The sequence below is a fragment of the Harpia harpyja genome, chromosome 16, assembly GCF_026419915.1.
Source record: "Harpia harpyja isolate bHarHar1 chromosome 16, bHarHar1 primary haplotype, whole genome shotgun sequence".
Lineage (NCBI taxonomy): Eukaryota > Metazoa > Chordata > Aves > Accipitriformes > Accipitridae > Harpia > Harpia harpyja.
Genome location: NC_068955.1, coordinates 30332610 through 30576402, shown reverse-complemented (window position 1 = coordinate 30576402; position 243793 = coordinate 30332610). Strand labels below are relative to the sequence as shown.

At 39.6% G+C, this 243793-nt stretch overlaps 4 protein-coding genes and 1 long non-coding RNA gene across 17 annotated transcripts; all 5 read right to left on the bottom strand.

Moving 5' to 3' along the window:
- Nucleotides 1-1066: 1066 nt before the first annotated feature.
- Nucleotides 1067-29154, bottom strand: CTTN (cortactin). Of its 2 annotated transcripts, XM_052811303.1 has the most exons (17): nt 29017-29154; nt 25700-25783; nt 25189-25262; nt 23695-23824; nt 20232-20342; nt 19483-19537; nt 18846-18956; nt 17876-17986; nt 17158-17268; nt 15779-15889; nt 13980-14035; nt 12789-12858; nt 12107-12255; nt 4726-4815; nt 4442-4631; nt 3433-3501; nt 1067-2854 (listed from the first exon to the last, which is right to left on the bottom strand). In XM_052811303.1, exons 2-17 carry the CDS (start codon nt 25781-25783, stop codon nt 2718-2720), a joined length of 1659 nt encoding a protein of 552 aa, XP_052667263.1. In that variant the 5' UTR covers nt 29017-29154; the 3' UTR covers nt 1067-2717. The 2 variants fall into 2 exon arrangements, with proteins under 2 accessions (XP_052667263.1, XP_052667264.1); XM_052811304.1 differs by lacking the exon at nt 15779-15889 and having other exon boundaries at nt 29017-29152.
- Nucleotides 29155-30957: 1803 nt separating this feature from the next.
- PPFIA1 (PTPRF interacting protein alpha 1) lies at nt 30958-90809 on the bottom strand. Of its 8 annotated transcripts, XM_052810962.1 has the most exons (31): nt 89953-90809; nt 88577-88840; nt 69219-69320; nt 68394-68558; nt 67440-67514; nt 66863-66964; nt 66386-66607; nt 65424-65570; nt 64321-64455; nt 63170-63253; nt 62450-62581; nt 59992-60054; nt 58624-58703; nt 58229-58361; nt 57346-57569; nt 56739-56973; nt 53750-53779; nt 52777-52928; nt 51823-51995; nt 50916-51009; nt 44433-44514; nt 44104-44304; nt 43202-43264; nt 42644-42670; nt 40651-40826; nt 40469-40566; nt 38707-38882; nt 38049-38117; nt 36044-36209; nt 34750-34820; nt 30958-33396 (listed from the first exon to the last, which is right to left on the bottom strand). In XM_052810962.1, the coding sequence occupies exons 2-30, from the start codon at nt 88838-88840 to the stop codon at nt 34762-34764; spliced, it is 3729 nt and encodes a 1242-aa protein (XP_052666922.1). In that variant the 5' UTR covers nt 89953-90809; the 3' UTR covers nt 30958-33396; nt 34750-34761. The 8 variants fall into 8 exon arrangements, with proteins under 8 accessions (XP_052666922.1, XP_052666925.1, XP_052666923.1 ...); XM_052810965.1 differs by lacking the exon at nt 34750-34820; XM_052810963.1 differs by lacking the exon at nt 42644-42670.
- Nucleotides 90810-93719: 2910 nt separating this feature from the next.
- On the bottom strand, nt 93720-106899 carry LOC128152773 (uncharacterized). Of its 3 annotated transcripts, none has more exons than XR_008238757.1 (5): nt 106735-106899; nt 105304-105422; nt 99126-99220; nt 97453-97631; nt 93720-95367 (listed from the first exon to the last, which is right to left on the bottom strand). It is a non-coding gene; the product is annotated as an uncharacterized LOC128152773 (long non-coding RNA). The 3 variants fall into 3 exon arrangements; XR_008238755.1 differs by lacking the exon at nt 106735-106899 and adding an exon at nt 103038-103184 and having other exon boundaries at nt 105304-105688; XR_008238756.1 differs by lacking the exon at nt 106735-106899 and having other exon boundaries at nt 105304-105688.
- A 2818-nt stretch (nt 106900-109717) lies between these two features.
- On the bottom strand, nt 109718-113732 carry FADD (Fas associated via death domain). The gene is made up of 2 exons (XM_052811386.1): nt 113201-113732; nt 109718-112746 (listed from the first exon to the last, which is right to left on the bottom strand). The coding sequence occupies exons 1-2, from the start codon at nt 113499-113501 to the stop codon at nt 112460-112462; spliced, it is 588 nt and encodes a 195-aa protein (XP_052667346.1). The 5' UTR covers nt 113502-113732; the 3' UTR covers nt 109718-112459.
- A 12346-nt stretch (nt 113733-126078) lies between these two features.
- On the bottom strand, nt 126079-208496 carry ANO1 (anoctamin 1). Of its 3 annotated transcripts, none has more exons than XM_052811413.1 (27): nt 208277-208496; nt 173597-173775; nt 169621-169947; nt 167243-167341; nt 165533-165684; nt 164185-164239; nt 161296-161347; nt 158525-158590; nt 157971-158026; nt 156381-156422; nt 152826-152890; nt 152126-152260; nt 150590-150750; nt 146723-146805; nt 144879-144890; nt 143949-144020; nt 140740-140814; nt 139208-139409; nt 138350-138461; nt 137654-137711; nt 137444-137544; nt 136844-136989; nt 135247-135399; nt 132947-132999; nt 131082-131266; nt 129168-129273; nt 126079-128175 (listed from the first exon to the last, which is right to left on the bottom strand). In XM_052811413.1, exons 1-27 carry the CDS (start codon nt 208332-208334, stop codon nt 127915-127917), a joined length of 3066 nt encoding a protein of 1021 aa, XP_052667373.1. In that variant the 5' UTR covers nt 208335-208496; the 3' UTR covers nt 126079-127914. The 3 variants fall into 3 exon arrangements, with proteins under 3 accessions (XP_052667373.1, XP_052667372.1, XP_052667374.1); XM_052811412.1 differs by having other exon boundaries at nt 208259-208417; XM_052811414.1 differs by lacking the exon at nt 158525-158590 and having other exon boundaries at nt 208259-208417.
- Nucleotides 208497-243793: the final 35297 nt, after the last annotated feature.

The window sequence follows — 243793 nt, the reverse complement described above, 5'->3', positions numbered from 1 at the left end:
CTCGGGGCTGGTTTGTTTGCCTTTCGGCAGCAGCCCCCATCCCCAGACCTTGCAGCCATACCCTACATGCCTTCACCCCAAAAAAACCCATCGAAAGCCCTTAGCGTGGCAGCTGCCTCCTGCAAAGGGGCTCAGCGCCCATGCTGGTCCCCTCAAATCTGCATTTAGCAGCATAAAGCTTTACTAAGGCCACCCTCCACCCCCTCTAGTGCGGAAAGCCTACCTGTACGGGCACGTTTTCTTCTCAAGCAACTGCTCTCACTTACTGCATTTTAGGACTCATGGCAGCGAGCTCTGAAGCTTTGGATTTTCTGTTAATGTAGTAGCATTAAAGAATAATTAGAAAAAGGGTCTTAAGATTTTCTTTCTTAGCATTTCCAGCAGTGCATCAAGTGTCAGATTCTCAGAAAAGATCAGGATTAGAAACTGTAAAATATGGGCTTGCGTAGGCAGCAAGGCAGGACACCTTTCTGCAGCCGAGGCTTACAGGAGCAAAGCTTTGGGAAGCACTTGACCCAAGGATCCCTGTCATGAACAAGAGCAGAAGAGCTGTGAAGTGATGTAAAAGTTTATTTGACCATAACTGATGGCCATCTTTTCAAGAGCACTCAACGTCCTGCAGCCATCAGTATTCCCAAAAGCCAGGAGCAAATCTTCTCACCAAAACCACAGCTCACCGGTATTTTTAGCAGAAGTAACAGGCACATAAAACAAAAGGCAGAACAGATCCTGATGCCAAGATGTTTAAAAAAAAAAACAACTTTAAAACAAAAGCATCTCTCCTTTAAGTTCACCTGAAGTCTAATTTTGATCTAAATATTTCCACATGGGAGTAGGAGTAAAAGACAAAGCAAGTGGGTTTCTGAGGAAGGGAAGTATGTGGAAGGCAGCAGCAACCTAGAAGGACGTAGGTGCCCTTCATGACAGCACCCAGCATCATGCAGCAAGCTCTCCGTAGGAATTATGATTCGTTGTATGCAAGCTGGTCCCAGATGAGCTTGAGACAAGATGAACTACCTGTAGCAGACTGACAAAGCAATTTAAAAATACAAAAATATTCCATGCAAATGGTTCAAAAAGTTTATTGAATATTTAATTTACAAAAATCATATCCCTATGAGGTGTTCTATGCAAAATTGGATAAAATAAACTGCATATAAAACCCAACCCTAGTAATGCAAATACAACACAGAAATGAGACCATGGAAAGGAAAAAAAAAATATAATCATGACACACATATGACATTCATTAAGGATTGTCCCAACCATCCAAGAATTGGTTCAACATGATGCCTTCTTCCTAGACACATTATACATTTTACCATTTAAAACAGGCCTTCTGTATTCCGTTGGTCCAAATTTACGGTTTATAACAATTCTTTGCATTCTTTCTTTAGCTACTACACCAGTTCTGCCATTCCCATTTTGATCAGAAGGTGGAAACAGACAGTACATACATTGAACACGTGCACTATTAGATGCAACTTGCTATCTTTGGTAGGGACCCTAAATCTGCAGCAAAGTCAGCTTTCTATAACGACAAGAATTTCAGTTTCAGTTTTGGCAAAGAACAGGTTTAATTTTGTTGTTTAGTAGAATGTTACTGGCAGTTTCTGTTGAACATACAAAAAGTATAGTTGTCTCTTGCATGGTTTAAAAATGGAGATAATTCATACGGGTTTTAAATCTAATTACTTGTATTTTAACATTCCTTGACTCAAATATGGTTACATAAAACGTCATTACTGCACAGCAGGCCATTCCTTGTAAGAACAAGGGATGTATTGCACACAGACCACAACTGCAATTCCATCCTGCCTTTTTTTTCTCCCTTTTAAAGCAATAAGACTATTCCTGCAGGTAGTCACACAGATTTGGATGCCAGTTTCCCTTTGAACAAGTAGGAATCTTGCTGAGTGACTCAACATTTGTATAGTAAGTTTTCCTGGGAAAGAGGAGGGTGAAACAAAAATAAAAACTAAAGAAGTTTGGGACAATCAGTGCTAGAGTGTTTGCAGCCCTCCTCTGGGATAACATGGATAGGAGGAGCATGATCAGGAAAAAAATAATTAAAAAAACAAAACAACAAACAATGCAAGAGCCAAGGAACTTCACTTTAAAAGAGAAGGAAAAAGTAACCAGACTGTTTCCTCCATAACATTAATATTCCATAAATATTGGACAGTATTTGATTAACTGCCATTAGCTGCAACTTTCAAGCATTCTCTTTGCTTTTTCAAGCACTATCTGGAAAAAAAAAAAAGAAAAAATTATGCACCTCCCCAGTCCTCCCCACTCCCGCTTAGTGGAAATGCAAATAACCTGCATAGCCATGATTTTCTTAGCTGAAAACATTTAGTGGAAGACTATCTAGACTTAAACACTAAGTAAATCTGCTCACTTATGAGTAAAACATGCAATATTACAACAGACAGCTAACTGTCCTCGAAAAGGCTTTTTATGACAATTGCTAATTTGGCAGAGAAGAAATGTTTCCAAATGCATGAAAATAATCTTAAGAGCCTTAGTGAAGAACATAGTTACAATATATTAGCGATTTCTGTGGCATAAACATTTTAAAAAGCATCAGCAAAGTATTAAATATAAAAGCAATATGTATATACCCCCTCCATCCTCAGAAAAGCATCATGATTTGTAGTGTATTAAGTCAGATTTATTGACTGGGGAATTAAGGCATAACCAGTAGACAATAGTCTTTATTGTCTCAGCTCCACATAATTCGCAGGGAACAACCCGTATCGGCCTTTGCAGACACCCCTCCACCAGCCATCATCAATCATTTCTATGTTTGTGATGATGTCATCTGGGTCAAAGGAAATCTCGTCATCACCCGCTGGAGAGAGAGTTGAAGAGGTTTAGTATTTGCACAGGAGCAGTCCGCATTGCAATCTCACCTATCAACCCACCATCGCTAAAAATAACACAGACACCCATCACCTTCCTCTCCCATCAGGGCATTTGAAACAGGGCACCGGGCAATGACAACTGGAAAAGATGGACACTTTCTCATCCTCTGGAGTGACGAGGTAGTCGGATCTTACCTACTGCATTTTGGGTGCATTTCTAACTTAGAGCAACAATTGCTACCTAACACACTGAGAACCACTTTACTTTCTTGATCTCTCCTCAGAATTAACCAGTCACAATTTTAAACAACTATGTATGCCAAGGGTTTAACAAGAGTGTTAATACTTGCTTAAAAAAGATTTTGAAAACTCCCACCATTTCCAGAAACAGTGGCTAGTAGTTTTCAAAAGTGTCTCAATGCTATTGCAAAATCACTAAATTCCTAATCCTTCATATCTTCATTTTGTATGTTATTGTAAGAGACTACAGGATGAAAGGCAAAGGAAAAATCCAGACTTATCTGTGCAGAACAAAGACAAGGATAAAAACAACAGCTTTGCTTACCAGCTTGATAATCATAAAGGGCTATGGCTGTAATTCCAAGTTCATTTTCGTATTCATCATAAGCATTTTCTGAGAGAGAGAGAGGGGAGAAAAATTAAAAGCATGAAGAATACTACCTATCACCCTGAGTTCTTTTCTGTGGTAGTCCCCCTTTAATTCTAGCGCTAACTCACATAGGAAGCAGGGAACAAACCATGCAAGTTTTTAGCAGTGCTGACATTCCTTCTGAAATGGATTTTTTTTCCCTAAAAAAACCAATTAAAGCCGGAGAGGAAGTGTTCACAAGTAGGCATTTAACACAGTACAAAATAAAAACAATCAGCCTCATCACACTTCTGTAAAATGTGACAGAACAACTGAGGCCAAGATCACTGTTTAAGAGACTATTCAATACAAGCTAAGTGTGTGTGTTGGGGGACAGGGGAGAAAGGGGCCTGTTTAAAACTCCCAGGTTTTCATACCAGAGCAAGCAGGTTCATTCTTCACACCTCATTCAGTAACCAGAAGAGGTGAGAAAAACAGGAATTCAAAAGAACCTTATTCTTGCACTTTCATTAGTTTCAGACATCCTTATTCCACTCCCTTATAGGCACAGAACACATCACATCCATTTCAAAGTCCCAAGAATTGTTTACAGAATTTTTTGCTTTGTAGGCCAGCACTGGCTCAACACACAAAATCTCCATCTCTGTGCTTTCTTCTCAAGTTGAGCTGCATTACACAGTGTGGAAATGGTTACCCCTACATTTCTTTTTGAACTGATACCCTAGAGAGCACTGTAATTATTCCAACATCATCTCACATAAGTTAAGTAATTTCAACCTTGCTCTAGCCATACCTTAATTTCCTAATTAAAGTTTGTTGGTGGAGAATCTAAACAGTCTCATCAGACTACGACTTTAGAGAACTAGGACAGTGCGCTATCAGCACAACTATTAGTTAAGTTGTTGCCCAAGGAAATAATCTTTATCTTAAAAAAAGGGTTTCATATCAGAAACAAACACTCTACCTGCTTGGTAATGGTCTCCTGCCCCTGCCACTTCATAGACCGTCTCTGGTTCATATTCTGCCTCTCGCTGACTCACTGCTTCTTGGTAGTCTGACTCTGCAGCTTTGTAGCCAGACTCTGGCTCGCGCACAGTTGAATACGCTGCACTGGAATTCTTGTAGGCAGAATCTGCTTCATAGGAAACTGCATCCTGCAGAAATACAGGTGAGGTTCATCAGGGTTTTGTAAAAAGGTTCCTACGCTTAGGATCAAAACCCAGGTACTGAAAGAGGATTCTAACAAACCTCATAGACTGGGCTTGAGGGTGCCTTCTGCTCAGCTGGCTGTGTGGTAGGAGATGGCGGTGGAGTTTGTTTTTTGGCTTTAGCTTGTTCCTAAATTGAAGAGAAAGAAAAACTTCAGTGCAGCTTAATCACTGATGTCTTGACACTGAACAAGAAACAACCCTCCAGTAAGAAAGACAGACAGCGTATTCTGCAATAAACTCATGCGAGCAGGGAGCAGAAGAGAACTGGACTGGCTGGATCGTTACACCTGCCTGAAGGTTTAGACTGGCTGTGCAGTAAAGCCTCAGAAATACAGCAAAGCAGAAGAGAAAAAAGTGAAGAAACAAAAACCGCATGGTATGTATGCATACATGTGTTTAAAAACAGAGTACCCAATGTTCTTTGGCACATTTCCATAGAAGCTGCAGGGTTTCTGTGTTCAATATATTCATTCTGTTCATTAGCTGGCTGGGCCTCATGTCCCATTTTAGCGTAAGTTTAGAGAACCTGAAGCCTGCATGTTCTAATTATACAACTGATATATTATCTTTGATGAGAAATGATCCTGCAATATCTTGCAGGTCTGCAAAATACCTGCCAAGGCAAAAGACTGAATAGCTTAGACAAAATTAAGTCCTATATACTGACAATAAGGGGATTCAAATGTTCAGAAGAGTTATATGTGGTAGAAATAAACGCAGTATTGCTATTGTATTCTGCAACACAAAGAACATGGATCCGAATCAAATGTTCTGGCACTCAAGCACTTCATGCTGTGCCATCCCACCTGTGAATCAGAGGGCAAATCCACAATCATCATTAGGAAGCCAGGATACTGTAGCGCAAGAAATGCTACGTTGCTTGCATGACTTAAAAAAACCCCAAAAGCCTGTAAGCTAGCTATTTCATTTTGCCTCTCTTACCATAGGGAAAAAGAAAACTGCGGATCTAGGGCCAAACTTTCTTCTTTTTTGTAAAAAAGAAGAGAGAATACATGTTGTAGGAGACTGTGCACTCCAGCTGTTTAGGTCCATCAAGCTGTAACTCCCCAAAGGATCCTCAGGAGAAACTGTAGTCCAGAGATGAAGCAATAGGGCTCTGTTACAAAAATACTCTTCCTTTCCTTTGTTTGTCACAGCTCAGAAAAAAATACATCTAACAAAGAAAGCAAAGCGTGTCTTGAGAACAGAGCCAGCTTTGAAGACAATTCAAAGCTTAGTGCTGTGCTTTCTGGAAAAAATCTGTCCTGATGTGAACAGTCCTCTCCAACTTTTAACTCCTGTGCTACAGATAAAAAAGCACCAGCAGTGTGTTTATTAGAAGTCAAATCTAAGTTTGGGGACAAATTAAGTAGTATCAGTCCATTAGCAATGTCAAACATGACAACAGTTTGAAAAATTTGCCCTAGGTAACGGGTCTCTGCAATCCAGACTACAGTTTAGGATAGCCACAGCATAATTGCCATAAAACATTTAAATTGCACGGTCCCCCCTCAGGCTGGGTTTCTTCCACACTGAAACGCTCCCTGTGAAAGAGCATCCTGCCGTGTTCTCTAAGGTAGCAGAGGCTAGCTAAATCGAGGCACCCGTTGATTCAAACCAGCAGTTAGAGAAGAGCTCCCTGCACGCCATTTGACTATGTGACATATGTGAAAAGCAAAACAGAAAAACGATTACCAGTAAATAGGGTTCTTGTACATATGGACTGCATTCCTTCGTTCCCATTGTGGGAGTACATATGCCCACATACTTTCTTAAAGTGAGAGAACTTTCTGTCTGTGCAAGGAAGTTCACTTAAAGAAATAAAGTTCACTTAAGTCAAAGTCCGTCCCCACCCTTTACAGTATCTGTGGATGGTATGCTTACATCCCTCCCTCCCCTTTTCACACTCAGCTCGTGAGCGAGGGGCAGTGCAGCCAGTGCCATTTCAGTTTCCCCTTAACCTCGTCCGCCCTCCCTCAGTGTCTGCAGAATCACACAATTAACCATGGAGATGTTCAGTCTGGAAGAACATTAATCATCTGGTTATGGTGAAATTTAAATACCAGCTTTTGAAAAAAACTTCAGATGTGTCCAGGCAACAGAATCTTTGATGAAGCACAAGAAAAATCAAGCATAACGGCTTGAATTTAACCCACACTTACAACAAAAATAACGGTAAAGAAAGTCAGTCATTTCTGAGAGAGAAAGGGGGGAAAAAAAAAAAAAGACATAACAGTTCAATGACTCATGAGAACCTGTGTTACTACATTTAAACCCTTCTGGAGAACTGTTTCCTCAGCAGGAGGAAACCTCAATGAAAAGCTGAAATGGGTAACAAAAGCCCAAATTCACCACCCTCCATCCACAGATCTTTCTTATGAGCATATGATCATCCAAAATGACTGGCAAGAGAGGTAGTGGAGAAGCTGAACTTCTTCCCCCACTCAGCCCAGACTATAAACCCATGCAATGGAAGGGAATACTAAGCAGAAAGCCTGGCTACTTTGGCAAGATACAGATGACCAGTCATCTCCTCCTTACTGGTTAAAAAAAAATTATTCCAACTAGGTTGGTATAGGAATAGTCTAATGAAGAGCCATTCGGCATCTGTAGCATGAAGTGGATTATTTCAAGATTGAGACGAGTGACACAGACAAACTGTTATACAGGTCAGACTGAGAGAACTGAAGAAGTCCCTGAAAGGCGAAGGTGGCCCAGTACCAAAACGCACAGGGACAATGAGAGCCAACAGGATGATGTCCTGCCTTACCCTAACCACAGCGCTTGGCAGCGGAGGCACCTGGAGAAATGCACGCACCTGTCCACTCGGCCAATCTCAGGGTTGTACCCGAGACCAAGCCTGGACACAAACCTTCTCTCAAAAAGAAGCATCAATACCTTCTGTGTCAGCCATGTAATCTTTCAAAAAATTCACACAGCCACCAGAGCAGACTTCCCACTTCTCGCTGAGGACTGCAAGACAGCTCATCTACCAGAGCTGAAGGACTGACACGTGTGAACTTGAGTCCTATTCCCCACACACCTATCACTTAGGGCAACTGCTGCCTTGAAGGAACAGAGGATCTCTCCTAATATATTACACTGTCATCACTCATAAGCAAAGCAGGAAAGCTCTGTCCTCCGAATGGACCAGATATCCAGAGCACTGGCACACAGCTGCTGCTCCTTGTGAAAATGCAACTGTGGTGCAATGAAATTACATGGTATTTTAGAATAGTATACTGATATCCCTACTTGGCAAGACAAAGGGAACATAAAGGGCATGCCCCTGGAGACACAGCTACTACCACATGAAGTACCTCCTTGCATCCTGAGGAACATCAACCTGATTGTAGCAAAGATGCAGAACACAAAACTTACATACAGTACAGAAAAGATCAATATGAGGTGTCAGAGTTGTCACATGCCCTCGGAGAGAGACACTTTTGTAAAGTAGTTGCCCAGGTGGTGAAGGCACTAAGTTAAGGATAAAGCATCCTGGAACCCTGCAACAAGAGAATTCTTACCATCTCAGAGTTGGTAATTGCTCTGTGATAACGAGTCAAGTTTTTTACTTCAGAACATTCACTTTAAGACCCAGGTGTTCAAGGATGGACTGCACTGTTTGCAGGGACTGGTCTTTTGTAGAATCCCCTAGAAACAACCAAATCAAAGTAAGGAAGTAACAGTCCTCGGTTGAGGACTCTTGCCTAGCAAGCACCATCAGCATCTTGAAGATGACCTAAGAAACTTCAGACAGGTTGAGAAGTCCTAAAACCACCAGATACCTTGTCTGAGAGCGAAGAAGTAGTGATGACGGAATGGAGTTACTGCCAGGTAAAAATATGCACCTCAGAGAAAGAAATGAAAGAGCAGGATGAATGCTGAGAACATCCATTTTCCTTTGGGATTGATACTTCTTAACAATTCTCAGCAGTAACTGGAAGCAAGGGCTGTCCAAAGTGATCTCATGGGTGCAGAATGGCCTTATTAACAACGCAACACTTGTGATACCCATCAACTTACATCATGGTTCTTCCTTATTTGGAGAACTGTAAAAGTATCTAGTAAATTAAATCCTCCAAAGATAACAATGCTGCTTGCTATAAGTCACAAGTCCTAACGTGATCCAGATCCAGTGTGCTGACAGAGGAAAACAAGTGCCAAGAAAAGGGAGATCTCTTGAAGGAGGAGTGAAGCTGCACTTTCAAGAACAATGTACACCTGAAGTTTTCCCTGGCTTGTGTTCAAAAAGAGTATTTGTTCCCATTCTTCATCACCCCACGGAATAGACCCAGAGCTGAGGGACTACAGCTCTTTGACTAGAGTTGCAGTGTAGGTGGCAAGGACAAGGACAGGGGAAGATGAGGAGTGAAAACTCACTTTGTTAAGGAAACAACCAGGTGCTAGACCTAGATACAGGTGATGCCTAATCTTAAACACACTGAAACATGCTGGGAACAGCAGACAGCTGTTCAGGAACAGAGGCCAGCCTGCAAATAGCTAGAGGAGCCATGGGGCTGCCAGCTGAACAGCTACACCAGAAGAAGGTGGTGACACACGCTGACAGCATTTTGCTGTGGCTCTGAGTCAGCAAGTGCTGAGGCATTCAACTTTTCTCATCTGAAGTACTCCCAGAGCAACTGTACAGACTAGATGCATTTCAGCTTTACCTCTCTGAGGAGAGGGGAACCAAGTGACTTCTCCTCAAGGCAAACATTCAACTTTTCTCTGTGTGGCTCAGTGCTGGAGGCTGGTGCCAATGCCAAGAATGACACAGAGCAGTCCAAGCTGACTAACAGAGTGGCACCCTGGAGCAGGCTTGCTGACCTTATCAAATCGAAAAGACTGAATTCTCAACTTCAGCTGTTTATCTCTTCCTCTCTCAGCTTTAAGAGACTGGCAAATGCTCTGTTAAAGGGGTAACATTTTTCTCCAGGACAGTAAAGAAACCCAAATAGTGGTTGGGGGAAGGTATTAAAAGTCCACAAAGTCCACAGGGATGAAAGGCAGCATTAGAAGAAATCACTGATAGACAAAGATGAACGCCCATTCATCTTGTGATGCATGTATGCAGTGAACATATGCTCACACTGTACATCCTGAAGCCATAAGGCAAAAGAGGAGATAAGCTGAAAGAAAAAAAAAAAAAAGCAGCAATCACTTTAGATGGAAAGACTTGATTTATCCTATAAAGCTAGAATTTCCCAAATTTCAAACAGAACTCAAAAGGAAGTTAGCATTTTTCAGAAATCAAACTATACACAAGATACATGAGCCATGCAGTTTCAGCACAGCAAAACTACAGGGCTATTTCAGAAGCACTGCTGGCCCACACACCTGTGAACAGCAGACTTGAGAAGGCAACCAATGAACCCAGCAGGGGAACTGATTTGGATTAACTAGATGTTTTATTTGTTAGGGTTAATTTTCCACTGTTGTGTGACTATACAGATGCTCTGCTGGCATAAGGAATAAGGCAGCTTGAGACTGCTGCCATTAGCAGCCATGCTGGTTTAGGCCAGCTTAGTTAACGTGATGTAATGTGCAGTTTCACTGCAGTGTATTTTTCTTAGTTTAGGAAGATCAAAGCTAGGTTACTGTAAGCCTACCATGCATTAGTTTTTCATACTTGTAAAACAAATTATTTACACCAAGTCTAAATTTGTGATGAATTAGACCATACTGATGAAATGGGATGAACACCACAACCTGACATCCTGTAGCAGCATCCCGCTAAGGGTAAGTATCTACCACATCTGAGAAACCAGCCATTGGGTCTGCCCCATTTGTTCCTAGGCAATGGACTGAACAGATCTGAGAAACCATCTGACAGTCTTTCCTGGATTCCAGATGTCTCACAGAGGATGCTGAGACAAGTTCATATGCAAGAATATTTCTTGTTGGGGTCTGCAGCTGGTGGCATGCATTGGCTCTAACAATGAAAGATACTTCTGGCGGAAAATAAAAACAAAAGAGGAGAAAGAGAGAGAGAAGTAGGAAGGAAATAGGAAAACTCCCCCATAGCCAGCCAGGAAGAACAGTGACGAGGGTCCCAGACAAGGAATCTCCTCTGGGAGGGTCTCTTCAGCGTAGCAAGTGAAAATAATGAAGATGATGAGGATGACCGTTTTCCTGTGCATCTCTGAGTACTATATACTTTTCATCAGGACCCGCCCAATCTCCCTACTGGTTATTCCTGCTTGGGACGCTATTAGCACTAGCTGGAGCATGCTACTTCAGCATCAGTGTTGCATATTGGTTGGCTCTTAAGTCTCAGTGCACATATATGGCCAAGCAGCATTTATTCAGAATTTAAGAGACTGCTATCTTTGTGTCCTATGTTTAGTCTTCTCCAGTATAAACTATTATCTGTAAAACAAGAGGTGAAGAAGGGGAAAAGAGGGACTATTCTTACGCCAGCATCAACTGCTTGCCACTCCCTGCCATAATATCAGAGTTTACAAGTGTGAGACCATGAAATCAGAATAACAGCATGGGACCACAAGGGAAACTGCCACAGAAACTCTGGACAAACACTGCTGCAGCAGCTTGCTTGAAAGGTTACACAGCTGCAGACAGCAGGCCCTCAGGATTACTGATGATAAGGCATCTCAGGCATTGTGTAATGAAGCAAATGAACAAGACATGAAGGAGAAGTTACTATTAATGCACTAGGCCTTCCATCTCAGCAGCAGAGTTTCACCAAAAGTGCAAATTCTGTAAAGCAGATAAGATGCAGTTTCTGACTAAACATTCCCTGGAATTATGTTGCTTATGAATAACACAGAAATCACGAAGCTTTTAACGATGCCAATGCTAAATTAATTTTCTTAATTCCCAAACTAAGATTCAGTTAACATTTGGAAGATAATTTCCCCTCATGTCATGGGTGTGTGCTATACCAAAGCGTGATACCACCTCCACCTTCCACAATACAGATTCCGAAACAGCAGCATCACCGACTATCACCGTGCTATTAAACTTCTTGGACAAGCTGTCATATAGGGCCTTTTGGAGACCACACGTCTCTCCCCTTATGAGTTCCTCCGTGCCCAAGGGAATCTGGTATTACCAGAAGGCAGAAGTACAGTAGGAAAAGGTCAGACTGCAGAGATTAGTGCTCAAGACTAGATACATATTTTGGGATAGGCTAAATAAAAAAACCCTATACACTATTGTTACCTTACCAGCCTATCTGATGTCTGATGTACATATGGCGCATGTTGATAGATGGCTGGAATCGCAAACAGGTAAAGCACAGGTACAAACATAGCCAAACACATATATACACACAGAGGGCTTTAAAGCCTAGCTGGAAAGAAGGAAAGTATCTTTTCTTAAAAGGTTCTCTTTTCTCCCAGCATGGCATTGAAACACTACACACACTGCTCAAATGGGATTTGAATCTTACTGACCTCCAGTTTCCTTCGAGCCTCCTCCTGTTCTTGTTTCTCCCTGGCCATTCTTTGTGCTCTCTCAGCTTCTGCCTTCCTTCGGTCTTCCTGCTCTTTTTCCTTGGCTAGGTTTTCGAAGTTAGCTCGGATGCTGCTTGTTTTATTAGCAACTGTAACATTTAAAAAAAATTAAAGTCAAATGTTGTTGTTTAAGGTTCTGTATAAAGGTAGCCTGGAATGAGTTTTTGGTACAAATTTCTGCTAGGATTGAACATGTTTCTGCTTTTCTGCTCTCTGACCTCACAGCCCATTCAGGAAAGTCCTTCTATCCCTCCTTCTCCCCTTCCAAGCCCAAACCTCTTGTGCACCACATTTCTCTTATTTAAAAACCTCTATAACACTTCTCCCTCCTCTCTGTCATGGTACAGTCTCCACCACTCCGCTCCCCTACTCAGTCTGTTCTTTACTCTGATGCTATTTATTCTCCCTTCCTCAACTCTGATGACCCTCAAGGAAAAAAAAAAAAAAAACAACCACAAACCAAAAGTACCTCTAAAGGGAGGGAGAGAGTAGTTGGGGTTGCTAGAGACCTGCAAATACACCAGTTCCCTGTAGATGATTCTTACTCATCACTACTACATTAACAGTAATATCCTGGGCTTTTGAACATTATCCAAAGAAATGATTGGGGCCAATGCCCTACCAGCTTCTATTGGCTTGGTCTTCTGATAAGTTGATGCTGGTTTCTCAATATCTTCAAAGGTTGCTGCATTCTATCAATAAGAAGAAAAAAAGTACATTTAAAAAACACAAATTCATGAAGGCATTCAGACAACTTTAATCTCTGCCATTTTATTGTGATAGTGCCCCTCTGGCTTTTTTTTTCAGAACACCAAAACGAAATCAGGAAGAATCAAAACCTGACAAATGGAATAATTCTTTACGTCAAACTATGTAAGAATTAATCTTCAGGGACAGGTTTAAACACATTAAAATCCTATTAATTAAAAAAAAAAGTGTTGTATGAACAGATGACTCATCAGAACTAAAAAATGAGGCAATGTCCAAAACATTTATTGTGTAGCTGTTGCTGTTCTAATCCACATTATGTGGGATTTCTACCAAGGTAAAAGCATCAGTCCCCTTAAAGAAGCAGATACTGTTAAAAGAGAGGGAGTATTTTGAGAACAGTATTCAAAATACAGGGGTTTTTTGAAATGAATGGTCTTGAGTCATCCTGAAGCCACAAGTAAAAAAAAAAGAAAAAAACCTACAGACTTTCAGACTCCGCTACTTTCTCACTCTTAAACATCCTACATAAAGCCAAGAGAGAATTTATTCAGTAGATAAATCTCAGTGAGGACTTTTTCATCTTTTAGTTTTTTAAATTTAAAAATGGACAGGTAGAAAGGGGGTATCAGCTGCCCTATCTTTCACTGTTACAGAATACTAAAACAAATTCTCCTAAAGGGAAGGTCCCTGATAATCAAAGTGGGCAAAGTTGGTACATATCAGACACCCATTTTAAGCAGTCCACTAAAAGACATCCTCAAGATGCAAGGCATTAGCTAGTTGTTAGAAGACAGGACTGAAATTGTGGAATTAATGGATTTTCTCATTCTTTCGTATAAATTTTGCTATTTATTTCCATGCTTCAGTTTTCCCTACTTAAACATGTATATACACTACACATATGTACACATGTACATGTGTGTATAAACTGGCATCAGCTCTGTGTGTATAAACTTGCTTTTTAAAGATTTAGAAAGGCACAGAACTCTACTGTTAGACTGGAGAAGTGTCCAGATATAAAAGAGCTGAACACTACAGATCTACCCAGGCTATTTTGTATCCCTACAGACTATTTAAGTCATGGCTCTTTTAAGCAACTTACCTTATCCATCCGATCTTTCTGTACACCATACTTCCCACCAAATCCTTTCGAATAATCTAAAAACAGGATAAAAAGGTTAGAGTAGGGAGTTTCTTGTCCCTCTCATCTTTCTGCCAAATGCAAAGAGCCATTTCAAATGCAAATAGCCATTTCAGCTGCATGCAGAGATACAGTGACAGCCGCCAAAGAAAATGCAACTTGTTTTTTTGATGCAGAAAGGATACATAACTGCAAAAGAGCCTTCAGGTACACCAGCAGATGACAGATTGTGGGCCACATGCATTCTTTGAGTAAACATTAAGCTGAGGATTGGTAAGGTATCAAGCAAGGAATAAGGGATGAGCCCTTCTAATGCATCACTTCTGTAACACAGCCTTTCACAGCACCAATTCTTAGCCCTCTGCAGTAATCATATAACCTAAGCCATTTTGCTTTGCTCAAAGGAGCGATATCCAGTCTTCGGTGACCACAGAGGTGCTTTTTTCTCTTTAACTTGGTAAATTCTATGAATGGCAGGAAAATATAACAAATTTCTCATTCCAGTGGATTTGGTCATGATACCCAACTGACGAACATTAAAGTCATTGGTAATAACCCCTGCTCTACACATGGAAAGGGGCAATTCCACAAGACAGCACGGGCCTGCAACAACTCGCCACCACAGAAATGGGGTGAACATGCTATTCCGTACCACCCCTGAGCTGCACACTCTTTCTCTCACCTGACGCTGACTCTAGCACTTGTTATACTCCAAAATCAGTTTAACTCACTAGCGGCATTAACCAGAAAAACAACAGACCAACCCTAACAAGAGCAGCTTTCTGCTCTTTCTAGTGAGTTGTATTCAGAGAAATGTCTGACGAGCACCAGAGCCAGTGCAACAGAAGCAGCAAGAGTGTGTGGCTGGAAAAACACCTCTTTCTGGTGGCAGTGAGCTGTAGGAACATGCCCTTAGACTCTGCAGATGGACAGGCTTTCCTATCGGTCCCTGGAATACAATTACAATTACTCCTTCTCCTCTCAGCCCCAAAACCGCTTGGGTCCCCTAACCAGCTATTTTAGTGTTTGTACTTGGGCTCTGCTAAGGCACATCTGACGCTCTAAAAGTTTGAATTTGTGTCACTGTAGCATAGAAAAATATTGACTATCAGAATGAACAACCTCATTTTCTTCAGCTTTGTATGTATTTTCAGCCAGAATAAATATACTACACTTACATTTTCCTGATCCAGACTTCTCACTTTAAGATAACGGAAAACCAGGAATTCATGGTTTGTACCCCAACTATTTCACAATGAATAAAGAGAGCATTATAACAGTATTTGCTCACCCAAGAACCACAAACATTCCCTACTTCTTGTTTTAAAGACTACAATCATTTTAAAATGATCTTGCCATAACCCATTGCTTGTTAATGGTTACATGCATGGTCCTTATCTGAATATTTTTCCACCAATTTATCCAGGCAAAACTTCACATTTAGAGTCTAAAACTGGTAAGCACGACGTCATCAACATCATACTACTAATAATGTTGTTATTATTACACTGTATGTATAGCTATTAACTAAATGCATAATGTTGTAGAGCTGTTAACTAAACATTGGATATCTGTTTCCTGAATACAGGCTCCCTTTATGTAACATTTTAAGAATAAAATGGAAGAACATTGCTAGATCATGTAGGAATAGAAGCGCAAGAAAGTGTCTGCACATTACTAGCACCAATCTACTCAGAAACTATTTAAGACTGTGTGAGAAGTGGCTGCACTGTTAAGAAAGTAACAAGTGAAAACGGTGCCTTGTTGAGATTCATGCTTGGCTAGTTTCTCCTTGTAATCAAACCCCACAGCAGATGGGTCCTGCCTTTCTGTCTGTACACCAAATTTCCCTCCGAAACCACTCTTATAGTCTGAAAAAGCCATATGTAATAAATTAAAATGGAGGAAAATAAAGAAGTTTAGTCAGAGACACTCAAAATAATTTTTGCAGTATTTCTCAGTTACCAATAATTTTGGATGGTGAAAAAAAAATATCTCAATGCACTTTCAATAAGACTAAATTCAAAAGATGTTTCCACTTGAGATTAAAAAGAGGTCAACATGATTTATCAGACATAAGAACACCATTCTGAAGTCACAGAAAAAAGCACTTCTCAACATTTTTCATACATACTGCATAATGCACTTGCATTTGATCAACTTTATGAACACAAACATACGCATAATATGTTCACCAAAACAAAACAACATACAAAAGGATACAAGAGAATAAACTGAGCTCCTTCATCAGCACGGTTAACATTTGTACACTAGAGATCTGACTTTTAAAGAGGTGTTAAGACAGGGTCCACAGAGACTATCCTCCAGATATTCCTGCACAGTACTGTTTAAAGGAAGAAGGAATATTCCTGCTGCCGCACAACTTGAGGAAAAGAAGCTCTCAGCTAAGAGCTATGACCATTCCCTACTGCTGCCTTAGAACAGCCATTTGAATATATGGTATAAAATGAGGGCACAAAAAAAAAAAAAAAAAAAAAAAGACTTCCAGTAATCCTCTCACAACAAATCTGCTGGAGCATCCAACAGAACAATATTCTGAGGATCGCTTTTAATTTCTTTAATTAAAAAAAGAAAAAAATAATTAATTTAATTTCTTTAAGTTAAGAGTGGTGACAGGCAGAGGGCTGGGGAGCAATCGTTATTTTGCAACTTTTCTTCTGGGTACAAGTATTTCATAGGAATAGGTACCTCACAGGCAATGAGAAAGGATAGCATTAGAAATTAGATTTCCCCTGCATGAAAATAGGGGTATACTTAACAGAAACCAGAAAAAGGAGATTATTTGTGGAAAGTACAAAGAAATTGCTAATTTGTGGTTTGCACAACTCAACTGAAAAAGGAAAAAAATAATCCAGGCTACCTGCAGACTCATAAAGCTTCTCCAGTGAGAACTTATCACTAAGCCTGAACTTTCAGGGAGTCGGTATCAGATGTGTTAAACCTGCTTTGCAGACACCAGTACAACCAATACACAGCAACCATTCAAACACAGAAAAAGGAGACTCATGTCAGCTACTATAAGGCTGTGGCCAAAGATACTGGGGAGGAGGGTTCACACAGGGAAAAGTCAAAAGGAGGTAAGTCAGAAAGAATGGCAAAGAATTGTGAACTGATATACCTTTCTGGGATTCGTGCAGCTGCACTTTCTCCTGGTGATCCCAGCCAAGTGCACATTTGTCTTGTCTGTCTGTCTGCACACCAAATTTGCCTCCAAACCCCTTTACATAATCTGTATGCATGAAGTTTCAGAAAACATTATTGCAGTTTATGACTGTAAACAGTACTTAATAAAAAAAACCAGTAACATGTTATGGGATAAGCTGCCCTGTCATTAACGATACTATCTTTCACTCTTTTTTTCTCTTGCTACACTACCTCAACAGAGGGGAAGGATACTGATTAGGTAACTCTAGGATCACGATGCAAGGAAGCATCACAATTCCAGTGAAGGTTACAGCATACAGACTCAATAATATTCAAAGATTTGAAGAATCTGATGCACTTTCAACCTAAAGCCATATAACACACACAAATATATGCGCAACGTAGATATATAAATAATGAAGGACTTGATACTGCCTCTGAATACCATAGATCTGTGCAATTACATATTTATTTCAATAACATCCATACGGACAGAAGGTCCCTTGGAAATCAGATTGTGAAACTCAGGGATAGTTTACAATGCCTTCTGTTTCTTTAAGGGAAACAAAAATCTGCATACACAAAGGGCAAACACACATTTACCACAAAAAAAAAACCAAACAATTTTTTTTCTCCCAGGTTTAAAAGGCTGATTGATTTGAACTAGTATTTTTAAATAAGATAATAAAAACCTTTCTGTGATTCATGTTTTTCCGTTTTGCCTTGATATTCAAAGCCAACAGCACTTTTGTCCACTTTGTCCTTGTCAACACCATATTTACCACCAAAGCCCTTGGAATAATCTAGAGATAAGAGTGAAGAATTTTGTTTGTAAGTGTTCAATAACAAAATATTACCTTGAAAAATTTTGACCTGCTAACGTTACATTGCATATTAAAAGCAGCACTGACATCCCCAATTAATCTTGATACCAGACACTGAAGTCATAAATTCTTCAGAATACATTCTCTCAGGATGGAAAATAAAATAGCATCGTATGTAGTTCAACTGCTGGGCAATATCAGCAATTCTGCTACTTGACTCCTTGATAAAATTCTTAAGACACTTAGAGCAAAGTGAACTTCAAAAACTATGTCAGCAACAGCCTGGATGCTTTTAAACAAACACCCCCTTTTTCTCTTTAGCATTTCTAGAGAGCAAACATTTCTTTGAGATAAACAGAAAACAGATGGCAAAAATGTAAAAATTTTTCAATAAAATGGTCGATTTTTGATCAGATATGCCTGGAAACCTGATTAGCAACACAATATTAACTCTAAACACTACTAACTCTGATAAACGTTTTAATCTACAAACAGCTGATTCTTCCAGAAACACTTCTCTGTTGTGGTTAAACTGCTTACAGTCTCAGTACTTTAATCTACAGCTTTTCAAAAGAAGTTGCAAAAAACCTCCAGAAAAACCTACGTGCCCTGCTTCCAAAGTAATGGCAGTTGGATCATCACTTAAAACCAGTCAGAACCTATGTTTTAGGTTTCTTTTTCAGAAGTCAAAGTTTTCAGCAACGTAAATTTTATTCAGTGTTAACTTTCAGCAGGTTAGAAGTGCAACAGATGTAAAAAATTAGTATTTTACAATACTGCCTATCTTGAATGCCTACTACATCAGAGTACAAACTCACCAACACATGTGTCTACTCACCCTTCTGTGACTCATGTTTCTCAGTTTTACCCTGGTAATCAAACCCCACCGCACTCTTGTCCACTCTGTCAGCTTGTACTCCATATTTTCCACCAAAACCACTTGAGTAGTCTGCATTGAGAGTAAAGCACAATAAAAATGAAATGAAGAAGCTTTTAATGGAAACATCATATCCTAGCAATTGGGGGGGGGGGGGGAAGTTATTTCAGAACTGAAATACTACTCTTTAGCAAACAAAATTAAGTTTAATTTTAAACACAGAAAATAAGACAGGCAACAGTCCCACAGTTTATGATGGTTCCTCTTAAATCTACTTCTGATTTCCAACAGGGTGCAAAACAGCAAAGAACAACTCCTGGTCTTTCTAAAATGTCCCTGAACCTCACTTTTAAAAGAAAAGTAAGACTCACGATGACACGCTATTTCCTTGTCTTAAAACCTCACCAACTCATGAAATTGCTTTGAAATTCATTTTTTCATCTTCTCTTCCACCCAAACCCCTCAGCATTTGATTCAATGAGAATGTCATGTGGAGGCCTCACTAAACAAGGTCTTTTACAAACAGTAAAAGAATAGAGATCTGTTCTATTACTTACAAAAATGTGTGTCTATAGAGGCAACCACCTCACCACTTTACCTTTTTGGGAGGCATGCTTCTCAGTTTTCCCCTGATACTCAAACCCAACAGCTGACTGGAAGAGAAATAAAAATGCATGTGTGACAAAGAGTTAGATATTAGTAGAAAAAACGCGTGCACTTCAGTGGACAAACAGCAAGGGACGTTCCTGTGTCTTTCCAGACTGTGCTGACCTTCTCGATCAGGAGCATAAATATCTACTTAACTTATAGGCCATATTCATTTACATGGGAATTTAGTACATGTATTCATAGCAAGGGTTTTTGTCATCCCTTGCCAAAGCAAATTGTACCAGCAACATACTCTAGTCTTGCCAGGTTCAGCAATTCAGTACAACAGAAATCTAGCATTTCCATGCAGGTGTTGTTACACACTCTTGGAACAGGACGCAAATTATCCTGCCCAGTAGCTCATGTTGTGGTACAGGACAAACCATCCCCAAACCCCTCCTTCTGTAGCATTCACACTGATTTTATCCTCATCAAAGAGCACAGCCTGGCTAAAAGGCAGATTTTAACATCCCTTTTCAGTTTTCTTTTCAACTCATCTCAATTTCCCATAAGGGCTTTTCTCTATTTTGCTTTAAATAGAAATTTATCTCTGTAACAGTCAGTGTTAGTTTACTGCTAAACTTCAAATACAGCAGGAAGAGCAGACCACACCAGCATTTTAAGGTATTGGAATTTTTCAGTTGTACGTACAAAACTCGACTACTGTGAGTAGCTGCAGTACGAGATGAAATTGCTTACCTGGTCAACTCTATCAGTTTGTACTCCAAACTTGCCACCAAACCCTTTCACCGAATCCACTTGGGAGCAATGCTTAGAAAGTTTGGATTGATATTCATGTCCAACAGCTGACTAAAAGAAATTGGAAAATTCAGAAACAGTCAGCAGTTCTATACAGTTCTGCATGTAAGAGAAAACACTACACCAAGTAACCTGAGGATAAGCTTCGTTACAAACACGCATCACCACCACTCTTCCTGTTGAAACTAACTTCCCTGGAAATTGCTGCTCCCTTGAGAAGTCTTTACAAGACTGTCGCCACGCTACCAATACAGCCTAGGCAAGGGAAGTGCCAAGAAAGAGTCTGACGGCAATGACTGTATTACACTCTGGATTTTTACTTGAAAAACACAGGAATGAAAACAAGAAAGATACAGACAGAGTCTTGATGGTGTTCATGCAGAATTTAAAATAAGGATTAGTTCCAGATAAAATACACAGCCTTGTATTCAGGTACATAGCTACAGATCTGTTTTAGCTAATATTAGACTGCAACCAAATACAACTACAGCTAGGTTTTCCATTGACATTCTTTTAGGGAGGCATCCTGATCTTCTGCATAAATCAAAATTAGGCATCTTCTCTCTATACTTTCCCCTCGCTGGCAAAACAGCATCGCAACATGAAGCAGTGCATCCACACCAAGACAGAGCAACCCATGCCAAAGGCATCCCAGCCCTGCAGTCTCCAATTTGACCCTGTCCCTGGAAATCAAGCTGAACACAGCAAATCGAGGCGCAGTTACTTCGCACTGTCACTGCGTTCAGGTAAGACACAATAATATGTAATTACACACCTGAAAGTACATCCAGATAGCATTTGCTAGTGTTACACTAATCTAGTGCTAGAACACCATTCTAGATCCTGGAATTGATGCTAGAGCCTAGCACCTTGAGAGGTGCTACATAACATAACACAAATGGTTTTTTCTTGTCCAGTGCCAAAACTGAGCGCTGGCCAGAGCAACTTGCAATTTGCCACTTTAATCTAACATTTGAGTCTGTTGCTCAAACACATACAATTCCTCCAAGAGGCAGAAGACCCTATAACCTGCTGCACACAGCCGCGTCCAGACTGAGAGGCTGCACCCTGTGATAAGCACCTCTCCTGCCTCAGCACAGCTGGTTCCAGCACTGGTCCCTGTGCACGGGGCAGTCGGCATCTGCGGCTGCAGCAGCGCGCACTCCAAGCAGCTGCCCCAAGCTCCGACCTTTGAGGAATGAGAAACTGCTTATCTTGTACCAGTATCAGACAGCTGGACCAAGGTGAATTAAGTTGAGGACACAAGGCGCCTAGAAACCATAAGTAACTTGGCTTTTAGTTAAGTGCCTAAACTAAATCTGCCTTTTTTTTTTTTTTTTTTTTTTTTTTTTTTTTTTAAAAACACAGGTACTTGGGGGGAACATTCCCAGCGCTCAGGAAAGCAAAACATTACTGCACATAATGGCTGAAGTAATTGTCAGGTAACAGAACGAGGATGTCAATAATAGGACACTACCTTAACTTATAAGCAATATAAAAGCTCCTTTCTTTTCCTGACTGAAACAGTCATACTCTTGTTCATTTTGCAGGTGTTCTGTAGCAGAATAACTGTTAAATGCGATGGAAAAGGCTCCCTCTTCCCTTTCTTCTTCCTGTTACCTATTACATTTATGGAAGACATGAAGCTCTGAAAATTCTAGGTTTTATGTGCTTTTACATGATCTCTCTTCTGCTATACCAATTGAGGTAGGTAAGGTTTAAGCATGTTGTTTTCTTTATGTGGTACCAGAACTTTCTGCATTTCATCAAATATCAAACATTACAACATACCCCTTTTTAGAAAAGACTTAGAAAAAGATTTTTCTTGGAAATCTGTATTTCAGAGTAAATTGCCCTCATAGTTCCTCAGCACAATACTCTGTCACATTTTAAATTAGTTATGTAGGTCTGGCATATAGAATGATGTAACTGTTCATTTTAAGTCAGCATCAAGGTTTTGTCCTAAATGCAGCAAAAACCTGTACCATGACAACGCTGCAGTGACACTCATTTACTTCAGGTGAGTCAAGCCTTAATACTAGCACACCTGCGCAGAGCCACAAATACCTGTGGAGGAGAGATCTCAATGATAAGGTTTTAGAACTATAATTATAAGGAAGAAAGCTTTATTAAAAAAATAAATTATGAACATCTTGGGCTACCAGTATCACTCAGATGGGCATGACCATCATGTTTTTTCTGATGATTAATTCTGGCCTACAGGAAACAGTACTCACTTTTTTTTTCCTCTCTTTTTTCCCATGGACACAGGTGAGGGATAAACTTCTGACAAGAGAGAGCTACGCAGCTGCAGACCAGGCCTAATGGTTGAACCTGCTCAGCAATTCCTTTCCCAGATTCAAAGGTTAGGTTAGCCTATTTCAAGGCCCATTGAGAATTATACAGCAATTTACTCTGGAAGATGGGAATCCAGCAAAAATTTAAGGCTGCCAAATTACTAGAAACCCAGAAAGTAAACAAAGTAAGAAAATAAAATCATTCTTATTCAGGAAACAGTTTGGCTCTTATTTGAACAGAGTACATGAAAGAAACTAGCCAGAAGTTGATATGCCTGTCTAATTATCACATGGCTAATGGAATTACCTTAAGAATTATCATTTATTTTGTTAATAGTGTAACTTAAACCAGCCATCAAGTCCTTATGTAAAACACTACCATCTGACTGAAGTACAATGATTTTTTAAATACCTGGATTACTTGTCACTGTTCACAGTTCACCACTGTTTAAGAGAGCTGCCCTCTAATTTAAAAGCAGCAGTACACCCTTTTTTTCATTCTTTGGCAACCTCTATATGCATAGAAGAGCTGGCACAGCATTGAAATAAAAAAAAATACTGGATTTATTCATGTATGAAGTACTTTGTTAATTTAGAAATATATGTTTAGAAACTTGAATCTTGACTCCAGGGGAATCTACTCGGGACATAAGCACGCAGACTTGCTCTAAAGACAGAGCAAGCATCAAACAAAAACATGTGGGGCCACTGCACATCCCAGAACTTCTTCTCATCATTTACAGATTCCAATTTTGCCACCTGAATTACTTGTTCCTGATTCTTCAAGTGCTTTAGTTCAGTTTTTTCTGTAGGAGCATCTTGATTTAATTAGGGAACAGAGCACAATGGACTGACAGATTTGGGTAGTAGTGGTCACAAGTGTCCCTGTTAAAGCACTCTAAGAGTGATGCTTCTGCCCTCAAAATGAGCCACTGCTGTACATAGCTTATGCCACGATCTGAGCTTCTAGGTCTCTGAACCTAGCAAAGTTGGAACAACTTTGCACCTTTGTGAAGCTTAACTTGCACATATAGTTGTGCTGGCCAGAGGCAAGGCAAGGCAGGGCACGGCGTATAATATCATCCCAGGGAAGCATTGATACTTACTTTATCCATGCGATCTTGTTCAACACCAAATTTCCCTCCATAGCCATGGGAAGCTTTTGGTCCCGTTTCAAGCTCCTTCTCTTTAAGGTTCTGGTGTTCTTGGAATACGTTTTCTCTCAGCTGATGAATACTTTAAAGACAGATAATCAAGCAGCAAGTTTTACTAAGAAATTTTCAGACAATAACTTCAAAAAGATGCAAAATAAAAAGATGATAAAAATACCATCTTAATTAAAAGTTGGACAACTTGTATTTTTCAAGCCCTTCCTGTTTTTTCAGTGCACAAAGCACTTCATCATATTCTGAGAAACAGAATTTATTCCACTGCAAAACACTGTCTAAAATAAAAAAAAAAAAAAAGTGTTGGTTTTAAGACTAACATGGAAGGGTATTTTGCTATCTGAACAATCAAATACCTAGAATTTACAAGTGCCTGAAACATATTTTCTTCTCATGTCCTAATTTAAGTTCTTTCCAACGCTTTTTATTTAGATGGCAAGTTTTCAGAATAGGGATCATCTCTTATCATATAGTCCCTATGGTAACAGGACTCTAATTCTAACTGAGCATTCTGGACACAACCGTAATGCAAGATAAGGATGCAAGGAGACATGCACCTCCTCTTCCCCAAGCGTTCCCTTGCAATATGCAGAGATTGAATTTACGGTAGTCCAGGCCACATAGAAGAAGGATAAACTAAGAGGGTAATCTGTACCTTAGAACACTTCCCACCTGAGTTTAAAGCTTCCTCAGGCGTAATTCAGCCAGTAGGCGTCCCCACTGCACTCCAAATAGGGCAGAATAAAATTGATCCCTGAAGTAAGCCACATAGTTCAGTCTCTCTCCGTTTGCAACACTGATGACATTTATTCTTAGCTTTATACCACGAGGGTTGATGCCCCAGAAATACACAAGCAAAACCAAAACAAACATCACAATCACAGACTTCCTAAAACTACTTTAAAGTCAAGTCTTAGGCACTTTTCATAACAAGATTCAGAAGATGGATCGTTGCTGTCTCACATAGCCCTTCGTGACGTGTTCATTTGCTTTTCTGCCAGGGAGCTCAATTTGTTACTTTGCCAGAATTTTTATGAGTTTGGTAGCAGTTTTCTAAACAAAGCCTAAGAATTAAGGGACCAAATGTATCTTTAAAGTACCAAACTGGAGCTGCTCAGATCACCCAACACAAACTTCTCCCCTGGCAGTATTGGCTCTTGCACCAAAACAGAACAAAGAAACTTTCCAGACACAAAGAGGCAGGAAAAGTAACAGTTCCAGTTACAAAGAAAGATTTAAGAGTCCCTACGCCATAGTTCTGATCTTAATTTCAGATCTGAAGATGCTGACATATTTGAAAGACCAGCAATCTGGCAAATAATCAATCTTCTACAGAGACTCTTGTTTTAATTATGAAGATACAAGTAACCAAGAGCATGAGTTAAGTCGCCTGGGATTGTGACTATTAATAAATTTAAAAGATTGCTGCTTTACTTGATGTGCTCTTGATGGCCGGATCCTTTCACAGTTTTAGCTCCCCAGCGCTGTTCTTTCTCACTCACATCGTTCTGCGAAGGACACACACAAAAAGAGTTAAAAACCCAAAGATTTCACTAGTTATTTGCACTTTACAGTTCATAGCAAAACCCTTCAGCAGTCGGCGAGGTCAGAAGAGTTAGAAAAGCAGTTAATACCACCCTCGCTTCTCTTCTGCTGTGAGCCCTGTGCTTTGTCCCCTGCTGAAATGCACAGAGCACACGTTCAGCCCCAAGAGGCTTCTGCTTCTTGATGCAAATCCCTTCCATACAACTTCCCTGCATTACCCAGCCAAGACAAGGTAGTTTTGTTCATCACTCACAGGCACAGAACACTTAATTCTCTCTCCTTCCAGGAATATGCTCCTATCAGTTTATTTTGCTGAGATATAGCCCCCATCCTGAAGAATTACTCTTTAACATGTTACATAAGACACTTCTGCCGAATCAGTAAAATTCAAAAGCCATACCACAAAATCAGGATCTGTCTCCCAGTCATCGGCTCCATCATCCTGATTGACAGAAATGGTGTGGCCTGCAGTAGCCTTCCACATCTGCAACACCATCAGAAGAAGCACTGTCACACTCCAGTTACATGTCAACTCAATTTTATATTACGTATAAGCTGAGGGAGACAGAATCCAAAACTCCCAATACAGTATGTTATTTAACCACATAAAGAGAAGCTATATTTGCAGTGAAAGCAGATTTGACCATTGGCTCTCAGGCTGTCTTCTCAAGCTGGTTTGAAAACCCCTTTTAGTTTTCTTATTGGCACTGCAAAAAGGTTAGGAGCGATCACTGACATAATTTCAAAGAGAACAAGGAAGTCTTTCCTTGCCCAAATTAATATGTGTCTTTTCTTCATTCGCTGCACTAAAAGACTTCTCTTCAAACAGGTCTCCAAACCAACATCCACTTCTGAAGACTGTCGCTAATTCTAGATTCGATGCGTATATTTAAGGCATAGGAATAGTTGTTTTTTTCCCCAGCCGTTACTAATGATGAGCATAATATTGTTTATTAGGCAGTATAACCTCCGTGTTTCCTCTGTTGTGCAATGAGTTTCAGCATTATGAAAGAAATCCAAACAACTGTAAGAATTTGCATGCAATCTAGACATTAGTGCACCTGCCTGCAACAACAGAGTACAAGAGCTACTGCGTTTCTCAGATAATCGCTTCTGAAATACGTAAGCAAACTCAAGTATCTTGTCTGACTTTCAGGAGAAACGGAGGATGAGTGCTGGAATACTGACAGCAGGAAGCAAAACTCATAAAAAGGGAAGCAATAACATCTAGAAACAACATTCAACACTTAAGTGGCTAATGATTTTGGGCATCTCACTTTCTGGAAACCTTATCCCCTGTGGAGTATCAAGTTGGACACTTTTAATTAACACTTTGGAACGTGACTAGTGAGCAGAATACCTGACCTGCCTGGTGATAGTGGCTGTATTTTATACCCTTTATTCTAGGTAAATCAAAACAAATAAATTCTAAAAAGCAAACCAAAAACAACAAAAAAAGTTTTCTGCTCTCCCAGCTTTTTCATTTACACGAGTCACAGGAAGGACTTATTTTGTTTATCACTATTGCACTAGAGTTCAGTTCTTTAACACACCATCATTCTGTCCGCTTACCTTTATATTTCTAATTAAGGATAGATTATAAGGATGATTATCATGGACTATTTCATTCACACAAGCATAATCCAGTAGGCGGAACGAAAGCTCCCTTTTAAATGAGTAACTAATAACCCACAGGTAAAGTGCACAGAAGAAAAAAACCACTGCTTGCTCTACAGCCTGACGGAATAAGCTGATGAGCCAGTTTTACAGAACGTTTCAGAAATTTCAGGACTGGTAACAAGAATGAGAGCAACTGAAAAACTGATTGTCAAACACCAAGGTAGCAAATGACAGAGTGGCCTAGAAGGAGGGTGTAAGAGCAGAGCAGATGACATCCTGACAAAGTAGTAGAACGCTTCCCCTTCTGCTTCTTAGGTCCCCCATCTCCAAATTCCTATGGCAATTAAGGAACTAGCATTTATTAAATTACTTAATACCCAGAAAACTTATCAGACTACATATTTATAATAAAAAGTATTGGAAAGCGGAACCAAACCAGCTCAATAATGAAACTCAACGTGGGGTCCAAGTTCTAACTTTGTAACCAAACACAAACCCACAGACATTCCTAAGAGGGACAGCTTGTATCCCTCCCTCCGTGTTCCACCACGCTGCACGCTGTGCGAGTCTTTTAGAAATGGAATTCAGGTGACAAGAGCTGAAGTGCATGTATACATGCACATGGTTACTCTATATATTTCATGCAGAACACAGCTTTTTTTCTCCAAGTACTTGGTTCATACATTCACTTGACTGTTTTGTTTTGCTTTGTGGATTCAGCTGTGCTAGGACATTTAAAAGAACAAAACCTAGATCCTTAAGCCCAGATTTCTTTGCTTCCTCCTCAAACTCTCACAAATGATAATGAAGGAAAGAGGGATTTCACATGCACACCGTTACAAAACCCAGAATCCACCACGTTTCTTCCTAAATTACGGACATAAATACCAACATCCTTCCACGTCTCAACCCTGCATTCTATAAAGCGAATTACAAAAGGGACCAAAGCAGCCTAGTAACAACGGACCTCAGTCAAGACCTCCGATTGCTGGTGGGGAGCAAACAGGAATAAGCCTGGTTTCCGCAGCAGCTTGTTATTCTAGCATCTCTTCCAAAGCAGAACGTGGAGAAATATGATCTATTTGTGAGTCACTGACTCACATGTTCAAATTTCTTAAGGAAAGAAGAAAACGCTACGGTTCAAATGCAAACTGAGGCTAAATATATGCTTTGAATTTAGCCGGCCAGCTTTGCTCTTCACGGCTGTTATGACTAATCAGCAGTCACAGCATCCTACCCAGCACCTTCAGCGGCACCCTGGGGAACTCCCCTCTTCCCCAGGGCCTACGGACAAACTCCTGGAAGGAACAAAGAGGGATGCCAACGCTTCAGACCCAGTCGCAGCACTGCGGGCAAAGGGAACCCAGCAGCAGCTCTAGGCCTAGGCCAAGGCTCGACGGCAGCCCCAGGCGCTCATCCTGGCCCGGCTACCTGCTGGGGACCCGCGGTCGCCCCGGCAGCTTGCCGTTCCCCCTTGGCAGCACCCTGAAGGCACCGGAGGAAAAGGACGTTCAGGGAGACTCCTGTCTTCTCTGAGGTAATCTCAAGGCCGACCTTTGGAGGCCATGGCGCGGCTCACCCCGTTTTTCCCCTCACCGCCGCTGCCTTCTCCCAGCCCCCCCCCCGAGTCCTACAGCAGAAGCTTTTTCTTCTTTCAAGTTACCAGCTCTGGGGCCTTTGAGCTACGGGCAGCTTCAGAGAGTAAAAACAAATAAAAAAAAAAGAGTGAGTCAACGTAAAAGCTCGGCCTTTCACCAGCCCAACGACCAGCTTGCCCGGGGAGGGCAGCGCCCTCCGGCCCCCTCACAGAGCTCGGCGGGAAGAGGGGCCGGGGGAGAAGCCCTTCACCGCCCCGCACGGCGGGCGGGCCTGCGGTTAGAGGCCGCACACTCCCCCCGCCCCGGCCCGGCCCCGGGGACAGCCGCCCGCCCGCCGGGGCTACCACAGCCCTCCCCGCCGGGGCGCGCCCGCCGCCGCCCCGGCCCCAACAAAGCCGGCCGGCCCCGCCGGGGCTCCCCCGGGGCCGCCCCGCTCAACCCAGCGACCAAAACGGGACGGGGAGGGAAGCTCCCTCCGACCCCGACCCGCCGCGCTTACGCTGGCGCCCGCCGCCGCCGCCTCCTCCTCCTCCTCCTCCTGCGGCCGCCGCTGCCCTGGCTCCCCGCCGGTGCTTCCCGGGCTGGTCCTGCTGCAATTTCCGCTTCTCCCGAGCTCCCACTTCCTCTTCCCGCCCGGCGGGGCGGCTCCAGGTGGGAGAGGGACCCGCCCCGCCGGGCGGTGCTGCCCCGGCCCCCCCCCGGGCCCTCGGTTCCCCGCTGCGGGGAAGGCCGCTCCGCCGGCGGGGAGGGCTGCGGGCACAGCCGGGGGAGCGGGACGATCGACATGCGGCGTTGCTCCAAGTCATTGAAACGAAAAAGAATGTATTTGCAAATCCATACTGTCGCTGGTCCTTTCCCTGTTTCTTAAAGGCGCTGGGGAGGAGTAGGTGACCGAGCGCTAAGCACTTCAGAAATGCACTGTCAGGAGTTTAAAAATGGCTACGGCAGAATTTTGAACGTTTATTTCTTTTTTTATTTTTAACGTCTTAATACTCACTTTTGCACCGTCACGTTTTGGAAATTGCAACTACCGTCGTCTTGAGGGGTTTCGTTCGCTTGTGGGCAAAAGGTTCACATGTGACTGTTCACAGGGTATCTAAATTAAACAGATGCCAGAAGGAAAATAATTGGGTTTTGAAACGCAGCCTTAATACTTTAGGAGGTATTTGTTCGCCCACTATTACTGTGTATGTTTTGGAGGAGGGGAAACACTCTAAGGAATGACAGGTCTAGTGAAAAATATTATAAATAAATACACAATCTGTAATAAATGGCAAGATAAAAAAATCCAGGTGAACCAGTTTCACAAGTTTTGGAGAGAGGAACATGACTCATTCCCAGTCTTAGTGGGACAGCTACCTCCAGTCACCTAAAGCCAACCACAGTCACTTCACAGTATAAATAGGCTCAATTATTTTCTTCCTGTATTAAGCGTAGGGCAATTTACCCTATAAACTGAACACAGCATATTTTAAAAATTGGGCTAAACTCACTCTTAAAAAGACTTCTGCTAGAGAAGAAAGCAGGCTTAGAGAACTTTGATCCTTTTGGCATTCCTCCTGGCTCAGCTGCTGTGCCCTTTGGCACATTTACAGGTAGGAATACCAACCATATTTACATATCACTTTTCATCCATCCAGTCCTACGTGCCATATAAAACCACGAGGTGCTGCTACCTAAATTAGACTACAATTTCTTTTTTTTTTTTCCAAAATTACTATTAAAAAAATGAAATTAATAAAATTTAGAATAACTTTGAGTTTAAGCAGTGCACCAAAACTGCAACCCTGAAAATGGAATTATCAAGATGTGAAAACACTTTCCTTTTAAAGGCAAAGTAATTCTTTAATTTCAACAAAAATATCACCCCTCAAACATTATGTTGTGTCAATTTTTATTTACCTGAATATTAATTTAGCTGCCCCTCCCTCCCAATCTTTAGTGTACCCAGTTCCAAGCATAAATTCCACTTTGAACTACTTCGCATGTGCTCTGCTCTGAGTTTTGGCATGATAAATCACTACTGTCCATAAGACAATGCAAAAGCAACTTCTTGTCTTTTAATTTACAGAGATGAAGTAAGTTACAACATCTGTTTTGAGATTCCCTGCCCTCTAAACATGCAAAATTGCAAGTTTAAAGTTCTCTCAGATAATTCTACCATCTCCTTATTGCAGATAAAACACGTACTTTAATTTTTATAGCACTCTTTCCAACTAAAGCCTTTAAAGACATTTGGCAATTTACAAAAAGTTGTATTTAACCAAGCTTTATTTAAAGATTACGGTAACATACCCATATGCCTTTTACACATGCACTTGCATGTTTTTCTTTCGGGGGGGGGGGGGGGGGGGTGTTTATTAAAATTGAGTGAGAAGTGTTTTTCTCTATTTCTCTGAGATAGCTTCGCTGTATAATTCAGAAGGAAGTCAACACACAGTTTTGCCAGTTCGTGAAAGCTTTTTCTATTTCACTCATTTATTCTAGCTCTCATGTCAATTCCATTGTTCCATAACAGTTAAGGTTTTACAGCCTTAAAATAATAAACGGATTTTATTTTCACATTTTACAAGTCTATTCCGCGTTGTTTTCACTTTTGAGAAGCAACAATACATGACTTTGAACACCTACTATCACATCAGTGACCAGAAATGTCTATGCAATTTTCTTCTAAACAGTGAAGTTTAGCTGAACAGTGAGTCAGGATCTCCTTCTGCAGTTTCATTTTCGCTTTTTCTAGAAAGATAAATTCTCTGAAAATATAAGAGACTGCAAATGATCAGATAGCAACTCATATAGACAAGCTAGACAAAGAGATGCATTATTGAACAATGTTTAAAGCATCAATCACAATATTTCTCCATTCCATGCATTCCACATCCTGCTGTTGATCTAGAGGACATGATGAAATATGCTTCACTACTGCTTCAATTATTCTGTAACTTTTTCCTTCTGTCTTCTCTTCTACACAAGAAATGAGTTACAAATATATTAAAATTGACATAAACAGCCCTATTGTGACCCAATTTTGTATTGGTTCCCTTGACTCCTACATTTCTCCCCAAATACCACTACGGTCATAATCTCATTTTATTAACAAAGCAACTGTTGCTGCTATATAGAACAGCACTTCAATCTTCATCACATGGACCAGAATACACTGAAGTTGTGTGATAGCTTTTGTTACTATTTTTAAAAGTAAATCATAGCTCTAACTATGAGCAGAAGTAGGCAATAAAGCAGTTTTCTTCAGAAAACTGGTTTTCAAAAACTGATTAACGCATGTGAACTTGAACTATTCCAAAGAAAATGTCACATCTAGCGGAACATTTTTCTACTGGAGAAAAGTCATCATTTGAAACAAGGTCTACAGGGCAGCAAACAATCATTAAGATGCTTTATTGACAATATCCACTCACCGCAAAAGTATCTGCCTGCATACAATTAGATCTTAGCTTTTCAATAGTGTTTTATTGGCAGTGGAAAATGCATCAGTACTTTATTGAGAGAAAGCAATAAATAATACTGTGATAAAAATAGTTCAAAAGTAGACTGTACATATTGTTACATAATCTGAAAAATACACAAAAGATTAATAGAAAAACAGAACAGTAACAATGAATTTCAGTTTTACAAGCAAGTTAAAAGTGGAAAACAAAATAAGAAAAAAGACATGCTATATATATTGTTGCATAATAAATAATGCACCATCTGAACAGATCCTTGCTGGCTTTTTAATATGCCATTTACAAGTGTTGGATACATTTGCTACTCATACAGTCCAAAATGGCTACAACCATCAAAATTAAAGTCCAGACAACTCTTCAGAACAAGTTTACAAAACACAAAAGATGACTTACATAAGAAAAGTAAGGCCTTTATTAGAAGTTGCACTGCTTTAGTTTTCAGCCCATTGTACCTTCATCTTTCACTACTCATTTGACATGAGACTGCAGTGCTTCATGATTGGTCCATTAAAACTAGTTTCACCAGCATCTTTCCACAAGTGTTTTCAATCAAAAAGATCTAGGACAAAAACTCTCTGTGGCCTGTGGACTATGACCAGGAATTATTGTGAAGTCTATCTTCCTCAGTTAAGGAAAAAACAAACAAAAAAAAACACCCAAAAAACAACCAGGTCTTGGTTTATGGCTTGTTTTCAGTCACTGTGAAGATACACTATACAAATACAGCAGAGAGTGTTATGACCAAGTCAATCACTTCTAAAACGTGTTCCGTAGTGTTATAGTTCCTCTCAGCTTTTAAAACAAGTTATATTTTAAATAAAGACAAATTCCCACTACTTGAGAAATCCTCTTTGTGGAAAGGTACAGTTCTGAAAAGAAGAACAATCGTGTACCATACCTTCTACAACAACATATGTTTACCTGAAAAAAAGTTGGACTTGTTTTCAGATCTAAGCTAACATTTTCAAAAGACAAAATATATACTGCTTGGTGTCATGATACTTTTACAAAGGTATTAAAATCCTTTTCACCTTCAGTTTCATTATTAAAAAACAATGATAATTACAGTAACTGCATAATTTACAAAACCCCTATATTACTTATAGGGACATATACATACAAGCATTACAGTACATTCAGTTGGAAAGACTAAAATTAGAATAAAAATCAGCAATGATTTGATTTGTAGACTGAATAGAAACAGAAAAAGTAAGTAACTATATGAGAAGTCACATAAATATAAGAAACATTTAGATTCTAAAATATTTTCTCTATAGTACTCATGAATTTATTTGCTAATTAAAAACTCTGTAATAAAATATCTCAAAGTGTCCATTTAACAAGTATTAACAGGTTAAGGGTTCCAAATGTTCAAAATGCTGCATATCACCGGTAGAAATAGTGTGGGTAAACTGTAAAAACAACAACAAAACAAAAAACACACAAAAAGAAAAAACAAAAAAATTCCATTAGCAGTTTTTTTAAAAACATTTCATTCTAAGTTTCTCACAAACAGCTCATGTAGTGTAGCAGTCATGCATTGAATTATTGCCATGCCATGACGTATACAGTTCTATTGCCTTCTGTAATCTTCAGTTGCAACACAAAGTAAAGCACATGAGGTCAAATATTTCTACTTCCTAGATTTTTATCCTAGGTCATCTGACTGTAGAAAATCCTGGAACGATGGGGAGAATTTGGGGGAGGGCAAGAGTTACAACTCCAATGTCTTGAAACTAAAAAGATTTTAAGATAGCCCTGAGATTATGAACTGACAGATCCACATGATCCGAGTTGCTACGTGCAAGAATTTCCCTTCTCAACACTTCATACGTAAGAACTCTTTGGAACTAAACTTGTATATGCAAAAAGGTTCAGTATTTGAAGAAAAGGCAGCCAATATTACAGCCAATCCCCACGAGGTAGGGATGTTACTGGTAAGAAGGGAAAGAAGCTGTAAGCAGAAGAGAGGCAATTTATAGCCCATAGAAGATACCAGCTAGCGACAAAAAGATTCACTGGATTTTTTTTTTTAAATGCAATATAGTTAAAAAAAAAAAAATCTAGTTTCCAGACTTGTTTGCAAAATGAGAAATACTGTTGCACAAGAAATTACACCAGAGGCTGCTGAAGAAAAATCATTCATAAGCCAGAATACATGTATTTTGTGCTAAACACCCTTGAGTTATCAAGCTGCCTTATTGTCAGCACTGCTCACAGCTACTCAAATTTAGGCTGCAGGTAGCTAAATCCAACCAGACAGCCTAAGCAATCACAGTGGCATGAAGTATCCAAGAATTGGAGAACTATGCAATTACCCCTATAACAATTCAATATTGAAGTATATTGTAGTGGGATAACTTTGACCAAGGAAAGACTCTGAAAGATCAATAATCTGAACTGCAGTGTCACACACTAAATTATTTTTTCCTTTACATGCCTAATTTAGTTCCCTTCCCTCCTCCCCACTTTCACTAGCCGTTTCAGCCAGCCTTTGATTTCAACACTTTCTACATAGCTATTTAGCATGGGTCCTTTTTGAGGCTGTTTAAAAACAAACCCTCAAAAGAATACAATCTTTACGAAAGTAAATATTTAAAACACTCAGTCTTCATTGTAGGAAATAATCTCCAGATTTTCAATATAACAATCTGCCCTGAAAACTTGAAACAGTTTCATAACTGTGTAAATTCACTGTATTAAAATACCTGACATTTTATTTCATAAATAGCTGCTTTACTATTATACCTATCAACTTTACTCACCAGGAGAAGGCTTTAACAGGAGTAGGTCCTTACTGTAGCAGAATCCAATCTTTGTGTTCCTGATACACTGCCTATTTCAAGAAGCATGGGAAGACATGCAGAACACAGCATGCATGTTAGTTTTAAAAAAAAAAAAAAAAAAACAACACAGCAATGTGATTACAGCTACTGTACTCACCCAACTCTAAGGCTACAAGTTAGAAAAGCAGAATTTATTTTACAGTTTATATATTAACCACTTCCAGTTTCAGTGGCTAACAAAAAGAATTCTAAGAAAATCTGCATGCCAACTAGAACACAGAAATTGGCAAGCGTAGTGTATATATTTTTCTGGTTTTTTATATCATGAAATGAAAGGGGTTTCTACATGGTAAAGACTTCACTTATTTTAACTTACAGAATTTTCCACATGAATTCTGGAAAATATTTTGTGCTAGTGACAATACTTAAAATTTAAAACAGCTCACATGTTAGAGAGTAACATCAGATGCAAAGGTCGTTTCTTTGAGCTTTACTCATAAATACAATTTTCAGAACCTGAGACAATTCTGACAGATTATGTGGAAGTTGCTCATCCTGTCTGTTCCAATTAAATGCTTTTTCCATTTATTTTTACTTGCGTTTTGTAAAACAAATTCAAGTGAAAGTTTATTCTCATGGTACTAAAGAGACTGGTTTTAAACAGACAAGATACCTCATGTAACAGGTGATCAACCTCCACTTCCAGGTGGGGTGTTTGGGTTTTTTTTAATACATGTCTTTGTGTGTGTGCACATGCACACGTATACATATAGATCGCTAAGTACACAGCCATGACTGAAGTAGTGATTTCAAGTACGATCAATACTTAAGTGACCACTGCAGGGGCGGTAATGTACCTTTTACTCAAGTTTTAATAATCTCAAAATTATCCGACAGAGTTTACTCAATTTTTGAATGTATTTTACTGCATTTCAGAAGTGGGACTTACATTGGTCTAATTGCTGCTAATTAGAAATTATGCATCACATGATTAGAAGACTTCTACTAAAATGTAATTTTATTTTCCTAGTTTAACATAAATTTATTTCTAACTATAATTCTCATTTTGTTATTCCAGTGAAGTAAAAAGAAACTCCACATCTATTACAGCTTCCTGAAATTATAAAGCACTCTATGGTTAAACACAGTGTTATATATACAACCATGCACAAGACAGATGCTTTTATGCAGCAAAAAAGGTAATTTGAACTTAATTCCCCTGTAATTTCAAGCAAAAAAGTGCATCATGCTTAAAATAATACAAAATCAATACCATCAATCTGCATCTTCTTTGGCTGCATAGAGGGTGAAGACATTGAGGTTGTAACTCTGAAATTTGCAGGAAGAGTCTCTGCTGATCCAGCAGCTAAACCTCTTATGTCCTTTGGTCTAAACTTCTTTCTCCATGAAGGTGCTCTCCTAAAGCTCTTATCATCATCCTGTTATATTGATAAACATCATTAGCAATTCAAAAAATGTAGGATTGTTACTGACATTAAAAGGATTACTGACATTCTTAAGTAAATGTATCACTGCTGAAATGAGTTGATTTTCAGAATGGTTCAGGTGCAACAGCAGCAGAGGTCTTCATTTGCAACAATCTGTGTTCACCTGCTAGAGTGTAGGCTCTTCAGCTCAGTAACTATGGAAATTCATGTGCTTGGCACATTTAGGAAAATGTTTTGTACTTCAAATGTTTGTACTTTATGATTTGCAGTAATTCATAAGTGTCACATCACTCATTCTTAGGGGATATGAAGAGTGGAGCAGGGATATGAAGAGTGGAGCAGATCATAAAAGCTGCTTTGGGAACACTGACATATAGAGGCTTAGTTCGAACAATTGCTTTTAACCTTCAATTCTGTCTTACAGGAATGATGATACAGCTATTGTGCTTTCTCATACTACAAATTACAGGAAGTGACAGTGAGGAAAAAAAAGTGTATTAAAAACTATATTGCTGTGCAGTGTTTTGCTTAAGCACTTAGGTAAACTTAACTTGTAATTACCCAGGTGCATTTTCCCCCCATTAATGCATCTGCATCTTTGAAGTAATATTCCACTTCAAAAATACAACAGTTTAAGTCCCACTTCCAAAAATGTCTTTTGCAGTGAAGGTATTGTGTCAATGCAAATACACCCATAGTGCATCTCCATTTGCCAACCTCACCTTTAGAAACAGTTTGATCCTTTGAATGCCATTTTACCTAAAATTTATCCCCTTTTAGAAGACAAGTATCTACATTGTTTGAAGAGATCTTTGTGATCAAACTGCCCTGTGCTGCTAGATCACAGCAAACATCTGTTCCCTCAAAACTCCTTCTCTTGCAGTTTGAAATCACTAAGGAAAAATACCTTGGAAAACTATCAAGCTGCTTTATGATGATGTTATTAAAACCTTAGTAGGGATGCATACTGAGAACAGAGCTGTCAGGATGTGCCACAGAAGGGATGCAACAAGTCCATTAGGCAAAAGATGAACAAAAAAAGCAATCAAGGTCTGTCATAGCAGCCTCCTGCTTCAGCATACTGGTATATGCTTCACCTCACTGATCCAAAAGCCGTTTTAAGTCATCACTTTCACACTTCCCCTGTGCTCTTCCTCACACCAACTTAAATTAGAGCAACTTAAAAGGTTAATGATGTAACACTCTCTCCTTTATACTATGGGTTCACAGGGTCTACAAAAGTCTCACACCTAGTTTGTTGGTTTTCTACTCATTACATTTGAATGAAGTTTATACACTGCAAGATCACAGACTGCCCAATAGAAATTGCTCTGATGTGCAAACATACCTGGTGGTCATCTATACCAGGATCAACAGATATCAACAACAGATATTAACAGATATTAACAACACAAGCTTTCTTGAAAGACACTCAAAATTATTTGAAATACTGCTCGTTAGGACGAAGTTTTGAAGCACGGTATACAGTGCCTTTATTATAGCTTGTTCATCTGCAACACTGGTCACTAATTTTCCCACATTTTGGATAGAAGATTCAGCCCAAAGTGCTGCTATTGGATCTTAACCATGCAAGCTACAGAAAACAAACTTGCAAATCATCTCAGTACTTTCATATTCAACGTTATCTTACCTAAATACACAAAAATTGCCATATTCAAAAACTTTCCAAGACAAAGAATTTCAAGTTAAGATTTCTGCCACTATTCTGTCAATAAAAAGCTTAAAGAGGTTCAGGCTAAATTCTTTCACTTAACAGTTCTGATAAAGTTCCCAGTACCATAAAATGGGTCAACAGCTCAAGTAACTTACTTCATCAAGTCTTCTGTCAGTACCCAAAGCAAGAAGGTTATTAAATTCCCTCTCCAGAACAGCACGAGCCTAAAGTTTGTAGTACGAAAGAAATGGAAGTTAATTCCAAAAGATTAGTAATTAGTAACCTATAGTAATTTTTAAAATGTAATATAACCCAAATTGTTTAATACCCTCTTATCAGATTAATAAACATACTTAGTACATGAAAAGCTAATTTCAGATTAATTTAAGCTGTAACTTATTAAAAATTTAAGGAAGACTTAACAGCTCCCCATTCTGTTTGTTGTGATATGAAAATTCTTGATTTCTGCTTTAAACTTAATTATTTCAGAATAAAAACTAGCAAACAATAAAACTGATGAGTTTTACACTAAATGTTGTGAAGATGGGCTATGAGGAAAATATTCAAACAATATCTTTTGTTCAAGCAAATTTATCAACCAGAATTGTTACTAACAATTAGAAAACAGTAAGAAAAGCATAGTTCTATGTTTTTCTCTTACAGGATAATGGACAGCTTTCCATTTCTAAAGTTTCTAGAGCTAGGAATAGAAAGACAGGCACTTACCTAGAAAAAAAACAGTCAGTTCCATTTTTAACCTTCCTAGAGGGGAGAAAAACCCTATCAGCCATCAAGTAACTACTTCTTGCTTACCTGTGTGTTTTGAGTGGGTATTTGTAATAAGAGAGCTAATGCATTGTAATCAAATGATTCATCTAAGGCCACAAGTGCGCCATGAACTCCGCTCTCTATAAGGTTATTCGCATATTCTTTAAGACCAATGGACACTACCCAATGGATCATTCTTTCATTGCTCCAGACAAGGACATCTATGGAGAAAAAAAAAAAAGTTGCCCAATTTATATGACACACTTTTCTGAACAAAGAAAACAGAGTCCTTTCTTGATCTGTATGCTGGTGTCAAGACTGATTTTCACATATACACAATTCATCATAAATTCTGTTAAGTAGTAGCCCTCAAGGAATTTTGTTATTTAACATTTAGGTTGCGATCCAATCTGCCCCTGCCTTTTTGGTGTGCATGAAATGCTCTGAATTGGTAACAAAACTTCATGCTTAAGACTGCACTGCTCAGTGTTCAATCCTTTCCATACAGTGGTTTTCCTTGCACCCAGAAGGAATAGTCCTTGCTCAATCTCCTCTCTCTGCCTAGAGGGAGGCTGCAGTCACAGTTAGGAGATGTGTTCAGCTGGGCATAGTGTTCATGCAGATGGGGAAGACAGGGTCTTCTATTTTACAGAGCCACTTAGGGGCTTGGACCTCAAGCAAGACAGATTAAATATTTGGGGAAAAAATTTTACTACTCAAGAGAAAAATCTTGTAGCAGTTTCTCATGCACTTCCTACTGAATTTGAACAGAAAGCTTTATTTATTATTGTTTAAAGCTTTATTATTTATTAGTTTTATAATCTTGTCTACCTTTAAGTTCTGAAGGTGTTCAATTTAGTAATGCAGACTTACCTTCAGCTTGTGTATGCATACTACTGCACCCTTCCACAATCATAAATTTAAAGTGGAAAGTAAACATATTAGAAGTTTGCTGGAAGGCATTTCATACTGTAACAATTCAACAATCAGTATACTCTTATCTTCGAACTTTTTCAAGTAAAAAACATTGTAGAGCAGCATTTACAGGTTCAGCCCAAATGTCAAAAACCATGTTTGTACAAGTAGGTTTTTTTACACTACCCAGGAATGCCTATACCAATCGAACTGTTATGACGATCCACAGCATGTTTCTGGCTTGTGTCAACTAGCATTCTTCCCAAACAATTCCCAGGAGGAATTGAACAGTTATATGTTCCAAGGAGCTACGCCCTATAGGCAATAGATGCAGCCATACCATTTAGGAGGCTAAAAAAAGCCTACCAGCCACAACACAGGCTTGTTTCATGCCAGTTAGTTGCAATTCCTGGGAACATTCTCAGGCACAATTAGTAGAATAACCACCAAAGGGTATCAACACTTTAAAAGGAAAGGGGAAGAGCAACCATAGAGCCTTCTAAGCAAATTCTGTACAAGGTAACCCTGGAATTTTAGTCTAAGATGTCAGAAAAGACTTCTGGTATTAGACAGGGGACAAAATTTCTATGGGAAAAATACTGTGAAAACCTTCATTCTCCTAAAACATTTAGTTTTGTTTCAAACTTCAGAGCAGTAAGTTTCAAAAATGTCTGCATTTGTAGCACATCTCTGCATGACTGAATGATTTAATGATGTGTTTCATGATTCACTGTTTGGGTTCTGCATCCAGACGCATCTCCTCTATTTAACACTTCATATTTTATAAATAATTCCTCCCTCTAATGCCCTTTTTTTCCCCCTCCAATAAATTTTTGAGGCAGATCAGTGAAAACACGTTAGAATCAGACCAAGATGAAAATAATGCACTAACCCTTAATTTCATTCTGGCTTTCTTCTCTTTTTCTTTCAAGTTCTTTTCGATCATAATTCAGTCTTCGTAGGCACATAATGCCACACTGAAAACTGTTTCTGTTTAGAAAAAAAAATTTTTTAGAAAAAAACAGATACAGAAATATTTATTGTAAGTTAGGTTTCCAACTTAAGTCTATTTACCTGTGAAAGCTGTCCACCATTTTAAGTTGCCCACGCAGATCTTTTTTAGTTAAATGATCCAGCATCCGAGCATCAACAAGACACTCCATGAAATAGCTGCGATACTGAGGGAGCCCCAGACTAGGGAGCCATTCATTGCCGATCCACTCATGGTTCATATCACCATATGCTAACGTCTGTTTTTAAAAGATTAATGAATAAGCTTATTAAAATGAGAAATAAAAGAGAAAAGCTTTTTTAGACAACGTATTTTAAAGAAAAAAGTAAAACAATGCTTACTTAATTCTTAAGCTGTAAAGATAAGCAAATAAAAATACTGAATACTACATGTATGTTTTCTGAAGAAGTCAACCTCATAAAGAAAAGCAAGTTTAGATATTCAGATCAGCAAGTAAAACTGACTTTATTTAATGTTGAAGAATATGAAAAAATATGCAAAACCTAATAAAAATAAAAAAGACTAATCTACTGTTTTGATAGCAAGAGCCATAGAATTTCATTTTGTTAAGATGCTAAAAAAACTGTACCTCTTGAAAACTGGGCGGGGGGGGGATTCTTATTTTTCAAATGACCATATAAATACAGGATATAAAAAAAAAAAACAAAACACAACTGCAGGGTTTTTTTTTTAAATACTTAACTGTTTTCAGCAAGTGATCCTAATCAAGTAAGCAAAAAAAGATAAAAACCCACTACTGAAGAAAAAGCAATTCTAAATGCTAGTCCTTATCCTAAAAACAAAAAACCCCAAACAAATAGAACAAACAAGCAAACAAACAAGCAAACCCACAAAAACCCCACTTCCTTCACTGTAGCTTTGACCCACAAATCAGGCATTTTTTGGAGAAAACTTATAAAAATAAGAGAGTTTGAAACTATGCATCTAATCATTCCTTGAGCAACAAAAACCAGCAGTTCTTTTTTTTCAAAAGTCAAGGGTAATAATTCATTTTTACTGTGCAATTAAAATTCAAAAGCTTTATTTCCCCTCTGGAGGAAGCTTTTTCTAGAAAGGAGCGAGGTCACATAGAAATGCATTCCTTCAAGCCATCGCTAGATAGCAGACTGAAAGAGCATGTTACTCTTAACAGAGAGACAAGCTATGATTGTTACCATTGACGATCTGCACATGAGTATCTGAGATGTAGTTAATGGGACTTAAACAGGTTTAGGCTGGAGGGCAGCCAAGCAAGAAGAGACTATACTGTCCAAAGATACAGGTCACAGGCAAAGCCTAAGTTTTGTTTATATCCCTGTATAAAATACTCGACTATCTCAATACCTGAAAATACAATTAGGATTTGTCACCACTTTAAGGGAAAACAATTAATCAAGGAGGATTACAGAATTAGTGCACAGAAATCTGCTTAACTATCTAGGCTCAGTATGTCTTGTAGCACACCTGTGATAGCGGCCAGGTTGAACAGGGACTTTCTGCACATGGCAGATATTCTTGTTGAACTTCTGGCTTCCCAGAGAGCCATCCCCCACCAAAACACTCCACACTTTGTCATGAAATAATTTTAAAATTTGATCTAGTATGTTCAATACATAGAATACAACAATGCTTATTAAGAAAGAGTAACTACATTTTGGTGATTCATAAGCTAGAGGATAAATATTTCAGAAAAATAATGACAACAAAGACTTCTGAATATTCTTCCCCGACAGCCCTATTATTAAAAATCTTTATGCATAGCTTTTTTTGTCATGTACTATGTAACAAAGTATTTCACAAGTTTTCAATGATGAACCACCAAATCTTGGAAGTTCTAGAAAATATTATAATATTTAAATTGCCTAAATATAAAAGTGTATCTTCCAAGCATGTATTATACAGAGATAAGAAGCCTGTAGTATCCCCCTCTCCCAATCCCCAAGCCACACCAAGAGTCACTAAGAGAAACTGCTATAAAGGAAAAACAGATTCTTTCATGCTCTAATTATTGTGACAGTTTACATATAGTCTATAATATTACATAAAGTTTCCAACCTGAGCCCAGCTTCCCTCCTCATCTTCCTGTTACGTGGTTAGAAAAGCAAAAGAACACATACATATTAGTATTTAAGTTTAGTAAGAATATCAAAGTTAAAGATGCACTGCAAGACTAAGTCTACTGCATACCAAAAAACCATCTAGATAAAGCAAGCATCATGCATTGTGAAAAAATATACAAGGCACTTATTTCGTATGAGAGGTTGCAAAACCCATCTACTGATTAAGTTTTCTGGAGAGAAGAAATTTCTGCACAAATAATTCAATTTGTCTATTAGTTAATCAAATCAGAGCTCCATTTTACAGATTAGAAAGTTTTGTTTACGATCTTATCAATGTTGATTTTTTTCCCCTTCTGGAAAAAAAACCTATCAATATGCAGGTTACAAGGTTAATAATTAGAAGAAGCAATGATCCACAATTTTAATGCATTAATGTGAAGGAAAAAAAAAAAAAAAAAGAAAAAGAAAAAAAGACCAAAAGGCACTTGATTCAAATGTTCAGAAAGTGGGAAAAGCACTCTAAGGAACAGAAGTGGCAACACTGTAAACTAACCGTTTGTTGTGTGGCTGTAAGATTTTCCATTTCTTCATGTGTTACCCAGACATTTCCCGTGGTCTAATATGACCCCACAGGGAACCAATCCCATCCAGTGAAAGGAAAGCAGTAACAAAGAGGAAAGGTTGCAGAACATATAAGCAATCGGTACATGTAAGGAGCAGGCATGGGCAAAAGCAATGGTTTCTAAAGTCTTAAGTATAGGTATATCTATTGAAAGTAATGGCATGGAATAAAAGCCTATTAACATGGATCACTTTTCTTCAAAGATATTAACAAAATTGAATGAGATAAACAGCTTACTCTGATGTAATTAATGGGCAAACACTTGACTCTGCTCTAATCCGAAAAATGCATTTGTAGTCTAATACGTAACCCCAGGAATCTCAGAAATAACTTTAGAATGCAGGGCAGACAGACTCATGAGAGGGAATTCACGCTAACCTTAAGTGTCTAGATTTACTATAGTATAGAGACAGGTGGACTCCTAGTTTATGTAGTCTGTATCATTATCTGGAGTTAACGGCCTTATACATGGATTAAAAGAGCCTCCAACTACTTTACAAATTTCTGTATGCACATGTGTGTTTCATCTGTGTTATAAATTCTTCTGAGGCCAAAAGATGAAGCAAATAACATGTACTCTAAATATTTTGGATTATATACTTACACTGATATATACTTCCCTTTCCCTTAAGAAAGACAATGTAGTTATTCCTTCATTTAATTTCCATGAAAGGAAGAAACAGCCTATATTTAAAACACGTGTTCCTCTACAACGTAATGTTTCCAGAAATTCTTATTTGAAGCTCAAGTCCTTTCAGTTACATGGTTATGGTAGAATTTCTGGAAATTCTAATGGTTCTAAGAGATGTTTAATGCTAGATCACTTTCCTTACCGTCCTTGAGGTGGGAGGGGCAGATGGACTCGTTAGTGACATGATTTCCTGAATGGCCAGCCTCAGCTTCAGTCTGTGCAGAGGATTACTAATTCCAATTTCACGCTGTATTTCTGTATCAGACAAGGCTGACATGATAGCACCACTTTTCACATTTGCTCGGCAAGCAGCCACATACCAGGCTGGCATCCCAACCCACAGCTGAAACACAAAAAAAAAGGAAGTAAGCCAGATCTGGAAAACATTCCTGGCTCCAAAACCTTAGATTCTTTAGAAGTCTGTACACTGAGGGGTTTTTTTTAATTATTTATTTTGGAAGCACCACTTACCTCCAACCACACAACCACAGTAGGCCCATCCCACTGTGCAAAAGGCAAACCTTGTCTTCTGGCTTCCTCTAGCAACTCATGCCTACAATTACAGAAATAGCTATTAATAACAAAGAGAAACTAGTTATAACTAGATGTTACCATTTAAACACTGCATTCAATTTACTATCTTCTTTCCAATAGTTCGCTTTCTCCCTTTCTCAGCCTTATATGATATACCCACTAAGGCAGCCACAGCACACGTACAAGGACTACATAGTGATGAAAGCTGAACCAGATAGGAAATTTCAGAGTGGCAGAGATGCTCGATCTTGCCTTTCAGAAATTTGTGTCTGAAACTGCTACTGACACTCTAACCAACACTGCCAACTCAAAGTGAAGATGTCAGGCTTATTTGTCAATCAGATTCTCAGTTGCTGCAATTTTCTGTTCAGCAAATTAAGTCTGAACCAAAGTAGTCATTTTTCCTCAACATGCAGATTTGAAACCTGTGGAAACAGATGAGTACATCAGATACCCATGCCATCGAAACAGTACTGTCCATCAAGCTGTCGAGGCTGGAAACTGGGACAGTAATCATTTAATTGGTGAATTTCAGTCTGCAACAGTGAGCCTGTCAGAATTTCAGGCATAGCTTCAGACAACCATTATATTCAGAGACCCCACACTTTGGCAATTATATTCTGAAAGGCTATGTAGTGAAACCCAGCTTTCATCTCCTATGATGACACCATTTCCTTTGTTATTCTGAAACAGAAGAGAGTGAAGTTTAATACTGACAATTCAGCTTACAGAAACAATGGAAGCTCACAAGATCCCTATAAATAACTGCCAAAAATGTTCGATAAACCAAGAGACAAAAACTAGTGTTGCGGGTACAAGCATGCAATGTTGCTTGGATACGTCTGTGTGGAAAAAAAAGGATAAAGTCTGAAAAAAGTGTATTTAAGCTGCCTTTGAAAGCTGGTTGTATATGGTTAAGTCTCCACTCGCTCTCCTCAGAAGTTTAGAAAAAAACAACTTCATCTAACTGGACAATTTTTACTGTTTAATGCTCTTTATTCATACCTGCAAGTGTAGAATTAAGAAGATAAGCAGCAATACTACAGTTTGAAGATCCTACATTATATATTTATCATTTTCTCACAATTTAAACCAAACAAAATCTCCCTGCCTTCAGAACTGTATTGTTGAATAGATCCAAGATCATAAAATATTTAGAAGTTACGGATGTTAAAAAACTACCACACAAAACATCTTGAAAAGGGGTTACTGACAGACTAGTAGCTTTCTTTGCTACTACTGCAAAACAGATATGCAGTATTCAGCTCTTTTAGACAAGCTAGCATACCTAGGATCCTCATTTTATATTGGTAGATAACTAATATAAAAATATAATCAATTCAGTAATAAATAAATATACTAGCAACTGTTTTATCAACAGACAGTACTTCTCCACCTGCATGGCAATAAACTCCTATTGCTCTAGAAGAGCGTCCCAATACTTTATCCTAATTAAATGTACTGCCCAGGAATGAAAAAAGGGGAGGAAGGAACGAACTGTCAGATAACTGCTTAAAAATAATCATTCTAATGTACCCATTTTAAGACCCAACAATTAAGGTGGAAATAGTGTTCAGCAGTTAGCAGCTCAATAGCTAGATTTATTAACAAAGAAGAGAAGACCATAAGAGCTAATACATATTTGTACACTTCAAAAAGATATATATAATTCTAAATTAGGAATAAAGTATGAGCTATTTTCCTGCTACTGCAGAACACATGACATTAATCCCACAAATCACTAGCCCTGAACACATTTAGCTTTGTTGCACTTTGTTGTTTAAAGATTAAAAAATGAGAAAAATAAGTTAGCAAGATATTAAAAAAATACTGCTTGGTAAGAACAGAATAAAATGCTTAATACTGTATTTGACACAGAAAGGAATACAATGTTTTTTCCAAGTAGCTTAACTTCAAATTTGGTGTCTTTGTCTTCCTTTTTGGTGGTTGTGGTAACATGACTGTGCAGCGGGGGAGGCCCGCTAGTGATGAAAGAGCACAGACATTGCCCAAAATAGCCTCTGTTTTGACTAGGGTGACCCAACAAGAGCATGCGATCCCTGCCTCTCCCCAGCTTATAAAGCTGCTTGGGATATTGTATGTAATTCAGAGAATTGGAGTGTAATTTCTGGTAGTTTTATAAGTCTCCCTGCGTACTTCAGGTTAACCATGAAACAGCAAATCATTTGGAGATGAGCAGTACAGGGAACGTATCAAAAGCATAAGGTGAGGTTATGATGCAAACTTTAAACTCATGGTGGTATTGCATGCAGAAAACAATTGTGTGGCTGGAAGGAAGTGTTACATGATGGAGGCAAACATGTAGAAATAGAAACAAGCCAAAAATGTTTATGAGAGAACTTTATGCAGAAATTATTCAATGGATCCAAAGAGGAACACATCCATGAAGTAGAAAATTAATTGTGGAATTTGTTCATATGCAAGAAGAGATAGAAACTTCGTTGCATGGGGAACCACTAAACTGAAAGCTCAAGACAACACAGGGACAAAACATCTCATGGGAAGAATTCAAAGGCAGCTGCTGTTTTATCTGCAAATGATGCAAATTTTCCTATAGCAGGGAACTTCACTTTTCCAGCAATTCCGTTCCAACTTTACCACGAAACTTGCTGCATTCCAGCAATACATGATCAGATTATGTAAAGATCACAACTGACATGCCGGTTTAGTTTCACAGGCCATCCAATTATACCATTTAAGAAGTGGGTGCAAAATCCAGCCTCATATCTTAGTGAGGAAAAAAAATATTGCACTAGTGTTGGCAGTGTTAACAGATGGTATAAAGCTGGCACTGTGAAGGATAAAAGAACGTCAAAGGAGTAGCTGGCTACTGCAATAACCCTTAGGTGACAAAACCAAGGGATAGATGTCTACAGACTTAATAAAAAGTTGGCTGAACATCACTTGGAATGGGAGACCAAATGTGCTGCTGCAAGGGGGCAACACTTGTTGTTAGACATGTTCAAAAGGCATCTAATGCCAGCTGTGGAGAACAAAGAAATTGTGGTCATATGGGATGAGAAATGATGTCAAAACTGCAGGTGCTTGATGTAGCGAACACACAAGGCCCTTTAAAGACCATTTGAAGTATTTGTGTTTAGAATGGCTCTTGGCAGGCAAGCATATGCTAACCCCACAAGGAAAACAAAGCAGCCTGGAGCAACATCACTTTGTCACTGGATTAAGACAGCATGGGAATGGATAAATCCAGAACTTGTAGCCAAAGGGGACTGCTGTATTCCAGATTTCTTGGATGGAACTGAAGACAACTGATTTGGAAGAAGTTCAGAGTAGAGAAAACACTGTAGAGAAGGTGGTGAAGAGAGTGACAGTGATGGAAACAACAGAGCTGCAAGGTGTAGAAACTGAAAGGCAACAGTAGTAAAACACGAGATAAAAATAGACTAGTTTCAGGCAGAGCATCGGTGGAAAGTTAATATCCCTATTATATATTGATTTCAGGTATGTAATATACTTTTTGTGTATAACTTTTTTTAAGAAGAGTTATCTTAAATTTAGGGTTGCCTTCCTTTTTGATTAATACAGTATTAAGTTTGTTGTGTTTTACACAGAAAAGCACAAATACAGTTGTGGCAAACACTGTCAATAGTACAGCTCACAAAGATGATGAACAGCATGAACAAGACACTAAAACCAACTTAAATTTAGTAAACAAAGAGCAATGGTTTTACAGAAATACATCTACCTTGGAAATGAATTGCCACAAATATCTACTATTGCTAAACAACTTTCAAACCCCAAATTACAGAACTAATGCCATCTAAGTAGGGTTTAATATTTCCATTATAAAAATTCACACCATGCAAATTAAGACAAGACATTGAACTAGCATTCACACTGAACTAGATGACACTGGATTTATTTCAGCAACACATTTTCACAATAAATTCTTTTGAATCTAGTATCTCCTCTCATGATTACAATTTTTTGAAAAAGTTAGAGCTTTTAATATATTGCTAAAAAATCCAAATGAGATTTATCATAATTTCACAACAATCCTGATAAAATAAATACAAACTTACCCTGATTTTGCACTACCACATCAAATGGTAAACAAAAGGAAAATAAAACAATGAAGGAAAAATATAAAACTAGGATTAAACTGAACTCAAAGGCATACAAAAACAGACAAATAACGTATACTGTAATTTCATTCTGTAACTATAAATAGGTTTTTTTTAGTAAAGACATTGAATACTGCCCTCAGCCTGTTTGTGTGCATGCATGCAGAAATCAGAGATAAGCAAGCAAATAGGGATTAGAGACAGCTATAAATAGAAATAGCTGCCATCGTTCCAAGCATTCAGGTAACTGGAATTTTTTGCTGAATACAGGATTTTATAAGTGAACAGTCAGCCTTGAGAATTTGTTTTACCACCACCCTCCTCCAATATCAAAGTGAAAAGCAATTCAGAGCAGTTTTATCACTTTTTCGTAATGAACTTCTCAAGAAGGCAGCAAGGGATCTTTGACACTTTGTGATAATATTGCTTCCTATCTTCAGAATACCTGTCAGGATCCCAAAACAGCTGGATTAAAGTATCTTGCTGGGATTTTTAAAATGGTAAGATTTATTTCTCATGGAAGTTCAAAGGGCTCTGCTGCTTCTCTCAGCAGTAAGAGTAATAAAACTAAACATTAGGATACGTGTCTTCATCAACACATTCCTGTTTCATACCCACTTTCACTGAAATACCTGAATTGTAGATACCTTCCTGTGAATAAGCACATACCCATATTTAATAGCTAGGCAAGGCAATTTCAAACTAAAAGTTTTCATTTGTCTAATAGAGACACTTGCCTTTTAAGCAACCAACAACATGCAGCCATGAGGTATACTTTAAGTAATATCAGGAAATTTTTGAAAGGCAGAATGTTTACAAAGAAAAGTCATGATTTATCTGCAGCTGCATTTTTTGTATTTATTAAAGCAAGACAGTATAGACTGTTTTACTGTATAATTAAATTTGTTGCTGGTATTGAGAAAGATCTATATTGTTCAAAGAACAAGCCTACCACTATTTAGATATGACCAGACTAGAACTATTTATTCAACCAAGATGTGGTATGATTTTAAAGATCTGTAGAAAAGGGAAAATACCAGATCATAATAAGGTACGATTGCCTTCAGTGTAACAGTCTGAAGAAAAACAGCTGAGTGTTCTGTTATACAAACAAAACCACATTCCATTCTGACTTTTCAAACCAACACACTGCTGGTTTTCATTAGCAGTCACCAGGCATTACTCTTATTTGTTAATAGAGCTTAGGTACTGCAAGAAATCTCTCACAAAGAGAAAATTAGCACACTTTCTTTTCAACATTCACTATTCTGTCTTCAGAAGGCAAGTAAAAAAGCAAGGCATGTCTGATCTTGGTCAGCTTTTTTGACACAGAGTAAAGACAGCTGAATAGAACAGAAGCAACAAAAGTTCAAGGTATATGGCTCAGCTTTGAGTGGAAAAATGCAAAGAATGCCTGATCCTATTTACATAAATTTGAGTGTTTCCTGTATTACCATATAAGTATCAAGTCAAGATTTCTACTAGTAGCGATATCTATTTTTCACCTATGATTATAGTCTTTGCTTCATCTCTTCCAAGTCTGGGAACAACAAAGCATGCAATAGATACTCAAAAGTTGAACAGTAAAGTAAAGATTTTCTTGGACACACACTGAAAAAATTCTCGTGACTAGTAAAAGGTAACTGTGTATCTAGAAGGTGCCATAAAAAAGGAAATAGTCACAATTTATAAAAAAAAAAAAAAAGAGGAAATCAGGGGTATATAGTGCAAGGAAAAAAGATTTCAGCTGTTAAAATGTACAAGAGAAAACATGAAGACAACCTTAAATAAAAGTGAAAAAATTGGTGAACACAGCAGCAGTTAGCAGCTGCAACACAAAAGGAAAGACTTTCAGTCACCTGCTAGAAAGGAACTAGCAAATGCATACAGAAGGATGTCTGTACAGAACACCTCATGCTTTCACTCTGTCAACTCTTTCACGCTCCAGAGCAAGTAACAGCCAAAGGCAACTTTGGGAAATCTTCCAAATGAATTAAACCCAAAGCAGGTATTAAATATAACAAATTTGGGGGAGGGTTTGATAAGAGTCCACTTTTATCCCCATGTTTGTTTATTACAGCATTTCAACAATAAATTTTCAGCATTGAAATTCATTTCAAAGTTACCACGACATATGCTACCATTAATGTTGTGGAAAAAAATAGTAAAAAAAAATTCTACAGAGGCTTATTAGCCATAGCACCATACTAGGCAAAAATACCTGAAAACAAAACAAAACAAAAAAAGAAAACAAAACATTTTTAAACAAAGCAATACCTTAACAACAGAGGATTAAAAATATTTGATAACTTACTTTTTCTGCATTTTCCTGTTTTTTTCTGCCTGACCTCCAAGCTTGCTGAGACCTAATGCATCCTGAGAGGAGCTATCTGCTTCTGCCATGCCAACTACAAAAAAAACCCAAACAAAAATCAGTCTTGTTATCTTCTCAGTTCTGGCCAGTTGTAACTCAAAAATCACTACTGCTTTCTTGAACAAAATTATTTAATCCTTTGTAATACTACTGATCAGAAATGTACAAAGCCAAACCTCCAAGACCATCTACCACTCCATTCTCTAGTTGAATAAATACCCATCACAATGGCATATAAAAATAGGAAAATCAGATTGGTATGGACTCAAATAGGTGCTGTCTAAAACCAGCTGGAGTCACACAGAGAATCTCATGTTTCAACCACCTGTAAGGTGAATTATTAGTGTTCCCATATCACTTATGGTTAGTGTCAACATCAAGGATACTGCTTTATGCGAAGATTTACACAAGAGAGAAAGGTAACTGTAGTATTTCCTAAGCCGCCTGGGTTTGTTTCAAGAGAGTTCCTTTGGGTACAAAGTGAAGACATGACTGTTGGTGTTAATACCAACAAAAGCCTCTTTCCCTTCTGAGATACAGTTTAAATTTTTGCTTCGCAAAACAAGCTGTAACAGTTCAATAAGGTTCAATAACCTGGCTACATGAGACTAAAAGACAGCAATACATGACTAGTTGAACTTGCATCCTACATTCATAAAAGGACCTACAGAAGATTCAGTGTCGCTATGTGTCCCATGTATTCTGTTAGTTCCAAAAAACGCTGTACATAAGCATCAAAATAATCATAAATATGCACACACTGATACACACATCATAAAATTCAGTCTTTCACTCTCTTTTCTACTGTGCCAAAAAAAAAAAAAAAAAAAAAAAAAGGCAAACCAACCTTGTCCTAATGTTTCCTTGCTTGCTTGTCCAGGTCGTCCCTTTTCTTTCTTGCCAAACAAGCGGCCAATAGAGGATTTAATCCCCTTCTTTTTGGGGGCTTTATGAAGAGAATCTTGGCTACTATTACTGCTACTAGGATTACTTGTTTGCCCATCTTGCGAGCCTGTTGAACTTTATAAAAAAAGGAGTTATAAAGGAGCACATGTACAACAAATTCACTGGCATAACATAGTGAGACACAAGTTCAGGTTTCTGTGCAAGTTACCAAAAGCTCAGTAACTCATTAATGACATCTAATTTCAGCTTTTAATGAGTCATGAAAAGAAACGTATCTACTAAAATACATGTCATTAAACAGAAAAAACAGTGGAAACAACTAAACCATGCAAGAAAGGAAGGGATATAATATTCATATACTATAGCATGTAACAAGTCAATTCTTACTTTACGAAACAAGAATTCAAGTGTTTAAAGTGCAATTCACAGAGGCCAAAGTTGACAACACAAGTTCCTGACAAATTGAGCTAGACAATAGAAGTCTGAAATACTTGAGTGGAATCCATCCCAGATATTTAGGAACTTTGAAAAGAACATCTGTCAACCAAAACGATGGTAATTTTGCAACTTATTTCTGAATTCATAGCTAAATTCTAGTCTATAAAAGAAGATTGGAATTGTACATCTTGCATTTCCGAAGCAAACTTAATGCAGACCTTGAGTACCAGAAGAATTCTTCACATAAAGCTATTTCTGATCATTAACAAAATCCGTATTCTTACTGTTTATGTAACATAATCACCCACTTATGTCTTCATACTCCTTACTTTTGAGAAGCACTTCAATATCTAGACTAAAACCCTATAGGCTGAACAGCTTTGCAGATTTAGGATTTCATTCTGATAATCTGAAATACTAAGTTACTGGTAGGTCTGACTTATTCACAGCTACTTACTTTCTTATGTCCCTGATATCTTCATGGCTCACTGTATGCAAAGCTCCTTTTTGGACTCTGTCCAAACGCAAAGATCGAGGTGAAGAAGGTGGTGATGTTTCACATTTTATTGTGGCTTTATCATCTCGTACCTCTTCTCTAGAAGCTGGAGACTAATGGAAAACAAATGAAAACCTGAGGCGTTAGTTGGAAATGGCAAAACATGAATGCAATATCAACACTACACAAAATACTGAAAGGAAAAATCAATTGTTTTAGTGTTAAAGGATTACTCTTGCCCTTACCATTCTGCAGTTGCCTGGTTTTGGTTTGACTATTTTCTGGATTTTCTGCTACCTTCAGTGACAAGCTACTAAATTTCAGTCTTAGCTAGTGAAATGAGCAAGTAAGCACTCATCTTTTATTCACTCATAGAGCTAAGAACTAAAGTAATGTCTTCACCACCATAAAACTAATATACCTGACTTCAGTTTAAGCCAGTGCAGAGACAGAAAACCAGAGGATCCTGTGAAAAGAAGGCATCCCAGTTCTCACTGTTATGTGTTTAGACAATCACTAGCAAGATTCTATGAAGTCAGTTTCTACATACCTGTGGCTACAGTTTATCTCAAAGTTTGAATAACAGAAATTAAGACTTATTTGTGTGTATACTAATAGATCTTTAAAATTACATATTGTTTCATGACGATTGCAAAATAGTGGTTACAAACAGAAAGCAATGCAACAGCCCCCCACACCAGCAAAAAAAGTCAAACAAGAAAAAAAAAACCAAAACAACCCACAAAAAACAAGCCCACACTTATGTTAAGATGATAAACCATTTTACATTTAATATCAAAGAGCATATAATCTTGCTTTATTATAGAGTTACCCTGCAAATGCTTTCTTTTATGTTCTTGTTATCCATCAATCAGTTTGGGGACAGGGAAGGAGATGAAGACGCACAACAGTAAATAAACTAAAGATTTTTTACCTTTCTACGGTGTTTCCTTAAATCGCTAGGCTGATAGATGCATGCAAAGAAAAGAAATTTGGAAAAGCTGTATTTATTGTAAACTGTAGCACAGACTGAAACAACTAGTACAGACAAAACATATTAGGGAGAATATAAATAACAGTTACAGCAATGGCACAGAGAAAGGTACACAGTATGAAGTACTATTCAAATCACAGATCACTTAAATGCATCCCTGAAGAGCGGAAAAGGAAGAAAAAAAATAATCAAGACTTATAGTTGGTTATCTACAAAAGTACCGTCGATATTTGAATGTATTAGTATCACAGGCAAATTAGCACACAAAATGTGCATTATCTTCAGCAAGAAAAACAGTCAAGTACATGGGGGTGTAAGGTGTTGCTTTTAAAAGGCGAGAGGATTTCCAGTCATATGTCAAGAACTTGCCTTGAACTATCTAACCTACATGGTAGCCACAGCAGGCTTAATACATTGTCTGCACTAGTCTCTTCTCACACCTTAGCGATTTCTGCAGTTGTTTCCTACATAGCATAAAAAGCAGCCATACTTCAAAAGATAGAGTGCCAACAATAGCTGATTTCTATACAGTAACACTATTCTGTTCTTTTTACTAAGTTTAAAGTGCTGGAATGTTTCAGCAAGAGTCTACCATCGGTTTTATTTTATCCTCCATCTACTCCAGAAGCCACTGTACCTCACTTCCTAGGTTCTTCTCACCTCTGCCAGTGCACAGAGCAAGGCAGCAACCTTGATTCATGTAAACAAGTTATCAAGTTACTCTGACTGATGCTGACAAAAGTTTAATTTAGATAATCTGTTTAACAGTTATCATTGCATTTGGCAAAAAATTATTTCAAAAGGCTGTAACCAAAAATAAAGTTAGTCCCCTCCGAAGTTGGGGAATTGTGTGTTGTTCCCCTTCCATAAATGACAACTTTAAATAATTTTTTATTTAGAATACATGTAAGCTATGCAATATTACTATGTAAAATTTTGTTCAATCTGACCATAGAGAATCATAGAAGAGTCTGGGTTGGAAGGGACCTTTAAATATCATCTAGTCCCTCCTCAAGTTCTTCGACAAAGCACAGACAACTTATTTTACCCTTGCTGGGTCTTTCATCTATTAAATTTGATAACCCATAGAAATGAAAATATTTACCATATGAAATGAAAACTGTCCACAAGAACTTACTGTTCAAGAGAGCTCCAGGTTTCACAATTTATCATGTTGATGCTTTTTAATTCATTTTAATCATGAGGGGTTTTCCCGCTAACTGAACTGCCTAACACCACTACTGCAGTTAGCATTAAGCTAATGTTGCCATCTTGCTCAAAAACTAATGCAACTTTCTATTAAATCATCGAAAAAAAAACCCACAAGAACTCATTCAGTCTGATAATTCATAATAGCCATTTTGAAAGTTTCTAGAAAGCTCTTGTTCTGTAATTCTAGAAGCATAGCTTCTTGTTTTCATGCTTTCACAAATCAGCTGCCAGGTACGAAAACATCAGACAAATACAACTGCAAAAAACGGATCCAGTGCCTTTGATTCACAATTCTTATGATCTAAAGTGAACTTAATTACAGTTTACTTTTGTTCAATTACATTAGATTTTAATGCAAGATGCATATTCTTCTGATCTAGTTTTCATGAAAATAGCTACTTAAATTTGTATATGGTTTTCTGTAAGAGAAGTACTTAGTTTAACTACTTATTACTGGGAAACTTTATATTCTAAAGCACTCCACATTTTGAAATTTGTTAGTTTCTGTAAAAGAAGTGTGCTTGGCCCTGGATATGTGGCTAGAGCTAGTATAATGATTTTTTTTTTTTTTTTTTTTAAATTCAAGAAAGGCAAAATGGTTCCATTTTACCAAAAAAATGGACTTTTTGGTATACATACACATCCATCTTAAAAAGCCAGCAAAAGTAGTTAGCCGAAATACTTATTTTTAGACACACCTATAAGAGACCTAAATGAGCCAAGTCAGTCATTTACAGTCCACCTGCTCTTACAGTGACGGATATCATCCCTTGTCTACCAATTGGTATGATATAGGCATGATAAAAGTACAGTAATCCAAGACAATAAGGTATAGTAAGTATGGTGTTGCACATACAACTAGTAAGTACAGTTTCCAAATGCATATGCAAATCTGGAGATAAGGCTATATATATAACTAAATTACAGAAGGAGCTCTTCCTGGAGAGTGCTTGCAAATAAATACCCATATCCAGAATGCTCCTTAGTGAAAGGTATCCTAAATACGAGAAACTGTTAGGCTTGCTTAACATTTATCTAAAAACAAGAAAGTGGAAAACTTGTATCTTGTTTTTACCGATAGGTTTACAGGCATAAAGCAGCTCCTAGAAGTATTAATTTTTCTAAGGAGTCGTAAGAACGTCAAAAGAATGGATCCATCTTTCCCTACTTGCTGAACTACTAAGCCTGAGCTACTACTTCATCAGCTACTAGGTCTAACAGATACTTCTTTTACCTACCACTTTTAACAGGCTAAAACAAGACACTAGCACTCATTAATATTAAAACAGCTGTGATACCTTCACAATCTTCAAGATTAATGCAATATATGCAAATCACTTTTCAGCTGAATATTTAGTGGAATAGTGGACTGCTAAAAATAAAGTTTAAAGCAGAGGGAAAAAGTGGTTGCTGTACCAGGGGTTGAAAAGAAAATATTATTTCTTCTAGGAAGAGGAGTCAGAAGAAAGACCATAACAACAGAAGGAATACTTAGGCATGAGATGTTGACCAAATAATAGACTTGAGTTCTGAACGTTTTTCCTAATCATTATGACTGTATCTTACACTTTTTATAGAAGTTGAAAGGAAGCAGTAGAAAAACCTAGAGAAAGGAAAAATACAGCTGAGTAAGAAGGGAGGGAAGGGGAAATCAAACAACCGATTTCCTAGAGAAAAGGAACACTCTTCCAAAAAATGAAAGTTAATGGATACTTACCAGTGTCATGATACCTAGTCTGTCCACTTCCCGAGCCGGACTATGTGGAATCCGCCTTGGGGTAGAGCGGCCACTGCCAGGCGGGGAAGAACCAGCAAGTGAACCACTTGCGTAGGGAGGAGGAATGGAGCTCATGGACCTGAATCGGCCATGGGCATCCAAACTTCCACTACCCACTCTGCTTTCAATCTCCTCTGCACGCTGCTCTGTGTTTTCCTTTTCTTCTTGTATAAGTCTAAAAGAAAAAAGTTTCAAAGGAACATGACATTCAAACAAGTACCATATAAACAGAATGGCTGACTCAGGCATTAGAAAGAAGCAGTACCTATCAGACAAAACAGCCACACTGAAAAATCTTCTAATCCAATCTGAAAAAAGTGGTAAACACTACGGCTATTACCACCATGCAGGGGTTTCTGTCAAACTAGTAATACACAATCCCTTCCATAAATAGGGCTGAAGACAAAGAACCTGAAGCAAACTAGTTACTTCTGTCAATCCCGCCGCCAGGAAACTGAACGGGCAACCACCGTTTTCCAAGTAACCACACAAAAAGGATTTCTAGAAACTCATTTTTATCAAAACCTTAACAGCAGATAGACCATACCTAATCTCTTTGTTGATTGCATCCAACTGTTCTTGAAGCATCATGGCCAAAGTTTGAGCATCAGCCTGACCACTTGGTGATAGCAGATCAACTGAACTGAATATAGTCTCCCTATCATCCTCAACATCGGAGACATCAACATCACTTTCAAATGCTTGTGCCACATTTGCCAATACACTTGCTTGCTGGGCTCGCTCCCAGTCCTGCTCGTTCAGAGTTTGAACCTAAGAGAATTAATTAAAAAAAAAAAAAATCCAAACTCAAATGGGAAAAATGTGACATTTCTACTGTTTTTCAAGATGTTTAAAATAATTTTTTAAAAGCCCACTTACATGCTGAATGCATCCATCAAGACAGCAATGTTTAGAGAAATGTAAAAAAAGCTATAATGTAGAAAACTTTGCATCTTACATTTTAGTCAAATTTAAAAATGGACAGGCCCATTGAATAAATTAAAACATCACATATCTTGGCTATATATGCTATAAATTAAGACTTGAATTTTGCTATCAAATCCAATGGGTATTTTGGAATCAGGTTTATGTAATGAGAAGTTATATGTCCTGAAAGGGGCTTGAAATTGCTTGCAGAACAGTAACATGTTAATTTAGTGTATAGACACAAAAGTAGGACTGTTTTAAACTGTATTTTACAGGCTTATCATACTTAAACAAATTGGACTTCAAAATGATAATTTTGCAATTACTTGCTAACAATTAAAAAGACTAGTAGCTGTGCACTAGTTTGTAAAACAGGATATATAAAATCTAGCAGTTTATTGCTATGTACTCCTATTCCAAAAACTCCTTGCCACAGATTAGCCTCATTTAATCTATTTTGTTGCCAAAGTTCTATTTTTATTTTGATTTCAGAGTTCTATTACCTTTGAAGGTTCATCTCTGAGAGCTGCCAAACGTCCTTTCTGGGGACGCCTTAGCACTGATGAGGTGGCATAGGAGTCTGTATGACTGTCAGGCACAGACGAAGATGTGATAGGGTATCTGAAATCTGGTCGGCTAGAGCATGAAGAAACATTTTATCCTTATGAAGGTAGGGGGAAGGGGAAAACAAACCAAAAAAACCCCACCCAAATTATTCTTCTTGTCCCACCAGTGCCAATTTTTTTTAAGCAGTATAAAAACTGCTTTATATGTGCTATCAAGAATACATTTTATAGTTATAACTAAAGTATTTTCAGTTATAATAGACAATATTATATTTAGCAAAAGTGACTTTAAAGAAATTAGAAAAAAATAAACTACAATTAAGTGCTGGTACCTATGATGAAGTGATGTGGCTCTGAGTCTCACTTGGTCATTTTCAGCCCTTAATGCTTCAACATTTAATACAAGCTGATCCTGTAAAAATAAACAGATAAAATACATAACAATACACTTAAAAAAATCAGTGTCAAATACCAATTTATAAACTAACATTTAGTTTTTTGATCTCATTTCTGTGAAACTCAGAAATAACATATTTTAAAACATACCCTTCAATGACATAAAACGTAAAAATGATTTTTGCTACACACAATACAGCACCATCACAAAAGGGCATCCAAGAATAATTCTGTTGTCTCTCTACACTGTGACTGTAGGTAATGACAATATATATTTTAAAAACAGCTATGAAATAAAATTCACATATTACTAACTTTACTATAATTAAGTGATAATATTTAATAAGAAACGAAGATTTTTCAGGCTCTGTGCACAAAAGGTTCTAAATGCATTCACTTTTAACTTGGACATTTTTTACATGCTCTAGAAACTGAGAATTTAACAACAGAGAAATCCAATGAATGAGAAAACAATGAAAGACTAATAAAAAGTGGCTGATGATGAACATCTGTGCCTTGTGTGAAAACTGCTGGCCTACACATACAAAAATTCAAAGCACATTCTGCAAAATATTCTGAATGCGTTCTTCATTTTATTACAGAAGCACAGCCTCTACAGTTTGACCTAGCTACTTACTAGAATGATTTGGGGAGATGCAGTACACCTGTGATTTAATAAGCAATAACAAGTATTATTTCAGAACAGATAGTGTGACAACAAAATCAATTGCCACTGCTTAAGAATGCAAAGAAATGAAAGGCCCCACCACTATTATTCAAGAAGGGAACTTGTCAGTTCCGGGACAAGCAAAAGACCAGACAACTGCTATTGCAAAGGAGCAGCCAAGTCTAATAGATATTTCTCTCCCTGTCCCTCAATTCTTAAAACTTTAAAACAATTTTATCAGTTGAACAAGAACATTTCATGATACCCAATGCTTTAACAAAAAACTTATGGGAAAATACCCAACATTAAAAGTATTTCTCTTTTCTTTTTACTGTTCAAGGTCATATGTACAACAGTATAAAAATTCTACAATCTTTAAACTTTGGCAAGTTGCCAACATATCCAGCCACTTTACATATTCAGAAGCATGCTAAGTCTTTGAGTAAAAAGCTATGTATTACCTATAAAATCATCATAAAACCAAGGCACACAATACCATAAAATGAGCAATAACAGCTCCCTACTTTTAAACAGACCAGGTAATGTTAAGTTTTATGGGGGAATTCAAATCTGGTCCTGCTATGTAGCAATGCAGCAATTATTTTCCAATATAATATTTCAGAAATGTGTATTATACCTTTTCATGCTGAAGTTCCTCTACTTGTTTTTTTGCATTTTCAATTTCTCGAAGAAGTGAATTCTAAAATAAAACATATCACAAATTATGTTACCCATAAAAGCTTCTGACTCAAACCATAACCAACATGAGCATCAAAAAAATTCAGTCAACACTGTACAGATGCATCTTAAAAGTTACAGATACTTTATTGCTTACATCATTTCACTTTGATTATAGTTGAAGGTTTATCCTTTCAGGTGTACAGCCCTCTAAATAATGGATTTAGTAAGAGTACAAGTTCCATAAAAATTTAATACCAATACTAGCCTTTTAAAGCTCTGTTTGACAAAGCTAGTAAAAAGAAAAAAAAAGAAAATAATTAGGCAGCTAAAATAATTCAAAGTAATTCACTGAGTGGTTACTAAGGCATTACTGCCTGTTATCATTAGGTTTTCATTTTATTTTCACTTGCCTGACCAACAAAACTACTACACAGTAATTTCTTGGATGTACCTCTAGAACTGCAACACTCACTGACTTAAGGGCCTTCATTAACATCAAAGCTGTCATCTTTATTTCTAAACAACTCCAGTAAATATAAATACTTATGACTACTACAATCTCTACTCAAAGCAGTTTCCAAATTTAGACTAAGAATCATCTGAGAATTAAGAAACATTTGAGAGCTACAACAATCAAAAAGAATTTCAACTATTGTATTTGACTGTAGTATGGGATACCAAGGGAAAAGAAAAAAAAAAAAAAAGAGAGAGAGATTCCCCTTCTAACAGGAAGCTTATAACTGGATCACTTTCTTTTCCATTTCCACCATTGTCAAAAAGTTCTGCTAAGCGCATTTCCTTGAGATAAGTAATATCATTATTACACATTTAAGATGCAAATAAAGTTTCATACGTGAACAAACTAATCATTCTGGGAAAAAAACCCAAGTGATCAGAAGAAAGTCTTAACATTTTACCTGCATGTTTTTTCCCAACTTATCATAAAAGAATGAGCTGGAAGCCACAGCAAGAATACTTTTCTAGAAGCTGTTACTCACAGCGAAGGGCAACTAGATTTTCCTCATTATTCATCAACATAGTTAGGGTTTGGAAGGTAAAGGGGAGTTAGGGTCAACCCTAAGACACCCCCACAACATTCAAGCATTTTATTAAAAAAAAAAAAAAAAAAAAAAGCAGTCAGCTGCTTCTCAGAAATTGAATTTATAAAGACTGTTAGAGCAACCTTGTTGATGTCGTAACAAGGCCCATAACAAGAATTTCTGAAGTATTAGGAGCAGTTGGTGATCTTGGAAACAGTGATGTTAACTAAAAAACACAAGACAAAGCTTGCAACCTTAGGTGCCAGATGATAAGCACCTTTATCACTAATTCAAAGGATGAGAATCAGTAGGACCTATATTTTTGTTCTGCACTACTCTATTCCTCGCAGCTCCAAGAGTGCAAAAGCAGGGGAAAGAACGAACTACATCTTTGTAATGATCTAAGGGGAGCACAGTCCTGGAATTCTGGAATGACATGTCAGATACCTGACTGATGGTTTAGGGATGAGAACTGAGTTGACATGAATGCAAGAGAAAGCAAACATTTAATAAAAGTCTGAATACATCATTATATATTGCAACTGAAGCATTTTATTGCCATGACTTTAAAACAAAAGCCACTCAGCTTTTATTGAAACATTTCCCCAGATGGTCATTTCACTCTCCAGTAAAAGAAACAAAGTATTTTTTTTAATCCAAGACAAAGCAATTCAAAGTCACCATCAAGCAAAGCGCTACTTTAGAAGACACTGCTTTGTTCGATGGAAAATAAGGGAATCTAACTTAAAGGCATGCACAGAAGAAAAATCCGTAAGGACCTAGATCCAAAAGCAGAAAGGAAAGAAACAGAGTAAAGTATGTCACAAGTTAGAAGATGAATTGAATACAGGGGAAAGATCCGAGATTTGCATTGACAACACAGGGACAGCCCATTTACATTCACATAACCTGTCTCAAAATTATCTACCTGGGAAGAAAATGCAAGATTGTTTCAACTTGCAAGAATCCCACAATGACTCAGGATAACTGGTACAGACAAAAGCAGTGGGAAATAAAAGAAACTGAACTGAAAAGGTCGAAGTTCTAGTCCTAATTCTTTAGACTTCCTGTATTACACTGCATTACTATTTATGCAGTCCACACCAGTCAGCTAGGAAAGAATAAAGCTTCTTAAAAGATGCCTTCTCAGCACAGTGCCCACAGTACAATGCCCAGGGACAACCTCAAAAAAAAAAAAAAGAATTTTAGGAACATATTTTCAAATCCACACTAGAAAACAGCCTTAACAGAAACTACTTATTAATAAGGATTAAGTATTTACTTACTGAAGTTACAGACACATTGCAAAATACACAGATCACTACAGAATGTTGAACATCTAATTAATGTATATGCTGGAATGTGACTTGTTACCTTATCTTCCAAGGCAGCCATCCTCTCCTTGAGATGAAGCTGAAGCCTTTCATTAGATTCAGACAGAAGCTTATCAACAGTTTCTGACAAACGTTTATTATGCTCTTCATTCATCTTCTCTCTCTGTCTAGCCTAAGATACATAAAAGCCACTGAAATAGCTTAAAATTTACAATGTCTAACAATTTCCAGGTTGTAAAAACAGTAAGCTTTCTTGGATCCAAATGCATTTTCTTTGACAGAAATATTTTTCCAAAGGAATAAGGAATACTGCATGTAGCTTCCATGACTCTGTAAGGGAGTATAAGGGACGCTTAAGACTTTAATAACTGTTCCGAGATCAGAAGCTTGAAAATCTGGCTTACACTTCAAGAAAAAGCAGATTTCAGAACCAATTTCATTATTTATAACCTAGGAACCAATTTTTCCATAGTCATTTAATTCAGCAAGTTTTTGATCTGTGTCCTCATCAGAAAATATGACCAGCAGTTAGGTATTTCCAAACATATTTTCAAACTTCCATTGGAGACTCAGCTTTTTCTTGAGATTTAAGGTTAGCCATAGTACAGTGGCTCAAATCTCCCAACTATCAGCCAGTCTAAACTCTGGCTTTAGTTTAGAGATGACAAATAAAAACAGCTTTGCTGAATGGTCAGCAGCTATGAAGGGGATTAGATTATTTCTTTCAGCTTTTTATCTTTGCCAAAAGTATGTACGGTACCCTTTGCAGTTCTTGATTCTTTTCTTCTAGCTGTGCTTCCATCTGTCTCAGTCGTTCCTCTATATTGCCATGTCTCTCCTCAGCCTGTCAATTTGAAAACAAAATTAGAATTTGGGTTTTTTAAAAAAAGGTTTCAAAAGCATAGAAACATTGAAGCACAACAATGTATCTAACATGCTTTGCACAACTGCCATTTATGGTAATACACAATGCAGAATAGATGCCTTTCTGTCACTAAAAGAACCTAGTAAGAGTTCATATGGTAAGTAACAAAATGATGAAGCCTCTCACCCCTAAGTACCATGAATCAACTACTACTTGCAAATGAGCTTGCAACAGCAGAAGTTCATTCATATCCCCACAAATTAAAAAATAAATTAAAAAAAAGCAGCGTTTTCAGCTTTTCCTCACTAGCCTAGACAATATGACCCTTTGTTAGTAATCATGACAAAGCAGAAAGCAGCAAGCAGAAACAAGGACTAATATACAAATTCTACCTTCCTAAGCTTGGTGGTAAGTTCCAATACTTTAGCATCTTTAGCAGCAGAGTTCCCAGGAGACAAAAGGTCAGACTACAGAGCCAGTTAGGGACAGGAAAGATAACAGGGAAAGAAATGAAACTAAGACTTCAGAAGAAAACACACACACGCACTTGAAAAGGCTCATCTGTAGTTACTACATACAATTCAGACTTCATTATTCAATTTGCAGCCTTCTAAAAATCTTAATATTAATGAGTACCATTACTTCTCTCTCTCCCCACATTCTTGGTTAACAGTGGAAGAAATTTGGGTTTCCCCTTCAGAAATAGTTCTTGTTTTAGAAGACTTCATGCCTATTATTGAATGTAGTTTAATAAAAAGCAACAAAATAATTCAGAGAGACATTTTCATAAGGTAACAGAGTTAACAGAAAACCTGGTCAAGTTCCAAAGAGCAGAAGTTCTTAAAAAAGGAAAAAAAAAAAAAAAAAAAAAAGAGTAAATCAGAGCATGTTTAGAGAGATGAACGGAAAATGCAGAAAAACAGAAACATTTTCTGAACTAGTTGGGGGAAAAACAGAAACACAATGTAACCAACACTAAGAACAGATTTGTGTAGCAGGACACCAACAGAAAAGAGAACCTTGAGGACAGTGTCCAATCGACTCACCTTTGAAAGTGCCGCAACTCTCTGTGCCAGCTCAGCTTCTACCTCCGGCAAAGTTTCAGCTTTTCTCAAAGTCTGCTGCAGCTTTTGTTCAGCTAGTTCCAGTCGTTCTTGCAGCTGTCTATTCTTATCTTCACTCTACACAGGATTATGATCAGCAAATGCTTAGTGTTAAAATGGTAATTAATTTTCATCAGAGGAAGGTAAGGATAAAGATTACTGCCTTTACTAGACCTATGGAGAACAAACTGTCCAAAACTGGTTTCGTAACCAAAGATGTTGCATCCTCCCCTTCAATTACATGAGAAAATTTTTTTCTCTACAGATTTTTTTCTGCAGACAATTTTGTGTATTTTGAAAGCAGCTATATCACCAAATAAACACAGTTACGGTATGGGAAGCAGCATAGAACAAGTTCTGAATTTTCTGTGTCAAGGCTGTGCTAAGATTTTGAGTTACATCAAGGAAAAAAATCCTTCATATTTTAAATAACACTATGGATAGTATCACAAAATTTATTTTAATTTAAAGCGTGTACAACTTCTTTTAAGAATTTTACTGAAAGGGACTTATCTTGTTGACTGAGAGTTGCCTGCCTCTAGTTAGAAAGTGATTGGCTAAACCACCATTTCTGGTTTATAAAGTGGGACTACTTCATGTCAAGCATACGTCACATTTCCTCCCACAGTAAGGCAACATTTATTTCTGTTATAGGCTATAAAAATCACCACACACTACGCAAATTTAAAAACTTTAGTTTAGAATGAGTAATTCTCACACATGAAACTAAAGATGCTTGGATACACATATAACAACTTAAAAAAAAAAAATCGACAATAGGGACAACAGCCCTGCTGCACCATGGTTTTGAGCATTTTAGTGCACTTGATCATTTCCACCCCAGTAAACTGTCTCATCTTCATTTCCAGGGTAAAACTCTGCACAATGCACTCCTCCAGTTACTGAAAAACAATCGTTAACAATAGCACATTACAGATGATATTTATCTTCCTAAAAGCAAAGTGCTTTAGTACAATATGTACATTAATTATTTACATTAGTTTTATGCTGAGCAAAATGTACTTTATCTTATTTCAAATTACAACCTGTCGATGCATGGAGTCTTTAGTGGCAATTTCATTTTCAAGTTTATCATTGAGGTCATGCACAGATGTAGCTTCACGTTGTGCAGCGAGGTAGCGTTTCTCAAGAGTTGTAATTCTCTCTTCCATGTCTTCCTTTTGGGCCATAGTCTATGAAAGAAATAAGACAAAATTTAGAATATAAGGGATAATTATTTAGTGATCAAACTGGGGGGAAAACCCACAGACCAAAAATAATGATGATTTTTTTAAAAAACAGATATACTCTGTTATTTCAGTAAAAAATGAAGTTAAAAGAATAGTCTTAACCTTACGAGTTCAATGACTTTGGTTTGGGGTTTTTTGGGGGGAGGGGTGGGGTTAAACAGTGAACACTTAAAAAGATTGGTCTTTATTATATCACACCACAGATCTGCTACTTACATTTTCAATGGCACAAACACAGCAAATCTTTACTTCCTGGGGACGGTCAGAGAGTGTTCTTGGATTTAACTAAGCTCCCTTTCTATTTAATAAAGATACAGCACACTGCAATACATAGGACCTTGGAGGTTAGTGATTGATCAGTAACAGGAACTGTCAATCACACCACTGAAATTGAAGTGTTTCCTCAACTACATACATCTTTAAAATTAAAAAATTCAAACTTCATGAATAACCTTAGCATTTATGGCAAGATCTAGCATCTTTTCAAGAACACGTTAAAGTTCACAATGCTAAATCTCTAATTTAATATATTTGTGAAGTATCTAGTTAGTCATAGATTTATTCTGAAGACAAATTTTCTTAAGCAACTGTTTTTTTAAACAAAAAATAGCACCATCATGCCCTAAACTGTTTTCTTCTCACCTATCAAACCAAAGACATTCAAAAGCATAAAGCTGTGACTGAGCATCAGTGACACTGAAAACTTTATAGAGCAGTTGCATTTATGACTACCCAAATTTTGACAGTTTATTCCTCACCTCTCGTACATCTCTCTGTAACTTTGTATTCATTTCTTCAGATTTTATTAAGTCTTTTCTAGCTGTGTCAAGATCTTCTTCCAGCTCTGTTACTCTGCTAGACAAAGCAGTAAGACGTTCCTTCATTTGTGTCTGCTCTTTGTTTTGCTTATCTATGATGTCTTGGAGTTCAATCACTTTAGCAAGGTTTTCATCATGGCATAAAGAACCATCAGAGGATCGCTATTAAACAGGAAAAAAAAAAAAAAAGAATTTGCATGTTACACAGAAATTTGAGAAACAAACCGTTACTTACCTGTAAGCACCCCTTCCCCAAGATAATTTTATTATTGGATAGACTGCAAAGATCGGAATTGTGGTAACTGAGAATTTTTAATTAAATCATCACTCAAAAATCTTTTATTATAGTTTAAAATTAAAATATTACAGTGAATGATTAAAAATCAGACATCAGCTAAAAAAAGTAAATGGCTGTACCTTCCCATTTGTAGTTGGTGTATTTTCTTGTTCGTGATTTATATCCAGCATCCCATCTGGAAGTGTTTTCTTCTGATTATTTTGCTCTTTCAGAATCATTAACTAAAAGAAAATAAAAGTTTACATACATATGTTTCAAGTCAATTCCTTTCTCACCAATTATATAAGGAACAGCTGCAAAAGCGAAACAACAATTACTGATTCTACTGCAAGGTATGTATTAATAAAATATGGTACAGGCACTCAAAAACTTATGCCACTGCAACCCCAAAATTCTTATTTTAAAGCCACAGGAACTCTTTTTGTTGTTTTGTTGGGGTTTTTTTGTTGGGTTGGAGGGGGCGGGGGGAATGGGCAGGGGGGTTGGGGTCGGGTTGATTTTTTTTTTTTCCTTTCCTGCTCTTTCACAGTGACCAAGTTAAAAATTATAGTTATCGCATTTGGAAAAAAAAAAAAAAAAAATCAAACACAAGAAGTGAAAGTGAACCTTAATAACTGAATAAATTACTGTGTACAAATATTGACTAAGACACCCACAATGCACACATGAAGACTTCTTTTAAAAAAAGAAACCTACCTCTTTATGCGTAGTACCTAGTTCTTCTTCCAATAAGCTACATCTTTCAAGTGCTACTCGTAACCTCTCCCTTACCTGAAAGGGTAATTCCAAATAATTTTAAATAATTCAAATTAAAAAGAAATCAATTTCACTTATTGCCATGCTGCCATGCAGTTTCAGATAATAAATGACACTATTTCCATTACACTTAGAGACCTGGTTGATCTTGAGTCAGTACAAATTACAACATATGCTACAAAAAAACCTTCTAGAGAAACAATGCATATCTTAAGATATAGCTTTTCCTTTTTTATCATAAGCAAATCATATCTCAGCATGACCTGTACGTTTAGGCAAGAATTAAACATATCCAGAATTTGCTTATCCTTTTGTAAGGCACAGAGTACATACGCTTCTGCTTATTTACTACATGCAAGAAGAGGCAGAATTCTACTTAAAATAATTTGCCAGACTTTATACACAAGGGTCACAAAAGTTAGGCAAACTATGAGTTGGCAGCAAAATTCAAAGTAAACTTTATCACTTGCATATCCTGCTGCCAACATCAGACACAACTAAAGGGTGGAGTTCCTTTAATTCAGCTTTACTTTATATCACAGTGTAAGCAGATTCCTCCTGTTCTCTCTAGTCCATTTCTTGTATTACATAATCAAAAGGCTAAATCATGATATTATACATATAAGCAACTGTATGCATTCCTACAACAAATATATTGCCCCTGAATCATGCTTAGCTTACATTAGCACAGTTAATGAAGTACTAGCATAAACTACAGCACCTTGCTTTAGTGCAACATGTTAATTTAGGAGAGCACTTACTGATGCAGTTACAGCAAAGCCTCTCTCAATACAGAGAAACTTCAGACACCTCTACAACTTTAGTATGAACAACTGCATGGTCCACACAAAAGAAAGGGGACAGGAAGAGATGTTAGATACCATATTTCATTACCTTTTCATCAAGGGCTTTATGGTGCTCAAATAAAGATTTTAGTGCTTTGAGAACTTCTACTTCACTAGAAACTCCTGCTGGAGACTGAGCTTGTCTCTTTACAACAGTCATTCTGAGAGATCGCTCATGCCTGGAGACAAGACACTCCAAATGTTCCAGTAATAGCTGAAACAAAAAAAGGAACAAAGTTTATTCCTGTTCTGCATAGCTGCAGAAAACTTTGCCTCCTAAAACATCAAGTTTTGAGTTCTAAACTTCAAATCTGAGAGCCAAAGAGTACTGCATCAAGCATAAGGACCTGTTTTTAACATTTCACCCATGTTTGAAGTTATATCAGAGCTGACGCATTTCCTACCTCTCTCTTTCAGTCTAGTTTTTAAATGAGGTTTCTACTTAACCAGGTGTTTTCACTTCCACCACCAGTCTGAGGAACTGCACACTTGTCAGAAGGATACACATAGGAAATGCTCTAATTCGGAGAGCAACTGTTCTGCTGGCAGCAGCGTAAGCTGCTGGAACAGATCACTACAGTTTGCCCACTCTATTCCTCTGATCTTGGGTGTTGAATGATTACAAAACTTTAACAAGAAAGCTGAATGACAGACAGCAGTGCAGTCTTACAAGCTTTTCCTGACCCTGCACAGCAGTACTGGGAGCTGTGCATAAGCTTCCAAACTTTCTTAACACATATTTGCACTTCCAGGGGGACTCATGCAAATACCAGGGAAAAAATACTTTTAGCTTTTCAAATTCAACATTCAATGTTTTTCTCCATGTAGTTGGATGCTTTAACAAGGGTGATCTTGGAGAAGACAAGGAACGAACCCTTGTATTATTTCTTTCTGCTTTCAGTTCAGCGATTTCTTCTTCCCTTTCAAGCAGCTGCTCCCTGCATACGTTTAGCTCTTTTGTAAGCGCTGCAAATTCCTGAAATAAACCAGACAGAAATATAAGCACATGAAATATCAGGATATAGTGAGAGTGGATTCATATGAACACTTGACATGATTTCTTGAAGTATTCATTTCAGATGTCTAAAGCAAATACAGTTGTACAAACTTAAGCCTGCTTAGCATGACTAAACACTTAAAATCATTACACTGTCAACTGTAAAGATAAAAGATGTTTGACTAGTACTTCTGAAAACTTCTTTGTCTCTCAAGGAAATTATCTAAGTTGGGGTATCCCTGGTAAGCAAAGGGAAAAACCTATTTGTAATGCACTTTGTTATTGTTTCAAAAAGTTGGTTGGTGGTGGTTGCTGGTTTTTTTTAAGTGACTGCTGAGGGAGATATGAAAAAACAGAGCACTAAGCACAGTAAAATACAGGAGCCAGCAAATCATGACTAATTTCAAGTCAGTACTTAATTGTGAGAAACAATGCATAACCCTGGCATCTACCAGAATACACAGGTTACTTCTTTACAGTAATAGAGCATTCCTGAAGGTCTGCTACTGGAGGACTCAGTCCTTTAGCTGTATTTCTCTACTTGAGCTACATACAGGAATTTCATTTATATCTACATTCATATCTCACAAAACAGAACTGAAACAGCCCTTTCCCTACAGTTCTGCCAGAAATCTCGGAGGATTAGAATCAGAATTTTCTAAAAGCTGAGCCCTTGGGCTCAAAGCCCTCAAAAGCCTTTCCCTTCAAATTCAATAAAGCTTTCACTGAACAAAAACTCAACTAAAGTGAAATAGCACATAGAGTAAAAAGTCATCAGGCAACAGGAACTAAGCTAACTCACAGCAGTTACTGTATCTTTATTACTACTGTGAACATTGAGACCAGTCAATATTAAAGAATGTATTTCTACATTTTGGGGTTTCTGTCAGGAAGATACGATTGTACTGTATATCTGAAGGAGCCAGTACATCCTAAACCATTTCCACTCTCTGTCAACAGCCTCACTAAAAATACTCAACATAAAAGGCATTTAAATCTTCTATCAACTCAGTGAACATACCCTGGATAGAATAAAAGATGTAACTATACACCACATTTATAAGCAAATACTGACATAACCTTATCTACCTACTTACTCTGGCAAAATTTAAGTTGTAATCTGAACCACAATAGAAATTATTATTAAGAGTAAACGTGAGTGTGAACAAGTCTATGCTTTAGAAGACGGCTTTGTAGGAAACGGGGAAAAAAACCCTCTTGCATCATCAGTGCAACTTAGGATGTGAAAATAAATACGCATCCATCACTCCAATGGCCGGTGAACACTTCAGAAGCACTTGTATAAGAAAACATTGAAACACTAGTAAATAAATTAGTCTTCTCTATTGTCTCAAATAAGGAAAACCCTCTAATAAACAAGAGTCATGTCTAATAAACAGTAGATTAGTACAGCTGAACTGGTGACGATAAAGACAAGATGAACAAGACAAACGGCCAACTAAGAACAACATAATACTGTGGAAATACACCGAGCGCACAAACACTGGTTCTCTAAATTTTCTGAACTCTGTGAGATATACTGCTTAATAGACGGCAGCTGCATATCAAGTAAAAGCTTAAGATGGAGCTGTTTTGCAGTAAACTTCAAAGTGACAGAAAACACATGCTTAAAAACAAAAGGACACATCAACTAATTATACTAGCACATCTGCAAATTTTAACATGCAGCTAAAATAAGCAGACATAGTCAAAAGACGCTGTCTGCAAATTCCAAGATTAATTTGGTCAATTTTATTCTAAAACATACATGTGACTGAAAAGACAAAAAATACTGTTGCGCAACATACACCTACAGTGTGAACTCCTTTGGAATTACTAATGTATTAGGCTTTTACTAATGTATTAGGCTTTTAAAAGTTGCTATGAAAAAGATAGTAATACCACTATCACAGATGCAGAATCCACCTCCGTAATCCCTCTTTCTAAATAAAAATTTGCTCACTGGAAAAAAAGATTCAGTATAGTCCCCCTAGTTAATCAGCAAATGACTGCAAAAAAGCCTTAATTCCTTTTCCTTTTTCAATTGCTAAAAAAAAAAAAAAAATTATTTAACATACTTAATAATTATGCTCTCATAAATATTTCACAGGCCTTCCCTGCTTATCTTTATGTATTTGATAATTAAGTACTTCTGAAACTACTAGAAGTGCTAATAGACTCAAAGTATTCACAAAAGAGCTTGATATGAACTTATTTTCTTGGTGGTGTTTTTGCCCTTTTCAAAATAACTAAAAATACCCTCAAAATGCCAACATCAAAATTTACAAGCATCGACATTTCACAATTCTCCAAAGGACATCAGACTCACATGGAACATTCTATACTTTTCCAGTCTCTACCTCAAGTCTTGAGAACAGGATAAAGAAAACAGTAAAGACTACCAGACGCTGTTTTGTCATCTTTTCTCACTATATAGCATTAATACACATTTTTTTATCTAAGACATGTATGAGCTTCACCTTCTGAAAAACAGCTGTATATTTGAAATGAAGGCTATTCACTCTTCAAATAATTATAGTACATACAGTTCTATTCCATTGCATACTTCTGTGCAAATATAAATTGTAGCACAAATATATCATAATTATGACACGAACCATCACACTGTCAGATGACCCAAAAAAGAACAATTCACACAGGAATTTATATTGCTGCTGCATAAAAAGATTGCCACGTATTTCTGGCATTGCATAATACCTCCATTGCTGTTTATTTTGACAAAATATAGTTGCTTTGAGTCCCATAAACTGCCTAATAAAGAACACTTGAATGTCCTTAGTTTTAGTTGACACTGCCAAAAGACATGTCCTTTCTAGTTTTAATACTCACCTTCAACAGTAGACAATTTGTGATCTTCTCAAGCAGTTCAAAAGCAGAAAAACTATTTACAACTTTATCATCTCAAAAAAGTTTGAGTTGTCTCATAATTTCTTCTTTGGCATTAGATGAACGTACAGAAAGAATTAAAGGAAAAAGAAAAATCCTGAGAAACTTTCCTACTTATTCACAAAGCTGTATTACTTTTCTGTAATTAAGAAGAAGATTGAGAACATCAGAATGAAGTTCTGCTCTGCTTCTGGTTGCCATCAAAATAATAAATACCCAACTCTGAGGACTGACAAGAACAGGACTCAGAATAAGCACTTTAGAGCACTTGCAAGAATCAGTCAGAAAGTGCTGAATATCCTAGGTAAATATCCCCTGTTGATTAGAACATACTGACAAACACCCATACTGTACACTAAACTGAAATGTTTACTGAAGAAAGTAACTTTCTGAACCAACTGAATCATTCCAAGTATGACACTCTTGCTGCCAGAAATAAATAACTCAACAAAAAGCTAAACTGAGCCAGTAAGTTTGCTGTTGTTCAGTAATACATTTTGGGGGTTTTTTTTGTCCACAAACTCCATGATTTTTTTTAAAGCAATAGTTTCTTCTACATCAACCTTCAGAACCGACCATCAACCTTTAGTATTTTAGTTGGATCGGCTGGTGTCTAGCTGACAAGCCACTTGGTTACTTGTGAGATCTCGGTCCAGGAACATTACAGCTTTCAGGTTCTCTTCATGTTTATTACAAGTGTAATTTACAGATAGTACACGCTCTACAGACAAAGAACTGTAAGTTTGCTTGGAATTTACTCAAGCAAAAAAATTTATTCCACTATAAAATGCCACACCACTCTTGAGTGGATAAGGAATCATGGATTACAGGCAACAACATGACCAGAAAGCTTATTTAAAGGATGAAGACATAAAAAGAAACCTATTTTAAATTCATCAAAGGAAATATTATGAAATACTATTAAAGTAGTATCATCTGGCAATACAAGGATGAAGATGCGACTGTTGCATCTTTAGGAACATCTCTGCCAGAAATATGACTGGAATTTATCTGTTTAATATCCAAGTAATAGTTTGTTTTACTGTTAACATTCTGTTCCGTAGCCTGCATATTAAACAACCCACTCAAAAATCTGAGAAGCTGAAGAGAGCATGAGAAGAACAACTGGAGAAAGTGCAGGCCATCAGGGATGAGAAACCAATGGAATCTGAGATAAGTTTCCATCACGTTATTTACACTACATATAAACCACAATTATTCCAAATGATGCATGCATGAAAATGACAAATACACAGTCTTAAACAAAACAAAGAAAACCTAAATATCTACACTTAACAGGGTATTTCATAGCCTCTTCATTTTAAACCTAAGGGGCTTAGGTAGCACACAGTGACCAATATCCCCAATACATTTGGAAGTTCCTAGCAAGCAAATTTTTGTACCTATTAAGTCATACCAGTTTAGGTTAGGGTTTTTTTAAGCTAACAGTCAGAATTATGAAATAGTTCAAGGGTATTTAGAGTTTAAACCGGAAAGAATTGACATGTTTTAATCATCAAATCCAGCCTTCCAAGAAAACACAGTTATACACACTTTAACAACAACAAATCCAGAAGAAACAACCAACACAAATTATGCTTTGCCTGTTCTGCCTAATATATCAGATTCCTTTCAACCTTTCCAGATCTCTGGCATGTGCTAATGGGGAAGAGAAAAATCAGCCTAGAGTGGGTAAAGAAAAATATTTTGCTTTTCACCTAGTGAAATTAATTTCCATTAAGTATCAAGCAGCCTGAACTTTCTAACTTGGAAACATAAAACTTATTTCAAGCATTAAGAGAATCAGTTCTATGAAGTAAGTTTATTTTTTGTTTTCAAAAACCCCAACAACTTAAAAGGGGATGTAAGAAAATACTTAAAGTAATGTTAAAATACAGTTATGTCAAACTCTTGCATTTCAGAGCATTGAAAGGTCTTTCATGCTCATAGTTGTTCTTCCAACTAGAGCTAACTACCCCCCAGAGTAAGAATACACTGTAGCTTATAATATAATTAATGTATCAACCTCCTTTCCTATTTCTCCTTATGCATAAGATGTTTCAGAACTGAAAAGACCACTACCAAAACACAGGTGCAGATTTCTTTACTATTAAAAAAATTCTCACATTGCAACTAGTGGTATTGAGATATTTTAAAACGTTTAATACCACCTTTGGTCAACTCTCAGAAGTTTATATTTTCCTTGACTCAGAAAACATACCTGTTTTTTCTCTAGCAAAAACTGTAACACTGCATGAAAACACTCAAGTGAATATTGCTGCCAACTGACAGTCAGTGACTAATACTAAACCTGAGTAACTTTTTATCATTCCAGCCCTCTTTTTTAGTATGGTATTCTTCAAGCTTACTTCTTGGATTGACCTATCTAGGCTTCGTCATTAACACTGCTCAATCCTAAACAGGCAATTAAGTTTTAAAGTGTTTACAGTTGCATAATGTTATTGCTCTGGAATGAAACTCGCTGTTTCCAGTCCTCTTTGGAGCTGAAAGTACAATCAACTGCCTAGCGTTTGACAAGCAATGAGCAAAAGGACTCTTAACTCACAGCCAGTAGGTACCAAACATATGCCCAAGAGCAAAATGGAAAAGCTTATAGTAAGACCAAGTCTCCATGGTAATAAATAGGTTTCCAGTTACCATCCCGAGTGAGTTGCTTAAATTTATGCACAGCGTTCACTGAGCCTGAACTACAAAACACTAAATCCAGACTTCATTGCTAGCAGCTTTCGGGAAGCATTGCTTGTTGAAGTGCAAGAAAACATAAATGAGGAAGCGTGGTATTTGGCAGCTTTGCAAGAGGAATGCAGAAGTAACAGGAAAAGAGAGGTAGAAACACACCAGTTTCATGTTCTCCCTCTTGTAGCTCCTCTTCCCTGTTCTAACACATTTCTGATAGACATGTCATATTTAGGGTGTGGGGGATAAAAGTACTGGAAACCAAACATGGCTGGATCCAGCCTCTCACTCCTCGAAGGATCAGAGGTTCTCCTTTCACCACATTAATCAATGCTCAAACTTTATACACACTACGGAACAGTTTGGAAAGTGAGCCTGTAAACTCTAGTACACAGAGCAAAGCATAAGTCGAAGACTGGTGAACAGGAGCCACCTACACTCAAATCATTAACTACAGCCTGTATAAACCACCCAGACTAGCAAAATCATTACCACCTATACTCTTGCATTTAATTTTTTCTAAACCCAGCAAAACAGTGCTGTTATGTATACAACACTAGGGGCAAAGCTTCATGCAAAAATGTATCTTTGTGCATCACTGGAGAGCCAACAGTCGCTGATTATATACTGTACTTTGCACTGCAAGGTACACATGCTGATCTCTGAGCATCTTCCAAGCTCCACCATTAATTAGACCTACATACAACAGAGTGAATACAATAATCATATATGCAACAAATGATATCTACAAGACTGTTTGCTGGTAACGTGCTGGAAGTCAAAACTAAGCCACAGCTGCATCCTACAACTTCTTTGTAGGTCTGTGAAATTAAGGAAAGAGAACATGAAGTTGTTTAAGTAAGTCAGAAAATTTCATCCAGTTACTCCTCTTTCGGTCTAACAACTTGCAGTTTGCTAAGCATGTTCCTGTAGGGCAACTAGCCTTGCGATCTTTGAAAGATTAAGAATCCATAATTTCTCCAGGTAGTTTGTTAATCTTTTCATCATCCTTAACAAATCATTGCCAGCATTTGAGGCTTGTTCAAAGTATGGTAGATCACACAGGGTATATTTTCAGTTAAGCCGGAGTGGACACAACCCATTTTTACCACAGCCTTTTAAACTACTTTTAAAGCTACAGATGCATATCAAAGCTTACATATCGAACCAGTGAACAACTATACCAAAGTACTTAATTCTTCCCAAAGGCTTTCTCCAAATACTCAGCTGGGGGGTTTACCCTGCAATTTAACAGAATGCACAGAGGATTAACAAGAAATGAACAAACTGAACACTATCTAGAAACACTAGTTTCTAGTTTTAAGCTATTTTCTTCTCGTCTTTGTAAAATACTTTTAAAATGTTGTCCCTACTCAGGCAACATTGCGACTCTTCCGAGTAAGGAAGTCCAAAAGTAGAACCACTACAACAGCAGTAGGGTAACAGCTGCCTAGCAGCAAGCATAGGAAATACAGAAGCGCTCTTCAGACTTGCATGAAACTTAGCATCTATTCATATGCAATGGTGGCTGAAAACCTTCTTCCATCACATGGCTAGAATCTTTTCATTGTGGTGGTTATGCAGAGTTCCACCTTAGCTGCTCTTGGATGTACCTGAATATGTCCCCTGAAAGGGCAGATATGGCACAAAAGTATTCAAAACCATACCAAGCTTGTTCAACTCGGAGAAAAAAAAGTACAAGATCAGCTAAAATATGTACGAGGAAAACTTTAGTCATCATTGAAAAACAGGCTTTTCAACTTGGGATGTGTCTCGCTACTTTGTGCAGAACTGTGACTGTTGAGACTGGTCAATAACACAGTAATCCTTCCCAATACTGTACCAGTCCAAGTACCAATATTCCAGAAGAATCATTTACCTTAACACAGAAATAAGTTTACAATACGTGGGTGCAGGTGTTAGAAAAACAAATGCCTCTCAGTTACACTCTGAATCAGTGAATTCTAAGGGTTTCATAATATGAATTACCACATTCCTGCACCCCTAGCCTAGTCTATTTTGATTAGTAACTAATACAGTAAGTAGTAGCACAACTTCTTAGTTGTAGCTTTAGGCATCTCCATTTTTGGAGTCCATGGCAGTGAAGAAACCTACCCACACCCATACCCACTATGGCAAAAGGAGAATACAGTTGTACTTAATTAAAGAGCAAGAATCTTGCATTACCAGTTTGACAAGATATGGCACAAAACCAGTCTCCATCTTTAATATGACACTATAGAGATTTCATTGAAGTTTCTCCTCTCCACATAAAGTTGGTCAAGATTTCCTGGGATCCTATACAGGATTTCACAGCATACAATGATCCTCAAAAATGCCAAACTGTAAAACAACTGCACAATGCTGAGAAAATTTAATAAGTTCAGTATTTTTCCTGGGACCCCCCATTATGAAGGCTAAGCAGCTACTACAAAAGCTATAGCAAGACCTTTTAAGTTGTAAACAACATTGAACTGTCAGTTTCCTTGGGCAAGGAAAAGGATGCATTTTCCCTGTATATCAACTCTAAACATACTGCACTCACAAGAAATAGCACAATTCTGGCTCAGCTGACATTTAATATTAAATTCCTATGACTTTTATGAATTAAAAATTGTTTAATCCTAAATACTGTGTTCTAGTGTGTTTAAAAAATTAATCCTCACATAACTAATACTTCACTATTTTTTAGAAATAGACCCAGGACAAGATCAGTCATGCTTGATTATTTCAGTGACAAGATACTCCTGCTTGCAAAAACTGTAAGCAGCAGCTGAGGCACTGCCCTGCCCTATTCTAATCATTCATCTAGGCCTCTAGTTGTCAGGTTTAGTTCTGTGGCTAGTAGTTGTAAAGTACGTTTTTCACACTATGTTAAAAGAGAATGCTTGGGAATATCTGAATAAGGCTGGCCAAGCCACCCTCATTAAACAAGCATCAACATGTACTTCCCCTTCAGTGCTCTCCTATTATATATATATTTTTTTTTTTTTTTTTTTTGCCAAGTGATGAACACTTCAGTCTTATAATTTCAAACTTGTTTAAGCAAGTAATACTCAATGAAGACAGATAGATGCCTTCAGCAGGAAATTCAACTTACAGGCTCTTTACATTTTATTTGTCTTTGTACTCTATCACCCCAGTTTACATGCCAAGTGAATTTACTGGGCTAACTGAAGCTAAATATATCCAAATCAGCAATATTCGGAATAAATGCAACTGGACCATTCCATGGAAAAGTTGCTCAATTTTTACAAATAAAGTCAACTCTAAAGCCCATGCAAAAAGAGTATAGTCTTAGGTCTTACAACAGACAAGTCTGGTATTTAAACACACAAAAACTTAGCAACACAGATTAAGTGTCAAAGAGTTGTTTTATGGGGTGTTTTTTAAGCTTTTTTTTAATAAAATTTTTTGCATGCCACAAAAGATATCCATAGTCAACAGTTCCAAACTTCAAAACTACCTGAACCCAAAAAGCCTGTTACATCACAGAACAAAATCAGGGGTATGAATAACACTAAAAGGCAGGGAAGGGAAACAAAAAAAAAAAACCACAAAAAACAACCCCCCCCAAAAAAAGAAGAAGAGACAAGAACAGTCTGTTAATACACTGTAACCAGTAACAAATGCAGAAGCAAAAGATGGATTGGTGAGGAACCTGGTCTAAGGAGAGGAAGAAGCTCCCATTCCACACTGGGCTACAAACAAGGGAAAGATGATGCAACCGCGAAACCCTGCAGCCTCCTATTCAGTTGAGAGAAAAGGCATGCTTGGCCCATTTCTCCTCTACTACCTCCCAGGACTTAATCTTTTACAACAATTGCACAAAATACAGAAGAGTGTTACGCAGTCTCTAAAGACTACAGTTCCAACAGGGGATCAGAGTTACACCAATGTAAGTATCAGAATAAATAAGGTTACAGGAGGGGAAAAGGACAGCTGCTTTCCTGCATGGACAAGCAGTGAGAGCTAAAATCCTAAAAAGCTTTTTTATTTCCACTTTACATGGAGTAAAGTAATTCCAGATTTCTAAAAACAAAGGCTCAGCTTTTGGAAGATAATATTGTTGAACCACACCCTCAAAAGACATTCTGAAAACTCAAGCTGCATGTTCTAAATGAAATAAATTACTAGATGCACCTGCCTCGTGCTCTTCAACACAAAGCCTAAAGAATGTTATCACCTTCTAAGCCTTTTCCCCATGAACTACAAAAAGGTGATAATACTGCATGAAAAATACATTACTCAGGAATTAAAAAAAAAAAAAAAAAAAAAAAAAAAAAAAAAAGATTCACAGTGGTATCCCAAGGCATCCCTGAAATTATTTGCACCAAACTTTTGGGCATTCACCTGAATGTAATATGGCAAATAGAGAGAGCTTTGAAGAGATATTCTGAAGTTAGAAGTTTACCTAAGACATGCATAAACATGTAAAAACCCCAACCAGATTCACCCATACATCCAAGACCGCTCTCCATACGTGCTCTGCTGTTCCAACCTTGGTCTCTCAGGTGTAGAGTCAGCCTTTACACCCATAATTAGATTATCTGAAGAACTTCTAGTACTACAGGTAACTCTTTCAAAAACAGAATCCCATTTAAATTTTTAAATGGCCTTTGATTTGGGTCAAAAGTTTCTTTTATTTCTGGGTTTCCAAATTAAAACACAAAAGGCAGCCCACACCTTAAATCCTAGTAGAAGCAAGCGATTCAAGTGTGAGATGATTTCTGGGTTTCCAAATTAAAACACAAAAGGCAGCCCACACCTTAAATCCTAGTAGAAGCAAGCGATTCAAGTGTGAGATGTCAGTCAGGACTTTAAATACAATACACAACAGAACCTTAAAGAATATGAAATTACACAGAGTTCAGGTTCCCACTGGGAACAGTAAATCCACAAGTCTTACTCAAGCACAAACTACAGTGAAAACCACAGCTAGTAACAGAATTTAGGTCCAGTATTATTCATTCGGCAAGGTTAATAGAGACCCATGAACCCCACCATGTTACAGAGCACCATTTCAGCTAGCACATTTCCCATTTATGGATAGCAGTGCAAAGAAAAGGAAAGTTTTGACTATGACATTCTATTGGCAAAAGTATATATTGCTAAACTATTTTGTGTGACGGGCTCACATAAGACATTTGAGAATCCACAACTCAAACCCACAAATCGACAATTTAAATTCTGCCATTGATCAACACAGAAGTCCTTTCAGATGCATACAGCAGAATTCCCTTTTCCCCCAATCTTCTTTTCTAAAACAATTTTGAATTACACAGTGAGAAAACTTTCGTATCAAGCATTCTGTGAAACATACAATAAAACAAACAAGCAAGTCCACTTTCAGATATCTCTCTCCCTTTTCAGTGGCTTGTTTCATGATCAAGCTTGAAAAATTCAGAAATAGTACTACAACAGCTTAAAAACTGGTTACTATTTACTGACATAACCATAGATCCAGTACCATTAAAATAACAGGAATGTACAATCCTCTTTATTGGGTGAACCCTCTCCACATTAAAAAAAGTTTCAGCTTTTACACCAAGGATTTGGGCAGCCAAAATTCCTTTTCAAGTAATTCAAAATAAACACCATTTCTCATTATAGGAAACGGTCAACGTTAAGACGACAATGATTAATAAACTTCACCAACTGCAAGGTAGTTCCTCTAGATGAACATTCATAGTTACATCTTTGAACTATACATCGAGCCAGTCTAAACTTTGTATAGGTCAACACAAAAATTCTTTGTTTAAACTGCACATCTTAAGGTGGCTTTGTTCTGGTTTTTTTAACTATGTAAATTATTCAGCTACCTAAGCTTATATAATTATGTCCTTATACTGTGCACTGTTCTGTAAATTTGAGGTGGGGAAAAAAAAAAAATCTCACTTCTTTCGACAGTAAAGAGTTTATTAATTCATGGCCTACATTTTTTACTCATTTTTACCAGATATTCTACCCTGCAATTCTTTATAAAAGGTAAATATGCATTTAAAAACAACGTTTCCCTACACATAATTTAAACTGAACAGAACCAAATTCAAGATGTATTTATATGGGAGGTAGGATTAAAAAAAAAAAAAACAACCAAGCACTGTGCTTCAGAATATTTCCAGACAATTAGATGTGAAACAGAGTTAGATACCAAACTCTACCATGTACTAGCAATAGGAGTAAGGCACAACACGGCATGGCCCAGAGCATACCCAAACAGAGACTACTGTTCTACAGGGGGAGGGGAGGTGGAAATAAGAAAAAAATTTTAAAAATTAAAAAAAAAGAAACAAACCAAAATCAAAAAACAAACAAACAGAAAACCCACAAAGGCTGCCCATTTTCCTATTGCAACAAATAGAAACCACTTGCTTATCTTCCAAGTGGAAGTTTTTTTTTTCTCCTCAACAAAACTAGAAGGATGCGCATATCAAATTTCTCAAGCTTTTTTCCACATCGCCCTTTAAACAAGTGATGGTCCTTGTTTAAGATCTGTCCTGAAGATATCTGATTATGCTTAATACTGGTAGTATAAGGATCTTTTTGTTAAGGAATCTTGGAGCATCTCATAGAAGTTCTAAAACAAAATACTATTTCTATACATTTACATTTCTGAAAACATAGCCATAAAACAGATGAACTACAGTACAAGATATGTTGACTGTTCTTATTCATACGTACCCATCAAAAGTCATAGTATTTCAGATGCAACCAAAATTATATTCCCGTTAAGATTTTCACTACCATCCTCAAAAACCATATCCCTGAGTAGACACGAACATAAACACATGAGAAAAGTTCAAGGCTAGCCACTGTGGAATAGCAGAAGAGAAGATTAAGCAACAAAGCTTCTCTTCTAAAAACGTTACAGCTCTAGCCACTGTAGGAAGAGGCCACAGAGCCATGTCATGCTGATCAGAAGAAAAGGCGCTGATTTTCCACAGAGCTTATACGAAACCCAAGGTAACGTCTGAAATAGATAAAGGTCATAGGCAAAAAACAAGTTAACCAACTATTCACAGCAATTTACAGAGAACCTAAAGGAAAACAACACATCAGAATGAAACCGAGCATTAACTTTAACAAGCATTGTAATCATAGTACTCCTCTAATTCTGAATATATGAACTAGAAGAGTAATCTCCTCAAGTGACCTACAGATCTGTATTCAGCTCACTACACAATTATCTGGAGTTTACAAAATGCAGAAACGGTATTTCCATGCGCTCCTGTGAAAAAGTCAAGTTGAATAAAAAACTCACTCCACTGGACAGCAAAATAATTCTTCTTTCAGCCTGGAGAATGTGAAAGCATTTTTCCTGGCAAGAATTGCCACACATTTCCCCATTTACACTTGGAGACTCCACAGGCAGGCTTACGAAAAAATACACTTGGGAAGTTATAACACAGAGATTACCTGACACACACAAGGCAAATTTATCCCTTCTCAATGTTTGTGGCTTGAGATCCATATGCGCAAGAGATTATGATAAGTATTTTCTAATATATGTCAACAGATACCAGTCAGCCTCACAGACTTAAAGTGACTTAAGCTCCCTAAATTGCTAGAAGCGGCTTACATGAAGACCTCTGCCATATTCATTTAAAGCAGGAGAAGTAAAAAAAGCAAAATTAAGTTAAAATGTGAAGTATATTAATAGAGTTCTGGGATGCAGAGCTAACTTAGGAAGAGCAAAAACCAAAATTACTAACAGACAGCTAAAATATTCTCTCCAAAGATTCAGGTTCTCTGACAACATTGTTAACCGTAAGGGATCTACATATATCGAAACACAAACAAATGTGCACTCTTAATTCTAAGATCAAATCCTATAGTGAGTAAAACCAGCATCCACCTCTCCTAAATAAATACCAGAAAGGAGAAACCAAAGTCAGAGGCCAGTGGATATTAAAACACTAAGAACTTGTAAGGGGGGAGAACTATATTTTTAATTCATATTTACCTGCTAAAAAAAAAAAAAACCCAAAAAGTTTTTTTTCTTTTTTTTTTAAACATCCAGATGGAAATTGCAACTATGTAGCCACACTGAATCTTTAAGAGTTGCTAACAAGTATCTTTAAAGTAGTTTTTAGTTATACTCTTAAAAAGAACAGAGAAAAAAATAGAAGGGCTTGCAGACAAAGAATTCTCAGAATACCAGAATAAACACTACCTGTTGTACAAGAGGCTACAGGCGAGTTACCATAGATGAGTATATATGTGAAGTTCACCTTATATTTTTAAAACAACTTGTTTTGATTATAGCTCTTTTCACCCAAGCTTATATACAGCCTGTTTGTTAGACTGCAAGTTAGACTACAGCACACCAAATATTAATAAACCCATTATCAGACATTTGTACATAGTAACAGAAGAGTAGGAAAAAATAATCACTAGCTCATCTTTCAGGGCTACATCCACTATTAAAAACAAACAAAAAGCATTTCTGTGTCATCACCAAAACATTCTTCCTACATATAAAACTAAGGAAAATAAAAACAATAGTTTTAGACTTCATAAAATCTTTTTATTAAAGGGATTGATGGGACATCATAACAGCACTAAAGCTCATCCTCAAATACAAGAAAACTTAAAACTAATTCTAAATTTAATCTAGCTAAAAGGTCTATTTATAATCAAGGTAGCCTAAATTAAAAGCACAATATAAACAGCAAGTTGCTAACAACAGACAAGCAGATGTCTGCTGGGGAGGGGTGGGATGTTTCAATAAACAAACTCACCCAAACATATTTAAATGAGAAACTAAGAAGTCAGAACAAATGCTAGAGACTTGGTCCTCAATGTACTCCACTATATTATTTAAGCGTAGCTACTCCTCTGTCTTTTTGCCCAATCGTAGAGCATACTTTCAGATAACTTCATATTCTGAAGGTTTTGGACAAAAGTTGTCTGTTTCTATGCCTTGCTACGAAAGAAATGTTAGGGAAGTTGAGGTTTATTGATATAGTCAGTGAAGAATTCTGAACATTAACTCCTGCCTCCATCTGACTTAAACTAGTGTAGATAAAGACAAAACTATCCAGTAATTTACTAACAGTAAGAGCCAAGAAAGATTTAGCAACTGAAACTCAGCATAGACAAGACTAAAATTATAGTTGTCTGAAAATGCAACAGAAAGTCATGTTCATCTTTGCTGTCAGAATGGGATGAGAGAAATGGAGGACATGTCTGCTCTGACATACATTTGCACAGCTGAAATCCTTCTGGATCTCTTATCATTTCTGGATACATGGCTCTCTGCTGAGATTAATGTCATTTATCTAGAAATCAGTACCACATCTTGGTAGAGTAAGAAGTATAAGCTACGTCACCTCAAGGCTTAACAGTTGTGAATACTGTAAATGGAGTTGCACTTAAAATGCTAGGGCAATTTCAGGTGCTGCAAAGTTTGGCAAGCCCTTTACTTAATGTACTTTCTGCAACTGTTTTCTTCACATTACGTACAATTCAAAACCTCATTTCTACATCTATGACATCCTGTATTATTTAAAACTTGTCTGGAGGAAATCCAAACACCACCATTATTAAAATGGCAAGTAAATCCTTAAGTTCATCATTATAAAACAATACCAGGGCAGTCTTCAGACCAAGCGTGTAGATATTTCTTACAAGCGAGACATCGAACAGTATTTCTGAGATTGTCTAAGGAAGATCATTCTATAGAGACATACCTGAATTTAAGTGAATACAGGCAGACACACACTATTTCTAACTGAAGCATGCAGTAGTGAAAAAATATTTACTATAGATAGAAAGCAACTAAAGACGGCCTGCTGTGGACTCACTTTAAATGAAGATATGATGAGCAACCTAGTAAAGCCAAAGCCAAACCAAAATTATAGGCAGCTTTTTTTTCCACCTTTAACTCCACATTACAGTAAAGTGCTCTTATTTACACACAGATACACACAGCCTCTGACAAAGTTCTCATCTGCCCCTATATATACCTTGCTGAATACAGAAATTCTGAACAGGACCATCACAAATACAGAAAAAACTTCTATTTTACTTACCTTGCATAGAAGTGAAAATAAAGCATGATAAATTTAAGACCAAAAGATTAGAAGTGCAAGATTAAGATGGATCTTAATAAGAGTGTTGATGTATTATAGAAGCATAATATTTGTACATCAGCTTATAAAATTCTTAACATACATATTAAAATTGTCATCCTGATAACAGTTGCTGTGAATTGATCAACTGTGCTTTTATTTGTGCTAGGTACCAGAGTCTCTGTAAATTAAACTCTAGTGTTCTCCATCCAAAACAAATCTCTTGTTGTCATTTACAGAAACGTCTACATGAAATTCTACCAGCAAAATGAACCCTAACCTGCAATACCTTAATAGCAAGAAGCGGTAGTTACTTGGAACTCATCTACCTTAAGTGCAAAACTTAACTTTTAAATGCAGTAGCATCCTGTATGTTTCACAGATCAACTTAAAAATTTTGAACCCTGAATGTTGTAGAATACACTCTAGAAGGCACATAAAGGGCGTAATTAAATCCTCTAAGACCATAAATAAATCATAACTGAATGTGTTTACATTAAAAATAAAAGTTCTCTAAGTCCTCAAAGTAAAAATTTATTTTTCACTTTTTACTGTGAAAAATTCCAGGAAGAATAAAATTAATTTTAAGTTCTTGCACAGCAATTTGATTTCATCAAGTTCATCTTCCAAGGTCAGAGTACAGTTTGACTAGGGCAATCTATAATAGAAGGTAACTCCCAGAAAACAAAAAGCATTGCCAAGAATCCAGTTATTTTATCAAGACAATGTTGATGTATTTCATTTCCAGCTGTCCATACAAGAAAAACTTGTCAGTTTTACTCTGTGTAAATGTAACAGACAAAGCACATCTGTATGACTGGAATGCTCTTCCCTCTGTGAATTAGACATCCACAACAAAAGTCTTCTTACTCTAAATACCTGTTTCAGGTTTATGTGAGCTAGAACTGAGGCCTTTAAATTATTAGCTGACCACCACATTACAAGTATACTAGAAAAGTCTGCTTGTCACTTCAGAAAATGCACATCACTGCTGCAGAATAAGTTGCATTTACTTCTATCATCTAAAAGATGTGCAAATACACAAGTACCAATTTGCCATTTTTTAACTATACTCACACCAGTATGAGCCTCTTCCTTACACACAGAAACTCAGTGAATATAAGGAATTAAGTAGAGGGATGCCATTAGAATTTGAGTGTCTTCATATTAAAGACAGAGAAGTAGTTTTGGTATAGAAGCAATCAATCTGGCATTCCTTCTTTTATACAAGGAGTTTCCATCAGTTGTCAGAACTTTCTAACTGGCTGATTCAGCTAAAAATATAAAACAGGAGAAGTGTACCTACAAACAATTCAATTTAATACTCCTTAAGATAAAGTACTCCCAAATCAACTACAAAGATGTGTTACAAGGTACATGCCAAGTCTGAGGGAGAAATAATACATTAGTTACATAGCGACTTAGTAATTCATGCAGTTACACTAGTATTTGTACAACTAGTTAAATTGATCTTCACATCTCTTTCTACTAAATTGAAAATAATTACTATAATAAAAAAACTTTAAAAAAAATGTACACTACTAAATCCCTTCTTTCCTGAAAAAAAAAAAAACAACAACACAGTTGTCAGTAAATTTAAAGTTATCCTGCTTCTACCCCTCCCTGAAATCCACAGCTAAACAATGGGTCATTTGAGACAGCAGTTCAAAAGAATGCTCAGCTTGAAATAATTAACAAAAAAGTTTGAATAGTTTCAAGTATTACAGTCACCACGAAGTTTTCCTAGTGAACACTTATTAGAATTTAAAAAAAACAACAAACATTGTTTCTCCTGGTCAGAAATTTACACCTATGAAGTAACTGACTCTTTACCATAACAACAACAAAAACTTGTCAAATACAGCAGTTACTTCTGATTGTAGCAAGAATAATAAAATATTTTTGACTTTTGAAAGCACCATCATCACCTTCCACAATCATTTGAGCTTAAGCACCACGGAGGACAAAAGTGGCATAGTTTCACACCATGACAACAGTATTTTTTAACAGCAATCTACAAAAATCCATACACTGCTGTATATTTATATAAAATTGCAGTAAAATTTCTCTCTCAACCAACTATGAGACTTGCTTTCCTACAGATTTCACATGAACCCATACAAAATGGGAACTGTTTTTAACTGCATTAATCTTTTAGAAACGTTTAGAAAGAATGTTTACAGGTAAGTAGCTTAAGATTTAGGAAGAAAAGCTGAGAACTTAACAGAGAAAAGAGGACCAGTACAGTTTAGAGCTTGGGTGATTCTACTCAGCCACAAATTCAAGTATAACACTCTACAGATCATACAATTGGTTAATAGCATCCATTAATGCAGCAGACCTGAAACAGCAGCTAAAGAGAAGCCACAATTATTACAACAAAAAAACAAAGAATGATTTTTGCCTGCAGCACATGATTTAACACAGGGAGCAGCAAAGGTTGGAAAGTTCTCCTTTCTGATTTCCATCACACCCTTGTAACACAACTAGATTAACATGTATTACTTTTTAGTTTCTATCCCTTAGTAATTGCCAGTACCAATTACCATACCAAGCGTCATACAGTGATTACATTATAATGAGAGCAGTGGAAACAGAAGGGTCAGAAGGGTTTAAAACTACTGTTTTAAAGGGTATAAACAGTAACTACAATATTTAAGGATATGTAAACATTTGTAAAAATAACAAGTATTCTTGGAATAATGTATGCAAGTATAACATCATCGTGACATACTCTGGACAACAACCGACCACGCTAGAGAGTGCAAGGCTATCAACAGTTAACTGACACCTGAAAACAGCCTCTGCTTTGCCTACAACCAAATGCTTTTCCAAGTGTTCAAAGTTCAGTTGTATTCTTTTTAACGAGAATGGATAAAAACCAAGACGTTCTGTAGACACCGATCACCTTTCCTAACTACGCACTACTGCCCTATGTAAAATATTTACACTACAGGCTGTATGTTGGTACACTGCATCCCCCAGAGTCAATATTATTAACTCCTAACAAGACAAAGAACAAACAAACAAACAAATCCAAACTCTCCAAAAGAAACTAAAGAACTAAATGAGTTGAACAACACACTTGGGCTTCTACACTGCCATGACAACTCAGCAAGTATTCACAAGGTAGCAGTCTTAAACTTTTCAGGTTTTTAAATCAAAGTCCATAACAGTATCAGAATGGCCTGTATGTAATTCTTAAGCATATGAATAAGGCAGTTAGAAACAACATTAAAAAAAATACTAGTGACAGAAGAAAGTCTATGAAGTTCTATTAAACAAAAGGATGTAGATACGACTTCACACTCAGGCTAAGCCAAAGAAATGCCAGAAACTGGGAAAGCATACTGGAGGGAAAGGGCTGATGCTCCCTGCTTTTGTATCTTTCTCAAAGTGAGCAAGGACCAACAGGTACTTCAGGAAAGTACTAAGCTAGATTCATCTTCCCTTAACATGACCTGACGCTTCAGTAAATTAAATACACAAAAAGCCAACAAAATACCACAGAGAATACAAATATCGAAAGATACCTTCCTTTCAAAATGTCCATACCTGTGGAAGTGCAGTATTGAGCTGTCTCTGCAAGGAATCTCTCTCATGACCAACTTCATGTAGCTTGCCCTGGGTCAATGCTAGCGTCTCCTGAGTTTCTCTTAGTGTTTCCAGAAGGCGATCCCTTTCTTCCAACATGGATACCATTAATTGCTCAAAATGGGAATCAGCATCTGACTGTAACGGGGAACCTGAACCATGGCCTCCATTTCCCCCAGAGGGAATCTCTGCCTCACTGATGGTTGGCATCACCTCACACATCATCTTGAAACAAAATAAGACAAAACAAAGACCATAAATTTAAAGTCAAATCTAAACAGGATAAGCAAAGGAACTTTGGATACTACCCATAGTACCAACTTAGCTTTCTCAATGATAGCATCAGCAAAGGTTGCCAACACCTTAGTGCTTGCCACTGTTTCATTAAGACTGCAGGAGAAAAGGTGTACAATCAATTTAATCAAGGCATCACTTCATAATGAGAATCTTGTGACTTCTTGCAAAACCAGATTTTTACAGCTACGTTTCAAACTGTGATCTCATTTTAATGGATTTATATTTTTGTTAAAAGTAAACTGCTTCTGAGAACTTTAAAAAAACAAAGATAAGGCATGCAGCATGCCACCAAAAATTATACACTTACAGCAGTAACTGATTACAGTGCATATTTTGAGACTCATTATCTGCTTCTTCCAACGCTTGAAACATACAAAGATAGTATCTAAAACAGTACTTTGAGCTCATGCTGGCTGTAGAAAGTCTATGGTAAAAGTGATGCATGTAAATTAGTGGTAAATCCAAATAGTCCAATTCAGGAGATACACACGTAAAGGAAGATAAAAAGCAAAAAATTCATTATGAAATGGTAGCAGCTGTCACTGTGGATAACAAAAGCAAAGGTAAGCAAAAATAATTAAAGGCAGAGTATGAATACAGTTAACAACATAAATAAAAGTACTGTACTGTTAAACTGGAAGGAATTTAAGAGATCCTAACAGATCCTTACAAGAGGCCAAGGCATCAAGTTTTAAAAAAGCATGGAAAAAACCACTAATATAATTACTGCACACTCTCACTGAACCACTAAGACTTCTAAAGTTCTTCAGACAGCCTCTCTCAACACCACAAACCTACAAGAACCTAAGGCAAATCAGAAAATGTAGCGCACTCAACCTCTCAGGTACCGCAACATTTGTTCTCAGCCTTAAATTTCACACTCGTATCTGAACATTTTAAAGAACAATTAAACTTATGCCGAGCCTTACTGTGGGACCCCTCAATCCCTTGAAGGACTTGCAACAGCCTGAAGTGCTTTGTAACATTTTCATGCATGATTACCACCAGCCCTGTATTTTCAACACCACTACGTTATTTACCTTGCTCAATAAAATAAAAAGGCTTGGAAAACAGGCCCCAGATTTCCTGCAGTACCAGTTCTTCTCTGTTTTTAATAGTTTTTAGTTATCCCAAAAACCCCTTCGGATTGCAAAGCATCCATTCAGCTCTAGTCCAATGTCTAATTGAAACACCCCGTGCACGTGAAAACAAATAAACCTGCCGAGAAAAGAGCAGATCCAGTAAAAAGCAGCAGCAGCTTCAGCTAACTAGCCAAGTCCCCAGAACACAAGAATGTGAAAATCAACCGTCTCAGCTTCCCATCCCTCTATTACTGTCCCATAGGTCCTGCAACAGCTGGGATGGGGGAATCATGTGCTGAGAAAAAGAAAAAAAAATAAAAACGTAGTCTGATGCAGTGGTGCAACAAGCTTCAATAGTTCATCGCTCATAAATTCCACTCAGGTCACAATCGCATTATTAAAGAGAGTACGGACAGCATGGGAAGTCGGCACGAGCTTTCTCGTAAAGGATTTGGAAAAGCCTCCCTTCTTTTCTCTTCTATTAATTCCAACGGGAGGGTCTCCTTCCAGTTCCGTGGGTCTTAGTTCAAACATTTATAATCCCAAGAGCAAGGCGCTGATATCGCTTTGGAAGCCGAGAAGGGAGACCTGTTGTTTCCTCTGCGTTAGTCCTCCACCCGCGCTCGGCCCGGCCGGTCCCACCGACGATGCTCCGGACCCGAGATATCCAGCCGAGAGGGGTAAACGAAACCCGCCGAGAACGGAGGCAGCGCCCGGGAAGCACAGGCGGGGGAGGAAGGCCCCGAAGAGAGACGGGGGGCACCGGTAACTCGCCGACCGGGTCTCGCCGCTCCTCTTCCCCGCGGCAGGGCCCGACAAACAAAGATGCTGGCTGAGGAGACGGGGCTTTTCTGCTTTCTTCACCCCCCTCCCGTCCTTCACGGGGAGCGCCGGGCCGGGCCTCCCTCCCTCACTCCCTCCTTCCCCGCCGGAGGCCCCAGCGGCGCCGGGAGCTCGGCCCCGCAGCCGCGGCAGCCCGCGCCCGGCCGGCTCGGGCTCAACGCAAGCCCCTGAGGAACGAGCCCGGCCGCGGAGGCCCCGGCGCCGCGAAGGGCCGACCGAGCCCTCCCTCCGGCCCCTACCGAGCGGCGGGGCAAGCTCCCCCGCGGCGGGAGGACTCGCGTCCCTCCGGGCCGGGCCCGGCTCCGCCCGCCGCCTCCTCCTCCTCCACGTCCGTGGTGGCCGGCGAGGGGCCGGCTGAGGCCGGGTAGGTGCGGGCTGCGCGCCCCGCGGCGGCGGCGGCGACCTGGGTCCGGCGGTGCCCGCCGCGGCCCTCAGGGAGCGGCAAAGGCCCTGCGCGCTCGGAGAGCCCCGATCGCAACCGACCGTCGCCGGCCCCCGACCTGCCGCCCGCCGCGCCAGCACCGACCGCCGCCGCCTCCCGCTTCTCCCGGCGCCCTCTGCGGCTCCCCTGCCTAAATCAGTGCGGGCCCACAATGCACCGCGCGGGGAGGCTCGGGCGCTCCTGCCCTCCTTCCCCCCCCCCCCCCCGCCACCGCCCTGGGGCCGCGGGTTCGAGACCCGCTCTGCCGGTGAGCGCCTTTTCCCGTCCCTCACAAGCGATACTCCCGCCGCCCACGGGTGTCCGCCCCAGAGGAGGGCTGCCGCGTCTCGGGAGCGGAGCCCCGGGGGCCGGAGGCGTGCTCGCTGAGGGCTGAGCAACAAGGCAGGACTGGAGTCATCAGGGCTGTGGGTGCCGGAGTCACCCCGCAATCGCACTCCTTTCCCGGGGCCTGCGTGTCGCGGCACGGCCCTGCCAGGCGGGTCGGCCCGCTCCTGCCAACAGCGCGGGCAGCGCCCACGGAGCGGGAGCTGGGCCCTGCCCCGCTCCCTCGGCCCCCTCCCATCGCCTCAGCTTGCCCTCTCTCGCCCTTCACCTAATGCCCTGGCCTCAGCCCCGCCGCCTGCGCCCTCCGCCGCGAACGTTCGGAAAGATTTTTGGGGGCGAGGGTGGCGGTAAGCCGTGTGTTCGCGCCTTGGGGCTGACAGAGCTGTGAGGGGATGGTTTTAACCCAACTAAACGGTGTAACTAACGGTTCTGTGGTGAGTAAAGCCGGCTGGAGGAGCCAACGCCTGCTTGGGTCTCCGGGCCGCAGAGAGCAACGGTTGAAGCGGCGTAACGAGCCGTCGTCTGCCACCATAATTCACACGACGCGCGTGTGCTGTCCAAAGGCTTGGCGTGGGCGACGAAGGCTTCTCCCGCCTCGCCCTGTGAGGAAGCCGTAACACCACGTCCTCAGCACAGCTCCAGCGAGGGGTGACTTCGCCGGCATAGCTTATTCTCCACAGGAAACAGGGTTTGGCTACGCTGACGAAAGAACTCTTTTTTTTTCTTTTTTTTTCTTTTTTTCCTGCATAAGCCATTTCCAAAACAGCATATAAACGTTTTCCACTTGCATTTCTATAGCTTCTACTCTGTTCCTGGAGGATCATGTTTCTAAAGCTTTTACCATGCACGTGAGGAAGGTTGGAGTTTGTAGGCTAAGCTTAGAAAAATCTCTTTCCTCTCTTCCGTTTGTGTTACTACTATAAATAAAGCATTTGCATTTTGGACCCTATTCTTGCTCTTATAGCGGAAAGCTCTGAAAAGCATCAAGGGCCAGTTACGCACACAGAGGCACGTCATGCCAAAAAGTAGCAGTCTCTGCGCTGGAGGTTGTGCAGATTTGTGACTGGATTGCATGGCACTTAATTTGTAAACACAACATATTGACACCTAGCATTGGATAGAAAGGATCATTAATGAGTCACTCTTCCTTCCCCCAAATTTGAAAATCTTTACAATTACAAATTTACTACATTGTGCTCTTTCCCTTTGGTATTTGAGCCTTTAGGGTGAATTCGGGTCACATTTTTAAGCTTTTTCACCACAGCCATGAGGTCTAGATTTTTTTTTCCCCCCTCTTGAAGTTTCTGATGTAATCACATGACTCTGGGAGCTAGAACTTTAAGGAAATAGCCAAATATTATGAGGCCCATTCCAATCCCGAGCTCTGCCAAATACTGGTTAGCACAGATTTAACGCTGCGTAATACACCATTGAAGTGTAATTGTATAAATACCAATATCTGACTTTTCAATATAGAAAGAGTAGCAAAAAAATTCCAAAATCAATTGTGCTCTTCCTGAGGAAACCTCCCAATGTTATGGATTAACCTGTGTTGTCAAATAGTCTCAGTATAGCTCAGTGCTATTATTTATAAGCTTTGATGTATTTATATTGATATATTTAGAAACGTATAAGCTTCGATTTTAACATAAACTACTTAAAATGATCATGGGAGGGGAGGAAGGCAGGCATCATTCACCTGGCGTCTCCTTCAACCTGCTACTGAGGGTTTAACCCACACTGAGGGTTTCTTGCATATAATAAGCATTAATGTAGAACTATCAGCAAAATCTGGGCCATGCTTGTGAAGCACAGCGACGTATTTCTGTGGTCAAAGGCAGTTACTTAATGCTTAAAACTAGGTCCTGAAGATTACCTTGAACATAATCAGCTCTTTATTTCTAAGCACATTTCTACGATAGATGCTTGTATTTCATTGCCCCAAACTCTCTCTTTGTCTTTACCTGCATCAACAAAATTGTCTCCTGTAACTCCCGTGCAATTCATCAGCGACTGTATTCCTTATACACCACAGGTGCTGATTTTGTCTGATTCTTTAAAGAAAACAAAAATACTCTGCCAGCTCGACCCGCTTGTTGAACAGTTAAGCAAACCCCTAGTAAAAATACTTAAGCTCTTCATATGCAAGTGAAAAACCCAGTTTTCGAAGCATGGTCACAAATGCATAGAATGAAAACGTATTGGCAGAAGAGGAGAGATAGTATTTCCTTACCTCTCAGACTAGCATTTCAGATAATTTGTTCCTTCCTCTATAATGCAATATTCAGGAGGGTAATATAAAAATAGAAATAAGTCAAACTGATACCGGTCTAGCAAAGTGAGACTTTAAAAACTGAGAAGCATTTTAAAAAACCAAAGAAATTCCTCTTGCTTATTATTAAAAAAAAAAAAAAGAGATAGTAACTTTTTGGAAGATTAATGTTTTTTTCCCCTGCTATCTTCATTTTGTTGTCGCTTATACTGCAAGTCTAATATCAAAGTGACAGCCTGCTTAATTTTTAGCAGAAAGCCCTCAATATTGAAAATTACTGATTTCATTGTGAACTCATTTATGAATAACAGTCTAGGCACCAGCTCTTCAAATAATGCCCTGCAGGCAAAATAGTCTTTCACCTGTAGTGGCAGAACAGCCATTTCGGACATTACATCCACCGATCTGCTCTAGGTCCAGTTTATAGAGTTTCTAGATTTCATGCTTACACTTGCACAAAAAATATTTTTGAAGCAAAGAAGAGTATTACATGTTAATTCTGAGAGGAGGAAAAACATATTTTACAGACAAACTGGTAAAAGTATATGAAGAAATGCTGATTTTTCTATCATTCTCCAAATGGAGACCTGCAGCTGAACTATTGTGCCTGAACTATTGCATGCTGAAATTTTAAACAAAATGTGCAGGCATAACAATTAAAGTATGCTAAAATAAGCTACCATCAACTGATTACAATCAGGTATTTCTCAGGCTTCTTTATTACCAGAAAAGCAAAACTTTTCCACTGACAAAAAAGAGCATGGAATTTCATCCCAGCCAAATTTTCCACACTGCAGATGCTTCAATGGTTTCAGAAAAATTCAGAGTTTTATTCAGAAGAGAACAATTTGTAGGATTGGGACCTTAACTACTTTTGGAAAAGAAACTGAAAAATTACAAAAACTGCACGTTTCAAAGTATTTTCAAGAATTTAAGAGAATTACCTTGTTGCCATTAATTGACAAGCAATGACCAGTTCCAGCATAGCGACAGAGATCTGAATATGAGAGCCAGCGCAGGCAATTGGTTCCCAGTGCTGAGGTTTTCCCTGTGGCAGGGTCACTGCCGAGAGCTAACTCTTCACTGCAGACCTTACAGGTTGTCCCTTGCCCCGTCCTAAGCTGAGGTCTGAATTTTTGTTCCCTGCGAATATATTTCTCAGGTGCGTCAGCTGTGGTGGTGAGAGTGACGGAGTCACGAGATACCTTTACTGATAGGACAGTGCTCGTTATTTTGTCCTCATCCTTTGGGAGTCAGAGTTCAAATGTGCTGAAACTCTTTGACCTGGCTCTGCCTAACCAATGTTGCAAGTCACGGAAGTCCTTCCAGGTCAGAATCCAGGTGGACAGTGCATGCTAGGAAAGGCAAAATCCTCACCTTTCATCTTGATTACTTTTGCTGTACCACTTCTGTGGATGAAGAGGACTTCAGTCTAAGGAGCTGTCAAGGCAGCATCTTCACAATAACGAGTTCAAGCAAAATCTAAAGAGGGCTGAAAAATAAAGTGGAATTTACGGCTGCACGAACAAACACAATTTCACTTCAACTCATCGCACATAAAAAATGAAAACTAATAATGTTAGTAGAAAGAATCTGGCCTGATTTGATTTGCATTTATCGTATGAGTCAAATGGAGACTTTGTGAATGTAAAGGCAAAAGGTTAAACACCATAACAGGCACAGAGTTGATAATCAAATTGGACACTGCAGTACATCCAGTCAGATTAACTGATCTCAGAGCCAGGTCATATAGAATAAATTAATAACTGAACCTCGGTATTCACCTAGATCCTAAAAGATGTCATCACATTTTCTCTCAGTTGAGGATAACTTGGAATGTGGTTGGTTTTTCTTTTGAAACTAAGTTTTGTTTTGTCCTTAAATGGTTAAAACCAAAAATAAACAGTCGTACCAACTATAATCACGCTTCATTATGAAAGCAAAGAACCTACCACACAATTCTGAAATGGAGAATAAATATGAATTAACTCAATATATTAATCTTCACTTCAACCAGTTTGTTAACAAGGCACAGATACTCTCGCATTCAGCTTTCTCAGCTCCTCACATGTGTGGTTGGACTTCCCATCTAAGAGGCAGGAGGTTTTAGCTGTAGACCCTCCTCAGCCTTAAGGAGTTGTCACCTTTATCTTTGTCACCTTCAAATCACGTATCTCTACGCAAGTTTCAGAGGAGAGATGGAAATGTCAGTGGTTAGGCCACTTTCTTCAGAAACGGGTTTCAGCCTCAGGTGGGAACAGAGTTCCCATGGCATATAAATGTCTGCTATATAAAAGGGAGGCACCGTCTCCTCATGTATAAAGAGCTAGGTATTTATTCATGCCCAAAAGGACAGCTTAGCCCAGGAGGGAACTCGAATCCAGAATATCCTATTTAAGGAATATGCCTCCCATGTGACATACTGCAAATCCCTTCATTAGGCACCTCACTTTGTCAATGCTACACTCAAAGCCCAGACCGTGGATACAGCAGAATTTCTGAGGCACCTCAAAAATATCTAAAAGGCCTGATTTTGAAGCTATATTGCTCTCCCCACGCGCAGTTCACCATAGCCCAGAGCAGATCCACGTAGGGTCAGGGCTTCAAATGCCACAAACACAACTGAATAATCAGATCTTTGCATAAGGCTCTGTGTTGCACATAATACGCATGAAATAAAGTCAGGAGAACTCCCAGGTTCTGCAAATACCCAAATACCAAATATTTCTCAGCATTCCTATTTACTTTGTAGTACAAGGAAAACAGTTTCCTTTTTTCTTCCTCCTGGGGATGTAACCCAAGATATACCTATGACATGAAGAGCACTAGCAGCTCAGATCTTTTTAACTAAATGCGTATGATGTCTCTTTTGTAAGTTCAGCAAGAGGTCTGTCTCCCTGTCCATGTCATTTAGTGACACATAACACTTGTAGACATGTCCAGAAAGAGCCATACTCTACATCAGCTGACAGCAAAGTAATCAGTTCAGAGACCCAGGTTAAATATCTCTCCACGCTTTGCACCTCAAAAAAACATGATGAAATTCAAACAAAAGCTGTTAAAAACAGGGAGGAGGGGAAAAAAAAAAAAAATAAAGCTTTCCTTTCCTGCCACATGATAAATTAGATCCTAATGTTTATCCAAGGTCAGCAAAACAGCAACCTCTTCCTGCCAGTGAGTTTTGCACGGCGAGGTGTCGGGGTCCGGCTACGCCGGCAGCGCGGTTCTGAGGACAAACACCTGCTGCCACCCGCTCGCGGCAAGGAAGAGCTGCTCACCAGAAGGTGAAGGAGCAAAGCTCTCCTCCGTTCGCTTCACAGCAGTGCGGGGTTGCATCCGCTGCCGTCTCTGCCCACAGAGTGCTTTATGGTTCATTTGTACTGAAATTTCCTTTGTGAGCCTCAAAGCCACCCTACGCTAGCACAAAACCTCTGCTGAAAATAGTCCAAGATCGCCTACGCATTTTTTTTTCCGTCTCAGTCGAGCCGACGGTACCTTATTTACTCCTTGTCCTTTATAGATGACTTAATGACTTATCAGCAAAATGCATTTTGAACATATTTCAGGCATTTCATACCAAAATGAATAGATGGAAGAACGGGACTTTTGCCAACAGCGCTGATTATTCTTTTGTCAGTAGATAGACGTGACCTGGACTATTCTGTTACCGTAACAAATGTCTCCAGAGGTTGCTAGACAGAAGAGACGCTTTGCCTGAGGGAGAAGGCATGAGAGGGGAAGAGGCTGGAAGGTGGCCTATAGAGAAGAGGATGGAGGTAATTAATGGTTATGCCCATGTATAAAGATAAGTGCACTAGTAAATGTGTCAGCCCTTTGGCAACAGAAGCCATGACTTCTAGAAACCATGCCTTGACACGGTTCTTCTTTACACCAACATTTTTTTTATATAATGTGGGTCTACATGGATCTGTCAGATTTAGGCAGGCGTAAATCAAATCAGAATTGGCTGCTTTAAAATTTCAGAGGGTTTTGAGTTGGACTTACTGCATCTGATAGGAAGATAAGTCTCCACAAAACACACAAGAAACTGGAGACATGCAGAAAACTCTTAAGAGACCAGATGAACTCACACGATTTATTTTAATGGGAATCATACCTACGTCAAGACCATAAATATTTTCTAAATTTAGCTGCTATTCCTGCAACCAAAAACACATATGCTCACTCAAGTAAAAACCCACTGAACTCGAAAAGGTTTTCAGCTTAGTTTCAGCTTCAGTTGTGCAATTTGCAGTTCAGAATTATTGCAGCTGTTGTCTTTTTTGTATGGATTTACAGTGGCAGAAATCCCCTTGAGCTAGAAAGCATTTCTAAAGCGAGATATCATTTATTTCAATCTGGAGTGAAATATACCCCTAATACCTAATGCAAAAGTCGTCTACACTAAGTGAATGTACTGATTTCAGCACATCTTCAAATAGTTTTTTTGGAACTATAATGAAAGATATCTACCTAAAAGAGCATTCAGTTGTAAGTTCAGGGCAATAGGGTTCCACATTATTTAGCTACGCATTTTTTAAAAAAGGAATACTTTTAGGAAAGGCCAGATTTGTGTGACATAGTTGTGAATAATATTGGAAGAAGCAGCTGTCTGGAGTCAAGAATTCGGAGCCAGCTGTGATAATGCAGCTCCTGACTAACTAGAACAGGTTTGGATACATTCCACCTGGCTGACCACCTACATCATGAACCCATTTACCCTCAGTTGCCTCTGTAATCAGTGGAGCAAGAGAGCCACTCCATGGGAGTGATTCAGATCTTTGGTGTGGTCCATGAATCACCTGCTCAAGATGCTTGTCTCTTCTCATTGACTACAGAGGGAGCCTAGGGCAGCCGGACTCCGGCCGTGGGAGCCGCAGTTAGATGTCTAAACCAGCGTGAGATGAACCTGGGCTGGGATGCTGGATACGTGCGAGAAACAGTACAGCTTGTTTGTAGGAAAGCAAGTAAAAAGAATGTGAATGTCCATAGAAATAAGCAGCGCTGTTATCAGCTTCATTGCTTTGGATTTAGCAGCCCAGGCTTTGTCTGTCTTGCTAATTTTAACTGGTCTGGAATTAAATTACTGCATTTGCAAGACTGGAGCCTAGAACTTCAGAGCCATGGCAATCTCTCAGGATATGTAAAAAGTCAATTACCAGGAAAAAAGAATTACGTTTTTATTCCAAACCACCTTGTATACGCATGCAGTGATGCCAGAGTGAGGTCTAAAGACACTGAGCCTTTCACCTGTTTACTTCACAAGAACCCAAGAGAGAACGGGAGTTGGTTTCTATGTGGATCATTTCAAAATTGAGGCTTCAGCTTTTAGAATGTTTTGAGACCTGTTAAGGGAAAAAAAAAAATTAAAAGATTGTATTATTTTAATAATATATGCAATGAGCTTTACAAATAGTCTGACTAGAGCAAAAAGGATTTGCATGTGAAGTAACACTTCTGTTCCTGTAAATCAGAGTTTGAAGGAAAAAAATATTTTTTTTTTTACTTTGCTATGAAAAGGCTCCTACTGTTTCAAGTGGCTTTGGAGTAGGCACTAAGCAAAGTGGACCACGATTTCTATGTACTCAGGATCCTCTATTATTAGTCCTTCATGCTGTAGTAAAGTAGATAAAAGCATTTAAAAAATAAAGAGATCTCAAATAGCACTTAAGCCTATTTTTAATCCTTAACTGACTAGATTTCAAGTGATAACATACCTTTCATTACATGCACACTGCCTGCATGAAATTGTATGCAGCAATCACTATCTTCATTATTCAGAAGCATGCTGAACTATTAAACCTGTTTATGTGAAGATAATAATGTAAGGTATTAGTCCCAAATCGTATGTGTGTAAACAAGGCAAAACAATTTTTCTGTGCAACCAGCATCAGCTTATAGGCAAATGAAAATGTAAATAACGCTTTCAGTGAATCACTAGTTTAGGTACACGAGTTAAATGTTTATTTTCACTATTTTAGAACTCCCCACTGTCTTCACAGTATTTACTAAAAATATTCATTTGCTAAAATGAATTGGCTGAGATGGCGACTAAAAACCAACACGGCCTCAAAACGAAGTCATAACAAAAACTGCAACAGATAAAAATTCTAAAAACTATGGAAAATTGCAATGACAGCAATGTGTTTTGCCAAAAAACATCCCCAGTTTCAAGGTGATCCTAAGGCTCAGATGAAATTGTCTGCCAAAATATATGATGTATTAAACTGCTATCAAAGAATGTTCATTTCCCAATATTATTTTCCTGTTCTGATTAATAGTGATTCTGCCTAGGCAACCAAGTCATTGAAAACTTAATTTCACCTTCGGCATTTTGAGAAGAAGGTTACTAGGTCAGGATCTGACATGGAAAATAAGTATAGGTATAAGCCATATAATAGTAAACATTCAGCTCAGACCACCTCCTAGTAGCCTTAAGCAGCAGAGTGACATTTAAAAGCAATCAGAGTCAGAAGAGAACCTTCAGGGAAAACAGACAATACTTTAGAAAAAGCAGCTCTACTTCTGCCAGAGGAAAAAACCAAGACCTTTGGGAACAGTGCTCAAGTCAACTTGAAACAAATATTAAGAAAAATAATGGAAATAGAGTAAGTGGTACTTCTCCTCTTTCGCAAAATTATCATAGTGTCTTTTTAAGTAAATTCCTTCCCTGCGTGCTTCTGCATTGGTCTGTCCTTACCCTTCAGCAGTATACCTGCACCATAAAGTGTACACTACTCCGATGTTTAACTAACCAACACATGAAAGGTAGTGCACGCCTGTCAACATATAAGCCTAGAGAGCTGCAAGGGGTCTCATCCTTAGCTTTTGAAGAAATGCCATGACTTTGAGCAAAATTCGTGCAAATCCATAAACCCAGAGCGTGCAGCACACAACCTGGGCGAGACGTGCAGCGGGGAGGAGAACCCGCAGTGCCTCATGGAGGAGGCAGGATGCCAGCAGCATCCTCCCCAATGTAATGTAAATAATAACAGGAGCAGTTATTATTTACTGCACCACCTCCCTCTTTGCACAGGTTATCCCTACTGCTGGATTCACATTTCCCTTAAAGAAAGGCAGTTTCAAGGTTCCTGTCTGAAATTACAGCTTCAGTACTGCTAAGATATCCTGGCGTAGAGATGTATGTGTTAAGGTTGCCTAAGTCCTTGTCGAAGCATCTTTTTTAACAATGAAAAAAACCACAACAAGACCTTGCATCCCTTCTTGGCTTGCCATCGGCAGCGTGTCTGTTACTAGCCTGGCCAAATTTACCTTCCCCCTACACAGGAATCTCCTCTGGAAAAGTTACAGTCGGGGAGCAAGATTTAAAAACTGAGGACTGTCTTCTGCAGCCCTTGGAATTAGAAGTTTAGGGGATCCAGTGCAATCAGTACGCATAGTCAGAGAGTCTAAGTACCAGTAATTCTCCTCTCAACTATAAAGGCAGTGTACTTCAGTAAAATCTCCTCCATCAACGTTATTAGTCGCCATGTACAATACTTATGTCTTCCAGAGAGAATACCTAATTCTCCTGACTTCGATAGCAATTTTTCAATCATACAAACTGAAGCGGCCAATTTCTGCATCACCTTCCAGAAAACAAATACCTGTTGTTAGGAACAGAGCGAGACATATGCAGCTTCAGATAGTTACTACTGAGCAGTACGTACATTGGAAACTGAAGCTGTAATTAATTATATTAACCTCCTGTTTGATATTGGTATAACATGGCTTTCTGTCTGTCCAAAAGGCACAAGTGCCAAGTCCCAGCTGAGGCTTGGCTTTGTGCGTACAGCGGTACCCACGCTACAGCGGCGTGTACAGAAACTCATGGCCAAGTGGCATCCTGCAGAGACGGCAACGGCGATAGCGGGGATAACAGTGAAAATGCTCTCCCGCCACGCAGCCTCTCATATGGACATTTATGAGCACAAGCACCACAGTTCATATTGCTTGCTCTGACTGGAGTCAGACTTTATATTGTTGTGTATATAAATATATATATATATAAGGTTGTGCTTCTTGACCGATCCCTGTGGGTCACTCCTCTGAGTACAAGCATCTCACAGGAGTGTCTTTATATCCACCTGAGGTTTGATCCAGCGTGTCCTCAGCTGCCATTAAGGTCTTCGCATGTAGTCTTTTGACTCATCTTAGCTACCAACAAAAGATTTGTCCCTGTGTTGTGCCAGATAATACTCTTAGTCACTCGAGTTTTCTTTTTGCCTTTTTCTGTTTGCCTGAATGCCTTGTTCCTTTGTATGGAGGTATTTACACAGCTTTTGTCAAATTACAATTAATTAATGCTGGCAGTTATTAAACAAAAAGCCATTTACAATCTAGCTGCTGAAAGTAAGATTACATGGCATGTAGCTTGCAAGAGAAAAAAACAAGACAAAAAGGTATGAAAGGTAGTCCTCTCCCTGCTCTTGGTTAAGAAATCATTATTTCTAGGAAGGTGGACAAAAGCTGAAAAAGCCTTGTCGTTGTCTTAAGTTAATCCTTAAACGAAGTGAGAATAACAAAAAAACATTTAGGAAATGGTTGAAAGCCACGTGTAAGATATAAAGGGGAAAAACTCATAATAGAAAAAACAGCAGACCTGACATTGTTCATCTGTGCCATAATAAGCAGGGCAAATTATTTATTTCAAAGCTAAATTCCTTGTTCTTCTGAACACAGTTCATATTAAAGACCCTTTGACCATACCATCTGTTTGCATTGTAATTCACATTTAGAAGAGTCAACATAAATATTGACTCATGAACACGTTCTAGCTTAGGCCTGTAAGTTAAGCTGCCACAATACGCTTAAGCTTTTGCGCAAAGAGCTAGAGGAATATTGGTCACTTTTTCCTTTTGTGTTACGTACAATCAATCAGTCAGTACTCCAAATGCAGGTCAGATCCTCTCACAAATCCAAATAAACTTCCCTTTGTCCCTTACACAATTTTAAATAATGATGCCTAAAACTTCCAGGAATCATTAACGTTTCTTCATACGTGAATGTGAAATATTAAGTCTAGCCAAGGTGAGATTAATTTGGCGGTTTTGGTCTAGTGAACTGTTGCCCTTGCCACAAAAGCCATCGAGGAACTTGGCACTAACTTGTTCTTTGTACTTTTAACTTGTGAAGCCAAAGACTGAAATGGCAGTGACTCACCTATCTTCTGCCGTAATCATTTAGGGGCACCATGAAAGTGCATGCAGAACAAGAAGGAAGGATCCTTCCATTCACTTTGGTCAGGTATATCGTTTCTAAACCACACCGTGATTGTTAAATCATTTATTTGGTGTCTAGAGCTGCTGCCTGCAAGAGCAGAATTAACAGGGAAGAGAACAGAGGGTTAATGTCAGCATCACAGATTTTGTATTGACCAAAATATTAGACTGAAGGAAAATACTGAAAATTATAGTAACCAATGGCTGCTCTAACGTGTAATAGGAATTAAGCCAACTCTTGCATTTAAAGCTGCGAGATTAAAGTAATGGCTTAAAATCACTTCTGCTCTGCGTCTTGAAGATGCAGCAGCTGGCCCTGAATTTGTACTTAATATTTAGTGTTGGCCCAGAAATACAACACAGTTGTTTCTAGCAAAACTAGGGCTGCTCCTGGAGATTGTCATAGGGATATATTTCTTTACAGAAATAGTATACAGCTTATAAGTGGTAGACATAAGTTTGAGAAGCAGTACTAAGAAGTAGCCCTGTCAGGGAAGTCTTGTATTCCAGATTAAATCAAATAAAGTTACTTAAGGGTGTGCGTACGTATGCATATCTATACACACGCTATATACACACACATAGAGACAGGTATGTGTATATACACATACACAAGTGTATCAGGACTTGGGAGGCACGTCATTTTCATGACCAACGCTTTCTCTGTCTCCCATAATAAACTGTACAGTTTCCTTTCACCAAAATAACACGGCAGGAGTTTGATTCCAATACAGCTTTAAGCTGTGTACAAACAGTAATGTCCCTTGCATGAGTATTCAGCATTTACCTGCTACGTGTCCATGGATATTCAGCTAATAAGGGGAATATTCAGTGTGATACAACGAAAATAAGTTCTGCAGTACCAGATTTTTGCCGTAAACAGAATCATCAGATTTTATGCTAGCCAAAATCTACAGTGAGAATTTTAAGTTTTAGGAACCAAACCCATTTGCAGGATTGGGTAGTTTTATCATACATTCTGCAGAAAGGTCAGGATGTCCAGTAGTTGCAATGGGGAAGGTTCTTGACTCCCAATTTTAAGTGCTCCTAAAGATAGCATCTCTTATCTGTCTCAGTTTGCAGCCAAAATGCTGCAGAAAAGCCTGCATATAGAGACACCAGTTAGTTCTTAGCAAGGCTCATGAGTGTACAAAGGAAGGGTTTTTCAGCTCCTAGGGCTCAGTTTGGTTGCATGATTAGAGGCTTTTTTGTCTGCCTTTAATAATGCCACCTTTGTAGTACCAAAAGACGTGACCGAAAGAAGCTGGCAGCGTTCTTCAGCCAGCAGCTCCCCACTACTTCTCTCTGCATGGAAAAAACAGGAAGCTGCTGCTGTAACATTTGACATGATAACGTTTCAAAAACAGGATATTCCCTGACCTGCTTACAGGTACCGTGGCAGTTCCATCCATGCCCGTTTTTCCCTCGCTGAGATTATCGTATCCTATTTGAATACATTAAAAAACACCGGAACAGGCTGTCTGAATAACTAGGGATGATTCAAGCAATGTCAAAGTCCTCTTCAAGCCACCAAGAAAACCAGTGTTTGTCCTCCCTCAGGCTTGTGTGTTATAATTATTCAACATTTAATGATGTGCGGAGGGATGATCTTGCAGGAGGGAGATAAGGGATGAAAGTCACCTTTTAAAAGAGAAAATGGGACAAGCCTATGGGGCACTTCAGGTACCGTTTAAATAAAAGAAACTGTGATCTAATTTCTCTATAATTCTTTCTCTAGTTCCTCTGAATTAGCCTGTGGAAGCTTCTGAGACCTCGCAAAGGAAATTGAGCTCCTCACAATTCAGACCTGAGCAACAGACATCAGACTTGGCTGGTGAGACCTCCTCCGGCAGAAGACATGACACAACCCTATTTAAATCACCAGTTATTAAACCAGTCACCCTTAAAAAAATTCCATTCAACCTAAATGCAAGTATCCCTAATAATAGTACTCTACAGTAAGAATACTAACCTAGGAAATGCACAAACAATGGCGTTACATTATGTGCTAAGGCAAACTCAGGATTTTCAGAGGTGTTGATTGATATTAAAATTGGTTAAGTACTCCAGCTGTTTTTGTGATATCTACTTCAAGACTGTTGGTCCAGACACTTCTGCAAACCTTAATTCATAAAGACAGGTAAAATCTGTCTTTGGCTTTTAAGCTGCAAAATGATCTGGCCCTTTCACACTACTCAGTAACTTACCCAGTGGAAATGATTACAGGAGAATCAGGAATTTCGAGGGCTGAGGATTTCTCACTCTGATGAGGATTCCCGTGTCCATTCCCACTTTAAGCAAAATGAGGAGAAAGGAGGAGATATTCCTCGGGAGAAGAATCACGATCAGAGTATCCTATGCCATGCTCCCGCTGCTTTTAGTTACCCCCAGAGGCTGTAGGGAAAACAAGCATCAGCTACGTATGCCGAGGAGCTCAAGGACGGTTTGGGATCTTGGCTAAGCACCGAAGTGGCTTGGACCCCTTCCTTCCCCAGCGTTTTATTTGTGTACTGAATGCAGGGTGGAAAATGAGGATCCCATCCACAGAATTACTCTTACAATCCAAGTCCATGGTTTGTGGGTGCTTCTTGCTCACATTAAGGTACTTAGTCATATTACTGTTTTATTATGTTTGTCTAACATGAAACTAAGGGGTTTAAATTCTTATTCACTCATCTGGTCTCATTCGGTCACATGAATAAAGGTTCGAAGTGAGTCAGGGCTGGAGTGCTGGTGACTATGAAGTTCCAGGAAATGAAAGGAAAAAAATACTGCATGGAGTGAAGGGCCTTATAAATACAGTCATCTAAGGTATACCGTAACATTTAATATCCCTTAAAATTCACAGGCCAGTTGTGGAATTTGACATTTCAATTTAAAGAATCCCATATACTGTATAGAGACATGACATTCTTTAGCGTCAAAGTGCTATTTTTTTGTAAAAAAATAGGATACGTTTTACAGAAAATCATACCAGCAGGTCCATAGCGAATAACTTACTTAGGTGGTATATAACAGAGCTGCAAGTAGCCATTAGCTAGAAATGTACACTTTGTTGTTTTTAGCTCTAATTATTTTTAATTCATCTGCATATATATTAGCTACTTCATGCACAAACATGCAGTTAGACACACAAGTTTGAATTTTACCGTTCAAGCTGGATACAGAAATGGAAGCGCCACGTGCTAAACTGGTGGTTAGAAAAATGTTGAAAGTAAATTTCTTAATGTCTAGCCCCGCTCCCTCTCACACGCCCTGTCCCAGCGGGGCAGTGGAACCGAAAGGAGAGAATTCAGTCAAGAAATTTCATTTTACATTCTTGCACTCGGAGCTTGGATTTTTGACACGGTCACCGACCGGAGACTGCAGCAAATCTCACAATTAGTAACAGCTTCCAAACATTATTCAGCTGGCTGGGATAGCCAGAACTTAGGGTGCTGCAGCCACATGCCCCATGTACTGCGTGCACGGCGGTTGCCATGGGAATAATGGCTTTGGGGCTAATTCAGGCTATCCAGGGTTTCCCACATTAGGGGCTTCACAGCCAGGAAGCTGTGACTAAATTCTGCTCACACCGAGCATAACATCAAGAAAAAAATATAGAATTTGGATCCCAGAAACCATGGGCCCAGACCTACCAGGTGCTGCACCATTTTAATTCCCATTTTCTCTGCAACTTTTTTTCAAAATTTGGCAGTATGCCTAGAAGCGACAGGAAGCACCTCGCAGGGAGACCACTGGTGGGGAAAAAAAGATAAGCATTTAGCTCCATTGTTCAGATATTTAGTTCTTTTTTATTTAACAGATGTGGAAACCTATTCCTTAAAAAAAAAAAAGTATTTTTTTTAAAGTATTGCAAATTCTGAAGAAGAATGTGAAAAAGATGAGCTAATTTTGAGTAGAACTCTAAACTGAAAAGCCTGTAAATACTCAAAACCTCAAGATATTAATGACAAGAAAAGTTTTGTAGGTTAATTTTTATACCAAACCTTTCTAATGGTTTATATGCTCACTGTATATAAAATCTGGTACCAGGTTTGCATACAAAAAAAATCACTTTTGTACAGAAACACAGTCTTCATACATCCCTCTGGACAAATCTTTGCCACAGGTAGTGTGTACGCTTGCAGAATAGCTCTTAAAACCCTTCTAAAAGTTAGACCACAATAAGAAGTGCTCGCTTATTAAATTCTGCAAATTATTTTCTGAAGTTAATAGTTCTGCTGGGATCAATAGGAATAATGGAATTAGGAAGTGGAAAAGAAAATGACATTATAAAAATTGTGAACATTTTTAATTGCAAGATTATTGCTTTATGTAAAAGTTCTATAAAACCAGGCTCACCTGTAAATAAAATGCCTACCACAGAAAGTCCCAGTTGGATGTTTTTTGCATCTCTGATGACAATGGTCCAATTTTATCTCTGCGTAACTTCACATAGCACAAGAGCCTGGTCTGAAGGCTTGAACACTATGAAGTAAATAAAAATGCCAGTTTGATAACTTTTTGAAGCATTAGACATATGAAGTTGACATTAAGCTGCTTTCCTTGGCAAAGGTACTTACTACATTGTACTGGAGATGTAATCCTCACAACCTCTTTTAGAGATGTTATTTTTTATATACCAATCTCTTCAGAGTCTTAGAGAACACATACAAAAACCTCAACTTTACTATAATTGCTGGTTACTCTAAAAACTGTCTTAAGTACTGTGTCCTGCCAGAAACACTGCATCACCCTTTTCTTTGACAAACTAAACACCAAGCTGAAAGAAAGGAAAGCCACGTTACCATCCACACAAGAACTGTACACAAGGCATAGTTAGAAAACGACGAAAAAGTTTTCAACTTTCAACACTGATCAAATCATAGGAATTGCCGAATTTAAACTCAACTAGTATTAACAACTTAATATATTATTGAAATACATATTACATAAAATTTTACAAGAACAAACCTGTATTATGTCTGTTTTAAGAAATTAATGTGTAATGCTCTCGAAAATGAAACTGTAGCACAAATAGCTCTGTGGATGAAACTTCTGCCTATTTAATCATTAAGACTGCCTGTAAATTTATTCCACGCAGATTCCCACGCAGAAGCCTGCATCAATCTGCACTTTCCTGGCAGCTGAGTAAAGCTGTGCTTCCTTGTCTCTAAACCTACAATTCTCAGAACACATTGCAACACACCCTCTTAATGTTAAGTAATCCTCAGCTACGAAAATTTTTACAAAGATAGATTCTTCAAAAGTTCTTGAACCTTTACTCAAAACTCCTTCCTCTACCCCTCCTCTCACCCCCACAATTCCTATTTTTATGGTATATGGTTGAAACAGTGAACTAGTTTCTATAATTCTACCAGTGCAACCTTGCAATAAAAACACTGGCAGAGAAAAAAGTAATAAATCAAAGAGGGAAAACAACTTAGAAAAGTATTTGTCATGCTGGAGCACATTTTAGGTCCATAGGTGATCCATGCAGGCAGCTAGAAGAACAGCACAAACCACCTTTTGGTAATTGTGAAAGAAACAAAGACAGTGATTAGAGATAAATTTAAATTGAAAAACACTCAACCAAAAAGCCTGAATTAAGAACATGCTGAGTGCCAGAGAGAACTCTGAGATACAGCATGTGTTACTAAGCTTTTTACGTTAGACAATTAAATGAAGCAATTAGATTTCAGAAAGTAGCCAATTATTTTAGGACTGAAACAAAGGCTGGAGGAAATACAGCTGCCTGTGTGTGGGGAATGGAGAAAAAGGAAAACAAAGCATTGCATTTGAAATATTCATGACAACCAATTTGTGTAAGAGGATTTTAATTAAAAGTCTAGAAAACTTCTTTTAACTCAGTAATGAAAATAATGCAATTTAAAAAAGAAACACCTTAATATGCAATATATAATTATTATCTTCAAACATCATAGGAAATGGCAAGCAAGTACTGAAAGGGACTGTGAAGGGACATGGAAAAATAATCCTCCAAAATGAAAATTCTCCTATGATGACACTTTTTACTCTCAACGTTTTGATGTGTTGTTTTCTCAAGTCTGTAAGAAAACAAGACTTTCAAGAGACCAAAAGGAAAAGGTTTTAGTAATTCCTTACAGGCAGATACTCTTGCAGAGTATCATAGAGAATTTGATAAAATGGGTAATTAAGTTGCTTGTCTTACGCATTCAAAGCTTTTAAGTGTGCGCTAACACTTCAGTGCCAGTATATACTTCACAGAACACCAAAACCTCTATCAATTTAACTTCTGAACGCATCCTCTGAAAGCCTGGACAGGTTTAGAATAAACTATAAGCTGTGTTTTTAATTAATTATAAAATGAATACAACGTCCTTACCACAGCAGAGGAAACAATTGGAAGGCACTAACTCACAGAAGGCTTTTCTCCCATGCATGTGCTGCACTGCGACTCAATTTTAGGCTCCTGAGGGCTGGCAGAGAAATTTTTTTTCTTACACTTCCCCGAGTGACAGCATTCAAATGCTACTCCTGCTAGGAAAACTATAGCCTTCTTAGCACTTCTGAGAAATTCAATGACAAAGCTTTTTGCCTTTTTTTTTTTTTTTTTTTTTGTAATGTTCCAAGAAGGACATTAGTAACATAACGCCTGCTTAGCACCACTGCTTGCTTTAAAAGCATCCTTAACATTTATCTTCTCCCAATTTGAGATCTCATCATAGACAGAAGTCCCATAATATAAAAAAACAGTCCCATTTCTTTTAAGGAAGTATTCTTTTAATGAAATGTGCACAAAATTATACAATATAAAACTTTAATTCAAGTTATAAAAATACTTTGAGTCCAAAATACTTGTGTTGAAATTAAAACATTGCTAACTGGATCACAACACAGTTCATTACAAATCATACCCTCTTCCCTTACCCCTCCCCCCAATAAAAAGTTTTTGTTCCCTTTGCTCCATTTTGTTCCATTTGCTTTTGTTCTCACATAATCAACTTTTTAATCACTAATAAAAACAGTTTTTAATTGGCCCTGAGGTACTGCACAGATTGATGCAGTCTAGGTCATTGCTTTCATACACAGCAAAACATCCACCATGTACAAATCCTTAAAGAAACAAGAGGTTTTTATCTTCTGAGGCAGAATACTTCTTGTAGCTGATGAGCGCTTGGCTACAACTAACAAGTTATTCCTACTGATTCTTAAAATATCCTGGTTATATGCAGTAGGCAGTATACTTCTTTTCATATTCCAGATAAATCTATCTTCTGTGAACCAGGAGACTTATTACAAGTGAATAAGAAAAACATGTTACTGGACAGATTGAACTTGGAACTGTTGCAGAGCTGTTTCACCACAAACATAACTCATCTTGCTAACTTGACTTCTACTCCACTCTACTCACAAAGATTGCTTAGAGGCACGATGGAAAAAAGTCTGAAGCAATCGTTTTCTTTAAGTACTGTAGAACAAAGACTGTATCTATTAAACAAAACCCTCCAAAACACTTGAGCTAGTCATTTAGCTGAAGTGCAGCGCTGTATCTCCTACTGGAAGTCTGGAACTGACAATCAATACTGACAAGCATTGGAGCCAGTACTTTGAGAACTGTACCTGCCCAAAAGGCAGACAAGTGGGAACTTCTGCATTACCCATTGCTCCTTTGCTTGGATACTATCACTGACATTTAGTATACTATGATTAGAAAAATACTTGTAAGAATCATTAAGGAAAAACCTTAATGAAAAGATAAGTTCATACTACAGCAGTTTCCATTAACTACAATCAAGTATTCAAGTGTCATCATCTAAACTAGAGGCACCAACTGCAACAAAAACTTGAAAATTATCAGTGTCACACCATTTATGCAGAGTAGTGGTATATTATATGCTGACACCTGGCCTTCACAGTAATGGCACCATGTAAAAGAACTTGAAAGGAGCTAAAAGTCACACAGGTACACAAAAAGAAGCCTCTTCAAGTATCTATTTATGTAGTTAGAAGGATGTTTGCAGTAACAATCAATCCTACTCATTCAAGCAATAATGATTTCAGAGGACTTTCCCCGCCTTGCAGAGGGGATAGTCCCCAGAGGCCTCTACAGCCCTGCATGTCTTGAAGCTTGTGCAATTTTTCCAGCCTTAGGTTCGGTGTGAAGGCCATTTTTTGAAGTCTGTTCCAAATTAAAACTGAAAGCTGAATCTGGTCTCGTTCATAAACCCTCCTTCCTCTGCAAGTTGCTTACAACCACATTCAAAAAATGTCAAGGAACAGGAATGAACTAAAAAATTGCAGAGGACTTGGAAGAGGTATTGGATCTGGAGCAACCTCTGAAGAGAACAAACTGTGGCGAAAGACAGCTGATCTTCACAGCATATCCCTAGAGAAAAGACTATACTATATATTTGCTCTTAGTAGGCCTTCACACCTCTCCACTCAAAAGAAACCAATTTGTTTTCAAGGGTTTTGTTACAGTACAAAATTTTGTTACCAAGAACACAGATAACTGCAGCTTACTTATGAGGTGAGCTGCAACTTCCAGCAGACATGACCAGACTCTGTGACGCAGGTTATGAAAGGATTCCTAGTAAAGAATCTTAAAACATTCACAGCAGTAAAAAGAGGCTGCTGTAAACATCTGTGAGACACAATTTCTTTGATAGTTTCAGAAGAACACTTCCTTCAGGATGATGAAGGCACTTGATAGAGACATTTGATTTCAACTAGTTCATTTTCAACCTAGGCACATTTTCTGCCAAGAAAAAGCCACCACAATAGTAAAGAGCCCTCTTGCACTGCAGTCTTGCACTGCAGACTGAGTTACAGTCATCTTAGTATCCCTTTTTGGAGAGCAAATGTATTCAACAAATTATGGAAGGTATTATCTTCTGCTACTCAAAAAGAAAACCCAGTACACACCTAAGGAGTCTACTCCTTTCACACTAGTTATACTAGGCCACAAAAAAACCTAAAAAATATCTAAGCTCCCCATTTTTTTTACAGTTTTTTACAGAAATTTTACAGCTGCCTCCAAAGTGTCCCACGGATATATTTCCAGAGAAAAGATATCTGAAAAGTACCTGCAGTAGAGCAAATCTTGTTTTCAGGTGAGCGATAGAACAAAAGCGTGAGAATTTCTACAAAATGGAGTTTAGGTCTTCTAAAAGTTAAAATCTCTTAAAGGAAGCATCAAACTACAAAGCATTACCTGAAAAGAATTTGGTTTTATGTTAATCTCCATCTGACCACAAATCAACCTATTAAGGCACATAAATTAATGGCAGAATAAGTAAGAGAACCAATGATATTGATCTTGGTTCAGAAGAGTAGAAGGCACTTTTACTTTTTTCATTCATAACTGTGGGACATGAAAGTGTTTTTATATTGATTTCACTTGGTTCCAGTGTTCAGTAGCAAGATCTTCTGTTCAACTCTGTCTGCCACCAAATTCATATTACAGTCCCGAAGAGCTTTTATTAAGTCAGTCACCTTTGCATCTTTTCCCTTCCATTTCTGCCACTCTCGAAGTGACTGAAACAACTGTTCACGCAAGTTAAATGGATTGGCTGCCACTATTCTGTCCATTTTTGCTTCAGAAAGGCCAAGTTTTCGCACCAGCATTTTCCAGTCTCTCCCGACATTTTCACATATGACTTCAATAGCTGCCTTCTGAAGACCTGAAATAGCAGAAAAGTATCAAGTTAGTGATGGATTTACTAAGAAATAGGAGAAAATTTTTACAAGTTGGTTTTTCTTTTTTAAGCAAAATGCTACCACTCTCGCTGCATCGCGCATACTGAAAGTCACACCACGTTCTGAAAAGCTGCTGGATATACTCGGAATCCCAAGTACCTAGCACGATTTCCAACCGACCGTTCAATAGAAAAAGGGAAAAAATTTCCAGCCCAGAAAGCTGTTTTGCAGCATAAGCCGCCTCACGGTACATTTCCAGGGTACAACGCAGTCCCCTGCAGCAGTTAGTAGCAGAAACACCCTTAGCAGCGGGCTCAGCTACAGGAGGCAACTGAGGGCAGCCGTGCTCCGTGTTTGCTCTAAGCATACCCACAGCTAGAGGATGCGTACAGATTTGCTGGGGAGGGAGGGGAGGAATTAAAAAAATAATCCACCTACGTTTTTCATGCACATCTGGTTCATCATCAGGAACATTAACTTCTCCTTCCTCTACGAACTGCTTTAGCTGTGAGACCAAATCTTCTCTTTTAATGCTCTTAAGCAAGGCTTCAAGAAACGCTACCTTGTCGCTTGTAATCAGCTGCTGCTCGAGAAGGATGGTGAAGAGCTCGCTGCCGCTTCGGACAGCCTCCAGCTTCCTTTTCCCAATTTTCCCCCGGCAGAGAAACTTCAGGGAAGAAAGCTCACTGTCCGACAAGCTCAAGGAGAAAGAGTGCAGCAGAGTAAAAAACGGATCCATGGTGCCCAGGCCTGACACCGCAACCACCACCAGGCCCGGGGCGGGACACAAGCCGCGCCGTAAAGGGCTGGCGGAGCCCCGTCCCCACCCTCCGGGGGCGGACTGAGGTCCTGTTTTCACACAGCGGCTTCCCGGGAGGCCAGAAAGAGCGGGGAGACCTGACCTGACCCGGCTCGGCCCGGCCCCGGCGCCGCCGCAATGGCGGAGCGCTGGCCCCTACCCGCCGCCCGCCACGGCCTTGCCCGGAAGTCACGTGACGAGGGCGGCAGCGGCGCCAAGGTTCCCGCCCGCCATAAGATGGCGGCGGCGCAGTTCTGTCACGGCCGGTCTCTCCGCTCGCCGCCGGTTAGCTTGGTGCTGGGAACCGTGCAGTGCTCAAAAGCCCTCCGAGGCGAAGGGGCTCGTTTTGTGATGCCGAGTAGAAAACGTGTGTCGGAGCCGAGCTCGGCACGGCCGCTCTAAGGCTGTGCAGGAGGAGCAGGGCCGGCTCCCGGCACCTCAGCCTTGGCCGAGCCCTAAGTTGAGGGAGCTGTAGGTTCCCCGTTTAATACAGAATTATTGGACTTCTTGTGAGCACCTGCACCTACAAGGGTTACTTTTTGTTTTGGTTTTTTTTTTTTGCGAAAGGGGAAAAGGAGAGATACAAGGACGTAAGGACTCGCTCGGCAAAGAGCAAGAAAGCCACATCGGAGCCCTGCTCCCAAAGAAACACTAGTGCCGAGGGGTTCCTCCATGGCGGCTGCCCAGGAAAACAGCCTCTGCCCTCTGTGCATGGCCTCGGCTGCCCCCGGAGATCCCCCCGCCTTCTCCTGGAAACACAGAGCTTGCAGCCTGGGCTTTGTTCTTCACAAAGATTAATTGTGACATAAAATAACTCCTGACATTTAAAAGGGAAGAAATAGGGCAAGTATTAAGTCCCTGTATTTTAAAGGCAATTTTTATACAAGGTGAAAGGTTGTGAACTTCTCTTAAATGGGAAGGTTCAAGTTCGTCCCATTGTTTTCTAGGTCCCCAAAGTTCAGAAAAATCATAATGTTTTTTCTCCACAGCACGTGTAGGTAGTTCAGAGATTTCCTTGTTCCTTCTGTGAACACTGGGATGTTGATTCACCAAGCTACCCCATTACTAAATTGTTTCCAGTACAGCCTTTAATTTATTATTGTTGCAACACACAAATAGACCTATGGTCCTTGTCATAAAAAGATTGCTGTCTCAGATAGATACACGCACTTAAGCGTTATCATCTTCCGCATCTCCTTCTCCAGTCTCACATTCCAACGTGAGGAACAACTCCTACTCCCAAAATATTTCTAAAGCTCCCACAGGCACAAGCCCTCCTTAGATAAAACCTCTAGATTTTCAGCATCCTGTTTCAGTCTGTTATGCAGAGCTAGGCTTACACATGATCAAGAAAACTAATACATGGAACTGGCTACACGCATGAAACCCATCTGTGCAGCCACAGCAGGGGGCACAACGATATAAGAAAATACGTATTTCATAGTGAATACAAGATGTGTTTCCCATATAATCCTCCCACGTTATATGAACATTGGGCAGCCTCGTCTCCTCCAGGTAAGCATTCCCTCACAATAATTTCCCTTGCTACAGCATTAGCAATGTTTTCTTTGATTTTTAACCAGATAATCCCAAAATTCACAATAAATTTGGGACTTCCATCAGCCTCCTTTCCCCTCCCCCGCCTTATGTTCCTCATCCAGGAAAGATGTCGGGGCATCTAATCTGACAACCTTAAAAAGTAGCTGACGTGCATATTACTCCCAGTCTCTCAGGTAAAATATTAAACCTGTTTAAAAGAGAGATTTTTGTTTAGTCCCTAAATGCTGCAAATTGGAGGGAATGAACCTGTTGCAGGGTCTCATGGTAAAGTAAACAGCGAGAGGAACTGGCACTAAGAATTTGAGCTGGGATGAGTTGTGCCTGAGTTGAGAGATGTATTTTCTTTCTGCAGGCCTGAACATACTTTAAACTGAAGGAAAGAACATTAATAAAAAGGGTAGTGTGATGCCAAGGAGAAATATATTTGCAGTGTGTGGATTAATTTAGAAAGCAGATGTAAGCCCTAGCAACATTACAAGTAGTATAAGATCCAGTTAAATAAAATCTCATTTTAATTTTGCCAAGGAAGATAACTCTACAAAATAGGAGGACCCAAATCACATGATGCATAGTTTGTGCCTGGTGATGGCAGCTGGCCGAATTCAGAGACAGGGCTACGTGATGAAAGTCTAAATCAGTGTAATTTATACCTTTATTCTCTATCCCTTGACATGCAATTGAAAGCAACAGCAACTGAGATTTTAATAGGTTCATAGGAATTTAGCGGCCAGATTCACCACTGATGTGCGAGGAGGCGTGAAAGCGATGCCATACGTTAGTGTAATTCTAAGGGAGTCTAAATTAGTAACAAACATGGAACTAAAAGATACAAATAATCATTTAATTAAGATATAAATCATTGCTTAAATGCTTTTAAACTCACTCTTAATGCCTGTCATAGTGATTTAGTAGTCCCTTTTATTATGTCTGAATCTGACCTATTAACTCTACTTTGACACATTCACAGATGAAAATAGCCAAGCAACTTGCTTTCCTCCAGTTATTTCCTTTGAAAGCAGTTCATGGGACTTTAGCAAAGAAAGTATTTGCCAAGGTCAACAGATCATAACCGCTCCACATCAGAATAAAACTTAATAGAAATGATTTATTAGACTAGCTCAGATTTCAGTGGTAAGTTTCTCAGAAATTTAAGTGCTATGAATGATCCAGTTCCTAACCAAATAATTTAGAGGTTTCTTGAGGCAAGACGATTCCTTGCAAAATACTGCAGAGGGAGCTCGAAGCCTGGGAGTGTTTCAACCTGAGCATTTCGACTTTATGGTCTTCGCTGGAGGAGCAGGGCAAAGAGAAAAAACCGGTTCATTTCTGCCGGGCCTTCAGTGAGGAGTTGCTCACCAGGACATTCAGGCAACAAACACCCATTTAGAGACTGTGGGCACGAAACGGCGAAGCCCGTGGCTGCCTTTTGCGAGGCCTGTGCGCCGTCACGTTACGTGAATAAACGTGGGGTGGCTGAAAGTTTGCTTGAGACGGTTCATGACTTATTAAACAGCTGCTTTAAAAAGCGGTATATTAATCCACGTGCCCTGAACAGTAAACGTTTTGGTAAAATGTATGTGGCTGTACTGAACCACAGGTGACTGAGATGAGTTTGCCTGGAAACTTTGGAAGATGCTTTGTGTTTTCCAGCCAAGGCAACCTATGTTTCTGGCTGGCCCGTCTTCTTTGCTCTAGCATCATACTCTGATCTGCTATGGGGCTGTGGAAATGTCTGACAGTTTCTGCAGGCGCTGCAATCTCTCTGATGTAATCTGATTTGCTATTAGCGCTCATTAACAAGTATACGAGTTGCTGAGTCCACCTTTGATGACTGTTTTCTCTATTACTGTCAAGCAACTTACTCTTGATATGACAAATAGCTTTCTGTAAATATTAATAGCTTGCCTCCTCTTTTCAGCCAGCCCCTTTTCTCTAACAAGGGATGTGCTTGCAGCCTGCTGTTGACACACTAGTACTAGTTTCAATCTAGTGATTTCAGATGCTGATTGCAACATAGCTACTCCAGCACAGTTCATGGCATGCTCAAATCAGAGATGGTAACGCAGATATTCAAAGAAACTCTACACCGGTAGAGTTTCTGGTGTTAATACGTATATTTTTCTTCTTTGCTTTTGTTCTGAGCTACATACCTACTGCTTGTACATACTTTGCTTACCTTCGATAAGTTTTAAAGCTTAAATTGCTGCTGTTAGTCAGTCCTGTTGCATGAGGTAAAGCTCTGCTCCCGGGTTTGTAAGGTGCAAAGATGTGCTTCTGTAGGACTTCCTGCATGGTTTTACAGAGCAGAGAGATGTGACTCAATGGATCAGGACTATATCTTGACAGACTTGATGGTGTAGTTGCTTTAAATAATATGTGGGATGAAGAGATAGTCAATATGTATCGTCAGAGGCAGGAGCTGGAATCAAGTCAAGGAGAGCTTGCTGGTCTGCTGCTGTTTCTTTACAAGCTGCTTAATGGTACTTATTAAATTGGCTGCGCTGATTGTCAAGGGGAAGGTAGAATTGCCAAAGGGGTATTTTTTTTCTTTTTTTAGCAAGGGGAAGGAAAAAGGGGAATATTCATACAGTGGAGGTGGCATCAAAATTCAAAGCATTCCGTTGTGATAAGAGAAATTTATATGCTGATGCACACCCTGCAGGTGGAAGGCACGGTGCTCTCAAAAGCCCCATAGCTGGGGGGGGGGTACTCTTGCTTTTTTGACGGAGTGATGAGAAACATGATGGGATACAGTTTCTAGTTGCCCGAGTCCATAGAAACCGGAGTATTTAGGAGGTACAGTGTTTTTAAATGAAGCGGCTTTGATAACTTTTGTAACTTATCAGTGAATTCAATCGCAAATAACCCAGGGTGAATTTAAAATTCTCATCCCTGACAGTTCTGAGACACAGGTTGGACAAACTTCTTGGCATAGACTAAATATATTTAATCCTGTCTCAGTGCTGAGAAATTGTTTCTCTTTTGAGGTCCAGTCAATTGTACACTTCTTTTATTATAAGTGTCATTCTCTCTCAAGGGAATTAGTAGCATCGCAGTTTTTCTTTGTTGTCTTCAAGATAAGAGCAGTATTAAAAAAATGCAAACCCCTCCCTGCTAGCTGAATTGGGCAATAACAGTTTTTTTGTTTGCATGCTTGCTTGCTTGCTTTTTTACTCCCACGGTGAATAAACTGATTTCCATAAAATTTCTTAATGTACTTATTCAATGCCTCTCATTTGTTGTTTGCAAAATCCTACAATGTACATTTTGAGAAAAGGCAAGGCAGTTTCTGCATTTTCTTTTTGAATGAATTGATCTGTCCATGTTTCTTTTGTCAGATATTACCTCTCTGTTGCTATAACATCTAGCATAGAAAGAAGTGCTCTAGTGAAGAAACTATTTGTGAAGAGACTTAGGATCCTAGGAGAAAACTGTCTGTGACAAAAAGGCCTATAAGAAATGTCAAATTATTGTGGGTTGAAAGAGAGAAAATTAGAAGCAGAGTGTGGGAAAAGTAAATAAGTATTGAAAAGAAAGTGAACTCCAGCATGAATAGGTTGTATAGAGATAAAAGATCTGGCCAAGTAACAACAACAACAAGCAATAAGTTGTTAACAGATGCTTGAACTTAATATTGAAACAGAAGAAGTGTTGATATAATTCTGTTGATATAGTTCTGTTGTGTTATTGTTGGCAGAAGAAGTTAGTTTAACTTTAGGGGCAGGGTAAATTATAGACTTTTGTTTATTTTCTCCCGCTAAAAACCTCTGACTTGGCCTTTTACCTATTTTTGTAGTGAATTTTCATCATACCATGTAAGTATGAAATAATTCAGACAAACATTTCACATGTCAATAAAGCTATGTGTATATATTAGACCAGCACATTTCATTCCTCTAAACCGTATTTATTACTTAAGCTCTGCAACATCAATTTTGCACTTGGAAAAACAGACGAACAGAGAAAACAGAAAATGAGGGTTGTCTGCACAGGAATGTCATTGTGAAATAAGCCAGGGAGGAAATAAAAAAACTCCCCAAATAGCAGTGAATTATCATTAGATCTCTTTTTGGGCCCTTTCTATTTCTATTCTATTTGGTCTCTGCTGGAACTAGACTAAGCTGACCTGTAGAGCACTGAAAGCGTCTGCTCTCTGATGGTTACCTTAGAACCGCCATGTGAGGCAGCTATTCTGAGCAATTTCCTCCTGAAGATAAACCTACAGCAGAATATGATACAGAGATGCCAAATCTCGGGTTAACTTATGCTGAGGCATGTCCACATACCTGTCTTCTGCAGTGCCGCACAAAGATACCGGTGTGGGTCTGAAGGTGAAATATCTCCCTGAGGGTGGTGAAGAGCCACTGAACTTAAGTCATTTGAGAGTCCAACACTCGCTCCGACCCATTGACTCTCAAACCCATACTGGGGACCCTGCCCCATTGCGCAGTGGTGGGCTCTGTGACTGGTTGAGAATGAACCAAACGAAGTTAAAATAGGAACGGCAAGTTGCTATTCATCCAGGGAAATAATCCAGTGATTCTGATTGCCAGACTTGAAAGCTAATACTAATTAATTTCTGAAGAGTATACACATTTGTTCTTTATTTTCCTGAGCTGCTGTATTGCCAGTTCCCAAATAAAAACATGAAAAAGTAAATACTTACCACATTAAGATTTATTTTCTTGGATAGAAAATAAACAGAGGTGTTTTTCTTTGATCTCCTTCTCTGCATTGGAAAATACAATATTCTGAGCAGCTATAAAAAAGGTTAGAGTAACTTAATTTTTTTTTGCAGAAAATGGATCAATTTTGCACTAGTTTGCACCACTTGGAAGTATTTCTTACAAGCATGCAAGTAGTCCTGTACCACAGGACTTCATTCTCCCACCTAAGGAAAGGGGGTTTTTCCCCTTTTCTTACTGATTACAGCAGTACTCAATTGTCTGCTACAGAGCATTGCAGTTGAAAAAGTAGCAGCAGGGATTTATTTTTTTTGTCTGTGAATATTCCAGCTCTAATCTCTTCTGCATTAACAGACCCTGCTTTGGACCTGGTCATTGTCACGAACGTGGTGTGAAAAATGTAACTTTTTTCGTAGCCATGTCTCTGCATCCAGCCCGCAGAATGGCCACTTCACAGACCAGAAAATATCTAAATGGGCCTCTAAATGTCTCCCAGAGTTCCTAAAATCTCACTTTAATAAATATAAATGAATGAGCCTGGCCACGCTTGCTTGATTTCTCAGTTAAACTCAGGTGTTGTGAGCTCACTACAGTGACTGGAGATAATGACAAACCAAGAGGGGGGGATACATTTCCTAAAAACAAGTATTACCTTAGATATCTGTGATTGGCAGTAGAATTACCCATTAGAGTAAAGATCAGTGGATATTTGTTCTTCCCTTCAAGAATGTGCCAATACATTATTTTCCGTCTGAGTCATTATCTCACCATCCTTGAAGTTGGAAGGTGTAAGTTTTTTTTCAAATCCGATTAGCAAGGGAGTGCCTTGTCTGCTCAAACACAGTACAGTTATTATCCAGAGCGCTCATTTCCTTTTAAAACGTGAATAGTTTTATGCAACCATTAAGTGACACAGGATATGACTAGGTTAGTTACTCATAGGGATTTAGATACAATAAATAAGAAAGTAAATCTGGTTTCGTCATCCCCCTCCCTTGATTCTTGCGGCGGGGGGGAAGTACTATTTTCTGCTCTCTAAAGAAACACTTTAATTTGAGCTAGTCTGCAGCATTGTAGTCAGAACCAGATACAAGTTAGTCTTAAGCCACAATTTGGAGTTCGTCTTCATACACAAACATAATGGAAACTTGTTGCATTTATTCCCTGAGATGAAAAGTCTATGAAGGAGCGTGACTTACTGAGAGAAGCATGGATTAATATAATACAATATATAGCATTTATATATTTTCCTTTCAGTCTGTAAACTTTAGAAGAAGTAAGGAAGTTATACACACCCCAGCTTTGTCTGCCTTCCCTCAAAAAATTCACGTACTGCATTTTCTTTTTTCTTGAGCTGCTCTTGTTCAGATATACAACTGAAATTAAATGACTTGCAACCTAAGATCAGAGCCAAGCTCACCCTCTCTTGTTTCTCAAATATACACATAAACATACAGCTTTGCTGTTATTCACCAATTTTGGAGTGAGGCTTTTTAAAGCAGAAGTAGCCTGTATTACATCTTTGCCAAGTACCTGAACCTGGAAGTGATTAACTGTTATTTCTTATCCACGAGAAGACCCAGAGATGATTACCAGCTTAGCTCTACAGCTCTTTTTGGTCAGAGCTAAAAGACAAGCATCATAAAGATGCGGAGAAATTTGGATTCAGAAGTAAAACTAAAAAAAGACAGAAGTGAAGAGGTTTAGCAGAATTTCAGAACTGACTGTCCGTTCTACTTCTTTAGCTCTTTGAAGCCAGGAAGAAGATGTAGCTGAAATTCATGTTAATTTACTCTCAGGACTTTCACTGTTCCTTCCCTGCTCCCAACTCCCTCCCACTCCCAACAGTGCCTGAGTAGAGTAAAATACCTAAATAACCCTAGGAGTGTGGCCCAGAATCCACCAGATTGCAGAGCCGTTTCGTTACGCACACCGTCTCTTGCTGACCTGAGAGGTCATGCAGTAAACCTGGAGTAGTCTAGCCTGCTAAAATTTATTACTTTCCCACTTAATGGTTAATCACTTATAATTACCTACCTTCTCTACCTACAGATGTATTTTGAAGATTAATACATTAAGAAATGTGAGCTGCTCATCTAATTACATGCTCCTACCAGGACAGATGGGAATTCCATGCTCGTGAGCACTGTGCCACGATGATGCAACGCTGCTGTCTCGGTTCAAAGCAGGCAGCACAGGCAGATCGGCCACTTACTTACCTGCACATCGCCTTTGGGGCTTGAGAGACTTACCTGCTACAGAACCAAAGGGCTTGTACCAACTGGGACCCAACTTCAATGTCGGGAGCTGTGTGAAAGTTTATAAATCGTTCTGGTCAATGTTAAAAATAAGTGTGTTCCTACAGGAACTGTTTATTTTTGATTGCCGAGGATCATGGTATTATGTGTGATTCAGCACATCAGTGGAGAAGGCATAGTCACCAGGCCCTCACTGATGCTGGAGAGGTCTTCTCTTTCTTACTCTGTTATCATCCATTTCCTTCCAAAGGACCAAAGCCTTCCAGCTTTCATCTGAACACAAGACCAACAGTATTGCACTGCTTGGCAGGATGAGATTGCACATCGCAACAAAAACATTGGCAAAGGCTACCTGATAACCTACTTACAAGACGGCCTCATCTTAGGAAGCGATTCTTTTTCCAGAAAAGCAACTTCTGTGGCTGATCTGCCAGCTAACTTGGATCTGAGAACATCAGCCTTTTCTTCCTCCCTTCCCTATCGGCACCTTTTCCCTAGCCTCCATCTCTCATATTTCAACTAGAGAAGATGGGAACTCTTTTTTCATTTAGAAGTAAAAACAGGGAATAACCTTTTCTTCTGCTCTAAGAAAGATTGCTTAACTACCTGCATTTAACTCTTGCTCTGAAAAACGGACTTTGTTAGGCTTTTAAGCTTGTTCAGCACAAGCACTCTGCTAAATATTTTGTGTTTTGATTCTTTTTCTCATGAGCATCGGGGTAGATACATTTCCATTTTGGCATGAATTTTCTCACACAGGCGGTACTAAGCAAGGTGAAAGCTATGACCTCAAAACTTTCAAACTTGTGTAACTAAGTCCACATGACTCTGTCATGCCTTTCATTTTCTGAGCCTTTACCTTGTGGAAGCTAGCACAACAGTGTGCACAACTCTTTTCTGCTCACACAACTCATCTGCATCAATATATTTTGGCTTTAGCTGACACTCTGCGTTATAAAAGTACCGTACAGTAAGTGCCACGAATTTTTATTGTAAGTGGAACCAATCATTCAATAAGCAATGCTCAGTCTCATGCAAAGTGTGCTGCAGTCAAAGGGAATCAAAGGAAATATTTTCTTTGGCTTCAGGTGGCCTCGAATCAGGCAGCATGCATGGTATTAATAATTGAGGAAATATATCAAGGAAATATATTATATATTCCTTATAATTAAGGAAAGAGCTTAAAATTAAAAAGAAGCCACATTAATAGTTAGCTGCTTCTTCAGAAAGGCCTGTTGGGTAAAAAAAGAAGGAAGTTAAAAAAAGAACTTTGGTTTTTCTCTGCTGTACTAAAAATGGCATATTGTGTTTGGTCATGGAATAAATAGTACTCAAATGTGCAAAGAATTGAACCAGAGTTTGAATGGAATCCATATAAATTTTAAGACGCGGTTTCTTCAGGGGCAAAAGGAAAAAGAGTTGTTTACTCTGAAGACTTCCTAGGAAAATATAAATGGACTGAAGGGATCTACAAAACGTCAGGAGAGTTCAGACTCCTGAGGTAACAAGATGAAAAGTAAACTCTTTTATTATTGCTTATTGGAAATCACAACAGCCAAAAAGATCATTAACCGCTCAGGACCAGAGAGCACTGAGGATTTAAAAATAGAAATGTGTCTGTGCCTTGACTTGAGACTTATTCACCCTTAAGTTATTTAAGACTGCAAAATATTTGTAAGACAGTATCTTAGAAACACAATGACATGGAAATTCAGAAGATTCAGACTCGGACTGTCAACACAATAGGGTGGGTATGATTTCCTCCTCAGATACACCGACTGAAGTTGTGTCTTTGCCACAAACTGGGTAGCAAAAAGCAAACAGCATGTTTTAGTAATGGTTCAAAAATGGTCTACACAGCCAGTTCCAGCTGTAGTCTTTCCTACTATTGTCTGCATTTGCTCTTGGACCAAGTACACCAGTATAATGATTTTCCTGTTTAATACATTGATACAATGGGTTTTGGCTTTTTTTTTTTCCTTTGATCAAAGCAAAATGGGGTTTTGTACTTACAATTTTGTGGCAGAAGCATGCCAAAACCAGGTTGGATGCACGTCGTGGAGATAGTCAAATCAATACAGAATTCAGCTGTATTTGTATGAACACAAGTATTGCTATCTTTCATCAAACCTGGCCCATATGGTAGCTGTGAGTCACATCCGGGTATTTTCAGTTATTTCTTGGTCACTTCCAGATCCCCACTTCTCTGTATCAACTTTCTTTTTTTTCCCCTCTTCCAGTGAATCTTTACTAGCATAATCCTGCCTCAGATTTGCTATTGGTAAAAACAAAACTTTTTTCTACTTACATCACAGATATGAAAAAACTTTCATGAAAAGTACCACAAGTGCAGCACAAACCTTTTTCTGGAAGGCATTAACTTCTATCTAATGAGCTCCTATCTACTATTTTGTCTTTAAGAAATGACAAAACCAAACCAGTTACCAACGAGGCAGTGATTTACCTGCTTCTGGTTTTCATATCCATTATCTCAGAACAGAATTCCCACCTTCTAACTAAATTTCATTAGTTAGAGCATTAATATTTTCTGGTTAGAAAGGGAGAATTGGCGTGAAGGCTCATGCTTTGCCTTCTCACTGAACAGGTAAATGGGAGGAGGAGAAAAAATTGGAAACGGCAAGTCAGGTTCTGAGCCCAGCTTTGCTTGCACAGGTCCCACAAGGCAATAAAAATGGGATGTACACAGTGTAGCGTTTCTGCTTCCTCAGCTAATTCCCTTCAGAGCTGCATTGAGCAAGACACAGTCCAACAAATCCCCGAGTTTCATTCCTTTAGTTTTACCATTTCATTTTTTTCTTAATAATGAAAACATTTTTCAATTTAAATGAACAAACCAAATAGCATTCTTCCTCGTTACGAGCCCATTTCAAATGTCTTAGTGAAGGCTCTTACACGTTACGTTCTGCTAAATGCCAAAGACTAAAATCAGAAGAAAATTAAAGCTCCCAGGCTAAGATCCATCACTTGATATTCAAAGTCTATGGTGCAGCTGTCTACGTCTGCGCTAGAAGGCAAACATCCCTTTGTGCTCTCGGAGACAGATGCATCTTAGGTGGGATTCGCTTAATCTCAAAGTGGGTATCTAAAGCAGCTGAACACAAGATTTACCTTTGACATTGTTAGGAAGATGTCTATAAATGAAGTAGTCAATACCTGCAAGCAAATCTCAGTTTTGGCCTCTGCTGTCTGAGTACACAAGGAGCACTGGAAAGGGCATCGCAGATCCAGTTTTAGGCAAACTGTAACACAAATTATTGTATTTCTCAAATCTAACAGTACTCGTAGTTGCACACTCAGAGCACAAGGAGGATTGGGAACAGACCCTGTCCCACAGGAGAAACTCTTGCATATTTAAGTTTATTTCAAATAAGTGTTCAGAGAAAAAAAAAACCAAACTAAAACAGATTTAGTATATATTTGCTTTTCTTAAAAAATGATTCCATGAAAGAGTTTTATAGTTATCTAAGTAGTAATACAGTTTTTATATACAAAATTCCATTTCAAACAATTTACTGTACAAAAGAAAGTATAAGCAACTGTTACTATTTCATGATTTCAGCAAATAATGAAAAATTCTCATAAGTATGTGTTCAGGATATAGTTCTACCATTTACAGGAATGTCAGTATTAAGGTGGGAATACTTTCGGATAAGTATTTACAGATGAAATTCCCTTCGAGGAAGTTCCCCTAAGATTTCTCTTCAGAATAGGCAGTTCACGTTTGACTTTCTTCTGGATCTTTTGGGCTACCAAGGAATGAGAGGAAGAACACTTTTTCAACACAATGTATGGACACAATTCTGCTTGATTTATTCCCACTCACAGTCCTATTGCAGTCAGCGGGCCTGATCTGGTAAACACTTATTACCAGGCATAATGCTTATTGCGTGAATAAATCAGGCAGGATTTGGCCCTACAGTAGTAAGCTATCATAAGTTACAAATTCTAAAAATAGTGACATTCCTGCAAGTCAAAATACAACAGAAACAATAGTTAACAAAATATAAGCCCTTTATTAATAAAAATCTTTGGTTGGATCAATATTTTAAATAAGCTTCAAGAATATTTGGTTAATACCATTTTCTTTCCTCCACATAATTTCTTTTCTGGTACCTTCTTTGGAGAGACTACAGAAAAATATCAAGTTTATCACATACTTTAAAACAAATAAATATATCAAAAGCTAAATATGGCATATTTTTTAAGTTCTAGCATTAATCTTTAAATTAGTTTGGCAAAGAAAAAAGAAAAGGAAAAAAGAAATAACTAACTTCTCTTGAAAACAGTCTTTTGACGCTTGGTTTTGTAACAAACCATACAGTAGTTAGACTTTAAAGAAATCTTTCATTTTTATTTTATTTTTCAGTTTTATATTTGTAATGTAAGTGCCATGGACAAGACAAAGCAATAAAAGAAATGAGGTTAATTGCACCAATATTATTTGGAAGTGCAGTTTATCGTTTGACAAAGCAAAACTAAAATGTACTATGCTTAAAAAGAGTTGTACTGATGGGATTTAGCTAGGCATCGTAAGTAAGGATTTTAGACTTATACTTTAAGGAAGCTCCTTGTACAAAAGATAGAGTATTTTAAGACAAAAGAAAAGTCCTGTAACTAACTGAAGGTCTGGTCCTGTAGCCCCAGTGCAGGCAAAACTTCCACTGAAGACAGTAAGTGGGACATGTTTTGGATTTACTCCTCCAGCACAGCCTCTGGGAAATGCCATTCAACAGCAGAAAGTCTGCAGGGACAACTGGCTGTGAAAAAACGGGTGCAGACTCCTTTCTCCTGCAGAGGATCGAGGGCTACAGAGAAAAACCTGGCTGAGAAAGGCATGTGCTAAAACAACAGGAAAAAGGGAATTTCCTCAGCAACAACAGTGTCTGAGTACTAGGCAGGGCAGTGTGAGTCAACTGGAGCTCTACGTGTGCTCGTTAATTCAGGGCATTTAACGAAATGCTCTGTGATCATCCACCTGCTGGGAGGATCTCTGAAATGGAGCTGCCGCTGCCTGGCCATGAGCAAGGAGCCGCTGGGGCACTGCTCAAACACACCTGATGCACCCTGGGGCACTGAGGTAGCTTCATCCACATCAGTCGTACATCGGTAAAAAAAGAACTTTTCCAGATTCACTTTTCTGATGTTTCTGAAGAGAGCAGTGCCCCGGTGAAGGTCTCGGGTACACGGCAGATTGCCACGAGCGCCCCACGCACCTGCGTGACTCTAAAGCTCGGCGGGAGCTCTGCTTGTTTCAGCCCTGCAGGTTCCAACAGAGATGTCTGCCAGCAGAGCTAAACCCTATATCTTGGAAAGCAAGTCAGTCCGGTAGGCTTTACGTGGTTTCTCTCCTGCCAAAAGGAACACCAGGGCACACTCTAAAGCTGATTTTGCATATACGTTATCTAGTTACCCCATGGACCTTCAAGCCTGGGGTTCCCAAAGTATTTTAAATTAGTAGTATTACTATTACTTAAAATTTACCTTTATTTAGTTAGTTAATTAATAGGCTAAGGTCAAATTCTCAGAGAATATCTCTATCAAGACATACCAAGTACCTGCATTTATCAATGCACACCAACGTCAACAGTGTTATCAATGAAATATAAAAATTCCCTGCATTACTGCTTGTGCAAAAGAAAAAACAACAACATTATCAGAAATAGAATGTGGTCCTCCATATTTGTAAGAAGAGCATTTCTCACAAAGATGGGAGCGAAATGGCAGCACATCCTTCAACATGCACCAGGTTGTCCATTAATCGAGTCCTGCCCTTTACGCGATGGCTTGTGTATCAGTGGAATGCCCCGACATACTCAACTCCCTCCTCTTCTATACATCAAGAGGATATGAATGGCAGGAGGACAAGCTCCCGCTGTGGCTCCTGGAGAGTCTGGGGCTGTGATTGTTACAGTTTTCACCTTTTTTCTTGTCCTTGTCTTTCCAGGTTTCTAGCATTTGCAGCTTCCCTTGCTCTTCTCTCATGAAGACCTCCACCATGAGAACTTTCTCTTTATGAATCTGCTGACTAATGTCCTTGGGAATGTCTGGGATAATCCAGTCAACAAAGTCACTCATAAACATGACCAAGTTCTGAAAATGAAATTGTGAGAAAATGTCAGCAAGGTCAAATGAAAGGATGACTGTAGGGGAAGGGGCCATTTTTGGTGTACTTGGGAAGGAAGAATGAAGAAAGGACAGTATTTGAGTTGGGTTCAACTGCATGTCACAAGCCTAGTACTGAGCCAAATTCACCTCAACTTCTTGTTGGTGCTAGAAGTAGAGAAAAATGGCAGACACAGATCTCTATGATTTCTGTACAAATACTGTCACAGCCACGTAGAAATCCAAAGGAAATATTGTCATTGATAAATGGCTTACGAGTTTTACATCAGAAAGGCAGAAGCAAGTAACAAGAGGTAAAATGATGAAAGTTAGTGAAATAGATTCCAATGAAATGCTTCTGATTTAAAAATAAGGTCTTTCACAGAAAGATACATATTTTGTCCAAAAAAAAAAAAGGAATAAAAGTTTTGAAACAAGTTGTTTAGATAAGGCAGACTTAAAACACTTGTGTCACAATAACCAGCACCACTGCTGTGATCAAATAATGTCATTTAGTGAAAAATGACAAGATTTTGCCTTCTTGTTCAGATGCGAGTAAAACTCTAACTGGGAAAATTTTGGAAATTTCATTTCTTGGCTAGGTCTAGAAATGATTCTGGATGAAATTTATGCTGCTTTAGTGAATTCGTTGATGTCCTACTGGAGAAATTGGTGGGACCCAATTAGTATCAGCCTTGTGCTTTGCTGCTCACTAAGGTCTTTAAGTTGCTTCTGTGTCAGTTCAGGGAATCCCTGGGGATGAATTTTTCCACTGAGGATATATCTGTGCCTGGGTGGGTGGGAGAAAGAGGGTGAATGAGGACGGGCAAATTTCTTTGCTTTTCCATGAAACAGCTGAGAAAGAAGATATTTTCTTTGGCCTAATAACTTATTTCCAAAGGTGGCTTCCCTTATGTAGCTGAAGAAATACAATAACTCTTTTTCTTTCTCATATAAAAAGTGCCTGCAGTAGAACCTACCTGGAAAACTATCACAAATGCTAATCTTGCTGCTAGGACAGCCCAGAAATCCTTTGAAATGTCATACTTGTTTTCAGACCAGGGGGGTTCTCGATAATCTTTGTATCTGCAAAACAAGACTCAGTAAATCAGTGATGTCATTCACAAATTTTAGCACCAGGAGGAATTAATACCAAAGAGCCAAACAGTAAATCGAACCATCTAAAAGCAAGTTCACTCATTACAGCATTATGCTGTATTAACGTCTCAGAAACAAGACACAAGACAAGCCTCCCACAGCCTTCAAGTTTTACTCAAAATTAAAAGTCTTCAATCTTAATACCCTCTGATTAGTACAAATAATATAAATTCTGCATAAAGACAGAGTAAACTACACAGCTCAAATAATTTATTTTAAGATAGGTAAAAAAAAAAAACCCAACATATATTTTTCAGACTAATTTTAAAGACAAAAATACTGATCTCAGATCCATAGAGTGTGTTATGCTATGTGGTGTTCTCCTTGTTCATGATTAGCAAAAGATCACAGCTAAATTTTGCCATATAGAGAGAAGGTGAGAATTTTGCCTTAGCTATGGCTTACAGAAAAATCTATGACCTAATCAACAATAACTTGTTAGAAATAGGACCAAGAAAAATATATTAAATTTAAAACCACAACTTCCTTCAATATTTTGAAAGAATTAGGGCTCCATATTTTCAAATGATTTAAAAGTCCCTGGGTTATGGAAGAAATGATGGGATGGGAAGAAGAAAGAGGCTGTGACTTGAAAGCAAATTAACCTGGCATTTTTGTACTGGGCCATGACACTAACACTTCCGTTCTGTATGTTCTGTGCTAAAAACCTGTTTGCCAACCTCGTTTATCCTGAGCCCAAAGATCACCAGAAGGAAACCAGGAGAAAGTAAAAGCAAGCAAAGCTAATACATATGCAATTTTGGTTGTTTTTTTCTTTCATCTCAGGGTGACTTTTCTGTTTAGCAGCCATTTCAGCAGATTAATGTGCACTATTCAAATTTATAAAGAATATAAATTAAAAAATAATGCAATTATAAAGGTGGGGTTTTTTCCTGGCCAGTTTGTGTAATTTTTTAGTATATGTATACCAAAGTCATCTTTCTTTCTTTTTCTCCCCTGGTATGCCTCTTCCCTCCTTGTTCTCCTCTTCCTTTTCTTACCCCATTGTCCCCCTTTCGGTTTTGCTGATCTAAGTGCTTTCACTGTTGTATTTGGCTTTGGTCTCCAATCCTAAGCATTAAAACATTTGTTTTGAAGACGATGCATATCTAAGGAAGCCTAGGCAAAGCATGCATTTCACCACTGACCTAGATTGCTTCATAAGCTGAAATATGCAACAATAATTTTCCTTTAAAAATGAAAAGAATATGTAGAAATTGTTGCAGGCATGCAGATTTCCTGTACGACGACAATTTAAGTAGGTCTTAAGTTCCAGTGCAGATAAGGATGCTATAACTCTCATCAGGAATCGGTATAGAAACCGGACAAAAGAGAGAGGTGTACTGTGAAGTCATGGTCATTATATCAATAGCATGTGATACAACAACATGACATCAGAGTAACATCACTTTGTTCCCTTAAAGCATCATTGTGCTGTTTATCATTATTTATCTCCTTTCCTGAGAAAGGGAATACATAATAATAAAAATCTTTGCACGGACAAACACTGAATTTAACAACGCTAATCTCTATTTCCCAAAATAAGCAATACTACATATTCAGGTTTTGCGGTTGCTTAATAGGTAAGCCAAGACGTTCAAGGCAATGGATCCATCTGATAGAAAAGGCTACCAAGGTGCTAAAAAAGTATTGAAAATACAAGGGCATGTAAAACTTTGTCCCATTCTTAGTCAGCTGTGAAGATACTTAAAGGTAGTTATCACTCAAGAGAGTACCTGCATATCTGAACCTCGTAGCCAAGATCCATGGGGTCGTTTGGAGCTGTTCCTGCTTGAAAATCGCTGACATTAAAAGAAGATAGTGTATGGTTCACGAAGCCATGCATGGTGCCATTCTCACTGTACATATACAGGTACACGAGGCGTGGAATGAAGTCGGATGTGAATGAGATCACAAATGCCTAAGCCATAAGAGTAAAGAGTGAGCGCAATATTCAGGCAGTGGTTAAGTTAATAATATCCTCACGTATGTCTCACCCAAACAATTCACACAACTCAGGGATGGCTTCAGAAAACAAGGGGGGACGCTGCAGCCCACGGGGCCCTAAAAATGGAGTATTCACTGCTGCAACAAGGCAGTATTTACTGCTTACTCTTCCGAGTTGCAGAATATTAGATGGAGTAGTTCCACGCCGACTGAGATTTCTACGTGGATAACAACTTGAACTCCCCAGAGAATGAAGCAGCCGTACCCCCCAGCACCACAGGAAAGCAAAACACGGTGCTGCTTCCCTGCGCCCCAATCACAGCTTGTCCCTGATGCATTGTATAAGGTTGAGTTGATGGATTTCCAAGTATTCTTCTGTTCTGCAAACAACTGACAGTGAATTGACTCTTTAAATTCTCATTGCATTGCAAAAGGCCATTAATTGAATGGTTTTTTTAACGCCATCAAGATAAAAGGATGAGCAGACCGAGCCAAGTTTTATTTTTATGGTCACAAAAATTGCTTTTTATTTGGTTATTTAAAAAGGTTTTCTAAAAACATCATACACAAAATGCAGGACAGCCAATTCGGCTGAGTTCTTTATAACTTTAGCCTTTCTCATTTATCATTATTATGAAACATTCTCACTGGCATAAATCTCATGTACATGTGGAACAAACACAGTACAAAATGTTTTACTTATTTTATGATAAAAGGGGTAGCACATAGATCAAAGAGGGAAAAATAACACTGGATAATGATGAAGAGAGACTACATGGAAGAAAAGAGAAAAAAATAGAGAAATTACTTCCAAAGGAAAAGAGGAGAAATGGTAAAGACCAATTAAGGCAGCATACCAAATAACCAAAAGAATGGTTTGACCATAGCACAACAGACACCTGTGGGCAAAGTGAAGGGATCTCCAGTCTGGATAATGGCAAAAAACCTGAGAGGGCCCATGGACACGTGGCCGTAAGCCCTACATGGCCCCTGCTTTGCTGCATTGCAAACATGTTTTCAGCTTGTCACTCAGGGTTTTTTTTCATCTTTCCCCAGGTGGGGTGCAATGAAGATCATCATTGTGGATGTCTATTCATATAGAATATTAGATAAGTACATAAATGAACATATTAAGGGGTGCTAAAATTTTCTAAGGGCTGGGATGTTCACTGTTGAAGTAAACAAAAATATTTTCATGGATTTTCAGAGCTATCTGAGTGAGAGCAATGCAGTTCGAGGCCAGATTTTCAATGGAGGGACACTGTGCTCTGATGAGCTGAGCTAATTCACACCTAGTTGACTACTGGACCCTAAACAGATTTTAGCATTGAAATTAAAAAGTACATCATGTTAGTGATAGTATTTCAAAAGAGCAAAAGTAAGCAGCTGTGGTCTTATTTGTTTAAAGGGCAAAACTGTTTTATGAAAACATTCTGGAAAAAAGCTGCAATGATTACTTACTATTTTATATTATTGCTTCTACTATCACAACTTTAAAATAAACACTGCATCTGATTATCTTAATATTTCAGAAAATTTCTAAATCATATACTTTCACTTGATTTTAAGGGATTTATGCTGAAATAAAACTAATGGAGCAGAATGGAAAAGCCAGCCTATTGAATTCAAATTTTATTCATGCCGAATTACTTACATTTATTATGACAGCAAGCTTTCCAATACCTCTGAGGATATTATACCAGATTCCTAAGGAAGAAGACCAACACGTAAATTGAGGTTCCGGTCACTAAAATTAAATCAATTACATTTTTAGTTAAGTGTTAGGAGTACTTAAGACTCTGCCAAACTAGTTATATTTTAAATAAAAAATGAACAAATTATAAAAGATTAATTTAATGGCCTGTAAGCAAAGGGAGCCCAACTCTGTCTTCCACAGCTATGTTTAGGCACCTATTTTTTTGAGGTTTTAAGCTAAAAGCTTCTTTGAGGAAGAGGAAGGCAAGTGTGAGATAGAGGAATGCCGGCATAGGTAGAAAAGAAAACCATGAAATTTCATTCAAACTTCTCAAATGCTTGAGGAGAATAAGAAAGCTACAGATAGGGAGCGGGAACCTCCACACACGTGGTACAGAACATACCGGTCTACCAGCTTTAAGGATCTACTGGAATCTGTTTCTACACCTTCTCATCACTATTGATCCTACCTCAGTTGCAAGAAAGCAAAGCCCAGGTGGAGCCACTCGATGGGATTTTTCCATTTGCATCTGGAAACCGCATAGACACAGGTTTCCTCAGTGTGGGCTCTGTGCATTCAAAATATAATACCAGCTGACCCCAGACTGACTCAGGTTCAACCCCTCTGGATTTAGGCTGAGGATGATGCATGAAGTCCCACAGCTCTGCCCCTTCCCCATCTCCAGATCCCATTCCTCATGGAAGGGCTTCTCAGAAGTCTAGATAAAGTGCTGGTTTCATGTACGTGGCCGTGCACCCTTGTGCCTGGCCTCTCTGACCATCTCCTGGTCATTAGTGACAGCTTGGAAATTTCTCCTTAGCTGAAGTACTCAAACTGCAAGATTCAGTCTTGATGGAAAAATCCAGGGCCGCTACCAGATCCGTGTGGTTACAGCCCTGATGAGCCACTCTCCTATTCTGAGTCTGAAGAGGAAGGAAGATGTAGGAGGCTTTACACAGGGTGACAGCCCTGGAAGACTCCTCCAACCTGGTTGAATCCTTTGCTTGGTAACTAATTCATACTTCATATAGCTTTGGTCTTTTGGCACAGCATACACAAGCCAGCCTGGACAGAGTCGGAACTGAACTTCAGGAAGAGATATTATAGTATCAGTGGAAGCAGAGATGGACCTCTGCTTGCTGCCAGTGGTTACCCGCTGCCTTTAGCAGGTGGGACCTTCTCCCTTTCCCAATTCTGCTGATGCTGCCCCTAAAAACTTGTCTGGTTTGTCTGTGGTCATCTTGTGGTCTCTGACTTTGGGATGTCTCTGAAAGAAGTGGGGTTCTTTCACCCACAAGAGTGGGGCTGAATTGCAATTAACACCCTCTCAAAAACAGAACCAAAAAAAACCCCCCAAAGCAAAAACACAAACCCCAACAACGCCCCCCCAGTATCTCCACCAGCAACTTTAGCCCGCAGCATCAAATGAGCCAGCCACAAAACACCCCAAAAGCAGTGTCATGGTAAAGGCAATAGCATGACAAAATACGATGTGTTCTTCAACTCTAGGATGATCCTAGGGCACAAGGATGAGCCCGAGGAAAAACTCTGCTTGTTCATTCAATACCAGAATGAACACCAAGTTTGGTAACATCATAAACTTCTCTGCTCTTGCTGACTCGCTCTGTAATACGAACAATTATTTTAATGACCTTTTTACTTGTAAGTAACCAACATTTGGGAGAAATAGCTTCCTCGTTACATATATCCATAGCTGTTAGCCCCCCGCAGTAAGGGGAGGACTGGTCTGTTGTCATCATACAACTGCAGAGCCCAGTTCCAGCTAGATTCACTGCAACTTTCAAGCTTCACCCTTCCAGCATTCATGCTGAGTAGGGACGAAGGGATACATTTACCCACAGACTTTTGAGTCTCCTCTCATTCCCAAGTGTATTTCTCCAGCCCATTCCAGAGTTATTAAATGCAGAAATTTTTGCTTCTGCAAGAAAACTGCATTGCCAGGAAAAACTGTTGATGTGCACAACCATGCAAGATATTTTGCTATTGTATTGATCATTTTGATTTGAAAAGCGATATTGTTTACTTAATAAAATATTCATCTGAATTTAAAGCTCTGGTCTTTCTATTTTAAAAGTAAAGCCTCGATAAGGTATGACAGTTCACAGTTAAGCCACAGTCTAATGTTTTGAATTTTCCTATAAATATCTTCCTGTTAATGAAACTAACTCAGCATAAAAATATCCTGCCATCAATCTGGGAATAAACAAAAAGGGATAACAATAGCAACATGCACTTACCTATATCCTTTGCTCTGACTGCTACCGGTCTTCTCAGCTCAGTAACAAATTTTTTTGCATCTAGACGGATTTCAATGATGTTGTTCAACAAAGCAAACAAAGGTGCCAGCGGGAAGGATGCAACGAACAAAGTTACAAACCCGAACTGAATAACTGAAAAGAAAAAGCAACCATTTCAATGGCAGTGGTCAGTATTTATCAAATGCATGCATCCTCATGTCAGTGCCATCCTCCCAGTTTCTAACAACACGTGTTGGGAGACTAAATCCCATTTTCTGCATCAGGCACAGCGCCTGACCGCTGCTCTATTCGGGCACTGAAGGACCGGTTGCTCCACTTGCAAAAGGCAAGGCAAAGTAACCAGAAGGATGGGGAAGCTCCTAAAACAATTTTGCCGTGGCAAGGCTGGCACAGGAGTGATCTGAAGGAGTGGGATTACAGCAGCAACCATGTTAGCTCCACATAAACTTGCCATGCTCCATCTGGCAGGTTTTTAGCCCTCACTAATCCCACTGGAAGCTTTCTCTTCTGAAGTGTAGAAACTTACGGGCTTTGAAAAGGACATGACTGATTCTCTGCCTTTACTGGGAATAACTTGCTTCCTACAATCTGGGATCATATTTGCTCTTGTACCCATCCTGGTACTGTCAGAGGCCCATCTTCCTCTTCCTCTGTTACTTCCAAATACTGATCTCACTAACTGTGTCTTTTCTTATTTTTAAGAACTGACAGCATGACCTCATAGTTTGTACCATTAAATTTCAGTCTGTTTCAACTACTCCAAACATCAAGGTCATCAGATATTCTAATTCACCTCTGCATTTACTGGGCATGCCAATTTTTGGTATTAGTATGCTTCATTATCCTTTACCACTATTTTTGCCTAATCATTCCTTAAAATGCTAAACAAAGTTGCTCTTTTAAGACAGATCCTTCAGGAATGTCTGACACTGTAGCAAACAGCATTATGTCAAACAGTTCTCAGGCTCTCCAAGACTGAAAGTAGGAAAAGAAATGTGGTTGTACAGCTGCAGCAATGTAGAGCTGACATCCAGTGCTTAATTTCCATATCACTCACTCAACATAATATATTACTTGGAAAAAAAAAAAAAAAAATGTATGTGATCTGTCTGGTACAACCTGGTCTACAGGCACACATGCCTCTCAGAAGATTTAGTCCAGATTTCAGAAAACAGAAAAAATCTGGCATGAGAATATGCAGTGGAAATTGTAAAATCTGAATTAAGTAACTTATTTCCAATTTAGGGTGCAACTGATGATAAAATATGCCTCACAATCTCAAGTTTATGCCATTTAATCATTTGCATTTGAAATTTGACACTGACATGTCACACGGCTTGAAAGAAAATATCTAAAAATACAGTGCTAAAGGGCTCATGAACAGCAGAGAGCACAATTCATCCCTGTGGCAGCCAGTGGTTGGCTGAAACATGCTTCAGTCCGAGACTATACACTTTAATAATTGTTATGCCTCATATCCACTGTCCACCAAATCTACAGTTGAAAAACCTCAGCTCTCCATCCCAATTAGTCAGAATAATTATGGTTTCAAATGCCTTCTTTCCACCTCACTCACTCATTTCCATATATTCAGGGGTAAGTCCAGCGAAAGGCTCCAGGTTATAGTCCACTTCATAACGTTGCTTTTTTTTCATGTGCTCTTCATGGTCTAAAGAACGCCGACGCTTTAATTTCATGTATCGTATAAATTTCTTCATTTTTCTGGGGGAAAGGGAAATGATTCAATTAGCATGCCATTCTGGTCACAGTGCCCATTTTTCAGTTATTTTACATTAGCAGACACCATAAGCTCCATACGTATTTTCATCAAAACTGCGCAAGAGCCACAATACCCCAAAAGTATCGGGGATCAGCATATACAGGTACCGAAACACGGTTATAATTGAATCACATGTTCAGTATTACACCTCTTGCTAACCAGTAGGAAAGCAATAGATTACCTAACACTTTTCAAAGACATCTGCATTGCTGGATGCAGTTGCGGCGAGGCTGCAGGTATTTGCAATACAGCAGACCCAGGCTTACTGCAAAAATCTTGCAGGTAGCCTATGAACCACGTTCACGTCAAGGGGCAGCGGATACACAGTGTATTCCATGCATCATAAAACACACGTGTTTAAAAAAAAAAAACCCAACCCCAAAAGTCGCTACTTACGGGATGCCAATCTCAAATAAATTGTTCTGAATCAGCTGCTTGCCCAACATGATAATACTGAGCTGGATACACAACTCCATAAGGCAACCGCCTGGAGCACACTAGGGTGGACAGAGGAAACGTCAGTCAGAACATCTGCTGCATCCCTGTGGTAGGGGCAGATGGAGCTCCCAACCCAACGTGATCACAGACAGGTAAAAATGCAATTACCTCTTCCATTCGGAAAGAATGGAAAATATAGACGTAGTCTCCTGGACGTCCAACAAATCTAGGGCACAATGGTTAGAATTATAAACTTTGTATGTATTTTATCCTTTTTATATTTGAATCCTAAAGTAATTTATGTCAACCTCTATGCCTTTGAGTGGGACCACCTAATGTTTGGTCCTGAAAAAGTGAATGAGAATAATTATCTTTGGTTTTGTTTTGAAGAGTAAGTCCTGTTTACTGAGTAAACAACTCAATAAAACCGCAAGTCTTGTGTCCTACAATATTGTAGGCGCACCTTGGCGGAAATCCTGTAAGGTAATCCTCATTTCTGTTGCGTTAGCTGGAACATGCCACACAGAGTATTTATTTTAGCCTTGTGCTTTCATGCTGGTTGCAAGAAGAGGGATGATACTTGCTATGATCTGAAGTTAAGAGCGGTAAATAGACAATGGTAAATAGCCTGACGGGGGATTGTATCTGAACATACAAAGTTATCTTAACAAAATGGCTTTAACAAATTTGAAACGGCAGAGTACCAGGTCCCTGCTTTATTCCATGAGGCTGCAGAGTTTTTGGGTCAATACTGAGGAGCTTTTAAACCAGATTTACTTTATCGTCCCACTATGGTCTTAGCTCAGCTACAGCTGTCTCATAAGCAACAAGTCGAAACCCTGAACAGCCTTTTGCATTACTCACCGGCCTTTGAAGAAAGCAACGTAGAAAATGGGTGTGTAGGCATTGACAAATTTCAGCAGGAAAGCCTTGAAAATCAGCCGCTCTTCAAAATTCTTGTCAGTTTTTGGCACCTCTGGAACCAATGTGACATGGATAAGAAACGTTAAGGAATTATCCTACCTGGAACATTTCAAGATATTATACATGTGGACTTTGGAAAACATCAGCCATCTTTTAAACAAAGAGGTATATATTTATAGCTATATATATATATATATACACACACACACACATAAAAAAGCAATATGGCCTCACTGAGGTCAGTGGTCAACCTGCTGAGGATCCCACCATTCAGATGTGTTACAACAGTAATTCTAATTTCCTTCCACATCTGGCTGACCTCCATGACAATCACTTGCAGATGGACAAGAACTTATCTGAAAAAGATTTCTGGACCTTCTGTCACTGACGATTTTTGGAAATGATTCAAAAAATTTTTTTCTACAGTGGTTTTTTGCACTCAACAATTTTGCATCTCTCGACATGTCCTATGCCAATTAAAAAATTGCAGAAAAAGAAAATAGTAATTGCGTGATACAGAAGAGCGAAGCTCAAGATTACGTATAGGAATTTCTGCTGTATCTTCGTCACCCCTAACTGGATTAGTGATTAGCACTACCACTGCTGAAAGAAAAACTTTAACAATAAAGCCAAATCCATGTGCGTTTTGATATTTGTAAGTAGCTGGTTAGAATTTTAGCTGCACATTTGAATTTCCTGGGTTTGCTCACCACTTTGAAGTTAATCATGAAAGCCAGTCATCTGGGTCCTCTCATTTCAAATCGCTCTAGCAAATATCAGTTGAGGATTTAAACCTACCGATCTGAGTTAGCCACCTTGCGATGCAGCCATACACTTCGTCCAGGATGATGATGACAACCAAATTGATAATGACTGCGGTGGCAGTGACGGTGACCCTAACGCTTGACCGGCCCGAGGGAGTCGAACTGATTGCTAGTGCTGCTGCAGTTGAGATCCTGTATATGATGACTCCAAACACTATAGCGAACGTCAGCCCAACCTGCAAGTAAGAACAGCACAGCCTCTTATGAAAGATTTAACTATAAATACTTTGCTTGGGACTTAGCAATGACCTTAAAAATGGGCCACATCCCAAGTCCACCCAATTCTGCATCAAGGCTCCCAATCGCTTTGATGAACTGTGGGAAAAGATCCTCTTTTGCTAGTTATTTGATCATCACATGAAAAAATTGATACAATGATGCCACAATCACATGCAAAAGGCTTTTTTTTAAAGGCACCTAAATGTAAACTACTTGCTTATATTAAAAGTATTAGCGGGCTTCCTTTCGGCCCTAACAGCAACAGCATATATGCATGGGTTTGCTTTATTATAAAAGAAAGCCAGGGCTGAAGCAGAGAGGAGTATTTCAGCTTAAGTCTGCACACAAGCCTTTAAACACCCTACACAGGTTCACTATGCTGTCATAATCCCAAACTGAAATTAAATCTGAATAAATCAATGTACTTCCTGGCAATGTAAAGGTGCACAAAATCTTACTCAATTTTTCATTGCTTAAATAGAGAAATAATTTTAAAATGTGATTCTTATAAGGTACTGATTCTTCAGCTGAGAAGATCAGATTTACTGCATTTCCATTCTCTGAAAACACAAATATTAAAAAAAAACCAAACACCAAACCATAATCCCTATCCCCCGCTAAAAAAAATGCGGAGTTAGTTCAGTATATTCTACCTTTGGAAAGGGCTTAAGCTTTTTTATTCATCTGCCAATCTGTTCCATGTCTTGAATCATTATTATTTCCTTCAAAATTTGTTTTAAATGCTGATGCTTTATCAGTAAATGGAAAAAAGGCTGTTCTTATCATTATTTTACCTTTTTCTTGAAATAAGTGCTCTGTTTGCAATTCTCCTGTTAGAGGGTATAACCCCAAATTTCACCGATGCGTTAAAAATCCTTGCAATCAGGATTGCAATTGGCCACCTCATTTCTTTCAAAGAAGTTTGGTATAAAAATGAGGCCGTTCTCTACTTCCTAACTATTTTCCAAGAGGACTCTCTGTACTTTTTAAGTTTTGTCCCATCAATGGTGCTTGTAATTTCCATGTCCGTGCCCTCATTTTTCCCCTACCCTATTTAGGTACTCTTATTTCTTTACTGCAGAGAGAGAGCAAAGTAGAAATCCAAGCTCTTGAAAAGATTTTAGATTATAAAACAATAAAATGCTTGAATTTTTTCACTGGGGAAAAGCCATTGCGAATCAAATCAATCTGATGAAGTCTGTCACTGTTTCACTAACTTTTCTATCACTTCTGTTCTAGACAATGACTCGGTAACATAAATTCCATTTTTTTCCGGGTTATGCTTACCATGAAGATAATGCCAACAAAATTGGTTAAATAGGCTGGAAAACGATCCTTCCATGTCAGCTTTTCTTTATCTGTCTAAAATTTGGGGAGAAAAAAGGGTACATTTAATAAAGACGGAGTGTGTGATTTTGCACGTGTGGCAAAAACAGAGAGGGGGAAGAAAAGGCTAGCAAATACACAACCAGTTAGAAGATGCAAAACCACAGTGTTTACAGTTACAATTCCACACAGGCAAATTGTTTACTCCGTATCTAGGTTCAAATTGGTCAAGCGCCTGCACTGCGAGTATAAATAAACCAGATTTTTCTGTATACTTTTTGAAGGAAACATGCAAATAGGCTGTCATAAACCATGAAGTAAGATCTCTCTTACTGTTAAATATTTTCTTTTGCTTTCCCTAGAAAAATTCTCCTTCTTCCCCTCTCCCTCCCCAGTTAAGATTTGCAGCTTTGCATTTGCACAACTGGTTCCACCGATTAAGTACGCGACTGAGCGACTCCAAGATGAACGCGCAGTTGACAGGGAAGGTCTTGTTTTGGTGTGTGATAAGACTTGAAATTCCTTCAATATGAGTGATTTTTAACTACCTGACTATCCACGTGGTATTCAATGGACCACGCCAATAGGAATTAAGATGCACATGTATAATAACTCTTTATAGGATACCCTAAATCCAGTCAACCAGGTATTGCCTGAACTTGGCTATAAAAATTTCATTTAGAACAGTATTGCTCATCTAGAGTCCTTCATAAACGTTGATGCCGGGAATTGTTTCTAAACACCAGAAAATAAACAACAAAAGGAACAATACGTAAGATGATGCACACGTTACAATGAACGTAAAAATATTAATCAAATTCTATTTTTATTACATGCACGTTGTCTCAAGGAAGTGCAAGCAACTCTTTCAACACACGGCCCATGCTCCACTGCAAAACGTAACGTCAGTCCAGGATGGTAAATCTAAGATTAGCCATGCAGTGCCATTCCCAATGCATAGAAACAGTGTCCCAAAGAGTGTGGAAGAAACAAGGGGAGGGAGGGGAAGAAACCCAGAACCGAATGTGAATATTAAACAAAGGTTCAACAGCCAAAAACAAATTGATTTGTGTCTTCCATAATTACTCATAATTTGAGTTTCTTCATAAGTTTGAATAAAAAGAACCAATTTCACCCCAGCCATGACTGTCTTAACTCTTTTTCTCCATTTGTTTGCTGTCTCTTCTGGAAAATACCGATGCTTCTGATGGCAGTCAAAGGAAACAAAAAAAGGATCGGGCAATATAGCATTACAAAGCACTGCTAAATTAATCTATATACTCTCTACTGACTCAGTGTACATAGCCGTTTAGCCACAAGTGAATGCTCTGTTAGTTTGCTTAAGGCTTTGTGTTTCGGCTCTAGGTTAATAAAACAACAACAACAACAAAAGACAAATTCTTGCCCCAAATCCTGGGGTAGATCAAGCGATCCTGCAAAGGATATTCCCTTTATAGTTTAGGATTGTGCCATTCTTTTTCCATTATGATGTATAAAGAACGTCCAAAAAGTTTTTCCTTTAAAAAATATTTTTTTTTAGTTGGACTTCTCTTGAAAAAATAAGAGCAATTTCTGGTTTAGCTTTAGGGTTTTTTTCTTTAAGAAGAAACACAACTCTTTCAACAACTGTTGAATTTGAACTTTAACACTCTAGATCCCAATGAAAGATAATTACCAAGTCTTTCAGAAAAAACTCCTTTTCTCACGTTTCCCAAATTAGTAACATCCAAATTGAACACAGCCCAGAAAGTTATAAATAGTCTGGTTAAAAAAAAAATAAAAATCCTCTCTTAATTGCTAAGCTTTCATACTCCAATATTTGGAGGCCACTATTCATTAATTGTCTGATTCCCCTACAGTCTTCTACAATTAAGATCTGAATTCCTAATATACCCAAAGGTACAGCGAGTCACAGGTTTTTAACAGAATACAACAAAGTCTGTATTCGAACATTGTTTATCCAGCACATAAGAGGGCAGCAACCCAAATTCTTTCTCTTCTGCAAGGCATTTTAAAGTGGTGCTGCGAGTAAGGTATTGCCTATGACACTGAACCACTTACTTACACTCGGCATCCTATGGATTAATGGGAACATACCACCGTCAGCTTTGTGGCATCTTTTAAGAGGGGCCCAATGGTACTCGAGTTACTCAAGTATAAGCACATGAGAATATCGGACACATTTAGTTTGACGCCAGTCCAATCTATCCAACGTTTCTTAAAGCGTATTTCACGTTAATGGGGTTATTGCAGTTGTATTTTCGTAGGGTTTTCATAAAATCCCAATTTAGGGCATGGTTCCATGCTACTGTGCCACTGGCAACAGATACAAAAGAGGAATTGCTGCCAACAGGTTTTGTTTATGCTGGAGCTTTTACTTCTCTCCTTAAAAACGTGGTCATACAAACAGCTGGATTCTTGCAGTTAAGGGGGAATAACCTCTGGTAGGGTGGAAACCAGGATGGAGGGGAGAAAAGGAGATTTTTCAGATTGGTCTGCCACTGACACAGAGTAATAGGGAAGGAATTACAGCCTTCAGCAAAAGGGCAGGGAAGCTGCTCATGGGGATCGCACCGTCCATTGGCGAGATGCACGTGCCCCTGGGATGACCGGCAGCACCTTTTTCATGGCAATGTAAAGAGCAAGATAAAAGCAGAAGTGAGCGCTACCTTATTCAGTGGGATAAAATGGAAGTTATGTTTTTAAAAGGCAGAAAGTTATCAAAGCTGGATTTCAGCAAGGAAATTGGTGTTAGCACTCTTCATTAATGCTCTAGTAATATTTTTATTTACAAACAAAGTCTAGCAAGAGAGAATCTCTCCTGAGAGCCTTTAGGTACTTATATTAGCACAGAATAAGATGTTTGTTACAGTTTTCTCAAACTTGATTCGTTAGCCTAACAGGAGCGCCCTTCAATCGGGCTCAATTAGCTTCCCTAAGCCACACTCCTGTATCTAATTATCAAAGACATTTCTGGACATAATCAGGTCTTGAGCACTGGCATACACCCAGTATCCCCCATATGCTAGGACCAAAGACATCTGGAATTCAAACACAATGTGCAGTGACTCTATTTTTTACCTATTTCTTAGTCTTGGGTCAGTGCCTGCTCTAACGATCTTCTTTTTCAAGTCTTTTATAAGTAAAACAAATGAATATTTTTACCATACCTCTTTATGTTTGTGTTCTTTTCTCAGTGACTTTTCTAAAACTTTAGCTTCATATTCTGCTCTTGGATGATCCTGTGAAATAAGTCATATTTAATGAAAAGCAAAATTATTTATTTTCTATATCAGCTACCTATGAACTGTTTGCAGGTCGATTTCCTGATAATTTCTGAGTTTTCTAACTGAATTCTAATTCACTTGGTATGTCATTCATGTCAACTGATAGTTGACCGTAATTTAAAAAAAAAGTTAAATCCCATATCATTCACAGTTCTACAGCAGCAACTGCAGAATGATCTGGACTCACTATCAGACACTCACGTGCAACATGACATAGATTAAATTTAATACATGAGAGTATACAGCACAACCTGCAGAAAGCATGGTTCATACCAAGTGACATTATGCTTGGATTTTAATTACCTATCTTTTCAATAAATATTAGATTTTGCATGTCATTAACTGTAACTGCAGTGATCCTCAGCTCCCGAGGGAAACAGTTATCTGCTGTAAGTATGCAAAATACTTGGCTTTGGGATCCCAGAAAATTGTCAGTTGGGGTCTTCCCCTAATCCTGTCTTGGACAGCATCCACAGATCACCCGTGTGCATTGAAGGAGAGGGTGTAGGAAACACTCAGAAGTAAGAGACAGCCAAAAGATTCAGAAAGATTCACGGATTCAGAATTCATGATAATTACGCATTCACAAAAGATTCAGAATTCACAATTATGCATCGGATGGGAAACAGAACGGAGTTGAAAAATGTCTGAACAAGTGGAGAGGGGGAGGGTGTAAAGGCAAAGCAATCAGTGGGAGATCTAAAGAAAATCTGATGCTTGAAAAAGAAGAGGTGGAGATCAAAAGATGGCATTCATCAGTAGACATGTAATAAAAAAGGTAGGAGCAATTAAAAAAAAAAATGTTTTCCAAACCTTGACTGCCTCCTTCAGGAAACCAGAAAAAAACACGAAAACCAAGGAAAAAAAAAACAAAAAAACAAAAATTTGATTACTGAACTGTTGCAGATCATATTGGATTTATATTTTTTAAATTACATGAAACAAACATAAGCACAGTGGATGGCTAGACACTACCAGAGAAAATCACTCTACTCATGTTCTACAACATTTATTAACATTACTATAAGTATTGTATGAACTAGGTGTCCCTAAAACACCAGAAGATTAGACACTTTGGGTTTTAGTATTTCACTTGAAACCCTGATTCTTCAACATGATACTAGCTTAAGTTTCATCCCAATCAGAAATAAGAGGGGCTTAAATTCTTTGCTAAACCCATCACTGTATTACCTAACATTGACTACACAAAACAAAGAATAAAATATACTTTATTAACAGCTGCTGTTTTAGCTGTGTAAGAGCTCTGAACTCAGACACGAAGGGGACAGACACTGGAAAGATACAGTTAATCCTTTCTACTTTCATGTATGCTAACAACAAGTTACCAAAAATAAAAGAGCAGTACAGTATCCAGGAAATAAATCCCTATATTCTCTCCCAGTAAAATAGGTATGATCTAGCAAAGCACATAGCATAGGGGCTGCTAGCATAGTGTGCCTAAATATATTATGGAGGAGATAAACATATTAAGAGGAGATAATTCAAGCAGAAAGATTTTGGAGGTGAGGGGAACAGTAACTGTGCCAGGCTCATCAAGCTGCATAGTGTTAAACCCAGGGCTGGTGAGGTTTTTGTTTCACATGAGCAATATTTGTTGTGTATCTATTTAGAACATCTAGAGATATGACAAGGGCGGTCATACTTCTTTTAATAATAACAACAGTAAAAAAAAAAAAAACAAAAAGCCAGCTGGCCAGCAAACAAAGCAGCAAACGCCTGTACAACCCGTGGGTCCTAGCTCAGATCCCACAGCGGGGTTTTCGCAGCACGGCTCGTCGCATACGATGGGAAAATGGAAGGGACCTGCAAGCCTCCGCCGCCTCAGAACCACAGTACGGTCCAGGGCAAGGCTGTCGGGGCTGGGACTGCGTTATGGTCTAGGAAGGCGTCTCCTTTTTTGTAAAGTGACAAAATTAAAACCCAAAAAGGTGGGATACAGCTTCTCAGCTGGCTGAGGATGTTCCCTCCTTTCCTTCTAAAACTCCATTGATTTTTAAGACCTTTTTTTCATACAGATTCAGCCCTTTTCCCCTTCATGCTATTTAGCACATTTAATATAAACCTGGCTAGGGATATTTTTTTTTAGCACTGTGTCCATCCCCCCACACTCCCACACTGTGTCCCTCCCAGTGCCCCAAGCCCACATGTCTGGCAATATTTTCTTAGGTATTTTCCAAGTCATGGCTTGATCCTGCATCATTAAAGTTAATAGGAATTTTTCAGTGCTTTTTTTACAGTGCTGTAACTTTATCAACTTCAATACATTCATTTCTGATTTACAGCAGCATGAAATGAATGAGGTCCTTAGTTGTTAGCACCCTGACATCAGCCCAGCAGTAAGGTCTGAGCTGTACATTCCATGCCTACGCTGCTAGGTGTGACCCGACTACACACTTCAAAAAAAAAAAAAAAAGTTTTTGTGGTTATACAATTACATTTCTATGGCAACAAGACATACTAGTCATACCCTTGCTATAAAACCCTCAAATCGTTCATGTACAGAGATTTTCCTTTCTTCTAAATGACGGAACCGCCCCAAGAGCAGTTCCCTGTGAGGCAACGTCTATGGGCTCGGGGCAAGGAGCTATCGGTAACGCCACGGTGGAAGTCAAAGAGTCAGAACTGAAAGGACAAACCTCCTCCTCTTCAAACCCAGTCAGGTCCCACCTGTAGTTGAGACGCATCTGTTTTCTCTTCCAGTGTTCCATAAAGGTGGCAGCTGAAACAACAGTTCAACAATTATTTCAACATTTTACAAAAAAAAAAATCACATCAGTCTCTGGGATTTGTCTTAAGAGGCACGCTGGCCATGCTCCGCATTGCCTGCTGTACGTCTGCAGGCTCTTGCCTCCAAAAGGTTTCAGCAGGTGTGATATCATATATACTGGGCCAGGATAACTTCATTTTTGCTACTCTTTTATTTGACAGTAATGTCTGTCTGGGAAATACCGATTAACAGTGCTAGTGAGCCAAACTTTTTTATCTAGGCAAGCTGAAAGAAAGGGCATTTATTACATCCACAGCTTCATGTAGAGAGATGCCTCCAGTTTTTTAACGGGTGTAAGAAAGGCAGACACCCAAACTTACTTAAGTATTGTATGTGTGACTAATGATATTGTTGGTCTTCAACTGCATATAATCCATCCATAAGCCCAAATAAACCCGTGTTTCATCTATACAAAATATGAATGATTTAATTAGCCTTGTATTGATAGGATAGTTATTCCCTCAAAGATATCAAGATAAAGCATTTTTATATTGTTATAATTACTTCCACCAAGTGGTCATAATAGTATGGTTAGCTCTAATCATCACACCCAAACCCAAACACTCACGCCAGTGTGAAAACTGCAGGTGGGCAGGCTGTTAAAGAGGAAGCCTTTAAGGGGTTTTAGCACTAGAAACACTGCCATTTTCTTTCTGATGGAGAGGACTTACAGAAAAGAAACCTCATTAAAGCAATTCTTGAGTCACAACAAATGATCCCGGTCTATATCAGTCTATCTGCCTGAGACCAAGCAAGTTCTCAGAGGACATATTTAGATGCTGGGAATACACCAGTGCTGTATAATAAATAAGTGATTATGAAAGAGGCAAGTCTACCAAGAAATGGTGTTCCCAAGGGAGTTTCCCGCAGTGAGTATTAACAGATGTGCTCAGAAACATTCATATCCAGAAAAACCAGAGCCAGGGAGAGGGTAAGAAAGTTGAATAGAGAGGAAAGGACATCCCCATGACTGGAACCAGGCTGGAGTCACAACATTCACTCCGAAACCCTCCCGTGCAAAATTTACAACTGAGCCCCTTTACAAGCCATAGGCTTCCTGTAAATTGGGATGGCCATAGCTATATCTTAAAAGGGTCTGTGTCACGGTCCTGGAATTGCCTCCCCGCTCCCTGCTGCCGGCAGTTCTCGTGCCGGGATCTGCAGCTTCCATGTACAGCAAGAAATACAGAAAATGAACGAGAAGTCGTTTGTCAGCGCTACTAGAAATCCTTCCGTGGCACTGACTTACAACAATGCAAAATGAAAAGACTCGCATCTGAAACACAGCCAGCTCATTCCAAAAGCCCTCGGTGAACATGCCAGGTAGAGATGCACCGCTGCTTTGCCAAGAGTACCCGCATTTTCATTTTTCATCTGGGTCCATAAGCATAAGCGGAGCTTAAAAATTCCAAAAGGTTACTGTCCAGATGATCTTATCTGGATTCTCTGAAATTTTTAATGCCATTTAATACCAAACCGCACTGGGCCACAGTCCATGTTTAATGCTGAACTTCTGACCGGGGCTCAGGTTCGGTGCTATAGCTGTTTTAACGCTTGCGTGAGTGGAGTTCTCCAGGGCGTTACAATACTACCACCATACAGAGAAAGCCTGGCCAAACGGTTGCTCACAATAACACCCCTGAACTTGGGCTAATTTTCTTGCTATGCTAAGGATGCCCTGGGTCACCTGAGCAGGTTACTTGGGTGTGCCTCAACTCTTCAACTGTATGTGAACCTAACAAACCTTCTCACTACATGCAGAGGCGCTCACAAATGGCACTGGAGGCTATCTGTGTGCCTACATTTGGAGACAGCCAATTTTTGTTGATACCATTTCCTTAAAAAATAAAGTGCTCGTTTGATTTTTTTAAAATTGTTTTGAACAATTTCTTTAGAAATGAAATTTTCAATAACGCAAATTCAAAACGACGTGGAAAAATCTCCAATTTTCCCAATTCGAAAAGAACTTTTTGAAACAACGTTATTTTATATGGTATTGTACCACAATAAAATTTCATGTTGACCCCGAAGAACTTGAGGAATTTCACATCCCACTCCAAAACTAGCATCTCAGATATTAAGCCTGATTTTGTAGAGAGCACAGAAACTGGCTTCTGCCAATCTGCCTTACTTTGCCCAAGAACGTAAAAAATGGATGGAGGGACTCATAGTTTTTTGCTAAGGTAAAGGGAGGCAAACAGAGTTACTTTTTGGACAACAGAGTATTATGTGCCGAGATCCACGTGGGGTTCACAATAATGACAAATAAGGGAGACCGAAATCGATACTTGACTCTCCACGTGAGAGAATCACACTATTTAAAGTCTCTGACATGGCACCCTGCTCTGGGGTATATCACATTTCTCCCTATATGCTACATGGCAAGATGATCTGTAAGACAGTATTCTCTCCTCTCTGCAAAGCTGGTCGCGTTCAACCTCCCCACATTTCCTAGCTTTCCCTCCAAACATGCAGCACTCCCGACTCCCCACCGTTCCCAAAATCCCTCCGCTGGACCATCCTTGTCCTTTTCCTTACAGTACTTGATCATGAGTTCTTAGCATTGCACCTAAAACATAGTCATCTCAAACAGAGACCCTGGCCAAAAAGGCACTGCTCTAAATTGATTTATGTTGAATTGTACTGAGATCAGTTCAGATGAATATTAATGTATGAATGGTTCCCTACATACTAGAACAAATAAAAACTCGGGCTATGCTTTTAGGATTAAATATAATCCAAAACAAGTTATTTGCTAACTCGCAACAAGGCGTACAGGAGGGGCAAACATCATCTTGTGCTGCTCTCACTGATGCTGGGAGTATGTGGCTATCAAACTTCAAAGCTGGGGGGAATAACGCACATTTCCTTATTCTCTGTAGCCTCTCTGTATAGAGGTCCCAGTTACAAACATGGGTTTTGGAGCCCATGGGTTCCCTTTTGCCTTAAGAGGCCCTCTTGGCCGCAGCGAGGACGACGGGAGGCTCCCCTCCTCCAGCACCCATGCCTGGTGCTGGGGTGCCCGAGCAAGGAGGTCTCCATCCCTCCTCCAGCAGGGAGGAGAAAAGCCCTTGATAACCATTCCTGAAGACACTCACAAAGGTTTCATGAGAGGGTTAATGTTTTTAACCACGTTCTACAGACGTGCCAAGCAAGGTTAAGTGACGTGCTCAAACTACAGGAGCAGTCGGCCTCAGAAAAAATACCTATAACATCACTGCTCCCGCTTCATGGTCCGCATGCATGATGTCTGCCTGCTGATAAACTTAATTGCATCTCGGAGCACACTCAAGAATCAATCTTGGTTTGTCCTGAGACGCTAAAGGCCATTACACTTCCCTGTGGAGCCCTCCCCGTGACCCCAGAGTACATTAATACATTTCTTCTGTAATGTTCTAAAGTGGAAGCTGGCTCTGCAAATAGATATTTTTTTTTTTTTGGCAAGCTGTGCAATCCTGTTAATGAAATTTTGACATACCATGCAGCAGTTTTATGACAGATGCTTAACAATTTCATTTGATATTCATCTTGAGCAACTTTTTGTATTTTAGCCTTCAGTCCAGAATATAAATTTGGGGGTGACAGTTTCATGGGAAAGAAAAAAAAAAAAAAAAAAAAGAGAAGTTCTTTATATAATTAACTGCCTGAGTACAAATACACTGCTTTATCTCTTCTGTTTCTTCCTGTTGTATTTTAAATAATTAAAAACTTAACATGAAGGCATATATCTTCTTACCCCAGAGAGCCATGAAGACAGAGAAGAAGACAGTTGCAGGGTTATCAAACAGATGACTTGCGCGAGCAGTCGCACAAGCGGAGCTCATCTTCCAGTAGCTGCATGTTCTGTCACATAAGGGACACATGGTGATATTGTTTCTCTGGTCACACATTTCCATACTGCAACGAAGCCACAAGATACGGACAAAGCACTGTCAGTACGGCTCCATCTTCCATGCTCCGATGATCTTTTTTCCTCTGCACAGTATCTGTTTCTGGTCTGTAGGACCATCAGATACCACCCTCACAGTGCTTCCCAGCTCACACCCCAGCGAGCAGCTCTGTTCGGAACCTACACCATTGTAGGGGCTGAAATCCTCACGCGAAGCTGCTCTCTCCCTCCATTCCCAGCCCTACGTCTATTCCAGGGAATAAAAGAGAGCATTATGAGAGGCATAAGGCTCTATGCTTTTTACTATAGGATCTTACAGTAAAAAAAAAAAAAAAAAAAATAATTCTTGTTTTGAAATACTAACTACAGCAATAGATAAGGTACAAGGGAAGTGCTGAGTATCAAGAGACTGGAGTTCAACCAATTTATCTTCTATGCACTCCATCTGTGAAATAGCAACAGTGACCCTCCCTTTGACTTTCTTCAACTGTTGGAGGCAGTACAAAGCAATCTTCATGAACAGAAAAAATATCTATTTTTTCGATATCCATTATCTGCTCTGTTACTCAGGGCTCATGGTTGTTGTACGAACTATGTAATTTTCATCTGCAGCTGATGATGAAAAAATAATGCAAAATCATAGGGCTTCAAAAATATTATAATACAAAACCTACTAAAAAATTAAAAATAGGAGGACATCAAGATTTTGTTAATGTGACCAAATTGCTTATTTTAGGCATGTATATTCTTGATTCATCTTTATGTCACACAATGCCCTCCTCAGCATTTTATGATGGGAAGCACTAAACCTATCATTAGCAGTAATTTGTTGGTTTGTTTTAACATAATGATCTGAGTTAGGAGAAAAAAAAAAAAAACAACCAACTACCTGAGCAACCAGCCAAGAATTATTTTTAGTACATCAGTGCAAACTCCACAAGTAATATGAACAAAAAATGCTAACGATTTAAAAATGTGCTGCAGTTCTGCTGCCCACTCTCAGCCCTTGGTAGCACTCCATCGCTTACTGGAAGCAGAAATTGGTGGGACTGCAAACTTCCCCATCCCTGCAGAGGTGGCTTCATTTTAAGCACAGCTTCCAAAAGACAAAGCGTGCAGGGCGAGAGGAGGGAGAGCGGTGGGAGCACACCGTATTCCGGCAAGTGCCAGTTGGCAAACAGAGCCGGGAAACCACAGCCAGCAAAGACGGACTGGGGTGTCGGGCTGTGGGTGGCACAGGGCAACCCCTAGAAACTGGGAGCCCCAGTTTCAGCTGTGCTCGCCCTAGGTATTAGTGACAAAACATTTCTAGAGAAAGGCAGTGTTTTACTTTGAGTTTCTAGTTGCCTCAAATAACAGAATCTATTTATTTATTTATTTTACCTTGGTATATTCTCATCCACAGTTGCACAGCCGTATAGGAAAACGATAATCCCTACAATTGAAGCTGGAATAAGCATTTGTGTATAAACTCCCAGCCAGGCAAAATATAGTCCGATCTTCTCTCCGAAGTATTTTCTGAAATAAAGTTTAAAAAAGAAATGAGAGAGAGACATGTTTCCTATTTCTTAAAATATAACATGGCTAAAATTACGAATCACAGCTGGATTAAGCACAGACAAGTAAGCTCTGATGACCTGTGGGAATTTCTTTCTTCTCAGAAGACTCTCTTTCTCATGATGCTTGGAGTTAATCCAGAGATACAGGCACCATGAAAGCAAGTCAGTCCAACTAACCATGTTTTTCCTCCGTGTTTCTGCTGTGTAAATTGTATCTTTGGATCTTCTGTGAGCTAATCCTCTTAAAAAACCACCTCATCTTCTCCAACGAGTCTCAGCTCTCACCACGAGCAAACAAAATTCATTAAAAGTACGTCCCCTGCAAGCTTTCACGCTAGGTGGGATACATCAGCGTGTTTCTAAACCCACAGAAAACTCCTTTTCCCCCAGTGAACTTCCCATTCTCCGGAGTCCCCCGGGTGGCACCGAGGGCAGCATCCCCGCAGGGACACCCACCCGAGCATCGCTGTGCACAGCTTCAGCGCTGCCCCGTGGAAACACGACACGGAGGGCTGAACTCTCACCTCACCAGGTCAATCGGCTGATATTTATAAAAGACGCCGTAGCTCGCCCACTCCTCACACAGGAGCTGTAAAACAGAAAGGCGAAAGCTAAAGCACCGCGTACGCGAGGGTTTTCTCCTTTGGTGCCAGCAAACTGCAGAGCTCACGCAGCGGATCCAGTCTCACCGCTTTGTGGTTTCAACCCGTAATCTGCCAATACACGCGGTCTGCATTAAGTATTAAAAACAAATTTGATCATTTGGCACACTATAATACAGTGATGAATTCCAGTATATTAAAAGGCTCTTCAGCAACTGGACTGATGGATAACTCTAGCAGGGACAGGGAGAGGAGTCCCGATTTTATGATCCGTAGGAGGTATCCAGCAGAATGGGTATGAAAAAAGAATATGCTTTGAGTTACGAGACAGAAAAAGACTAGAATAAACTGGTTTGTTTTCACTACACAAACTATAATATTCAGCATCCATCAAGAGGTGCTGTGCAGAGGTGCCTTAAAGGCTGTATTTAATAGTTTTTCAGCTTTAAACTAAAAGACGACAATGGTTTCCACTCATCCTTTTGGTCAGGATATAGGCCAAGGAGAACAATGATCCCCATTAGCAATTTATAAAATTGAATCCCTCACAAAAATAGGTTCCTCGGAGACCTTCAACTTATCGTTTACTTCATAAAATACATAAATAGCGCTTCTCAGATCTGATTTTTTTCTTAATTCAGTTCAGCTAACAGAGTGAACGAGAAATCAGTGTGCGTACAAAAAATACTGGAGAAGACAAACTGTGCTCGCTGGCCAGCCAGCCATCACCTCCTCTGAGGTGGGACAAGGGGAAGAGAAGGTTTACAGGTTCTGCTTGTGAAGTCAGGTCTCCCTTTTCTGCTTCTCTCCCTGCTTCAACCCAGCGACATGAACTTGCTAACAGGATGTTCCTGGACCAACTACTGATATTTCAAGGAGATGCTTTGATGGTTACTTCTGTTTTCATTAATTCATCTGGCAACAACATCATCTTTTTCCTCAAATATAAGAGCATGAACTGATTATTGCCGAGGTATTTCTTTTCATCAAACTTTGGGTAAAAAAAAAAAAAAAAAAAGGCAGAAAACTTGAAGCTTGGTTACACAAACCTCCATCGGTGGGCGAGGGCTGCACAATCAGCTCAGCTGTGGAAGAAACTGCAACGGGGAACCAAGACCTAAACCAGTTATCATTACAGGGAGGGCAACATTATTAATCTTGTTCATAGAAGAATAGACCTAACAGGATGTTACTGCTTAAATCCATAGGCTATTTTACCATGAGAAACTCGACATATGTCAGCCTCCTACATTTCTCCAGTGAAATGCAGCAAAGCAAGAAAGGGCAGACTGGGAGTCCTGCTGCTGCCCGTACCCATTCCTACTTCTCCCATTTTATCACAGAGAAGTCGTACAGCGAACAGCGTTTCTAGAGCAGTTTTGCAATTCTCTTGCCAAATCATTAACACAAACTTTCCAAGCTGAACTGCTGTAGTTCTCGTGCAAATGGTTCAAGTCATTCAAAAAATACAGCTTCTTTACTTTTACAGAAATATGACATCAAAAATATAAGTGGACTGTGGATTTTCCTCTCTGCAACCCAAAATCATTAATCTTTATTGGTTGCCTTACAATAGTAAGAGCAGAAACTGAAATCTCAAGGCAGGCCTTTATTAAACAGCAACATTCTTGCAAATTTTATTTTTATTCTGCTTTAGGTTTCTTTCAACCACGTTTTCCAAACGTTTAAGGCCAGCTGCTGATGTCTGGGAAAAAATTAATGGTTTGGGACATCTCAACATCCATGTACACTAGCTAAGACCCCTCCTTCTATTATTTTTTTACTTCATTTTTACAAGCTAAATTTGTGCTGGAAATTAGATTCCTTTTCTGTGATCTCAGCTGGTCAGGCATATCAGGAAAATACTAAGCTAAGGAGATTTTGCACCAGTGCCATGTTTCAGTTTTGTACAACACTTCAAACCAAATTTGTGCCTAAAGTACAAACAAATTATCTCATTTATCCTGACATTTATCAGCCTGATATTCAAAGCACAGCTTCAAAGACATGATTAGAGGAGATCAGCGCACTAGCCCTAAATATTTACTTCATTTCTATGCCTCAAATCTTTAATTTTGTTGTTAAAAAAGGCACAAGCCTGGCCTAGCACTGGATTAGATTAAAGAAAGCTGCAAGAAACCAGAAGTGACATGCCAAAACACACCAAAAGATTATTTGAGGGAACTGGAAGGCAAAAGCCAAGGTAAACATTTCCAAACACACAGTGAACTTCTGAAATGAGTGAATTTGGGAGGTTTGAAAAGTTAGTAATGAAGATGATAATTCAGATGCTTTGAGAAAACATGGACTTTCATCCCATTTTTGGTTGAGCAATGTGTTGCCTAATAATGAAATAAACAGGTACATGGTATTTTTAACACAAATCAATAGAGGGAGGGAAATAACAGTCGCTGTCTTTTGATAAGCCATTTGCACCTTAAGGCCCAGCAGACCTTTAATTTTGGGTACCTATTTTTATATGACCAACCTGAAGAGCTTTAGATCTACATTTCCTATGACCTGCATGTCCCCAGCATTTCTTTGGAGACAGGACCATGAAACAAACTGGAAAGGCAAAGTTTCAAGTCTGAAAGGCCAACATAGATGGCACCCCAATTTAGTAGCTCCTCCTGAGAGAACTGGTCATAACCTCTTCAGTTTTTGTCTGATACACAGAAAAAAAGCCTATCTTCTTTAGAGAAGTGTGATTGGGAGTAAGTAGTAATTGCGCTCTGAATTTAAGAAATCAACATTTCTGCAGAGGGTGAAAAATTTGCTTTTTCTTATGAAACATAATTAGAATTTCTAATTCTTATTCATTTTACTACAATGAACAAATGTCTTTCAGTATACAGACAATAAAAACACAATTTAAACCACAGACTTATGTGAAAAGTGATGCAATGCATCAGTACACATCCACAGGGCAGTTTCTGGCTGAACAGCGCGCATTAAAGCTTTGCTGAGAATGTCTCATTTCTGATAAATATTCAATCTTTATCTTTCCCAATAACTTTTATGCTTATGTTTTCAGCTGCCTCCCCGCCCCCCCCCCCCGCTGCCAAATTCTGATCCCAGCAGCACATTAATTCAGCAGAGGTTGCAATGCTGAGACCGGAGCTGGCCGTCAAGCAAAGTAGGATTTATGTCAGATACGGGTACCAGAATATGACTGAGCACAGTCTCATCAGAGCTGGCCTGAAATTACACCACCTGAACTTTCGGAGGAGTTATACGTAAATGCTGTCAATACTCTTACCAACATGGCAAGAAATGTATCATTATCAAGCTTGCTAATTTATACATATCCATACTGCATTCCAATTTTGGGCAAATTTAAACACTGGAAAGTACTTCTGTACTTTTGCTGCTTGGCATTTAGTGCCTTTTTGCGGTATTTTCTGTGAAATCTTGGCAAACGTCCAGATTCCAACAGGTGACTTGCAAATGTGTTAAACCCCCTTTGTATCAACTTACTTTTCTGTCATTAGGTTCAACGTTTTCACCTTCATAGTCACCCTTTAAAAAAAAAAAAAAAAAGAAAATCTGCATCATTGAGTGAGTCATCCCCAGAGCTGCTATGCATCTTGCATACCCATGTATCCCACTCACTTAATGCATCAAAACCAGAAAAAGCAATCTGTAAAATAATGCTGTATTTTAGGAGTTCATTTGTCATAGCACACTTTGTCTTCTGTCATCAGGCACATTAAGAAAGAGTAATAATATCTGTCACTGGAGAAAAAGGAATGAATAAGTGATAAAGGTGGCCTAAAAATGTCAAGGGAAAGGATGCGGTATTGCCACGGTATTTGGGGTTCAGCTCAGTCCACTTGCACGAGAAGAGACCAGCTGAGAGAGCTGATCCCTATCCAGACTCTCCAAACACTCAGGGCTGATTAGATTTGAGGTTTTAATTTGGAGCTATTTTTAAACACGATAAAGGAGTAAACTAAGACAATAAATAACTTGTATACAAGACTATCAGTAGCTGTCTAGAGACGTGAGGCAAGTACACGCAGAGAAGTTTATTTAACCTTTCTGGATTTCTAAGTGATATTGCTGTAGTTTAAGAGTGCTTGACATTTATGATAAACATCAGGCAGATAAAGAGGCTGTTCTGGTCTCAGTTACACCAAGATAAAACATTTGCAGTCCTGTATAAAACCAGCACGGGTGAGGGGAGCAGAAAACTAGGAAGACACACTTCATCTTCACATCCCACGCTGGAAAACCGGCACCAGGCTCGACGGCCCTTGTACGCTCACGCAGCCAGTACATTGTGAGCAGCGCGACTGCCATGTCCCCTTGACATCTGTCAAGCCTTTCTTTAAGGGTCTAGCTAAAAGCGTGTCTCTGTCGGTTCTAGTCGTACCTTGAACTTCTAAGTAAAAAATGTCATCAGCATCCAACTGCTGTGCACCTCTGGCAGGATGGGGATCCCCAGCTCGGGTACGAGTGCCACCAAAAATCCCTACTTCTCTCTAACCCTCTCAATGAACACTATAGTTGAGCACACTCTTGACATCTTACTGAACTGCAGATTTCATCAGTAAGAAGGTCTGCAGTCACATCCAGTCCCATAAAATATGTCACTTCAAATTCTTGCTTATGGTTTTTCCTCCAATGGCAACCAATCGCACGGACGCACAGCTACTGACGTCTCTGTACGAGCAAGGGGGATGCTGGGGGATGTGGATGAGGGAACTTGCCACTCGGTGCCCCAGGAATAAATATGTTTCCTAGCACTGATGCCAGGGACCTCGGGAGCAGAAGGTCAGAAAATAACAGAAGCATTTCATTTGCTAAGCCACCAAAACAACTCTTCTAATGTTACGTTCAAACATCACTTATGATCGCCACAGGTAGAACAGAGGTGGGGAATTCATTAAAAGCGAGCAGGATGATGGAAACAACCTGCAGAAGTTACTGCAGTCGTGATACAAGTGAGCAGGAAGTCAGGATCCAAACCACTCGTGTTTGGGATGATGCCATCAATACGTAACACATTAAGGATTTCTTGGTGTCAGATAGTAGACATGTAAAATATATTCCAAGATGACTTACATCATGCAAAGGATATGCAGCACTGTAAACTCCATTGGCAAGCAGACTGGTGATACCTTGAAAAATAAAGACATAATAGCTATTTACAATTTTGGGGTTAGACGGTCTCACTTTATCATCCTTCCTGGAGATTTCCCTCAAAATAACAGTCTTTTGGTCAGATAATGATTTTTCTGCCATCTCATTCCTTTCCATGTAGTTTCATTTTTAAACATATAGGTTATTAAACATGACTCATTTTATGAAATGGAAAACTGCAGAGAGCAAGAGGAAGTCATATATATTTGAGAATCAAGAATTAGAAGCCAATGACTTGAAATTAGTCATTAAAATAAATTACATTTTCTGAAAAGTCAGTTTGATTTAAGGGCAAGCCTGCAGATTTGAAAGTGTGTAGCAGAAGGCTCGATCACAAGAAGAATATGGCTGGAATTGATGGCATACGGGAACACACATACGCACACATCATTCGCACAAAGTTTTGAATTCAGATTTCAGATTGATTAGAGAAATTGTAGGGAAAGCCTTTGCGAAGACCTTGGCGTAATACTTACCATATTTACCACATTTTCGTCTTTTATTTAAAAGGGTAGTTTCCTTCTTTCTTCCCTCTCCTTTCCCTGTTTACACATCCGTTTATTAGTGACATGCATGAGGCTGAAAGCAATTAATGCTTCATCTATAAATGTATGCGGCACGAGGGACTTTGAGGAGCCCTGCCTTCCCAGGTATGGTATCACTCCTTAACTTGGGGCTAGAGTATGGGAGGCGAGGGTGGGTGGGGAGGAATTAACGTCTAAGTTTGGAGGAGCACAACGGTGAGGGGTTCTTCGACACTGCGGCTCGCTGCACCGTTCCCAAAGGTCACTTGGCTGGACCCGGACCTTTGAGGGCTGTAGCACATTACTTCTCTAATGTTCTTGCTGCAGCTGCTGGCGTTAATATAGCTACTTCCAATTATGGAGTATTATCCACATCTGAAGGTGTCGTGTTATCCGGGAGGATACATTTGGGGATTCAACGAACCAGTCTTGGGTGCTGAATCAGAGCTAAGTCAAGTACTTGTCTTTGTGCAAGGCTAAGCTGATTAATGCCCATAAAAAAAAATACCTGGCCACTGTCATTGTGGAGAATTTAAAAGAAAGGGCTTAGAAAAAGAAAAGAAAAATGATGTGCTACAGCGTGCTCCATATTGCCCATCAGTTCATTGCTAAGAAAAGAGTGCGGGACTGGATTTGAAGGAACAGCGACTATGAACCAGCAAACAGCTCGCTGTAGGTTCACTGAGACATTTTTGATTGTTCTTGAAATGAGAATTTTTCAAGTTCATTAACATTTTTGAGATACTAATCACCTGCTGGAGGAACTGCTCCAGGAGTGCTCAGTATCCTGCAGTATCATTAATTTTCAAAGTCCTAGTTAAGATTATACAGCACTATGAATTGTCTGCAAATGTTTCCACGCTTCTGGCAGAAACAACTAGTGAGCAGATAAATTATTGTTCTAGGGCTGGCTGTACGACCAACCGAAGGGCTGCATAGTACCCTTCTACATATCAGTATTTAACAACGAAGACCGATTCACATTTTCACAAATTTGCAAAATAAATAACAAAGACTGCAATGTTCACTGGGGAGCCGCCTTTTTCCTGCTGGGCAGAAATGTTGCAGCATTATCTGTGTTTGCTCAAATCTGTTTGCAACCTTTGCTGGGTTGTAACCCAGCATTCCAGCGCTGGGACACAAAGGACCCGATTGAGTTATGCTGAATATACCCATGGACAGGCTGGCCTAATGACATTTTTATTAGGTATACCGTGTGACCTTGCCGGTCTCAGGTAGAAGAACAATCCAGGAATCCTAACACTTTACTTTCCTTTAGCCTCTGCCTTATTCAACTAATCTCTAATGTGTTTCCCATTTCTGGACCAAAAAAAAAAAAAAAAAAAAAAAAGAAAGAAAAAAAAAATCAAGTGAGTAACCAACTCCAAGGCAAGAATTCAAACTGAGCTGTATGACCTTCCCCTTTCAAGAGTGCAAATACGTAATTTCCAATGAAAATGATCCAGCATCAGACTCGAAAAGGGTCCTGAAAGCCACAGATTAATTTGGATTTCCCATGCTACAGGGAAACACTACTTCTGTTAATACTGGCTGAACACCAAAATTTAGTGTATATAAGGACTCAACAATTGCACATTGTATGTTGTTACTTCAAGCGAAGAGTCAAAGCATGAAAATAATTTCTGGCATAATTATTCTTCTATTATTTGATGTATTTCTAAGCAGCTGATGGGTCAATATTGAACAGAACTACCTGTAATTCAAGTTCCCATTGTTTTATTTAACTGCTTGTAGGCAAATAAATGCTATAACAGATTCCAACAGTTATCAAAAATTTTCTCCCATGTCCATGCACTTTTCTCATACAAATTTGTTTCTGTTGTTTGTCTGTTAAGAAGCTTGGGTATGAGGGAATTCAGCCTTCCACCTTATATAATTTGGTTCACCGTTAACTATTTGTTAACTTTGGTCCCACAGTCAAGTACATATCTATATATCACGATACGTATAAAATAAGTATATAACAGCTGAACAGGAAAAGCTGCCAACAAATCTTTAAGGTGACCTGATTTGTAATTCGTGTTTACCTGTATTATAAATTCAGTTCTTAGAACACAAGCCCTAAGGCTGAAATCCTAAAACTACTGGCTGTGGCAGCACAAACTTCACACCCAGTGACTTGCAATAGCTGTTTTGAGGGCTAAGAGATGGGCCAGCTTTCAGTACATGCCTTAGTCCTTGGCCGTTCCACTGGGTTAATCCCAGTTCCACTTAGGACAGTGTTTTGGGCAGTCATCAGTTAAGACCATCTCACTCTGATCATTGAAAAGCCATCCCATGATAAAAATGCGAGGTTCGTACTTAAAAGGAATGGGCCAAGCCACAGACTTTCGCTGCAGTTATTGAAATTCATGGTAATACCCTCGTTCGCTTCAGTGAGTGTAAAACTGAACCGAAGCAGAGCACGTATTATCCACTGGTTTATATCACCATCCAGTCCTGCTGCACATGACGTAACTAACATCTGGAGGGGCTAGATGCTCACTTACCATTTAATTTAGAGTTGAATCTATAAATTCACATTTGAAAAAGTTCCAAACAGCTACGTTAATGAAATTAAATTTCCAAATAAAATAATTATATTCACATACATCAAATTAGAGAGCAGGGGGAAAACCTAAACTCCACAGCCAGTTACAACTTGCAATTCTTTTCAATACCTAAAAATGATATCGGTCTTAAAGCTAAATAAAATTCCTTACCCATGCTATATTTTGCTTTGGTACATGTCGTTCTTTTCAATATTTCATAGACCTGTAGAAGTAAAATAAAAGAAAGGAAAGGGTTACTTCAGATACTGCCAGTGAAAAGCACAATCTTTTTTGCATACAGCTCAAATATTGGCAAAACCAAGATGTCGATGAAGTCATCATTCTTTAATAAAAGTCATGGTATTCAGGAGAGCAGGGCTTAAAGATTTCCATGCTGAGTTATCTGTACAAGAGAGAAAACCTTAACTAAATACCCAGCTACCAAGATAATTGACTGGGGGGGAAACAGGGTTACATCTAACCACTCACAGAACAGAAACACTATTTTTGCTCGTATTAGACATTGATCGAAGACCAGAAGCCCTCTTCTACCCGGCCTAGGCAGCGTGCTGGGCCAGCTCTTCCCTCGCCTCCGACGGCACAAGCTGGCTTCGACCCAAGGACTTCAGAAGAGCTTCGGGCTCATAACGTGTACGCAGCACACAGCTGTTCATCAGAAACTGGACTAACACAGGCTGACCTTAAAAATTCTGAGCTTGCATGACCTCACTGGCAAACCAGACGTATTTATTTTACGATTTATTGCATTTGTTGTCTAATAACCTTTGCACATCTCAGCACGCCGCCCGGGCGGTCAAGCTTTCGCCCCGCGCCGCTCCTGCGCAGCGATGCTCTTGGGTAAGGCAAGCGGGAGGCTGGCAGGGAGCGGGCAGCAGAGGAAAACCACGGGCAAAGGCACCTGCTGCCCCTTGCCTGGTCTGTCTGGGGAGTCGTGGACCGGTTCCCTGGGGATGCTCGCTAATCCGTGTGCTCACGGCTGCTGCTTGCCCAATTCACGGAGGCAAGTGAGCGAGGACATAGGAGGCAAGCCCCGCAGCTCATCTGCCTGTTGTTGTCTTCTAACTCCAGTGAGTTAAAGGGTTGTCACGGGGAGATTTCCAGTTATATAATTTTTTTTTTTTTTTAAATAAGTAAAAGGTCTTTGGCTTAGTTTCTATTCATCAAAGATTCACAGGGAGTGACTAGATTCCTGTTCGTTTTGCAGTAGGCCGAAGGGTCAATATTTGCACTGTGGTTTAAAAATACATATAAGAGGCAGGAGAGAACTTTAAGAAACAAGAATACAAAGAGAAATGCATGCAGGATAAAATGATGCTGGGAAACATTCAATATGACTTTTATTACCGGGTGATTTACAGGGATTTCAAACAAAGCAACATACTATCAGCATTATTGTTATATGCCCAGTGTTCCCTGAGTGGTTTAAAAAACCCCCATCCCTCCTCTTCCTCCCAGCCTCTGCTATGAGCTCCTTTTGCTTCAGTCCATGGTTCAGTTAGTCTTGCTCACCCTCTTGTCCTATGGTGCCATTTTGTCTTGCTACCTTTCTCAGACAGCCTGTTGTCATGAATTTTAACCTTTTATTTGCTCCCTTAAGGTTCTTGTACTTACAAGTTTTTTTACTGTATAGCTAGACATATAAAATAAAGTCTACAAACAAAAGCTATGCTTTTTTCCAATCTCAAGTGAAATGGGGTATCGCAAATAAACCAATTCGATGTTTGTCTTTTCCTTTTCCATTTCTGCGCTGCTGCGCCTGCCTTCCCTGGTCAAACTCACCTAGCCCTGATAACCTGCGCTCACATCAAATCAGTGCACTTCAGGCTACAGGGGAACTACATCGTGGGGTCCACACACTGGAATTTCAAAGCAGTAAAAGGAAGTTAGATATCTTACACCCCTTATCACCGTAGCAATAAAAGGCAGCTATAATTGCAATACAAGCTCTTTTTAAAACCACTTAGCATCCAAAAAGGCTAATGTTAAATATAAGATAAAAGCACGCTCGCAGTCACATTCCAAAGCACCGATTAGCAGCAGTGGAATGGGGCAAAGAGTCCACATTATACTTTGAAAAGTGTTGCAGCAAGTGCTGCTTGGCATGGTCCCTTCCAACTGCCCTGGATGTGATACGAGCTGTCCTTTCAATTCCCCCCCTATAAAGGAGGCTATGCCTTCTCCCCCACTCTATTTTATGTTCTGTAAGTCACAAGAAAGCACTCAACATGTAGTTTGTGATCCCATATTCCTTTATTAGGCTTTACTTCTGCAAGGGAACCACAGAAGTTTAACTATGAGAGGAAAAGTCCCACACTAGCACTGAAGGAGGAGAGAGACCTTCCAACACAAAGGTGGGAATGTCTCAGCCCAGTTCCAGTGCTACATGGATGTACATCGCACTCACTGGCGTAACAGGGGTGAACAGATGCATATACAACCAGAACAAGATGCAATTTTCTGTCCTTGTTGCATTTGCTTCACGTAAACTTTAATGTTAAATACAAATTATAAATAATGTTAAATAAAAATCGTAAACCTCAACAGTTGTAGCACCATTCTAGAGAACTGCCCTCAAAACCTATAAATAATTTTCACTGTAAATATCTGGCTGTTTCATTAGAATTCGTCCTGGGAGACTTCCCAGCATTTTACAAAAAAGAGCAATGTATCGTTACAAAAAGGTAAATGAGTCACAGGGGTTGCAGGTAGCTGGTGGCAGAACCAGCGGTAGAATCTAAATCTATTCTTTTCTGGTGATATGTCTACTAAGAAACTATGTCCCAGATTAACTGTGAACTAGAAAGATCCAAATTATTTTCCAAAAGGCAGCAGCCTGTTAGCATCAAACACTATTCAGCACATAAGCTAAAGCTGGAAATGCTTTATTTATAATTTCAATAACTGATGTCACAGGTGATGCCTGCCATTCGGTTAAGAAAGGCAAACTTGCAACAGGCTTTGTACTAAAGCTGGTAAAGGGGCTATTAACACCATGACTAAGGCAATATCCACCATAAATTATTTATGTACAGTACTTACTATAGTGCTTCTCGTTTTGCTGTCAAAGAAGGAATCTCTGTCAGACAAATCAAATCTGTTAAAAGATTAGAAGGAAGCCCATTAGGTTAAAAAAAAAAGCCAGTAATTTCCTGCTCTTGTTGACCCCTTCAATATTTTCATTTCTCCTGGGGATCTCTCATAGCTAACATTAAAGAATCGCTTGTAGAAACCTCATTAAAAAGAAAGTCCATCCCAACTCTCATATTTTAAAGAGGCCGCTTATACGATTCACTAGGTTTATATATTTATAGGTTTTTTCTGCACAAAAGAGACTGTTGATGTTCATTTAAGTTGAATTCCTGACCACTGCTGGCCTTGAATTTCTCCTAACGATCTTTACATTTTGTCTGCACCTTAAACCCTGTGAGGCCATTCCTGCCTCCCTTATTCAGCAAAGACACAGGTGGTCTCACTGAAAAAAGCCACCACTGCAAACAGCGTAAGGCACATCCACGCCTAAGCTAAGGAGCATCTTTTGGGCTTTCTCTGAGCCACCAGGCTCCTTCACTGTAGGAACATCCTCCATGTGATAAATATATAAATACACTTCTTGCAAGTCCAAGAACACGTCGAATGTCACATACGTTGACATACACAACTCCATCAGCGTTCTGCATCCCTTTATTAAAAACTAAAACCCCGGTATGTACAGTGAAGAAATCCTGCCCTGGGACTGATATTTGTTCCAGCTGGCACATACATAAACACAGCCTTCAAAGCTTCTCCCCTGGGATGCTGGCCAAGGAAGAGCAGCAGCAAAGCAATCCAGGGCAGTCGAAACTTTGGCTGGGCCCCACCTTATGATTTTTTCCTACACCCACGTTTACAGCTATTCTTACCGATCTGATATTGATGGCAAAGCTACCACTGACTTCATAGCATTTCCAAAGACAAGGCCTGGTTGGCAGTACATGTGTGAACTGCCCATACCAGATGACTGAAATTATTCTCAAATTTATCAACCCACATCTCTGGCTACAAATTTTACTGAGCATTTTATTTTATGTGGAAAAGAGATTATTGTTAACCACATTATAAATCGTGTTTGGCAGCCTAACAGTTGATGTGTATAGCTATATAGATATGTATTATATGCCACAACAACAGCTAAAACACACAGAGATTTAGCAGAGGGGCTCTGCAAAGCCTCATTCCTCAACAGTGAGGAAAAAAAAAAAGTAAATTTACTGCAAAATAGAAATATTCTTTACAGTAATCCCTAACAAAATGTTGGCGTTCATTTTCCCTTTCACCTTCTGGTGCCTTAGCTGCTATCAGAAAGGCTGGAACCTGTTGACATGGACGTTTACACCAAGCTTTCACTTACAAGTGCTGCTTCTCTCTGGAGAAGGGGTAGGAGAGGCGCTTCGCCGTCTGAGGTTTGTGTTCTGCTACTTTTGGCTGGATGGGCTCTGTTATTTTTTGAATTACAGAATTAATCTTTTTCAGAAGACCATGGGTCTGATTGATCTGATACATCTGAGTGGGCAAAGAGAAAAACAGTAAAACTTTATTGCTTTTTCATTATCCATAAGTGAAAGTGAACTGTAAGGAATAAACCATCAATTAAATAAATACGTCACAATAAACTATCAAGGAATATAGCTTACCTTCTTGAAAACGTTCAGAAATACATAGATGGATGGGAAAGTCAAACCAAGGCAAGCAGAGGAAGCCTATTGCTTTTCCTCTGAGCCAAAACATGGCCCCTGTTTGATTCCAAATAATCAGACCGGGGTGTTCAACAGAGAGATACTCGGCACTGGCTCCTCAGACACCGGCTCCTCTGGCATTTACTATTTTTTTTGTGCAATGGGACAAAGAAATGAAGGAGCAATGGAGCCCCTGTGCAAAACAACAGAAGTGGTCTCCTCTCCCAGGGGGCTTTCCTGGGAATATTGTGCAGGTTTCAGGAGTTTCCCCTCTTGCATATAAAGGAACCAAAATATCTTGAATTGTCTGTTGCAGTTCTGTTAGCGCTAAATGCAGGAATTGTGTTAGCAGGTCACAAAAGAGGATTACAGGCTTCCCTCTCTGAGCCACAAAAACTATGTGCAGATCCAGGGCAGAGCTCCCACCACAGGAAGATGCTTGGCTGGAAATAAGGTTTTCGGGGTCTGAGGATGTTCTCAGGCACACCGCCTCTCCCGGGCAATACCTGCAGGCTTACGTGGCCTCTTTCGCACAAAAAAACCCCTGCAAAATGCCCAGCCTAGCTTTTCTTTTGTGGCAAAGCAGCTTTAACCACAGGATCACAACAGACTTTTTTAATCTAATTGTGCTTCTGATTAAAATTGGTGGTAAGTGAGGCAATAATGGGGATTAATATGAAATCCAAACCAAAAGTGTGGTTTTAGTGTTGTAATAAATGACGCTGGGCTTTGAGACTGTCTCTTGCTCCATTATAGACTTCCCTCTGCAGTCTGGGACATGCACTTAGTATGTGTTTAAAAATTAATCCATCTCTAAGCTATGCTCACTGAACAGGTAGCTATCTATCACAGATGATTTAGAATTGATGAAAATATACTGTCATTTCTTTAATGATATTTCAAATATTCTGAAAGGTAATTTATTTTGTGGTAGAGTAGTCCCAACTCCTGCAAATATGACTAACAATGTATATGAAGAGTCACTAAATTCAGCGAGACTACTGCACACAAATTGTTAGTCTTGCGTTCACTTTTAGCAGTCTAGCGTTTGGAGTGAGAAAAAACCCTCCAAAATGCACAGATAAATTTCATCATCAATTGCAACTTCTTTTAAAACATGCTGAGAGGATGAGGCATTGTATGAAATCACTCACATCATGTACGGAGAGCGGTAGCGGCCAGGAATTCTTAATTTCCATCCCTCCTTCCAGTTATTCTTTCTGCTGTCCCAAGCAAGCAAGTTTGTGACTCTAATCTTCTGTACAGATTAGTTAACTATTTTAAAAATGCTTGCGGGAAGAAAAGTCTACATTTGTAAGGTGCTCTGAGATGAGCATATGTTTAAACTATGCCTTCCAGAGGAAGAAAAGAAAATCAGGACTCACCTTTTTTGTGGGCATCTTGAGCTTAAGAAATTCTGCCTCTCGACACAATACATTCCACGGTGCATGTATTTTTACAAATCCAATCCCATGGATTTTAGTCTTAAAAAAAAGCAAGAAAAGACGTTACTGATAAGAGGAAATAAAATATTTTTCCCCTTGTGTTTCATACATATTTAAGGAACAGTCTATTACCGCCAACACGATAAATCTCATTTGTTTGAGACAGCTAGTTTCTAACAACAGGACAATCACTGAACACCTCTCTGTGCTGAGCTGCTATAAAACGTGACTCAAAAATGCTATTGTCTTCCAGAATAATTACCACAAGGTTAAACAGATAAAAATTGTTTGGGAGATAAAAGCTAATGACTATGGACACAAATACAGACTAAGCCAGTGAAATTTGAAGCATAGGCATCCAGCCAAATGGTATGATTTCTTGAGTGCGTTGTAATTAATGGAGCTCAGCGAGTCCCTGCTACCTCCTAAGAGCTGCTCAGTATCTCAAAGGACCAGAACTTCAGTGAGAAAGAAGCAGCCTTAGATACAGATGTGAATATCTACATTAAAACACTATGAATTTTAATTAGGAAAACTGGTAGGAAGAATTCAACAAAATAAAAGAAAAAAAAAAGATAAATGTTAATATTAGCAGTATGCTTGGATCCCACTAGTTCTCTTGAGTTCTGTTCTAGATGGCTGGACATGGGGGTTTGCTTCTGGCACTCCCACGTACACCCGTGTTTACTCCCACAGGAGTAATCATTTCAAAGCCACTGGACAAATGATATCAAACTAGCACGCATCCAGCAAACAGAAGAGAAAGAAACTTTAATGAATCTTTCTAATATTGCTGCTCTACAAACGCAGGCAGTTGTTATAATAACTAGCTTTCACGCAGCTATATTCTGCACTGGCTTTCTAGAAATCAGTAACTCAGAGGACATAAATAACTGCCAGCCCTCCCGTAAGGCATGGCTTCCAAACCACCTTCGAATTTACTCCACTGAAGAGAGTTTAAGTGACTTAGTAAACATTATCTGTTTAAGAAACCTTTGCTCTTTTTTGCAATTAGTCAGGCCTCCAACGCAACTTTGTGGCATGCTTTTCAAGCCCAAATGATTGCAGGTTTTTCCCCCTACACTGATGTGCTGGATACGGACACCGGTGTAAATCCCTGCAGCTTGCTTTCATCTCCATACATTCCTGATCTGGTTTGGTATCTTGTACTGAAAGAACAGGGTTCTCTCTCTTTTACGGTGTCCTGGCTTGAACCCTGAGCCCTTCTGCATCATTTGAAATCGTATTACATGTCATAGGTGGGGACCTCCCACCTTGCAAAGGATTTAAATATCTATGACTTGGCACAGGCAGGTTTCCAGTTTACTACAACAACTTGGAAGTTGGATGGAAAGCAAATCTTATTTTCACCTGGGGGACAGAGAAGTGAAAGGGCTTTTTCCATTACAGCATGCAAAATATATACTTTTAAAAAATATATATATATACACATCCCCCCATTATATACATGCCTGTGACTTGTGAATAATAGATGGCAGATTTATTTTTTTAACACTCTGATCACAGGTCTAGATGTTTAATCTCAACTTCTAGATCCTGTAAATAAAACCAGCATAAATGTTTACCCTCTCTCACAGGAATTTCAGGCATATTGGTCGGATCAGTTAATTGTAATAGCTTTCTTTGAAATTAATACGGCTGTGGCTATTTCTACTAATCACGCACTGGCAATACTTCACACACATCATTTTTTATATAGTCTAATGGTCTTTTAATAGAATATACTGTTTTCAGGGTACAGGTGAAAGGCGTTACAAGCTGTACTGTTCATATCTAAGAATGGAAAGAGCAAACTGTAATACAGACCCACGTGCCTGAGCTAGAGCATGTACCAGAACCTCCTGAACAAATTTAATTCTCTTGAAGTCTATATTGAGGTATAAAAATGTCACTGTATCAGGTATTTTTCATCAGAACTGGAATTACCAGTGGATCCAAACCACAGCATACTGTAAACCCACCAAACCAGGATTAGCATTCAGAGCAATTTAAGCCTCGCTTCTAGATACGGCAACACATCAACACGCCATATTGCAATAGTGGATGTGCATGAGTTCTGGGCAAGAAAAGTAAGAAACTTCACCTCACTGAGGCATTAACAACACCACAGCCCATTCCTGTGAAGCAAATTAAAATGGCGGGCAATGATGGCACTGCCAGAACTGAAATCGAATTCTGGAAGAGTTGAGTTTGTGTAACCTTGACCAGAGCCAGGTTCACAGGAACAGCTCAGCATCTCCCAGGATTCGACCACCAGTTATCCTCTTTATCTTTAACCCTTTGAAATGGCTCCTTACATCCTCGTCGCGTTCCAGTTCCAGACCAGCCTCCACAAGGTTCCCTTCATACTCCTCCCTGCGAAACCTCTTGTCGTCTTCATGGTAATCCACGTGAGGTTCACTTTCCCCCATTTCCAGCTGCACTCCCTTCCCGGGAAGCGGCTGGTCCTGCTTGGTGCTTCGGGCACTTGAATCATTATGATGAACTCTCCTGGTGAGCGTCCTCCCTGCTGAGGACTTCTTGTAATGATAAACTAGGATGTAGTCTACTTTTCTCTTGCCATCTCTGAAGTAGAGTCCATATTTGCAGTCAGCATCTGGATTTTTGGATAGGGAGTTTAATAACTGGAAGCAGGGAATGGGGGTGTGGAGAGAAGGAGAGAGGAGAAGAATAGTGAGTACACATGCCAACACGGACACCAGACAGACCGTATCCTTGTATCAAGGACACCTTCTTGCCTGGAGCACACAATGACCCATCTTCAAACAGCATGCACGCGGGACGACCCCCCCATGCTACTTACTCAAAACAATTTTGCAAGTTAACACCTGCAATTTTACTGATAGACAGCTGGGATTTTATTGGCCAGAAATAAATAGCTAAAATGACTGGGATTTAACCTAATTACCAGCACACTAGCTCATAAGTCAGCTACTTGGTGGATTTGGTTTTCTCCTTTGGGGGTTAATCACCACTAAGATCATCTGTCCTTTTCCACCCGACATCTGCGTTTCAATTCTGACAAATAGATTAATATCATGTGCAAACATTTCTCACTTCTCTTATCTATCGTTGCAAGTTTGTATCATCTGAGAAAGAGATCATCTTAGATACAGACTGAAGGGAGCCAGCTGGTCCATGAAGCGCGGCCAAAAATGCAGATGGACTGTAGCCAGGGAAGCGGGTTCACTGCTTACTAAGTTCATAACTTTTTTTCCTCACTTACAAAACCTGTGTCACTTTGCAATCCGATGGTGGCAAAGGCTTTATTCCTGTCTTGAATTAACGCTAAGTGTTGCAAGATGCAAGAAATATAAGACTTAAAACACAATTGCATTTCCAAGCATTTATCTGAAAACTGCACAGGGCAACTGGAGAAACATAAAAAAGTACTAACAACTATTCATTTCTATTCATTTCTACTTTCAATAGCACTTCTCATGCATAATTCACAACTCTACCCTTGGAGATGCACAGATGATTTAAAAAAAAAAAAAAAAAAGAAGAAGAAAATTCACTAGTAACTTGCATTTGTTTTTACAAAAAATACTCATCACAGGAATGGCTTTTCAGGGACCAGAGACATTTTCTGGCTTTAATTTCACAGAACGTTAAGCCTCCATGGAGGCTGTAGGACTTCTGCTCCAAACGATAGCCATCGGCCATCATATCGGTCAAAAGCCATTTGGGATGTGTACACCTTCTGCTTATTTCATACCTAAAACTGTGAAAGTAAGTTATTTGGAAAGAGTTGTTTCTAAGACAGTCCAATTTTTAAACCCCAGATGAAAAGAGCAACCCCTGAGCTTACCGTACAGTATATCACAGCCAATATAGCCCAAACTTCATCGAAACCCACCCAACGTTACACACATTTGCATACTTCTCTGAACATCACTTTGGGGAGGGCAGGTCCCAGCTACCATAACGATAAATCAATGCCTTTAAGGCACAGTCTGTTCTTCTCTTTCTGCCTCGGGGAGATTTGTACTCAGACAACAAATTCAAGCAGCAAACCCCATCTCCCTGGGTTTGGAGGGAGGAGGAAGAGCACTGAAGAAGTAATTAGACAAGTGTAATCTGATGAGCGCGTAGCAATAACACACAGCAAGGAGGACTGGCAGACAGCAAGAAGCCCGAGGTGCCAGGCAGTACACGGAGCAGCCGCCTGCCGAGGTGCTGATGCCTGAACATTTATTGCTTTCCAAAGCCTGACTTGACCATGTCTGCCCAGTTTGGCTGCAGGTCTCCATCTCCTCAGTCCCTCGGAGCTTTGCTCCATGCCTGCCTTTGCTATCTGTTTCTCTCTCCTTTTCTTTCAGGATCCCATCTCTCTTTTCCATTTAACCTAAACCCTTTGCTCCAAATGCATAAAGATATAATAAAATAATATAGCAATTGCTGCCACCATGGAGTTCACTCTTGGTCCTGTTCCCTCTTTCCCCTGCTCCACGTCTGTTTTATTTAGCCATGACAATAACACGTTCTTCAGGGCACAGGCTTCTCATGTTTGTGCCCCATCATAACTACAATATAGAAGACCATTAATAACTATTACTTTCTGATTGCTTCACATTTAATGGCGTGCACCTGTGAATGCAGAACATTTTTTTAAAAGTAAACTGATGGTCTGCCTGTGGCAGGCAACTCAGTTACGCAAATTTCTATAGAAACAAAATACTAAGAAATAGGAACTAACTGGATTTTCAGGATATAATGCCTCTTCAAAGTAAATAGTTGTTGTAAACAAGATACAGGAATACTGGGATTTCTTTTAAGATAACTAATTGCATTTCATTTTTAAAGATGTGTTGATCTTATTAATTAATTAAATATCTACTTCTGAAAAACTGGGCTGAACGAACAGATGTTCAGCTAAGTGCAGGGAGATAAAATAGGCAAAAGAATCAGACCCCAACCACTTCCTACCCTTGTTGGACTGCCTTTACGAGGGACAGCAATTAGCTGGTCTGTTCCAGAGACTAATAAAAAAAGGAAACGGGCAGGACTGAAGACGGCTCTTGAAAATGACAGCAGTGAGTGTGCCAGATGTTTCTAACTGCTTGGGGAGCTCAGGAGGGATCAGTACATCCTGACCACAGCTCCTCTTCTCCTGGAGCATGCCTTGGGTGGAGAAAAGTGGCACTGAATATCCCTAGTGTCTCTGTTTCTTTGAGCCACTGCCACCGGGAAGGGGACAGGTCACACTGCAGGAACTAAATAAGAGCTTCTTCACTTTTTTTTGAACTTTCCTGTTGAAAAGCTGACCCTTGTGGGAACTCACTGATAATTTAGGAGAAGGTGCTGCACTGGGGATACTAAAGCCTCAATAAATTTATGAATATACGAGAATAGCTATATCCCACTGCAAGAGGGATGAAGTGGAAAAACTCAAAGAAGCCTGTTGGTCCTGTTTTAAAGAAAGAAATGGTTATCTTTTAAGGACGTGATATTAATGCTGAAAGGTGCTCATAGGCCACATCCTTTCTCACAGCGCTGCCACCTGGAAATAGAGAGGGAGTTGGGTTGACTTAGACCATGTAAGACTCATGTCCCTTCAGTTGTAAATGAGACACAGAAAAGACATTTCAGTTTTACCACAGCAGGAGGGATGTTTACACTCTAACGGAATTATTCCTCCACACTCAATCCTAATTAAGCAAAAGCATGACGAATCGAGTATTGCTTTACATCTTTCCCCAGTGAGATCTGTTATATAGCACACTCCACCTCAATTCCTTCACCTGAATAAACTCCTTTTTATGCGTTTATGACATAACCAACTCCTAATCCTGTTGGGTATTCACGTTACTAACTTTCTTTAAAATCGGCGTTAAAGAATTTAACCAAGGTGCAACTAACGATGCTGGAAATCTAACCTCTATTGTGTGCTACGGACTAAAAGTTCAATGTTACCTATGTTAACAACAGCTTTTACATGACATTTTAGACTTTTTTTTCTGTTCTACTCTATGTGCGCAAAGAGATTTAAAGGTTGCCACAGCCTTATTGCCAGATCACTTACTCTGAGAATAGCCAACCCCTTTTTAGGCTACAGGTTAAACAAGGATCCCTTGCTTCCCTTCTTCACATCAAAGAACAAAACCCACTAAATTAGCATGTACTGTGGCTGGTGGCAATCCTTCTCAGCACTTCTGAAAAAAGGGAGGGAGAGGATTTCAGAGCATCCTGGGAATGGAAAGAATGAGAAATAAGCTAAGGGGTAAAGCGCAGTATGCCAGTTATGACACATCTGGCAAGTCCTTTACTCACTGTACTCTCATGCTGGTCATATCCTATATCCTCAATAGCTCGGATGTTGATAATGTGGATCCCCTTCTCCTCAGCAGATAGACAGGAGTATTTCTTGTTCACCCTCATTCCTGTCTCCTCTGGAGCCTCGTTGAGATCTTCTGGCAGAAAATCCACTCCATGAAACTCACTGCCTGTGTCTGAAAAGAAAAGGAACAGTTTCATCAAGACACTTTAATCCCAACACTTGCTCCTCCCAGAGCCACCCAAAAGCTGAAACGTATCCTGTTCCTGCCTTCTTCTGTCAATAAGCCCTTCTGCAGGGCTCCCACCCCTTCTCCGTGCCTCCCTTCTCAGCTTTCCCGCAGCCCTCTTCAGCCCTACCTAGGTCTCCTCCTCCTCCAAAGCAGTGCTCTGTCACCTTCTTTTCTGCACTGCTGGCTCAGGATGTGTTTACTGTGTGGTCTCATAGAAGGATTATATTTCTTGGGAAGAGAAGGAAAAAAGGGGAAAAAAAGAAAAATAGTCTGAGGCTTAGCTGGTGATGATAGGTGGCATGGTGTTTTCCCCTTTTCAGTAGGCATTTTCTCCTTCAACAAGCACTTGTTCGTGCTGAAAAACTAAGTAGTGGATTTCCCCTCAAGTACCTATGTACTGCATCTGATTTACTGAACCATTCTTATTTAAGTAGTCTCAAAAATCTGAGGGTTTGTCCCTCTTAACCTGCCAAACACCCGTACTGTTTCCACTTACTGTTTAAGTATAGAGATGGGCTAAAGGATTTAATGTAAAAATTTCACTACAAACTGAGCAACCAGATAATTGGTAAAATGCAAACTAGTGTTTGCACATGTGCATTTATGCAAGCAACAGAAGGCAAAGTTTTCCAAGATTTTATTCATTTTGACATTGAAGTAAAATACTACACCATTATGCCCCTTTTTTAAACCACACAGGAACAGGATTTGCTTGTTGAAAGAGTGAAGATAAAGCAAGAATTTTAGAATTTAGCCTTGAATGGATACTAAACTAACTCTCCCCCAAAAAACAAACAACAAAAACATGCAGAGGAGCATGCTCTAATAGCAGCTATATTACAACAGTCTGTTGCTGCAACCAGTTCAACACTCTGTCTCTGGAACAGATAGTAGCAGAAATTGTACAGAATTCACCCATTAGGAAAAATACTTCCCTACCTAGAGCTGCCACTAAGCTTATAATGAGGTGAGCACAGATATCGCATTTTATTTGGCTATGTCTTAGCCTAAGAGCATGTTACTCCTTTTCCCCAAACTACCCATCTGGATTTGGTTGAAGTTCAGGGATGACATGGAAGGAAGAAACAGGGAAAATCACATTCTCCAACAAGTTTGCAGATGACGTGAAACTGAGGAGCATGGTTGATAAGCTGGAAGGTAAGGTTGCCACTTCGATGGGTCTCGATAGGCTGGAAAAATGGGCTGAGGGCAGCCTCGTGAAACTCAACAAGTCCTGCCCTTGGACAGGCCAGTCTCAAGCACAAACTGTGTGGGCACGGACCGGACAGAAAGTAGCTCTGCAGAAAGGGACCCAGGTCTCTTGGTGGACAAGTTCAAAGTGAGTGATCGTCTTCAGTGGTGAAGGATAGCTGCATACTGGACTCCATCAGTAAGAAAGCAAAGACAGCAGGTCTAGGGAAGCGATTTTCTCCTCTATTTGACACTCGCCAGACCACAGCTAGAGTGCTGTGCCCAGTTTTGGCTCCTCAGCATAAGAAGGACGTTGACAAACTTGAGCAAGTCCAGTGGAAGACCATCAAGATGGTCAGGCAGCTCGAGTGCATGAGCAGAGGCTGAGACCCGTGCTTATGCAGCCCAAAGAAAAGGCAAACGATGGGGTCCTATTCCTGCCTTCAGCTACTTGCTGAGCAGGTACAGACATGGCAGAGCCAGATTCTTCTCACAGGTGCACAGAAAAAGGATGGGAGGCTACAGACACAAGTTGCAACAAGGGAAATTATCACCAGACAATAAAAAAAAATCTTAATTCTTTAACAATGAGGTTGATCACATAATAGGGCAAGGGCCCAGCGAAGCTGCAAATCTCCATCCACCCATGGAGATGGTCAGAGCTCGACTGCACATGGCCCCAGGCAACGTGACCCAACGTTAATGTTGGGAGGTCACTGCATGAACCTGCGATCCAGGTTCTTCATGGCAACACACAGGACTTAGCATGGACAACAACCTGCAGCGGCAGAGGAGGAAGGTGCAGCCAAAGCCTTGGCACATTTCTTGAGCTTATCAGAGTAAGATAAACATTATTAGTATGAAAGTCATGCTTCTCTGGAACTCACAAACACCATGAGTTTGTGGATCTTCATTTCAGTTCCTGTATCTGGGAAATCTGCTGCCCCAAGCGATTCTCTAGAAGCTGCCTGCTTTCCTAGGAACTGCAGTGCTCATTAACAGAATCACCTTTGCATAAAATCTGGGCAGCAATTATCCTTACATATTTCATGCGCACAGCATGTAACACCCACATCTCTGCAGATCTGTGCTGCTGTTCGTGGCTTTTCTTTAAAATTCTCAGCTTGTTATCTCAGCAAAGATGCCAGTCTTGCGATCTTGGGCCAGCATCCTCAAACCCAGTAAATCACTTGAATAACAATTTGCAATAGTTAAAGAAGCTTTTTATGGGGTAATATAGAGATGCAGCCAAAAAAATCAGCTGTCTCATGGGAGCGACTAGCACGTTTGTAACAATTCCTTACACTCATATGTTCTCTTTTTCCCAACATACACACGCATATACACACACACTCCCTGAACGCATGGGAATTGCTACAAATGTGATCAGCTGCAGATTCCTATGTACTCAAGCTTTTATTCTATAGCTGTAAAATATTCCTATAATAATCCACCAACTTTGGGAACTTCATAAGCATAACAGCCTGTGTTTTTATTCAGAAGAATGCCTGAAACAACTTTCTAGAAACAATAGCTTAAGTGCTGTAAAAGTCTTCTCTCCTTTTGCCTCATTTCACACATGTACTAAAGAAAACCTAGTTACTTCAGCAGATTACAGAGGATATTAGAAGAGAAGCACCGTTTACTGACTATGAATCTGAATATTTTGTATATCTCATAATGGACCTGTGAACTGAAAAGTGCTAGTTTAGAAATTACAGTTAGGATGGAATATGTTTAGAGCAGAAAATCACAAGCTTCATTGAGTCCCAACAAGCAACCTGTGCTCTGGAGCTGCACTTCTGAGCAACTTCTGAGCAGCTTTTGTTAAGTCCACGGTACAGAGCAAGGAGACCTGCTCAAATGATTCAGTACTATTGTGCAAGCCCAAACAATCACCCATCCGCAAGCATATAATTACATTTCTGTTTACACATCAGTAGCCTGGCAATATCGGAAAGAACAAATACTTAAAGTAGGCAATGAATCATACAATTTTGGTTTATTATGACTACTGGAAAAGATGTGAAAAGTGAGAACTTTATTGATACAATCTTAATTACAACAAGTTTGATTTCTGTACTTAAAGATGATGTCAGGATTTAATACTAAGTAAAGCCATCCAAACCACTTCGGTAATTACAAACGCACAGGGATTATAACTAGTTCACTTATGCTGATTTGGCAGAGGTCAAAGCATTCTGTTGCAGAACACAAAACACCTTTTTATACGGAATAGAGTATTTTAAAGACTTAAAAACATGAATCTCTATTTTGTGTTAATTATATTAAATAAGGACAATAATTTAATCTCAAAATAAATTCACGTTCAGAATTATTTATGGCAAGATATTAGATGTAATATGAAGAGCACAAAGTACATTAATGTCCTAATTCAGCTAAAGTCACATCTACATCTCTTTGTTGGGAGCTGAAAGAGGAGAGTATTGTGAAAATTGCTAGCTTCGCTGCCTTCTAACATTGACTAACCCACTCTCTTCTATTTACTAACCAGAAAACACTACAACACAGACTTGAAGAAGCGTTCAACGTATTTCAACACAGCCATATAACCAATCAGGCCTTTCTCCTCTGTATCCACAGCTGATGTTGTTCAGAAACCCATGGATTTTGAGACAGCAGAAGTTCCTAATATTCCTGGAACACAGACTCAGACCCACCCGATGCTTCTTTTACACTTTATTATGTATTGCTTTGTCATTTCCCAATATTTGCTACGAATTGCAGAACACCCTGCCAAGTATACAATATATAACGATATACTTTAAAGTATTCCTTGCCTGTCTCAAAACATCCACATTCTGTACGAGTGCAGAATGCTGAAAAGCATTTGATACCAATTTCAATCCCATCCGTGAACCAGGTTTGAGAAAATATTTGGAGAACGTCAGACATGTATAGAACTTCTACCTTCCTTAGCACAGGCGCTGCCAGGTAATTCCCGTATTTGCTGTTAATAACGCTGTATTTTTCATAGCTGGAATAAAAGAACAGGCTTTTAGGCAGCACTTGTGTTTAGGAACAGCTCCATAGGGTACATGACCACACATATATCTTAACAGCCATCCCTTTTTTGTTAGGAGTGAGGTAACACGGAAGAGCAAGAAAAAGAAGACAGAAAAACAGATGTTTGCAGCAGCTCTCAAGCTACCTTTCTGCTCTCTGTAGGAGTTTTCCCAGAGATCTTGGGATGTTGTGGACTACACTGAGCCAGCAGCTGCAATTTGGAGCATGGAGATGCTACAATGACCTTGCAAACTGCAGTAAAGTTGGAAATATCTTAGCGATTCTCAAATGATTTCTTTGTAAGATCCATCAGGTACAATGAGCTCTGTGCCATTTCCAGTATAAAATAAGCAAGCACTATATTCATCTGAAGTAGATAAACATATGAATCACAGAGATGAGAGCGTGAGGACAGAAACTGGTGAATGAAAAGACCAGAAGAGACAAGTGCATTATAACAGTAAGGAGGGTCTGTGCGTGTCTTGTGTCTTTGCACCAGTTACTTCTCCCCCTAAATCTCCAGTGAGTCTCTCACTCTGAACAATAGGGGAAACAAGATTAAATTAATAAAAAACCCCTCAAACTTGCAAACATCTGCGCCTTTGTTCAAACTTCAGCTGCAGCTGTAAAAAGTCCTCAAACTCTTCTTGCAAAAATTAACACTAATTAATTAACAATAAATTTTTGACCACAGAAATTTGGCACATTATGCTGTAACCTTTACTCGTTTAGACAATGCTTCTTCATTGAACTCTGGTGACCACGTGAACAAGAACTGAAAATCTGCTCTAGAAATGGATGTATTTTCTCCACTACTAGCCTCAGACTCGATCAACTAGCTTATTAATATTATAGTCATAATCAGGTATAACCACTAGATATTCTCAAGCAAAAATTAATTTTTCATTAAAACAAATGGAAAATTACATTCATACAATGCAGTGCTTACAGAAACATCCTGCACTAGTTCTAAAACGAGCATCATCAAGTCAGCATAAATATATCTAAACAAACGAACAACTATTTTTCACTGCTCAACCTGAAACCAATAACTTCGCTGAAGCTGGCTTCTCTTATCTCCCCTTGTTTTCTTTTTTAAGGAGTATGTTTAAGAAAGTGGCTAGAACAAAAAAGTCATAAAGCCACCTAAGTTAGCTGTCCCACTTGTTCTCAACAAGCAATAAGCAGGAGAGTTACAAGACCATCTGATTCAAGATGTTTAAATATCCACATTCTTATCTTTTTGCCTCACATAAATTGTGATAGAATTCAGAACGAAAAATTAAGAATCACGCAGGATGAATTCCCTGAGCGAATATTTTTAAAGGAGCCGTAACACCAGTTCTTCACAAAAGCTTCTGAATACTAGCATTTGGGGTTTAGATTTCTTGAACTGAAGACATTTGTTTTATGTGAATTAACAAGTAAAAGTGCTGTGCACAGGTCCCAGAACTGGTAATGACCCTACTGCAATAGGGTGGAAGCATATTAAGGAAGTCATGCACACTCACACACATATATATGTATGTAAAAAAAAAAAAAAACCAAAACCAAACACACTCACACACATATAAATATAGGTTGTATATTTTGTTTATACTATGCTTTTTCTGCAGAAGAAATGCTAGTGTATGCAGTATGTTGGATATTTTTAGGATTTGGGTTCTTTTTAAAAAAAAGTTTGATAGATACTGAGAGAAAATGCCTTAGTGTGTTTCTGCTTACTATATATTGCCCCCTAGCAGCAGAATCCTCCTTCAGCACATTCTTACCCATTTCTTTACTTCCTCTATCTTCCAAATTCAAAGCTACAGGTTAATCCTTGGGCTACGAAGAAAAAATAAAAAATAAAAAATTCTCCCAAGCGACTCACCTATCACTTCCTCCTCTTTTTTGGTTTGGTTTTATTTATTTTTTTTTCCTCCTGATACATTAAAAGGTTGTCAGATTTGGAGCCCGAAATCCCCGCTTCATGCTCGGGAAAAATAAGGCAAGGCAAATGTCAAGGAAGCCTCAGTATGCCACCCCACCAGCGTGTTTCATTCCTGACCTATGGGTCATTCCTCCTGGCCCGCGAAGCTCTGCCGCGGGAACGCCAGCGAGGATACCCGCCGCTGGCAAAGAGGGGAGTTCTTTTTTGGGACGCTGACACCTGTTTACGAGGCACTGGCCTGAGACCAACAGCCCGGTCAGGAACCACAGAGCTCTCCAAGGAGCACTCGTACGTGTCCTGAACTTTTGTTCTGTTCAAAGTCCAGAAGTTAAGCACTGATTAGATCCACATCTGTGACCATTTGATTTAAATTTTCCCCGGCCTCTCCAGTTGTGAACAGCCAGCTGTTGCCTCTAGCTGCACTGCTTCTGGGGGTGCAGGAGGTTGCACTAATACCATTGACTGGCCTGGCAGGCAACGGGCTGCCGTAAAAGGCAACCGACCTACCCCCCGGGCAAGATTAACGCTTTCGGGGATGTTGACACCTCCCGTCTACCCGCCTGGAGAGCGGGGACTCCCTGCCCTTTTCATCTTCTGTAGCACCATGCTAAGTAGGACACCCTGGAACTCACCCATCTCCTTTGCTTTTGCATTTATTTTAAACCTTGGCTGTAGCCTAGGTCTGTGCAGGGTATTGCCTTAATGAAGCAAACAGGAAGTTATGATCCAATCCATTAAGAAAGGAAAAAGATCGAACAGTGAAATACAACTTGGATTCCAAGGACAGTTTCCTTTACAGAACAGAAATACTTTTAAAGCAGGACAATCTTAATATAGCTGACGCTGACAACTTTGTTAGCACTTTGTATTATGCCGAATGGCAGAGCTCATTCAGAGACGTTTTGTCCGGTATTTGGGAGCCTGAAAACCAACTCCTGTCATATGGGTGGAGAAAATTCAGCTCCTGGCAGGATTATTTGAAACATCAGCTTGCTTAGCTGTATTTCTCAGTACTGACTCACCAACGATGGGTCTCTAGAGTGGGGCTGCAGTTTCCTGGAAGGCTGTCTACAGCTTTGAAGTTATTGATCTATTATTGTCAGCAACATGTTAAAAGAAGGTTAGAAGGACACACAACTATGACATCATTTCTATTTCTGCCCTTCTATTTTTGTTTTTAAAGATTAATTTACCCTGTTTGCAGTATGTAGCCCTAGGCTTGAACACATCTAATCTGACACAAGCCTTGTGAAATGTAAAAACAAAGAGCAAAATCACTTAAAAACCATAATGATAGTAAAATGAAGATTTTGATTAAAATGGCATTTTCAACAGCACATAAAGGACCAGCAAATACAAATTCTACCATAACAAGACTCATTCTGCCTGTTTATTTAGACCCTGGAAAAACACACAAAGCCTCCCCCCTGCAAGACAAGTTGCACTTTCCCCCCCGCAACTACCAACAACTATTTAATATTCTATTAAGTAAGTCTGTTTTCAGACATAGTTCTAAAATACTTAAACTAATCACTCTTCTTCTACCAGACACTGGAAAAATATTTCAGATTTCTTCTGTTGCTATACCACAAAAAGCAGCATTAAAGCCATGCTCAAGTCCACTGCAGATGGTTCTCTGCAAACTGTAACTACAGTTTTACAAATTATTTCTGTATTTCTGTAATTTGATAGTACTTCATAGCAAAATAGACAAAGTGAGGGAAATTCTGCTCCTAGTTACTTTGCTGCACATACAGAATAATTCTTGCAACATTTTTTTGCATTTTATATTAGTTTTAATGAGAGCAGAAGCACTGGCGTGATTCATTGAAATGCATTGGGACTAAAGGCTGTAATCCTCTTTCTTATGCAAGTTACTGCTGATTTCCAAAATGCGTACTGATGACTTCCTTGAATGCACTCTGCAATGTCATATTCTGAGTTATACATATCGTGAGAACAAGAGGATGGACTAGATATGGAAGATCCACTGAATCTGTGCTCTATGAATCCTGTTGGTCGTGTTTTGAAGGGTTATGATGCTCATTATTTCTGTTTGAATGTTCCAAGGGAAGGCAGTTTTTACCAATGGGACCAGTAAGAGTAGAGGAAAAAAATACTAAAAAAGAGATTATGGGGAAAGAATTGGTATGTTTTGGGACAATGTACACCTAAACTCTCACAGCAGCTTTTAAAGATATCTAAATACGTTTAAAATATTAAGTGTATTTTCCTTTACAAGGCTATGACAAATAGCTCCTTATACCAACCATGCAAAAATGAGGATCCAAAGATTATCAGTTTTACTGTTAAAATATTAGTCATAGCCTGCAACCTGGGGCTCAGCCCATAGTATATACTGACTGGCAAAGCTGCTTTTGATCCAAGAGGTTTCCCATTTAAAGTCTTAATCCTGAAACATGTGCACTCATGTCTAAATTTCCATGCATCAAAGTCACAAGAGCATTCAGACTGCATAGACTTAGGCATGGAAGTCTTGGCAGGTTTTGCTAACTTGATAAAGGTGGTTTTGACTACAGCCACCACATTCAGTAACCGCAGCTCTTCTATGTTTGCGCTGAAAGAGCCGGTCGCTCCGGGTGGGGTTGGGTTTTGTATGGCAAAACTTAACCTCATATATGTTCTTTGGGTGTGCCGAAGCAGGTGGAGCTCATTTGATAGCGAGATGGTGGTAGCTGATATTCATCCAAGGTCCCAGTGCAGCCTCTAGCTCTGTGCTATTTGAGGAAATAAAACCAAAATCCTGCACTTGCAAAAGCTTGGTTCTAGCAAGTTTTCTTCATATAGCTGCAGTTTTAACTTAGATGTGGAGCAACACTGCTATATGACCATAAACTGCTAAGTTTCACTGGCAATTGAAACCATATCTCTCTCTCCCTGAGCAAGTGAACACAAATCAATGGAGGGGAAAAGCTCTGTTAACTCTTGTCTATCCATGAGAACACCATTCGCTGCGTTCTCCAGTCTTAATGAACTAAGTTGAGGCATACCAGAGGCAGAAGACCTAAGAAGTGACTATGCAACCAGGCAGTCTCCTCTCTTGTTTTTAAGGAAGAGCGGAGATCTGACTTGCACAGGGGCTAATGCTCCAGAAAGGTGCCACGTGCCGGCCGGCTAGCTTGCCCTGCGCCAGAGGGTGCAGAAACGCACGCTATAAGAAAATAAGATACTCCTGCTTAGGATTCCTAGTGGTCCCATCTTTGGTGGCAAAATTCTTGGAGCAGAAAACTAATCTGTCAACAAAGCCAGCTTCCCTTCAGTGCCAGCAAGAGGAAGGATTGGGCAGTGCCTTGGTAAGGCATTTCGAGACCCCCAGATGAAAGGCACACTTGAAATGTTTGAGCAGAGATAGACATTCTTTGTAGTTTGGCCCTTGGCAGGGAAGCTGATAATGATAGCAACGTGGAGCCCAGGCTCACCAAGTCCCTTCCTTAATGAGCTTTTGACAATCTTTACTATCTAGTACATCTTCATATCAAAGGAGCAGTCAAGACCGAGTCTAAGTGTAAACTGCTGCTCTGTAGGTTTTGTAACAGGGGACAGACTTACTAAAAAGCCTGGATTATCCAAAGGCACATCAGTCAATCCACATTTACTACCGAAGACCAAAGGAGAGGAAACTGCCATGAAATTGCTGTCGACTGTAAAACAGAAAGTAGCAGAGCACGGAGGGCTCTGTGGGTGCTGCAGGTGGTCAAAGGCAACTGGGCCAAAATCTCTATCCAGATTTCCAGGTTTCATTCCTAACTTGCTTGCATTTGTTCTGCAGCGGTGCTTTTCCAAAAGGACCTCAGAATCCATACCAAAGGCATGGCCCTTAAAGAAGCAGATTTCTGCATGAAGGCAGTGTCCACAGCCAGCATGTAGGCACTTAACTGCTCCCCCCCACCCCTGCAAAAAAACCCAAACCAAAACAAAACCCAACCCAACCAATATGAGTTCATATCATGAGAACCTAAGACACATATTTTGAAAGATCATTGTGGTCAACCTGTGTATAAACAAGGACATCTTGGCAAAATCAAAGAGATGTCCTCCAAAAAAAAAGGACAATTTTTCTAATCATTAAGACGATCATCTATGACACTAATGCACTACTGAAACCAGTAATAATAGAGGGCAACTATAGTCCAGTATTTTATCTCAAAAAGTGTGAGATGGATAGCAAAAGAGTGAGCCCTTTCTGTCTTGTTCATTATTCTTTGTGAAATCGTCCCCAGAAAGAGACTAACAACTACAAGCATCACCAGGTGGTCCTTAGTCTTCCTATGACATACTCTCAATATTCTCGCTTTAGTACCACGTACAAAGCCTCCTCCCTTGATGAAACAACGCTGAGCACCATAAACATATGACCCACCAAACAAAAAATAGAAATGATACAGTTTCAAACAGTACATCTCTTTTGTAGCCAAATATTCTGTTAATTCCCAAATTGTAGCTGTTCCATTATGGGCCAGCAAGCAAATGGTATCAGTTGCTCCTGGACTGTACAATGTAAGGCTCCACCAAAAAATGTTTTAGGGGTTTTTTTTAATTATTTCTACAGCTCTGAGACTTTAGCAAAATACAGCCATGAAGCAAACCAAAATGCATCACACCCATGTGTTCGGTGATGGTCTGCCTGAAGATACGCTGGGTAAGAAAGGAAACGGCAACTCCTGCCAAGAGCACGCATTTGACATCAATGCAGATAGAGAGAAAAAGAGAAAACATTATTTGTTTTCATATTTCCCGAGAAAGACATTGAAGATGTTGCAACCTTGTTATTTATAGAGGGCCAAGGTTTCATCCCAGAATTTAGGAGAGGAATTTATTTTTCTCTAAAGTGTGATTAAGTTTATAAGCTTAAGATGAGGTTTTATTGTGTTTTTCTGGTTTGGTTAGCAGAATAATATTTCACTTGCTGTCTTTTTTTTTTTTTTTGAAAAAGGAAAACTTTCTGTTCATTTATCTAGTAAATGTTTATCAGTTCAGTGAAAAAAAACCTGAACAATGGAATAAAATGGAATTAAACTTTAATATATTGCTTATCTTCAAGCATTGAAACATTTAGAAAAACAATACTCTGCATGAAAAAAAAAAATCTTGTTTTACCAAAATATTTAGAAAAGTTATTTCTTTGGATACTGTCCTTTAGCATATTGGTTATTCCATAAACTTTCTCAAAATATATTGTAAACTGCTATTTGCAAACTTTATTGCTTTTTAATAACACATACTCTACGTTGGTTGGTTAGTTCAGCCAGTTTACAAAACATGATGCATTTTTGCCAGCTAGGTTTCTAGTCTCATGAATAGTCTCTATCTTTTTTTTTTTTTTTAAACATTCAAGCTACTCAGAAATTACTTTGAAGTGATTGCTTTCAAACCTGCAATAAATTTATTGCTCATTAAGACAAAGAAAAGTTCTTCTTCCTGACCACAGTAATGATGTCAATACTGGTATTTAAAGGAATAGAGGGCAACTAGGTCAATATAAATGAAGGTGGTGCAATTCTGACTGATTTCAAATCTAATGGAGAGAGCTCGCTAGTAACATCCTTGAACCATTTGCCTTACTAACCTTTTGGATGTCTGGAACCCATAGCTGTTGCTATTTTTTATTATGACTGGCTATGTATCGGAGATATTCTGTGAAGTGATGTGATAGAGCAACAGTGGTTACGGTGGAACAGGTGTCGTAATACTGGATCAGCTTTTGCACAATGCATTAATTTGAGAGACATACAATATTTAAAATATTTGAACCAGTTGCAGTGGTTGAAAAAAATTCCTAGGAGTGTAAATTATTATTTTCACACTGTCACTCTCCAGCCCAACTCAAGATCAAGGCACCCTTCCACTAGCTGCCTGGTAAAGCCATACAGAGGTGCAGATAATTCACCTGGCTCAACAGCACCAGGGCATCACCTGCAGCCAGCGCCCAAGCACACACACACACACACGGCCCTGTTCCCCTCCTCCGCGTGATAAAAACCTCGAGAAAAACAAGACGACCTTCCAAGTGATGTAAATACGTTTCTTGCCAATATGGGAGCCATAGAGGAGCAGCAGCAGATATACTTGGGATAAAATGTGCGTGCAATTGATTTCCCTGGCTTTATAGCCTGTAAGAGACCATAAACTGGGGGGTGTGGTGTGGGCACACTGGTGGGGGACTTGGGTAGGGAAAGCTATGTCAGATCTCCTCCCTGAGGAACAGCTTCCATCCAAGCAGCTCCTCCAGCAGTGAAGAGAGCAGGGTGGAGTATAGGCAATTTGTACACCACCAATACATACACAAAGGATATTAGGGCCCCCAGACAGTGAATAGTGACTGCACCTCTATCAATAACTACACATGCTCACACGAAGAAATATTTCAATGTTACAACACATCATGTTTCTGAATCTATTTATTTTCTTTACCTAATGTTAACACAAGCATGATTTTTGTTTATATGAAACTAAGATTTCTTTCCTGATAACTTTTGTCTCTAACCGTATTCCTTCAGGAAGTATTTATAACCCAGATCAACAGCTTGTATTCCTTATTCCTTCCCTACCTGCGGGCTGGTTCTTGCCTGCAAAGCACTTGTGACCGAAGACAGGCAGGACAGTGATTGCCTGACAGCTCCAGGCAAAGCAGTCCAACAAGATGCTTCAAGGAAACTTGAGAAACACAGAACGTCTTCTTGACTAATGTCCCACAATAGTACATCACAAAACTGTATTTTGTGGAAGGCTGGATGCTCTAATGGTACTGAAAATTGGAGCAAGTATACACATAGGTATGACCTGACCCAGCCCAAAGCTTTTAGAATGCCAGTTCTCACAAGAGAAAATATCTACAGACCAATGCTGTCACCCCTGAACATGATGTTCCAGCGGAAAAAAATGCCTCATCGCACCTACTCCAGCCTGTGTAACAATTCCTGCAGCGCCCTGTCGGGATCTCCCTGGACAAGAAAATATCAAGTGCTTTCTTTGCTAATCTTTCCGCTTGCTAATCAGCCCTCATGCTCTTAGAAGGGACTCAGCCTGTGACCTTTTAAGCAAGATTTAAGAAGCCAAGCACCAAAATCAGCCAATTGTAGAAAATCTGTATCTGAAATGCTGTTTTTCATAGTAAAACAATTACTTGCTGATTTGACAGAAGGGGACACATCTTGCTAATCTTGAGGCTTTTTAGCACTTGCATCCTGTTTGGCTTCTCTCCTTATGGCTATTTATTTGGGAAATTTATGGTGCGATTCCCAGAGTATTGCTTACCCACTTCAATAAACAATCTGGAGTACTGTTTAAATATGGAAACTCTTAGTAGCAGCACAACCGAAGTGACTGGTTGTGCTGCTGCTATGCCTTAGGAAAAAAAGAGGTGGGGGGAAAGGTATCTTCGTGTGCAGACAGCCATTTATCTTTCATTAATCCACTAACATCACTGGGGTGCACCACACAGCTGTAAGATTTACAAATTGCAAAATATTGATTCCGTTCAGCAGATAAAAATTTCCACCCAGCAATGACCTTTTAAAACTCTGCCCTTCTGAACGGAGTCTTGTTCTTTCATCATCAGGAACCAAACACGGTACACTGGTTGCATCCTCATGGGTCACAGTCCTCATGGGTGCAATGGCTGGCAGTTTTAGCTGGGATGCCAAGCTTCTGCAATCCTAAAATGCAACAGTATCCCCACCACTGGCACGAGGTTCATTCTGCCCTTGAGCTGGAGTCTCGGTCTTTTGGTTTGGGGAAGGATACTTAACTGGTTTTACCATTTACTGACAGTTCTGCCTTCTCCTTACTTTGTTGGTATCAAAGACAAAGCTGTTTCTGCTCAAGTCCCAGTGACAATAAATTTCTCAAACTTTTCAGAGTATGTGAAATATAGCCACGTAGAATGTGGTAAGCCACACCTGACCAAACATTTTTTCAGTTTTCTAAATCTGATCTCTTGCCTAAACTCCTGTAAGAAATACCTCCTCTCAGAAACTGGACTTGTTGTCCACAATGAGGATGTGCGATTCCCTCTACTGAAAAAGATGAGGGTGATTAGCTGGGATACTACTTCTTCATGACCCTCACCTCCAAAAAACCAGCTGAGATGTTTCTTGCTCAATCTCTAGAAAACCTCACCCGGTACATCAGGTCCTCTCTCGTGTCAGTTAAGGGACAACCTTGTAAACCTCTTCTTCCTTGTAAATCAAACCAACTTGCAGCTAACACCTTATGACCAAACTGCAAGCCCACTGCCTGTCCTCCTTGTGCCCAAAAGCAACGGGACTTCTCAATTTCAAGGAACACCCACAAAAATATCTTTCCTATGACTGTAATTCCTTTACTAGCCCATCAGAGCTCTCAGTACAGTGGAACGTGGTTTCTGCTCAAACACAGGCTGTTCCTAATCTTCTCCAGAGGTATCACATGGTAGCTCTGTCTAGCATTGCGCGATACTTCAGGACTCCTTCCTTACATGTCACAGTAAAACTATTCCTCTGTGAGACAGCTCAGAAAAAGGCAAATGACAATTTAGGGTATAACAAGCAAGGTACTTCCAGTAAAGACGAAAGAGCAACAGCAGTGTTTCTCTGGCATATTGCCTGCAGTACTCACCACCCCCTATTTCAGAAACATTAACTCAAATTTAAACGGATGCAAAATGACTGAGGGGGTGGTGGCAGTGATGGAGGGAGAAGCTTGTCTTTCTAGAAGACAATAAAAAAACTTGGGTGGTTTAAGCTAGAAAACTACCCCTTCATTACCCTCTGCCCCCCCACCCAGTTGGGTGGTCAAGAAGCCAAAGGGCAATGAAGAAAAAATAAAGTGCACATGCGACTACGTTAACGTTTAAAACACTCAAAGACGATCATTAGAGATGAGGCTCCAGATTAGAGGCACGAGGTTCGTATCAGAGCAATGGAGGCAAAAAAGAAAATAAATAAATAAATAAAATCAAACTATTTTTATAATGGTACTTGAGAAATTTATGAATGGGATTCTCTGATGTGGTTGCCCGAAATAGCAAAGATTTGGACATGATGACCCAGGAGTTCCTGAAAGCAGCTGGCACAGAGGCCATGCGTGCACAGAGGGCTTCCCACTGTTTCCTTTCCCCTCCTGTAACATGGACTTTTCCCGCCAAGTTCCAAACAAATTTCAACATTAACATAGGGCACCTCAGAACACGAAAAGGATAATGAATATTCCCCCACAAACAGCAATTCTATCTAGAAACCCAAACGGAAGTTTGCAAACCCCGTTGGCCAAATGCCTCTCTTCCACTACTTTCTTCTAAGACATATTTTCTTGGATTTCTTCTCATTTTTGTTGCTCTCCTCTCAGCTTTAGGCTGTATGATACACACTTTTCCTGCAAAAAGATGCCTGAAACTGGATAAAGTACTCCAGGTCAGGCTTTTCCAGCCCTGAGCAGAATTACTACATGTTCCCTACAACATAAGATATTGTGGATTTATGCTTAGTTTATGAGTCCTAGACCCTCTTCTGAGGAACTCCTATTTAACCAGCTAATTATTCCTACCCAGATGGAGTATTCTGCACTTGTCTGGTTGTCATCCCAAGCCATGAGAGAACATCCTTTTCCAGGAAAATAAGAAACAACAAGTCTGGTTTAACAACGTAAGATTTAAGGCTGCTAGTACCAGATCCAAAACTCCACAGTCACCTAACACAAAATGCTGAGGGGTAAATACACTCACTTTTTTGGTTCAAGTTTCAAGAAATTCTTGGGGGGGGGGGGGGGGGGGAGCAATTTGGCATCAGCAGGCATTATTTTAGATCTATTATCAACCGTCCTGCCACAGCCAACCTAAAGCTGGCATAGAGGAACAGAGCTACCGTTAACTCATTTGGGTACTTTGAGGAATTTGATAGAAATGCAAACCATATGTGTCCATGTGCAAAGAAAACCAAACCAGTACTTCTAAGTGACCTGAGAGTACACAGATCCGGTATCTAAAATTGTGGAATCAGGGCAAAAGTTTATTTTTGACATAGTAAAACTTAGGCTCATAGATACTGGAGGAGATTCTTTTCTGTAAACACGAGAGCACATCTGATGCAAGATCAGAAAGAGAACTTACGGTAACACATACACTAATTATACTGAAAAACTATCAGTGCTCCAGACCAGATAATAATGAGAAATGAACACTGAAGGAAACTTTGATGTACTTCTTAGATAACTGTGGTACTTTAAAACTGGATTCAGTTCAAACATTTAAAACATCTCAGTCCGAGATCTACATTTCAGATTGAGAATGTGTTGATGCACAACTAGATTTTAAAATAAATACATGGTGGAGCAGAACACAAACATAGATTTAAAAAAAACCAAACCAAAACAACCCTCTCTAGTTAAAACTGCCCTGTTCAAACAGCTTTAAAACCTTTTCTCCTCCATGTAAGCTAAATCCAAATGCAAAATTTTACTGAAGTCATTCTTAATAATTCAGTTTGCAGCCTGGATTGGCCGACACGCATGTTGACTCAGTGCAATTTGAGTCATGGGCACAACCCGGGTCAGACTGCTAGCTCCTGCTCTGACCACTTGACAAGGCCTTCTTTATAAAGAAACTGAAAAGAATTAAGTACAACTAAGGGCAAAGCACGTCAATCCTGATCAAGGAAAACACAAACCTGTGCATATTTAAGCAGGCCATTTGTCTTGCTGATGCTAAGCGAAGATCTCTCAGGCTAGATAGGTCTGGTTCATTACCAGCTAACTTGTAGGACCACATTGAAAAGGTATTTCCAAAAGCATCAGTGTTCCAGTAGTGACAAGGATGAGCAATAACAACACAAAGCAAAAGGAAAGAAATTTGGAGTCATTTAAGCTTCTCTAAAGATACAATTTTTTCCTATACTCCTATCTAGCAGTAAAATATTTTTCTGTAACACCCTTGACCAGAAAGTCACCTGAGACAAAACTGATATCTTAAGTTTTTCTAAGACCGCAGCTGAATTAAATAAGTGAACACAAAAGCCACCACAGGGAGAAAAAAAAAAATACTCCATCAGCAACAGCCATCAATCCCTCCATTTTACACAACAGATAATGTCCACGTGATACACTTCATTTTCACTCTCTGCAGGCAAGCCACAGAAAGTGGAATTTCTCAATATCATGGTGTGACTTTGATGGCCTCAGGTGTCACAAAAAACCCACACAATAATCTTCAATACACCACAAAAATTCTGTAAATGGTATTAACACCACAAAATAATTTCCCCCCACATTTCCCATCTACATTTCCTGTATTCTTAAGCTCAAAATCGCTACGAAAGCCCCAGCTGGGCGCACGGAGAGCACAACTGGAGCGTGTCCATGAGCTCCACAAAAAAATTAACACAAAGATAAATTTTTAAAACACCCTATATAGAGACTATAAAACGGCACGTGCCGTCAGGATCACCCTTCATGAACAATCTGTGCCAGCGCCTATTGACTGTTTATGAAATTTGCCATTAAATTTAAACACTTCAGAGCACGGAGAAGAGCCCGTCTCGCTTGCCCATCACCAACAGTGGTTTTAATTACATTGCTGAACGGAGACTAACAGCTCCAGGCACGAGCACAACGCACGAACAGACCCAGTCTTTTGAATGGGACTACTCACATGCCCTAAGTTATATACATGCTCCATGAACTACAGCTTTTCAAAGTTAAGCAAATTAACCAGCGGCTCTCATTAACGCAGCCAACCTTAAGGACATTTGAAACTAGGGCACGGACTGGGGCATCAAAGGAGAGACAGGGTGCTCTCAGTTGCAAGTATGCATGGGCTTACTGCCACCAAAATGTCCCGACACGTTCCCATCATGTTATTTTCAAAACAGCTGCTGCCCACTGGCACTGCCGGAGTGTTTAATTACATGGAGTAAGCGTTGCAAGCCCGTTGCTGCTCCTGCCTGCCCACTGAGCCATCAGCGCGGCCACCAAGACGGGCACCCTCTGGCCCCAGGTGACAGGACACAGACCGCGGCAGTCCCCTGCGAGGTGGGTCCTTCCCAGCACCTACACAACTTATTGACTGCTGGAGGCCATCCCTTGACCGTGGTGAAGCTTTGGTGCCTATCTTCCAACACAACGTTTCTGAAGCCACCCAAACAAACAGCGTATGAAATTTGAACGCATACCACTACGAACATTGGTTTAACATGCCCTTTCCTTAAGAGGCAAAGGAATCAGCTCTCATTTTATTTTCAGGGTGCAATAGCAGCTGGTACCAAGGAAAACAGAGGTGGAAATACTTTTCTAAAGCCCTTTCCAAAACATTTGCATCTACACGCTGGATGATGGACCATGTCCACACACTACACGATGCTGGGAGCAGACCAGGGATTTCGCATTTCAGAACCAGTCAGGAGTCAAACATTTTCCAGCGAAGGAGCAGCCCATATTTCCTTCAATCAATTACCTGCCTACTGGAGCTGAGTTACAGCCAGTGGAAAACCCTACTATTAGAAATCCTACAGTTCATAACTCTTATGGTCCAAATTCATTATTTGAACGCATAAATCTGGTGAGACAACATGCATTGTCCCTGCTATCCTAAAAAAGGGTTCCTGGATCCCATGCTGCAAACTCCCAGGCAGCAAGTCCTGCTCACATGGCAGTTTTAAAGAAAAGAAATAGTATCAGAGTGCCTCCTATGTTTATAATTATAGCTTTAATAACATTCCACCTCCTTTCTAATTTTTCTTTCAGGCTCCCTTTTTGGCCTGTTCTCGGTGACAGCCTCTCACAGATGTTTCCAAACTGTAACACATACTTTGGTGACTATCAGTTTCACTTACTCCAGACAGATTGGTTTTTTTACTGGATGGTTGCCCCCCCCCGAAAAATAAAAGCTACAAATTATTCCCTCATAAAGCCTTATAAAGAGATTTTAAAGGATAAGCTTCTCTTTAGTGCTCTCAGAAAGGTTTAGTATAGCAGCAGGTTTTAGACATCCATGTACACACCCATCTGTTTACTTTTATCTGGACTTTTTGATTGGGTTTAAGTTTTACATGCATCCAGTAAAGAATGACAGGCTCATTGTTTTAAGCTGTAAGATTATTGTGTAAGTTAGGGTGGAAAGAAATAGTGCTACCAAGTCCAAGGAAAGGTGAAGGCTGCATGTAGCAGACTCATAAATGATTGATCGAGTGTTTAAGCAAGAGAACGGTGAGAATGGAGCAAAATCTTTTGATGAGCTAAATCTGGTATTGCTATAAGATCCCTGCTTCTAAAACCACAGACGACGGAAGGCAAAACACTTTATTGATGTGAGGGCTCAGAAATGCTACAGTTATAACCCTCATGGTCCAAGTTAGTAATTTTATTGTATAAATTCAGTGAGGCAAGATGGATCTTTTCCTCTTTTTTTAACAGAGAGTTCCTTGATCCTATGCTGCACTCTCCCGCTGCTGTAAAACATCACTAAAATACAGAAAACGCAAAGCGAAACACATGTTCACATAAACTTTGGCAAACTCTCACTATAAGACACCAACTGATGCAAAGAGCTTGTTGGATTCAAGAAGGGCTTTGATATGTGTTTTACCGAAACAGCCTCTCAAACAACACTTTACCAACCAACCTAGAAATCAGATGGTTTGAACCTGAAAGAATATTCTTCAGGGGCAAATTATCCTTTCTCTGTTTGGGCTAAGACTTCTTGCCCCCTTCTTGGAGGAGGCTGTGGGACATGCCTGGAGGCAGACTGTAGCTTGGGCAGCCTACGGGAACAGGCCTGTTTCCCACGGTGAATTTCTGTGTCCTTCCAATTTGGTGAGTAAATATTTCAATGCCTCATCTATCGATCATGCCCCAGATGTATAACAAATCAGTCTGTGTAAGACAGGAAGCTAGAAAAGACAAAGCATCATCACCCAGATTTACCCACTTTCAAGAGCTTTAAAAAAAATCCCCTTCCTCCCAGGTGCAGCCTCTCTGGACCGCCCTTACGTTCCCACGTTGGTCCCAAGAGGACTCTTATGTTTCTTCTGGTCCCGATTCCTGCATCCCAAACGAGCCAGCCCCAGAAGGCAGCGAGCGGCTGCTGTCACACAGCTGCCTAGCTCTGCCTCTGCCTCACCACTCCTCCCCAGTGCCCTCTGACCGTGGGAAGCGATGGGAGATGAGGGCACTCACCGCTTCTCGGGGTGCTCAGCCTCGGGATGTGTTTGGTGCTGTGAGAGTGGAGCTGGAAGCAGAGAGACGGCAAAGCACTAGCTAACTGCACCAAGCATGCTCAAGCACTGGTTAACACATAAACCGTTTCTTTTCTGGAGATCCTGATGTTTAAACCTCCTTTTTGGCACAAGTACTGTTTAGATAATCTATGTTTTTAGACATCTGATCCACTGCTGAACAGCCATACGGTTCGGGAGTCTGCTCAGTCATGCCAGGGAAGGCTTGGGGCTTGCAGGGACCCAAGGGCTGCGACCGACCTCCACCCGCACCGCTCTGCGCAGGCATACCCACCAGTGCTCTCAAGAGCTCACCTGACCAAAGACCACCATGCATCCAGAAAGAAAAAGATAAGAAAAAGAAAAGGAAAAAAGCTGTATTCTCCCACGTGAACCTTGGGGACAGCTCAGGAGTATTGTCTCTTGCCTACAGATGGAGACCTGGTAGCCCCTGAGCTGTCTCCCGGTTCTGGGGGTGCGATGCACGGCAGAGGGGTGGGAGCTGGGGGCACGAGTCCCGCAGCCAAGGAACTGACGCTCTGACAGCATCCAGCTGCTCTCTGCATCCATTGCTTCTTTCCCAAATATAACCAGATATTTACCCCAAACCCCCAAACTTAACAAATAGCTGGGGCACTATTTTTTTTGGTATGAAAAAGGGAAAGTATCCAGAAAAAAAAAAAGAAAAAAAAAGAAGAAAGAAAGAGAACAGGCACAAAATTAAACAATCTACCTTAAAATAAACTCTCCAGTATTATCTGTCTCTTGTCAAAAGTTATTAGGGAATAAAAGTGACAGACTGTCTACTAAGATACATCCCATGTCCAAGTGACATCCCTAAAACTTGTCAAAGATTTCCCTCTGTTGATGTGTCTGCTTATCCTTAGTGCCCACATGTGTTACATTGCTGTATATTCTTGTACAGTGGAAGCACTTGATTTATTTGTTGAAGGGAAAGAACACTTTTTTCCCTGCCTAATTTTACTTTTCTGATGCAACAGGTCTTTGTCTGTTCCTCACATAAAACAGGAAAGTCCTCGACTAAAACCAGACTCCACGTAATCATTTTTCCTTAAAAATAAAGTCAATAAAACTGGCAAATGTGAACAAAAATGGAACTGATCTATCAAAGAACTGTAAACGGATTTTCCTTCACTGCACATTCTTCACATTAAGAAATTACTACTGGTCAATATTAAAACCAGACAAATTACGTGGTGCTTTGGTGAAAAAGAAGATAAAACAACTCATGTGGACAAGTTACAGGAATGGATAAACGAGATGTTGCCTCAGTCCAGACAGCAATTAGCTTTTGGGAACTTGGTGTCTGCTCTCCAGCCTTCGCTGAAAGTTCCAAGTAGGGCCTCTATGTAACATATCAAATCAAAACTGAAACACCAGACTTGGCCAACTTTGGGGGTTGTTTGAAAACTGGACTTCAACCACAGCTTTGATGTGGTTGTGGACTGGGTACATTCCCATGAAGTTTTAATTCTTATTACAGCTGCAGAAGGGTAGTGCAAGGACACTAGGAGAGTTCAGGAGAAAAGTTCTGTCATGGGGGTAATGTGGAAAGGGTTTTCTATGTGGTGGCAACATACTCTATAACCAAAAACATTCAAAGAGATTAAAAAAATATTTGCTGCTGAATATCTGTATTTTTTTCTTAGAAGAAACTTTAAATGAAAATTAAACCAAGCAAATAAAGCGAGCTACAGCTATTGAAATAGAAAGCATACGGATAACGGGAAGGAGAAAAGAGCAAGAGAAACAATTCACACTGAAAGGTGCATCCCGGGGGTGCAATTACACAATAGTTTAAATGAGTCCAAGCGAGTGCAAGTTGTGCGTCAGAAACCTGTCTACACCATATCAGCTTGACAGATGGAGAGAGAGATCTTACCCATTTAAACTTGGTAAGAACAAATTAAGCACAAAATTTCCTTTTGTTTCTTCATCTATTTGTTGTTGGGGAACATTTGAAACTCTCTTTCCGTGCTGCGAACATCTACTTTTATTTTCATATAACTTCATGCAGCTGGAGTGATGTGAAGGTAACCCAACAACAGCAAAGCATTTCCTACCCAATGCTGTGATGAATCCATAGCCTGGGGTACTGGGAGACCCTGCCTTCCTAGACAGTTCCTCAGAGTATTCCAACACCAACACAACAGTGCTTCACAGGACTGTATCATCAAGTTTTAGAGTTGGTACTGAGTCAACCAGAAGAGCAAAGTGCCTTCAGATCACAAAAGAAAAATCTCTGGCCTTCCCGAAGGTAGTGCAGGAGGTAGTTCATGGCTGAACCCTAAGAAACCCCATGGTCATGGAGGGTTTCAACTTTTAATATGGTTTAGATTAAAATCCTATCTGTCTCCACAACTTTGATGAAATTTTTGTTTTCTGCGTCAAGGCCGAAAGCAATGAACTAAAACAAAGAACTTGACACGTACGGTCTCCAATATACAAACAACTGACTGTTTCCATAGAAAATTAGAGAAGAGAAACTGAAATAACTAAAAAAATGAATTCCTAATTTTGTAATAAAGGCCACATGGTCCGCTCAAGTGAGTGCAGAACTGGAGAGGCATAACTGATTAGTTTTAACCAAACACCACTACTGATTTCATCTGTGACTACGTGCATTTTTTCTTCATCTCAGTACATATCCCTGTGTCTTAGTCAACAGGAACTGCGGGGCTCACCTTCTTATTTAGCAGAGCATTTGCTGAATTAATTATTGAGCACTTAATCAAATCAAACAGTGAATGAACTTACTCCGAAGTAGGAGTTCATGAAAAACACAAAGCAAAAACAACACTGTCGTCTGAATTTTTGTGGTTGAATTTGAATCTCTTATCTGTACTCGCTGGAACAATTTTGGTATGGGTTGCACACAAACTTATTTTGTACACCAAAGTTGAATACAGTTCAACAAAGCAGAAAATTAATGAAATGCCATTTGGAAGTTGGATATTACAAACACCTTTTGCGAGATTTTATCACCATTACATCAGACTCCGGATTCTGCCCTAATTTGGTAATAAAGCGATACTCTGAACCCCCTCTTACAAATACCGCAAACCCAAACTCGACCTTGCCTCCACTGGCCATCACTATTAGCAAAAAGTCACTGAACAATAATGCTGGCATTGTAACTTCATGCAATGAATAGTACTTGCAAAGGTTTTGGATGCGAGCTGAAAACCCATTTAGTTAAGAATATTTTATTGTGGAAAAGGACATGGAAACAGAAAATAAGTTAAAATGATAAAGAGACCTGAATAGAAAACCCGTGGTTATAAATGGAACAGTTGCTGTAACCAGATAGTTCTGTACATCCACATCTGTTCCAGTTCAAAGCAGTTCATGTGAACCAGGGGAAGAAACTATTTTTTCCTTTAGCTTCACTGCTGCAAACGTATCTGCATTCAGGCCAGGGCAGAGAATAGGAAGAGGGAGAAACCACCATCGGTGTACTGGCTCTACCCAAATTTCAACAAGATGGGGCTGACACTGACATCTCTTCTTGCCTTTCCCCATTTCTCCCCCCCCCCCCCCCATTTAGAAGAGAGCAGCAACATTTGCAAATACTTATGGCAATTAAAGTTGTTTGGTTTTGCTAAAACTAAGGCATCTGTAGCTTAACAAAAGCTCTGTTTTTGTTCCTCTACTCACAGATAGTTTCTGTTTCACAACTGTCCCTTCTGGGGCCACTTTGATGATAACGTGGGAAAAGCAGGCAGAACAGCCAAACAGGGAAATAAATATATAAAAATAACGAGACTGTTCTAGGACTCATTCATGTTCCAGAGGAGCTCAAATTTCCTGCCTATGGATAGCTGAAACACTTTCCCTACCCAGTTTGGTCTCTGTTTCTGTAATATCCTCTTTTCTCCTCATTTTGAATCTTAAAAATAAATTTTAAAAAGAGAGTAAAAAAGAAAGCAGCTGCAGAAAGGATATGGTGCAAAGAAATAGAAAGAGCAATGGTATCAAACTTGGGAAGGGGTAAAAGCTGAAATTAGCTCCCTGTTTTGCTCTGACAGCAATACCAAACTCCAGAGGAGGGACATTCTCCTGTAATAATCTCGTTATGAAAAATCTTTATTTTCCTACTTATGTTATTAAATGACAGCACATATACACCCTTCATGCAGTGCATGACATTTAAATGCCTTTTTTTTTTTTTTTTTTTTTAACATCAGGTTGTTCACGTTGAGGTTGAAGTATGTTTGTTAGGGTCCCTGATTTTATTTGCCACCTGCAAAACATGAAAGCTTCCCACAAACTGAGTCTCTGTAGGCAACTCCTGCTACTGATGGACAGTGTGCTCGAGTCAGTCAATACAGAGTAATTGCTGGACTGAAATCAATCGCAGGCTCCCAGGAACTGCTTTGACTGGGTTTTACTTTAAAGATTTAGTGCCATGACTCGCGAGATGCTAAACTCCTCAACTACCATTAGACATGTGCTTCGCTTCCAAAATTAAGATGGATGGCAAAATCTCCGCTGAATTCCAGAGCGGAGGTCATGAGAAGCTACCTGAAATGCAAAGATCCTCCACTTCAACTAAATAGTTCTTAAAGCCCCTTAAACAGATGCACGAATGAAGGAACAGGACAGTATTGTGAAATACTGTTCATGTTTGGTGGAGAAAACACTGTGCGGGGTGGGAAGCATGCCGCAGATTTCCCTCGAAAACAGAGAGGCATGGAAGCTGTCGGGATACACTCGAGGGTCTCGTGCTCAGTTGCCCACTTCCCACCAAAACTAGGGCTATTTGTACGCTTAAGTGCTTTACTGGACGAGGGCCAGAGGGCACAGCAAATTGCAGGACACAGTCCTGATGAGCTATTTTAAGAAAATATACTGAAGAGAAAGAGAAAAGGGAAAGCTTTCATTAATTTATATTATCAAGATAACAAAGATCTTGTTTTGGAAACAAGAATCTGGCTCTTTTAACTGAAAGCTTGTTAGCAAGATGCTGCAAGGAGAAGGTTTAAAAATTAAATTAATTCATCTGCCATTTAGAAACTATTAGCTCTGAAAGGCTTAGATTTCATTTCTAGGCCTCTGGTATGTAACAATGTTTAAAACCTAAATCAAAACCTGTTTCTGCTTTTCCATTGGTAATTAGGATGCGGTCTTTGGTTTTTATTATCCAACTACTCAGTTACATTGTCAGATGGACTTAAATGGTTAAGATTAATTAAAAATACTTTATCGCAACACACAAAAGACAAGTCATTATGGCAGTGTAAGAATGGTACCGGCGAGCACAATTTCTCTTGCAGTCGATGACTTGTCATTATTCTTAGCATGTTTGAGAGACCAGATTCATTCTCAAATGAAAACGATCAGCTGCAATTTTAAAAAATAAGCTATTTCATTTAGGCCAGATTTTTCCAGTGCGATGACACTCAGCAGTCCCTGCAAAGTAAACAGCACAGTGAATACGCACAGGCCAATAGTCTAAACTCCAGTTCTGAACCAAGGAGCACCCAGAACAATTTTAGCCTGTTTAATTTGGGGCAGATAGCATGCGGCTCTGCTTCTTCCACTCTCACCTACACAATGCACATGGTCATATCCTGAGTAAGGATTATCTTTTCTCAGCTGAATCCATTTCAAGTGAACTAAAATGACAATTCTTGTTTTCTGTTACCTGTCAAACCCATAAATTCAACATATTCATTCTTGCCATATAACAAAAGTTCTGCAACAGCAAATGAATGCAATGCAAAAGGAGTTGATGGGCTCTCCCGACAGCTCACTAAAGTTTATGAAGTCCTTTAAGATACGTGGGTAAAGAAATACTTTGCACTTCTAAAGCATGTACAAAAGGGCTAGGACACGATTTCTGTGTTCAGCCTTTGCCTCTCAACCTGGCTTCCTACCACGTGAGCTAACCGAGGATCTCCTGCATGTCCTCAAGTACAATTGTTCAGAAACAGAATCTGTTCCTATTCTGAGAGCCCAAACATCACCTTACATCTCAGCACACACGGAGTAAAATATTTCTACAAGGTGACTGCATTTGAAATACAAATCTGCAGCATAGAAACTCTTGTCTCTGTTAGCTGAAGTATATCCTTGCAACGTACCTTAGGCTGTTCTCTTGTGCCTTTCAGCAGGTCTTAGCTATCTGCCAAATGGATTATTGACAGCAATTGTAAAAATGAAGTAGCATTTCAAATCTATGTCCCTGTCGATGTCAACACTAAAGCCTAGGAGATTGTTCACAGACAAATTGATGGAGCCTGCAAACACAACCCTACTAGTACAGTGCTGATACCCATATCCCCAGAAACCTTGAAATGAAAGTTAACAATTACTCAATTCACGCCCTCTATACAATCAGTCACGCTGATAAAAAACCTGAAATATGTTGACACTCACTCTTCATTATTCTGTTCGTTAGCAAGTCCGCTTCTCCCATGGGACACAAAGTCAGTCCTATTAGCCATACCTCAGTACACAGGTATATGTGCACACAGAGCTCCAGACAGCACAAATTTGTACTGTCCAGTATACCTTATAAGGTGACTTTCCTATTTAACATGCATTATAACATACAGATGTGCTGCTTCGCAACAAAGAGAGGTACTCCCAAGGTATGTTGTGGGAATTAAAATTATGTTCAGCATGTTTTAGGTCAGATTACTTCACGTTTCTAATGAGTGAACAAAATTATAGCGTGTTCTGCTACCGCTGCACAGAGCGGCCTTAAATTTTAGTAGGCAATCACCACAGAAAGGACACCATTACCTAAAAATCCCAATAACATTAATTTATTTTCAGATCTGTTTGATTCAACTTTATGATTGGTTTGGGGCACACTATCAGCAGCATGATGAATTGACTATATGCCCTAGGAGACTAAATTTGTTGAAGTATGTTGCTTGAGCTGATTAAATGAAAGTAACTGTTGCTTTGGATGTTGGTCTGATCAACCTTAGGGGTAGTGCAAGAGGAACAATTAACTGGAACCTTAGTTGGGTTTTTATTATTTTAGTGATAAACTAGCCTTAAAAAGCCATTTCTTTATTTTTTAACTCTTCCCGCAGAGCTGCAAGGTCTTACCATCTTGGAAGAGGATGCTGAAAGCAGCAGCAGGCCGTCTTTCACCTTTGCGCTGCCTATTTCACGTGCGAGACCCCTGAGGCATGACCCCAGAGTCAGCCCTTTCCCTCCATGAGCCCCGGGCTTCAACTTCTACACCTGGCTAAAATCCTGGAAAAAGCCTGGCTCCACATCCTTACTTTGTGACTCAGGCTCATTTCTGTTTATACTCTTGTGAGCTGAAGAATGACGATGACTAGTAGCTATATAGATAAATAAAGTATATTAAGTCACAGGAAGTAAAAAGGGAAAACCATTAATTTATTTTTAGAAACCTGTTCTTGCCATTCATCAGAAAAAGAACATTCAAAAGTATGCAGCAAGATACAAGCATCTGGATGGGGTTTGCTGACCACATACCAACATTCAGACTACACACAGAGAACCATTTTCCTTCTTTAGACCAGTCTCAGACTCCGTGCCAGGAACACAGGATACAGACAATAATGTAGTAGTTTCCACTAGCGAGCCTCGGGAAAGGGTGCTTTCACCACACATGCTACAGCTGCTTTAACATGGTCTGCTTAGTCTTACCCTTTCAGTGGTCCTACAGCTGATACCTCCCTCCAGACACACCATGGCACCAGCTGATACCTCCCAAACTGTTATACACACACCTTCCATCAACAGTGTCCATACCGGCTTAAACACAAGAGAAAAGGCCTCAAGGTCTAGATCAGCTTCTCCAGATAAACAGCCCATGCCAATGCTAACCAAAACCAAATGGGTGATTTAATATGGAGCTGGATGCTCAACTCCCAAAACCATAGCAGCAAATGCAGTACGCCCACACGACCCTTCTTTTTCCTCCTCTGGCTGGGTTGCCAGAATAGCATGCATCCATCAGTAGAAAACCTTTCCAGGACAATAGCACCGCAACACACTGTGATGAATTTAATGGTATTTGCATAAAAGCTTCCATCTTTTGCAGTCTGCAGTAGATTTCTTCTGGGCAGTCATACCACAAGCACAAAGTCATACCGTATTTTCAATCTTTGCTTGCCAAAATCCGGGAAGAATCACAAAGCACCTTCATTGACATATCTTGCGGTAGATCATCAGCCAAGATGCTATGGTACAAATGATCAGACATAAATACAGAATAGGTTTTTCCTTGACTGTTAATGCTGCACTGGACACATTTCTGCCGCCTTCCTTACTTCAAAGCAGTAAAACCCTAAACTCTGAGTGATGCTTAGCCCTGAAACTTCCACCTTGGCTCTTGTTCCTCTTCTTAAGAACGATTATAAAACTCCCACAATATCATGTTAAAAAGAAGAGTTTTAAAATGTAGTCAGAGGACTCTGTGTTCATTACTTGTACCTCTATGATGTCGCTGAAGTCAGTATCTGCTCACTTTTCCTATTCACTTTTTAAAAACGTGTCCTGAGTCTGCACTGGAAACGTAATTTAGTTACCAGCCTTTTCCCTTTTTTACTAACTGAGTGCTGTGAAATGTGTTTCTCCCTGGACAAAATTTTTCCTAGTGAACCTTACTTATCAACACACAGATCCCTATTGCATATTCCAAGTTTGTTCTGCAAGCAGGACATCAGCTGACGTCAATGAAGATGTACAAGAGGCAACAAATATTTGCAATGTGTTTAGAAAACAAAGTTTTTTCTCGTTTTAGTACATACTCATCAAGTTTCTCCCTACACAGGATACAAATAGAGGGAGAGGTAAGACAGCAGGACTGGGAGCCAGGAATACGTAACTTGTAATCACTGATATCATGTTATAAGTTAAATAATTTATAAGATATAAAAAGAGCGGTTAACGCCTGCAAACCACTTAGCCTTTACATAACAGATTTCAGATTTTAAAACTCCCTTGGAGCACTTACAGTTGTGTGCAAAAAGTCATAGGTGTTTGTGTCAGTTCAAAAAAAAAAAAAGGTTCTATTTTTCAGAGCTGCAGTCTGAAAGGACATTTCAGTGATTAGTACTAATACACCACTCATAGGAATAAGAATGTACCATCCAGGTCCTAGCACAGATACAGAGCTGCCAAGAATAAATCAGATATGCAGATAAGGTAAGCAGGCGAAGATACTAAAGAGGAATGGCATTGGATCTAACGTTACTACTATCTTTTTATCAGTTCAAATCTGGAAATAGTTTCCGTAATGGCTGGAAGGACAGACTGCCAGTAGAAGGTTCAAAGATGTGAACTGTGGGAGTCTGAAGAAGAGAGAAAACACTGGCATGTGGGCCAGCCACAGAGGAGAGGCAGGGACAAGACACTGGAAACAGCAAAGGAAGCTGAAACAGCAGAACATGCGGTGCAGCACAAAGAAAGAGAACAAACGAGAAGCGAGGATGTATGCAGGGACACGGGTCAGCTGTCTGCAGATAAAGGCTAAAGGATACAGGGAGGTTAGAGCACAGGGAGAAGGGCTGGCCCTCCCACCAGGATGTAGTACTACTTTCAGAAATAGAGGGATGAGGGATACAAATCAAAGGCTAAACCAAATAAATAAAAACTCTATTTCCCTTGAGGGCGTGTGGGCTAGCCTATGAAGCAGTGGTGGTGACTAATGCATCCCAGCACGAGAAGCTTTGCTTCCTGCGCATTCAGAGCCTCCCAAGCAAGGCAGGCATTGTGGTTGTTTCTAAAAGGCCTATATTTACCATAAATTACCTTGCAGCGACAATGGAGACACCACTATCTTTTTGCTCGTCGAAGTACCGGAAAAAAGTTGTGCGCTGTTAGTCGCATTACTCCATTACATTACTTACATCTAGCAGCTGGCACAAGATGACTTAGCACCACTGAAAATAACACCGTGATAGGGTCCCAGCAAGGCACGTAGGCTGCCAACCCCCCAAAATTTGTCATTTGTAAAACCCCTCTTGAGGTTTGTACCTACAACAGAACTGCGAGTCCTGCCATAATCCCAAGTTTGGCAGCAAACATGGGTGAGGTTGGGAAGGTGAATAATTCCCACACCAGCATACACTGTCCCCAGCTAACCTGCTTTTGCAGTCTCTGAAAGTAAGCAGAACTATTTCATGCCTCTATTGCTAACTTGACTTGTACAATAAAATGTGAGGATGCGCTCAGAAGTGCTTTTTCAGAATCCCTGAGAACGCTCTCAAGAAATAAGAAGTGGTGGCTTCTGTTTGCGGAGCTCATCAGTCTGATGGTTTACCTATACAGTGACCCAACAACTCTATATGAATTGAATGCTTGATAGCTTAAGTACTTCAAACTCCCCATCACCTTGCTGAAGGACAATGCCAAAGACTTCGGACAGGCCCTCCTCTGGAGCCTGCTCAGGGCTTTTGGCTCGCACAGATCTCCCTGTGCTGACCGCCCTCTGCAGCAAATGAAGATATAGCAGAGGATTCAGCCTTTCGACAGTACAGTGCAAAGATTTACAAGTACCTTAATAATACAGAGCAGGACAGCGAGCTCTGTGCAGAGGCTAACGGGATCTCTCTCCCGAGAAGCCGCAAACCTTGCCGTACAGTGCGATACAGCCATATATTTAGCCGTACGCTCTCAGTGAGAACAGCTTCTCCCTCGTTTGCCTCCTGGAGAAGTCTCTGGCCAGGAGTGTATCAGAGGGTGGCTTGCTGAGGACTCAGCTGCGTAAGATGCCAAGCATGCCCCAGCGAGTGCTAAGCATCCCCACTAAAATGGGGAGGGAGATGAGTAAACTTAGCATTTGTCAGCCTTTCACACAGTGAAGCCCTGAAGTTTGTCATGCCTCTTACTGTCCCTTCCTTTCTTCCTTTTCCCCAAAGCGATCCTAATTTAAAGTGAGCCTTATTTTCCAACCACAGCACGTCCCCAAGCATTTCCGCATTTCCTTTTCTCAAAATCGCCAGAATCCAAAGGGTGTAATTCAAGTCAAAAGGGACATTTTTCCCTTCCTGATGCCAATAAATACTGCTACTTCCCAGGGTTACTCTCCTTGCCTTCTGTTTTGGCATGCTACTTTTACCCCATATTTCATGTCATACCCGTACAACCGCAGCATGTAGCCATAGAGCTACACGTACCTTACCAGCGCATCCACCACATCGGACCCCACAATGCCCCATTTCCCCCCACCTCAATGCTCCGTACGAGCTCTCGGTGACTGACAAACTGCCCCGCTTGCCGTCAGTCTCATACAGGACAAGGCACGCTTCCCGCAGCTATTCGGCAGACCGAGGCACATGCTTGCAGTCCAGCACAAAGGCAGAGCTGCGGCTTTGGCTGCGTATGTGCTCATCCACAGAAATTAATAAGTTATTACTACAAATTAAAATATTAAGTTAATGATGTGCATGACTGCAAGTTACAGAGCTGGAAAAGAAGTCCTAATTAAATCAATACAGTTATTAGTGCCTTGTCATCTCTGATTAATTATTAGCTTAATATGCTTCATCATTTTCACTGTTAATGAAAATAGCTGCAGTGCTATCATGGGAAGCAGGGTAACACATAGGAGAAACCAACAGAGCCGTGCTGGAAGTCCTAGCTTTGGATTGAACATCTTCCAGAGAAAAAGGGGAAAACATTTCATTTTGTGGGGTGACAGTCTGACGACATTTAAGTCGGTGACAAAAAAACTCTCGTGGTTTTCAAAGGGGTCAGATGTTCACGCAGGGAATTTCTGATTGCTGAAACGTAGGGGCTGAAGACTTGACTCCTAATCCTGTGCTTAGTCCTGAGCACTTGTTCCACTGCCTCTAAGCCTTTCTCTGAAGTGACAGGATATCACCACGGTCCCTTCAGAAGCCAACATGCAGTACCTTTCCCCAGAGCCCACCCCAATTCCGACCCTCGCCCCACCTTCACTAGATGCACTCCTTATCCCAGAACATAAGGAAGGAATCAGCATAAAATAAGCTGGCAGCCATCAGCTGCGATGTCTGGGTCCTTAGGGCACAGATGTAGCTGAGGACACCTGTCCTTTCATGCCACTGAAAGAGCCAAAAATAATGTACTGAGGTCACTTTTTTCCTTGCTAGCGAAAAGTAAAATAGTACTTTGGACGTAGGTGACTGACAGTATTTACCCAGAGCACAGGGGAGTATAGACTTCCCTCTGTTTTCCTGTCTTCTATCATCCTCTCACTGACCTCAACTTTTCCCTAACTCCTTGTAACAAGCAAGTTTCCTCAGCTGTCCGCAGGAGGCTTTCTGAGTATAAAGACCATGTCAAAACATCATGGATGGGTCTCCACATGTCTCTCCAGCAATAGTGCAAAAGTTACCAAAGGATTGGATACGATTTGTACTGCAATACATGGATCCGCTTCGTAATTAGACAGGAGCTTCATCTTACAAACAGCTTTTACAAACAAGCTCTTTTGGAAAGGTTATCAACAGAAATACAAACATGCACTTCCGAGAACAAAACTGCTCCTTGAACTCATTAATAAAGCTGGTACACAGCGTTCATGCTGCTAATGGGTGATTCAGTAAATTAAATAGACAATGTCACTGTAAAATATTATGTAAAGTTTCTCAAAGATAAAGAGCCACTCAAACAATTTCTCAGGACTCTCACCCTATCACTGTGATTACCTCATGATAAATTGCCACCTGCCCCATGAGTAATGGTAGAGCTTTCTAGTGCCATTTCATCATTTAGTCCCCTTACCGACCGATATCTCTGTTAACGTACTGCAGCAACACTTGAGCTTCCCATGCTTTACTTGCTTTCCATTTCAGTTTTGAAAAGTTCGACCTGCTGCTTATTTTAATAAAGAATTTAATGTGGGACAATCAGCGGCATACAGAAACCCCGTCCCCCGGTATTTAGATCTGAAGCCCAGCTGTTTTGTGTCAAATGTTAAAGAAATAGTTTTCTTTTAATTCTGAGCACTCTGGCTAGCCTACGGTTTGATGAGTGTACAGCATTTCTTTTAGAAATGGGCTGAACTCCAGTGAAATATTTGGCCATTTAATGAGTAGACTCTAGGATAACGATTTTCGTGGGAATCCAAAAAGAGGGAGTAAAGAAAAGGGCTCCCCGTGCTATTCTTAGCTGCAAACAGTTAGATTTGGAATTTTGATTGTAAAGCATGGAATTTATAAATGGTGCCATGCTAAATTTACTTCATTTGTATACAATTCAGCTGGAAAATCAAATGTGTTCCAGTATGTTCCTGGTTAGCATCTCGGTTCTAGTTTTATTGTCTCTAAACTGGTAGAAAAATGCGTTCAGTAAATAGCGCTTGTAAAATTTGTGTTCCAATGTGTGCGCGTGAAGGTTTTATATACACAGTGTGTGTGCGTGAAGATTTTATATAAATGCATGTGTGGGTGCACATGCATGCACACAGACGCTGAGCCGTGATTTATTTCAAGAGGGAAGCCAAGGAAATTCCCACCCCCTACCATTTAAACGATCTGCTCTTTGGCTCTAAACATTCTGTAACTTCTCAGCCAAGGAATGTATTTTCCCTTTCCAATATATATAATTTATTTTGCTGCACACATTAGTTAATGATACAGAGGTACATGATTTAGCCAGTTCTGTAAAAACATTACTGACAGTCTGAGACAGACCCATTTCATTTTGTAAGACCTTTTTTTGCTGGTGTTCCACGGCACAGCGTGAATTAACAGTGATCATCAACGCAAGGATTTGTCCCATAGACTTTGTACTCCAGCAATTTTTTGTAATTAGACTGGCTTCCCGGGGTTAGATGAGCTTTTAATTACTATATTGATGTAGGTAAAAAGGACTTTACGCTGGTTTACGTTGGGGGGGGGAGGGGGGCGGGAAGACGGGAGCCGGCTATTTTATTTCACTACTACTTTGCAGAGAATTATTCCTGGGATTTTTAAAAACAGGCGATGAAATGCTCATCATAAATCCCTTAGCGGGGGGGGGGGCGAGGCGAGCGGCCGCCGGCGGAGCCCATTTCCCAGCCGGGAAGAAACGAAGCACCCCCCAAACTTCACCCAAGACCCCCCCCGGGGCTCACCCCATCCCCGCGCACCTTCCGCCCCAGACTTACGTGGTCCCCAGGGCGCTGCGGCCGGCAGCCTGCGCAGGTGGATCTCATCCTTCTCCATCTCCTAGCCGAGCCCCGCAACCCCGCAGCCACTTGGTACCAAACTGAACTTCCCAGGAGCCCTCCTCCTCCTCCTCTTTCTTCCTCCTCCTCCTCCCTTTCTCCCCCCTCCCTTGCCTTTTTTCGGGGAGGGCGCGTTCATCCAGCCAGCGGCACCGCTTCCCCCCCCCCCCCCCTTCTCCGCCTTCTCCCGGCTACACTTTAAATAAAGGCGCCGGCCCGGCCCGCTGGGAGCGCAGCCCTCCGCGGGGAGCCGGCCCTCCGCCCACCCGCGGAAATCTCCGCGCCTACCTGCGGAGGAGGAGGAGGAGGAGAAGGCAGCGGCCGCCCTGACCTTGGGGCGCGGAGCGACGGCGGCAGCTGCCGGGCGGGGACAAACGCGCCCGCGAAAGGTCAGCGCGCCCTGCGCGCCCGCGGGGGAGGCCGCGGAGCGAGTGCCCGCGGGAAGGGAGAAGAAGGGGCAGCGCTTCGTTGGAGCTGAGCCCCCCCCTGCGGTCTCTGAAATGAAGGTGATTTAATTGTTCGCCCCCCCCCCCCCCCCCCCTTGCCTGTTTTTTATGGGTATTAAAAGCTCCCGCACCTTTCAGTGGAAGAAAAAGAAAAGAAGGAAAAAAGAAAAAAAGCCAGTCTGGGTCCGCTACTGAAGCACAGCCATCGTCTGTGAGTGCCGGTGGTAACTCCAGGCCAGACCTCTCCCCAGCTCACCTTCCCCCCGTCTTTCCCACTGCCCCACCTGGGATGACATTTGGCTCCATCCCCACCGAAACAGGCAGGATCCTTCCCCAGGGAGGCTGTGCCTGCCGCGGGGGCAGCCGGCTGCCTCCCCTCCCCAGGTCTGGGCCAGGAGGGATGCTCTGAATACCACAGGAAAGACCAACAAACTTGGGGCCTCACAGAACACCACCGGGTTACTTTTCTTTTTTTTTTTTTAAGAAATGCGAGGTGTAAAATAGCTGCCACTCGCTTTTTACACCTCCAGCTGGGTGGCTACAGTATTTGCACAGGAGTTTGAACAGGATTCCAGGCTTATTCATCTCTACAGATTTAAACCCCTCTTCAATGCCCCATGGGAATTCCCTGGTCTTCTCCAAACCTGCTGCCTGCTCTCAGGCTGTGCTGCAGAAACCCACTTAGACAAAACTGACGCAGATTTATCCGCACCATTCTCTGCCTGCTTTCTCTTTTTTTAATCTCGGACAAGCACTTAACCCTCAAAAATGCAAAGACAGAAGCGTGCAAGGACTCTGCCAGAAGAAAACAGGCTCAGCAGGCTTCCCAATTTCTGGCAGGCAGCCCCCAAGTACCCCACAATTGCAAGCTCTTCACACAGCCATGCTCCCGCTGCACCCAGGTCCTTCCCGGTCCCCCAACACCCACAAAAGGGACCTCACCGAGTGGCATCTTGCTGGTGGTACTCACCCCCAGGCTACAATGAAGCTGTGTGGAGCAAGAACCAGTTGGCCTGTGGGTCTGAGCAACCTCCTCTCCCCTTGCTCAGAAAACAGGGTGCCCAGCATCACTGGGAGGTGGCATGGGGCACAGGACTCCCCGCCACATGACAGCGAGCAGACACTGGTCCCGCTTAAATCACAGTCCTAATTCTGCTCTCAGCTCTCTGTTACCGAAATGACAGCAGGTTACGGCTCAGATAGCTCTGTGGGACTGTATTTTTAAAATTGTAAAAGCATCTTTCCTGGGTTGGTTGGAGGTTTGACACGAGGGATAGAAAACACACTGAGATAAATCTATAAACAAGGGAATTTATGCATGTGGACTTTTACTTCATGGAATATAATCCCTAGAGGCTTTGAAACTGAGTCGGGATGCTTTTAGGCTACATTTCATATCTTTTTACTCCTTTTTAACTTTTGTGCTTTTTTGAGTTAGTATGGATTTCGACTACTTTTAAAATGCACATTACTTAGTTTATTATTAGCAGAAGAGCAGGCAAGTAGATTGTGTTGAACTGAAGCCTCGCTTACCAGCTTGCTTAACCAGAGATCAAAGGCACTTGGGAGCATGCTCTTTTTCCTTTGCCTAAAATTAATTTATTTTGGATGGAGATTTGCAACAGAACCAGAATTCGGGCACAAGACCAACATATATATTTGTTTTACGAATGTGAAACACAAAGAAATCTGAAAATAATGCTGGATTCCAGTATCCTATCTCGTCATGACCACAAGCTCCATGAGCAACTGCTGACTACAGCCGGGGCGGGAACCCAGCCTGGATGTACGCGTGCACAGTGCAGGCACAGCATGTGCCTTCACCATCAAAGGGCTACCTTTTCTGCAGGTAATTCTCTGCTGAAAGCCCAGCCAGAGGCAGGCCAGCTGATCTATGACATAATTTTGTAACAAGCTTTAGGAAGTTCTAGTCTGACAAGCAGTATTTCAAAAAATTAAGCTTGTATTCCAGCCCCACGCATGGGGAAAAATAAAAATAAAGTTAACATTACTGCCCCATTCCAGGTGTTTAAGTGTTAAAGAGCAATCATTTATTTTTAGTGTGTCCTGAAAATTAAAATACATTAATTGCCTAGTATTATTTTAGAAGGTCCTGGGCTGACATGGCCCAGATTTGAGTGGAAATGGAAAAATCTCGGGGTGCTGTGGAACCTGTGCTCCACCCAGTAGTTCTGAGAGGCAGGACATCAAGTTTCCTACCCACTCCCCTAGATGAGCTCCAGCAGATCCCTTAGCTGCTTTGGAGAAGCCCATTGTTTGAAATAACTATAAAGATAATGGGAAAATCATGCATCTGCACAGAGACCTTCACTCTGTACTGCTTCCACACACTATTTCATTTACCTGCCAGTATTCCCTGGGCTCCTCCCTGAGCGTACGTAGGGACTTTGTAATTAGACTAACATCAAAGGCTGGACCACTCTTGCACCTGAAGTGACAGAACTGAGCAGTGGGACTGCTCAGCCTCTGACCGTGCACGAAAGCAGAGGAAATATGATTTGTCTTTTCAAGAGCCCCATGAGCTAAAATAGGCTGTTGAGCTGATAGGAAGCAGAGACTCTAGCTAGTTTTCTTCCTTAGCGTGTGATAAACCCAGTGTGCCATCTCAACACATACTTGCGAGAAGAATGGTAAAGGGACAGAGAATCTACTGTCTATGCAATAAAACAAAAATGCTTTCTTAACAGTTAGGAAGGAGACAGTGCTGCTTGGCATCCACACCTATAGTAAGTGCACTTGCTGGAAATATTTGTCATCTGCTCCTGCAAAATGTATTGTGTACCTTTATAACAATAATAATGCAGTTCTCAGCTCTTGTGATTTGGAGCTGAGCAAAGGCTCCGGATGTTTGGGGTGCTCGTGCTCTGGGGAAATGCCTGCCTGTAATGCCGGCCCCACCATCCCAAACAGCAAAACAAACAAAGCAGTCCACCAACCACCTCTCTGCCTCGTAGTTGCCTCTGAACTATTTTTATGAACTCTTTTACACTTTTGAGGGGCACGCAGTGAAGGCAGGGATACACTCCAGCTCTCCTTTTCGGCTGGGGCATCCGGAGATAAGAGCCCATATTCCCTGGCAGCCACCCGAAACAACACGAACACAATCACATGATGATGAAACAAACCCTGGCCAAGGCTGTGACAGCAGCGTACCCCCTGCCTCCTCGCCTTCAGCACTACAGGCAAAACACTCCCTGGCTGTCATCGATGCACGCGCAAAAAAAGGTAACAGATGTGTTGTATATGAGGTAGAGAATCAGGTTCCAGAGAGCCCTAAAAATCACAGGCAACACAGGAAAGATAAACAGGGAATGATAAGTCAGAATATAAAAACTAAGGCATACCCAGAGAAATTAGCAGGTAGTAAGATTAAGATGAACAGGAAGAGATTTTTTTCCACATAATATACTGAAACCGTAAGATTATCATGTAAATTATCACATAATAGTAAATATAACAAACCTATGGACACAGAGCATCGTTACATTTCCATGCGACACAAGTGAAGTCAGAAGCACAGCTTTTTTTAAGAAGGCATGAGAAACATTTAGGAAAAATAGGTCCAATGGTGTCTACTGTACAAAGTAGTCTGGCCATAATTTTCAGCTCAGTAAGCTCTTAAGCCTCTGGTTGTTGGAAAGGCATTTGTGGGGAAGGATGTTCTGTTTCTTATCTCCTTTCCTTGCTACTTACCACTGACAGACACTGGGTCCTGGGCTAGATGGACCTCAGAGTATGGCAAGTCTTTTGGCTGTGTAACATTTAGCATTTATGTAGAACTCATGTACCTAAAGCACAGAGTATTTTACTTGTTATGGAACTCATTTAGGTCAAGTATGGTTCTGTGTTGGAATTAAGCAGATACTGCTAAAAACATTATTTCATCAATGCCCCAATCTTGCAAGTGCTTCTGTGCATGCTTATATTAAATATTACTTCTGTGAACAGTCTCTGTTTTTTTCTTTTTTTGTGTGATTTAACATTTTGCCAAAGTTGAGCGAGAAAAATGTTACTGTTTGTAAATAGTAATGTCTAGTATGCCAAATACATGCTCAAAGCTGAAGGCAGTTTAAGGACTGAATCAAACAATGTCTATAGTGAAAAACACCCACTGCTTCGCAGGTCTTTGCCTGTGCCAATGGCAGAAGCAGGTTGGGGGTCACCACACATTCCCTAAATTAAGAATAAATATTTAGAATGACTGATTTTCACAAGTTTAGACAATGTAAGAGAAGTGAAAAAATGAAGTTCTGCATAAGAGCAGAAAAAAATCAGAACAACCCCCCGTGCTTCTGCATATGTGAAGACTATTCCCTTTCTCACGTCCCCATGAAATGCTTTCACTAGTTACTATTAGCCACTACGGATATGTGCAGGGTTTTCCCATTAATGCTGCTGAAGTTTCCAAGTGTCATTCTACAGAAGTTAGAGGAACCTCCCACTTCTTCCCTCTGCAATTTACGGTTGGAAGTAACACCACCCAAGAGCCCAGCCAGGACTTTGAAATTAAATTAGAAGATGCTGTAAACTGTGTTCACAGGAACAGCAACAGAGAAGATTTGACTCAGACCATGTGAGTCACAGTTGGTCTCCAATTCTCCCCTTGCTACTGATGGAAGGAAATTATGACAGCCCAGCTGTGCTGGCCAGAGGGGTGGGGGAGTGAAACTGAGCCCACTCCAGTTTTTTTTAACCCTCTGTCTTTGGATCCAGTCCCCCTCTCTGTCCCAAAGCAGATTCAACTGGACCCAAGCTACTGCTGATCTGAGTTTTCCTGACTCATTTTTTATGATTGCCATCATCACTTTCAAGCTTCTATAGGAATCTGCTGCTGTGCTTAAAATTATCCTTGCATTTAGAAAATGTTTTCCTAATCTCAATCCCTTCTTGCTATAGGGCAAGTCTATCAGTCCATGGCCACTTCCATTAGACATGAAAGTGTACGTTCCCTTCTCTTTGATCTGCGTGGCTACCAGTTAGCAGCAGCTATTGCTTACCTTCTTGAACTGAAGCTTCAGGTAACCAGCACAGGAAAAATAAGAACAGTTTTCACGTACCTTTGCTTTTCTTTTTTGGTGCTATACAGTCCCAAGCAAAAATCAGCCCGCAGTGCTTCCATGTGCAAAGTGCAGCTGCATGCTGTGACCTGCTTCTGTATCTTTGGTCTTAAGCAATGAAGTTTAAAAAAAGAAAATTGCTTACCAGAAGTGACTCTTAGAGCTTTACTGCCACTTGAATCATACTGAGGAAAAAAGGGTGAAGTATTTACCTGTGACTCGACTTGCCACTCTTTGCATTTATAGGAGCCAGCATCTCCCGACACACATTTAGTCTGGGTGTTTACTGTAACTTCTTTTTTGAACCTGCAATTGTTACACCATTTGTAAAGGAAGCAGCAAAGCCTTTTCTTACAAGATACAAAGAGGCACTAACAATGACTCAAACTAATACCCTTTTAGTGGCTTGGATACTGGAAGACTGTAGCCCATGTGCTACAGTCATCCACAAGACATCTACAGGACAGAGACAGCAGAAATAGCGTCCTGCACAGCCTAGCAGCCCACCAAGAGACAAGTTTTTAACACTTCATTAACGGTAATGGGAGTTTTGCCATGAGCAGCAATGGTTTTCACATGCCAGGACCTAAACACTTTCATATCCTCATTAGTTATCAGCAGATATGCCACTAAAACAGCTCAACATTTGATAGCCACTGGAGATTAGACTCTGAAAAACTCAGATTTGATAGCACTTCCAGAAGGCTCTGCTGGTGCTTCTAGCCCTTCCGTGGGGCCACCTGCCCCCCAGGATAACAGAGGTCACCCCTACAGTCCCAAACCACCCTATTGTGCTCCCTATCCATCTCACCTCCTAGGCAGCCAGGAGCCCAGACTGATGCCACAAATGATGAAGCCAAAGGCCTTTTTATTCCCTGGTGAATTCTGAGGGATCCCTCCCTTCCCACAGCTCCCACCTCCCTGCAGGGCAGGCAGCGGAGCTGCCCCTCTCCCCTCAGGTGTTTCCAGTTGGCAGCTTCGCCGCAGCTGGGAAGATGCTGAAGCCACTCTTAACTCTGTCCAGGCTGCTGCCACCTCTGTGCATGTGATCCTGTCACAAGTGCATTTTATGCAGTGGTAGCTGACAATTTAAGACCATTATTTTACAACACCACTTCACAAAAAGTAGCAAGTTAGGACTTGGGTAAATGAGCGAAGACCTGCAGTTGTAACAGTACCAGATAGTAGTATAACAGCAGAGAACCTGTTGCACTAATATTTGGATAATATTACACATGATCATATGTCTGCTTTTTCAGAATTTAATTAACATAGTGCAAGTCTCCATGGTCTACATACAGCAATTATTTCCCAGGTAACATACAAATATTATAAGGTCTTTCCATGGACATGAGACTTTAGCAGTGAAATTACACATCTGACTATAACTAAATTGTAGCTTTAAATTCTATACTTTCATATATTCAGTTACAACTGCTGGTAACAGGTGTCTGCTAATTTTTTGGTGTGTTTGTGTTTTTTTTTAAAAAACTGGTTACATTATCTATTTTAATATCCACAATTTATCTCCAAGGTGTTTGTGGTTTAAACGTGTGAATCATGAATTCAGTCGGGACCTCTGTGAAGCCTCCCTGGAAACAAGGCAACAATGAACTGAGAATCCAGCCCACGGCTGTGAGTCAATAGCAAATTCTGAGAGATTCACCAGTATTTTCCAAAACACGAATATCCAAGGACCTGCATGAGAAACTTTGAGGGTGACAAGCTGGTTAAAGAAACAGTTGTGTTCACTTTTCCAGCCTCAAACCTCCATGTTTCTGCAGGACAGGTATTGAAAGAAAGAAGTGCAGAATATTTTGAAGAAGAATATTTTAATATGCAATCATCCATCTGGGACAGGGCATGCAGATCTTAGCAAGACAGAGCATCACCTGCAATAGATGAGTGCTGGTCTTGGTAATCAGGTATGGTTCTGTCCTCATGGATGTGTTTTTGAATGTCAAATGGATCCAAGAAAGAATATAGACATTTTTACCTTGTGCTTTGAATCTGTATAAATAAAATAATGCAGCAGTGATTGTTTCCTGGTCAGATTGAACACCACATACTTTCCAGCAATGTATCTGTAAATATTACTAGCTTGGCTATACCCAACTGGGTAATTAAGAGTAACAAAACCATGCCAGTTGTTATTGTACACAAATGCACCAGCAAAATGCATCGCTTACAGCCCATAACACACACTGATGTTTTAAAAGCAAGTGGCTGACACTGGGTCCGGTGTGTTCCCGCAGCCCAGGTCTCTGCTTTCTTCAAAGCACTACCGGTATAAATCAGGGTGGGAAGTGAGGCAAAGCAAAAAGGGATGACAAAACCAAGGTGACACAAAAGCCTATAACTGTTGGCTAGGCTGAGCGACGAGAGGGCTGGACAAGAAGGAATAAAAATGCTTGATAAAAAATGTTTGTAAACTCATGGCATCTCATTCACTGTGACTAAGCCAAAGTAGAACTTCTCCAATTAGCTGTTGCCGCACGCCTGGGTAGGTGTGACATCCAGGCCATTTCTTCAGCTTTAATGTCACCTTCTCCACCTAATCTTAATAAATCTCTTTAATTGCACCACTTGGGACTTAATCCGTCATTTGAGGATTTTTTTGTAGCTCACCCTTAAGTCTGTCAAACAGACATCTATCTGCAAGAAAAGAAGAAAGGGTGTTTCACTACTATTTTTGTCAGGACTGTGATCCAAGAGGTACCAGATTAAGGAGTTTTCTTTCAGAGGTGAGCTGCCTTTCAGGAGAACTCGAATCACGGCAGCCTCTTGCTGACCACAGATGAAAACAGTATTTGACGGGTTTCAGGAAGTTCTGTGTGTATTGTTTATGTAGATCAAGGTGGAAAATAAATACATTCACACAAATTTCTGGTGATTCATATTCTTCTCAAAACCAGCTCTTGAATAGTCCCTTTCAAAACATAGGACCTTCAACAGCTCTGAAAGTTTGCTGGATTCTTGTATTGTGCCTTGACCCGTGTCTAGTCACTGCTCTTCTCGTAACTTGTTGCCATAGTCTGGCAGTTCTTTTTCAGCTGCTGGGTTGCTGACATGCTTCGTCCTCTGCTCCTACGTCACAACAGATGTGATGGATGCAATTTTTTGCCATTAACCAGGACCACAGCAAAATATGTGCTTGGCAACATGCCTGCTGACCCCAATCCATCTGTGTTCATTCTGGGACTGAAAACGATGGGGTTTTTCCCATTCTGTGTTGCTGCACAAGAATAAGGGGGAGATCTGGTCATTAGTTACCACATGCAAACCTATTTTATCAGCTATTCCAATGATAAATTAAAACCAAGAGACTAATACTCGGTTCTTTTACACTAACAGCAGGTTGAATTCCTGGGGGAAGATGCCAACACATATACTGAAGATGAGGATATCCACAGCTATGAAGTGATGTTCTCAGCACAAGGTCTGGAAGGGGACCAGTGACACAGTAAGAGACCTTACAGTGGCTGATTCTGCTCCAACTCCTTTTTCACATGTATAACCTGCACACCCAACAACCCACCCACCTTAAAATAATGGTACCTGAAAACAAGTCCTCAGATACCTTTCACTGTCAGATAATAAAGATTATTATTTAATTATTGATTATATGCATGGGAACAATAAACCTGAATAGAATAAAGAGAAGAAATCTCAATGTTCTTTTTGAATATTTGTTTAAATACTTAAAAAAATACACTTACTATAAACTTATAAATACCTTTAATTCATCAGATGTTTTGGTAACATCTGGAAATATGTAAAAACAATTCTGAAAAATGACAAGCTAAAAATCTGGTTTCAATTCTTAAAAAAGCTTTTAAAAATCTTTTTTTCCTCTGCCTTAATTTTCATACCTTTATCAGGTATACTTATATAAGTTCTTCTCCATGAATCTCGTGTCTTGAAAGACTCACAGACGCAATTGATCTTTATCGTGTTCTTTTAAAACACAAGGGGGCACCAACAAGCTAGTGGAGTAAGATAGAAACTATTCACATACAGTAAATCAGAAAAACCTGTTATGACTCTTGATAGTCTTCTCAAGTGAGACAGATTTTGAAAATAAAGGAAAGCAATGCAATGCTTTATCATTCCTTCATCTGAAATGACTGGGAAAGTAATCCTTGGCATGTGCATATTATGCTGCCTCATTTCTTTTATTAGCTCGAATTTGGATTATTTCTGACTGCAGATGGTTCTCTAGGAAGGTGGAATCCTGTTTCCTTGCTTTTATAAAGAGGGAATCCAGCTTCTAAGTAAAAAAAGTACCAAGTGCCCCCCCCAAATGCAAAGTTGAGCCAAAGAACCATTAGCTTTCTTTTTAACATAGAAATATCAGTGATGCTTGTGTTACTCAAAGTTCCAGTCCCTTTTTGATTTCTTTGTATTTCCATAATAAAGCCAACTAAAAAAAGGAAGTCTTGAAATATAAATTAAGATATGAAAGTTCTTAATGTAGCATGATCCCATCTATTGCAATATGGGCATCTGCACACTCAAAGAAGTGGAATTTGCCCCAATGCGGAGGGTAAGCACGAGACCCACCACCATGTAAATCCTGAGAGCAGAGCTGGGGTGTGATGCAAGGGGAATCTAAGCTCTGCTTGCTCACATTTCTAACTGCTGAATTTCTGCCGTGCTTTTCTAGTCCCATTGCAAGATCCTGTGACAGGTTGTAAGGTTACGTATGTGAAAGATCAGTTGCTATTCATTTTCCCACTGTTGCTCATAAAAGATAGCTAAATTCAAGGGAACATGGTGTTTTAGTGCAATGAATGAAAGCAAGTCACTTTGGGGACTTCAGTGAATGGTTTTGACAGAGTACTTTTCTTTCTAACTTTTCCATTTTTCTCTTCTTTGACTTCAGACACTGAAGGTTTCCTCCCTAGGTGTTTCCCGCTTTCTTAGGTACACTCTCATTCTTCCTGGATTTTTTATGTTCTTCTAATTCTCAAGGTAATTATCTGTCTAGCCCTTCCCTCTTCCCAGGCTAAACAAACATTGATAGAACTAGTTTTCAAAGGAATTAACACTTTCCAGGTGAACATGAGGTCTCAGAGGAGACTCCACTAACTGAGAGCTCATTTAGGTGGGACCCTTAAGTCCACAGGTAACAATCACAAGGAGGAAATATGGTTTTTGCAAGTGCTAAACTATTGTCACTCATTTAAAATCACAGCTGAGCCCTGCACACCCCTGTATAGAGTTAAAATGGTTTAGCAATGTAGTCATACCATACACAGGACGACTATTCCATTCATATGATGATGATCCAAGTATGAAAGTTTCAAGCTTCTATTATTCTGCTTGGGAAAATGGTTCTACAATGACACAGATCTCACTGTTAAGATTTTCCTGATAATTTACCATGTTTGGACCTGCACAATTGCAGAGAATTGCTTTTCCCATTCCCTGTGTTCATATAGGTTCTGAACTGCCTGTTCACTATTGTGTTCGTCTGTCTGCCACATTCAGGAAGAATTTATTAGTGGATTTCAAATAATGAAAGCTGCAGATGGGATAACCTGTACTATCAATTTATCTGTCCCAGAACAAAGATGGAGGTGGTTTTGCAGAACCAAAGGCAGAAGGTCTCTGGGGAGGTTCGGGAGACCAGGAGCAGGGCACTGCTGGATTAGAAGTCCCTCTGCATTAATTGCACGCAGGTATAACCTTGACTGCCATGTAATCACAGCTCTTAAGTTTCTTTGCTCAGATACCCTCCAATTTGTAGACATGAAAATACAATTGCTTGTAGCCATGAAAATATTGTTTGTTATTTCTTACCTATTTAATGTAGGTAGAACTGCTAGTTAATGGTTTCCAGATTGAGAAAACTCTTTTGGCTTTGTAAATATATATGTGTTGAAGAAGTAAAGTATTCTTTAAATTCATCATAAACTCAGAAGTATCCCATGACTTAAAAATGGTTTTGTGGATAAAACAAGAAGAGGGAGTTAAGAGACGTGAATCCTTTTCACACCATTAACTACCTTGCTTGTGAATATGAGTCAGCTAACTTGTCTGTGCTTTAGTTCTCATGTGTAAATGTTTACCTTCTACATTACTGACAACAGGCCCAGTTACCAGGAAAAAAAATAGACCATCACTCCTGCAAACTTGAGACCGAAGCCTGGCTTTTCCAACCTTAGCAACAGTGGCTTCCGACTGCGCTTACCAGCCCTTGAAATCAGGGAAGTCTCTGGTTTAATAAAGTTTGTAGGTGTGTGAGAGGGGCTTTTTCTTCAGTCCCTTAATCTTAAATAGTTGGTGTGATGGAGTATAGGAGAGGAGCAGGTCAGTTTAGGAGTGTCCAACTGTTGCCTAAGCCAAATTTTTCTCCCCTTCTTTTTACTTAATTCCAAAAACACTAGTGGTTTTACTTGTATTATGCCATATGTCTCCAACTATGTTTATGATACAGGCATTTTTTGTGTGTGTGTGCTGGTAGCAGTGTTAACTCCTGCACTTGCAAAAGCTCGAGTTTTGCTTGCGCTGAACTGCACAACATCACTTCAAGCAGAACTGTTCCTGTCTTATACTGCTGGGACATTCAACAGTCATTTCATTCACTACAATTGCCAACTGAACATCATCGCCTGATGCTTTTGTTCAGAGCTTCAATGATCAATATTCACTGACACCCTCATGTTTTACTTACTTTTCATGAGTCATTATTCCTACAGTTATTTTCATGTTTACCTCCTCTCTTTCCCTTAGATAAGTACATTCTATTCATTTTGCCTTCCTCTCATTTATGTTCTTTCCCTCTTTTATCTACAGATATTTTACATGTGTGCCCTAGACTTCTGGGATGCCTTTGATAGATGCCTTACATTAAGCATGACTGCAGCATCCATCTCTGCAGTGTATCCAAACAATATACAATACAAGTGACAACACCAGGGAAGCTAGCCAAGGACACCAGAGCAATCTCTATCATTGCAAAAACTGTCCTGGAATTTTTAACATTCACATAAAACATCTGTTTCTCATCCATGCATGGTACTTAATATATCTTCCTCAGACATATGAATCAACTCTTTGGGGATTGGGATGCATTGTTTTAGGGAAGCAAGGTAGTCTGTACATGAAAATGAAATTATACAGTGATTATGGTTCCACATGAATAACTTTCGGTGGCAGCACTGGCTTAATCCATCCCTCTTCCTGTACATGCTGGGCCTTTTATTGCTGCACTCACTCTTTCCCCTGCACTATGGCTCTGCAAGCATATGAGAAACTACTCAGGTAACTTAGCTGAATGGGGGAAAAAAAAAAAAGAAAAAAAAAGTTTTGTTTTGTTTTCAGTTGAATCAGTTTCTCAAACCATCTCACAACATGACAGCACACATGCTGGTGATGGTCCAGCGCAGGAGGCAGCGCTGAAAAGGGGGAAGAGCTAAGGGCTACTTGGAACATCCTAAATAACCATGCTGCTGAATGTGGCACGAGGGCCTGAATTGGAATCAGTCATAGAAAAGTTAGAAAATGCCCCATTGTGAATACTGAAACTTCTAACATCATGGATGTCAAGTCTGATAGAATTTCATTTCGGGCAGCAATGCAAACTTCTGAACTTTATTTCATTCACTATGTCAACTGTGACATGTAAAGTTCCAATCAACCTGAAATAAAGTGTTCTTTCCAAAGCATGGAACTTTCCTGCAGACAGGAAATTCTCTTACTAACCAACCAAGTAGAAATAAAGTCAAATGATGAATACAACCTGTTTTTCTTGCTGTTACATTTAAATTTCCACCCAAGACAATTGAAAAAGTAGAAAGAGGCTCTTGACGTGATAAAGATAATGCTGCAAAAGCAAAGTACCTCAACCTTTCCAAACCCCAAAACTCACTCAAAAGTAAAGCTTTCCAGCTGTAGTGCTGTTTCTTATCTGTGCTGTGCATGTTTGCTGCAGATTTCCCCTTTGTTTTGCACACTAAATTTGTATTGATGACAAAAGGAACTTTGATCTACAAAGCTGAATTTTATTCATGAGCTCTAGAGCTGTACTTTAATTGGAACTAGTGTTTCCTGAATGCATTTGATACATGCAAAACTCAAAAGCAGTTAGAAATCTCAGATATATTAGATAATATAATACACCAGGGAATCAGAAAAAGATAACTAACCTGAATACAGAAATGCACAGAGCTCACATAACTCATATGCATCCATACATTCAGCCCCTCTCCCCACTTTCTACCCTCTGTATTTGGCACCAGTGCACAGAAGTCCATTTCCAGTGACAGAGGCAATAGCTGCCCCCTCTTCAGGTGGCTCTGTTTCAGTGGCACATCATGCTAGAAACAAAATGAGGTAGTAATAAATATGTACTCCTTGCCTTCAAAGAACCTGGCTGTGAAAAAAGGGAGGTGGCGGCCGTAGTTCCAGAATTTTGAGAGTGCGTAGCTTTGCTGTTATTGAACATCAAACGCTCAACTGATGAGAAAAACCTGATCTGGCAGAACTATACCAGCATCACCTTCAGCATTGCAAAGCTTTAAAAATTATGATAGCTCTTGTGATTTTTGTCAGGATTGAGGAAGACACCCTTTCATCCTAAATGCACTTCATCGCCCTTGTTTCTGGGGAGTGAAAACCCACTGACTTACATTTTCTGTTGAGAACATAATGCAAACTAGTAGCAGGGAATAAAATCCTGAGGATGTGTTTCATCTGCTTTGGCCCGGGTCTGATGCCAAGAAAACCTCCAGCAAGATGAAGGGGTAATCGGCATCGGATAGGACTGGCATCAGAACTAGGAGAGCCCAAGGTAGCTCTGTTAAATAGCTACTGGACTTGCAGGGCAAGGAAAACATTGGAAAGAAAAATGTTTAGTGAGGACTACATGGTCTGAATCTGGCTCCTTTCACTGGTGTAATCAAAAGCAACTCCGGTTAAGTCAATAAAGTTACAATGGTAAGTGGGAATAGTAACAAAAGTTTGGTAATTAAAGAACTTTGGGATGATGTCAGACAATATAATGTTTAAGTTTTGATAAGAGGCTAAAACAGTAGTTCGAGAGTCGTCTAGTGTAGAGCTTAAGTATTTATACATATTTTATTAGCATTCATTTTATAATTACTAAAATGTTATTGTGCCAGATGTATATTTATAAATACCACCGGATTCACTGCAGCACCAACTTTATTTATGTGATAAATATTGACATGTTTGTCTTAGAAAATGGTCTCTTTTGCTTGGGCATCTTTAATTAGTTCCACTTTCTGTCATTCTCTGGAATTGATTTTTGCATGTTTACTCTTTCTGAACTGTGTGTACAATCCTCGCATAAATGCCAGAACTTGGGTGATATGTTGTTCATCTCTGAAGCTTTGTTAAAGTGTTTTGAAAAGTGAAAAATGGAGGTTTCTATAAATCTGCCAGAGAATCGTAGCCAGTTTTGTTTTTTTTTTTTTAGAAGTTGAAGAAACTTGGAAATGGGCAGGAAAAGTTTAAATGTGTTTTCTTTAACAGTTTGAAACGTCATATTTCATGTTGCTATTATAAACAGTGAAATGCCCTATTACCTTATTTGGTTAAAAAAGCCGACAAGCTATATGCAGTGGGTATTCTGCCTTAAAGACCTTTTTTTACAACAATTATTAATTACAGTGCATGATAGTTGGCATACCATATTGGTGCTACTGAGCTGAGAAGCCAAATATTGAAAGTTACTGTTTGAAGGTTCAGTTCACAACCTCTCTGTTTGGATTAAGAGCAGAATGCTTGTGTGAATTTTTTTGCAAAAAGTTGATCTTCCAATGTTTAATGGAAGTGGTATTATTACACAGGCCATGTCTCCAAAGTCGTCTTAAAATGAACAACAAAACAGTTTAAAATGCAAACATACGTTTCATAAACTTTGGTTTATTTGACTTTTTTTAAATGAGGAGATGAATTTTACAGCTGACAAAGTAGAAATTAGACAGTATTGTTTTCAACAAGCATCCATTCTGAGGTTTTTTAAGCTTCATAACCAAGATTTCTATTTATCTTAGATTACGCAATACTCAGGGGCTGGAAGTCTAGTCTGTGTAAGAATTTTCACATTGCTCTGCATCCCATTTTCCAGGTTAGTTATCTGTTGCAATCTATGCCTAAACATAGATGTAGCATTTAAAAGCTCTGTCCTGGTCTACAGTGTTCAGACATGAATCACCACATAACTTCCCAACACGTTAATGGCATTTATTCAAGAGGAAGAAGTTGATCTCACAAGACACATGTCAATGCTTGCCCATGTGTTAGGTGGCAAGTCTGGTTTCTAGAGGTGTTAAATTACAAAAAAGTATGACTATCTTTATATGAACATATCACCAATGTTTTAAATGTAAAAGTGGAATAAAAGAAACAATTGTGGAAGATTGAGGAGAGAGAATTTACCCAATAGGACTTTGCTCATCCAAGATTCACATAAAGAACAGTGTTTGAGGTGCTGTAAAAGTCCACCAGCATGATATTCACTGGAGTTTTACAGCACAAAATGGGGGGTGGATCTACATGTACAAATGCACTGTGAAACAAGAAAGTTCATCATCTTCAGACCCCTGCACTAAGGCACTGGCATCTGAGCTTTACTTCCTTTTTTCCCCTCACAGATGATCTGGGACGATACCAAATACCATATAGAGAATAGCCATTCTGGCATGCTCTGGCCAAGTGAAAGACTGTCTTTTCCCTCGAAATTCATAGGTATTTTGCTGGTTTGGGTATGGGATCAAGTCTGCCAAGAGATTGTTAATACTTGACATTACGTGGCTCTGTAAGTGCCTGTGTTACTACCAGGTAAGTAATCCAAGATTGTCATGAAACACAGCACCAACCTTAAAAGTGAAATAGAAATGCTCTTTACTTTTTGAAAATTTCAAATTCAGCATTGTTTTTCCAAGTTCAATTACAATAACAAAGGGAGTTCAATGATTTTAACTTGCTTTAATTGTTCTTGCCTACTTACAGGCATGAGAAAACATGTCTATGATATAAACCTCCAGATTACCTGTCTATTAGTATAAATCTGAACTCTAAACTCTGAGTTAAATGCAAGCACGAAAGAGTGGTTTGTTTCATTTCAGAAAGATTTTTCAGTTTTGTATCTGAAAATAGTGGTCACTGAAATGTAATTATTTGATGGGATGATGTGTAGTACAGGAGCTAATCCTGTCCTTGCTAAATTCTAACACAAAGGACAGTAGGAACATTTGAATTCAGGTGCAAAACCTGAAGCGTGGGAGCATTTTCCTCTAGGATTTGTGCCCATTACATTATAAGATTCAATCCAAATTGCCTATCCAAGGCCCTTTCAGTCTCTGGCTTGCTCACTGGGGCAGGTGTCAGAGCACATCATTTATGGAGTGTCTCACTGGCACATTTCCCCTCGCTCGGCAGAGGGCTGGCAAAGTAGCTGTCTCTTGTTCCTACTAAGTCCTCAAAGAAGGCATAAAGCAGTACCTAACCCAGCGTGTCTCTGGCTTGGGAGAGAATTTCACTTCATCAGTTTAAAGACTCCTGAATTACTGTCTGTTTGTCAACTTTTCCAATAGCTGTTAGTGTATGCAACGAAAGAGTCCGATGGGAAATGTAACACCAGGAGTCACCAAATTCTCACCCTCGTGTGAAAACCGGAAGACTTATAGGGCAAGTACAGAACAAAATATGAGATTTTGCTTCTGCTTTGGATGTCTGGAAAAGTGTCAGCTTCTCACCGTGTGTGCGTGGAATCACTCTTCATCTATTAGCAGCAGATTTTACCATTCATTGTTACTGCCAAATCTGAACAACCAGTAAAACTAAAATATTGATCTAGAATATGTGCGTACATTGCACATAATCAGCAGAATGGTCTATTATATGAGTACACTTCACATTAATAGAGTTCTAGGGGTTAATGAGATTAAGAAATATCACTGAAGGCATTGGGCAAACTGGCAAATCTTTTGTTTTTCGTGAGGGCGTGCAATTAGAAATGAGTCCAGTCTCATTCTTAGATCTCAGACTGAGATTGCAAGGTCTGCAGAGGAAGAAAAAAAACCTGTAACAATCAGCCCAATGCAATATGAGCTGTTACAGACATGTAGCTAAGAAAAATTACAATTGAAATTTAGTGGAGCGAATAAAACCTTCTAGACACAAAACTAAGGTACCCCCAAACTCACAACATAGTCTCAGAATTAAATCCAAAAATTGGGGCAGTTTTCCAAGATAGTGTTTATTCAGCACCTGTCTCTAGGTATCATTATGCAAAATCCAAACCTCATAAACCAGATATATAATCAGGTTAAGCACATAGCTCTTTTCTTTGCTTCTCTTGATTTGGATTATACACCTCCAGCAAGATGGTCTTAAATTTTTAATAGACACAACAGCTGTTCCAGAATTAGTAGAGAAGGGAATAGCTGAATGGAACGAAAATGTTATCAAGTAAGTAGAGCTAATGAAGGCGATTCTGAACAAGTTTTGTCAGCAGTGTTTCTGGCTTCTGAGAATCTGAAGGGTCTTGTTTCTGGGATGTCAAGTCACAGTGGGGGAGTTGCCGAAAATAAAACATAATTTAAGAATAAATATAAATCCTATCTAGTTTAGAAGAACTCGTCATAGGGTAACAGTTTCCCACAGGCTTGAATATAGTTAGGGAAATGGTCCTTCTAAGGACATTTCCGTTCTGGAGGAATCCCCCTTCAAAACTTCAACATGTTATTACAGAGTCACTGTCTCCAGCTGCCAAAAAGAGTCTTATGAGAAAATGACTACTCTGACATTTCCTTCTGAGGTCTCCTCTTTCTCATTTTCCTTCTGGAGAGCTTCTGCCTGGGAGCGTGAGTCAGTGGCAATAGTGGGATTCATCACATCATAGGCTCTGATCTAGCATATAGAAATACATCTTTTCCATAGACTCCTATAACCCATTCACTACTGCTTTATCTGAATGCCCTTCAGCAGTGTTTAAGCAACAAGACTAACATCTGCCATATGCTTGTTCTCTCATCTTCTTCCCAGTGGGAGAAGAGTGTACAGCGGAGTATGTTTTATAATATACACACATGCTCATCAACATGCATATAAAGGCACACACAGCGATGTATGCAAATTAGAGAAAGATCAACATCCAAGACATGTTCCCTGCACTTTGTTTGGAAGATTGTGACATTTAGGATGGTAACCAGCTCCTTTGGTGACATGCAAAGAATCTTTGCTATTTATGTAGGTGAATTTTACCCTCATTGTAGAGAGCTCCACGACACCACTGCATCACTCTAGCCAAGGATGTTTCTGTATGTTATTCACAGCAGTTGATATGTAGGAGTTGCTCTTGAGAGTCCAGGAGCATTTCTAAAGTCAATGCAAGCTATAGGCTTGACCGACCGATTGTAAGACCTTTAACCAAGGGCATTAAAATATTGCTTATTAGTTTCCATGAGTTCTATCAACACAAGATGTGTTGTGCTTTGAAACACCCAGGCTGCAGGAAACAGTGCATATGAAGGAGTTGCATTACAGTATAATTAAGTCTGAATTAAAGTAATTGAATTGATATGAAGCAGTTCTAAAATATGATCGGTATTTAGATTGAAACTGTAAGAAACCTGGCCTTTTTTGTATGCAGACTACACAAGATTCTTATGCTTGTCTCAAAGTGCTAGTCCATGGGAGTTTCTGTGTCTTGATTCTCAAAGGAATCCTAAAAGTACAGCAAAAGTTGCAGGAAAAAGGAGAGCAGGGTAGTACTCAGAGGACCCAGTTTCTGTTATTCACGTAATGTATGACCTTTAGTATCTCTCTGTGCCTATATCTTTTTCTATTCTTGGTTTGCTTAGATTGTACCTTCTTAGAAACACTAATCGTATTCGAGCATTATCAGTACCATATTTCAATAAAACTACTATTAATTTAAAAAAAGTAAGGGGTTGGGGGATTAATAGGTGCTTTGGACCAGGACTCAGTAAAACAGAGTTCACTTCTCAGGTCCAGCAGAGTTCCTATGTGAATTTACACAGGTCTTTCCCTGTGCTTCCATTCCCTATCTCTAAAATAAGTAGTTTTGCTTCCTTTCTGGGTCTTGCCTACTTGTATTTTAAATTCTGTAGTGCATGGACATCTAACAAAGCGTACATATCTACATACAGCACCGAGCACAATGGGACCTCCAGGCAATGATTCTAGCATGACACAGTATTACATCTACTGATTTGGATCAAGTTTTGCCCAGAGTTGAAGAGCTACCATATATGCCGCAATGATTCACAATTTTTTCCAAGCCTGGAAGACAAATCAGCTTTAGAATTCAAAACCAAATTCAGATAATTTGTGAGGTTCACCAACTCTTCTAAACTTTTTTGTAAGTCTGCCTCTTTAGATAGTGAGAAAATGTAAAACTAGATAAACTTAATCTATTTTTGTATTTTGCTATCAGATCTTTACACAGCTCAGATTTTCACTTTACATCAGCTGCAGCTACAGATAAAATTACAAATCTGAATTCCTTACTGAAGTTAAAATGTATTAGTGTTGGCAGAACTACTGTATGGATTCCTGTATTTAGTCGTTGTTTGATCTTGAAGTTGGCACCAACATTGTTATACATGTACCAATGGAAGCAGAAGGAGATGCTGGCATTGTGTCTTCTTTTAAATCATCCCATAAATACAGAAGTATTTACCCCACAGTCGATCCTATTGCTCATAAGCAGAACTTGGAATTCAACAAATCTAATAGCAAACTGCTATACAGGAAAATTAAATTTGAAGCTTAGGCGGCAGTTATTGTTCCCTCTTCTCCATATTTACTGTGCCTTAGAAATTACCCTTCTCTTCCCACTGCAGAGAGACCTCCTTTTAAGTGCATTTCCCTAAGGAAATGAGAATGTGTATCTACTTAATTTAAAAAGACTGAATATAACTGTGTTTTGGAAATTTTTTAATCTGATGATGAGCTGCAGTCCTTCTCACTATGCTGCAGACACCATACCAAAACAAACAAAGTATTTGGTAACACTCTTTGCTCTCCAAGTGGATTTGCACTCCTCAGAGGACTAATGTACTAAAGTAGAAGGCATAAACAGAGGCTACAGACATCTTTGGTGAGAGTCTATGGATTTCAGCTGAGTCACTACAGGGATAAACGTACTGGGGCAAATTCAAGTCCTTTTCTTTCTGTGGACATTTCAGTTACTACCTAGACGTACCAAGTAACTTCTCCTCTGAGAGCCTACAAGACATGACACTTGGAGCATATGTGCTGGCAGGAGGGGACATTTGTTCTACTTATTTCACTTACAGACAGCTCTACATTATAATTTTCATTCTTTATGGTAAATAACTGTTCCAAAATCGTGACAGTAAAAAAAGAAAAAAAAAAATTTATTTTCAGACAGCTATCCTTAATCCCAGCCTATCATCCTTTCCCCTCACTAGATTTTTACCTTATCTTCTGCCTTGCTACTGTGTACTACAGCCAAGTTCAGGTTCAGTAGGAAACTAAGGAATTGTTGGTTGGTTTGTTTTGTTTTGTTTTTTAAATAAGGCCTGCTATTAAAATGGAAGAAAATTTCTAGGAGAATAAATAAAACATTTCTAGTGTGGCAAAGTGAGTATGCCCTCTTTCAGCTGACAAGATCATTTCAAAAAGGATCAACACATCTTCTACTACAAAAAGGTTCAGTCAGGCCCTTCTACCTCTCAGCAGATGTCTGAGCTTCATTTTTTATTTTAATGGGAATTGGTATCACCAGAAACTGGGACACCTGTTTCAGCCCGTTAGAGAAATGGGGGATTTTACTCTCTGCTTCAGCAGGATCAAGATTTCACACGGTTTAAACCAAAATAAAGGTGTTGAGCCATCTTGGTAAACAGAGAATATCAGGTAAACAGGGCTAGAGGCCGATATATAGTAATTCTTGAGAGCAGATAAATGGTAAACAGCTGAAGTGCACCTATATTTATGTTAATCTTAGCTTACTGAAGATGATGGGGAGTGTTTGCTTAAAATAAAAACCAGGGCTTGACCAGCTGGGAGTAGGACCAACTTAGTAACTGCATTGTAGCTGATCTAGAAAAGGAGTGGATATCTTTCATATAAACAAAGTGAAATACACAGACCTTGGTTCAATCATTGCCAAGTATGAAATCTCCTTAAAAATCACTTCATATTACCTCCCTCTAAACCTCATGTGACGATTTGATGAGGAGCTGAAGAAGAAGTAAGGAAGAGTATATCAGAGAGATTAACCTGAAGAAGAAACATACCTATGGCTAAGTTTATTGGAAAAGATTCAGCTAGTTCATTAAATACTGCAAAGGTTTCCCTTTGCTGAGTTGCATGAGGAGTTTTGCTGGGAAGTGTTTTAAGCCAATAGTCCTTGGAAAGACTTTCTGAAAACTGAGTGTTAAAGCTGGTGTGGCACTAATAACCAGGTAGCTGGCTGAAAAGTACACAACAGCAGAAACAGGAGCCGGAAGGATCTCGATTCACCTCATGACATGGTTACTTGTAAAGCAAGGTGTATACTGTGTCTCGGCTCTCTCTCTCTATCTATTGGTAATAATATGCATCAATATCACTCCACTGGCTGCTGGGCAAGTAAATTGCATTAGGCAACTCTGAGCAGGATCTATTTTTCATTATGTATATTGGGGGGGGGGGGGAGAAAAAAACCCCCAACTTTATCTGAATTACAGATCAGGAGAGCTGAAGAAAACCCCAAGTTATTTCTCTGTTTTCCATTTCTTACATAATGAAAAGTAGACCATTTATTTAAAAATAATGGGAGATATTATGTGGGAATTAGCAGTGATGAAATATTTAGTCTCCCTGAAAATAAAATTCAGCGTGATGTTATTATTTTTTCACTTTAATCCTTCAAAATACATTCTGTACTCAAACTCTTCAAATTAAATGATTTTTTTAAAAACCTTTAGGGTTAGAAAATAATAGTTCTTTATAATAGTCTCAGCTAAACTAAGTTATATGCTGTGTGAACTATGCTACAATAACAGTGTACACTCTTGTCATGTGTATTATTCAAAGACCTTCACAAATGTGAACTGCTTTTCCATCTGAATTATAATACAAAGTCTGGTTTTATACTTGATTTCCCTGTCTGTGATACAATCTTTTGTTTAAAGATTGCAGTATGTATATTTTATCCCACCCTGCTACCACTCCGCTACTATTTTAGACATTGTGAATAGAAGAAAAATGTATATATGTGTACCTTTGGGTACATCACAGGTCCATCTTTATTCCTATGTATGTTTTAAAATAAATTCATACTTAACTTTTTTAATAAATACATCTAGTGATATAAATGCTAATACATGCATGTAATATGTTACTCATTCTTGAAATAAGTAAAACAAATTCAGTTCTGATAAAGTATACTTCAAGCTTATCTTTCCAGTATAGGTAGTGTTCTTTTAAGCATAAAACACTTGCCCTATAAGTCGGCAGCATTTCTGTAAACCTTTTTCTCTAATTGGGGCTGTCTCTAGGTACTGTCATGGTTCAAACAGTATTTAATCATGATTATGTGTAAGTATACTGAAATATCTTTCAGAATGGCTCCTGTAGCATGGACTGTAACAGAATAATGCAAATGTAAGGGAAATGCTTATCTTTAAAAAAGTGAAAAGCCAGTAAACTGTCTTTTGAAAGCTTTCTATAGGCTGAACTAGTATATTGAATCAAAGACCATCTTACTGAATGTGTTCTGCACACAGCTACCCACACACAGGCATGTCTGAGTGCTCTTGCCTTTGTCAGGCCAAATCCTGGCACTTCCAGGTGCTCACAAGTTCCCAGCCTAAATATTCTTTTAAAGTGGTTTTCCTTTGATGAAATAATAATTAACCTCTTTTTCATCCTTAACTTTATTTTAACAACGCCTTCTAGGTCACTCTGACAAGTGGAGCTACTGGAAGCTCTCTTATGGCACACAAGGACTGTGGCTGCACTATGGAGCGGCACCCCATGATCTGGAAACGTCGGGGTGCACCCAGCCTTGGCCTCAGCCCCACAGGAGGACATCCAGGCTGATGGCAGTAATCCCTTCAGCAGCTGGGAATTGATATGGCAATGAAGGAAGCAAGCAGCAGATGAACAGATAAAAGTTTTGAAAGATAAGGAGCATGTGTTATGGGGAGAAGGTGCTCTTGTACCTACTGGATGCGCTGTCTGCAGCCCAGCTTGGCACAAACTTCATCCCTATTTGATCAAGTTTCAAGACTCCATCAGGACAGGCGCCGCTTTCTTCAGGGCCTGCTGTTGATTTTATTAAAGCCAAGGAAAAGTTCTTTTTTTCAAGAATGGGCAGAACGTCCCAGCTCTTTTGCAATATTCTCCTTTCATTGCTGAAGCGTGTCCGTTGCGGTGGCTTTAAAACCCAAGTAATTCTGATTCACCAATCAATATTAGTCATATAATACCAACACATAGGAATAATTGTTTACACCTGACATTAAATTGAAAAGTATTTAGGGCATATATTTGGATATAGGGTCATGATTTTTTTCCTAGTTTACTGCTGCATAATTTAAAAAAAAAAACTATGCCACTAAAATCCTCTGAAGATGTCTAATTCCTCTTCATAGTCCCCTTTGTATAAAGAACAAATATACTGCGTCCACTATGCTATCGCTCAAACATAAATCCAGTGCTGGGTAAAACCAGATTTACCACAGGTTCCATTTTGATTATCTCTGGAAAAATACTTCCTTTCATCTTTTCCATTTTTCTGATTCTACACAAAAATTGTCATCAAAAAACACATTACTAATGAGTCAAAATTAAATAGATTTAGCATCATTCACTTCATACTTGTTTGAATAACTTTTCCCTGGAATTCACACTGCAGATCTCATGAGACCTTTCCGTGGTATCGACATTTCCTCACCCAGCTGGGTCAGAAACACTGCACTAAATGTTCTTGTGCTACTCAGAGCCTTCACTTCTGGCCAACACCAAGCAATGCACAGGCATGCAAACAATTAACACAAACTTAAAGGCTTGCTGAGCTCCACAAAAATTAAGTACGTTTGGTTAAAGTTTGGGCCACAGTTTATGTCATATACGTTTAATCAAAGACTAAAATAGCTGTTTTCAGTAACAAGGGACAATAGCCATAATTCAGAGGCCTTAACTTTCATTCAGTCCTTATTCAAACAAAGAACAAATTAATGAACAGAAATGAGCGAGGAATTAAAGGGACTCTTTAGAATAACAAACTACCAAAGTCCAAAGTTACTTTTTATCTTACATAAATGTGAACATGCCAACAGACATTATAAACCTTTCAATATTGCTAGTATTTCCAGGTGAGCATTTCACCACTAATGTTGGGTTGTTTTTTTTACTTCCTATAATGACCTACTTGGATTCTAAGACAATAAATTCGGGGAACTTCATTTTCTGTTTATAGAAAATTCACTTTCTGGTTGTTACTCTTCAGTGCTCAAACGCAGCACGGCAAAGTTGTGGCTTGCCTAGAGTTAAGCTAGACTGAAGTGATTTGCGGCAGATCTAATAAAAAAAACCTTGGGAACTTCAAAGGCAGCTCAAGAGAAAATTATGTGTCTTAAAGGGAAAACAACGTCCTCATTTTATTATAAGTACTCTAATAATGTTAAATTCTGTCACAGGTTCTTTTATAAGATGTCATATACATAGAGGTCAGCAAAGGTTTTGCTACCATATTTCTCATTTGCAATTATTAACTTCAATACTTTACTGTGAATGTTCATCTCTATCAAATATGTCGTACTTGATAACCATCAGTTAAACAGAGATGTCAATTTAACAGTGTCTATTTTAAATATTATTTCGATGACAAATATGATTTATTTATAACATTTTAAATGTTTTTCCCATTTCTGAATTGGAAAATGCTTTCTATAGGTATGTTTGCAATATGATCTCTAGCACTAAATTCAATTAAGCATAGGTTTATTTACTACTGTAATCACTGCAGAAAAAATGAAAGTGTTACTTGCACGGATACTAACAGCAGAATAAAGCAATCTAGATGAACAGTGCTCAGAGGCTGGGATTTTTTTTGATTGCTCTGAAGGAATCTGTTGAGAAAACAGGATATTATTTGCATAGTGTATCAAAATGACTGTTGGTTTTCCTTTGTGAAGGCACAACAAACTTCCTGACACAGATAATATCCTAGCAACTCTTTGTGGTAACTGAGACACCATTACAGCAACAAAAATATTTATAGTATGTTTTTATGGCAGCTATTTAAAAAGCTGGAGGAATTGTTCTGTATTTCTAAAAATGGATGCTAAGAGTAAGCCCTTAAAACTATGCATAGTTTAGAATCCAATTGTCAGTGTTTTCAATAAATTTTCAGCAGTGTTGCAATTTTTTGTTAGAAAAAGATTAGAGAGGTTAGAGAAAGACTAGCAATGTGGCAAAGTTCAACTTTTACTAAGTAAATTATGTCATGGATATATAAAAACAATCAAATATCAACAGAAAGCTGGCATAAGACATCTTTGAGCTGGCAGGGAAAAAAATACTTATTTGAATATCCAAATATTCAAATTTCAATTTATCCAAAACCTGATTTATTTAAGGATTTATTTAAGAATAACTTAGCATATTATTCATAATGTATATATACAATTTATTGCATAGTCTTAATTTATATACACATTTAATTTTGAAATTTGCTATACTGTAGAAAATTTGCATGAATGTGAAACTCTTAAATGAAAAACTAAAGAAGTATGATAGTAAAAGGCCAGTTTCTGAACTACATTTACACTATGGGGTTGGTTACTCATATGATCCATTCCATTACAGTCAATGGGACTTCATTGGTGAGGAACTTCCTGAGGCCCCTTCTTGAAGAAAGTATTTGCTGCAGAAGGATGATTAGGTAAATGCGTAAGTATCTTCTGAATAACACTTGTTCATATGTATGCTGAAATGTCTTCCATGGTGCCTTGCCACAGAAAGTGAATATGTAACCAGTTTAAAGCTGCATTAAATTGGTATACAAAACCAGTTTGAAATTCAATATCCACTTGTATTTCATGAAAACACTTTTCTTCAGGTGCAGATACAGGTACTTCATTGTTTTTCTTGTGTTTCAAAACTGATCAGAAAAATAAAACTTTAAATGAAGAAGTGCAGTCCCATTTACTGTGAATGAGCTCTCCTGTACACATTTCACTGGCTATAAATAGGGTATTTCTAAGACCTGATGATATCTCTTTGGAGAATACTACATTAAGAATCCAGCATGGCAAACATCTATATATTTATAGTTTTACAGCATTCTCACTGAATGAATTTAATTATTCATTTGCTTAATGACCTAAGTCAGGAAAACCTGTGTTCAGAGTAGCCTGTCATCAATCGTTTTCTTAACTTTAAACATATGTCAGGTCCCTGTGAAGCTGACCAATCCATTAGGTCACTTGGAAAACTGTAACTTTTGAACAATTAAAAGAAGTGGGATGTAGTTGTAAAGAGTGTTATAACCTAGTCCTCCATTCCTTGAGATATAAAAGTCAAGACTAGGCAAGTCAGCTTATGGTTTTTAGCAAATGGAAAATACAGCTCAGCATGCTTAGCTACCACTCTAACCAGGATCTGTAAGAAATTGCAAAGTTTTCTCTGAATACAGGAATCTGTGCAGAGTTTAGCTTAATTTGTTTCATTAACTTAGTCGGGAAATATGATATAGTACTTAGGAACGTAAACACTCTGACTTAGGAGTTTGTTGCTATATGAGTAAAGGGCTCTTTTCTCAAAGTCATGGCAGACATGAGCATACACAAAGATATTCTGCATAGCAGAGAAGGCCACCCACAAAGTTATGTGAATTTAATTTTTGATTCACATTCCTCTTCTGCCATAAAAGCCAAGGTGGGCCATGGCTGTTTTCCCATAAAGTGCTGAGAGGGCTCAATCTGAGTCATTAGGGCCTTGAACACAGAACATACCCCCCCGCCCCGACACCCCCCGAAAGATTCTCTTTTTGTACATACAACAGAGTAGTGAATTCCCCAGAGGAAACACTCAGACTAAGGGAAACATTGCAAGGATGTCATCCTTCTGCATTTTAAAAGAAATTTCCTGGCTGCCATCAGACCTAGTTCCTAATGCCAACGAAAGGACCAGCCACAAGAGGTGCCATTGCTGGAGAAAAATCATTTTGGTTCTTGGCACCTATGTTTTACAGCTGCTAAGCATGCACTGTGGGTGGTCGGAGCCATTGGTTTCCCTTCTGCAGCCGACAAGAGACAGCAAGGGAGATAACAGCAAGGGAAAAGGGAGAGAGAGAGTCACAGAATGGAAGCTCTAATCTGAGACATGTGGAGCCAGATTCTCTGGAGATATAAATTAACTTGTCTCTGGTTATGTCAATTTATGATTTTGATGTCTTGTAAAAGTGCATTTTATGTCGCAAAGAATGGAGGAGCAAAATTAACCCCTAAAAGCAAATTTCTATTGAGTATGTTCTTCATCTTCCACTTTAGGACAAGCAAAAAACAAATGAAGAATAACATTGGTATATTTTCTTAACATAGGCTAAAAATCCATCCCTGGTCCTTTATCATTATTTGTTGTTGTATTTATCTGAAATTTGAACAGACATGTCTGCTTTGTATGACCAGCAAGTGGCAGTTCTGGGGTATACAGGGCCAGTAACCTTTTTGTCTGATTATTTTTAAATACATGCAAAGCAGTTTCTGGCATTCCAAATATGTGTATACATATTCATTGTCAGGTCGTTTCTTTTTCAGGTTACTACTGGCTTCTAACAAAGATCCCAGAAAAGGGCTTGCTATAATTCTCTGCAAATATCACTATTTTAGGATGATAAAATTGGAAACTAGGATATTCCCCTCTTAGAAGAAGTTGGAAACAACTTAAGATCAGCAGATCTGCCTTAATTCTGTCTACATTTTTTCCCAAAAGCAAAGAGAAAACATGCTTTCCCTTACAATCTTGACAATGTTGGTGCTTGATTTGCAGCAGACAGCAAATATACAGATAAATTTTGCAACTTGTTGCAGGCAAAATGAATTTCTCTGTTCCCTGGTTTCTTTATTGGAAAAAATGAGAGCTTTCAGGACAAGCCTGTCTTCTAAAGGAAGGTGTGAGTTCAACATAGACAGATGTATCCACACTAGCTTTAATCTGTCTAACATGGATGATAATGGGTGGAAGCGAAGATGAACATGTTGCCCAGAGAGGTTTTCAAGATCCAACCGGATAAAGCCCTGAGCAACCAGGTCCGGCCTCATAGCTTGACCCTGTTTTGAGCAGGAGCTTAGACGGGAGGTCTCCTGGGGTCCTTTCCAGCCTGAATTATCCTGTGGCTCCATGGTCCCATGTGGGAGCACCGATGGCAGCACAGACAACAGCACACCTGCCTACCCAGAGCTGCTGATGCAGTCATTGCTCCCTTTTTGTCTTCTACAAAATGGTTGACACCACCAGCAGTCTCTTCTCACTGACTAATGACGTTAAAGGTTACCTCTCCACTGTCCTCTTATGTTTTTCCCAGTGGCAGCTATGGAGATGAAAGCCTGTGACTCTGTTCTGTTCTGCCCATGGGACGTCCTGAGAGTCCCCAGGGAGTGAGCCAGGGCCAGTGCAGACCGTGTAGGGCTCTGCAGCCTTTCTGAGGGCACCCCCACACTCACTCTGGGTGACCCACACCCTGTAGTGCACTAAGGCTTTCCAAAGCACTCTAGAAGGCAACATCACATGAGATGTACTGCTTTTCCTACCATGTGATGTTCAAGAGCGTGAGCCAGCAGTGTGCAGCCTCCACTTGGAGGTAGCAGTGGGGCAACAACATCGAGCAAGCAGGAATCCTTTACGCTACATTTGCAGGAAAACATTTTTGGAAAGGCCATGCTTAACAGCCACATCTCTGCAGAGTTCACTCACCAGAGGGGCCAAGCAGCAGATGGAAACCAAATGCAGCAGCTGTCCTCTCCCCTGAGGGACATAGATGACCCTGACTTTGCAGGGCTTCTGCCTCGAAGGGAGCAGAGATGCCTGCGATGATACAGATGGTGGCCCTGGGAGTCAAGCGCATGGTGTGTAAGTTCAAAGAACCTTATCCAGCAGCAGCCTTGTGGGCCTGCAAGTGCTTGACAGCTGTGTGTCGTGCTGCAGAGCCCGGGAACTGGCCTTAGGCAGCTTTGAAGGGCAGAGCCTGATCACTCCTGGGTCAGAAGGTGATGGGCGGGGAGCCCAGAAATAGATGTCCTACTGTCCACAGGCCATGAAGTCCTTTCCTATCCAAAAGTTTGCTGCTCAAGCACTGGCTATCTCATTCTGGGAGACAGCTTGGTTACTCCAGTGATCACGAGTGACGGCCATCCAGAGGAGAGTGGTTTGAGCTCTCTGGCAGCAATGTGAAGCCAACAAATCTGATACTGTCCTGAGCAGCAAACCCTATCAGCACCTCAGAAGAAAAAGAGGGTACTACAAATCACTCATCAAATACTGTGTCAGTTTGTCCCTCACAGGAGGAATATGGAAACAAACTGCTAAAAAAAGCACCAACTATATGCTACCTTGATTTTGACAGAAACTGGGACCAAAAGTCCAGCCCTTGGGCAGCCCATTATCATTCTGACTTACTGAGGATAAGGGCTTGATTCAGTTGCTCACACACCCGTGTCTCACCCCATTTGACCCACCCCAGCCTAGCTAAGATATTTATGTGCTAGAAGACTTACAGGACACTGCTGGAGTTCCAGGTGTAGACCAGGCAGGATACCCTAGAGCATCTCAGATGGCACTAGATGACTGTAGGCATCAAGATCTATGTCTTTGCATTGACTTTCACTCAAAACTAAAAAAATCCACCCTGTCAGACAGCACACAGTGACGGGCACCATATGGGAGCACAGAGAGGTGTATCCCTCTTTGTGTATATATAATTTTTCTCAGGCATGCTTATGATCAAGTCCAAACTTCTCCTTATCATCACCTTGTTAGAGTAACTGTTCATTTACTATGGCGAGATCAGAAGTTTCCCTGTGTAACATGAAGTTGGCTTCTTATGGGAACTTGTGTGATCTCCAGGAGTTAACATCCTGAGGCTGAATTAGTTTTAGCACCTCTTTATTGGGTGGGTAAATATTTACACCAAATTGTCCAGAGTTTAGCATAACAACTTCAATTCTTCCTGGCAAGAAAGCCAGCACAGGTCACTTTGTCAATGACAAGGCTTCTAGATAATTAAACAACACTCACTGGCCACTAATTTATATGCATTATAACTCAGACTTAAGAACCTAAATAGACCAATAGAATAAACTTCACAGACACTAAACACTTATTTGCTGTGACACTATTTACATTCAGGACTACAGAAAGCAGTAAATCAAAGGAGGACTTTAGAAGAGGAAGAAGAGATAACAGTCTTCCTTTTCCCAATATTAACATTTAACATTCTTTCAGACATATGCATTATTTGATGCAATTGCTAGAAAAGCATTTAGTATGGAAATTTTAGATAAGGATTTGAATGAGTCAAATAACGAATCTTGCTGAAAAATACACCTTCAACTTTCATTTAAACTACCCAGAAGTGTACACAGAAGTACACGTATGTTTTTTCCACATATGACACAAAAACAGTCCTTTAAAACTCCCTCCCATGAGCATGCACTGAGTTTCTGTGTGTGGATTGCAGCACATGGACCCTGGGCTTTTAAAATCTTCTTGGCCTGGAGATGTCACAGTCTAGGCTGAGTTCCCTGGCAAGTGTCTGTGACACTTACAGCACACTGTGACCTGATGATAGTCCAGCTGCTTTCGATCAGCACTAAATCTAGTCCCGGGCACACTTCTGTTCCTTATTAGACATGAGAAATACACCTGATATGCCCTTGTCATCTTCTTGCAGCCCTTACTCTGGGCTTAGCTCAGAGGCTTCAAAAAACCATTTTGAACCCATTTTGCAGCAAAGGCTAATTAGATTTACCAATACCCATGCTTCTAAATTCTGTTCTTGTGGAAAGAAGACCTGGAAAATATCTTCAGGCGTATTGTCAAGCAAGCCTGATGACAGCTGGTCTACCATCCTGATAGCCTGATATTATGTTATATTCCAGTAACAGATGGACACATCAGGCAACTATAGCAGTCAAGCCTCAGCTGGTGACCAACAAGTGGAAGTCCAGATTTCTGCCTGTGTTTGTGAAAAGGACAGCATCTGTGCATGTACATATGTACAATAACAGTTACACACAAAATCATGTTCCAACAATGCATAAAAGAGAGGTAAAATAAAGGAAAAAATCACAGTGGCAACAAACTAGAAAACAAGCTAAAAATGTTATAACTGCTTTTTCTGGCATAGTGACAGGGCCTACTGTGAGATTCTAGTGCCTGGTGTGAAAAGAAGCAAAAGAAGATGCATAAAAACATCTTAGAAGTGATTGCTCATGTGGCAGAAAATTAATATCACAAAACTATTTCCAGGAGTGCTATGATTTCTTCTCTGCTTACAGGAAATAAGTTAAAGAGCATAAAGAGTACAAGGAATATTCTATCAAAAGGGCACTCTCCACAAAACTAGGATAGAACAATCCCATCTGGATAAGCAAAAAAGGTTGGGGTTTTGGGGTTTTTTTGTAAAACTTATTGTGAACATTGAACACAATGAAGCTGAACAGGCAAGAAGTACAGCTAGAATTGCAGGGGTCATTCATCTCTGCCATGGGGAAATAAATAAATCAATTTCTGTTAATGTTCTTGGGTTTTAGTCCCTGGTGCTCAAATTTTGTAACCATTTTTATTTTTCATTATTTGATTTTAATTAAACAATTTTAAATTATGTAATTTATAACCATAACATGTATGGAAAAATAATTTCCCATTCCTTTTTCTCCATGCAGTAATATTCAAATCAATGTACGAGTTTCTTTTTGCTTTGAACCTGGTACTTCTGTATTTCACAAGAGGTTTTATTTCAGGAAAATGATCATGAAGAAGATAAATTACATTCTTCATTGCTTTTGTATTTCCTTAGTTGTTGTATCTTTTACTCCTTTTGGCAACAAATCAAAACCATGAGAGGTGTCTTCCAGTTGCAAGCAGAGTTTTATGCATGCCTTATCACATCATTAAATCAATTGTGGTAGTGATTTCTCAGCTTTTCTTGGCTGTTCTTTCAGTCGTTTTTGAGTTTTCCCAAACATAACAAGGTAAAATTAGTGCTAGTATTCAACCATTATCCACATCATTTTTCAAATGGGAAGTCTTTGATACATTTTACAGTACAGGAGATCTGTCAATTAATGAAGTCAGCTAAAAATGTAGAAAATATTCTTAGTTCTAAGTGTTATTTTTTTACATCCTGTTTGGTACTGCATAAATGTATTGCTTAAGGCTGCGGTATATTTTCTTTTGGGGCATATAAGAACTGAAGGTACAAGCCCAGTTGGATTTCTCATGGCAACAGACTTGTCAGCAGATGTTTATATTTAATCCCTCTCAAGGCACTGAGAGATACCTTGATGCCTTTCAGGGCAGACATGGTGGTGGTGCTTCTTAATGCCAGAGGAGTTTTCACTATCATAAATAAGAGACCGTATCTCCCACACTGAAAATTAAATATATTTGCAAACAAGCTCTATCAGATCAAATGCATCAAGAGGCAGTCTCTTAGCCCCATGGGTGTCAGCATATGTGGTGATCTATCACACAAACCAAGGCTCCAGCAAGTCGTGTTGCCTCCTACCAAGTGCTGCTGTTGCTCACTGCTTCCCATATTAGGCAGGGCAGCCATGATAAACTGTCCTGCTCTTGAACTATTCCTGTAAAGACAACGTCCTGACGTTTTTTAAGATCTGTATTGCTACTGGATTTGTGTACTTCTGTTTGTATACATTTTAGATTCAGAGGTCTCCCCTGTGCTGGAATACATCCAGTCTCACAAGCAAGGTCACATTAGGGATAGTTTTCTTTGACAGCTTCTTGGGGAGAGGCGTTTTCTGCATTTTCTGTACTCAGAGCCCTGGGCTACAATTCGTCATTAGAGGAATCTTTGATGGGGACTACTAGATGTTTTAAGCATGCAAATAAGAGTAAATAATTTGGAACCCTGGGCATATTATGGTGTAAGACCATGTACTCATCTAATATTTTGCCATATTGGGAGCTGCAGTCACTTTTCTACCCCAGCCTGTTGTGCCACACAGTCCAGAAAGCTTGCCTCTGACAGAGTGCTTGTAATCTAAATATAAAAGAAAAGACAATACTAAAATATTGACCATTCAGTGTGAAAATGGAGAAATAGAGGGACAGTATCAGTCATCAGGTCCTGATTCCAACTCTCAGACACCCTAACATTTTCAGGCTTTGTAAGTGATGTGAAAAACAAGGACAACAAATTGGTGTTGAGGATGTCTATGGTATCAAGAACAAAGCCAGTGGCACCCCCATGAAGCTGGAGGGTGGGAAGCAGGATCTTCTCAGAGACATGCTGAAAGATTGATTGGAGGTACAGAAGGAGGAATAAACTAAAAAAGAATTTTTCACTGGTAAAAGCTAGAGGACAGGATTTCAAGAACAGTACTATTCACATCAGTGAAGGCTGACAGATTAAGGAAAATAAATAAGTGCTGGAAATAATTATTAGCCATGGTAAAATCATTACAAATATTGCACATCACTGGAACTGTCTTCTGATCTTTGATAATCCAAGTGATGATTCCCCAAGAAAGTGGGTCTTATAGCTACCAGTCTATTCAGATGATTGAAGCAGTGGTTTAGGCTTCCCCTATACTGACATAAACTGTTACGCTCAGGTCAAATATCTATATTCTGTTGCAAAGGTCCAAACTTGCTTTTAAAAAAAAAAAAAAAAAAAGAAAGGCAGTCCCACAATCGTCTGTTTTCAGAACTTGGACATCAAACCAGGATGTCCTGCAGCCTTGCGCCCAGCTGAGGAAGGAGAGCACTGGCAGTGTGCTGGAGACTAAGTTAGAGACATTGTGGGGACAAAGACATTGCAAAATCACTAGAAAATCCTGTTCCCCGAAGTTATATCATCTGATGTTGAGCCATGAGTATTTTATTCTCTTTAACGAAGTTATGGATTTGAAGGGACAGCTTTGCTAAGCTAGTGTCATAAACAGTCCACGCAAACAGAGCTTATGAATTTTCCAGGGAATTGAATTCCCACTAAAGAAATCTTTCTTGAAGCTGTTCATTTTCCACATGAACTGGGCATAACTGTGGCAATCATTTTCTTTCTTCTGCTAAGGAAACTGAAGTCAATGAAACAATTAAAGAGTCTATCTGCTAATAGATAGGTTAGCATTTATATAGGGTCTCCTTGCAATTTACTTCTCAAAACGAGTTCACTAGTAGATGAAAAGGTTGAGAACACTCTTCAGAATATGAATCATAAATTTGTCTTTTCCTCTGTGGTGTTGCCTTTAGTGAAATAATATGTGCAGGAAATAAATGCATCTTCTTCTCAAGCTGGAAGATACATGAAAGTGCAGGAGCTGGTTTCATCTGTATTGGGCTGGAGATAAAAAGTAGGGGGTGTTGCCTCCCCACTGACATTGCTGGGAAGGGCACTTCTGCGTGTATCTTATCAGCAGTAGCTGTGGCCGCACAACCCCTGCTCAGATCAAACATTCAGCTATCCAAATGCTCAGCACCGTGCTCAACATCAGAACAATATTATTGGAAAAAAGGCTGCATTCCTTTTTTTTGAATAAGGTCATATACTTGTTAGCTTTTGAAATTTTGGAGTGCAGTCTCAAGTGAAAGGAAGTAAAAGAAAAGAAAGATATGACTCCCAGTGTGCCAGGTACAGCAATACAAGAGGCTTAAATACAGCTTTCCTTATTACTTCTTCTCTATGCAATGCCTTTGGAAATGAGGCCAATCGCTCTAGAATTTGAGGAGCA

Bases quoted from the DNA above. Each gene is read 5' to 3' on its own strand.
- CTTN (XM_052811303.1), bottom strand. From the start codon at position 25,783: ATGTGGAAGGCTACTGCAGGCCACACCATTTCTGTCAATCAGGATGAT. The intron at 15,890-17,157 runs GTATATCAGTTC...TGGCTTTTTCAG, and splicing joins GCTGCACGAATCCCAGAAAG to ACTATAAGAGTGGTTTCGGA. The intron at 4,632-4,725 runs GTTTGTTAGAAT...GTATTTCTGCAG, and splicing joins CCTCAAGCCCAGTCTATGAG to GATGCAGTTTCCTATGAAGC.
- PPFIA1 (XM_052810962.1), bottom strand. From the start codon at position 88,840: ATGATGTGTGAGGTGATGCCAACCATCAGTGAGGCAGAGATTCCCTCT. The intron at 65,571-66,385 runs GTGAGGAATAAA...TTTCTTTCATAG, and splicing joins TACAGAGAGATGTACGAGAG to ACTATGGCCCAAAAGGAAGA. The intron at 51,010-51,822 runs GTTGGTTTGCCT...TTTTTTTTGTAG, and splicing joins CAAGGAAACATTAGGACAAG to TTGGCATGGCAGAAGCAGAT.
- FADD (XM_052811386.1), bottom strand. From the start codon at position 113,501: ATGGATCCGTTTTTTACTCTGCTGCACTCTTTCTCCTTGAGCTTGTCG. The intron at 112,747-113,200 runs GTAGGTGGATTA...CTGCTATTTCAG, and splicing joins ACCAGATGTGCATGAAAAAC to GTCTTCAGAAGGCAGCTATT.
- ANO1 (XM_052811412.1), bottom strand. From the start codon at position 208,334: ATGGAGAAGGATGAGATCCACCTGCGCAGGCTGCCGGCCGCAGCGCCC. The intron at 135,400-136,843 runs GTGAGTGAGGTG...TTTTCTTTTCAG, and splicing joins CCCTGAATATATGGAAATGA to TTATTCAGTTCGGGTTTGTA. The intron at 133,000-135,246 runs GTAAGTGCATGT...CTTCTTCCTTAG, and splicing joins AGTCAGAGCAAAGGATATAG to GAATCTGGTATAATATCCTC.